This window comes from Pipistrellus hanaki (assembly GCF_964339955.1).
Source record: "Pipistrellus hanaki genome assembly, chromosome: 3".
Classification (NCBI taxonomy): domain Eukaryota; kingdom Metazoa; phylum Chordata; class Mammalia; order Chiroptera; family Vespertilionidae; genus Pipistrellus; species Pipistrellus hanaki.
In genome coordinates this window covers 83,343,856-83,632,213 of record NC_140505.1, presented here as the reverse complement: position 1 = coordinate 83,632,213, position 288,358 = coordinate 83,343,856, and the positions used below count along the sequence as shown (strand labels likewise).

At 40.3% G+C, this 288,358-nt stretch overlaps 2 protein-coding genes and 2 pseudogenes across 14 annotated transcripts; 1 reads left to right on the top strand and 3 right to left on the bottom strand.

Annotated features, from left to right (window-relative positions):
• Nucleotides 1-57,873: 57,873 nt before the first annotated feature.
• LOC311619661 (nuclear prelamin A recognition factor-like) lies at nt 57,874-59,094 on the bottom strand (annotated as a pseudogene). The gene has a single exon. The product of its transcript is annotated as a nuclear prelamin A recognition factor-like (transcript).
• Nucleotides 59,095-119,779: 60,685 nt separating this feature from the next.
• Nucleotides 119,780-181,284, top strand: RUBCNL (rubicon like autophagy enhancer). Of its 11 annotated transcripts, none has more exons than XM_084879381.1 (15): nt 119,780-120,026; nt 146,624-146,652; nt 146,751-147,363; nt 154,179-154,261; nt 154,988-155,198; nt 162,804-162,905; nt 163,381-163,441; nt 163,996-164,128; nt 166,194-166,339; nt 169,652-169,716; nt 174,967-175,205; nt 175,521-175,582; nt 177,196-177,349; nt 177,971-178,061; nt 180,533-181,279. In XM_084879381.1, exons 3-15 carry the CDS (start codon nt 146,844-146,846, stop codon nt 180,643-180,645), a joined length of 1,980 nt encoding a protein of 659 aa, XP_084735507.1. In that variant the 5' UTR covers nt 119,780-120,026; nt 146,624-146,652; nt 146,751-146,843; the 3' UTR covers nt 180,646-181,279. The 11 variants fall into 11 exon arrangements, with proteins under 11 accessions (XP_084735507.1, XP_084735501.1, XP_084735511.1 ...); XM_084879375.1 differs by having other exon boundaries at nt 146,624-146,657; XM_084879384.1 differs by having other exon boundaries at nt 119,781-120,026; nt 154,988-155,096; nt 180,533-181,276.
• Nucleotides 181,285-201,386: 20,102 nt separating this feature from the next.
• Nucleotides 201,387-281,647, bottom strand: LRRC63 (leucine rich repeat containing 63; the record flags this gene model as incomplete). The annotated part of the gene is made up of 9 exons (XM_084876184.1): nt 201,387-201,543; nt 211,566-211,805; nt 223,761-223,844; nt 229,806-229,942; nt 243,085-243,183; nt 256,936-257,096; nt 279,044-279,112; nt 280,093-280,263; nt 281,563-281,647. The coding sequence occupies 9 exons, from the start codon at nt 281,645-281,647 to the stop codon at nt 201,387-201,389; spliced, it is 1,203 nt and encodes a 400-aa protein (XP_084732310.1).
• Nucleotides 237,571-240,504, bottom strand: LOC311618600 (ataxin-3-like; annotated as a pseudogene). The gene is made up of 3 exons: nt 240,498-240,504; nt 238,971-239,333; nt 237,571-238,238 (listed from the first exon to the last, which is right to left on the bottom strand). The product of its transcript is annotated as an ataxin-3-like (transcript).
• Nucleotides 281,648-288,358: the final 6,711 nt, after the last annotated feature.

The window sequence follows — 288,358 nt, the reverse complement described above, 5'->3', positions numbered from 1 at the left end:
AAGTTTTATTTCTGTGAAATTATACCTCTGGGTATAATACCCATGATACTATCATGTTAGATACATGTCATTATACATTGCTCAAAACCCATAGAATGCACAACAAAAGAATGAATTCTACAAATGTTCTGCACTAAGGCAAGATGTTAATAATATAGGAACTGGAAGGGGGTGAGGGAGTAGATAAGAACTCTGTTCAATTTTTCTGTAAACCTAAAACTTCTCACAAAAAAAATCTAACATTTTTTAAAAATTAATTATTTCTTTGTTCTAGCTGTTCTTTAAATTCTGTAAGCCTTCATTTCCTTATCTTCAAAATGGGTATAAATGCAGGATCTTTTTACATAGGATTGAGGTGGAAGTAGGATGTCTAGCAAAGCAGCAATAATATTAAGCAGATGTGTACCTGGTACCTCTGTACTAGTTATTCAAGTATGGAACATTTTCTTTTTTTTTCTTTTTTCTTTTTCTTTTTTAATTATTTTATTTTTTATTAAATTATTATCTGTGTACATATTTTAACATTGCCCCCCCTCCCATAAATACCCTCCTTCCCCAGAGTTTTGTGTCCATTGGTTGTACTTATATGCATGTATATAAGTCCTTCGGTTGATCTCTTATCTCCCCCAGATCTCCCTACCCTACCTGCTGTAATTTGACAGTCTACTTGTTGCTTTACTGTCTCTATATCTATCTTTTGGTTCATCAGTTTATAATGTTCTTTATTATCCATAAATGAGTGAGGTCATGTGGTGTTTCTCTTTCATCGACTGGCTTATTTCACTCAGCATGATGTTCTCCAATTCCATCCAGGATGCTGCAAATGATGAGAATTCCTTCTTTTTTATGGCAGCATAGTATTCCATTGTGTAGATGTACCATGGTTTTTGGATCCAATCATCTGCTGACGAGCACCTAGGCTGTTTCCAAATTCTAGCTATTGTAGATTGTGCTGCTATGAACATAGGGGTGCATATATCCTTCCTGATTGGTGTTTCTAGTTTCTTGGGATATATTCCTAGGAATGGGATTACTGGGTCAAATGGGAGTTCCATTTTTAGTTTTTTGAGGAAACTCCACACTGTTCTCCACAGTGGTTGCACCAGTCTGCATTCCCACCAGCAGTACACGAGGGTTCCTTTTTCTCCGCAACCTCGCCAACACTTGTCGTTTGTTGATTTGTTGATGTTGGCCATTCTGACAGGTGTGAGATGGTACCCCATTGTTGTTTTGATTTGCATCTCTCAGATAATTAGTAACTTTGAGCATGTTTTCATGTGCCTTTTGGCCTTTCTTCTGTCTTCTTTTGAGAAGATTCCATTTAGGTCCATTGCCCATTTTTTAATTGGATCATTCATCTTCCTTTTATTTAGTTGTATAAGCTGTCTGTAGATGTTGGAGATTAAACCTTTATCCGTGGTAACATTTGCAAATATGTTCTCCCACACAGTGGGCTTTCTTATTGTTTTGTTGATGGTTTCTTTTGCTGTAAAAAAGCTTCTTATTTTGATGTAGTCCCATTTGTTATTTTCTCTTTAGCTTCCATTGCCCTAGGGGTAGTATCAGTGAAGAAGTTCTTTTGGCATATGTCTGAGATTTTGCTGCTTGTGGATGCTTCTAGTATTTTTATGGTTAACCATCTGATGTTTAAGTCCTGTATCCATTTTGAGTTTATTTTTGTGTATGGAGTAAGTTGGTGATCTAGTTTCATTCCTTTGCATGTATCTGTCCAATTTTCCCAACACCATTTATTGAAGAGACTGTCCTGACTCCATTGTATATTCGTGCTTCCTTTGTCAAATATTAATTGAGCATAGTGATTTGGGTTGATATCTGGGTTCTCGATTCTATTCCATTGATCTATATGTCTGTTCTTGTGCCAGTACCAGGCTGTTTTGAGAACAGTGGCTTTGTAATACAGCTTGAAGTCTGGTATTGAGATCCCTCCTACTTTACTCTTCTTTCTCAGGATTGCTGTGGCTATTCGGTGTCTTTTATTGTTCCAAATGAACTTTTGGAGAGTTCTTTCCAGGTCAGTGAAATATGCCGTTGGTATTTTAATGGGGAGTGCATTGAACCTATAGATTGCTTTAGGAAGTATGGACATTTTGATGATGTTGATTCTACCAATCCATGAACATGGTATGTTCTTCCATGTGTTTACATCTTCCTCTATCTGTTTTTTCAGTGTCGTGTAGTTTTCCGCAAATAAGTCCTTTACTTCCTTAGTTAAATTTATTCCTAAGTATCTTAATTTTTTTGGTGCGATGGTAAATGGAATTGCTTTTTTAGTCTCTGTTTCTGTAATTTCACTGTTGGTGTATAGAAATGCCATGGACTTCTTGGCATTAATTTTGTATCCTGCTACATTGCCAAATTCATTTATTAAGTCAATTAGTTTTTTAATGGAGTCTTTTGGGTTTTTTATGTATAATATCATGTCATTTGCAAATAAGGATAACTTTACTTCTTTTCCAATTTGGATGCTTTTTATTTCCTCTTCTTGTCTAATTGCAATGGCTAGTACTTCCAGTACTATGTCAAACAGGAATGGTGAGAGTGGGCATCCCTGTTTTGTTCCTGTTCTTAGAGGGAATGGTTTTATTTTTTGCCCATTGAGTATGATGTTGGCTGTGGGATTATCATGTATAGCTTTTATTATGTTGAGGTATGATCCTTGTACTCCCACCTTTTTGAGAGTTTTTATCAGGAAAGGGTGTTGGATTTTATCAAATGCTTTTTCTGCATCAATTGATATGACTATATGATTTTTATCTCTCAATTTGTTTATGTGATGTATCACGTTTATTGATTTGCGAATATTGTACCATCCTTGCATTCCTGGAATAAATCCTACTTGGTCATGGTGTATGATCTCTGTGATGTTCTGCTGGAGCCAATTTGCTAGAATTTTGTTGAGGATTTTGGCATCTATGTTCATGAGGGATATTGGCCTGTAATTCTCTTTCATTGAATTGTCCTTATCTGGTTTTGGTATTAGGGTGATGCTGGCTTCATAGAAGGAGTTTGGAAGTGTTCCTTCCTCTTGAATTTTTTGGAATAGTCTGAGGAGGATAGGTTTTAGTTCTTCCTTGAATGTTTGGTAAAACTCTCCTGTGAAGCTATCTGGCCCTGTGCTTTTGTTTGCTGGAAGCTTTTTGATGACTGTTTCAATTTCTTCCCAAGTCACTCGTCTATTGAGATTTTTAGATTATTCCTGATTGAGTTTTGGAAGTTTGTATTTTTCTAGGAATATGTCCATTTCCTCCAGGTTGTTCAGTTTGTTGGAATAGAGTTGTTTGTAGTATTTTGTAACAATCCATTGTATTTCGGCGGGGTCTGTTGTTATTTCACCTCTTTCATTTCTGATTTTGTTTATTTGAGCCCTCTCTCTTTGTTTCTTGGTTAGCCTGGCTAGAGGTTCATCTATCTTGTTTATCCTTTCAAAGAACCAGCTCTTGGTTTTGTTGATCTTATGAATTGTTTCTTTGGTCTCTATGTCGTTTATCTCCGTTCTGATTTTTGTTATTTCCTTCCTTCTACTTACACTGGGCTTTTCTTGTTGCTCTTTTTCTAATTCTTTGAGTTGTAGAGTTAGATAATTTGTTACAATTTTTTCTTGTTTTTTGCAATAGGTTTGTAGGGATAAGAACTTCCCTCTCAAAACTGCTTTTGCTGTGTCCCATAGATTTTGGATTGCTGTGTTTTCATTGTCATTTGTTTCCAGGATGTTTTTAATTTCTTCCTTGATTTCTCCGGTAACCCAGTCCTTGTTTAATAACATGCTGTTTAGTCTTCATGTTTTTTTTATTTCTTTGGGTTATTTTTATTGTAGTTAATTTCCAGTTTTATGCCACTATGATCTGAGAAGATGCTTCATATGATTTCTATCTTCTTGAACTTAAAGAGACTTTGCCTATGTCCCAACATGTGGTATATCTTTGAGAATGTCCCATGTGCACTTGAGAAGAATGTATATTCTGTGTCTTTGGGCTGGAATGTTCTTAAGAAGTCGATTAATTCCATCTGGTTTAGTGAGTCATTTAGGATTGATATTTCTTTGCTGATTTTTTGTTTAGATGATTTGTCGAAGGGTGACAGTGGGGTATTAAAATCTCCTACTATGATTGTATTGCTATTAATCTCTCCCTTAATGTCCTCCAGCAGTTTTTTTTTATGTATTTGGGTGCTCCCGTTTTGGGTGCATATATATTTACCAGTGTTATTTCTTCTTGTTGAATTGCTCCCTTTAGTATTATGAAGTGGCCTTCATTATCTCTTGTTATGTCCTTCACTCTGAGATCTAATTTGTCAGATATAAGTATTGCTATCCAAGCTTTTTTTTCATTTCCATTTGATTGGAAAACCTTTTTTCCATCTCTTCACCCTCAATCTGTGTGCGTCTTTTTTTCTGAAGTGGGTTTCTTGTAGACAACAGATATATGGGTCTTGTTTTCTTATCCAATCTGTTACCCTATGTCTTTTGATTGGAGCATTTAATCCATTTACATTTAAAGATATTATTGATAGGTACTCATTTGATGCCATTTTTATTCTATACCCTTGTGTTCCTTCTTCGCTTCCTATTTCTTTATTTTTACAGTAGACCCTTTAGCATTTCTTGCATTGCTGGTTTGGTGGAGATAAATTCCTTTAGTCTTTTTTTGTCTGTGAAACTCCTGATTACACCTTCAATTTTGATTGATAGCCTTGCTGGGTACAGTATTCTTGGGTTCAGACCCTTCCTTTGCATGACTTTGTATATTTCATCCCATTCCCTTCTGGCCTGATGAGTTTCTGTTGAGAAATCAGTTGTTAGTCTGATGGGGGTTCCTTTATATGTAACTTTCTGTCTCTCTCTGGCTGCTTTTAAGATTCTTATTTTGTTGTTGGTGTTTGCCAATTTAATTATAATGTGCCTTGGCGTCGGTCTTCTGGGATTCATTTTGCTTGGGACTCTGCGAGCATCTTGGATTTGTGTGGGTTTTTTCTTCTCTATCTCAGGAAAGTTTTCTGTCATTATTTCTTGAAATACTTTTTCCATGTCTTCCTCTGTTTCCTTTCCTTCTGGAACCCCTATTATTCTAATATTGTTTTGTTTTGTATTGTCCTAAAGTTCCCTTAGGCTAGGGGTGTCGAACTCAATCAGAGAAGGGGCCAAAATCTAAAATCCAGCCTAAATCGCGGGCCGAATGGTTTACTGAACAGTCATAAACTGACAATGTCATAAACTGACAGCGGAGTGCAGTGATGACAGCGTGGTGCGGGCCACATTGCAAGGCCTGGCGGGCTGGATTTGGCCCGCGGGCCTTGTGTTTGACACATGTGCCTTAGGCTATCCTCCTGCTTTTTAATTTTTTTTTCCAGAAGCTGCTCTAATTGGGTATTTTTTTCCATCTTGTCTTCTAGCTCACTGATGCCGTCCTCTGCTTCTTCTAGTCTACTCTTGATGCTTTCTATTGAGTTGTTCATAGTAGCGATGTCATTTTTCGTTTCTTCTTGATTCATCTTCATTTCCTCTTAGTTCTTCTTCAATTCCTCTTGGTTCTTCTTCATTTCCTCTTGTTTCTTATTCATATAATCAAATTTCTCTTCCATTCTTTTTAGCCATCCTATGATCATTACTCTGAATTCTTGCTCTGGTAGTTTGCTTGCCTCTAACTCATTTACTTCCTTTTCTGGTGATGCCTGCTTTTCTTTCATGTGCGGGCTATTTCTTTGTCTCCCTATAGTCTCTCTTTTCAGGATGTCTGGTTATGTGGTTTTCCTTCTCCTTTCCGTTGGGTGATTGAGGAACTCCCTTGAATCCACGTGTTTGCACTGATTGGGGCATTACAGCTGCTCTATGGTCTCCTCTGCTGCTGGTTTTCCAGGCCTCAGAGAAGATCCTCCTTTCCTGGTAAGATGGCGCAGCCTTCCCCCAAATATGGAATATTTTCATGCCAGTTAATAAATAAATAGCTGCCCCAAGCATATCTCCCACTCACATACACAGACACCCATGCCATCTGCTCAGCTTCCCCCTAGATTACTCACATTTTGTCAGAACCCGGACACTAAAGAGTTATTGCCCAGGGTGTGGCAAGCCTCAGCTCTTCTATTGCAGGCCAAAGACTAATAACAATACTGATAGGTAAGTGCTCATGCCAGATTGTTTATTTAATGCTTTTACATTATTCTTGTTACCTAGTTAGTAGTAAGCTCTCAAATATTATTAGCTCTCATTATTAGTATAACTATTCTATTATTTAGATGTTATACTTCAAGCATAGTCTTGTTTTTATCAAAAAATGTCAATAGCATATGCCTATTAAAGAATTTCTTTTCAACTTGGAAAAGCACTACACTCAGAGTGGAAGCTTTTTATGGCAGTTTATCGTCTGGGCTTCAAATGCATGCTGCAAAGATTTAACTGCAGGATGATGGAAAGCAAGGTAGTCAGCTGACATAACCATGTTATAGTTGCTTTATCCTTAGTGTATTATTCAAAAGTTATTGCACAATCACTGGAAACGAGAGTCTTGTTGATCAATTGACATAAATAAACAGCACTATATCTAATTTGGATGTTTGTTCTTGGAACCAAAGTACTGCCATCACCAAGAAATAATAAAAGAGACGAGCTGAGACCGGTTTAGCTCAATGGATAGAACGTTGGCTTGGGGACTGAAGGGACCCGGGTTCGATTCGGTCAAGGGCATGTACCTTGGTTGCAGGCATATCCCCAGTAGGGGGTGTGCAAGAGGCAGCTGATCAATGACTCTCTCTCATTGATGTTTCTAACTCTCTATCTCTCTCCCTTCCTCTCTGTACAAAATCAATAAAATATATTTAAAAAAATAATAAATAAAAATAAAAAATTGTCTTTAAAAAAAAAAAGAGATGAGTCAGAGTTTGTGACTTTCAAGAAAAAAATTAAAAGGGAGATGTGAACCATTCTGGGAGATTTGATCATCTAAACTAGATTACCCAAGATGTATGGACAATGGATGCGTGTCATTATACATTGCTCAAAACCCATAGAATGCACAGCATTAACAATGAACTCTACAGACTTTAATTAATAATGTGGTTTTTTCTTAAGAACAGCTTGTTTAGCCATGTTTCTGCGTCTGTAAAACTACCTGAGCTGTCCCTTTGACACTGACTGTGCAGACTTCAGGAAGGAGTAAAGAGAAGTGAGCACAGGAGGATATTGTCAGCAGAACAATGAACAGTTTTACATGACCACTCATGCCAACAGTATGGCAAAGTGCTGCTTTCATTCCTAAACATTAGTAAGAGGAAACTCTTTTTGGTTAGCTTAGCATAGTATAATCCAACATGTAAATCAATCTAATTGAATCAACTATACAGCAGCTCTATAATGAGGTGGAGGATTCCAGCTGAGAATCCTCACAAGGTAGCTCACCCAGACAGCCTGTTTAAGGCTGCAAAGTGCTTATTTGGCATGTTCTTAGGCTTCCCAGATTTCCATTGCCAAAGATAGTAATATTTTCACTTCATGTATGAAATATAATTTGCACAGCTCTATCAGACAAAACAATTTAGCTTCCAGTCATCCCTACTCTTCAATCTGCAGACAGAAACCCATCAAGTAACGTGGTAGAACAAAGATTTTTTAAGGAACACCTTTTTTTCTTTTTCTTTTTGTAGGGTGCAGCACAGTTTAATGGTGGGGTGGGAGGAGTATAAATAGTAAAAAAATAAATTTAGCTGTTAGATTTACATGTAGAGAAAGATACAGAGGTAGACTCCAGAGAAACAGAATGTTATCATGCAAGTGCATTCTTCCAAGATCCTTCCACCTGTGCCATCTTCGCAGCATTCACACTTGGTTCAGTTCTCAGGACCACTCCCAGTTTGCCTTGGACTGCACAGTATTATCTATCTGTCTATCTATCTATCTATCTATCTGTCTGTCTGTCTGTCTGTCTGCCTGTCTATCTACCTACCTACCTGCCTATCTATCATCTATCATCTATTTCTCATGACTCTCACTTGGACCATCATCTGGTTCTTTCTTCTGGTTTTGAGGCTGGCCACTGACACACAATCCTAATGGGAAAACTGCCTTCCAGAATAGGAGGGTAAATCCTATTATATTCTGACCCATTATTTATTTAACAGAATTTGTCTTCTTTTGTTTCCTTTTTTTTTCATTATTTTTTTCCTGAGACATACTTTATTATTTTATTTTATTGTTTAAAGTATTATATATAGTAGTACATATATCTTCTTTTTCCCCCATTGACCTTCCCCCAGCCTCTCCTACCCCCTGGCATATGGCCCCATCCAACCCCCAGTGTCTTGTGTCTATTGGTTATGCTTATATAACTGCACACAAGTCCTTCAGTTGATCTCTTACATCCCCTCCCCAACACTCCCCAGCCTTCCCGCTGTAATTTGACAATCTATTCGATGCTTTATTGCCTCTGTATCTATCTTTTTATTTATCAGGTTATAATGTTCTTTATTTTTCATAGATGAGTGAGATCATGTGGTATTTTTCTTTCATTGCCTGGTTTATTTCACTTAGCATAATGCTCTCCAGTTCCATCCATGCTGCTGCAAATGGTAAGAATTCCTTCGTTTTTAGTGCAGTGTAGTGTTCCATTGTATAGATATGTACCATAGTTTTCTAATCCACTCTGCTGATGGGCATTTAGGCTATTTCTAAATCTTAGCTATGGTGAATTGTGCTGCTATGAATATAGGGGTGCATATATCCTTTCTGATTGGTGTTTCTAGTTTCTTGGGATATATTTCTAGAATTGGGATTACTGGGTCAAATGGGAGTTCCATTTTTAGTTTTTTGAGGAAACGCCATACTGTTCTCCACAGTGGCTGCACCAGTCTGCATTCCCACCAGCAGTGCACGAGGGTTCCTTTTTCTCTGCATCCACGCCAGCACTTGTCCTTTGTTGATTTATTGAGGATAGCCATTCTGACAGGTGTGAGATCATACCGCATTGTGGTTTTGATTTGTATCTCTCAAATTAGTGACTTTGAACTTGTTTTCATATATTTCTAGGTCTTCCTTTTGTCTTCTTTTGAAAAGTATCTATTTAGGTCTGTTGCCCATTTTTTTTTATTGGATCATTTATCTTCCTTTTGTTATGTTGTATGAGTTCCCTGTAAATGTTGGAGATTAAACCTTTATCAGTAATAACATTTGCAAATATGTTCTCCAGTACAGTGGGATTTCTTATTGTTTTGTTGATCGTTTCTTTTGCTGTGCAGAAGCTTTTTATTTTGATGTATTCCCATTTGTTTATTTTCTCTTCATTTTCCATTGCCCTAGGAGCAGTATCGGTGAAGAAATTGCTTCTGCATATATCTGAGATTTTGCTACCCGGGGATTCCTCTAGTATTTTTATGGTTTCCTCTCTTATGTTTAAGTCCTTTATCCATTTTAAATTTATTTTTGTGTATGGTGTAAGTTGGTGGTTCTTGGTTGGCTTTTATCATTTTCAATATTTCGCCATTCTGGCCTATAACATTCCTGGTAAAGAATCAGCTGACAGTCTTATGGGTACTCCCTTGTAGCTAACTAACTGCTTTTCTCTTGCTTCTTTTAAGATTCTCTCTGCCTTTATTTACTTTTTATTTATCTTCATTGTTGAAAGTATTAAAGATGTCCTCCTTTTTTCTGCTCCTAGGCCCTCCCCAGAACCTAAATGCCTTCAACACACTATTGTCTATATCCATGCGCTATGCATATATGCATATAATTTTTTTGGTTAATCTCTTTCCACCCTGCCCATACTTCTGAAATACATCAGTCTGCTGCATACTTCAAAGTCTCTGGACCAATTTTGTTCATCAGTTTATTTTGTTAATTAGATCCACATATTAGTGAGATCATGTGATACTTCTCTTTAACTGGCTTATTTAATTTAGCACAATACTCTCCAGGTCTCTCAAAGGGTAACAGATCCTTCTTTTTTACAGCTGCATAGTATTCCATTGTATAAACGTACCATAGTTTTTATATCCACTTGTTTACTGATGGGTACTTGAGCTGTTTCCAGATCTTAGGTATTATAAATAGTGTTGCGATGAACATAAGGATACATGCATTATTTCTGATTGGTGTTCAGGCTTCTTGGGATATATTGTTAGAAGTGGGATCACTGGGTCAAATGGCAGTTTCCATTTTAATTTTTTGAGAAAACTCCACACTGTTTTCAATAGTGGTTTTATAAATCTATATTCCCACCAACAATGTACAGGGTTTCTTTTTCTCTACATCCTCTCAAGCACATTTTGTTTGTTGATATATTGATGATAGCAAATCTGGCAGATGTGAGGTGGTACCTCATTGCTGTTTTAATTTGCATCTCTCTATGATTAGTGGTGTTGAAAATTTTTTCATATGACTCTAGCTCATATTTATATTCTTTGGAGGAGTGTCTATTCAGGTCTTCTGCCCATTTCTTTTTTTATTATTGAGTTGTTAGTTTTCCTTTTGTGGAGTTGTCTGAGTACTATATATATTTTGAAAATTAATCCCTTAGCAGATGTATCATTGAAAAATATGTTCTCCAATATAATGGATTCCCCTTTAATTTTGGTGCTGGTTTCTTTGCTGTGCAGCAACTTTTTACTTTGATGTAGTCCCATTTCTTTATTTTTCCTTTTATTTTTCTCTTGCCCTAGAAGATGTACCTGTGAAAATTCTACTACATGAAATGTCTGATACTTTGTTACTTATGATTTCTTCTATGATTTTTATGGTTTCACAATTGATATTTAAGTCTTTTATCCATTTTGAGTTTATACTTTGTGTATGGTTTAAGTTGGTGATCTAGTTTCATTTTTTTGCATGTACCAGTCCAAATTTCTCAATGCATTTATTGAAGAGACTGTTTTTACTGCATAGTATGCTCTTTCCTCCTTTGTCAAATATAAATTGAGCATAATGTCTTAGGTCAATTTCTTGGTTCTTTGTTCTGTTCCATTGATCTGTATGCCTGTTCTTGTGCCAGTACTAGGCTATTTTGATTACAGTGGCTTTGCAGTATAATGTGATATTTGGTATTGTGATCCCTTCAATTTTGTTCTTCTTTCTGAAGATTGCTATGGCTCTCTGGGTTCTTTTTGGTTCCATATGAATTTTGGAGTCTTTGTTCTAAAACTGGGAAATATGCTCTTGGTATTTTAATAGGGATTACACTGAATCTATAGATTGTTTTGAGTAGTATAAACATTTTAATTATGTTAATTCTACCAACCCATGAACTTGATATTCTTCCATTTGTTTATATCTTCTTTTATTTATTTTTCTCCTTCTCCTGAACAGCTCTGTAGCTAGTCCATAGGCAACTGAGTAGGTCACTGCCCCACAGTTTGACTATAGCTTGCATGAGGGAACAAGGGTAAAAAGGCTGACTTATTGCTGACAAATTGTTCTCTGCTTGCTCAAATGTTCTGGACCCTCAGTAGTAAGTTCATCTGCCTTTACACAACCCACTACGTGTGCAGATGTCATGTGGCCCTTTTTGTCACCCTGTGGAGTTGAAACTTGTGAGACCAGAGAAAATATGCTGACACTCTGGTGACTGCTTCTGCTAAGGATAATACATTTGTGTCTGTGTTTTTGTCGAGTAATCTTATGTTCTCTGTCAGCATCCATAATATGGTAGCAGGCTTTCTTGATTTCTCATAAGTAGAATACAATCTCAGAGCCTTCATGGTTCTTGACAGATCTGCTGATTGATTTAAACCTGGATAACCCTCTCCAGTGCATCTCCACTTGGAATATGTAGACTGAGAAGGGGAGGAGGAGATCTCCCAGAGGATGTTTGGGTAAGACACCAGAAAATGGTAGACAGAGAAAAAAATGGGAATTGTGCCCACTTGCCTACTTGTGTCCTATCTCCAGGCTCCCATGTCTATTTAAAATGCAGTATTTTTAAGTCCATTTTAACATTTGGACAATTTTATGTTCCAATATCTTCACTGGGTTCAGGACTCCATGAAGACTTACAAAATTCCATAGGACTCAGGGAAACGGGCAAGAATCCCATAGCTTGTCCCAGGATAAGGACATCTGTGAGTGAAGAGAGACAGAACTTTTTTTCTTTCATTTTAAGGAAAGGCTGTTTAAAATGTATTTTAAACACAGACAACACTAACAGAAATTAGACTAGAATTTTAAAAAATTCATTCAACTCAAAACTTATCATTCCATTCTAAATGGAATTCCATTCCATTTCCCCCCAAAGTAACACAATAATATTTGTATAACTTCGAGCTTTTTACATTTTATTTTACTTGATTACCCTAACAACTCAGTGAAAATGGCTTAGTTATTTATTGTTATTTATTTATTTGTGCAGTTGTGAGAAGGAAGACAGAAAGATTAAGTAATCCATTCTCGAATACAGAGCCTGGTGCCACAGGATGATTACTTAAGTGAGCCCAGTGCTAACAGCACTTTTAGATGCCATTTGCTTTGCATTTGTTGGTGCTGACAAGATTATACTTTTAGACCCTAACTAACTGCCTAGTAACTTCTGCCGGTGGCACAAGTCTCAATGTCAATAAGCAGAGCTCTCTGGCTTTATGAGTAAAGGACCTTTACAGCTTCTTAGATGGGGTAGCTTGAAAACTCGGAAAAGGCTTTTATGCTCCTGAATATCTCAAAAATTCCCTTTAGAAAGGAATTTCTCCAAGTTTTGGTGACCTTTTGGTTCTTAAGAGGCTTGTATTAAAATCTCCAAAACTTTGAGAGGAATGACTGCATAAACAAGGTTTTGCTAACTCCAGTAAAAGATTGTTTTTCAACCATTCATCTAGTGGACTGTTGCAGACATCTGTTGTTTTCTTTGCTTGACACCTCACACCCACTCTGATTCGATGGAACTCTCTCTTCCTCCCAGTCACATGGTTATTATGGGAGCAGCTTCTTAGAAAAATGTGATGATTGGTAGCAACGGTCCTAGTGCCAGGACTGTGTCAATGGAGTCCTTCCCTGGAACTTTGGGATTGAGGTGCAGAGAGATAGAGCTCTCTGTCTCAGTGTGTGTATTTCTCTCTTTCATTAAAGGCTAATTTCACAGTCCACACGAAAGAAAAAGCAGAAACTCTGCCCAGAGGATTGTGAAGAAAAGAATTGAGCACCAACCTAAGAAACCTATAGAGGCACAACATAAGAATATTTAGAAATCCATGGAGATGTTAAATGTTAGTAATCTCTCACACATCTTTACAACTTGTGCACGTGTAGGTCATCTTATTTAATAAACACTGATTGAAAGCCTATTGTACCAGAGACACAGAGATGAAAATCAGTCTTATCCTCAGGAAGCTCTTGGCTGGGGAGAGAGCCACACGAGCAAACAGGTGACTTCAGATCTGTCATCAGCCCTCCAAAGACAATAAATATGTTAGGTCCTGTAACCAAGAAAGGTGGTTCTGGAAGAAGAGGGAATCCAGGATGGGGTCAAGTGGACTTCTGGGAGGAGTTAACTTTTGAGTGTGTTTTGCGAGATGAGTGGGAATTTTCCCATGGAAAGATAGGCTTGTAGACTGTTATTTTGGACATATACAATGCTCCTTGTAAGGAAAGCAGAGTGTGCAAATGAGGGAGGAGTGAAAAAAGTATGGTGCTTGAAGGGAAGGCTTGCAGTTTGTGGGGCTGAACCTCAGGGTGCATGATAGGAATAATAGGACAGGATACCTGAAGACAGGTAAAGGCCATCCTGGAAGGGGCCTTGTGCTCTGGACCAGCGGATTCCATCCTGTGTTTGAGGTCGATCGCTTTAAATCTAGAGAAGAGTGAGGGGGTTAAGCACATGGGCTCTGGAGGCAGTTAGGCTAGGGTTCAGGGACCCAGCCCTGATGTCCAGCAGCTGTATGACCTTGAGAAAACTGATCATTCTCTCTAAGATGCAGTTTCCTCACTTGTAAATTGGTGCTCAATGGTTTATACTAAAAAGTCTGCTTGTAAGAATTAAGTGAGTCATGTCTGTAAAGCACTTAGCACAGAGTCTGAAAAACATAGTGATAGCTGAAATCTAAGTAGATACTATAAATAGCTTGTGTAGCAGTAGGTTGATGGCTCCAAAGGGAGTAAAGACACTTAGGGTGTATCTAGGATCTCCCAAGAAATAAAAAGCTATCACCAGTCCTAGAGAGAAAGCTTAAAAATCTTGTTCACTGAAGTGAAGTCATGGCTAATTATCTGGAAAATGTGTTTTCAGGTAGATTGGTAAGAGAAAACAATTAGAAATCACGGTGAAATAATTTTCAATGAATAAACTATGTTAAGTACAGGATAGAAAACCAAAGACATTGAAAAGTTGCTAAGACAGTAAATCTTTAAAGTTCTCATTACAAGAGAAAAAAATTTTGTAACTATATATGGTGATTAATGTTAACTATACTTATTGTAATCATTTTACAATATATACAAATACTGAATAATTATGTTATACAATGTTATATATCAATTATACCTCAATTAAAAATAATAAATTAAAAAAGAGAGACTAAAGGAAGTTAAAACATGTCTTGTTTACATTCGTTTAGGCTTCATCATACTAAGGAAGATCAAATTTTCTTTTTTTTTTTTTTTTTGGTAACAATCTCATAACTCAATTGAACATGTTGGACTTCGATGTATATGTGTTCAGCTGATTAAAGAGTTTGCAAAATGTGGGGGACTTTTTCTCTTTGTCAGATCAGTGAGTGGCTTGAAAAGATTTTTACTCTGGAAAATAGTATTGGGAGCTTTTGTTGTGGGATACTTTTTGAAAGCTGAAATATTAAAATCTAATAATTTATAAGAAAATATAGTGTCTGCAGGATACCAAAACATTCTACCACGTGTTGATTGATTAGATGCCAACAAAATATTTGGCCAATGAACCAAAATTTTGTTCTTTTTTTTTTTTTTTTTAATATATTTTTTATTGATTTTATACAGAGAGGAAGGGAGAGAGATAGAGTTAGAAACATCGATGAGAGAGAGTCATCGATCAGCTGCCTCTTGCACACCCCCTACTGGGGATATGCCCGCAACCAAGGTACATGCCCTTGACCAGAATCGAACCCGGGACCCTTCAGTCCTCAAGCCGACGCTCTATCCATTGAGCCAAACCAGTCCCGGCCAAAATTTTGTTCTATATGATGCCAAACATCTGGATATCTGGAAACAGTTGTTTGGCATCCTGTGGACCAAATTGAAGCATTGTTGTACCACTGTATAATGATGAAGGCTCTAGCTTTCCTTTTATCTGATCTGCTCATTGCCCCTAAGATTCAGTTCCAGGAACACTGGTGAACAAACAGGGCCAGTACTAGTTGGGGCTCAGATCAAGTGTCAAGTTGATGGAGACAGAATTCCTCACTGGGTTTCAGATTTGAGGAGTAAGCTTGGGACAAGTTTATTAGGAAGGCTGAACCTCCTAAATGCAACAGTTTAGGAAGCCATGATGCACTGGAACAGGACAGGAAGTAGTGTGGAAATGAGGCTAGGATGATATCTCCTTTTTTTTTTTAATATATTTTATTGATTTTACACAGAGAGGAATTGAGAGGGACAGAGAGTTAGAAACGTCGATGAGAGAGAAACATCGACCAGCTGCCTCCTGCACACCCCCCACTGGGAATGTGCCCGCAACCAAGGTACATGCCCTTGACCGGAATCAAACCTGGGACCTTTCAGTCCGCAGGCCGACGTTCTATCCACTGAGCCAAACCGGTCCCGGCAATATCTCCTTTTTTCACCATCCGCCTGTCCATAGCACAGTGTAGCAGAAAAAGCCCGGGGCCTAAAGTAAAAAGAACTGGGCTCTGGCCCTGGCCAGTGTGTCTCAGTGGTTAAAGTAGGGGTGTCGAACTCAATCAGAGAAGGGGCCAAAATCTAAAATCCAGCCTAAATCACGGGCCGAATGGTTTACTGAACAGTCATAAACTGACAATGTTAACCAGAAATGTGAATTTAAAATGAGTGGAACAATCTTTTCCTTAACAGTGCTGTTAACCAACTCACATGCTATCAAGCAAAACAGTAATATTGGTATCAAGCAAAACAGTAATATTGGAACGTACCTAAAATGCTCATTGTTTTGTTTTCTGGCTAGATGTCTGACACCGTTTTCCCCGGATCAATGAGTCAATGTTCGGTTTTATTTCTTGGGCTGTAGCAACCTGCAAAACAGCATGGAGGTTGTCATCAGTAATGCGTGATCTGTGCTTGTTTTTGTTCAGATTCATTATTGAAAACAGCTGTTCACAAAGATAGGTGCTCCCGAACATGGATAGAATACGAGCAGCATGAAGTCGGAGCTCTGGCATTGAGTCAGGGGGCAGTAGAGGGTAGAAGTCCTCAATTTCAACATCCTGAAACCTTGATTTCAGGCCACTGGCAGACTGAAGCTCGATTATCTCCATCTGAAGGTGATGGGGCACATTGTTGACATCAACTGTAAAAGGATTGGCAAAGATGTCAAAGCCTGAGTGCTGTGTTCTAAAGTCAGAGAAGCACCGCTCAAATTCACTTAGTAAATGGCTAACTTTGGTAGCCAGCCGACTGCACGGAAAAGTACCAGAAATAGTGGTTGAGATACTCAAACAAATGGGAAAGTGGGCAAGATTGTCCTGTTCCAGTTGGGACTTCCATAGTTGAAGTTTACGCTGGAATGCTGTGATCATGTCAGACATCTTCGTGATGACTTGTTTGCGTCCCTGCAGCTTCAGATTCAGTTGGGCGAGATGCTCGCATATGTCACACATCATAGCAAAATCACATAGCCAGGCGGGATCCGACAGTTCAGGCAAGGGCTTTCCTTTACTTTCCATGAAAAGAGCAATTTGTTCTCTGAGCTCAAAAAATCTTTTGAGGACTGCGCTCTTGCTCAGCCATCTTACTTCTGTGTGGTATGGCACGTCTCCATGCTCTGCACCCACCTCCTGTAAAAACTGCTGGAACTGGCGATGATTCAGGCCACGTGCCCGTATAAAGTTAATAGTTTTAATGACTGTGGTCATTATGTCATTCATGTCCAGAACTTTTCCACACATAGCCTCTTGGTGGATAATGCAATGATAAGTAATCAAGGGTGTGTGGCAGTGACTTTTTTGCATTCTTTCCTTCATTAGTCCAACCAAGCCTTTCTTTTCTCCGCACATTGAAGGTGCGCCATCGGTAGTTAGCCCCACCAACTTTTCCCAGGGTAATTTAAAATTATTTATAGATTTCTCCACAGCCTCAAATATATCTCTACCAGTTGTCGTCCCATGCATGGCAGCTACATCCAAAAGTTCCTCAGTGACAGAGAGGTCGGTCTTCGTAGCACGTATAAAGATGGACAGCTGCGCTGTATCAGTGTTGTCTGTGCTTTCATCGATAGCAAGTGAAAAAGCGAGATAACTGCATGCCTGTTCGGCCAGCTGTGATGATAGATTTCCTGAGAGTTCTTGAACTCTATCTGCAATGGTGTTTCTTGACAAACTGACATTTTGAAAACTCTGTATCTGGTCTGGGCATACTTGCTCACACACTTTTAGCATGCATTGCTTCAAAAAGGCACCCTCTGAAAAACACCTTGAAGTACGGGCAATTTCTTCAGCTACTATAAAGCTTGCTTTCACTGCAGCATCATTTTTTGGTGTAGCCTTTGTAAACATTTGCTGCTGTGATTGTAGTTTGCCTTTTAGTTCTTTAACAATTTTATGCTTTTCTTCCAAAGTATATTTGCCATACTTAACATTATGTTTGGTGTCAAAATGACGACGTATATTGTACTCTTTCATCACCGACACTGTCTCATAACACAATATACACACTGGTTTGCCCTCTCTAAGCACAAACATGTATTCATTTTCCCATTTGTCATTAAATTGTCTGCCTTCACCGTCAACTTTTCTTTTCCTGGACATTTTGGGATCAATATTGGCAGTAAAAGATGTAGTTTATTGGAAATCTGCGTTAGAAGGAAAAAGTTGAAAACTGCACAGGGATAGCTTGATTTGGCAGATGGAGTGGAGAAAAAAAAAGTCAGTCAATAAATGCCTGGCTGGGTACAGATAGCAGATTCTGTTGCGATTTTTATGCTTGCACTTTATGCTAGGAACTGGCAGCTTCTGCTGTGTATTTTTTATGCCCGCACACTCACTCTCTCCTCTGCTCTGCCACCCACACAACCACATCGGATGCCGGACTATAGGTCACGCCTCCTGAATCTCGCGTGACTTGTTATCTATGCGCATGCGTAATAGATAGCAAGTACGGCGGCCGGCGAGGCGGCCGGCGAGATCACAAGCCTCCTATGTCACCGCGCGTCATTGTGATGGAGCGCAGCGGAGTGCAGTGATGACAGCGCGGTGCGGGCCACATTGCAAGGCCTGGCGGGCCGGATTTGGCCCGCGGGCCTTGTGTTTGACATGTGTGGGTTAAAGCATCAGCCCTCACACTAAAGAGTCTCAGGTTTGATTCCTAGTCAGGGACATGTACTTAAGTTGCAGGTTTGATCCCAGGCCCCATTCAGGCATGTGCAGGAGGCAGCCAATCTATGTGTCTCTTTCACATCAATGTTTCTCTCTCTTTTTCTCTTCCTCCCTCCCTCCCTCTCTCCCTTCCACTCTCTGAAAAATCAATAGAAAAAAATGTATATCCTTAGGTGATGATTAACAAAAGGACCAAACCAAATCAAAACAAAAACTGGGTTCTGCTCCTGGCTCCACTGCCCCTAAACCACAGCAGTTTAGCTGTGTATCATTGGAGAAGTTACTTCTCTGTGCTTTGGTTTCCTGATTTGTGATTAGGCTCAATAATTGTAGCTACCTCAGAGAGTTGTGAGCACTTACTGATATAATGCTGGCAAACACTATACCTGGCTCAAAGCACACAAAAAAGTGCTGCTGACATTAGTATCAGAGAGTTTCCTGTCACTGAAAGGTTTCAAGCAGAGATGAATCCCAAGGTCTCTAAGGTATTGATGGTGTACAAGGAGGTTAGGTGAAATGATTTCTAAATCTTCTTTAACTTTAAAACTTCTATGAGTTTCTGACTTTAAAAAAAATACATAATTGTAGAAAAAAAACAAGAAATGAATTTGACTCCTGGAACAGCTCATTTATCTTATGTGCAAAATGAGAAACTATCTATGAGTAAACATAAAAAACTATGCTTCCCCAATTTTTACTGGCACCGAATCCAGTCTATTATTTAGCAAAACCAAACACAAACACCTAGAGAGCTTGTTCACAATATAATCTGCTTCAGAGTGTCACAGTTCCCATTTCTCCGCTCTTACTGGGTAAGAATATTTCAGAGTTCTTGGTAGGATTGGGTTGTCCAGAAAGGTACTGGGAGACCAGAGTGGAGGGAAGTTTGGGGTTTGGAGAAAGGGGACCAGAAGATAAAAGACCAGAGGATCTTGTTGGCAAGTTAAAGAATGAAAACAGTCACAGCAGTTATCAGTGTAATGTGTCATTAGTCCTAAGTTAGGTTGTAATTGCTGGCCAAACAGATAAAGTGCTTTGAGGCAGGTCTAACAATGTTTCTGGCTGGGTGAACAAAACACTATTCTTCCCATTATGCTCATCTTTTAGAGAGGAAGGACAGCTGATCTTTGGATACTGAGCCCTTGTTGAAAAAAACCAGTGTTATAGAGAGAAAAATTCTCTTTAGCAAATGTGAATTGCTTTTAGTCAGAGGTAAAGTTAACTGTGAAAACATCAATAAACACAAGAAATTTAAAAAAAATTTTTTCATGTATTCATTCATTCTTTCTTATTGTTAATGCCAGCTATGTGCTTAGCACATTGCTGTCTTCTGCATGTTCTGCCAGGCATTCTCCATTTGCTGCTCCAGATCTATTTTTCCTCTGGGCCCTGGGACCCCAGGAAACTGACCCTGAATAGAGGGTATCACCCAGGCTCCCCTCTGTTCGACCCCTGGGAGGCAACAGTAAAAGTTAGGACAGGGGAGAGAGAGGCTAGGTTATTTATTCCCACCTCTTATCTTACACCCCCTCCTCAGTTTTGAAAGGGGGCAGCGATATAATTTGGGGAACCAGTTAGCATTGAAAAAATATTAATCTTACTCTATTAATGATGATTGTTTTATTCTCATTAAAGAAGGCATATTCTACCCTGGCAGGAGCTGACCTGAAAATGAAGTCCTTCCTCCCTATTTGGAGCTGCCAATTATCATGAAAAAATTAGTATGCTGCAGAAACCAGAATGGCCAGCCCTTTGAAGGTCTCCAGCCCCTGTAGCAAACCTGCAGGGCTTTGCAACCCTCCAGCCTGCTTACTTGTTAACTGCCCATCTGGCACTCTTTTTTGCTATTTCCCCATGTAACCCCAACCCTTGCATATCACTAAGTCATTTGAAGACCCTCTAGTCCTTTTGCATATCTGTAAACTGCCCTTTTGCCCAAGTTTTCTTTGGCTTATGGTGGGGTGCAAAGCAGATTTCTGTGGCTGACCTGCTGCTCTCCCATACTGTCAGCAGTACTAGAATAAGCACTCATATCTGACTCAATCCTGTCTCTGCTTCATTGGCCCGAGTAGTGACAGGCAGCACAGACACATTGTTTGTCTGGTAACAGTTTCAGATACTGAAAATTCAGGACCTGAACTGAGCTGGTAGTAGCCCTGTAGTTTCTCTTAAACCTGGTCACAGCTTTAATCATTAAACAGTGACCCTGCAGTGACCTTCCTCCCAGCCCCCAAACTCTAACTCTACACATGCTTATTTCTAATGGACCATAACCAGAGAGGACATAGTCACTTTGAGGCCAAAGCAGTAATGAGCCAATGTCACTCCTCCAGTTATCAGCAATCAAAGTCTCCCAGATGCCAGTGGCCCAGGTCCTCGAGCAGCCTAGGAAGAAAGCCACCTGTACCACCTTAAACTGTGACATGAGCAAAAAGTAAGTTTTTGTCAGATTAGGTCACTAAAATATTGGGAGTTTTAGGTTACTACAAAAGAACCTATATTATCCCAATTAACCCTCTTATTTAATTTAACTCTTATAACCACTCTATGAAGTAGATGCCAATATTAATCCTCATTTGATAGATTAAAAATAATAATAATAAAAAAAAAACTGATGCAGGAGGAAACCAAGATGCTGGCATAGGTAAACACTTGAACTTGCTGCCTTGCACAACCACTTCAAAATTAAAACTAAAAGACAAAACAGAATCATCCAGAACCACAGGAAGGCTGGCTGAGTGGAAATTCTACAACTAGAAGGAAAGAGAAAAGCAAAATGAGACTCAGAGGAGCTGCAGAAGTAAAGTGCAGAGGTATGGAGGTGCACGTGGGTGGAAAGGGCTGGCAACTGAGTATGCAGCTGTCTTTTCAATCAGGAGGGAGGCACAAGCTCCTGACTGCTCTGAACTCCAGTTCTGGGTGAGACTCTGGGAACCTAGACTCATACGGGGAGAAACTGGACTATCTGGCAGCAGGCAGAACTTGAGGGCAGCTTTCTTTCAGAGGTGCTTGCAGCAATTACCAAGGGACACTGAGACCCAGGGGTCTCTTAGGGCAGGGTTGTGGAATAGCCATAGCTGTTTGCTCTGCCCTGTGGATTCCCTGAGACCCTGCCCTACCCAAACTGTGCGAAGAGGCTTTTGCATATGAATGGCCTGGTCCTTTGAAATCTAAAATTGCCTAACAAATTGCAGCTGAGTCAGAGAAACCCAGAACATCCAAAAGAAGGCCCAAGGCCTCACTTCAGTTTGCATTGCTTCACCTAGGCACCTCCAAACCCAAACAAAGAAGAGGAATCTGCATATATCTCCATAGCTCCTGCTAGATGGCCTTAGGCAGAGGCTAAATTAGCACCTACTTAGAGATCCAAGAGACAGTGGATCCAGGGATTAGAGTGGGACCATCCAGATTACAACTCCTCAGATCCATAAGGGACACATTCAGGGGGCAGACTCAGTGAGCACCAAAACCCCACTGAAGCAAGTCTGGCCTCATAAAGGTGTCTCCAGCACAGAAGTTCTCCCATAATAGACACAGCTGATTCTCACAGCCAGTTTGGCCTGAAGGTCAATTCTTCCCAGTGATATCAACAAAAATCAAGGCTTATCTACAACAAGATTGTGCCCACAGCACACAAAGGAGTGAACCAAGAGAGTCCACCTCAGGTAACTGGGGAGGTCCAGCCACTGGGTCCTATAAGACACCTAGCACACAAAGCCACTCTATCAACACTGGTAAGCAGCAGAGACAAAGAAATAGGTCACAAATGAAAGAAATGGTGAATATAGAGTTCAAAACTATAGTTATAAAGTTTATCATAAATTTTCTATAAACCGCCAATAAATTTAGTGATATGTTGGGAGCCATCAGAGTTGAGACAAGCAACTCAGTCTTAAGGAAATAGAATTAAGTTCCTTCTAGCAGAAGTTATGCGGTGCCCTGAGGGTTTGGCCATAAGATAAGATTAACCTGCCGCTTAACATCTTTGCAACTTCCCCTTCCTGATCCTCCCCCGTAGATAACCCAGCCTTGGAATGTTACACCTTGGAATGTTACGCTGCCCTGGCAGTTAGCCAATCCTGTGTTGCCAGATACCTTACCACCTTGCCACTCAGTTCCTAAACCAATTATACACTGCCAAAGACCCCTCTGCATAGGCAACCCTCCCCCCTTTGTTTCTGCTGTATATATACAGCCATTTCGAAGAATAAAGTTGAGGCTTGATCAGAACCTTGTCTTGCCTCCATTCTTCCGCGTTCCTTGTTTGTTTCATTCTCTTATGTGGTTCCTGTGTACCCCCCGTTGTTGCCCTGCGGGTCGGGACAGTGATACTCTCGAGGATATGAAAAAGGACCAACTAGAAATTAAGAATACACCGGCTGAAATAAAGAATAATATACAGATATTCAATAGCAGGTTAAAGGTTGCAAGAATCAAGTCAAAGATTTGAAATACAAAGAAGCAAAAAACATCCAACTGGAAAAGAAAAAAGAGAAAAGAATCCAAAAATATGAAGATAGTGCAAGGAGCCTCTAGGACAACTTCAAGCATACCAACATCAGAATTATGGGAGTGCCAGAAGAAGAGAGAGAGAGCAAGATATTGAAAACCTATTTGAAGAAATAACAACAGAAAACTTCCCCCACCTGGTGAAAGAAATAGACTTGTAAGTCCAGGAAGTGCACAGAACCCCAAACAAAAGGAATCCAAAGAGGACGACACCAAGACACATCATAATTTAAATGCCAAGAGCAAAAGATAAAGAGAGAATATTCAAAGCAGCAAGAGAAAAGCAGGTAGTTACCTACAAAAGAACACCCATATGATTGTCAGCTGATTTATCAACAGAAACTGTGCAGGCCAGATGGGAGTGGCAAGAAATATTCAAAGTGATGAATAACAAGAACCTACAACCAAGATTACTCTACCCAGCAAAGCTATCATTCAGATTGAAGGTCAGATAAAGAGCTTCACAGATAAGAAAAGCTAAAGAAGTTCATCCTCACCAAACCAATATTATATGAAATGCTGAAAGGTATTCTTAAGAAGAGGAAGAAGAAGAAAAAAAGTAAAGATAAAAATTATGAACAACAAATATATATCTATCAACAAGTGACTCTAAAAATTAAATGAATAAAAAATCTGATGAACAGAATAAACTGGTGAATATAATAGAATCAGGGGTATACAAAGGGAGTGGACTGACAATCCTCAGGGGGAAAGGGGTGTGGGGGGTGCAGGAAGAGACTAGACAAAAACCATACACCTATGGATGAGGACAGTGGAGGAGTGGGAAAGTAAGGGCATGGGATAGGGTGGGAACCAGGTGGAGAGGAGTTCCCGGGGGGAGGAGGGGGGAAAAAGGAACAACTGTTATAATATGAATTAAAATTTATTAAAAATAAATAAATAACAATAAAAACTGATGCTAACTGCTTTAAGTAACTTGCAACAACACTGGAAATGGCAGAGCTAGTGCTCAAACCAGATCTTTTTTATCCAAAGCCTAGCTCTTATCAGGACATAGTATAGTTTACCCATCAACCACACTCTTTTTACCATGTGTGGGAAGATGCACTTTCTGTCAGTGGATCTTGCAAAGAGTATGAGCTAGCCAGGCAGACGTATATCCAGTACATGTTGAGGGGACTTTCCTGAAGTTGGAGATGAAGGGTCAGCCCCTTGCTCACCTTCCCTACCTGAAAAAGGAGAGACGTAGGGATTGTTGTTTTTTACTTGCTTAGGCTTATAACATTCCTGTTGATACAGGATTTTGGACTGGAACCTGATAGATCCTCCCTTCCCCCAACTGGTGGGTGGAGTAACAATAAACATGATGTAACTGAGTGCCTAACTATGTACCTGTTAACGAAAAAAAACATTGAAACCTGTAAAGAATTTTTGTGAGTTTATTTGAGCCAAACTGTCGACATGCCGGGAAGCAGAACCTCAACTGATTGAGATAATGCTCTGGACAATGGCGGGTTACATTTTTATATTCATACATTGCAATCAAAGGAAAGGGACATAGGTTAGTTACATGAAATTCATTGGTGATAGATTAGGGAGGTGGGACAAAGCGAAGAGGGGAAATCTCTGGGATAGGGCAAAAGGTTAAATGATGGACGTGAGCTTCTTTTACAGAGATGGATACAGGATACTCTAATGTAATTAACAGTTGACAATTAATTTGATAACAATAACAATGAGGGAATGTCTCAGGGTCATTTGTTGTGCCCTGAAGGGCCTGGGGTAAAAAGGAAGTTACAAGTTACCCTGACATCTCACAGATATGTTATCTCAGATGCAGGAAGGCAGATGGGCTCAGTAAACTAGATCAAAGTTGATCTTTGTCAGGTGAAATATCTGGGACATGACTACCCACTATAACCTCTTTGTAGTTAGACATTTAATTTTCAAACCATCTTTTGTGTTTTTTTTAGGTCTCTGAGTTTGCAAGAGTGCCATGCAGGCCTTCCCTGAGCTTGTCAGGTTAGCATGTGGCTCTTTTCTTTCACATACTTTATATGGACTATACATTGATTCACCAATCAGCACCTGCCAAATACGCTAAGCTCTTGGTCATAAGTACCTGAGTGCCATGTATGTACCTTATATGGACCATACATTAAGCCACCAATCAGCACCCACCGAGTACCCTAAGCCCTCATTCCTCCCCTCAAAAGGAGGAATGCACTAGTTGCTGCTCTCCCCTCGAGAGACAGCCCAGCAGGCCTATCTCCCAATAAAGCCAGTAATACCTGGTTTTCGGCTCCCAACTGATCTTTCAGATCTTGGATTCTTTGTCCACTGGAGTCAAAGAATGAATCCATGGACAGAAGATGGTATAGCAAAGGTGGAAATTTATTAAAGAACAAGTTCAGACTCCCACATAGGGAGGAGAAAGAGTCCCACAGAATGGACTCCCACGTGGTGAGGGGGAAAAGGGTCCCACCCATCCTTTCTTCCTTAGTTTATAAAGGCTACAAGTCCCTGTGTCTGGATATCCCTTCTGATTGGCCACTAAAGCAACTCCTGAACTCAAAGGTCTAACACCACAAGGGACAAGTGATGCCCTTCTCCCTCATTGTTCTTTTATTTCTGGCTTTCTGCCTTCTTCTTTATTTTGTAAATATAAACCTTTTTGACTACTTCCAGTTCCCTTGTCTTATGTAAATGCAACTGTTGCTGCTCCCTGTACCTGGCTTCTTTGTGTTATGGAGATGCCCCTGTTGCTACCTCCTTGTCTTATGGAAACGGAACTGCACCTGGCTTCCTTATGTTATGGAGATGTACCTTCTCCCAATCTGTAGCCCTATGTTTTTTTTCCATGGATCCCAATTCTAAAAATTCCCTAAAATTGTCTATATCCCCCTACAATTCCTGTTTCACTATGGAAGTATCAAATTTTTCCATTCTTCTCTGGAATAAAAATATAGCTCTTTCTTTGTTCCTCCACTGAGTATATTTCTTCAGAGAAACTAGCGGCTCATTTATAGCTATTTGTTTTTAAAATATAATTCTTTTTTTTGTTTTTGTTTGCTTGATTTTTAAATATATTTTTATTGATTTCAGAGAGAAAGGGAGAGGGAGAGAGAGAAAGAGAAACATCCATGATGAGAGAGAATCATGGATTAGCTGCTTCCTGCAAGTCCCCCACTGGAGATCAAGCCCACAACCGGGGCATGTGCCCTTGACTGGAATCGAATGTGGGACCTTTCAGTTCCCAGGCCGATGTTTTATTCACTGAGCCAAACCAGCTAGGGCTAAAATATGATTATTTATATATATAATGTCACTGACTTGTAACTTAAATGGTTAAATGATAAATTTTGTTATGTATATTTTTTATCACAACAGAAAAAAAATTGTTTTAAAACATTATTCTTCCCAGCTGTTGTAGCTCAGTGGTTGAGCATTGACCTATGAACCAGGAGGTCACAGTTCAATTCTTGTTAGCGCACATGCCCGGGTTGCAGGCTAGATCCCCAGTGTGGAGCATGCAGGAGGCAGCCGATCAATGATTCTTTCTCATCATTGATATTTTTATCTCTCTCCCTCTCTCTATCTCTCTGAAATTAATAAAAACATATTTTAAAAGAGGGGTTATTTGAAAAAATAAATAAAACATGATTCTTCTCATTTAATTAAGTTATAGCACTGCATCCTTGCCAGGGATTATTTGCTTTTGAAAATACGTGTCCAGCGTATTTCCAGAGTTTTATTATCAGCTGGAGGAAACAGGCTTTGTCCCTTGAAGGAAGAAATCATTGACTCTAGGTCAGATCAGTTCTTGCATGCAACAACAATGACTATTTTTTTCTGTCACCAAAGGAAACTCAGCCACACAGTGACTTCTGAAATTTTGTGTGTAGGAAGGAAAAGCTAAAGCAGGAAATGTGACCTTTTGAGCTGTTTTGAGCAATGAGGTCAGAGAAATCCTTTATCCTGCTAAGCTGAATGTGCTAAGCCTCAGCAGTTTACATTCTATAGCTCTGTTGAGGATAAACTCAAAGGTAAAATTTTGATCCATATGTGCTACATGCATTCCCATAATCAGTTTGCCCTGCTCCCTTCATTGAGTTTTCAATGCTTCTGGGATTGACCTTAGTGTGTGGAAATCATTCATTCCTATTTATATTTTCTTAAACATGACCTGCCCCGTGGAAACAAACAAACAAACAAACAAACAAACAGGAATTTACTTTAAAAAGCCAGCAACTTTATTTAAAATCATGTTTGAATGAACACCCATCTGCCCAGATTCTTTTTATTTTTTTTTAAATTAACTTTATATATTTGTTTATTTATTGTGCCATTTAATCATTTTTTATTTTTTAATTTATATACAATATTATATTGGTTTAAACTGTATACCACAGTGATTAGATAGTATATAACATACTATGTGATCATTCTGGTAAATCCTGTATCCATCTAATACCATACATCATTATTAAAGTATTATTGATTATATTCCCTATGCTATACTTTACATCCCCATGACTATTCTGTAACTACCAATTTGTATTTCTTAAACTCTTCACCTTTTCACCCATTCCTCCAACATCTCACCCATCTGGAAACCATCAAAAATGTTCTCTTTAACTATGAGACTGTTTCTGTTCTTGTTCTTGTCTGCTTTTTCAGTTATTCTATTTTTTTGGTTTAATTATTGATAGATGTGTATTGCCATTTTATTATTTACATTTTTATCTTTCTTTTACTTCTTGCTTCTATAAAAGACACTTTAACATTTTATATAATACTGGTCTGTAAAATATGTTGTTGGTATTTTAATGGGGAGTGCATTGAATCTATAGATTGCTTTGGGTATTATGGACATTTTAATATATATTTTATTGATTTTTGTACAGAGAGGAAGGGAGAGAGATAGAGAGTTAGAAACATCAATGAGAGAGAGTCATTGATCAGCTGCCTCTTGCACACCCCCTACCGGGGATATGCCCGCAACCAAGGTACATGCCCTTGACCAGAATCGAACCCGGGGCCCTTCAGTCCCCAAGCCGACGCTCTATCCATTGAGCCAAGCCGGTCCCGGCTATTATGGACATTTTAATGATGTTGAATCTACAAATCCATGAACACCGTATGTTCTTCCATCTGTTCATGTCTTTCTCTATCTCTTTTTTCAGTGTCCTGTAGTTTTCTGCATATAGGTCTTTTACCTTCTTAGTTAAGTTTATTCCTAGGTACCTTAAGTTTTTTGGTGTGATGGTAAATGGGATTACTTTTTTAGTCCCTCTTTCTATAAGTTCACATTGGTATATAGAAATGCCATAGATTTCTTGGCATTAATTTTGCATCCTGCTACATTGCCCAATTCATTCATTAAGTCTAATAGTTTTTTGATGGAGTCTTTGGAGTTTTTTATCTATAGTATCATGTCATCTGCAAATAAGGGCAGCTTACTTCTTTTCCAATTTGGATGACTTTTATTCCTTCTTCTTGTCTAATTGCAATGGCTAATACTTCCAGTACTATGTCAAATAGGAGCGGTGAAAGCGGGCATCCCTGTCTTGTTCCTGTTCTTAGGGGAAATGGTTTTAGTTTTTGTCTATTGAGTATGATATTGGCTTTGGTTTGTCATAAATGGCTTTTATTATGTTGAGGTATTCTTCTATTCCCACCTTATTCAGAGTTTTTATCAAGAATGGGTGTTGGATTTTGTCAAATGCTTTTTCTGTATCAATTGATATGGCTGTGTGATTTTTATCTCTCAATTTGTTTATGTGATGTATCACGTTTATTGATTTGCAGATATTGTACCATCCTTGCAATTCCTGGGATAAATCCTACCTGGTCATGGTGTATGATCTTTCTGATGTACTGCTGAATCCGATTTGCTAGAATTTTGTTGAGGATTTTGGCATCTATGTCCATGAGGAATATTGGCCTATAATTCTCTTTGATTGTGTTGTCTTTACCGGGTTTTGGTATTAGGGTGATCCTGGCTTCATAGAAGGAGCTTGGAAGTGTTCCTTCCACTTGAAATTTTTGGAATAGTCTGAGGAGGATAGGTTTTAGCTCTTCCTTGAGAGCTTGTTTGGAGGTTCTAGCAGGGGAGCACAGCTACTCGTATACCCTTGACCGAAGACCGGTCCTCTCCTCTTGGGGGAAAGTCGTCCTCTTCGACCGAGCGCGCAGCTTCGGGAGGGACGCACATGGATCGGTGAGGGAGGAGGGGGACACCCGCCTAGCCAGCCAGATCAGCCGAATCAACCCTGGCGATCAATGGGGTGACAGATGTCGCAGCCAGATCGCCCTCACATCCGGTTTTAGCTCTTCCTTAAGTGTTTGGTATAACTCCCCTGTGAAACCATTCTAAGTTGTCCATAGAATTTATTTTAACAATCCTTTGTATTTCTGTGGGGTCTGTTGTTATTTTGTCTCTCTCATTTCTAATTTTGTTTATTTGAGTCCTCTGCCTTTGCTTCTTGGTGAACCTGGCTAGAGATTCATCAATTTTGTTTATCCTTTCAAAGAACCAGCTCTTAATTTCATTGATCTTTTGTGTGTGTGTGTGTGTGTGTGTGTGTGTGTGTGTTTTGTTTTTTTTTTGTTTTGTTTTTTGTTTTTTGGGGGCTCTATGTCATTTATTTCTGCTCTGATATTTATTATCTCCTTCTTTCTGCTCACTCTGGGTTTTTCTTGTTACTCTCTTTCTAATTCTTTGAATTGTAGAATTAGATGATTTACTACAATTTTTTCTTGTTTTTTTTATTTTTTTATTTTTTTTATTTTTTTTTATTTTTTTTTAATAAGTTTTTATTTTTCATATTATTACAAATGTTCCTTCCCCCCCCCCCCCACCATTGCTCTCCTCCACCAGGTTCCCACCCCACCCTCTGCCCTTTCCCCTCTCCCCATTGTCCTCATCCATAGGTGCACAGTTTATGTTCAGTCTCTTCCCACGCCCCCCTCTCCCCTTTTCCCCAAGAATCGTCAGTTCACTCCCCTTCCATACCTCTGATTCTATTATATTCAACAGTTAATATTGTTCATCAGATTTTTTTTAATTTCCTTGGTTTTTAGATTCACTTGTTGATAATTACGTATTTGTTGTTCATAATTTTTATCTTTGTTTACTTTCTCTTCTGAAAGAACCCCCTTCAGCAATTCATATAATTCTGGTTTGGTGGTGATGAACTCCTTTAGCTTTTTTTTATTAGTGAAGCTCTTTATCTGGCCTTCGATTCTGAATGATAGCTTTGCTGGGTAGCTTATTTTTGGCTGTAGGTTCTTGCTATTCATCACCTTGAATATTTCTTGCCATTCCCTTCTGGCCTGCATGGTTTCTGTTGAGAAGTCAGCTGACAATCGTATAGGTGCTCCTTTATAAGTTACTACCTTCTTTGCTCTTGCTTCTTTTAATATTCTCTCTTTATCTTTTGCTCTTGGAATTTTAATAATGATGTGTCTCGGTGTGGTCCTCTTTGGATTCCTTTTGTTTGGAGTTCTGTGCGCTTCCTGGACTTGTAAGTCAAATTCTTTCACCAGGTGGGGGAAGTTTTCTGTCACTATTTCTTTCAGTATGTTTTCGATATCTTGCTCTCTCTCATCTTCTGGAACCCCCATAATTCTGATGTTGGTTCGCTTGAAGTTGTCCCAGAGGTTTCTTACATTATCTTCAATTTTCTGGATTCTCTTGCCTTCTAGCTTCTGTGGAGGAGTGTCTTCTGGCTCTTTATGTTCCAAATCTTTGACTTGATTCTTGCGATCTTCCCTTCTGATTTTAGGACTCTGTAGAATATTTTTTATTTCAGACAATGTATTCTTTATTTCTTGTTGATCCCTTATCATTTCTTGTTGACTCCTTATTAATTCTAGTTGATCTCTTTTCATATCCTCATAGGCCTTATCCATCTTTTCTAGGAAATTCTTGAAAAACCTTATAAGCGTAGATTTGAACTCTATATCCAGACGCTTTTTGTCCTCCATTTCTTTCGTTTGTGATCTATTTTGTTGTCGCATTTCGCAGTTACAGATGGGACGGGGTTTCAGGGTGGAGCCTGCAGCTTTGGCTTCCGTCAGCCCCGCCCTATGCGGGTCCTTCAGTGCTCGCTGCCAGCGCCTCTGAGAGAAAGGTGCCCTCGATTTTCGCCTGCTGCCAAACAGTCTATGCTCTCCCACAATGAGCCCGGTATTGGGGTTCAGTTCAGTTGGAAGTGGAGTTGGAGGTGGCGTTCAGAGCAGTCTGGAGCCCCAGTCTCCTTCCCGTCAGGGCAATCCCGCGGCACAGCCGACCGTCCTTTCTCTGGGGGCAGTGTGCGCGCCTCCGGGACCTCCTTTCTCCGCTACCCCGGGGTTCCGACTTACAGCCCAGCTCCCTATGGCTGAGCCTGAGTCCCCGGGGTCTGGCCCAGAACTGGGGTTCAGAGCAGTTGGGGGCCCAGCACAGTCGGAGTTTTATCTCCTTTCCGCTAGGGAACGCCCGCCAGGCACTCGGCCTCCCTCCTCTCCGGCTCCGTCCTCTCCGCACGCACCGCGTGTCTCCGTACCTTGGGCTTTTCCAGCTCCTCCGTGCCTCCTTCTGGTTTTCTCCTTGCTTCTTGTTGTAGGATTTTCAGTCAGTCGACTTTCCTGTAGTTCTGGGTAATGTCCATTTTATATTTTAGTTGTATTTTATTAAAATTGTTGTGTGCGGCTGCGGCTAGTTGCCTACCCGAGCAGCCATCTTGGATTCTCCTCTTGTTTTTTTTTTTAGATAGGCCTGTAAAGCTTCCCTCTCAGAACCGCTTGCATTGTGTCCAATAGATTTCTGATTGTTGTGTTTTTATTGTCATTAATTTCCAGCATGTTTTTAATTTCTTCTTTGATCTCATTGATAACCCAATCATTTAATAGCATGCTATTCAGTTTCCAAGTGTTTGAGATTTTTGGCTTGTTTTTATTGTAGTTTATTTCTAATTTTATGCCATTGTGGTCTGAGAAGATGCATGATATGATTTCAATCTTCTTGAATTTGGGGAGAGTTTGATTATGACCAATATGTGGTCTATTTTTTAAAATGTTCCATGTGCACTTGAGAAGAATGTATATTCTGTGGCTTTGGGGTGAAATGTTCTGAAGTTGTCAGTTAAGTCCATCTGATCTAGTGTGTCATTTAGGTTTGCTGTTTCTTTGGTGATTTTTCTGTCTTGAGGATTTATCCTGTGATGTCAGTGGTGTATTAAAGTCCCCTACTATGATTGTATTGTTGTCAATCTCTCCCTTGATATCTTCCAGGAGTTTTGTTATGTATTTGGGTGCTCCTGCATTGGGCACATATATGTTTATCAGGGTTATATCCTGTTGTTGTATCTATCCCTTTAGTATTATGAAGTGGCCTTCATTATCTCTTGTATGGCCTTCACTTTGAGGTCTATTTTGCCATATATAAGTACTGCTACCCCAGCTTTTTTTTCATTTACATTTGCCTGAAAGATGTTTTTCCACCCCTTCACTTTCAGTCTGTGTGAGTCCCTTGTTCTGAGGTGACAGCATATATATGAGTTATTTATTTATTTATTTTATTTAGAAATTCATTCAGCCACTGGATGTCTTTTGATTGGAGCATTTAGTCTATTTACGTTTATAGCTATTACTGAAAGGTACTTGTTTGTAGTCATTTCTATTTTTGTGCTGTGTTCCTTCTTACCTTTTTATTTCTTCTTTTTACAGCATTCCCTTTAGCATTTCTTGCATTGTTGATTTGGTGGTGATAAACTCCCTTAGCCTTTTTTTGTCTGTGAATCTCCTGATTTCCCCTTCAATTTTGATTGACAGTCTTGCTGGATAGAGTATTCTTGGATTCAGTCTTTTGCTTTGCAACACTTTGTATACCTCTTTCCCTTCTAGTTTGATGTGTTTCTGTTGAAAATTCATTTGCTAATCTGATGGGGGATCCTTTGTAGGTAACTCTTTGTCTCTCTCTTGCAGCCTTTAATATTCTCTTTGTCATTAACATTTGCCATTGAAATTATGACATGTCTTGGTGTGGGTCTTTTGGGATTGATCTTGCTTGGGACTTTATATTTGTGTAACTCTTTTCTTCCCCCTATCTGGGAGGTTTTCTATTATTATTTCTTTCTTTCTTTCTTTCTTTCTTTCTTTCTTTCTTTCTTTCTTTCTTTTTTAAGAAAACTTGCTTTTTTTCCTTTTAAAAAAATATATTTTATTGACTTTTTACACAGAGGAAGAGAGAGGGATAGAGAGCTAGAAACATCAATGAAAGAGAAACATGGATCGGCTTCCTCTTGCACACCCCCTATTGGGGATGTACCCACAACCAAGGAACATGCCCTTGACCGGAATCGAACCCAGGACCTTTCAGTCCGCAGGCTGAGCTCTATCCACTGAGCCAAACCGGTTTCGGCTTCTATTATTATTTCTTCAAATAAATTTTCTAAAAATTGCTGCTCTTCTTGTTCTTCTGGCAGCCCTATTATACCTATGTTATTTGTTTCATGTTGTCCCAAAGCTCCCTTAAGCTTTCCTCCTGCTTTTTAATATTTTTCTCCAGTTGCTGTTCAGATTGAGCTTGTACCGGATCTTCTAACTCACTAATTTGGTTCTCTGCTTCTTCTAGTCTATTGTTGCAACTTTCCATGGTGTTTTTGATTGTAGCTATATCACTTTTCATTTCTTCCTGATTCTTGCATAGGTTGTTGATTTTCTCATCCATCTGATGTATGAATTGCATGACCATTACTCTGAATTCGTTTTTGGTCATGTTGCATGCTTCAATTTCACTAATTTCCTTTCTTGGCGACTCCTCATTTTCTTTCCTCTGGGGATTGTGTCATCTCCCCATTCTGAGTATCACCAGAAGGTGCAAACGTTGAGTTGTGTGGACCTGCGCTGTGTGCAGGGGGAGCTTCGCACCACCCGGGTGTCACTGAAGTGCTCCAACACTAGGATGTGTGGCTGCCCTGGACTGGTGGGAACCAGGCTCGCCCAGAGACAGTGTTACCAGTGCTTAGTATGATCTTGTGTGTGCCCTTAGAATCAGGGACCCCACCTGCACTACACTGAAACAGAGACCCTGTTGGCGTGTGCCAAAAATCAGAGTCCCCTAGTGCATGCCAGGAGTCAGAGTTCCCCTGTGTCTGCACCAAAAGTCAAGTGGCCTCTTGCTGAGAACCAGGATCCCTGTGTGCGCATTCACCATGAATTGGTGTCACCGGTTCTTAGTGTGAATGCACTGGGAATCAGGGATCCCAGGAGCATGTGATTAGAAACAGTCAAGTCAGTGGTGCTCAGTGCTGCCTCCAGTCTGGAGAATTGGGATCCCGGTCAGCTTGGGGGACTGGGTTGCACACTAGCACTGTGCCAGCAGGAGGTCTGCTCCTGTGCTGCAGAAAACAGACTTCCTGTGCGCTTGCCCAGAATCGAAGTCAGGTGGCACTGCCACCCTGCGTGGGCTTCAAGTTTGGTTGCCCAATGTCTTGCGGGGAACAGATTCCCAGTGTTCGTGCTCCCGGGCTCAAATTCCTGCAGCGGCACTGTGGTTTATGAGAAGGGCGGGTCTATTAGTTACTGTGGCGCTGCCTACAAGCCTGCAGGGAGGGGGATAGGCTCCTTGACTCAAAGAAATCTGCGGCTGGATTCTTGCTGTCTGTTGGTCTGCAGCTGTGGTCAAAGGTCTCTGTCCCCACTGGCTGCAGGGTCCTGGTTTGTATCTGAGACCAGACTAGGTGGTGCTGAGGCCAGGATCCTAGTCTCAAGCAGCTCTGTTTCTCAAGATGGCATAGTCTCTGTGCCCGCACTGGCTGCTGAGAAGTGTCTGCGTTGTGCTTGGGCTCTGCCATCTAAGACTGCCTGGTTTGGCAGCCCCTTGGAAGTCCTGCAGAATCTAACTGTCCCTAGCTCATACACACACACACACACACACACACACACACACACACCAACCACACATCCACACACTCCTCTATTGCTCCCTCACTCTCTCACACTCTTTCTCCCTACCTTCCTGACAGTCACCATCTTTCGTTCCTCTCCCTAAACTAGGGGTGTAGAACTCAATCAGAGAAGAGGCCAAAATCTAAAATTCAGCCTAAATCGCGGGCCGAATGGTTTACTGAACAGTCATAAACTGACAATGTCATAAACTGACAGCAGAGTGCAGTGATGACAGCGCGGTGTGGGCCACATTGCAAGGCCTGGTGGGCTGGATTTGGCCCGCGGGCCTTGTGTTTGACACATGTGCTAAACCTTTTTTATGTGCTTCAGTAAATTATGGGAGGAAGTATTTTGCTTTGGAGTTTCCAGTTCTCTCTCTCTCTCTCTCTCTCTCTCTCTCTCTCTCTCTCTCTCTCTGTCATTTAAATTCTTTATTGTTTAAAGCATTACAGGAGTCTCCCTTTCCCCCCATTGACCTCTCCCCTACCACCTCCATCCCCACCCCAAGCACAAGCCCTTACCCCCCCTAGTGTCTGTGTCAGTGATTTTGCTCATATGCTAGCATACAAGTCCTTTGGTTGATCTCTTACCTCCTCACACCCTGCCTTTCCTCATAGGTTGTACAGTCTGTTCAATGCTTCTATGTCTCTGGTTCTATTTTTGTTCATCAGTTTATGTTGTTCATTGAATTCCACAAATGAGTGAAATCATGTGATATTTATCTTTCTCTGACTGGCTTATTTCACTTAGCATAATGCTCTCTAGTTCCATCAATCTTGTTGCAAATGGTAGAATTCTTTCTTTTTTACAGCAGCATAGAATTCCATTGTGTAGATGTACCACAGTTTCCTAATCCACTCATCTGCTGATGGGCACTTAGGCTGTTTCCAAATCTTAGCTATGGTGAATTGTGCTGCTATGAACATAGGAGTGCATATATCCTTTCTGATTGGTATTTCTGTTTTCTTCGGGTACATGCCTAGAAGTGGTATTACTGGGTCAAACGGAAGTTCCAATTTTAATTTTTTGAGGAAATGCCACACTGTTCTCCACAGTGGCTGCACTAGTTTGCATCCTCACCAGCAGTGCAAGAGGGTTCCTTAACCAATTCTCTTTTAAAGAACTGTTTGCAGTCAATGACTTGGAGAATACAGAACAAAAAGCCCCCTTGCTTCTTTTATTTTTTTTAAAACTCTATTTGTTATTAAACTAAAGGCCCAGTGCATGAAATTTGTGCAGGGATGGGTTCCCTAGGCCTGGCTGGTGATGAGGGCCAATCAGGTTCCCTGCCTCTCCACCTCCTCCTTCCTCACTACCCACACCCTAGTGCTGCACAGTTCCCCGCCTCCCCACCTTCCCCCTCATCCGTGTCCTTCTTTCATCATCAGTGTTCACCGCCACCCATCCCCGTTTCCCATTCCAGCCTGGGGCCTTGCCCTAATTGGGTGATTGGGAACTGCCAGCCACAGGGGAAGGACTGCTAGTTTAATGCAATTTTCTTCAATGTTCCGGGGACCATTGCTCTGAAGGATGTTTTGTTTTATTGCTAAATGGAGGGGTGAAGATTGACTTAAATATGCGATTTACATTTGGGTGCTAGCCCCCAAAGAAAAACTAGATCAGAATACCTATTTGCAAAAATTTACTTATTTTGTAGTATAACTTGATCACAACAGCTAAAATCTATAGTGCTCAATTGTCTCCCCACATAGATGGGAGCAAAACCCCACTTGGCCAGCCCTGCTTGGATTCTTAAGCATTTTATCCCTTTTCTTCACTAATTGGGCAATATGCTCCAAGCAGAGATTCGACCCAGTTTGAAGGATCTATTCTGACTTGTTCTTAGCAAAAATATTAATTCACCTTCATTGCTAGTCTGAGAACTGACCTTGTGTTTTGGCCCTGAGACCAATTCCCGATCAATACCTGGTTCTAATAATTGATTCCTATTTTCTACTCTGTGTCTAAGTCTGGATCCAAAAATGCCACATACTGTTCATTCCTATAGGGATGGGGACTATCATATACCTCACCAATCCCGAGGTATGTGATTAAATAATGGATACCTGCTTACATAGTTTTCAGTGTTTTGAGTTCTTAGAATGTTCACATGTAGATAAAAAATGAAGCTATGCATAATTACCTAAAGAATCATTGCAATGTATTGTTAGTATTGATAATCAGAAGGAATGTTCTTGATCAACATTTAAATGTTCTCTTCAGTTAACAATGACCAGCATTTAAATGTCCTTTTAGTGGACAAAGCTTTTTCTTTTTTTCTTTTTTCCCCCCTAAAAACACAAAGCTATTGCACATAAAACCTCTTTAAGCATAAAACAAAATCAAAGAGAATTCTTAAATGTATCTAATCTGGAGGGCATAGTTAGGGCCAAGTCATTGAACTTACTTTTGAGAATTGGACACTACTTGCAATGGTAAGAAATTTAGCAGACCCCTTGAATTTTGGATACCTGCAGATGGCTTCTCTTTTTGTCCATGTTCAATCCTTCTTAGGTTGATGCTCAAAAAGTCTATGAATTTAATTACTTTAATTTTCCAGTAGTAATGTCTCTCTACTTCTTAACTATTTTCATTTTTCTTATACTCTCTAGATTTTAAAAAATTATCTGTAGGATTTAGGGGCAAGGAGGGAGAAATAGAATAGTGGGGATTAGCTATAGTTATAAGAAATATTAATCATGCTCAGTTAATTGTGATTGTTTTGTTCTGATTAAAGAAAGCAAATTTTGACCTGGCTAAGAGTGTAGGCCCCAGACCTCAGAGTTAACCTCCAAATGTGGTCCATTCTCCTTATCTGAGAACTGCCTTTCAGCATGGAAAGATTAACAACCTTGTTGCTGAAACAATGGAGTCCTGGAAGTGTACAGCCTTTGCAATCTCCAGACCACATTGCCTGTTACTGTAACTATTATACCCATTCTCATTCCTTTTGCCTACTTCCCTATGCCTGTAATTCATTTTGGCAACCTCCTCATTTAATCTTTGTCCTTCTACCCAACATAAGCATCTGAATTATGGGGGGTGGTAGAGCATATTTCTTGGATGACCTGCTGCTCTCCCATGCTGCTGGCATTATCTACATTATAAAAGATCAGGGACCGTCACACCCTAAATGACTAGAGGGATGACCGGTCACCAGGAAGTGCATGGAGATCCTCTTGATTCCTTCCTCCCACCCATCCCTACCCATGGCCCACAGGTTCCCATCACTGGATGGCCAATGGAGAGCCACAGGGAACAAGGCTGGGTGGCAGCGGAGCCAGACTGGGGATTAGAGAGCAAGGCAGACCTCCTGTCCCTCTTTCCAGCTGGCAGGTTCTGATCAATCCTGTTTCTTCTGAAAGGAATATGGCGCCTCCACTGTGCAGCCTCCCCAGACACGGACTCACTGCTGTGAGAGACTCCGGAAAGGAGACTTCAACAAGGACTTCAGTGCCTGCAGCACACCTCAGCCTTCACTATTGGGAGATGGATGGAGAGCATCAGCTTTAAAGGCACAAACACCCTCCTCAGGGAAAAACCACCACCTCCCACTTCACAGCTGCTTCCGTGTCTGCAAGAAACTGCACATGCAGTTGAGTGGTTCCAAGATGGGGGAGGGACTGAGCCAGGTGGCTGGGCCAGTGGAGGGATGGCAGGGCAGGAGCAATGGGGCAGCCCTGGTTGCCTGCACCTCCTCCCACAGGCATCTCCCATATGTTATGATAAAAGGAGTTGTGTTTTTCTAACTTTGTCCAGGTAAACTCTGTTGACTTCTGATCTTACTCTCCAAGCCACCAGTTAATCCCTCTGGATGCATAATATATGATCTCCAAAGGATCTGAGGGGCAGGTTCAATCTTCATTCCATAGTTGAGGAAACTGACTAATAGACACATGTGTGTCATGCCTCAGTGTCGACTCCCACGGAAATCTCTGGGTAATTACTCAGACTGTATATCTAAGGGTATATTTTCTTCTGTTTTCATGTTTAATTCAATCCCAGGAATCAAATAAGATAATAAAGAATAAAATTAGTTCAGAGGGCTCAGCATTGTATTCCCAGGGCCTTTGGCCCCACACAAACCCCAGAGCTCAGTTATCCTGAGATGAAAGAAAAGGAAAGATAATTGTGGAAGGTTTCCCAGCTCAGTCACAGATATCTCATAGCCAGATACTAAGTTCACGACATTAACTTAGGGGTGGAAAGGACACAAATGGAATAGAAGATGGAGCCATTTCTGTTCAGATTCAACCAAGTTAATGAGGCAGAAGAAACACTGGATGTCATGGAAGAATAAGATGAAGTGGTCCGGTAGGGAATGTCACAGACATTGCAGGGACAGCACCTGGGGCTCTGGACATGACAGGAGGAGGGAGGGGCTGGGTAAGAGGAAGTATATGGAAGGGCCTGGGAGTAGGAACAAGAGGGTGATATGTGGAAGGTGGGCCCCACAGGGTGATGACAGGGGGCAAGCCTGCGAGAGGTGGCCAAGTGCCCCCACCTCTGCTGAGGGGTGCATGAATCTGTCCTGGGAGCTGTGGCTGATGGAGAGGCTATGGCTCTCTGTGGATGAATTGCCAAGGAGAGATTCCCTGCAGCCACAGTACTGGGTGTTCTCAATACATCAGGAGAACAGGATCATGTTCACAACGTCATGAAAGAAAAAGCATCCTATTCCCAACATATTCACAGACTTCTATTTCTGGTATCTATATTCCCAATGTGTCCATAAGTACATTTGGAAAAAGAAAAAAAATTTGTCCGTGATATGACTATATCTTTAGAAAATCCAAGTGATCACAACCAGAGCACTTTTAACATCTAATGAGCCAAATACACTGATGAACAAAAATAGACCCAGAGACACAGATGCATGAACAGACTGTGGAACCTCAGAGGGAAGGCAGGAGAGGGTGGGTGTGTGGGAAAAGATCAATCAATGGCCTGTGTGTGTGTGTGTGTGTGTGTGTGTGTGTGTGTGTATATATATATATATATATATATATATATATATATATATATATATATATATATAAATGATACACATCACCCCTGGACACAGATAATGGGATGGTGAGGGCCTGGGGTGGGGGAGTAGCCTGGAAAAGGTTAATGGGGGAAAGGGGACCTATGTAAACCTTTCAACAATATTTAATAAAAAGAATAAAAAATAAAATAAAAAAGTAAAATAAAATAAAAGCTAAGAATAACTACCCTGGCTGCGGGCTCCATTGGTTGTAGCTTTGTCCTGTACATTGAAACACTGCAGGTTTGAACCTGGGTCAGGGTGTGTGCGGGAGGCCACTGAGCAAGTGGTGCCTGGAGGAGGGAGGCTCCTCAAACCTAAACATAGTTCAGGCCTCGCCCATGATCTCAGGCCCACTCTCTGCTGTGTGAGACCAGACTTCCCAGCTTCCTGGTGAGTCCCTAGTCTCTGAATCATAAGGCCGCTCCCCATGTTCCCCAGAATGCACTGCTCAGTAACCATCTATACTCATTAAAAGATAATATGCTAATTAGACCAGGTGACCGGACATCTTCCGGACGTCCGACTTCCTGTCAGACAAAACCATGGTGGTGCGGGCGGAGGCAGAGGCAGAGGCGGTTAGGGGCCATCAGGCTATCAGGGGAGGGCAGTTGGGGCCCATCAGACTGGCAGGGCAGGGAAGTTGGGGGCCATCAGGCTGGCAGGGGAGCAATTAGGCAGCTATCAGGCTGGCAGACAGGCAAGCATTTAGGAGTCAGTGGTCCTGGATTGCGAGAGGGATGTCCTACTGCCAGTTTAGGATGGGGCATCCCCAAAGGGTCCTGAATTGGAAAGGGTGCAGAGTCTGGGCTGAGGGACCCCTCCTCCCATGCACGAATTTTGTGTAGTGGGCCTCTAGTTAGAAAATAAAATGCTTACTAGTATATATGATTCAACCCTGTCTCTAGTCAATTAACAGGTAGCCTAGACCTATTCATTTTCTGGCTTAATAGGAAGTACACTCAGGATTTACTATAAAGTGTTTTTGAAAGGAATTCAGATTTGTCTCACCTATTTGTCCTTGCTTTTGCTTACCTCCTTTATAGCCTTGAACACACACCATTCATTAGATTTCATGGCTGACTAAGAGAACTAGATTTCATTCTAGGTCAGATGGAGTCTTATTAACGAGACCCATTCCACCTTATCTAAACACACCTATCAGAGAAGCAGACTTGACACTGATTACGAACACCTGAGGTGTTCAAGAGTTACTACTTCTTATAGAGTTACTTCATCTGTCAGTATCCTCATATCTTAAATTGCTACTATTACCCATACCACAGGATGATTGTCGGAATAAAAAGTATGCATATATGCATAACTCTTGGGCACAGACAATAGTGTGGTTAAGGCCTGGAGAGTGGATGGGTGTGTGTGTGTGTGGGGGGGGGGTGTCAATGGCAGAAAAGAAAGGGATATCTGTAATACATTCAACAATAAGGATATGGTTTTTAAAAAGTGTTATTAAAATTACTACAATACATTCTTACCAGGTGTCATAATAGTGAATTCAACATTTATCAAGTTCTTCAAAATTTTCATAGAATATTCCATTTGAATATTTATGAATAAAGTTTTCATCTGATTGTATAAGATGAAATTTCTTTTAAAATATTTTTATTGATTTCAGAGAGAAGGCAGAGAGAGATATAATAGAAACATCAATGATGAAATTGAATCATCAATCAGCTGCCTCTTGCATGTCCCCACACTGGGAATCAAGCCTGTAAGCGGACATGTGCCCCAACTGACAATCAAACTGTGATCTCCTAGTTTATAGGTTGATGCCCAACCACTGGACCACACTGGCCAGGCGAAATTTCTTCTTGCTATCCGACTTAACTTATCCTTCTATAGTCCTCTCTTGCTTTCCCAAGGCATGCTCATCACCACCAAGATCAGACCTTTCTGTTAGATCTGTGCCAACAGAAGCCAGGCCAAGAGATGTGAGAATTTAAAAAGTTTTATTACGTTCTCCCACAGTGAGCTGAGACCAGTGTGTTGGTGTCAGCACCGAGGGAGTGTTTATGTCCTTTTATACAGGGTTGTACCAGCCAGCTGGAGTACTGCCTGAACAACAGGATGTCCTTGGAAAATAGCAGGATACCTGGTGGGTGCACAACTCAGGCAGAGGGGAGCACCAGAGTTGGCTAGGGAGTGTATCTTCTGCAGATGCAGGCCATTTGCTTCGAACTATGGGGGGGAGGAGGAAGGGGTGGGACAAAAACTTAAGATACTATATTTCAGCAAACATGTCCAAACAGGAGAGACCACGGGTAGTACATCTTAACACTTTCAGTGGATGGAAATTAACTGGCTTTCTCCAGTTTGCCTGATAATAAATAGTATTTAGATTAGAAAGAGATAATTTTAAAAAATGACATTTGGCCTCAATTCCAGGAACCCCCAGTCCAGGCAACAAACAGGATCCCTGATATTCACCCCAGAGGAGTCCCATGCTTGGGTCCTGGTGGAGAATCCAGACACCCAATAGGTCTGAGCTGCCTGTTACCACTTGAGCCAATAAAGCAGAGACAGGGTTGAATCATATATAAGCATTTATTCCAATAATTCAGGCAGTGTGGGAGAGCAGCAGGTCATCCAGGAAAATCTGCTCTGTCCCCATAAGCCGCCTTTATATGGAGTACAAAAACAAAGATTGAATGGGGAAGTAGGCAAAGGGTATAACAATGCTTGCAGATTACAGGCAATGTGGGCTGGAGGTTTGCAAAGGGCAGGAGGCATCAGGGATCCCATTGTTTTCTTTCCAGTAAAAAAAAGTTGTTACTCTTTCCATGATAATAGGCAGTTCTGGATACTCCCATCTTCCATCTCCTGGGGGTGCATTTCCAGGTGAGCTCCGAGGTCCCACATACAACTCCCAATCAGGTTAGACTGTGCTTTCTTTAATCAGAACAAAACAATCACAATTAACAGAGCATAATTAATCTTTCTTTCCCCCCATTTTTTTTTTATTAAGGTATTATATGTGCACATATCTTACCATTGTCACCCCTACCCCACTCCCATACGTGCGCTCACCCCCCAGTGTTTTGAGTTCATTGGCTATGCTTATATTCATGCTTATAAGTCCTTGAGTTGATCTCTTATATCCCCCACCTCTCCCTAAACTTCCCACTGTAAATTGACAGTCTGGTCAATGCTTCACTGCCTCTGTATCTATCTTTTTGTTCATCAGTTTATAATGTTCTTTATTATCCACAAATGAGTGAGATCATGTGGTATTTTTCTTTCATTGACTGGCTTATTTCAGTTAGCATAATGTTCTCCAGTTCCATCCAGATTGCTGCAAATGGTAAGAATTCCTTCTTTTTTATGGCAGCATAGTATTTCATTCGGTAGATATACCATATTTTTCTGATCTAATCATCTGCTGATGGGCACCTAGGCTTTTTCCAAATCTTAGCTATTGTAAATTGTGCTGCTATGAACATAGGGGTGCATATATCCTTTCTGATTGGTGTCTCTAGTTTTTTAGGATATATTCCTAGGAGTGGGATTACTGGGTTAAATGAGAGTTCCATTTTTAGTTTTTTGAGGAAATGCCATACAGTGGCTTCACCAGTCTGCATTCCCACCAGATTGCACGAGGGTTCCTTTTTCTCCTCATCCTCGCCAGCACTTGCTGTTTGTTGATTTATTGATTATAGCCATTCTGACAGGTTTGAGATGGTACCTCATTGTCATTTTGATTTGCATCTCTCAGATAATTAGTGACTTTGAACATGTTTCATGTGTCTCTTGGCCTTCTTTCTGTCTTCTTTTGAAAATATTCTCTTTAGGTCCATTGCCCATTTTTTCTTGGATCATTTATTTTCCCTTTATTAAGTTGTATAAGTTGCCTATAGATGTTGGAGATTAAACCTTTATAATTGATAACATTTGCAAATATGTTCTCCCATAGAGTGGGCTTTCTTGTTTTGTTGATGGTTTCTTTTGCTCTGCAAAAGCTTTTTAATTTGATGTAGTCCCATTTGTTTATTTTCTTTTGAGTTTCCATTGCCCTAGGAGCAGTGAAGAAGTGCTTTTGGCATATGTCTGAGATTTTGCTGCCTGTGGATTCCTCTAGTATTTTTATGGTTTCCTGTCTTATGTTTAAGTCCTGTATCCATTTTGAGTTTATTTTTGTGTATGGTGTAAGTTGGTGATCTAGTTTCATTTTTTTTTTTTTTTTTTTGGCATGTATCTGTTCAATTTTCCCAACACCATTTATTGAAGAAACTGTCTTGACTCAATTGTATATTCATGCCTCATTTGTCAAATATTAATTGAGCATAGTTGTTTGGGTCTATTTCTGGATTCTCTATTTTATTCCATTGATCTATACATCTGTTCTTGTACCAGTACCAGACTGTTTTGAGAACAGTGGCTTGGTAATACAGCTTGAAATCTAGTATTGAAAACCCTCCTACTTTATTCTTCTTTCTCAGGATTGCTGTGGTTATTCGGGTTTGTTTGTTTTTTTGTTCCAGATGAATTTTTGGAGAGTTCTTTCTAGGTCTGTGAAATATGCCATTGGTATTTTAATGGGGAGTTCATTGAATCTATATATTGCTTTGGGTAGTATGGATATTTTGATGATGTTCATTCTACCAATCCATGAACACAGTATGTTCTTCCATCTATTTATGTCTTTCTCTATCTCTTTTTTTTAGTGTCCTATAGTTTTCTGCATATAAGTCTTTTAACTCCTTAGTTAAGTTTATTCCTAGGTATCTTAATTTTTTTGGTATGATGGTAAATGGGATTGCTTTTTTTAGTCTCTCTTTCTGTAAGTTCACTATTGGCATATGGAAAGGGCAAACCATTCTTAGCATTAATTTTGTATCCTGCTACAATGCCAAATTCATTTATTAAGTCTATTAGTTTTTTTATGGAGTTTTTCAGGTTTTTTATGTATAATATCATGTCATTTGCAAATAAGGACAGCTTTACTTCTTCTTTTCCAATTTGGATGCCTTTTATTCCTTCTTCTTGTCTGATGGCTAGTACTTCCAATACTATGTTGAACAGGAGTGGCTAGAGTGGGCATCCCTGTCTTGTTCCTGTTCTTAGGGGAAATGGTTTTAGTTTTTGTCTGTTGAGTATGATGTTGGCTGTGGGTTTGTCATATATGGTTTTTATTATGTTGAAGCATGATCCTTCTCATCCCACCTTGTTGAGAGTTTTTGTCAAGAAAGGGCGTTGGATTTTGTCAAATGCTTTTTCTGCATCAATTGATATAACTATGTGATTTTTATCTCTCAGTTTGTTTATGTGATGTATCACGTTTATTGATTTGTAGATATTGTACCATCCTTGCATTCCTGGGATCAATCCAACTTGGTCATGGTGTATGATCTTTCTGATGAACTGCTGGATCTGACTTGGTAGGATATTGTTGAGGATTTTGGCATCTATGTTCATGAGGGATATTGGCCTGTAATTCTCTTTCATTGAGTTGTCCTTATCTGGTTTTGGTATTAGGGTGATGTGGGCTTCATAGAAGGAGTTTGGAAGTATTCCTTCCTCTTGAATTTTTTGGAATAGTCTGAGGAGGATAGGTTTTACTTCTTCCTTGAATGTTTGTTAAAACTCCTCTGTAAGTCTGTCTGGCCCCAGGCTTTTGTTTACTGGAAGCTTTTTGATGACTGCTTCAATATCTTCCATAATTATTAGCCTATTGAGACGTTCAGATTCTTCCTGATTGAGTTTTGGAAGGTTATATTTTTCTAGGAATATATCCATTTCCTCCAGGTTTTCCAGTTTGTTGGTATAGAGTTGTTCATAGTATTTATTTTAACAATCCTTTATATTTCTGTGGGACCTGTTGTTGTTTCACCTCTTTCATTTCTCATTTTGTTCATTTGGGTTCTCTCTCTCTGCTTCTTGGTGAGCCTGGCTAGAGGTTCATCAATCTTGCTTATCCTTTCAAAGAATCAACTCTTGGCTTTGTTGATCTTTTGTATTGTTTCTTTGGTCTCTATGTCATTTATCTCTGCACTGATCTTTATTATTTCATTCCTTCTGCTTACAATGGGATTTTCTTGTTTCTCTCTTTTTAACTCTTTGAGTTGTAGGGTTCGGTAATTTATTACCATTGTTTCTTGTTGATTTGTTTTGTTTTGTTTTGTTTTTCCCCAGTAGGCTTGTAGAGCTATAAACTTTCCTCTCAAGACTGCTTCTGCTGTGTCCCATAGATTTTGGATTGTTGTGTTTTCATTGTCATTTGTTGCCATGATGTATTTTTTATTTCTCCCTTGATATCTCTGGTAACCCAGTCATTATTTTTTTGCATGCTGTTTAGTCTCCATGTGTTTGATTTCTTTGGCTTGTTTTTATTATAGTTGATTTCCAGTTTTATGCCACTGTGATCTGAGAAGATGCTTGATATGATTTCTATCTTCTTTAATTTGAAGAGACTTTGCCTATGACTCAACATATGGTCAATCTTTGAAAATGACTCATGTGCACTTGAGAAGAATGTGACTTTAGGGCACATGTGTCAAACACAAGGCCCGCGGGCCAAATCCAGCCCGCCAGGCCTTGCAATGTGGCCCACACCGCGCTGTCATCACTGCACTCCGCTGTCAGTTTATGACATTGTCAGTTTATGACTGTTCAGTAAACCATTCGGCCCGCGATTTAGGCTGGATTTTAGATTTTGGCCTCTTCTCTGATTGAGTTCGACACCCCTACTTTAGGGTAAAAAGTTCTGAAGATGTCAATTAATTCCATTTGGTCTAGTGAATCTTTTAGGATTGATGTTTCTTTGCTGATTTTTTTGTTTAGAGGATTTTTCCAATGGTGATAGTGAGGTATTAAAGTCTCCTACTATGATTGCATTGCTGTCAATCTCTCCCTTGATATCTTCCAAGAGTTTGTGTGCAACTTTCTTTCTGAGGTGGGTTTCTTGTAGGCAGCAGGTATATGGGCCTTGTTTTATTATCCAATCTGTTATCCTATGTATTTTTATTGGGGCATTTAATCCATTAACATTTAAATTTATTATTGATAGGTACTTGTTTGTCGCCATTTTTATTTTTTATCCTTGTGTTCCTTCTTCTCTTCCTATTTCTTTCTTTCTTTCTTTCTTTCTTTCTTTCTTTCTTTCTTTCTTTCTTTCTTTTCTCCTTCTTCTTCTCCTTCTTCTTCTTCTTCTTCTTCTTCTTCTTCTTCTTCTTCTTCTTCTTCTTCTTCTTCTTCTTCTTCTTCTTCTTCTTCCCCTTCTTCTTCTTTCTTCTGACCTTTCACAATTTATTGCATGGCTGGTTTGAGGGTAATAAATTCCCTTAGTCCTTTTTTTATCTGTGAAGCTCCTGATTTCACCTTTAGTTTTGATTGATAGCCTTACTGGGTACAATATTCTTGGATTTAGACCCTTCCTTTGCATGACTTTGTGTATTTCATTCCATTCCCTTCTGGCCTGATGACTTTCTGTTGAGAAATCAGTTACTAGTCTGATGGGGGTTCCTTTGTATGTAACTTTCTGTCTCTCTCTGGCTGCTTTTAAGATTCTTATTTTGTTGTTGGTGTTTGCCAATTTAATTAAAATGTGCCTTGGCGTCAGTCTTTTGGGGTTCATTTTGCTAGAGACTCTGTAAGCTTCTTGGATTTGTGGGGGGGTTTCTTCCCCAATCAGGGAATGGCAGTTTTCTATCATTATTTTTTCAAACAGGTTTTCTATTCCTTACTCAGTTTCCTCTCCTTCCTGAACCCCTGAAACAAAAAAAGATGTTGTTTTGTTTTGCATTGTCCCAAAATTCCCTTAGACTCTCTTCCTGCTTTTTATTTTTTTTCCCCAGAAGCTGCTCTACTTGGATATTTTTTCCCATTTTGTCTTCTAGCTCACTGATGCATTCCTCTGCTTCTTCTAATCTACCCTTGATGCTTTCTTTTGAGTTCTTTGTAGCAGTGATGCCATTTTTTATTCTTCTTGGTTCTTCTTCATTTTCTCTTTGTTCTTACTCATATTGTCAAAATTTTCTTCCATTCTTTTCAGCTACCTTATGACCATTTCTCTGAACTCTTTCTCTGACAGGTTGTTTGCTTCCATTTCATTTACTCTGTTTTCTGGGGATGCCTACTTTTCTTTCATATGTGGGCTGTTTCTTTGTTTTCCCATGATCTCTCTTCTCTGGATGTCTGGTTATGTAGTTTTCTCTCTACTTATCTCAGGCAAAATCTGACCTTTCCATGGTGGAGTGTAGAGCTCCTCTGAATCCTTGTGTTTGTGCCAATTGGGAACCCGTATTCTGGGGCTAGCAGCTGATTGGTGGTTGCTGCAGTTTGTAGTTTTTCAGGCTTCCGATAATATCCACTTTCTTCTTTAAGATGGCATGGTCTCCACGTCTGAGCCCCTAGCTCTGGGAGGGGACCCATGATCAGTGGGGGCTGCCTGGTCAGGGGAACCCTTTCTAGCAGTCCCCCACCTTCTCCTGGAGTAAGCTGTCCTTTAAACCGCCAACAAATACTCCCCATGAAACCCTCAGCTGTTCTTTCTTTCTGCTCTAGGATAAGGCTCAGGACCCATCTGTCTATTCCGCTGTCATTTTTCTTCCTCCTGATTAATGTTTCTAATACATTACTAGAGGCCCGGTACATGAAATTCGTGCATAGGGGGGAGGGAGTGGTGGTGTCCCTCAGCCCAGCCTGTACCCTCTCCAATCTCAGACCCTTAAATGGGCAGTTGGACCTCCCTCTCACAATCCAGGACTGTTGGCTCCCAACTGCATGCTTGCCTGCCTTCCTGATTGCCCCTAACCGCTTCTGCCTGCTAGTATGATCACTCCCTAACCACTCTCATGCCATCTTGATTGATGTCTAACTGCTCCCCTGCCAGCCTGTTTTCCCCCAACTTCCCTCCTCTGCCAGCCTGGTAACCCCTAACTGCCTTCCCTTGCAGCCTTGATTGCCTTCAACTGCCCTCCCTTGCAGGCCTTGTGCCTCCCAACTGCCCTTCCCTGTTGGCCATCTTGTGGTGGCCATCTTGTGTTCACATGGGGGCAGGATCTTTGACCACATGGGGCAGCCATCTTGTGTGTTAGAGTGATGGTCAATCTGCATATTACTCTTTTATTAGATAGGTGCATGGGTGAAAGCCAGCTGGTTTGCCCTGAAGGGTGTCTTGGATCAGGGTGGGGGTTCCCTTGGGGTGTGGGGAGATCTGACCGAGGGACCTGTGATGGTTTGAAGGCCAGCCACACCCCCTGGCAACCCAAGTAGAGGCCCTGGTATGTGGAATTTATTTACCTTCTACAATTGAAACTTTGTAGCCTGGAGCAGAGCCAAGCCTTCTGCTCACTCAGTGGCCAGCAGCCATTTCTTTTGGAATTTATATATCTTCTATAATTGAAACATGTAGTCTGGAATGGAGGCCAGGGTGTGCAGAAAGCTTTCCTTTCTCCATTGCTAGGGGCAACCCTAGTCTCCCTTGGCATTCCATCCAGACTTTGCCCTCTAAGGTCTGCTCACCTCCCAGAGGTGCTGCAAGAGATAGGAACCAATACAGTACTCACTCCTGTCCATGTTCCAGACTTGGGAGAACCCTCTCTCTACTGTTATCACAGTTTCTACCGTTTTCTGCCTTGAAGACATTCACTCCTCTTTCCAGCTCTGTGGCTGCCATCATTTCTGTTTGTATTTGTTTACCTTCTATAATTTAAACTTTGTAGCCTTGAGTGGAGGCCTAGGCTGGCAAGGGCAGGCGGAAAGCTTGGCTTCCTCCATTGCCTGGGAAACCCAAGCCTTTCTCCTGCTCTCTGTGACTGTAGCCATCTTGGTTGGGTTTATTTGCAAACTTTCTCTGATTGGCCAGTGGGCATGGCTGGTGGGTGTGGTTTGTTAGTATAGTGGAGTGATGGTTAATTTGCATATTACTCTTCTATTAGGTAGGATAGATAAACAGCATCTATATATAAAACCCTAAGTGACCAGAACAACTGGTCATTATGGCACGCACTGCAGGGAGCAGGGCCAGCTGGCCAACCTCCTGGGGCCCCTTCCTCTGCTGACCTGACTCCTATTGGTCCCTATCCAAGCGGGGCCAGCCGGACCTCACCCATGCATAAATTTGTGCAACAGGCTTCTAGTCTTTGTATAAGAATCCTTAAACTAACTTTAGGAAATATAGATTCATACTTTCAGTCATTCATGTTCTGGGAGAATTGCTGACCTTCAAATGTAGAACCAGGATGACAAAAATCAGGATGATGCACACCAGACCATCACTTGACAAATTTCAAGGTCCTTATCATAATGGACTTGGCTGTTCATAGAGAAATTTTCAACCTTCTTTCCTTGATTTCATTTCTCTGCTTTACCTCTTCCTCCCTTTAAAAATCTCTCCCTGCACTGAGATGTGGAGATGGCTTTGCAACAAAAGTCCCCCATCTCTTCAGATTACCAGCATTTGACTAAATTTCTTTTTTACCAGCACCTTTCTCACGAGTTTGGCTTTTGTAGTGGCAGGCAGTCAAACTTGGGTTCCAGTTATATTTTGAGTATGCAAAACAGAGTTTTATCATTATTCAGTAATTATTGTACTTACATTCCACACAAACTTTTATCATTATTTATTAATTACTGTAATTGTATTCTAGACAAACTATAACCTATTTTTGTCCACCCTGGATTTTTACCTTTTCTTTTGATTCTGGAAAGGGGTTTGGGTCTTTCTGTTCTTTTACCTCAAGGCCCAAAGCAGATGTTTCTTGGAGATAACCCCACTATTACCACCACCTCCCTTTCATTTACTCTTAAAAGCCTAAAGGGGATTATGCTCCATTTTCCTAGGAAGGGAGGAGAGAAGTGAATGTATTCAAGGCAGAAAGCAGTAGAAGCTGTGATAACAGTAGAGAGAGGGTTCTCCCTGTTAGAGAGTGAGAATGTTGGAGCATGCTTCCAGAGAGGCCGTGGACTATAGAGTTATCAGTGCTGACACCAGTCCAGGCCTTGAGATACGATCCCTTCCCAGCACATAGGCCTTCTTTCAAGGGCAGAGCAGGACTGACTCCGTTTTGTACTGTGTAACTATCTTGTATAACTATGTCTCTGACAAAACCCCTTTCCGAGAAAAAACACAAAATGTATCAATTACCCAACCCACCCTTAAATCAGCCAATAGAAATGCAGAGGGAAGTAACCCAGCATAACTGGACCCTGGCCTTCACTCCACCAATCAGAACCAGCCAACTCAGTGGTCCGAGCATCACCCCACCACCCAACCCTAAACCCTATAAAAGGACCACCCTTTCAGAGCGCGGGGCTCTTTGCATCCTGCTGCTGTGTAGATAGAGGCAGGGAGACTAGGCTCCAGTTTGAATAAAGACTCTTTTGCTTTTGCATAAGACTTGGCTCCCCGGTGGTCCTTGGAGATCTTGAAATCTGGGCATAACACTCCCAAGTCTGGAACATGGATAGGAGTGAGTACTGTATTGGTTCCTATCTCTTGCAGCACTTCTGGGAGGTGAGCAGACCTTAGAGGGCAATGTCTGGATGGAACGCCAAGGGTGGGTAAACACTCTGCATGAGGGCTGCCATACCTGGCCATCTCTGTTTGACAGAGAAGAATCAGAGTGACCCATCTCCAAAGTGACCCATCTCAAAAGACCTAGAACCAGTGCAACTTAAGGAGTAATGACAGAGGCTATTTCTCTGATTTTTGTGGATAAGGGAGAAGTCTATTAATAAGACTAAGACTAACTTCCTACCTTCCAGCTGGGGTCAAGATCAGAGTTAAATTGGCTCTAGAAAAATTAAAGAATCTAACAGTATCTAATATACCTAAGTTTGTGAAGTAGTATTCATACCTGCTTCATCATCATGATACAGATGATCAAACTAAGCTTTAAGATTAGACATATAATTATTTCTCCAAGATCATGCAATGACCAGAGGCCACTGTTTTTATCTATAGCTTACTGCTTACTTTATTATATTTGCTTAGTGATTAGTAGGCCAAGAAAAAAACAGATCCAATTCTTAAGTCATTCGATAATAATAAGAATACCAACAATACCAATACCACTCTACCAGGGGCTTTACATTTATCATTTAATTAAACTCTCATATACCTTATAATATATTATTTTTTTAATCTTGCAGAAAACTGAACTTCAGAGAATTTCTCTAGCTTGCCCAAAGCTGCACATCTGGAAAGGCTGAATCAGCATTTAAACCAGAGCCTGCACACCTAACCACACTATTCCTGGGACACTTATCCCACAAAGAGGGCTTCAAGATGAGAGGACAAAAGTTTTGCCATCTGTTTTATATTCAACCAACCTGATTTATTTTAGGCTTTATACATTGACAGTGTGTTCATATAAATTCCTATGTTACAAGTCTATTTCAATTAGGGAAAAGGTGGAGCTTTGTAGCAATGGTGCTCTTTATTCTTAACAAGAAATTATTTTAGCCTAGCAGTGAACTGTGCCCAGACCACAATTCTGCCTTTCACTGTATACTTCCAGAAAGTTTTCAAGCAGAGCAGGGATTTAAGCAGTTGTAAACCTCTAAGAGAGTTCATAGCTGAGGCACTTCGAAAATGAAACCATATTACTTTGTTGTAGGTTTGGTATAATAAGTTCAAAGTCAATATATACCTTAGTCTGGTTTCCAACAGCTTTTAGCCAATGGTCAACTACGTGTCTCTAGTCTACATTTGAGTAAGGTGTAAAATGTTATTTGAACAGACTGGCTTATATTTTCTCCTTCCAAAAATCTAATTTTTTACAACTATGTTGCTGAGCAATTTCACATGGCTATAATTAAAACCACATTCACCATACTTGATTTTCTGGTCTCTGATAAACCATATGAATGAAGTATTCAGGTTCTAAACACCCTGAGCACATAATTCTTTTTACTCCTGGCCTTTCATTTTGCTGCTGGTAATGGAGCTATTATGCAATAAGTGTTTATGTACCCTAAATTCACATGTTAAAATATTAATGCCCAATGTGATGGTGGGTGGAGCCCTCATGAATGGGATTAATGCCTTTAAAAAGGAAACCCTAGATGCCGAAACCGGTTTGGCTCAGTGGATAGAGCATTGGGCTGCAGACTGAAAGGTCTCGGTTTGATTCCGGTTAAGGGCATGTACCTTGGTTGCAAGCACATCCCCAGTGGGGGGTGTGCAAGAGGCAGCTGATCAATGATTCTTTCTTTCTTTTTTTCTTTTTTTTAAATATATTTTATTGATTTTATACAGAGAGGAAGGGAGAGAGATAGAGAGTTAGAAACATGGATGAGAGAGAGTCATCGATCAGCTGCCTCTTGCACACCTCCTACTGGGGATATGCCCACAACCAAGGTACATGCCCTTGACCAGAATCGAACCTGGGTCCCTTCAGTCCCCAAGCCGATGCTCTATCCATTGAGCCAAACCGGTCCCGGCTCAATGATTCTTTCTCATCGATGTTTCTGACTCTATTCTTCTCTCTTCCTCTCTGTGAAAAATCAATAAAATATATTTTTTTAAAAAAGGGAGAAACCCTAGAGAGTTCTCTATACTTCTCTTTCCACTATGTGAGAACACATAAGGCAACCCAGAAAAAAGGCCCTCACCAGGACCTGCCTATATTGGTTCCCAAACTGTGAGAAATAAGTATCAGTTGTTTTATTTCACTAATTCTATGGTATTTTGTCCCAGGAGCTTGAAATGGCTAAGAAACAAAGCAATGTGCCGTCATTCTCTTGGTCTTCACTGACCATGACACTTGGATGATGGAGTATATTCTTACTTTTTCGGGAAAAAGAGAGATTTATGCTCAAGAAACAAGAAAACCCAAAGATGATATCCATTGACAGGCACTAAAGACATCTTGTGACAGAATTAAATGATAAACATAAACTTTTACAGCAGGGCCCTGTGAACACCTAGGTCTGACCTCCCTCTCCCAGAGGGGGCAAGAAACAGACACTTCAGAAGATCATTGAAATATACATATAATGGAATGTTATTCAGTCTTTCAAAAGAAAGAAAATTCTGACACATGATACAATATCTATGAACCTTGAAGACATTATGCGAAGTGAAATAAACCAATAACAAAGGACAAATACTATATGATGCTGCTTATATATGATATCTGGAATAGTGAAATTTCTAGAGACAGAAAGTAGAATGGTGGTTAGGGAATGGGGAGTTACTGTTTAATGAGAGTTTGAGAAGATGAAATATCTCTGGAGATGGATGGTGGCATGATTGTACAACAATGTGAATGTATTTAATACCACTGAACTGTACACTTAAAAATAGCTAAGACAGTAAATGTTGTTATCTATTTTTACAACAATAAAAAAAAGAACTTTGCATTGAAATGGAAATTGTCAATTTTATGACGACACTAGAAAGACCTCCACAGATTGTTGAGAACAATAGTGTCAATTCAGAGATAAGTAAAATGAGGTCAAGGAGGTAGCATAATTTACTAGAAAAGTTGTGGCAAGTGAGAGTCCCAACCAAGACTAAAACAAACTTTTCAACCTCCCAGGACACGGCTCTTTCCACAGCAGCTTTAACAACCCAGGGCTTTCAAGAGACATACCGGTATAAATTATGAAGAAAGTTAGGGGTCTTACCACTGATCCCACAACATTAAAATACCCTCCCTTAGAGCAAAGACCACAAGGCATTACTTTTGTTTGTTTAGCTGTCTGCTCTCTTCAGACTCTAAGATCCTTGATAGCAAGATCAATGTATTTTTTTAAAGACTTTAGTTTTTTAGAGCAATTTTAGTTCACAGCAAAATTGAGAAGGTACAAAAAATTCTCTTATATCTCTGCTCCATTAGGAAAACCTGAACCAGAGGTTTTTGACCCATCATAATCACTGAAAGTTCATAGTTTACTTAGGGTTCATTCTTTGTGTGTACATTCTATGGGTTTGGACAAACCTATAACGACATGTATCTAACATAATATTGGGTCGGCAGCTAAGTAATTGCGGGTTTCACACATATATGCTTCAGTTGAATTTTTAGGTTTGCAGACGTAGTACAAATGTAAAACACATTTTGTTATTTGATAGTTGGCTATTCAGCTGTTAATCAGTAAAAAAAGTTTTTTGATCTGTTTTGTAGTTTTCGTTTGGCGTTCGTTGAAAAATGGAAAATCAAAAGGAACATTTTCGTCATATTTTGCTTTTTTATTTCCGCAAAGGGAAAACGCATCGCAAGCTCATAAAAAGTTATGTGCTGTTTATGGTGACGAAGCTTTAAAAGAACGGCAGTGTCAAAATTGGTTTGCCAAATTTCGTTCTGGTGATTTTTCACTCAAAGATGAAAAACGCTCTGGTCGTCCAGTTGAAGTTGATGACGCCCTAATCAAAGCAATAATCAATTCAGACTGTCACAGTACAACACGTGAGATTGCAGAGAAGCTTCATGTATCACATACATGCATTGAAAATCACTTAAAACAACTTGGCTATGTTCAAAAACTCGATACATGGGTTCCTCACGAACTGAAAGAATCACAGTTAACGCAACGCATTAGCAGCTGCGATTTGCTAAAGAAACGTAATGAAAATGATCCATTTTTAAAACGACTGATAACTGGCGATGAAAAATGGGTTGTTTACAACAATATCAAGCGGAAAAGATCGTGGAGCAGGCCAGGTGAACCAACTCAAACAACATCAAAAGCTGATATTCATCAAAAGAAGGTTTTGTTATCAGTTTGGTGGGATTACAAAGGAATTGTCTACTTTGAACTCTTACCACCCAACCGAACGATCAATTCTGATGTCTACATTGAACAACTAACGAAATTAAACAATGCAGTTGAAGAAAAGCGGCCCGAATTGACAAATCGAAAAGGTGTTGTATTCCATCATGACAATGCAAGGCCACACACATCTTTGGTCACTCGGCAAAAATTAATGGAGCTTGGTTGGGATGTTTTGCCACATCCACCATATAGTCCTGACCTTGCACCATCTGATTACTTTTTGTTTCGATCTTTACAAAACTCTTTGAATGGTAAAAATTTCAATAATGATGATGATGTCAAATCGTACCTGATTCAGTTTTTTGCTAATAAAAACCAGAAGTTTTTTGAACGTGGGATTATGATGCTGCCTGAAAGATGGCAAAAGGTCATTGATCAAAATGGGCAATACATTACAGAATAAAGTTATTTAGTTCCATGAAAAAATTGTCTTTGATTTTCTTTTAAAAATACGCAATTACTTAGTTGCCGACCCAATAGTATCATACAGAGCAATTTCACTTCCATAGAAATCATCTATGCTCAGCCTATTTATCCCTCTCTCCCCAAACCCTAGCAAGTAGTAATCTTTTTACTTTCTCCCAGTTTTGTCTTTTCTAGAAAGTCATGTAGTTGGAATCCTATAGTATGTAGCTCTTTCAAATTAGCTTCTTTCACTTATTAATATTCATTTAAGCTTCTTCTAAGTCTTAGTATAGCTTGAAAGCTCATTTATTTTTATCCCTGAACAATAACACATTGTATGGATTTATTTATTCACTAAATAAATGAATGAATATTTATTTATCCATCAGTTTATTTATTCATTAAACATGTATTATTTTACCTTTATATTTCAACACCTAGCAACTTGCCTAGCACATAATAAAATATGCACAAATATTTGTTAAATGAATGAGTAAATAAACAAATCTCCTATCAGCAGGCATAGTTTAGTTAGCCAGGAAGACAAATATCAAGAAGAGAATGGTCTGGAAGGTTTGTTATTTTATTTATCAATTAGAAGCCCAGTTCACAAAATTCATGCTCTTGAACAGGGTCCCTCAGTCAGCCTGCACCCTCTCACAATCCAGGATTCCTCAGGGGATGTCCACCTACCAGCTTAGACCCGTTTCACATGAGGAATAGGCCTAAGCCAACAGTTGAAAACCCCTCTCACAGTCTGGGGGAGTGAGAGGCCCTCCCTTAGAGCAAAGACCACAAGGTTTAGTGCTGCCATGGAGGCAGGAGAGGCTCCTGCCACCACCACTGCGCTTGCCAGCAGTGAGCCCTATCTTTCTGTGAAGTTGTCTGAGAGTCAACTGCTCTCTTCCTTCTCAGTTAGAGAGAGCAGTATGTGAGGGCAGAGGGCACTATCCTAGAATGCAGAGGGCTGCCTGGAACTGAGAGGAGTGGCCAGGCCCAGGGGATGAGAGGTGGAAACAGAGGATGCTATCTCACCCAATTGTGGGGCGGGCTAGCCGCCCTTTATCTGCCTGACCCCACCCAGGAAGGAACCGAGCTGGGTGTCTGCATCTCCATTCTCCATCCTTCCATCTGTGATACCTGTCACCCTTGCCAGGCCTCCCCCAAAGTGCGTTCAGCTCAATCCCTGAACGTAAAAGGGCATGGGGTGGGGGTGGGAGGCTCTACTCCAGTGCCCCCTGATTCCCAGTGACAGGACCTGGTCGACGGTGGCTACAACTGCAGAACATAGATCTGAATAAAAAAAAGCTGGGAATGCAGACTTTTATTCCAAAAGGTGGCAGTTTATTCATATGTTAGCAAAGACACCTTCAAGAGTAACATAAGTGGGTAAGTCAGGGCCAAGCTGGGCCATTTCCTTACCCAGCCTCTCTAAGGCAGATGGACAGAAGCAAGTCTCAGCTCTTTGCTACTACCAGGACACTACCAGGGCTTTTTAAAGTCTAAAGGACAGTAGTCTGTCTCCATTCTTGCTCTTTGGGATTTTTTCATCATTGGATAAAAGGACATGTATATTGGGGCAATCTTCTCGAGACACAATATTCGAGTTGCACCCACGTGACAACAAAAGCGTCCCACAGAGTGAGGGAGCTGACAGATTGGAAGCAGGGAAATCTGAAAACCAAAAGGATGACAGAAATGCTAAACCTTTCCTTCACACATCTGACACTTCTCCTCAGGCGGCTTGCAGGCCTGGCCTTGGCTGGACCTTTACCACTTGATGTCTTGGCAGGCTGCCCTGAGCCCTGCTAGGTGGTGTGCAGGGTCTCCTGAGTTCAGGGGGAGTCACCCCATCCCGCAAGCCACTCCTGGTACAGCTCCTGCACATGAGCACTGGTCTCAGGGGGCCACACCGGCATGGCAGTGTAGATGCCTTCCAACTGCCACAGCAGTGCCCTGTCTACACACCCGTCCTTGCCTGGGCCTGGCCCCTGCTGCCTAGGCATGGCTGGCGCAGGCCAGGACCTCCATGAAGTGGCAGGGGAACTTGCCTCTCTACAGCTTCAGGACCATTTCTGGATGTTCCAAAAGCCATAAGCAGTCTCAAAGCATAGCAGAGACTCTCCGCCCTTTCAAGGTTGACCTCCTTAAAGTCTTTGTTCCTCAGGGTGTGGTAGGTGAGCACCCTCAAGTCCTCATTGAACAGCTCCATGGCCATGTGCCTGAAGATGTGTGCCAGGGAACCATCGGAGCTGGCACCCTCAAAGAGCCTCACCTCCTCCTTCATGTCTCCAAAGAGAGTGTCCACAGCGGAATCATTCAAGGCGAGGTCACTCTGCTCCACTATCTGGAGAATTTCACCTGAGGTTAACCTGCAGTCAGCACCCTGGGAACTATGTAAAGATGTGGGAACATCTTCTCAAAGGGCTTCCAGTTTCTTGTCATAACATGGGGCCACAATGACGTGGAAAATCTTGTCTGGGGACAGGTTCTGCCATCTGGCGAAGTAATCCTTCACCAGAGAGCCCATGATCTGCTGGGGAGACGTGGCCGTGCAGAGGTGGGGGTGATGGGGTGACCCAGCACACGCTCTGCATATCAGATCCAGCCAGGTCAGGCGGAGGTCAGCATAGGTAGCCGGGGCTCTTCCTCATGACGCACAAATTCTTTCTGACTCTCCAGGATGCTGAAGTCTGCAGCTATCTTCATGTCTAAGACAGTGTGCCCCAAGGCTTTTGAGGAAGCCACAGAGCCTTCTGGATGCATCAGTGACATTGAGGCTGAATTCAGCAGCAAAATAAGGCAGAAACTAAGGACACACAGACTGCCAGCACCTTGTGCTGTGAGGTATCACATTCCTTATTAAGGTTCAGAACACAGAAGAAATCCTTGGTGTTCTGTTGAGAAACTTGGACTCCTTCCTCTGTGGTCACACAACTGTCTCATGCCAGGCAGTCACTCAGAAATATCTTGGCACTGGCTAACTTATGGAATTCTCCCTTCTCTTCATTCTCTGGGCCAGATTCCGGACATTGACTGCAGCATTCATTGGTCATCAGGTGTTTTTTTTTTAATTTTTAATTTTATTTTATTACATTCCTTCCATGTGCAGTGCTCACACTTCATCTGGAGCTGGGTGGGCAGGGGCCTGGCTTGAGTGACCTGGAGGAAGCACAGGGAGGGCAGTCACCACTGGTCACCCCTGGTGCTGCTGGTAGTATTATTTCTTTCTTATAGAGCAGTGTTTTTCAAACTTTTGACATATGTGTACCCCTTCTATAATTTTCGTAATGCTGAGTACCCCTCGTACTCATGAGAACGTAGAATTAGGCACAGCTAAGCACAGTGCAGTGCATATCCCCACCAAACTCCGGTGCAATGAGTACCCCACCAAACTCTTCCAATACCCCTGGGGAAACATGTACCACACTTTGGGAAACACTGTTGTAGAGTGTCTAGGGCGGGGAAGCAGCCACAGTGCCTGAGGCCAAGTTCCAGGAGGTTGACGGCCCTTGTTCATTGGTGCCTGTCCTGTCCTCTGGAGATTGAACCTGTAGATTGAATCACCCTGCCTCTGCTACCGATTTATTGGAGTCTGAGGCCCAGGAGGAGGGACCAAGTGGTTTGCCTTCTGCCTGTCTGCTCACCAGTTGCTGCTGCCACAGATTCATCAGAGCCTGAGGGACCCTGGTTCACCCGTTAGCCTTCCTCTGATTAATGGAGCCTGCTTGTTCAATTGTCCATCCGGTCGTTCAGGTAGTGATGGCCCCTGGCTTTTTATATGTTAGGATAATGGAGTAATGGGGCCAGAAACTAACTTTAAGAAGTAATCATTAAGAATACAAAATGGTAGAGAAGTATGTGGAAGCTGATACTCTCCCAGATGAAAAAACAACTAAAATATAGAAAACCATCCTGAATAATCAACTGAAGACTAGCTAGAGAGAACACTGATAACCAAGGATGAAAAGAGGAGACTGCATTAAGACTGATAGGAAGTGCGGAGGTGGGAAAGGGCTGTATGGGCTCCCACAGATAGCAGCTGAAGGTCCAGAGAGATATCTCAGTTTGGGGGATTCTCACTGAGGACTCTGGGGTTTAACCCAAAGCCTGGGCTTCCTAGCCCAGAGAACCAGAGCTGAGAAAAGTGCTCCCATAACATATGGCTGTGAAAAGCTGTAGGGTTGCTGTCTGCCAAGGTGAGATGGCTGGAAATGCAGGAAAACTCATAGTGAGCCAATGCACAAAATTTTGTGTGCAACCACTCACCTTTGGCTCCAGCAAGAGAGGTGGGCAGAGTGGACTAGAACTGTGTGAACAGAATTGAAGGTGGGAGCTCTAAGGTTAGAATTCAGAGGGCAGACACCCTGGTTTCCTGTGCTGAGTCATTTCCTCATACTGCAGGGGATATCTTTCTCTGACAGACTTCTAACAACCAGGCAACTTTTGCCCTAGTGAAGGGGGAGAAGCAATTGCCCCACCCTTTTGGAAAATCTCTACCATTTGGTCAAAAGCCTGAGGCTAATCAAGACTGAATAACAATCAGAATATGGGCAGAGGCAGATCTCTGGAGACTTCCAGTCTTTGTCTGATCTCCTTCGAGCCCAAGGCTAGAAAAAGCAGACGTGGGTATACATCTTGGTCCTTTCTAAAAGCACAAAACCCCAGCAGAGGGAGCCACAAGCTGTGGATTGCTGCTAGCTCCAAAAAAAGGGACTCAGGGCCAGTCACAAATTGCATCTAACAATATCCTGCACTAGAGATTGGGAGTCATAGCAGATGTACCTAATACGAACTCAAATAAGCAGCCAAAATGGGGAGACAAAAAAACTCAAAATGAAAGAACAAGAGAATTCTTTAGAAGAAGTGCTAAATGAAGTGGAGATAAGAAATTAATCAGACATAGAGTTCAGAATAATGATGGCAAGGGTGCTCGACAGCATGAGAAAAGATAGAGTAACCATGAAAAAAGTCCAGTTGAAAATTAAGATTGGCATAGCACTAATAAAGAAACATTGGAAAGAATAAAAAGCAGATTAGGGAAAACCAAGGATTGGATCAGTCAATTAGAAGAAAGGGTAGGAAAATCACTCAATCAGAGAAGCAAAAATAAAAAACAATTAAAGAATAAGAGGACAACATAAGGGAGCTAAATCATGAAATGTAATATTTACATTATAGGAGTTCCAGAAGGAGAAGAAAATGAGCAAGAGATAGAGAATGTGTTTGAAGAAACAGTGGCAGAAAATTCCCTTAACATGGTAAAGAGAAAAGTCGTATAAGTTTAGGAGGCACATAGAGTACCAAGCAAGAAAACTCCAAACAGGCCCACACCCAAGCACATCATAATTTGAAAGCCAAAAATTAAAGTCAAAGAGAATCTAAAAGGCAGCAAGAGAAAAACAATTTGTTAACTAAAAGGAGCTCCCATTAGGCTGTCAGCTGATTTCTCATCTGAAAATCTACAGGCCAGAAGAGAATTGCATGAAATATTCAAGGTAATGAAAAGCAAAGATCTGAAACCAAGACTATTCTACCCAGCAAGACTATCACTTAAAATAGATAGTGAAGTAAAAAGGCTAAAGAAATTTACCACCACCGGGGGGAAAAAAAAACTAAAGAAGTTTATCACCACCAAACCAGCACTGCAAGAAATGTTAAAGGTATTGTTGTAATTAATATATATATTAATTAGGTACTCCTATATTTGGAATCATATATGTTTATGATATATATGTCACACACACACACACACACACACACACACACACACATATATATATATATATATATATATATATATAGAGAGAGAGAGAGAGAGAGAGAGAGAGAGAGAGAGAGAGAGATAGGCGTATAGAATAAAAATGGCAATAAATAATTACTTATATCAATAACTTTAAATATAAGTGGATTATTACCACCTAACCAGCATTGCAAAATTCATATTTGACAAAACAGATTTCAAAATATAGGCTACAAAAAGAGATAAAGAAGATTAACGTAAAATACTAGAGATTATTCCAAGAGGATATAACCTTTAACCCTGATAAACATATATGCACAAATATAGGAATATATATATATATATATATATATATATATATATATATATATATATATATATATATTGCTGGAGGACTGTAAGGGAGAGATAGACAGAAATACAGTCCTAGAAAGGGACTTTAAAACCCCACTGACATCACTAGATAGATGTTCCAGACAAAAAAATTAACAAGTAGAGGCTAGGAGACAAAATGGTAGCCAAATAGGCAGACGTGTCCTGAACCTTATCTCAGAGAAGATAGAAGGAGCAACTAAATTAAATAATATCCATCTGGAATTGGCAAAGCAGACACAGCTGGCAAGACAATTCACAGCCAGGAAGGGCAGAGGACACCTGGAGAATGGTAAAATCAGGGATCTGGGCTACAGAGAGTTGTGAGACCTCTGAGCCCAGAGATTCAGAAGGAAGCCACACAGCACCAAAGTCATATCCCTTGAGGACAGGCATACAATCAAAAGACATAGAGTATCTTAATGGATACAAAAACGTGACTCCATTGTATGCTGTCTATAAGAGACCCACATCAGAACAAAAGACACACAAAATGAATGTTTTTTGTGCAAATGAAAAAAAAAATACTCATACCTGACAAAATAGACTTCAAAATGAAGGCCATCAGAAGAGACAATAAAAGTCACTACATAATACTAAAGGGATCAATCCAACAAGAGGATATAACCCAGATAACATATATGATTCCAAATATAGGAGTACCTAATTATTTATTTATATATATATATATATATATATATATATATATATATATATATATATATATATTTCTGCAGAACTTTAAGGAAGAGACCAACAGCAATACAGTCATAATAGGGGATTTTAACACCCTACTGACTTCATTGGATAGATCTTCTAAACAATTAACAAGGCAACAGTAACTCTCAATAACACACTGGGGTCAGATGGACTTAATTGCAATGTATAGAACAAAATACTATGAATAACTTATGCCAATAAGCTGGACAATATAGATGAAATGGACAAATACCAAGAAAGAATACAATCTTTCAAAATTGAATCGGAAAGAAACAGAAAACCTGAATAGACAAATAACAACTGATGAAATAGAAGCAATAATAAAAAACACTCCCAGCAAACAAAACCCCTGGTCTGGGTAACTTCACAGGGGAGTTTTACCAAACATTCAAAGAACTAATCCTATCTTCCTCAAGCTATTCCAAAAATCCAAGAGCAAGGAACACTTCCAACCTCTTTTTATGAGACCAGCATTATTCTAATTCCAAAACAAAATAAACACACTACAAAGAAATAATTAGAGGCCTATATCCCTGATGAAGATAAATGCTAAAATCCTCAACAAAATATTATTAAATTACATTCAGCAACATATTAAAAAGATCGTACCCTATTAACCAGTGAAATTTATTCCAGAGATGCAAGACTAAGACAATATTAACAAATCAGTAAATGTGATACATCACATAAACAAATTGAAAAATAAAAATTAATGATCATATCAATAGATGCAGAAAAATCCAACCATTTTTTATGAAAAATCTCAGAAAAATGGGAATAGAGGAATCAAATCTCAACATAATAAAGGCTATATATGACAAACCGAGAGTAAACATTATACTCCAGTGTTTCCCAAAGTGTGGTACGCATACCCCCAGGGGTATGGGAAGAGTTTGGTGGGGGTATGCGTTGCATCGGAGTTTGGTGGGGATATGCACTGCACCATGCTTAGCTGTGCCTAATTCTACGTTCTCATGAGTACGAGGGGTACTAAGCATTACGAAAATAATAGAAGGGGTACACATATGTCAAAAGTTTGGGAAACACTGTTACTCAATGGACAAAAATTAAAACCATTTCTCCTAAGAACAGGGATGCTCACTTTCACCACTCTTATTCAACATAGTACTGGAAATCCTAGCCACAGTGATCAGACAAGAAGAAGAAATAAAGGCATCCAAGTTGGAAAGGAGAAAGTAAAACTGTCATTATTTGCAGATGAAATAGAAAACCCTAAAGACTTCAGCAAAAACTAATATCCTATCTAATAAAAGAGAAATATACAAATTAACCATCACTCCGCTACAACCACAAGCCATGCCCACCAGCCTATCAGGAGTGAGCATGCAAATTAACTCATACCAAGATGTCTGCCAACATGGAGCGAGCAGGAGGGAGGCTTGGGTTTTCCCAGCAATGGAGGAAGCCAAGCTTTCCGCACACCCTGGCTAGCCCAGGCCTCTGCTTAAGGCTTCAAAGTTTCAATTGTAGAATATAAATAAATCCCAGATATCAGGGCCCCCACTTCTGTTGCCGGGGTGTGTGGCCAGCCTGTAAACTATCACAGGCCCCTCACCTAGGCTGCCCCATGCCCAAGGGAACCCCAACCCTGATCCAGGATACCCTTTAGGACAAATCAGCTGCCCCCCTCCCATGTACCAGGCCTCTATCCTATGTAATAAAAGAGTAATATGCAGATTGACCATCACTTTAATACACAAGATGGCTGCCCCCATGTGGTCAAAGATCCTGCCCCCATGTGGATACAAGATGGCCATCTCAAGATGGCCAGCAGGAGAGGGCAGTTGAGAGGGACCAGGCCTGCAAGGGAGGACAGTTGTGGGCAATCAGGCCAGCAGGGGAGGGCAGTTGTGGGCAATCAGGCCAGAAAGGGAGGGCAGTTGGGAGGGAACAGGCTTGTAAGGGAGGACAGTTAGGGCAATCAAGGCTGCAGGGGTGGGCAGTTAGGCATGACCAGGCCAGTAGAGGAGGGAAGTTGGGGGTGACCAGGACTGCAGGAAAGGGAAATTGGGGGGGACCCAGACCTGTAGGAAAGAGAAGTTGTGGGGGACCTGGCCTGCAGGGAAGGGCAGTTAGGATTGTCCAGGTCTGCAGGGGAGGGCAGTTAGGGGTGACTAGTTCTGCAGGGGAGGGCAGTTAGGGGCAAACAGTCTGGCAGGGGAGCAGTTAGGCATCAATCAGGCTGTTAGGGGAGTGGTTAGGGGGTGATCAGACTGGCAGGCAGAAGCAGTTAGGGGCAATCAGGAAGGCAGGCAGGTGAGCAATTGGGAACCAACAGTCCTGGATTGTGAGGGGGATGTCCAAGTGGGATCGGGCCTAAAAGGGCAGTCAGACATCCCTCAAGGGGTCCCAGATTAGAGAAGGTGCAGTCTGGGATAAGGGACCACTCCCACTCCTCCCTGTGCATGAATTTCATGCACTGAGCCTCTAGTATTTAATAAACAAATTTGGCAATGTAGCAGTATACAAAATTAACACCCAGAAATCAATGGAATTTTTATATACAAATAATGATCACTCAGAAAGAGAAACTAAACAATCAATTCCATTTACCATTATAACAAAAAAATTAAGATACTTTGGAATAAATTTAACCAAGGCGGTAAAATACTTGTACTCAGAAAACTATAGGACAATGAAAAAAAGAGATAGAGGAAGATATAAACAAGTGAAAAAATATACCGTGTTCATGGATTGATGGAATTAACATAATTAAAATGTCCATACTACCCAAAGCAATCTATAGATTCAATATGATCCCTATTAAAATACCAACAGCATATTTTACAGACCTAAAACAAATACTTCCAAAAATTTACATGGAACTAAAAAAGACCCAGAATAGTCACAACAATCTTAAGAGGAACAAAGTTGAAGGGATCACAATCCCAGATATCAAGTTATACTATAAGCCACTGTAATCAAAACAGCCTGGTACTGACACAAGAACAGGCATATAAATCAATGGAATAGAATAGAGAACCTAGAAATCGACTCAAACCACTATGCCAAATTAACATTCAACTAATGAAGCATGAACATAAAATGAAGTCAAGATAGTCTCTTCGATAAATGGTGTTGGGAAAATTGGACAAACACATGCAAAAAAATGAAAATAAACCACCAACTTACACCATACACAAAAATAAACTCAAAATGGATACAGAACTTAAACATAAGATGGGAAACCATAAAAATATTAGAGGAATCCACAGACAGCAAAATCTCAGACATATGCCAAAGGAACTTTTCACTGATAATGCCCCTAGGGCAATGGAAACTAAAAAGAAAATAAACAAATGGGAATACATCAAAATAAAAAGCTTTTGCCCAGCAAAAGAAACCACCAACAAAACAACAAGAAAGCCCACTATATGGGAGAACATATTTGCCAATGTTATCACTGATAAAGGTTTAATCTCCAACATTTACAGGCAACTAACACAACTTAATAAAAGGAAGATAAATGATCCAATAAAAAAAAATGGGCAACGGACCTAAATAGAATCTTTTGGAAAGAAGACAGAAGGAAGGCCAAGAGACATATGATAACATGCTCAAAGTCATTAATTATCCAAGAGATGTAAATCAAAACAACAATATGGTACCATCTCACACCTGTCAGAATGGCTATCATCAACAAATCAATAAATGACAAATGTTGGCAAAGATACAAAGAAAAAGGAACCCTGGTTCACTGCTGTTGGGAATGCAGATTGGTGCAGGCACTATATAGAACAGTATGGAGTTGCCTCAAAAAACTGAAAATGGAACTCCCATTTGACCCAGTAATACCACTTCTAGGACTATATCTCAAGAAGCTAGAAACATCAATCAGAAAGGATATATGCACCCCTATGTTCATAGCAGCACAATTTAACATAGCTAAGATTTGGAAACAGCCTAAGTGCCCATCAGCAGATGAGTGGATTAGGAAACTGTGGTACATCTACACAATGGAATACTACACTGCACTAAAAAAGAAGGAATTCTTACCATTTGCAACAGCACAGATAGAACTGGAGAACATTATGCTAAGTGAAATAAGCCAGTCAGAGAAAGATAAGTACCCTGTTTCCCCGAAAATAAGACAGTGTCTTATATTAATTTTTGCTCCCAAAGATGCAGTAGGTCTTATTTTCATGGGATGTCTTATTTTTCCATGAAGAAGAATACGGTACACATTTATTGTTAAATGAAAATAAAGGAAATTTATTACCTGTATACGGTACTGTAGTACGGTAGTTGTCAACACAAACCAGACAAACTGAATCCTACAGTATCAAGAATTTACTCATTTATTCAATGACAATCATGTCATCATCTTCTGGAACATCATCATAACAATCCAATTCCTGAATTTCCTGGTGAATTTCTTGTGACTCCATTTCTTTCAGAATCAGTGGACCAAATCTCTCATGTTTAGCCTAGGGGGGCCTTATTTTCGGGGGGATGCTTATATTTCACTCAGAAGGAAACCTGTAAAACAGTTCCAGAGACAAAGAAACATTGATCAGACCATCAAACCTCAGAGGAAAGATAGGGGAGGGTGGGGATAAGAGGGAGAGATCAACCAAAGGACTTATATGCATGCATATGGGCCGAACCAATGGACACAGACAATAGGAGGGTGAGGGCATGAGTAGGGGTGTGGGGGAAATGGGAGAAGAAGGACACATATGTAACACCTTAATCAATAAAGAAAATTTTTAAAGTTCTTTGATTAGAACTATCACATTTTAAAAGAAAAAAAAAACAATCTTTGGAGTATGCTATGAAGTAAGATCCTAAATTGCAAAGGTTTGCTGCTATGCCCCCCTTTCAATATATGTCAATGAATTAAGTCAACCTGCATATCATGAAAATGCTAAAATACTGTATCTGGTTAGGGGAGAAAGGAATTTTCTTTATTTGTCGTGTATATCCACCCTTCTCTGTAATATTATAATCATGAAGATGGAATAAATTGTAACATTTAGTTTCTATAAAAAAGTAAAAAGTGAGCCCTAGCTGGTTTGGCTCAGTGGATAGAACGTGGGCCTGCGGACTGAAGGGTCCCAGGTTTGATTCCAGTTAAGGACACATGCCTGGGTCAGGGGCTCAATCCCCAGTAGGGGGTGTGCAGGAGGCAGCCAATCCATGATTCTCTCTCATCAATGATGTTTCTCGCTTTCTCCTTCCCTCTCCTTTCGTCTCTGAAATCAATATATATATATATAAACTGGGCAAAAGCCAAAACCAGTTTGGCTCAGTGGATAGAGTGTCAGCCTGCAGACTGAAAGTCCCGGGTTCGATTCCGGTCAAGGGCATGTACCTTGGTTGCAGGCACATCTCCAGTAGCGGGTGTGCAAGAGGCAGCTGATCGGTGATTCTCTCTCATCGATGTTTCTAACTCTCTATTCCTCTCTCTTCCTCTCTGTAAAAAAATCAATAAAATATATTTTTTAAAAAGTGGGCAAAAGACCTAAATAGGCACTTCTCTAGAGTGGACATGCAGATGACCAAGAGACATGAAAAAATGCTCAGTCACTGATCATAAGAGAGATGCAAATTACAATGATAATGAGGTATCACCTCACATCTGTCAGAATGGCTACCATCAACAAATCTACAAATGACAAGTGCTAGCAAGGATGTGGAGAAAAGAGAACCCTCCTTCACTGCTGATGGGAATGCAGACTGGTACAGCCATTATGGAAAACAGTATTTAGTTTTCTCAAAAAATTAGATATGGAACTCCCACTTCTAAGAATATATCCTAAGAAATTCAAAACATCAATCAGAAAGAATGTATGCACCTCTATGTTCTTAGTAGCGCAATTTACAATAGCTAAGATCTCCAGACCAAGTGCCCATTAGTAGATGAGTGGATAAAACAACAACAACAATAAGATGGTACATTTCCACCAAGGAATACTATGCAGCAGTAAAAAAAAAAAAAGAAGGGTCTTATACCCATTGAGACAGTATAGAAAGACTATATTATGCTAAGAGAAATAAGCCAGTCAAAGAAAGAGAAGTATCACATGATCTCACTCATATTTGGAAAATAATGAACAAAATAATAGAATGAACAACAACAAAAAAATAAATCCAGATACAAAGAAGCATGGAATAGACTGTCAAATCTAAGAGGGAAGATGGAGGTGGGTGGTTCGGTGGGTAGAAGTCAACCAAAGAACTTGTATGGATGTATGCATAACCCATGGACACAGACAATAGGGTGGGGATTACCTGGAAGGGCTCAATGGGGGAAAAAGGGAACATAATGTAATACTTTATTTTTGTTGATGTTATTTTTGTTTGTTTGTTTTTTTAAACCCAAATTTAGAGTTTAGGAAATAAACCAATACTCATATTTATGCAAAAAAAAAATCTAATATTATTAGAGAACAAAAATATGCCTTCAACTGTAAGTTACTTTCAATTGTAACCTCTGCATTTGTACTTGCTTATTTCTTAATCAAGAAAAGTGAATTCTGGCGCCCTCTTGTGGATTTCAGTTTTAAAATAAATGCGATAAATGTTATCCTAGGAAATTTTATTCATTGAATAGCACGTACCTTCTCTCGGGAATAAGATTGCTTCCTTGAGATTCATTTTTTAAAATGTTAGACATGTCTCTCAATAACTTCAAATCAGAATGTTCCACCTGCCAAAGATGTGGTCAGGCTGGTTCTGATTTTTCTATTGGTAGCTAGGGCAGGTGCTTTGAGGTCCTATGGAGCTGCTCTAGATAAAGAGAATAAGCTTAAATAAGATTAAAAAAAATTAAAACCCTTTTCTAATTCCACAATCCTGGCAGTTCAATTCTGCATGTCATATAAGTTCTTTCATGATCTAGCATTTGTGTAACTTTCAGTCTCTCTTCTCTCATGCATTCCTCATCCCCGTGCCTGTTTGACTCCCAGAAGACCTGGTGCACAGCTACTTTAAGTGTCATTTTCTTGAAAAAACATTTTCTGGGTTAACAAAAAAATCTATTTCTTCTTGGTGCCCCTCCCCCTTTCCAAAGTCTTCTATAATGGCAGACAACCATTTTATTGTGCTATGTATTTATCTAAGTTACTTTTTTCTCTGTTTTTTTTTTTATTTCAAGAAAAATGATTTTAAATATAATAATGTTACATGCAGTAAACCTTCATATTTTAAGAAAAATGATCTTAAATATAATAATGTGACATACAATAAACATTAATCTATATTAATAATAGGACCGTCACTACCAGACGGAAGATTGGTCCCCATGAGGGGACCCCACCTGGATGGGGGCCATGGCCAGACACCAGGACTAGGGACCCTACCTGAGGGGTCCTAGGTTGAGAGAGGGCACAGGCTGGGCTGAGGGACACTATCCCCTCTATCTCCCTACTCCATGAATGAATTTCATGCACCTGGCCTCTAGTGTTGAATAACAGTGGAGAGAGTAGACATCCCTAGCTTGTTCCTGATCTTAAGGAAAATATTTTTAGTTTTTGCACATGTATGATGTTGCCTGTAGGTTTTTATTAATGGTCTTATTATGTTGAGATATGATCTCTCTATTCCCACTTTTCTGAGAGTTCTTATTATGAATGGATGCTGTATCTTTCAAATATTTTTTCTGCATCTATTGATATGATCTTATGATTTTTATCCTTCATTTTGTTTATGAGCTGTATCATGATTATTGATTTGTGAATATTGTACTAATCTTGCATCCCTGGAATAAATCCCACTTGATCATGGTATATGATTTTTTAATGTATTGTTGTATCTGATTTGCTAATATTTTGTTAAGGATTTTATCATCTATGTTCATCAGAGATATTGTTGTGTCTTTATCTGGTTTTGGAATTGGGGTAATATTTCCCTCATAAAAAAGAGCTTGGAAATTTTCTCTCCATTTATTTTTTTTGGAATAGTTTGAGAAGGTTATATGTTAGTTTTTCTTTAAATGTTTGGTAAAATTTACCTGTGAAGCCATCTGGTCCACAACTTCTGTTTGTTGGGAATTTCTTACTATTACTTTAATTTCATTTGCTTTACTCAACCTATTCAGGTTTTCTGATTCTTCCTGATTCAGTTTTTAAAAAAAATTTTTTTTTATTAAATTATTATCTTTGTACATATACCATTGCCCACCCCCTCCCATACATGCCCTCCCTTCCCAGAGTTTGTGTCCATTGGAGATTGGGGGAGATAATATATCAACTGATTCAGTTTTAAAAGATGATATGTTTCTAGAAATTTATCCATTTTCCCAAGGTTGTCAAATTTGTTGGTATATATTGTAAGTAATATTTTCTTACAATCCATTGTATTTCTCTGATGTCAGTTTTGTTTTTGTTTTTGTTTTTATTTTTTGCCTCTTTCATTCTGATTTTATTTATTTGGGTTCTCTCTCTTTATTTCTTGATAAAACTGGTTAAAGATTCTTTACCTTTTCAAAGAACCAGCTCTTAGGTTCAATAAAAATTAATTGGTTGCTTCCCATAGGTGCCTGACTGGGATCTAACCTGCAACATTTTGGTGCACAGGATGACAGTCCAATGAACTGAGCCACCTGGCCAGGGCATAGCCATTGTTTTAAACTCTGCATGATTTTTTGTTGTTGTTGTCCTATGTCCTTTATTTCTGCTCTGATATTTATTGTTTCCTTTCTTCTATTTAGTCTTGACTGTTTTTGTTGTTCTACATTTTGTTAGATGTAGGGTTAGATTATTTATTTGATATTTTTCTTGCTTCTTGAGGTAGGCCTGTAATGATATGAACATCCCTCTCAGAACTGCCTTTTCTTTGTTTCACAAATTTGGGGTTGTTGTGTGTTTATCTTTAGTTGTTTCCAGCTAATTTTTTATTACTTCTTTGATATAATTGGTAATATATTCATTGTGTAATAACATTCTATTTAGCTTCCATGTGTTTGAATGTGTTTCAGTTTTTTTTGATTTCTAATTTCATGCCATTGTGATTGGAGAAGATGTTTGATATGATTTCAATTTTTTTTGAGTTTGTTAAGACTTACTTTGTGTACTAACATGTGGTTTATCTTTGAAAATGCTTTATGTGCACTAGAGAAGAATATATATTCTGCTGCTTTTAGACAAAATGTTCTACAAATATCAATTAAATCAATTCAGTCCAGTGTCATTTAAGATCTCCATTTTCTTACTGAATTTTTGTCTGGAAGATATATCCAGTGATGACAGTGGGGTGTTAAAAACATTTTACTATGACTATTTTGATATTGATCTCTCCCTTAATGCCTACCAAGATTTGCTTTATATATTCAGGTCCTACTATGTTGGGTGTATAAATGTTTAACATGGTTATAGCCTCTTGTTTGATCATTCATTTTAGTATTAGGTAGTGATATTCTTTTTTTTTTTTTTCCTTTCTGACTTTATTTTATTTTATTTTTTATTTATTTTTTTAATTTTTAAATCAATCTTTATTGTTCATATTATTACAAAAGTTCCTCATTTTTTTCCCCCCTCCACCAGGTTCCCACCCCACCCTCTGCCCTTTCCCCACTCCCCATTGTCCTCATCCATGGGTGCACAGTTTATGTTTAGTCTCTTCCCCCATCCACCACTCCCCTTTTCCCCGAGAATTGTCAGTCTACCCCCTTCCCGTATCTTTGATTCTATTATAATCAACAGTTAATATTGTTCATCAGGTTTTTTAATTTCCTTTTTTTTTAATTAATAAACTTTTATATTTTTAAGAATAAATTTTAAAATCTAATAATTTTAAACCTTGTTTTTTCTGCCCTGGGAACTGAGAAGCAAACTTGTTTACATGTAAACTTGCCCTTAGGCTATCAAAAGGCGTAGCCATTCAAATGTAAATGAACACATTGTTTAAAGATAGCTGCTGGCTGGAATTGGATTACCTGTTCTGGGTGGGAAGGGCATGTCCTCCCCTTTCTCCATTAAAATTAAGGTGTTAGCTTTAAAACCTCTTTTTGGCAAGAGACCTTAAACTTTCAGAACTTTAATTTTTTCAGGTAGCAAATTAATTACTTCACATTTTCTCAAATCAATAATACCTCCACATTACCAAAGATACACTTCAAACAAAAGACACTTCCAAACAGATCAACCAACCTCATCCAGACCCACATAAGGCACTCACAGATCAACACCCCAGATCTAAGCCTTCATCAGTTGATTCAGCAGACCCTCAAGTTCCCACAAGAGTTTCCAGCCATGTCTGAGAGGCAGCCCTGAGGCATGGGCAGGGGAGGAGCGAGCTGTTCCAGGCCCGGCTGCTTCGGGCCTGGTTGCTGCTGCTCTGGGCCTGGCTGCTCTGGGCCCGACCGCTTCGGGCCTGGCGGCTCCTGGCCCGGCTGTTTCGGGCCCAGCTGCTCGGGGCCCGGCTGCTCCGGGCCTGGATGCTGCTGCTCCCGACCTGACTGCTCTGGGCCCTGCTGCTCTGGGTCTGGCTGATCCTGGCCTGGCCGCCCTGGGCTTGGCTGCTGCTGCTCTGGGCCCAGCTGCTCCAGGCCTGACTGTTCTGGGCCTGGCTGCTGCTGCTCTGGGCCCAGCTGCTCCAGGCCTGACTGTTCTGGGCCTGGCTGCTGCCGCTCCGGGCCTGGCCGCCACTGCCCCAGGCCTGGCTGCTCAGGGCCTGGCTGTTGCTGCTCTGGGTCTGGCTGCTGCAGCTCCTGGGCCTGGCTGCTGCTGCTCCGGGCCCAGCTGCCACTGCCCTGGGCCTGGCCGCTCTGGGCCTGGCCGCCACCACTCCAACATTCTGTCTTTTTTTTTTTTTTAAACTCATTTATGTTGCAATATTGGCAAATGAGTTCTGTCTTAATCTTCAATTTTTCAAGATCTTCTTTGTATTCTTTCTTAAGTAATTTTACTATCTTTTTGCTATAACTTGACTTCTTCACATTGAAAACTTCTTTGGTTTCTTCCTCCTCATCCTGGAAGCACAGCAGGCTGGCCCGTGGCACCCCTTTGTTCTCTGGGGCCTCCTGCGCGGCTTCAGCCTGTTGCTGGGGTCAGCGCCACCCAGGTCCAGGAAGCAGCCCCCGGCCTCGGCTCCGTGGCCCGAGATCAGCAATCGAGGGCCCAGCAGTACCTCCCCACAGGGGGCCCTGTTGCCTGGCTCCTTGCCGGCGTCCGGTGGCGGTGGCTCCCGCTCCTCATTGCACTCTTCCCAGTCTGGAGCTTTTGTCTCCTTCCTGTCAGGGCAATCCCACGGCACAGCCAACCATCCATTTTCTGCATGCAATATGCACGCCTCCAGGGGCTCTGCCTTTCACCGCTCCCCCCGAGTTTCCACCTTACTGCCCAGTTTATGAGCCTGGGTCCCCAGGGTCTGGCCTAGAACTGGGGCTCAGCACAGTCCGGAGCTTTTGTCTCCTTCCCGCTGGAGCAATCTAGCATCAGAGTCAACAGTCCATCCTCTGTGCACAATGTGAGCGTCTCCGGGGGCTCTGCCTTTTGCTGTTCATCTGGGATTCCGCCTCACAGCCCAGGCTCCCTCTGTTTGAGCCTGGGTCCCCAGGGTCTGGCCTAGAACTGGGGTTTAGCGCTGTCGGGTCTGGGGTTCAGCACAGTCCGGAGCTTTTATCTCCTTCCTGCTAGGGAACGCCAGCCAGGCACTCAGCCTCCCCCTCCTCTCCAGCTCTGTCCTCTCTGCGCGTGCGCAGCGTGTCTCTGTACCTTAGGCTTTTACAGTTCCTCTGACTTTCCTTCTGGTTTTCTCTTTCCTTCTTGTTGTAGAATTTCCAGTCAGTCGACTTCCTGTAGCTCTGGCAATGTCCATTTTAGTTGTATTTTATTGAAATTGTTGTGTGCGGCTGTGATTAGGTGTTCACCTGTGCAGCCATCTTGGATCCTTGATTATTTTATTTTTTAAAATAAATCTTTATTGTTTATATTATTACAAATGTTCCTCATTTCCCCCCCTCCATTGCTCCCCTCCACCAGGTTCCCACCCCCCATTGTCCTCATCCATAGGTGCACAGTATATGTTCAGTCTCTTCCCGCACCCCCCATTCCCCTTTTCCCTGAGAATCCTCAGTTCACTCCCCTTCCATACCTCTGATTCTATTATGTTCAACAGTTAATATTGTTCATCAGATTTTTTTAATTCCCTTGGTTTTTAGATTCACTTGTTGATAGTTACGTATTTGTTGTTCATAATTTTTATCTTTATTTTCTTCCTCTTCCTAAAGAACCCCCTTCAGCAATTCATATAATTCTGGTTTGGCGGTGATGAACTCCTTTAGCTTTTTTTATTTTTTTATTTGTGAAGCTCTTTATCTGGCCTTCGATTCTGAGTGATAACTTTGCTGGGTAGATTATCTTTGGCTGTAGGTTCTTGCTATTCATCACCTTGAATATTTCTTGCCATTCCCGTCTGGCCTGCATGGTTTCTGTTGAGAAATCAGCTGACAATCACCCCCACTCCTCTTTTCCCTGAGAATCATTCATCAGTCCACTCCTCTTTTATACCTCTGATTTTATTATATTCAATAGTTAATATTGTTCATCAGGTTTTTTAATTCCCTTGGTGTTTTTTTGTTTTGTTTTGTTGTGTGTGTGTGTGTGTGTGTGTGTGTGTGTGTGTGTTTAATTGGCTTCCAACGGGGAGTTTAAGGTCAAAAGGAGTTTCAGGTGTGCCCAGATCCTATTCAAAATCTGGGTAAGCTCCTTATTTTTTGGTACAAGATTTAGCATATGGAGACCTGGGTGAATCAAGGACCTATTTGTTCCTCATTCCAAGCACATGGATTAAGAATCAGTACTGATAACAGGATTCTGCCAGTGCCCTCGATCTCAGCTGATAAGAATTAAAAGAATGTCCATGTACCTTCTCAAGCGGCTCTCTACATCTCACCCTTTTTTACTAATTAAAAGAAAATTTAAACATCAATAATAGGGCTCTAAAATTAAAAACAATTGCAAACAATGCCAATGCAAAAACTAAACTACATACATGTTATTTTCAAAACTTGAATGTCAAGAGCAAAACTCTGGCTATTAAATAATAACAATAATGCCAATGCAAAACAACAAAATGAGAAATGGACATATTAATATTTTTAGCTACTAAATGAGTCTCTTTTGTTGCTGGTGTAGATTTACTCAGAGTCCTTGGACTTGCTGCACAAGACTTTGCAGCAGACTGGAAGCTAACAGATGCTAGCATGAGCAGGAACATGATTAAAGAAGTAGCTTCCACTTCAGTCTTTAATTTCTTCAGATGACTCCATGTTGGCACTCAGTCCCTGCGTAGCCTTCAGTTTTCTTCTCCCACTTTGCTGTCGTCTGGGCAACTCTCAGTCCTTTTGGGTGAAGGGACACAGGAGCTTCTCTGAGTCCATTGTGATGACGGACATAACACTCTGGTACCAGAATTGGCTGCATTGCTTTTTCTTTCCTTTCATTTTGAACCCAGGGTTTGACCCCACAACACTCCGGGACCGGCTGCTTCGGGCCTGGCTGCTGCTGCTCTGGGGCTGGTCGCTCCGGGTCCACCATTCTTCCGTTTCTCCAGCTGGTCACATTCTAAGAGCCCCATCGGTCCCTCACTGCTCCCACCATCACGTTAATTGCTGATTATCCACCACCCAGTACCACCCTCCCGTGGTCCTAGATGATAGATGTCCCTCATACTAGTTTCAATCTTCAAATTGTTGTGGGAGCGGCACACCAGCTGCTCACCCATTCCGCCATCTTGGTTTCTCCTCCAATCGGTACTCTCGTTTGTGATCTATTTCCTTGTCTTGGCATTTTCGCAGCTTCCCTTAGTTGGTAGCCTTAAAAATCTCTGTATTCTGCTTGGATGGGGCCACTCTGGCTGCTTTTAATATTCTCTCTTTGTCTTTTGCTCTTGGAATTTTAATTATGATTTGTCTTGGTGTGGTCCTCTTTGGATTCCTTTTGTTTGGGGTTCTGTGCACTTCCTGGACTTGTAAGTCTAATTCTTTCACCAGGTGGGGGAAGTTTTCTGATATTATTTCTTCGAATATGTTTTCAGTATCTTGCACTTTCTCTTGTTCTGGGACCCCCATAATTCTGATGTTGGTTTGCTTGAAGTTGTCCCAGAGGTTTCTTACATTATCTTCAACTTACATTATCTTCTCTTGTCTTCTTGCTTCTGTGGAGGAATGTCTTCTGGCTTTTTAGGTTCCAAATCTTTGACCTGATTCTTGTTATCTCCCATTCTGTTTTTAGGACTCTGTATAATATTTTTTATTTCAGACAATGTATTTTTTATTTCTAGTTGATCCATTTTTATTGCTAGTTGATCCCTTTTCATATCCTCATAGGTCTCGTTTATTTTATTGGCCTTTTCTAGGAAATTCTTGAAAAACCTTATAAGCATGGTTTTGAACTCTATATCCAGTCGCTTTTTGTCCTCCATTTTTTTCATTTGTGATCTGTCTCCTTGTCTTGGCATTTTCGCTGCTTCCCTGAGTTGATAGGGTGGCTTTGTATGCTAAGGTCTTATAGGGTTCAGTGGGTCAGTCTCCCAGTTACATGAAGTAGACACTCTTGGTGCCCCCTTTTTTGGACTATGTATACAGTCTTGTAGTTAAGTCTTGATTGTTGTTCATATCACTGGGAGGAACTGACCTCCAGGCCAATTGGCTGTGAGGATCAGCTGTGTCTATGCCAGGAGACAGCCTTATTTGACTAGACTTGGAAAATTGCAAAAGCCTCTGTACTCAGCTTGGATGGGGTGGATTTTCAGGATGGAGCCGACAGCCTTGGCTTACCGTCAGCCCCACGCTATGAGGCTCCTGAGTCTCATTGTTCCTCAGTGTACTTTGGTACTCGCTGCAAGCACCTCTGAGAGAAAGGTGCTCTCAAGTTTTGCCCGCTACCAGACAGTCTAGTCTTTACCCCAATGAGCCTGGAACTGAGGTTCAGTGCAGTTGGAAGTGGGGTTGGAAGTAGGGTTCAGAGCAGTCTGGAACTTTTGTCTCCTTCCCGCTAGGGCAATCCAGTGGCACAGTCAACAGTCTGTTCTCAATGTGTGCGCCTCTGGGACTTCCTTTCGCCGTTGCCCTGAGTTTCTGCCTTACAGCCCAGACTCCCTCTGTATGAGGCTGGGTCCCCAAGGTCTGGCTTAGAATTGGGGTTCAGTGCAGTTGGAACTGGGGCCCAGCACAGTCCAGAGCATTTGTCTCCTTCCCACTAGGGGAATCTAGCAGCAGAGTCAACAGTCCGTCCTCTGCGCGCAATGTGAGCACCTTCGGGACTGCCTTTCGCTGTTTCCCTGAGTTTCCACCTTACAGCCCAGACTCCCTCCTTATGTGTCTGGGTCCCCAGGGTCTCGCCCAGAACTGGGGTTCAGTGCTGTCAGAACTGGGGTTCAGCACACTCCAGAGCTTTTATCTCCTTCCTGCTGGGGAACACCAGCCAGGCACTCAGCCTCCCTCTCCTCTCTGGCTCTATCCTCTCCCCACATGCACCGTGTCTCCATACTTAAGGCTTTTACAGCTCCTCTGATTTTCCTTCTGGTTTTCTTTTTCCTTCAAGTTGTAGAACTTTCAGTCAGTTGACTTTCCTGTAGTTCTGGGTAATGTCCATTTTGTATTTTAGTTGTATTTTATTGAAATTGTTGTGTGAGGCTACAGTTAGGTGTTTACCTATGCTGCCATCTTGTTTTTTTGTTTTTCCTTCAATTTTAAATGATAGCCTTGCTGGATGGAGTAGTCTTGGTTTTATGTCCTTGCTTCTCATCAGTTTGAATATTACATGCCAATCTATTGTGGCCAGCAGTGTCTGTTGAGAAATCATCTGATAGTCTATGGCAGCTTCCTTGTAGGTAACTAACTTTTTTTCTTGCTGCTTTTAAGATTCTCTCATTATCTTTTACCATTTGCATTTTAATTATGATATGTCTTTGTGTGGGCCTCTTTGGGTTCATCTTGATTGGAAGCCTCTGTGCTTCCTGAGCTTGTGTGACTTTTTTCTTCATCTGGTTAGGTAATTTTTCAGCTACTATTTCTTCAAACGGGTTCTCTATCCTTTTCTCACTCTCTTCTCCTCTGGTACCCCATATGTTGTGGATGTTGTTATGCTTTATTTTATCCCAGAGATGTCTTCGACTTCCCTCATGCTTTAAAATTCTCTTTTCTATTTGTTGGTCTGCTTGTGCGCTTACTGTTATCTTGTCTTCTAAATTGCTGATTCAATCCTCTGCTTCACCTTACCTGCTTATTGATTCCTTTTAGTGTATTACTTGTTTCAGGTAATGTTTCTTCATTTCTGACTGGTTCTTTTTTATGGTTTCTATGTCCTTTTTAATGCTTGCTATCTCTTTGTTTAAGGTCTCACTGATAAAATCCATTCTTTGCCTAAGGTACATGTGTATCCTTATAACCATTTTTAAAAAATCCTCACCTAATAATCTGTTTTTATTCATTTTTGAAAGAATTGAAGGGAGAGAGAGAGACATTGATGTGAAAAAGAAAATCAATTGGTTGCTTCCTATACATGCATGATTGGGATCTAATCTGTAATATTTTGGTGCCCAGGATGATGACACTCCAACCAACTGAGCCATCTGGCCAGGGTATAACCATTATTTTAAACTATGCATATGGTATTTTTGTCTATTACATTTCATTTAATTTTTTTCTGGGAAATTCTCTTGTTCTTACATTTGTAGAATATTTCTTTGTCTCTCCATTTGTCTCTGTATATTATGTCAATCTGATATGACTCCCAAACTTCTTGTTATGGCTTTATGATGAGTGTTTTGTTGGGCTCAGTAGCACAGTCTTTCAGATCACCTCAGCTCTGTGCTTCAGGATTAATTCTCGTGGGATATGTGCACCTTCCTGGATGCTGTTGAGTCTTGAATGATGTTGCAGTTGAGTCTTGACTGTTGTTGGATCTTTTGTGGGTAGTGTTAACCCTTCATCCTGGCTGACTATAGGGGTAAACCTCAATCACTATTTATGAGACACTGCAGAAACTTCACCCTGAAGCAGAGTTGTTCCTAGCAAGATCTGGTGCCTGCCGGAATCTCCCTTCGGGTGTGCCATTCATGTAGCTAGTTGGGTAAGGCTCTAGTGTGGTCTGAATTCCAAGACTGGTTGTGTTGGTTCTGGTACACTTGGATGGACTTCAGGTACAGGTCAATGTCAGACATTGTGTGTAACCAGCCTTGGGCTACCTATTCTGTGCTACCATTTTGTTCACGGTTTGTTGCTGTATCTACTGGACCTAAGTGTGCATTGGAGGGGGCAATCTGTGTATAAGGGTCAACTTCCTCCATCTTAGAGCTGGGGACAGATTTATAAAAGGGCCAAGGTTCCATGATGTCTGCCTCTACCTTCAGTGACTGTGCCTCCCTCTGAGGTTGTCTTATCTTTCTGCAGAGCCTTCCAAAGAAAAGTATAGAATGCAACCAGGCTTGCTGAGACCTATTGACTCTTTCACAGGTTAGGAGTTCATTAGGATGGGGCAACTTGATTCATCAAGATGGGACTAGTGGGTCCCCTTCTTAGGAATCATGCATTCAGACACTCAATGAGGGGGAAATGGCCCATACTTTGGGGCCAAACCCCTCAGTCTCTGCCAGCATCTCCAACTCTAGTTCCCCAAGAGGGTGCACCACAGGTTCAGGTTGGGTGCAGCCAGCTATCCATTTTGCAGGAGCAAGCTCATCCTGGCAAAGTCATTAGACTCAGGAGAATAGATCAGAAAAGCTTCCCATTGTGAGTAATATGGTCCCAGCCCAAAGAAGGGGGCTAAGCACTTTATTCTGGTCCTAGACAATAGCCTCTGAGGCACTCACACATTGGATGTCCCATCTCTGAGCTGCCCTCCCATCTTCTCACAGAACTGAACTTGGGGGGGAAGTAGCAGGTTCTAGGATTTGGCAGGACTGATCCAAACACTATCCCATTTGGGATGGTGTCCACAAGCCTGTAAAAGGATGGTAGGCACTTCATCCCCTTCCCAGGATAGTGAGAGTTGAGCTTACAGAAGAGATAGGGTTGTCTCCTCACAATGTAGCCACACAACCCAACACCCACCCATTGGATTCCCAGACAAAAGCTTCCCTGGGAGAATTATTCAAAAAGTCTTACCTCTGCATGGTAAGGCTCCCTGAGATCTGCCTCTACCTTCAGCTATTGTACACCTCTGAGATTGTCTAGTCCCCATGTGAGTCTGAACTTAGCAGTATAGGGCCAGCCAAGTAACTCAAATATATAGTGGGGTGCCAGTTGTGTGCTTGAGGTGGAGGATTCTAGTCCCCTTTCCAAAACCACACATTTTATTTTTTTAATATTTAAAGAAAAACTATTTTAAATATAATAAAAGAGTAACATGCTAATTGACCGTACCTTCACAACACCCACCAGCCAATCAGGAATGAGCATATAAATTAACCAAAGATAATGGGTTAATTTGCATACATGGGTGCTGAGCCACCACTCCAGGCTTCTGAACAGCATGGGAAAGTAGAAAGGCGGCTCCAGGCAGGAGCGAAAAGGTGGCTTCAGCCAGAGCAAAGGGGGTGCCTGCAGCCAAGGGAAGAAAGGCTCATTCTTGAATAAATCTTCATGCATCAGGCTTCTAGCTTTAAATATAATAATGTTTTATGTCAAAAACAATATTTAAGAAAAAAATTTAAGTATAATAATATTACCAAACTATACTAACTTAGTATAATATCACAAAAGTTGTAGGAAATTTTAAAAATCTGCAAATTACAGGATTACTTCTATTATATTCTAAAATATTTTTTTCCTCAGGCTCTATTTTTGTTCATCAGTTTATGAAGTTCATTATATCCCAGAAATTAGTGAGGTCATGTGATATTTATCTTTCTCTGACTGGCTTATTTTGCTTAGCATCATGCTCTCTAGGTCCATCCATGCTATTGCGAATAGCAAGAGTTCTTTTTTACAGCAGTATAGTATTCCATTGTATAGATGTACCACAGTTTTTTAAACACTCATCTGCTGATGGGAACTTAGGTTGTTTCCAAATCTTAGCTACTGTAAATTGTGCTGCTATGAACATAGGGGTGCATATGTCCTTTCTGATTGGTGTTTCTGATTTATTGGGATATATTCCTAGATGTGGGATTACTTGGTCAAATGGAAGTTCCATTTTTAACTTTTTAAGCAAACTCTGTACTGTTTTCCACAGTGGCTGCACCAGTCTGAATTTCACCAGCAGTGCCCCAGGTTCCTTTTTCTCTACATCCTCACCAGCACTTGTGCTTTGTTGATTTGTTGATGATAGCCATTCTGACATGTGTGAGATGGTACCTCATTATTGTTTTGATTTGCATCTCTTAGATGATTAGTGACTTTGAGAATGTTTTCATATATCTCTTGGCCTTCTGTATGTCTTTTTTTGAAAAGTGTCTACCTTTGTCCATTTTTTGATTGGATTGTTTATCTTTCTTTAGCTAAATTGTCCAAGTTATCCTGTAAATTTTGGAGATTAAACATTTATTGGAGATAACATTGGCAAATACGTTCTCCCATTTAGTGGGCTTTCTTGTTATTTTGTTGATGGTTTGTTTTTTTGATTTTTTGCAGTGCAGAAGCTTTTTATTTGGATGTAGTTCCATTTGTTTATTTTCTCCTTAGTTTCCATTGCCCTAGGAGCTGCATTGGTAAAGATATTGCTATGACATATGTCTGAAATTTTTGCTGCTTATGGATTCTTCTAAGATTTTTATGGTTTCCTGTCTTATGTTTAAGTCCTTTATCCATTTTGAGTTTATTTTTTGTGTATGGTCTAAGTTGGTGGTCTAGTTTCATTTTTTTGCATGTATCTGTCCAATTTTCTCAACACCATTTATTTTATTTAATTTTAATTTTTAATTTTTATTTTTAAATAAATATTTATTGTTCAGATTATTACAGGTGTTCTTCTCCCCCTCCCCCATAGCTCCCCTCCACCTGATTTCCAACCCCACCCCACGCCCTTATCCCTGCCACTATCTTCATCCATAGGTGTAAGATTTTTGTCCAATCTCTTCCCACACCCCTCAGACCCCTTTCCCCCTGTGAATTATTAGTCCAATCCCTTTCTATGTCCCTAATTCTATTATATTCACCAGTCCATTTTGTTCTTCAGATTTTTTTTTTTATTCTTTTGATTTTTAGATTCACTTGTTGGTAGGTATGTATTTGATGCCTTTTTGTTGTTCATAATTTTTTACGTTTATCTTTTTCTTCTTCTTCCTCTTCTTAAAGAATACCCTTCAACATTTCATGTAATCCTGGTTTGGTGTTGATGAACTCCTTTAACTTTTTATTGTCTGTGAAGCTCTTTATCTGACCTTCAATTCTGAATGATAGCTTTGCTGGGTAGAGTAATCTTGGTTGTAGGTTCTTGCTATTCATCTCTTTGAATATTTCTTGCCACTCCCTTCTGGTCTGCATAGTTTCTGTTGAGAAATCAGCTGATAGTCTATGGGTACTCCATGTAGGTAATTAACTGTTTTTCTCTTGCTGCTTTCAAGATTCTTTTTGTCTTTTGCCCTTGGCATTTTAATTATGATGTGTCTTGCTGTGGTCCTCTTTGGATTCCTCTTATTTGGGGTCCTGTGTGCTTCCTGAACTTGTAGGTCTATTTCTTTCACCAGGTAGGGGAAGTTTTCTGTCATTATTTCTTCCAATAAGCCTTCAATATCCTGCTTGCTCTCTTCTTCTGGCACCCCAAAAATCTGGATGTTGGTACACTTTAAGACATCCTGGAGGCTCCTTACACTATCCTCACACTTTTGGATTCTTCTTTCTTTTTGCCTCTCTGGTTGGGTGATTTTTGCTTTCTTATATTCTGGATCTTTGGTTTGATTCTTGGGGCATGTTGATCTATAGTTGAGTCTCTGTATATTCTTTATTTCAGACTTTGTTTGCTTAATTTCTGGCTGGTCTTTTTCCTTTTTTTTTTTTTTTTTTTTTTTTGGTGTTCTCATTAAGGTCCTTGAAGGTCTCACAAAGCTTCTTGGATGTCTCATCAAGTTTCTCAAAGGTTATTAGAAGATTCTTGAGTAATCTTATAAATGTTATTCTGAACTATGTGTCATCTAGTAGTTTACTCTCCTCCATCTCTCCCATTCGTGTCATGCTTCTGTCAACACCTTTTATTGAAGAGACTGTCTTAACTCCATTGTATGCTCTTGCCTTATTTGTCAAATATTAATTGTGGATAATGGCTTGGATCAATTTCTGGGTTCTCTGTTCTGTTTCACTGGTCTCTATATTTGTTCTTGTGCCAGTACCAGACAGTTTTGAGAAGAGTGGCTTTGTAATATAGCTTGATATCTGGTATTGTGATCCTTCCAACTTTGTTCTTCTTAGGATTGCTGTGGCTATTCAAGGTCTTTTTTTTTTTTCCATATAAATTTTTGGAGAGTTTGTTCTAGGTCTGTGAAATATGCACTTAGTATTTTTTTTTAAATATATTTTATTGATTTTGTACAAAGAGGAAGGGAGAGAGATAGAGAGTTAGAAACATCGATGGGAGTCATCGATCAGCTGCCTCTTGCACACCCCCTACTGGGGATATGCCCACAACCAAGGTACATGCCCTTGACCAGAATCGAACCCAGGACCTTTCAGTCCCCAAGCCGAAGCTCTATCCATTGAGCCAAACCGGTTTTGGCTGCACTTGGTATTTTAATGAGGATTCCATTTTATATATAAATTGCTTTGGGTAGTAGGACATTTTAATGATGTCAATTCTATCAATTGAACACAGTATATTCTTCCATTTGTTTCTGTCTTCCTTCTCTCTCTATTTCAATGTCTTGTAGTTTTCTGAGTACAGGTTTCCTTTTCTTTCTTTTCTTTTCTTTTTTTTTTCTTCCTCATTAGTTAAGTTTATTCCTAGGTATCTTAATTTTTTTGATGCAATGATAAATGGGGTTTTTTTTTTTAAGTTTCTCTTTCTGGGAGTTCATTATTGGTTTATAAAAAAGCCATAGAGCCAATACCGGTTTGGCTCAGTGGATAGAGCGTCAGCCTATGGACTGAAAGGTCCTGGGTTCGATTCCCGTCAAGGGAATGTACTTTGGTTGCGGGTACATCCCCAGTGGGGGGGTGTGCAAGAGGCAGCTGATCAATGATTCTCTCTCATTGATGTTTCTAACTCTCTATCCCTCTCTCTTCCTCTCTGTAAAATATCAATAAAATATATTTAAAAAAAAATAGCCATAGATTTCTGGGTATTGGTTTTGTATCTTGCTACATTGCCAAATTCATTTATTAAGTCTAATAGTTTTTTAATGGAGTCTTTAGGGTTTTCTATGTATAATATCATGTCATCTGTGAACAATGACAGTTTTACATCTTCTTTTCCAATTTGAATACCTTTTATTTATTCTTCTTGTTTGATCACTATGGCTAGCACTTCCAGTAATATGTTGAATAGGAGTGGTGACAGTGGGCATCCCTGTCTTTTTTCTTTTTCCTGTTCTAGGGGAAATGGTTTTAGTTTTTTCCCATTGAGTATGATGTTGGCTGTAGGTTTGTCATATAATACTCTTATTATGTTGATGTATTATTCCTCTATTTTCACTTTTCTGAGAGTTTTTTTTTTTATTTCAAGAAAAGATGTTGGATTTTGTCAAATGCTTTTTCTGCATCAATTGATACAATTATGTGATTTTTGTCTCTCAATTTGTTTATGTTATTTATCATATTTATTGATTTACACATATTATATCAGCCTTGCATCTCCAGAATAAATCCCACTTGGTAACGATGTATGATCTTTCTAATGTAATGCTGAACCCAAATTGCTAGAATTTTGTTGAGGATCTTAGAATTTATGTTCATCAAAGATATTGGCCTGTAATTCTCTCTCTCTCTCTCTCTCTCTCTCTCTCTCTCTCTCTCTCTCTCTCTCTCTAAGTGTCTTTATCTGGTTTTGGAATTAGGGTAATGCTGGTTTCATAGAAAGAGGTTGAAAGTGTGACTTCATCTTGAATTTTTTGGAGTAGTCTGAGGATGATAAGTTTTAGTTCTTCTTTGAATGTTTGGTAAAATTCCCCTGCAAAGCCATCCAGATCAGGGCTTTTGTTTGCAGGAAAATTTTTTATTTCCTCATCAATTTCAATGGTAGTTATCAGCCTATTCATGTTTTCTGATTCTTCCTGAGTTTTGAAAGCTTATATTTTCCTAAGAATGTATTAGATCCATTTCGTCTAGGTTGTCCAGTTTTTTGGAGTAGAGTTGTTCATAGTATTTTTTTTTTTTTTTTTTTTTTTACAATCCTTTGTATTTCTGTGGGATCTGTTGTTATTTCACCTTTTTCATTTCTGACTTTGTTTATTTGTGTCCTCTCTCTTTGTTACTTTGTGAGCCTGGTTAGAGGTTCATCAATATTGTTTATCCTTTCAAAGAACTAGCTCTTTGTTTTGTTGATATTTTTTATTGTTTTCTGATAAGTTCCTTATTTCCATTTTCTTTAGCTCCACTTCCAGATAATTCTCTTGTTCTTTCATTTTGGGCTTGTCTTTTGACTCCCCATTTTGGCTGCCTGTTTGTGTTTGTGTTTATATATTAGGTATATCTGCTACACCTCCCAAACTCTAGTGCAGGACAATGTCAGAAGCTGTTTCTGACTGGCTCTAAGTCCCTTGTTTGAAGCTACCAGCAATATACATATTGTGGCTGCCTCTGCTGGGACTGGATGACTTTGGAAAGGACCAAGATGTGCACCAGGCTCTGCTTTTCCTTGCCTCAGGCTTATAAGGAGATCAGGCAAAGATTCAAATTCTCTAGAGACCCGCCTCTACCTGCAATCTCATTGTTATTTTCAGAGTCATAATTTGTCCCAGGCTATAGACCACAGGGTGGAGTGAGAGGTCTTTCAACAGGGTTGGACAACTGCCTTTCCCCCAAGGCAAAAAAACTCCTAGATAGCAAAGGTCCACAGCCTGGAAAGATATCCTCTGCAGCATGAGGGAATAACTCAGCACATGAAACAGGGTGACTGCCATCCAAGCTCCAACCCCAGAGTCCCCAACCCTGGACTCTCCTCACACAGCTCCAGTCCATTCTGCCATCCCTCTGCTGGAGACTAAGGTGAGCAGTTACAGACAGTGACCATGCTGCTTTCCACACCTCATTTTTCTCTGGGCTTCTTTCACAGTTCTGGTTCTTTGGGTTGGGGAGCCCACTTTGAGATTTAGACCCCACAGTTCTCAGTGGGAATATACCTCAAGGAAAATTGTGTTTCAGTAGAACCTCTAACACACAGTTGTGGATATTATAGTGAACTATAGTTCATTTAATTATCTGTAAAATTTTATTTTTCACCCATAAACTAGACTGGATCCTAAATTTTTCTAGTTTTCTGAAATATTTTGGCTATAACCTCTTAACTTTCATGGAAATGGAAGAAAAATTGACAATGGTGAATTGTAACCTAACCCACCATTCTTTTGACATTATTTCTATAAATGCAGATGCTGACTAATATGTAGCTTGTAGATAAACTGCATGTCTGTATAAGAATCCTAGGAACTAACTTTTGAAGATGGAGACTCCATCCTTCAGTCATCCGAGTTCTGGGAGATTTGCTGACTTTCAACTGCAGAACCAAGATAATGTAGATCCAGGATGAGGAAGACTAGATGATGCACACCAAACTATCACTTAACAAGTTTCAAGGTTCTTTTCAGAATAGACTGTGCTGTCCTGCATGTAAAATACCCATGATTTTATTGTTCAGATTTCCATTTTCCCCCTTATGAAAACCTCTACCTGCACTGAAATGGAGAGATGAGCTTTGGACAAGGGTGATCTGTAGATAACTTCTACTTGTGCTGGGCTTGGAGGCACCCAGTAGAGGTCAAGCTGTGAACCAATGCTGGATCCCTTAAGTATCAGGCTGGGGGTCACTTTGCAAGAGGCATGTGGTAGGCCAAGGTCAGATGCTGCTTCTTTGAGAGATTTTATGAAAGTCCGAATCATGATCCAGGACTGACCATTTGTATAGCAAAGCCACTGGAAATGACTTGGGTTGGACTACAAGTTGGGTGGTGCAGGGTATCAGAGAATCAGGTTAGGGGACAAGAGTTTTAGCCATGTTGATGGATACTCAGATATGGTGCCTGCCTGTTGGCCCTTTGGAGGAGGGCCTAGAAAAGAAGCAATTTCCTCTGCTAGCATGTCTGTCTGAGAAGTTGCCCTCTATCTCTTCTCTTATGCCAGACTATAGACTACTTAGTTCCTCCTTATATGTCCTTGGTGCACCAGTACTGGAACTCAGAGTGAATGAGTTTGAGTAAGTCTGTGCTCAAACCTTTTAAGAGGAAAGCCTGAGACTCTAGCAGCCCTTGTCTCACTTAGCCACAATCTGAGCTGTTTGCATCTGCAGCCTTCCTACCATCTCAATGTGGCTTCTTTTTTTATATCTTTAATTATAGCATTTCTATTCATCCATATTTTAGGCAGTTCTGAATGATGGTTGTCCTGTAGTTTAGTTGTAATTTTGATGTGGTTGTGGTAGCATTAAAGTACTGTATTTACCTAGACCACCATGTTTACCAGAACTTTGAACTGTTTTTCTAAGTGGTTGTACAATTTTATCTTTCCATTAGCAGTTTTTGAGAATTCCAGTTCTTTCACAAATGTACCAGCACTTTGTATGACAGTCTTTTAAACTTTTGCCATTGTAATATGTGATGTTTATGAAATCTGGCAATCAGAAAGTTTTGATAATCTTTAGAAAGTATCTCCATGTAGTTGTGGGTACACAAGCCAGACTGCAATGAGCAGAAAGGGAAGAAGTTAAGCAGTGGAGCCAATGAGTTTAGGCTGTTTTCAGAGACTTTGGGCTATAAGGGAAGACTCCAAGTTCATGTGAAATTCATGATCATACAATCAAAATAGGTCTGCACTATATCTGAATTGCAACTTTTTAAAGTTTATTATTTGCCCAGTTTACCATGTGAACCGTTAACTGGGGTATTACTGAATAAACCATTTCTTTTGAATTTACCATATCACATGGTAATGTTGGCTCTCAACAATATCTAAATGTTAAGGTTAAATAAAAATCAGCCAGAATGTCTCACAGTCCTTTATTCAAGCTTTTAATATGTTACAAGTGTCTTTTTCCCTTCCAACAGGGCACACCCAAATAGAAGACAAAGAGACTGGAAAAGGGAGACAAAGACAGAGTGAGAAGTAGATAAGGTGACCATCTGTCCCAGTTTGCTGGGGACTGTCCCAATTTTATCATAAAATATATTGCGTTTGTGAGTGTGTGTCTCACTTTAGACAGAGCTAAAGAAATTCAAATCAAGTGAGCCCGAGGACTTGGGTGGAGGAAAGAAGATGTCACACAACCTCAAATTGGTTTTGAGAATATTTCTCACTTCTCCCTAACCATGGGAAGTATAACTCCACAAATCAACAATGTGGTATGTGTGAAAGAGTCATACAAAAACTAGGGGCCTGTAAGGTGGAAAATGTTTCAGAGCCACACACTGAAGTGAATAGATCCATTGAAAGCAGGCACAAGGCCAAGATGAGTTCAGGACTCCCCCCCCCACCTCTCTTTATTCTGGGGCTATCAGCTTCTCCTACCTTTTGGGATGCCATTATGTCCCCTTCCTTCAAAAAATATGTCAAAGTCCTAACCCCAGCTTCCTTTGAATATGATCTATTCAAAGATGGGGTCTTTTGATGTCATCAAGTTAAAATAAAATCATACTGGATTAGAGTCGGCCCTAAGCCAATGACTGGTGTCCTTATAAGAAGAGAGCAATTTGGACACAGAAACACACACAAAGGAACAAGGCCATGTAATAATGAAGGCAGATATTGAAATGGTGTATTTATAAGCTCAAGAATACCCAGGATTGCTGTCAGCCACCATGAGCTAGGAGAGAGGAAGATTCTCCCTCAGAGTTCCCAAAAGGAACCAACCCTGCCTAACACCTGGATTTGGACTTCTAGCCTCCAGAACTGTGAAAGAATAAATTGTTGTTTTGTTAATCCACCCAGTTTATAGAACTTTGTTATGGCGGCCCTAGGAAACCAATACAGATGCTTCCACATATGTTATCTCCGGTGTTCATTTATGCCCTGAATATTTGTTTAACAAAAATTTATTGAATAACTATAACGTTCTAGGCCTATGTGAGCATTATGAAAGAATGACAAAGTCTGGACTCCTCGTTTCCAGAATTACCTGAGTGTACTTTTCAAGTATCCATGTGATTGATATACTTTCCACAAAGCCTTCCCTTATTATAGCTCCTTAGGTGGATTCCAATGGTTCTGAACCATCTCTTGGCATCAGAATCACCTGAAAAGCTTTTAAAACATACTACTGTCCTGCTGAATTGAGAGTCTGAGTCCATGGGTTTACGGTGGAATGAGGGCATACTGTAAGTTTCACAAGTGATTCTGACATTCAGGATGGAGACTCTCTGGAAGGGTATATCTCCTCCTTGGGGTTTTCACAGCACCCTGTGACTACTTCAGCCATAGCACCCTTAGTATACTATTGAACTGAAACTGATGTGCTTCTTCTTATTTTTAAATCCTCACCCCAAAAGGTGTTTATTGATCTTAGATAAAGAGGAGGGAAGAGATAAAGGAGAGAGAGAGAGAGAGAGAGAGAGAGAGAGAGAGAGAGAGAAGCATTGATCAGTTGCCTCCTGTGCACGCCCAACCTAAAACCTAGGTGTGTGCCCTTCCTTCAGAAAATCAAACCTGCAATCTGTTAGATGTATAGGATGACACTCCAACCAACTGAGTCACCTGGCTGGGACTGATATGCCTCTTTATTTGTACCAGAAGAACCTTTCTCAACTTTGGCTACACAATCAAATCACCTAGGCAGTTTTAAAATTTCTCATATACCTGACCAATCCCAGACCAATTGAATCAGAATCTCCCAAAAGTGACTGCAGTTTACATCCACGTTTGAGAACTACTGCACTAGATCATAAACTCTTTTGGGGCAGAATCCTGAGAAGATACTCACTCTAGGAAAAGCCCACAGTATTGGGGATCCACTGAGGGGAAGAGTAACTAATTAACTATAGCTCTGCTTTCTCCTAAATTCAAATGTTAGTGCTATTTTCCTCACTACTTAAATTGTATGGTCTCCCTTTTGACTAAGAACATATAATAAAATGTGTATATAATTCCATTCATCTGTTACAGCAAACAGCAGAGAGAGAGAGAGAGAGAGAGAGAGAGAGAGAGAGAGAGAGAGAGAGAAAAGCTTATTTATTGTGAGATAAGGGATTGCTTTTTTTTTTTTAATGCTAATTGAACCCATAGTTTCAGCTTAAAGAAATCTAATCATAATAGTATTCTGGAGATACCTCTGGCTTCTGGAATTTAAAAATATATATATTTTATTGATTTTTTACAGAGAGGAAGGGAGAGGGATAGAGAGTTAGAAACATCGATCAGCTGCCTCTTGCACAGTCCCTACTGGGGATGTGTCTGCAACCAAGGTACATGCCCTTGATCAGAATTGAACCTGCGACCTTTCAGTCCACAGGCCGACACTCTATCCACCGAGCCAAGCTAGCCAGGGCAAGGCATTGCTTTTTGAATGGGAACGGGGTTAGAGCTGCTGTTGGTGTTAAACAGTCATGGAAACAAAGTTGTGATTCTCAAAGCTGTTTCTTATTTGTGTTATCAATTGTTTTCTTTCAGACTTCTCCATACATTTAGCGTTAATGGCTATCAATGATTTAGGACACCTGCTTATAGTTTTACTTCTAAACTAAAGAGGATATAAAACTAAAGAAAACATAAAACTACTTTAAGTTCCAATTTGGAAAACCACAAAGGAAGGTCTTTGCTGATCAAGCATAGGACACATAGTTTTTTGGTAGAGGAAAGGTTGGTAGCCTTCTTCATAGGTAAAGAATTGGAGCAGAGAGAAACAGCCACCAAAAGACAAAGGTGGTCCCCATGAAAGATCATTAAAGTCTGAATGACACCCATGCCAATAAGTACAAAAGAGAGAAACTCAGTGATTAATTGGGTGAGAATTACTAGAGAAAGAGAGGCCTTAAAAATGACTCGAGAGTTCAAGTTTTGAGGACTGGTAAAACTATAGTGCTATTATGATTAATGGAGGCTCCAGAAAGAGAAACTCATCTGAAGATAAAGCAAAATGTCTGATTCCAGATGGGCTGTTTGAATTGATGCTCCAGGACATAGATGATGATTTGTACACTGATAATTGGAATAGGAGGCTAGTGCTCAGGAGAAAGGGAAGGTCTTGATAAGCCAGTAGAAATAGAGATGATCTGCACCAAGGAAGAATAAGGGGGTTGATGTCAACCTTAAAAGAGAATATATAGAAAGAAAAAGAAGAAAAGGCTGACCCTTGAGGGAGCCCCTACATGTAAAGAGTCAGAAGAAGAAGAGAAACGTGAAAAAAGCTAGAAAAAGGGCCTAGAAAGAACAGTTGAGGGAGGACTGTGTAAAATACCCGAAGATGTGACTGAATTTTGTACCTTGACAGGCAATATTTGCCCAGGAGGAGGGTATGGTATGAGTAGATTTCATGGACTTCAAAAGAGAAGCAGGATGATAGATGTTAATGGGGTCCACTTCTTCTTAAGCTTCTCCCATGCCCTCCCCATCGCTCCCTAGTCCTATCGCCTTTTTCCCAGCCTATGTGTTGATAGGTAGCAGCAGGAACCAGCAGATGGTAAGTGGATGCGACTCATGTCTTCTAGCTCATAGATACCTGAGCCTTTGTTATCCTCTCTCTGAATTGTTCCTCAGCAATATAGCTGAGGTCATTGAACACTATCAGTTATAATGTCATTATATTTAACGCCAGTCTTCATAAAGATGTAGGCAGCTATTTGTTACCTATAGAATTTCCTGTGATCCTCCTTAACTTAGAGCAGATGCCTGAATTCCACTACTGAAGTTAAATATTGTTAGCTTTGTTCCTTGTGGGGACACAGATCCCACTGGGGGAACAAACATATGCATCTGCTATCAGTACATGATTCTGTTAGAGTATTTGCTATACTGCTTCACAGTTCTTCACTTGATTGTCTATCTCTTCAACCAGTACATGCATTAGTCTATGAAGGCATGAACTGTGTTTTATTTATCTCCAAACCCCAGTCCTTAGCCCAGCCAATGATGTGTTAGCCTGCACCCTTGTGCTCATCTCTTCCCAGTTCTGTGTTCAATAGCATCACATTAGTAGCTTGATATCACCCACGGTGGGAGTATTTGCACAAAAATTGGTAAATGGGGCTTTTGGTTTGTTAAACATTTACCACCATACCACTTCCTGTTCTTTTATTTTTTTCCTTAATCCTCACCTGAGGATATATTTTACCGATTTTAGGTAGAGTGGAAGAGAGAGAGAGAGAGAGAGAGAGAGAGAGAGAGAGAGAGAGAGAGAGAGAGAGAGAGAGAGAATAATTGATGTGAGAGAGAAACATTGATCACTCGCCTTCTGTACTGGCCCCGGGGGGTTGACCCGGCAACCCAGGTATATGCCCTGACTAGGAATTGAACCCATAACCTTTTTGGTGTCCAGGCAATTCTCCAACTGAGAAGGAAAATAGGGGTGGGGGCAACTTTGGGGGCTTACAGCCTGGTTCAGTATCTAGTTAAACAGTAATCTTACTTCTCCATTGTAACTGACGGGTGGAGCTGCAAGGCCCACCCGAGGGGCCTGCCACAAGAGGATCAAAACCTCCTCACATGGGCAGTTCAGGCTTTGGGTCAGAATCCTCTGGACTAGCATCGCTGCATAGTAAAGGTTTTACTTTCCCGATTCCTCTGAGTGCTGAATGATCGTTCTCCTGGGCCATTTGAAGAATTGCTGCCACAACACAACCAACTGAGCCACCTGGCAGAGACTCTCTAACTTTTAGACTAGCAGCTTATTTTTCCATTGAACCTGTGGGCCTACAATAGATGGATTATAAATTGTTCCTATTATCTATAATAATAAAAGGGCAATATGCTAATTCGACTGGATGTCATTCCAGACATCCCTCCTGACGAAGCTGGAGCCAGCAGGAAGCAGCCCGGGTCCCGGGTGTTGGAGGGAAGCTGGTGTCGACAGCCAGGGGAAGGAAGGCCTACTCTTGCATGGATTTTCATGCATTGGCCTCTAGTAAAATAATAATAATGATTGCTGATATTTCCATATACTTTATAGTTAATCTTTAGCTTTTATCATCTGGCCTCTCTAGCCTCTAGTATCTTCTCATTTCAAGGTCTTTCTCTTTTTCTTTCTCCAAAAGAGCATCTCTCATCATTCTTGACCACCACCCCTCCCCAAGCCACTCTTAATGATCTTATTTTCTTGATAATACCATGTGGAATTACCTGCTTCATTGTATAATTACTAATTTGTTATCTGTCTCTTTAGCCTCTTCTCTTCCTCCCAGAATGTAAGTTCCAGGAAGATAGGGACTGTTTTGCTTACACTGGATTTCTAATTCCTAGGATAGCATCTGGGCCATAGTATCTCTCAGTAAGTATTTAAATGTGAATCCTTAGACAACTCTGCCCAGTCACTTACTCTGCCACTTCTCACATTACCTTCATGTGGGACTCCAAGTCCTGCTGCGATCACAGTAGGTGTGTGTACTTTTGAGTTCCCATCTGTCCCTCCTTCCCCAGCTCAGTTAAGCCCATGCCAGGAGACTAAACTTCACATGTCGTAAGCTCTAAGTTTCCATTCTGAAAATTTGCCAGTATTCATAGATGTCTACATTTAAACTTGCCTCTCTTGCTTTGACACATAGTCTTGTTCTTACCATCAGTAGCTCTGCCTACTTTACTTTTGGCTCCCACTATGACCTCTGTTCCCTCTGGCCTGCACTGTGTATTCCCCCTCCTCTATCTTGCTCTCCAACCTTTTGTTGGGCCCTCCTCATTCCAGCTCCTGTCCTTGATACCTATTGTCTCAGGAGTGACAAGAGAAGCCAGCATCAAGGTCAGTGGTTCTCTCAGCTGCTAATCCTAAATTGAAGGACTTCAGGGATCTTCAAGTGAGAACTTCAGTCTGGTACAACCCAGAGTATGCCAGTCACTAAATAGTCAATGATGCAGTCTCATCCTTGAGAAAGTGTTTCTCTTCCAAGGAATGATTAGTTTATCAATTTTTTAAATAGTTTTTAAAATTGTGAAATAAAACATGAACTCAGAAAAAAATGTATAAAATACCCGTGCATCATTTAATGAATAATTATATAGCCACACAAATTAAGAAAAAGAACATGAATGGCTATCAAAACCTCACTTTAGCTTCTACCCAAGCATAACCTGTTCCCATCCCATTTTCTAGTGGAAACCATAACATTGACTTTTGTGTTTATTTCATTTTTTCTTTGTAGCTGTACCACTTATGAATATATCCCTAAAATATAGGGTTTTGTCTACTTTAAACTTAATAAGCATGAAAACAAAACATATATATCTTTTTATGTCTACTTCTTTGATGGTGACTATTTTTTATGAGAAAGTTTTTATTTTTTGTGTGTTTTTTGTTATTCCTCACCCAAGTATATTTTTCAATTGATCTTTTACAGAAAGTGGAAGAGAGGAAGAGACAGAGAAACACCAATGTGAGAGAAACACACTGACTGGTTGCCTTCTGCATGCGCCAGGAAGGAGCCTACAACCACAGTACGTGCCCTTGACCAGAATCCCTTTGGTCCACAGTCTATCCATTGTGTCAAACTGGCAAAGGTGAGAAAGTTGTTTTTAAAACACATCTTCTTTTTGGTCATCTTGCCTATACCAGCAGGATGTAGCAAGAATCATTATTGCTAAATCTACCCTTTTCTCATTCCAGGTTTCCTTGGAATGTGACTTGCAATTTCCAGGCAGGGTTTATGGCAGTTTTCCAGATTGCTTAGTAGTAAATCCAATTCTTAGTCACTCCTGGCTACCAACTAGCTTCTCATCAAACAAAGCAGTAAGGTGCTTTTTTTATCTCTACATTTGCACATTTATGATAGAGATTCAAATGTTTCATGACTTGCATTGGAGGCTAGTATGTACTTCATTCTACGGGAAAATGGAAGGATAATGACGATTGTCCTAAAGTGGGGAAAAAATGTTGAAGAGTTGGCTAATCTTGGTTAAAAATAATCAACGTGAAGTAGCTAACCAATAAATCCCTTATAAAAAGAAACTTTTTAGTTAGGGCTTTCAAAGGGGAACAAACTATACACTTTAAAGCACCTAATTCTACGGTATATCCATAACACAAAGAATGTTGCCCAGCCGGCAGGGCTCAGTGGTTGAGCATCGACCTATGAACAAGGAGGTCATGGTTCAATTCCTGGTCAGGACACAGCCTGGGTGATACACTTTATCCCAGTGTGGGGCATGTAGGAGACAGCCAATCAATGACTTTCTTTCATCATTGATATTTCTATCTCACTATCCCTTTCCCTTCCTCTCTGAAATCAATAAAAATATATATTTAAAAAATGTTGAGCCTGACCAGCATGGCTCAGTGGTTGAATGCCAACCTATGAACCAGGAGGGGCTGGTTCAATTCCTGGTTAGGGTCATGTACCTGGGTTGGGGGCTCAAGGCAGCTGATCAATAATTCTCTTATCATTGATGTTTCTATCTCTTTCTCCCTTTCTCTTCTCCTCTGGGGGAATACACACACACACACACACACACACACACACACACACACACGCAGACTAAGGACCCAGTGCACTAATTTGTGCACCTTGAAAGGAACTGTGGGCTTCAAGGCTGCAGCAGGCACAGGGGCGGTCTCAGCCTATCCTCCTGACCCTGCCCAGCCCCTCCCTCCATGGCCCCCTGACCCCTGTCTGCCAGCAGCCAGTGCTAACAATGCTGGCCCTGCTTGCACTCACTGGCAGCATGGAGCTATTGGGCCAGCGCCAGCAGCAGGTGCGAGCAGGGCTGTTCAGTGGTTGCGAGGGGTGGATGTGGCCCAATTGCCCCTCAAGAGCAGAGGGAAGTGGAGAAGCCATCAGTGGCAATCAGGGCTGGCAGCCACCACTCACACTCTCTGATGGCACTGAGTGATTAGGACTGGCACAGGCACTGGCAGCAGGTGTGAGTGCCGGGCAGGAGCAAAGAATTTTAAGTAACTATATATATATATATATATATATATATATATATATATATATATATATATATGTATATATATATATATATGTATGTATATATATAATGTTAAGATAGTCTACTTCTAGAATATAGCATTTTAAAAAAGCAATAGTGGTATGAATGAGTCTTTTGATTCAAAATAAAATTTTTGGTAAGCCTATTTGTGCAACTGTGTTTATGTTATACCATTTTGTAAATAAGGCCTGAATGTATTCTCTGGGTTAAAATGAATCATGAAATTTATGCTTTTCATTGTTGTTCCAAAGTAGCTTTATAAATCAGTGGTGTCACTAGAACTGATTTATATGTTGACAGTGGTCATTCAGGGGCAAAGAATGAGAGAAAAAATTTCATTCTGGCAATCAAATCAGAAGCTTCCATTGTGGTTCTGAGAAATTGCATAAATCCATTCACTGTTCTGAGCTCATTCATACTGTGTTCTAAGGTAGTTGTCCCACTGTGTAGTAGTTACAAAGGACTGTGTCAGCTGGTTCTATTTCTTACCCCTGCTCCCAGCTACTAAAGTGTGTGTGTGTGCCGAAACCGGTTTGGCTCAGAGGATAGAGCATCAGCTTGTGAACTGAAAGGTCCCAGGATCAGTTCTGGTCAAGGGCATGTACCTTGGTTGTGGGCACATCCCCAGAGGGGTGTGTGCAGGAGGCAGCTGATCGATGTTTCTTTCTCATCGATGTTTCTAACTCTATTCCTCTCCCTTCCTCTCTGTAAAAAATCAATAAAATACATTTTTAAAAAATTATATAAATGTTGATGCTATAATGTGATTTTAAAAATAATGTTATTTTTATTTTTAAATATATTTTTATTGATTTCAGAGAAGAAGGGAGAGGGAGAGAGATAGAAATATCAGTGAGAGAGAATTGATTGGCCACCACCCACATGCCCCCCACTGGAGATCGAGCCCGCAACCAGGGCATATGCCATTGACTGGAATGGAACCTGGAACCCTTCAGTTCACAGGCTGATGCTCCATCCACTGAGCCAAACTGGCCAGAGTAATATGTTATTTTTTTAAAAAATAAATATATATTTTATTGATTTTTTACAGAGAGGAAGAGAGAGGGATAGAGAGCTAGAAACATCGATGAGAGAGAATCGTCAATCAGCTGCCTCTTGAACATCCCTTACTGGGAATGTGCCCGCAACTACGATACATGCCCTTGACCAGAATCAACCTGGCACCTTTCAGTCCACAGGCCGATGCTCTATCCACTGAGCCAAACCAGCTTTGGCAATATGTTATTTTTTAAATCCAGATAGTACTGGTGATACAAGATGATTTTCTACTTTGCAATATGTGTGATTTTCTACTTTGCAGTATATATATACACACTAGAGGACCAGTGCATGAAATTCATGCATGGAGGGTGTCCCTCAGCTCGGCCTGCACCCTTTCCAATCTGGGACCCCTTGAAGGATGTCCTACAACTGGTTTACAGGGATCAGGCCTAAACCAGCAGTTGGACATCTCTCTCGCAATCCGAGACTGCTGGTTCCTATGCGCTCACCTGCCTGCCTGCCTGCCTGATTGATCCTAACCACTCTGCCTGCCAGCCTGCTTATCCTCAAATGCCCCCACCCCCCACTGGCCTGCACATTCCAAACTGCCCCCCCTCTGCTGTCCTGATCACCTCCAATTGACCCCCACTGATGACCTGCTCGCCCCCCAATTGGCCCCACTGCTGGTCTGTTTACCCCCAATGGCCCTGCCTCCACCAGCCTGATCACCCATAACTGCCCTCCCCTCTTGGCCTCTAACCACCTCTACCTCAGCCCTGCCACAATGGCTTTGACCAGAAGGATGTCCAGAAGGTCTCCTGGAAGGTATCCCAGTCCAATTAATCACTCTTTTATTAGTATAGATAGAGGTCTGGTGCATGGGTGGGGGTCACCTGAAGGGTGTCCCGGATCAGGGTGGTGGTTCCTTTGGGGTGTCAGGTGGCTTGGGCGAGGGGCCTGTGGTGTTTGCAGGCCAGCCACATCCCCATGGTGTGAGGGTCCCCACTAGGGGTGTGTGGCCAGCATGGGTGAGGGGCTGAGGGCCATTTGCAGGCTGGCCATGCCTCCCAGCAATCCAGGCTACCAGCCCCTCCTTGTTGTTTTTTCAGCGCTTCCTTGAGCAGAGGCCAGAGCTGGCTGGAAGCAGATATCTGGGGTTTATTTATCTTCTATAATTAAATAAAAACTTTGTAGCCTTGAACAGAGGCTAGGGCTGGCCTGGGCGGGCAGAAAGCTTGGTTTCCTTCTTTGCCAGAAGCAACCCAGGCCTCCTGTTCATTCCAGCTCTGTGGCCATCACCATCTTTGTTGGATTAATTTGCATATCTGCTCCTGACGGACTGGTGGGCATAGCGAAATGATGGTAAATTTGCATGTTTCTCTTTTATTAGTGTTGATATATATATATTAGAGGCCCGGTGCACAAAATTTGTCCCACCAGGACTGCTGGCAACCAACTGCTCATTTGCCTGCCTGCCAAACTGATCAATGTCTAACTGCTCCCCTGCTAGCCCAATTGCCCCTAAATGCCCTCTCCTGCTGGCCTGGTCACCCTTAACTGCCCTCCCCTGCCAGCCTGGTTGCCCCTAACTGTCCTCCCATGAAGGCCTGGTTACCCCCAACTACCCTCTCCTGCAGGCCTGGTCTCCCCAACTGCCCTCTTCTGCCAGCCTGGTCACCCCTAACTGCCCTTTCCTTTATGACATTTTGTGGTGGCCATCTTGTGTACACAGGGGGCAGCCATCTTTAACCACATGGGTGCAGCCATTTTGTGTGTTGGAGTGGTGGTCAATTTTTATATTACTCTTTTATTAGATGATTTTATATATACATATTAGAAGCCCGGTGCACAAAATTCATGCACTGGGGTCCCTCAGCCCAACCTGAACCCTCTACAATGCAGGAGCTCTCAGGGAATGTCCTACTGATGGCGTAGACCCACTCCCTGTGGTTCTCTGCTCTCTGCGGGCCTGGAGGTTTCACTGCAGCCATGGAGATAATTCTCCATGCCCTGCTTTCTGCTCTCTGCCTGCCCTGCCATGCGCCATGTGAGGAAGCCACAATGCCCTGCAGTGTATTCTGTCTGCCAGGTCTGGGGGCTTCACTGACACAGACACACTAAGGAAGCCCCCATTCCCTGTTGTCCTGGCTCTGTCTGTGGAGCCTGGGGGTGTTCCCGCTGCCACCTTGTTAAGGAAGCCCCCAAGCCCTGCGGTCTGGGCTCTGACTGCTGGGCCTGGGGGTGCTCCTGTCACCTCCCCTCTAAGGAAGCCCTAAGCCCTGCTGTCCCGACTCTGTGGGGCCTGGGGCTTCCTCACTGCCAACACGCTAAGGAAACCCCCATGCCCTGCTGTCGGGATCTGTTTGCTGGGCCTGGGGCTTCCCTGCCGCTGCCGCATTAACTGCTGTCCAGGCTCTGACTGCCCTGTCTGGGGCGGATCAAAAGCCCCTCCAGAGTCGGATCAGCCTTGCTGCTCCTGCGGACAGGCTGGACATTCCAGCAGCGGATCTGAGGAGACTGGGAGCTGCCATCTTGTGTCTATGGGGGCCACCATTTTGTTGTAGAGTGATGGTTAATTTGCATATTACTCTATTATTAGATAGGATATACAAAAGAGAAAGAAATATACTAAAATATTAATAATGGTTATCTATAAATTGTAGGGTTTTGTATGATTTAGAATATTTTTCCATTCCAACTATTCTATATGAATATATTTTATTTAACATCAGAAAAAAATCCACATTTTAAATATTTTTAAGAATTATAACTGCCAAAGTATCTAAACTATTTTCTGGTAACTACATTGGGCAAATAGGATGACTTTCTTTCTTATGATTTGGATATTTTAAAGAGATAACCAGTTGTTTCAAACAAGAACAGAACTGCACTCAATATCCATATTATCTTTTTTAATTTTCATAACCACTCAGACTGAGGCTCTATAAAGACTTTAAATATTGTGTCCAAGGTTAAATAAACACATAATTTATATTCCACTATTTCATGTTATTGACATATGCACATGTGGAAGGATGGAAATTTATTGAGCAATTTATTATATTTAGCTGTTAGAACAAATACCTCATGTTGTAAAAAAGAAACTTTTATTGGGACACATTGCCACATTACCAAGTTACTCTAAATCTAAATTTGAAAGTCTGTCAGAAAAGGATGCTGCTGATTCACTGAAAGGGAAATGACCTGAGAGCTGATGGATGAGGACAAAGACTAGAGAGCGCCTGGGAGAGAACGTAGCTGGCAGAGCCGTGTCCTGGAAACATGCCTCACCAAAGGCAGGAATGTTGTCAGGCCTGACCTTTAGCTCAGGCGCCAGGGGTGGGTGCCATTACCTAGGTCCAGCCAGGCCTGGCAATTATGAGAAGCCACAGAATGAAGACTGTAGCCTGATTAAGCACGATTTAACACAGTTTTAAACTCTAGTAAAACTTCCTGGAATCATGCTGTATATAATAAATGCGCTGCACTAGCTCTGAGTCACGATCTCTCCATCTAAGAACAGTGTCCTATTTGATCCCAGCTTTACTTACTGTCTCTGTGTCTCCTTTTTATCAATCCGCAGTCACCATACTCAGGTCTCACTCACTCTCTAGTTGTGCTGGGCGTGACTGAAACCCACAAAGACCAGTTGGGCTTTAGGAGAATTTAGATGGTGAGTGACTGGGTTTTATGGCAATTAGTGGAAGAGAGAGAACAACACTTTAAGTGAATTTTTATGCTTCAGATTATGTAGTTTATAATTTCCATTTGCATTAGAAAAAACAAGTCAATGGACACAGGATAAATAGCATATTCTCCCTTTCCAATCCCACCAAGTAGAATTTTAGTCAAAGAAAAGGATACATTAAAAATAGCACTCTTTTTTTACCTGTCCAATAAGTTTGATTGTACAAACCTCTATGGCTGAACCTGAACTTTTCAGAAGACCTGAAGCACTGCACAGGTTCATGAAAGAATGTATAGATTTTTCTCCTTCTTTAATAGTATCAATGTTGACCAAGGGAAATCATGCATGTACTAGTATGTGTATGTGTGTGTGCATGTGTTTGTGTGTGTGTATATATGTGTGTGTAGAGCTAATGAAGCAAACAACTAACAGACATTTGTTCAAAAAGATAAATTGATTAATTACCATGTATCAGAAACTGTACCACACATATTAAAAAATATATCTCATTTAAGCTTCATAAAAACCTATATAATATGTATTATTATCCTCTTTTACAGATAGGAAAATTAAGTTATAATAAAAATTATCAGCATTATTAATAAATAATGTTTTGAGTGCTTATTATAGGACAGGCTATACCCACATTATCTATTTAATCTTCATAATCACCATATTGATATACTCTTATCATGCAGCATAATATACAAATAAGCAAACTGAGGTTTAGAGACCTTAAATATCTTGTCTAATGACAAATAACATACATCATTTATACTATCCATTGCTTTGTGTCCTTAACAAAGTACAAAAATTAGTCTAAGCATATCTCTGAGAACATATACCAATACCAGATAGATACATTTTGGGAAGTTATTTTTCATTTATGATAATCAGTGAAAGGCTGGGATAAAAAAGGTTTTATATCTTCAAACTTGAATCTCAGTCTATAAAGGCTGCCTATTTTTCCTTAGTTTCCATAAAAAAGTGATGTAAACAGGTATTTGGGACAATAAGAAGCTTAAATGCTGGGAGTCAAGAAGAGTTGGATTTACCATAAAGCACTTGAGGGTTAATCCTTAAGAAACATAAATGTAAGCTAAAAAATCCCCGAAACCGGTTTGGCTCAGTGGTAGAGCGTCGGTCTGCGGACTGAAAGGTCCCAGGTTCGATTCTGGTCAGGGGCATGTACATTGGTTGCGGGCACATTCCCGGTAGGAGGTGTGCAAGAGGCAGCTGGTTGATGTTTCTCATCGACGTTTCTAGCTCTCTATCTCTCTCCCTTCCTCTTTGTAAAAAATCAATAAAATATATTTTTTAAAAAATAGAGTGCAGTTCTGCTGTATAAGAGCCATGATCTTTATACAAATAGTTAACTTCTCCATGTCAGACCCTGTGCTAAGATCTAGATGTCTAACTCCATGTGCTAGATGTTATTAGTATTATGTCCATTTTATAAAGAAGGTAATTAAGACTCAGAGAGAAGTATCTTGCCCGAGGCATGTAGCTGGTAAGTGGCAAAAGGAAGATAGAAACCTCCAGAGCTACAGCACTACACCTCAGCTCTACTGCATTTCAGAAAACTAAACTGAGGGGAGGTGGCTGGCTGAGAAAGAGACTGGGTTTATAAACCAATCTTGTTTCAGTTTGTTCTCATTGTTAATTTTGAAAAGGAGGAAACCAAAAGCAATAAGAGGAAGAAGTCAAATGGGTAAATAGTATAAAGAAGAATCATGATGTCATGAAATTCCATAAATTATTTACCTTACTATCTTCTTTTCTGATATATAATCTAATGTCTAGTTGCACAAATGATGGCCTTAAGTTTGATAGTGAATGGCCTGCTGAAAAGGGTTTGAAAAAGACAATGCTATAGCTGGGATGGTCACATGACTCAAAATAATGCTGAAAACTTCATTATGAACTGATTCCACTGACAGGCAGTTTTTGTTCTACCCTATTGCTTTTTAGGGAGGATTTTAAAAATGATTTCAGGCACTTTCCCTGTAGTATCTTTGCCATAGACATCTTTGCTGTAAATATTTTCACCACACAACTCATTAGCCATGAGGCCAATAAAGGATGCCATAAGAAGGATGAAATAACTGGTTGACAGTTTGATGTTTTGTTTGGTTGGCTGGTTTCATTTCTCCACTGGTAAACTAACCAACCACCATGAAAAAAATTAAAAACAGGTTGACAGTTTTTCTTTTACTTTTTTTTTTGTTTGGTTTCACTTCTCCTTGATGATACCACCTTGACTGACTTAATATATTTAAGCTAGTTGTCAGTTTGGTTTCATTTCTCTATTGATGAAGTTCTCACAGTAATTTCAATCTTTGTGTTATATATAAATCTTAGCCACTCTTCATAATAGTCTATATATAAAGTGATAAGTAGACTAATGGTGGTAATGATGGTTTTAAAACAATTAGCATTCCTTTAAGATTATAAGGATTTACCCCCAAAGTTTGTTTATTATCTTGAAACACATTACATGGAAAGAGAAGGAAAAAGAGAGGCCAGGATCTTCATTGAAGGCACAGAGCTGAACCCACATTTTCCATAGTGAAGACAGGTGTCTAGGTACAATCCACAAAATAAAATCAGTTATTTGTTCAGTATTGCCATGAAGCTAAAGCACAAATACTTTATTTTTTTTCTTTTTCTTTATTTTTCACCATCAGCACATATACCCTCTTCCACCTCCACACTTCCCTTCCTCTCCAATCACTATACTGTTTTCCATGTCCATAAGTTCTGCTTCTTGCCATAATTCTATTGACATAACAGGGAACAGAAGCTCATCAAAATCATATCCTCTTTCTTATCATCATCATCATCATCATCATCATCACCACCTCATGAGAGCTATGGTGTTCTCAGCATCTACCATGTGCGAGGCACAATTCTAAGTACTTTACACGAGTTACTTTACTTAACTCTCTCAACCTCTCTATAAAGCATGTAATCCTATATAATAAAAGGCTAATATTCAAATTGACCAAATGATGGAATGACTGGTCACTATGATGTGCACTGACTACCAGGGGGCAGACGCTCAATGCAGGAGCTGCCCCATAGTGGTCAGTGCACCCCCCTGCTCAGCCAGAAGCCAGGCTCATGTGGCGGCTGTGGCAGGAGCCTCTCCCACCTCCATGGCAACACTAAGGATGTCCAACTGCTGGACATCCCTGAGGACTCCAGGACTGAGAGAAGGGGTAGACCAGGCTGAGGGACTCCCACCTCTTGAGTTCCTGAATTTCCTGCACTGGGCCTCTAGTATGATAATAATAACTACCATATATACTAATATCTAACAAAATAGACTTTTAAACAAAGGCTATCATAAGAGACAAAGAAGGACACTGCATAATGATAAAGGGGGCAACTCAACAACAAGACATAACCCTTGTAAAAATGTATGCACCCAATGTAAGAACACCTAAATATGTAAAGTAAATATTGATGGACATCAAGGGAGAGATTGACAGTAATAATACAGTCATAGTAGGAGATTTTAACATCCCATTGACATGAGTGAATAGATCTTCAAGACAGAAAATCAACAAGCATATGACAGCTTTAAATAACATATTAGATCAAATGGATTTAATTGATACCTTTAGAACATTTCACCTCAAAGCAGCAGAATATACATTCTTTTCAAGTGCCCCTGGAATGTTTTCTAGGATAGACCACATGTTAGTAAACAAAACAAGTCTCAATACATTTAAGAATATTGAAATTATATCAAGCATCTTCTCTGGCCATAATGCTATGAAACTTAAAATCAATCATAAGAAGAGAACTGGAAAACTCACAAAGACATGGAGGCTAAATAACATGTTACTAAACAATGAATGGGTTAACAATAAGATTAAGGAAGATATGAAAAGATACCTTGAAACAAATGAAAAAGAGAACATAACAACACAAAATCTGTGGTCTTAAAAAGGAAATTAATTACAGGCCTATCATAAACACACACACACACACACACACACACACACACACACACACTCCAAGGAAAAGCTCAAATAAAGAGTCTAAGGAACTTGAAAAAGAACAACCAATGATCAGAGTGAATAGAATGAAGGAAATAATAAACACCAGAGCAGCAATAAAGTGTAAAACACAAACAAAACAAAACCCCAAAAACAAATGAAATAGAGTGTAAAAAAAACAAAACAATACCAAAGAACAATGGAACCAAAAGCTGGTTTTTAAAAAAGATAAACAAGATTGACAAATCTTTAACTACACCCATCAAGAAAAAAAGAGAGAGGGCCCAACTAAGTAAAATCAGGAATGAAAGAGGCAAAGTAACAACTGACCCCACAGAAATACAAAGGATTGTAAGAAAATATTATTAACAACTATAAGCCAAAAAATTGGACAATCTGGATGAAATGGACAAATTCCTAGAAACATACAATCTTCCAAAACTAAACAGGAAGAATCAGAAAATCTAAATAGACACATTAAGCTGTAATAAATAGACACAATAGAAACTGAGGTTGTAAAAAAAAAAAAAAACCCAAAAAACAAAAAACACCTCCCATTCCTAACCAGTTTGGCTCAGTGGATAGATTTGTCAGCCTGTGGACTGAAGGGTCACAGGTTCGATTCTGGTCAAGGGTATGTACCTTAGTTGTGAGCAAGAGATGTACAGGAAGCGGCTAATTGATGTTTCTAACTCTCTATCCCTCTCTGTAAAATAAATAAATAAATAGATAAATGAATAAATAAATAAATACATAAATAAATAAATAATATTAAAACAACAACAACAACTCCCAAACACAAATGCCCTCAACCAGATGATTTTACTGATGAATTTTACCAAACTAACAATCCATCCTTATCAAAATATTTCAAAAAATTCAAGAGGAGGGAAAACTCCCAGGTTCATTTTCTGAGAGCAGCATTATCATAATTCTAAAACCAGAAAAAGAAACAACAACAAAATAAATTATAGGCCAATATCCCTGATGAACATAGATACTAAAAATATACTAGCAAACCGAATCTAGCAATTCACTTATGCGTGTGTATTTTTATGAATTGCATTTTTCATTTATTCAGTACTGTTAATTTTCAGTGTGTGAGTGTGTTTTTAATTCTCACCTACGTCTATATTTCCATTGATTTTTAGAGAGAGGAAAAGATGGAGAGAAATATTGATGTGAGAGAAACACATCAATTGGTTGCCTCCTGCACATGCCCCACCAGGCCGGGAAGAAGCCTGCAACTGAGGTACGTGTCCTTGATCAGAATAGAACCTGGGACCTTTTGATCCACAGGCCGACACTCTATCCACTGAGCCAGACCAGGTAGGGCTCCAGCAATATATTCAAAAGATCATACACCATGATCAAGTGGAATTTATTCTAGGGATGTAAGGTTGGTACAATATCTGTAAAGCAACATACATGATATATCACATAAACAAAATGAACAACAAAAAAAATCACATAATCATATCAATAGATGCACAAAAATCATTTATAAAACTCAGCACCCATTTATGATGATAAAAGCTCTCAGAAAATAGGAATAGTGGGAACATACCTCAATGTAGTAAAAGACATATGATAAACCCACAGCCAACTCATATGCAATTGGTAAAAACTACAAACAGATGGGAAAAAAGACAGGGATATCTGCTTTCACCACTCTATTCAACACAGTACTGGAAGACCTAGCCACAGCAATCAGACAAGAAGAAGAAATAAAAGGCATCCAAATAGAAAAGAAAGAAGGAAACCTGTCATTATTTGCAGATGACATTATACTGTATACAGAGAACCCTAAAGATTCACCAAAAACTACTAGAGCTGATAAATGAATTAGTAAAGTAGTAGGATACAAAACAAATACCCACAATCAGTTTCATTTTTATACACCAGTAATGAATCATAAATTGGGAAGTTGAAAAACATTCCCATTCACAATTGCTTCAAAAAATAAAATATCTAGAAATAAATTTAACCAAGGGTGTAAAAGACCTGTAAGAAAATTATAAGACTGAAGAAAGAAATTGAAGAAGATACCAATAAATGGAAGCATATACCATGTTCATAGATAGAAATAATTAACATAATTAAAATGTCCAATCTACAGATTCAATGCAATTCCTATTAAAATACCATTGGTGTGTTTCACCGAACCAGATAAAATATTCCATAAACTTATATGGAACCACAAAATACCCCAAATATTACAACAGGATCTTGAGAAAGAAGAACAAAGTTGGAGGAATCATGTTACCTGATATCAAACTATACTACAAAGCCATAGTAACCAATACCCAGCAAGGTAGTGGCATGAAAATAGGTATGTAGATTAATGGAACAGAATAGACAGTTCATAAATACATATTGGACAAAGGAGGCAAAAACATACAATAGGGGTAAGATAGTTTATTTATAAATGATGTTGGAAAAATTGGGCATATATGTGTAAAAAATGAAACTAGACTACCTTTTTAAAAAATATATATTTTATTGACTTTTTACAGAGAGGAAGGGAGAGAGATAGAGAGTTAGAAACATCTATGAGAGAGAGTCATCAATCAGCTGCCTCTTGCACATCCCCTACTGGGGATGTGCCCGCAAACAAGGTATATGTCCTTGACTGGAATCGAACTCAGGACCCTTCAGTTTGCAGGCTGACACTCTATCCACTAAGCCAAACTGGTTTCGGCTAGACCACCTTTTTACTACACACATAAGAATAAATTCAAGTCCTGGCTGGTTTAGCTCAGTGGATAGAGCATTGGCCTGTGGACTGAAGGGTCCTGAGTTTGATTCCCAGTCAGGGCACATATTTGGATTGTGGGCTTGATTATCAGTGGGGGTTGTGCAGGGGACAGCCAATCAATGATTCTCATCATTGATGTTTCTATCTTTCTCTCCTCTCTTCCTCTCTGAAATCAATAAAAAAAATATATATTAAAAAAAAAAAACTCAAAATGGATTAATGACTTAAGACTTGAAACCATAAAAATCCTAGAAGAAGATATAGGCAATAAAATCTTTGGCATTTCTTTTAGAAAATTTTTTTTTCTGATATATCTCCTCAGGTAAGAGAAAAAAAAAACCACACAAATTGGACTATATCAAACTAAAATGTTTTTGCAATTGCCCTATCTGATTTTACTCAATGGATAGAGCATTGGCCTGTGGACTAAATGGTCCCAGGTTTGATTCTAGGTACATGCCTGGATTGCGCAGCCAATCAATGATCTTCTCTCATCATTGATGCTTCTATCTCTCTCTCCCTCTCCCTTCCTCTCTGAAATCAATAAAAATATAATTTAAATTAAAAAATGTTTTTGCAATAAAAAAAACCATCAACAAAATAAAACAACAAACTACTGAATGGGAGAATATATTTGCCAATACATCTGATAAGGGGTTAATATCCAAAGTTTATAAAGAACTTATAAAACTGAACACCAGCAAGACAAACCATCTAATAAAAAAAAAAAAAAATGGGCAAAGGCCTGGCCAGTGTTGTTCAGTGATTGGGCGTCAACCTATGAACCAGGAGGAAACAGTTTGATTCCTAGTTAGGGCACATGCCCCTGTTATGGACTTGATCCCCAGTGGGGATTGAGCAGGAGGCAGCCAATCAATGATTATCAATCATCGTTAATGTTTCTCTCTCTCTCTCTGCTCTTCCTCTCTGAAATCAATTTTAAAAAATGGGCAAAGGACCTAAATAGAGACTTCTCCAAATAAGAAATACAGATGGCAAATAGACATATGAAAAGATGCTCAATGTCACTAATCATCAGAGGAATGGAAATTAAAACCACAATGAGATATCATTTAACATCTGTTAAAATGGCTATCATCAATAAATCAACAAACAACAAGTGTTGGCAGGGATGTGGAGAAAAGGCAACCCTTGTGCACTGTTGGTAGGAATGCCCATTGGTGTAGCCATTTGGAAAGCAGTATGGAGATACCTCAAGAAATTAAAAATGAAACTGCCTTATGACCCAGCAATTCTATTTCTGGAAATTTATCTATAGAACTCAAAACATTATTTTGAAAGAATATGTGCACCCTTATGTTCATTGCAGCATTATTTACAATATTTAAGATTTGGAAGCAGCCACGTGTCCATCAGTAGATGAGTGGATAAACAGCTATGGTAGAGTTACACAATGAAATACTACTTGACCATAAAAAGGACAAAAATTGTATAATTTGTGAGAGTGTGGATGGACCTGGAGAACATTATTGTGCTAAATGAAATAAGTCAGTCAAAGAAAGACAAATACCATATGATTTCACTTGTACATAGAATTTATTGAAAAACTGGACTAACAAGCATAATAGAGATGGACTCATAGATAGAGAGCAGGCAGACAGCTCTGGCAAGGAGGTAGGTGTTGGGGACATGGAAGGATTGAGCAAGAAAAGAGAAAGAACTCAGGACAGAGAGGAGAGTGTGGTGACTGTGAGAGGGAGGGTGGCGGTGGATGTGGATGGGGTAAAGAGGTGATAAATAGTGATGGAAAAATAGAATAAAGATAATGATAGCTACCATATACTGGATACTTCCTATGTGCTAGACACTGTGCTAAGTACTTAACACGTATTATTTCATTTATACTATACATACTATATATGCTATGTTGACCAAACTAAGACTAGAAAAATCCTGTGTGTCTCCCTGTAACATCAGTTTAAACTTTAAAGGAACCTAATTTATTGACTTGCAACCTTCCTTCACATCCTCTCCTGGGAGCTCATTGCAGCATCCAGGGGCTCCAGCTGAGAACTACTGGATCAGAATCTGCATTTTTATCAATGTTTACAATGATTCCCATGCACTTTAAAGTTGGAGAACTAAGAAATACTAGATAATCAATACAGAGACATACAAACATTAATAAGCTCCAAATCTGATCATGTCCAACTGTTCAGAACCCTTCAATAGCTACCACTGCCCTCAAAATAAGGCTTCAACTCCTTAATAAAGCTTTAGACTCTCATGTCTAGCCTTCTCTCCTTGTGCTTCTTTCCTCTCATATTCCAAACGCAACTTAGAGCAGCAATACATTCCAGCCAGGCTCTCTTTTTGCCCTTTCTGTTGCACATATTTTTGCTGACTGAAATAGGACTGTTTTAAAGCAAAAGAAATACATCACTTGTTAGACACAGTGAGCATTAAAAAAAGAGAAGAAAAAAAAGGTGTCTTGATCCAACCAGTGAATGTGGTTCAATCAGTGTATCAGCTCTGCTCACAACTAGCTCAATTGGAGAAGCACATCTCTTCCCAAAAGGGTTTTTAAGTCGGCAACTTTTAACCAATGGCCTTTTTCAAGAGACCTTTTCTTTTACACTTGGTTTGACTCTCTGACAGCAGCTCCAAAACTACAGAATGACAATGGGACTCTTGGGAGGCCTTCTGAGCTGACTAAATGTTGTAATGATTCATTGAAATGCTCTACTTGTCTTTCCTTATTCAAATATGCCTAGTGGTTAGTGTTTTACATGATATGAGTGTCAGCTGTGTTTGCAAGAACATCGCAAGCCAGACTAAAGAGCTTCTGATTCCCTCAGAATAGAAATGAAGCTTCCTCTTCTATGAGGAAGTATTTATTGGCAGTAAATACTATATGCTAAAATTAGACATTGACTTTTAAACTGAATCCACATTTTCCCTGTAAGTAAAAAAGAGAGGTAGGTATTATCATCACAATTTCTCTGCTACTTTAAATCCACATAATTTAACTACCAATTTCTTGATAGTAAAGACATTCATTCACAACTAGAGAGAGCAATGGTTAATACTTAAAGTTTCTAAACTATAAAAATATACCAATCTTGGCTCATAGTCTGTATATTTTGCCCAAACTCATTTATTCAATATATATTTTTAAGAGCCTGTATTATGTTCCAAGCATTTTGATGATTAGAAAGAGAAAAAACTGATATATTTTCAAGGGATTACAGGAAACCAATTGGCAGAGATACTACATTGCAGTTCCAGGAATTACATTTCATCAATGCAATAGTTCCTTACTATATAACTATAATGGTTTCCTATTGCTGTTTCATATTACTACGAATTTAGTGGCTTAAAACAGTACAGATTATATAGTTTTGAATGTCATAAGTCAGAAATGGTCTCACTGGCTAAAATAAAGCTGTCAGCAGGGCTGTGTTCCTTATGGGGGCTCTAGGAAAGAATCTAATTCTTCATCTGTTCCAGCTTCTAGAGGTCCCATGGCCTCCTTTCATCCTCAAAACTAGAGATGATGGCCACTAGAATCACTCACATGGCATCACTCTGTTTCCTTCTTTCACTTATAAAGACTCCTGTGATCATACTGGGTCCATGTGGATCATTGAAGATAATCTCATCTCAATATCAGTTGATTAGCAATCTTAAGTCTATCTGTAAACTAAATTCCCACTGCCAGTAATGACATAATTATAGGTTCTGGGGATTAGGATGTGGACATCTTTGGGGACTCATTATTCTCCCTATCACAGGATCTGATTTACTCTGACCAAACTTACTGGAAATTAATATATAATATATAAGCAAGTACAATAATATATTACTCTTTACCATGAAAAATAAAACTTTGGGGGAGTAGAGTAGGTGGAAATGTCCTTGTTGGCTGGTCAGCATCTTCTTTTTCCTTAAGCAAAATGATTCAGAAAATCTATTTTTAAATAGAAGATATCTTGGAGAGCATGAAATCAGAGCATAACATCAAGTTGAATGACTGTAAAGGCTGGTTGAATTAAAACAGTGAGAGAAAAGCTGTTGGTTGGACCTATTGGTGATATAATTTCTATTGAGACAGGTGACCAGTATCTGTTGGTATTCATTGTATTGGTACATTAATAATTTTTTAACTTATTGTAGCAAAAAAAAAACTTATTGACAAATTTATTTGTATCTTGTTGCTGATTATTTATTGAGAAACTCACTTGTTTTGTTTTTATTGCCCTGTAGACAAATTTGAAAAATGAAAGCATTTTTCTCTCATCTCCCTGAGGAGGGCCAGCAGGGCTTTGAGTTCCATAGGGCAGAGTTGAGAGTTTTGTATTTAGCTAAATTGTAGTTCTGTGGTAATATAAGCAAAAAGGCAGAAGTTACCAGAAAGGAAAGAACTTTCTTCAAGTAGGAGCTAAGAAAAAGGGATTTTTTTATTTTGGGAAGGGTCTGTGAGAAAGGGGCAGATGCTGAATGACTGAACTTATAAGAACCGAGTGAAAGATCCCTGTACCCACACTTGGCAGACTGATAGAACTATCCACATTAATAGACTTCATAAATGAGAATATCAGCAGTGACCATGATGAAACAAAGACCAGAAGTATTTCCTCAGATGTTATATAAATACCTGGGGCAGGGGCAAGGCTCCTCCACACATGACAAATTTTTTTCTTGTCATTTATTCAAGTAGGGACACCAAGTCAACTTAATTTGATTTTGAAAAAAAATTTAGAAAAATAAGGCAATATTTTTAGCACCAGAGTTGCAGAGAAAATTTCATACTAGCCATGGAGGAGTTTATATAGGTGTTTCAACTTTTCCTTACTAAGCAGTCCAGGTGGAAATGACTGGGGGGATTGTCTAAACTGGGCTCTAAGTCTACTGCAAAAACTAATGAAATGTGAGACATGAAATGCTAAAACACCAGGGAAGCAGATATAATGTATATATATATATATATATATATATATATATATATATATATATATATATATATATATGATGTAGTATAATAAATGGCATAAAGGTATAAAGGTAGAGAAATGTGAAGAATATTCCAAGAGCAATTGGTAAGCCATGGTGGGTTTTAGGGTAAATGAGGCAGGAGTGAAAGAAGAAACTGAAAATTGCTTTGAGATTACAGTAATTAACACTTTATCTGTGAAGCTCCTGATTTCACCTTCAATTTTGAATGACAGCCTTGCTGGGTTTAGTACCTTGCTTTGCATCACTTTATACCTATATTTCATTCCATTTCTTTCTGGCCTGATGTTTTTCTGTGAAAAAAATCAGTGGATAGTCTAATTGGAGATCCCCTGTGGGTAACTTTCTGTCTCTCTCTGGCAGCCTTTAAGATCCTTATTTTGTCATTGATGTTTGCCAATTTAATTATGATGTGCCTTGGTGTGGGTCTTTTTGGATTCACCTTGTTTGGGACTCTGTGTGCTTCTTGGACTTGTGTGGCTTTTTTCTTTCCAACATCCGGGCAGTTTTCTGTCATTATTTCTTCAAATAGGTTTTAGTTATTCCTTACTTAGCTTCCTCCCCTTCTTGTACCCCTAATATGTAGTTGTTTTGTTTCATGTTGTTCCAGAGCTCCCTTAGCCTCTCCTGCTTTTTAAGGTCCCTCCCCCACCCCAGTAACTGTTGTGTTTGTGTGTTTTTTTTCTACCTTGTCCTCTAACTCACTGATGAAGTCTTCAGCTTTTTCTAGTCTATTATTGAAGCCTTCCATTGTGTTCCTTATTGTAGCTATGTCATTCTTCATTTCCCCTTGATTACTTTTCATGTTGATGACATCCTCATTCAATTCCTATAAGTCTAACTGAGTTGTGCATATTTTTCATCCAGAGATTTGAGCATCCTTATAACCATTACTCTGAATTCTGACAAGTTACTTGCTTCCATTTTATTTAATTGCTTTTCTGGTAATTTCTCTCTTTTTTTTTCCTTTATGGATTGTTGTTATTTGTTTTCTTGTGTGTTTTTTGTTGTTGTTGTTTTTGTTTTCCTGTCTTCCCTTTAAAAAAAAAATTTTTTTTAACTGTAACATTTTAATTGTTTCTGTCTTAGATCCAACTGCTTTGTTACCCAGGTTCTTTCGGGGGGTGGTCCTATGTAGTTGGTGATTTTTGGGACCCAGTCGTGCAGTCTCTCAGATCTCCTGAGCTTGGTAATCTACTGGAGCCCATCATTTGAGCTATTTGGGTTCTCCTGATGTATTTGGATCTTGAATGTTAGCTTCTCATTCATCAATGAAGTCTCACCATGGATTGTTTGGCAATGTGGCTCACTCTAGACTTGTACAAGTTGTCATGGATGTGATCATGGTTCCAGATCTTGTGGAAAGAGTTGCTTGAGATCTCACTGGTATGTGCGATCACAGAGTCCCCAGCCTGAGAGAAAGGGGTTTAGGGGACAATGCTCAGTATTATGACTGTGGCCAGTGTTGTGTGACTTTTGCTGGGGTAGCATCACTCTACAACTCACTATGAGGGTCCTGGAGCCCATGATGGTGGGAGTTAGCTGTCCCATAGTCTGAAGTTGAGGCAGTGGGATTCTGGACAGAGTGATTTCTTTCTGCGAATCATGAGGGGGTCAAGGAGCCAGCAGCTGGGGATGTGGGAATCTCAGAGTCTGTGGTTGACACAGCATGACCTTGTTTAGGGAGGCGAGTCCTCAGTAACTCACCAAGGTGTCCAGGAGCCAGAAGGGGAAAGTCATGGATCCTGCTGAGGGAGCCATGTGCCCTTGGCTGGAGAGGCATGTGCCCAGTGGCAGCTCACAGAGGGGCCCAGGAGCCATCTGCTGGAACTGTGGGCTCTCAAGTCCCACATGCTGGAGTGGTGCCACTGTGGTGTCCAGAAGCCTGCCAATGGGGTGGGGGAAGTCCCAGTTTCTGTGTTGGGAGCCCAGCACCCTTGGTTGAGTATGCTTGCACCTTACAGTGGCTCACAGAGGCCAGGAGCTGGCTGCTGGGCGGGTGGCTCAGGGCCCTTTGCACTGGCTTTGCGTGACTGCAGTGTCCGGACATCAGCAGCCAGGGAGGAGGAAGTCCCAGTTTCTGATGTGGTAGCTTTCTTGGAGATGGACATCTTGGGGTCTGCAGATCTGCGGACAAGGCAACACGACTTTGCCTGGTGTGGCTGCAGGGTCCCAGGCAGTGTCCAAGGCCAATCTGGGTGGCAGTGATGATGGGTTCCTAGAGGAGGCTGCTCTCCCCTTCAAGATGGTGTGGGCTCTGTTCCTGAGTCCTACAGCCTGGGAAGTGCCCACAGTGGTGGCAGGGGCTCCCTGTCCAGGAGAGCCTTATCTGCAAGCCCCTGATACTCCTGCAGCATCTAACTGTTCTTCACTCACACACACACCACACACATTACTCACTCATACCCTCTCCCTCACCTCTATCCTTTCAGCTACCATCTTCAGATCCTACAGTAATGAATACTAAATGCTAGATTGAAAAAAAATGAGCTTTGCATACATTAACTATTTCCAAACATGTACTAATTTTAACTTAATGTCTTCCTCTTTGTAGGATTCAAATCACCCCAAAGCCATGTGAGCAATTAAAAATTGTATGAAACACTGAAACATCTGAAGGACAGGGTCAGGTTCTGAGGCAGTGAGTTAGGGGAAGGAATTCAGAAATGGGTAAGGTCCTCCTAGGTCCACAATGTAGAGGGAAAGACAGAATACAAACAACTTGCTATTTGAACTTATTAGTTCAAATATCACATTACTATTTACCATTGCACTCATGCAAGATCCCAAATTTTTATGTATGCCACATTACTCATCATAAAAATAGACCACAGAACAGGTGCAGTTTCTGGTTTCTATTAATCCAGCTAACGTCATCTTCCAAGAGAAAATGTAGGAACTGTGTAATGACAGCGAGGAGGAGGACTAAGGACAAGGTTTCCTATGTGTCAGACCAAAGGCACATGCTCCTGGCCCTGTCATCTCTATGGGAAAGGCTGACCCTGGGATCACCATTTGCCTGAAGCTATGGGATTGTATCTCTGGTATTCCTGGATGGTTGGAAGCAAATAGTATTTTTGCCTAGGTCCACAGTGCTTTTGTGTTACCTTTATCTCTTAAAGGTAAAGAGCCTTTTTCAGAGCATGGCATCTCTGAATATGCCTCATACACTGCAAACTACCTATAACCAGCAGAAGCAAATAATAAAATGGGGGACCATTCTTCATTGTGAATGGGGGATTGCACCAACCCAAAACTGGGGTCATACATCTCTAAAGGAAGGCAAAATAGGGTAAAATTTGTTAATATTTGAGAATTTTGCTTTCCTATACTCCAAAGAAGTATTACATAATTAAAATGTATATATTATAGTAATCTATATATAAAAGGCAGTTTCCGTGATGACCAAGACGACCAAACTACTGGTCACCATGAGGTGGCATTGACCACCTCTCAGTCCCTTCCACTGTCCCCCACCCACTCACCCACCCAGCCCCCTAAACCCCTGCCCATGAGCAGGGTGTGGTGGGACTGGGGACTGGCGAGTGGGCTGAATGGCTAACCTCTTGGTCCCTGACCCTGGTCCCACAGGCTCCGATGGATCAGCAATGGTGATCAGGGGAATGGGGTGGGTGGCAGAAGGACTGGGCTGGCTGTTTGGCTGTTGGGATCACCAGCTCATCCCCTGCTGCTCAGGGGCTCAGGCCTGGGGCACCCAGCGACTTCACTTCCATGTGCGTGTGCTGCCAGCTCAGGGCTGGGGCTGGTAGGTTGCAAGCACACCCCACAGCTTCTATCAGTGCCTCAAGCCCCAGCAGCAGTAGCAATGGTGGCAGTGGTAGCTGCAGCACCCACATGAGCGGCCCCAAGTGGGCAGCGTGTTCCATCTGCTGCCAGCCAGCACACGTGCATGGAGGTGAAGTCCCAGCGCCTGCTTTCCCGCAGGTTGGCTCAGATTTCCCAAGCAGCTGGGATGAGCTGGTGATCTCAACCGCCTGACAGCCCGGGGCAGAGGTGGCATTTGGCCTGGGGACTGGCAAATGGGCAGAAGATGGCTGATTGCAGGAGTCTAGGTCTAGGGACCCTACCCGCACAATTTCCCTCTCCATCCTCTCTCCCTCTCTCATTCTCTTTCTCCTTTTCCCTCTCCCTCTCTTTCTCCTTATCCCTTCCTCTCTGAAATATATATATAAAACCAGTAATTTCTCATTTCCTCTTCCCCAGCCATTGCTAACTACCCTACTTTCTGTCTCTATGCATTTGCCTATTCTAGGTTCCTCCTGAAAGTGGAATTCAAGTTGTCCTTTTGTGGAGAACGGGTATTTCAGACTGACAGACAGGCAGGAGGAAAAGAAACGGAGACAAGCCAAATGCAGCTTCCCTTCGTTCTGTCACGCTGTGAGGCATGTCTTGGCTTCCCTCTCATGCAGGATCATCCCTCCTTCCCTGGAGAGTTGCTTGGTAATGACGCCAAAAGCTCCTTCTTATAGCTTGTCATATAGATGATCTCATCTCAGTTCCTTCCTCTTTTGTACAGAGACTGATTTTCCCTACGCTGACTCCGTCACTTGAGCCCCAAACAGGGTCAAATCTCTGCTTATGGCACAAATTGCTTCTTGTGAAGCCTGAGGGAGGGCAGCTTCTACTCTCCTAGGAGGCTGTCCTGGCCACAATAAAACTTTGTGTATAACCAATGGGTGCTGAGTGAGAGCCAGGCTGGATGAAATGGTGAGTTGTTCCTAATATTCAAGCCCTGAATTTTGGAGAATACTGTAATCTGGAAGATGACTCTCCTCATGAAAAATAAAATAAAATGAAACTAGCCTCTGCTTTTCCTGCATGGTGCTTGGTTTGTAGTTACAAGTAACTTTCTCAGAATTGACCAATCAACTTGGCAATCTTGGAAAGCCCGTCCATCAGCAGTTAGCACTTGGGCAATTCTACTTCCAGATCCCACTGGAGACAGAGCAGATTTCCCATGGGTATTCCTAATTTGAAAAAGTCTGTCCTCGAACTTTCTTAGTTTTAGAGCTACTTTTCCAGAATGTGAGCCTTCTATATCTGTGGCTAGATGTTCTATGTATATGTTCAAATATATAAGATGCCACATACAATAAATAGTGCACAGGCCAGACTATGGCATTTTTGGTTAAAATGATTTCAAAGTGGCTTCAAAGGGAACTAACTAGATCTTATAGCCATGGTCCAGAATCTTAGTCTTCCTTACAAGAATGCTTTTCTTGCCTTGGACTGTGCCCAGTCTGCTATGCTGGTAGTTAGTTGTTGGTTGACTAGTAGACTCAATGATATACTTTGCATGACATTTGCTCTTGTTTTAAGATTCTTTCTCTTGGCATCTTCTTTATTCCTCTTCTCTTTTTCATATCCTGAAACAGGCTCTTGCTTGGTCCCTTCATTTCATTATTCTTCTTTTGCTAATGGAGATAGGGTTTGATGTTAGATACATCTGCTTTCAAAGCCCGACTCTGCTACTTACTAGTTGCTTGACATTGGGTAAGTAACTGAACCTCTCTAAGTCATAGATTCCTCCTCTGCAAAACAGGAATAAATGATTTGCTATTCTCAGAGATGTTGATAGGATTGCCTAAGATAAATTAAGAAAAGTACCTGGCACATAGCAGATACTAAAAAAATATTAGCATGCATACCATACCCATTTCTTTTTCTTTTTTTAAAATATATTTTATTGATTTTTTACAGAGAGGAAGGGAGAGAGATAGAGAGCCAGAAACGTCGATGAGAAAGAACCATCGACCAGCCGCCTCCTGCACACCCCCTACCGGGGATGTGCCCGTAACCAATGTACATGCCCTTGACCGGAATCGAAACTGGGACCTTTCAGTCCGCAGACCGATGCTCTACCACTGAGCCAAACCCATTTCTTTTGATTTAGTTTAATGTAAGCCCTTCCCAGGCCGTCTGAATTCCTGAGACAGAACCTCAAATGTCCAGAGTTTCTTTAGGTCTAAGCTACACACAGCTGCTCTCAAGGGAAACGGAGTGATTGACAGCTGCTGTTCACCTGGCTGTGTGATATTGGTTCTTGTTGTCTTCATCTGAACCAGTAGCAACTACTCAGCACCGCGCCTTAACCTCCACGCCAGCTTATGCCAGGGAGGGTGGTGTTCCACCGGTAAATTAAGCCCCAAATACCTGTGATGTGGTGTGAAAGTGACAAAGAACAAAGCTAAAGAACCAAAGGTAGTGCGGTAAGGTGTGGTTTCACCCCGGTGAAGGGAGTCTACTAAGCAAGCCAGGACCCGGCCCCCTGCGCGTTGTTATGGGGCAGGGAGATCCTTTCTCCAAGACAGAGGAGGGCGCTTCTGGAGCGCGCTGAACGCCCTAGGGGCCGAGGTCTGCACGCGCTCCGCTCTACTAACAGTCAGGGCTTGGGTTTCTGTTTGCGAAACTTTCTGTATCGGTTGGCAGCTTCTCCCCAGCACCCACCCGATCCGGATGCTCTCCGCGGCTCAGCTGCGATGGGATTCCAAAACTTCGCCGCCAAGGGACAAACACCGGCGGTGAGGCCCTCGGAATGGGGCTCCGAACCAGCCGAGGTCTGAAAACTCAACTCGGCTCCGCTCCGTAATGGGTAAGTTGTAGCTCCCTGCGGGGCCCATTGATGTCGGTGCAGACTTTAACCCAAATCACTCACGAGGATCATTCTTCATTTCAGGCAAATTGTACCAAATGCGAAACACTGAGCTCGCGGGCGTTTGGGGCTGGGAATATCTGTCATCCAGGTCTACACACCTCTCTTTTCCACCTCTGAAAGCGCGGTCCCGTCTGGGCCCCCAGCGGGGGCAGGGCGAGATTTGGGGAGGGAGGAGGACAAGAGGGGGGGAGGGGCACTGTGATTCCGGCCGTCCCCAGCCCACCTCCTCTAGGGCCCTGGAGAGGGTCGGGGCAGAGGACACAGCAGCGAGGGGAAGGGGAGGGAGATGGGGGCCAAGTTCCTTCCAGCGCTTCCCCAGCGTCTCCTTGTCAGTCGGTGCGGGGGCTTCTGGGGTTGCCTCGGTACCTCGATTGCCGGGGCAGGGGAGGGGTGTGACGGCGCCTGGGCCCCGCTCCTCGCCCCGCACACCCGCTGTCTCTGCTGCCGGGAGCGCGGGGTTCTCGCTCCGCTGCCTGGACCGGCGCGAGCCAAGCCCAAGGCGTTGCGCACCGGGAGCAGCTCTCCACCCCCCGGGGGTCGCGCGGGGCGGGTGGCGAGAGAAGTGGGATGGGGAGGGGGGTGCCGCCAGAGACTGAGGGTCCCAGGGTGGATCTGGGCAGCTCTGCGGGCTTTTGGAGAAGGTAGGAAGCGGCTCCCCTGCAGGGGTGGCGGATTTTTATTGTATTGACTTGCAAGGGAGGACAACTCTGCTGGAAGGACCAGAGCGGGACCTCAAAGCACTTTTGTTCCCGGCGCGGGTTCCGGATTCGGTGGCTTTTCTCGGTTCCTCAAAAGTGCGCACCCAGAGGACCTTCTCCTGAACTTAAGCAAGCTAGGCTGCAGCATGAAAACACGAAGCAAGCTTTGGTCTGAGCGCACCTGCAGTGACTGCCCAGGGAAAAAGAAGCCGAGTTGCTGCATTTTATTCTTACCCCGCCTACCTTTGCCGGACCACGAGGTGGGGTGGTTTGGTACAGACCCCTGCGAAACTGATAGTTTATAGAACGTGGAGAACTTTCGGAGGAGGGGTTAGTTATCCCTAATAGGAATTAAGACTCAAAGGAAAGAGCATATTCAATAGCCGCCCTTACTGCGCTATTACAATGGAATTTGGAAAGATCTCTGAGTTGAGAACCGGGGGGGTGGGGAAACTTGAGTTTCTTAGACTCTTTCCTAAGGCCGAATAGCAGGGAACTTCCGTTTGCTCTTGAACTTCACTTGCTGCTGTGAGAAGTGGGAAAATAACTTGCCCTGCTTCACTGGGTGGTTTGGAAGACAATGGGAGGGAGGGTAGTATTTTGAAAAGTATGAAGTGTGGTCTCTACACATTGCTGTCCACACCTTTCTCCTGGCTACCAACAGCACCTGTTGAGAACACAGAGTTAAGGCAGCCCCCCTCCCCCCCGCTTTCTGCAGTGCTGGAGTCTTCCAGATTACCTGTCCAAACTGGCTGGATGTGCCAGTTTCTCAATCTCTTGCTTCATTTCAGTTCCTCTTCACAGCACTACCATGTGAAATTGCCCATCAGGGGGCATCAGGGGACGAGAACTTTGCCATTTTTTTTTTTTTTTTTTTTTTTTTATCAGCTTCTCCAGGGCCTGTACAAAGTGGGGGAGCTGCTAGGATCTACATGAAAACTGAGAGCCTTGGCCTCAGGGGGAGTTAGATTCGATTAGACATGTTTTTCGTGAGACCTGTTTAACTCTGAAAATCTTGCTTGCTTTCTGAAGTTGGAGTTCTTAATTTCTGACATGGAAGATTCTATCAGAGCTAAGGATAAATATCAAGAATGTCATTTTTCATTTGAATGGTCTTTAGAGAAAAATAAGTCAAGTACCCCAGAAAGAGTATATCCCCCCACCTCCACCTGAAGGTATCTATACTATTAAAAGTCTAGGTGGTCCTCACCAGCTGTTGTCACAAGATGGCTACCACAAAATAGCACGACACAGAGGAGGCAGGTCCTAGCAAAGGAGGTGGTTTGTGGCAGGAGAGAGAGTTAGGGGCAATCAGGCAGGCAGACAGAAGTGGTTAGGAGCCAGCAGTCCTGAATTATCCTATATAATAATCCTATATAATAAAAGGGTAATATGCAAATAGACTGAATGGCAGAACAACCAAACAACCAATCAAAGCATAATATACCAATGGTATGCTAAGCCTGCTCAACTGCTCGCTATGACTTGCACTGACCACCAGTGGGGCAGATGCTCTGATGGATAGATTAGCTTGTTTCCGGGATCTGGCTGATGAGGACTGAGCCAGGTGGGCCAAACATACTCTGGAGCCCTCCCATAGTTCCTCCCTGGCCTGATCATGCATGGTGGGGTCCCTCAGCCTGGCCTGCGCCCTCTAGCAATCTGGGACCCCTCAGGGGATGTCAGAGAGCTGGTTTCAGCCCAATCCTGCAGGCCACTCCACTTGGGAGGGCACCAGATGCAGAGCTCATGGCTGGCAAGCACTGATGTGGCAATGTGAGCCTCTCTGATTGGGACTGATTAGTACATCCAAAAGATGGCTGGTTGACTGGTCTAGTTAGTATATTTCCCCTTTTATCAGTATAGATAGATTATAGAGGATAGGATTGCTTAAATGGTGTGGGGGGAGCCTTTTTCAGCAGGAGGGGATGCTCTTGGCAGACAAAAATACATAATCCCTATATCTGGACTGATAGCCAGCCATATGCACTATACTGCCAAACTGGTCATTAAAAAATTGAACCTTTTTTTTTTTTTTTTTAAGATAGGTTTGTCTCCTTATTTATTTATTTATTTATTTATTTTTATATAATAAATTTTTATTGTTCAGATTATTACAGGTGTTCCTCTCCCCCCCCCCATAGCTCCCCTCCACCTGATTCCCCACCCCACGCCATGCCCTTACCCCCTGCCACTGTCTTCATCCATAAGTGTAAGATTTTTATCCAATCTCTTTCCATACCCCTCAGACCCCTTCCCCCTGAGAATTGTCAGTCCACTCCCTTTCTATGTCCCTGATTCTATTATATTCACCAGTCCATTCTGTTCTTTAGATTTTTTTTTTTTTCACTTGATTTTTAGATTCACTTGTTGGTAGGTATGTATTTGATGTCTTTTTGTTGTTCATAGTTTTTACCTTTACCTTTTTCTTCTTCTTCCTCTTCTTAAAGAATACCCTTCAGCATTTCATGTAATCCTGGTTTGGTGGTGATGAATTCCTTTAGCTTTTTCTTGTCTGTGAAGCTCTTTACCTGACTTTCAATTCTGAATGATAGCTTTGCTGGGTAGAGTAATCTTGGTTGTAGGTTCTTGCTATTCATCACTTTGAATATTTCTTACCACTACCTTCTGGCCTGAATAGTTTCTGTTGAGAAATCTGCTGACAGTCGTATGGGTACTCCCTTCTAGGTAATTAACTGTTTTTCTCTTGCTGCTTTCAAGATTCTCTCTTTGTCTTTTGCCCTTGGCATTTTAATTATGATGTGTCTGGGTGTGGTCCTCTTTGGATTCCTCTTGTTTGGGGTTCTGTGTGCTTCCTGAATTTGTAAGTCTATTTCTTTCACCAGGTAGGGAAAGTTTTCTGTCATTATTTCTTTCAATAGGCCTTCAATATCCTGCTCTCTCTCTTCTTCTGGCACCCCAAAAATCCGGATGTTGGTATGCTTAAAGCTGACCCAGAGGTTCCTTACACTATCCTCACACTTTTGGATTTTTCTTTCTTTCTGCCTCTCTGGTTGGGTGTTTTTTTTGTTTTGTTTTGTTTTGTTTTTTTGTTTCCTCATATTCTAGATCTTTGGTTTGACTCTTGGGGTACGTTCATCTACAGTTGAGTTTCTGTATATTCTTTATTTCAGACAGTCGTGCTTAATTTCTGACTGGTCCTTTTCCTTTTTTTTTTTTTTTTTTGTATTCTCATTAAGGTCTCTTCAATTTTCTTAGCTGTTTTTAGAAATTCTTGAGTAACCTTATAAATGTGATTCTGAACTCAGTGTTGTCCAATAGTTTACTTTCCTTCATCTCTCCCATTCGTGACATGCTTCTGTGTCTCTGCATTTTGGTTGCCTCCCTGTGTTGATGAGTGGCTTTGTGTGGTATTTGATCTATAGGGGCCAGTAGCTCAGCTTCCCCAATCACCTGAGGTGGTTGCTCTTGGTATACCTCTTTGTGGGCTGAGTGCAAAGTCTTGGTGTAGTTAAGCCTTGATTGCTGTTGGTGCACTGGGAGGAATTGACCTCCAGGCCAATTGGTTGTGAGGATCTGCTGTGTCTATAATGGAAGAACTGCTGTGCTGGAGACATGCTTGTGGTGTAGGCTTTGTTTCAGTGGGGTTTTGGTGCTCACTGAGTCCGCCTCCCAAATGTGTCACCTATGGATGTGAGGAGTTGAAATCTGGTATCTCACACTGACCACTAGGTACACTGGCTTCTGCATCTCCAATGGGTTGCAGTTCAGCTACTGTCTGAAGTTACCCTGCAGGAGCTACAGTGAGAACTACAGTCCTCTCTTCCCTGCTTGGAGCTTGGAAGTTTTGGAGCTGCCTGCACCAGTTTGCAAGTTTGCTAGGTTAAACTGCAATAGAGAAGGTCATTCATATGCAAAAGCCACTTCTTGGAGCTTGGGTGTGTTTGTAGATTGTGTGGGGCAGGGTGTCACTAGGCTTGGGTGTGGCTAACAGTGATGGGTACCAGTCAGCTCTCTCTGCCTCTCTGACCATGTCCCAGCATCTTGCGCCCCAGCACAGCAAACAATTATTCTAGAGCGCAGCTCTGCAAGCAAGCCACCCTCACTTTCTGACCCAATGGCAGATAGTCTAGCTTCTCCTCAGAAACTAGATTTCAGAGAGATTGGGAGATTGTCTCTCTTCAGATTGAAGAAAGCAATGCCCTCCACCAGCTGGGATCCGCCACCAGCCCGTATCGCGCGTGCACCTCTGTACCTCAGTTTTCAGCACTTGTGTCCTGAATGCTCCTTTATCTTTCGGTCTAGTTGTAGAGCTTTCTTTCAGCCAGCTTTCCTGTGGTTCTGGGTGATAGACATTTTGCCTTTTAGTTGTAGTTTTGAAATTGTTGTGCATGGCAGCAATTTAGGTGTGTTTACCTAAGCCATCATCTTGAATCTCCCATTGAACTGCTTTCTTACACTTTACATGAAACAGCTTTTGTCCTTAAAAATCTCTCCTCAGCCCCAACCTTAGGTTCTGCCTTCACTGTTTACTCAGATTAGGTTCTGATTGGTTGGTTTCTATGCCAGTCAGCATTTCTGGGCCTATCTCCGGGCCTGATCAAAGAGGCGGGGCTGATCAGCGGCCCCTGCAGCTGCTGATGAGGCCTGGAGAGAAAAAGAGGCAAGGTGCTGGTCAACAGCTCCCTCAGATGCTGTGGATCATACCCTGCTTCTTTCTCTGGGCCTCTCTCTGGGCCTTATCCGCAAAGCCCTCAGCAGTCAGTGCTGGGTCATCAGAGGACTGACTTCCAGTGTTCAGTCATCCATTCCATCGTTTTGGACATTATGGACTCTCTCTCTCTCTCTCTCTCTCTCTCTCTCTCTCTCTATATATATATATATATATATATATATATATATATATATACACACACATGCATGTTCAACTTGCCCGAGATTATAAACATGAGTGTTACTAGTGCCCAGGTGTCATATTGTATCTTACCATGATTCCAAATAAGGCTTCTGAATTTTTTTTTCCATTTTGATTAACAAACAGGAGTTGAAGCATCACTCAGTTAAGAGGTGAAAAACAAAACTAGATCTCCTTTATTATGCTGACTTAAACTAAACTGTAAGTCTTTATAAAATCATACTGATGGTGATAATAAAGCTAAATTTTATAGTATATGTGTGTCAGACTGAGATATGTATAATGCAATTCATTTAGTTCTCACAATAATCCTGTAAAGAAACTGAAGCAGAGAGCCTTGCCCAAGATGATGTGGCTAGTAATTCATTTCTCTCAGACTGGTATAAAAATTAAAATTGGGACCCCCTTTTTTTTTAACTTCTGCATTGTGTTTAATCCCACAAATAGGGATGGCCTGAGGGGTGCTACTAAAGGCTCTGGAACAAGGTTCCAGAGCTTGGACCCTGAGAATGCCACTGGGTTGCTATGTGGTGTTTACTTTTCTTCCTTTTTCTGTCCCTCAATTTTCTTCATCCACAAAATGATGATAATGATTCCAAATTGAATGCTTTATTTCTCACTAAAAGAGTGAACTGTGGCAGTGAAACAGTTCTCAGAGATAAAAAACAAGACTAATTTTTAACATTAGGCTGGAAAATGGCAAATGAATAGAAGCTAAAAATTGTTACAGAACTGAAGGGGTTTATTTGTTTGCAGACATCAAAGCCCAATAAAATGCCAACAGCAAAGAAAGCAAGGGTTTATTTAAGGAATGGCACTAAGCCCATACACACAGGTGAGTTAATTCTCTAAAACCTGGCTCCCCAGGGGATGGATTATATAGAGGGAAAACAAAAATTATGATGACTAAGGGAGTTAGGGTCTGCATTTGGTCCTGATGTCAGCCATAGGGTCATTGTATCTGGCTTAGCAAGGATGTGATCAGTAGGATTTTTCTGCCTTTCTGGGTGTGGAGCTGAAACACAACTGGGCTTAGATGTTATCTTTATTTTGACTGAAGCTCTGTCTCTATGGTAAACAGACCCAGCCTTTGTTTCTAAGACTGTTAGATGCTAACCAGAATCTGATGTCCAAAGGGCTAAGTGATTAAGGGAATGGACAGGCAAGAAAAGAGGGAGGCAGGTGAGTCATGATGCTCCTAGACTGGAGAAGGCCATTTTAAATCAAGAGGAGACAAAGAAGAGAGGACATTTCTGCAGTTATAAAATTAACAACACACTTCATGTGATTTGCCTGAGTTAAGTTTGAACATTGCTTGTTGATTTCCCCCCACTAAAATAACTTTAGTTCTGCTCTTGGATCATCCTCCCTACATTTAGTAAAAGAGTTAAATATAGCCGAAACCGGTTTGGCTCAGTGGATAGAGTGTCAGCCTACGGACTCAAGGGTCCCGAGTTCGATTCTGGTCAAGGGCATGTACCTTGGTTGTGGGCACATCCCCAGTTGGGGGTTTGCAAGAGGCAGCTGATCAATGATTCTCTCTCATCGATGTTTCTAACTCTCTATCCCTCTCTCTTCCTCTCTGTAAAAAATCAATAATTATATATATATATATATATATATATATATATATATATATATATTTTTTTTTTTTTTTTTAAAGAGTTAAATATAAATTAAGCTTCAAAGGTTTTTAGTTGTTGTTGTTGCTGTTGTTGTGTTTTGTTTTGTTTTGTTTTTGTTTTTTGCTTTGTCAAGGAGGAAGCATTTCCTCTACCCTTTTAGGTCCTGCTGGCTGGTCTAATAGTCAAATTGACATGATATAGATTAGCAGGAGAAAAAAAAGTTAAAGTTTAATAACATGTCTACCTCTTGTATAGATGGGAGAGACCCAGGAAAATGGAGTAACTTATCAAAATGTCAGAAGCCACCAGCTTAAATTACCACTCTCAGATAAAGACAAAAGAAATTGAGAGTAAAGAGTCAGATATTCTCTCCTTATTTGAAAACTAGAGGCTCAGTGCATGAAACTCATGCACTCTGGGCAGGGGTGGTGGTGCTTCAGCTAGGACTGCAAGAGGGTGCAGGCTAGGCTGAGGGACCCCACTGGTGCACAATTGGGGCCAGGGAGGGATGCATGAGGTTGGCCAACTGAGGAGGGACCATGGGAGGGCTCCAGGGTGTGTCAATCTCAATCATCTAGACCCCAGCAGCAAGTTAACCTACTGGTCAGAGTGTCTCCCCCTGATGGTCAATGCAATCATAGCTACTGGTCAGCTGGTTGACTGTCTGCCCCCTTGTGGTCAGTGCACATCATAGTGAGTGGTTGAGCAGCCTTAGCATATCATTAGCATACTAGAGGCCCAGTGCACAAATTTGTGCACAAGTGGGGTCTGGCCTGCCTGACCCCAATCAGGACAGATTGGGACTGGGTCTGTCGGGAGGAGGAGATGGCAGGAGGTTGGCCAGCTGACCCACCCCAATGAGGGCCGATCATGGCCAGGCTGGCTCAGAGAAGGGGCTGTGAGGGGCCAGCCATGGGAAGGGGCAATGGGCAGTGAGCTGGCTTACCCTGCCCTCGAATGGGATGGGGGTGCTGATTGGGGGCCAGTGGCCTAGGGGAGGGGCCATAGTTGTTTGGCCAGCCAACTCTGCCCCGATCAGGGTAGGAAGGCCCATCTGGGGTGGGCTGGGTGGGAGAAGAGCCTGCAGGAGATTGGCCGGCTGGCCCCACCTCCTATTGGGGTGTGGGGTGATCAGAGGTGGGGCCCGCCAGGCGGAGGGTCTGTGGGCCTATCATGGTGGGGCAGGCCAATTGGGGGTTGGGCTGGCCAGGGTAGAAGGTGGAGTGTTTGGCCACCCAGCCCTGCACTTGATCGGGATGGCAGAGTCTGGTAGTGAGCAGTACTTATTAAATGACTAGAGGCCCAGTACATGAAAATGCGTGCACTGGATGGGGGGCTCACTCAGCCTGGCCTGCCCCCTCTCACAGTCTGGGAGGCCTCAGGGGTGGGAGGCAACCTGGCGATCAGGGGATGGTGATGACCTATCGCACCTCTGTCGCTGTCACTGTCAGAAGCACAAGCCTTGGCTGGCCCTGGTTACCTGCACCTCAGGGGGCTGAAGGGTCTGGACATCATCATCTTGTGGCTGTGGGTGCTGCCAACTTTGAGGTGTGGCAGTCAATTAGCATATTCTCTCCTTATTGGCTATGGGCACTGCCATCTTTGTGATGGTGTGAGGGTCAGTTCGCATATTCCCTCTTTATTAGATAGGATTCAGATTTTACTGGAGGGTTCTATATTTTTATTTGTTAAATCTGATAACTCTAAAAGCTCTGTGTCACTGCCCACAACCATTCTCTCATCTAAAATGGGGCCTGATTCAGGCTCCCATATTTCCTCCTTATTGGCTGTGGGCATCACCACCTTTGCAATGGCATGAGGGTCAAGTAGCATATTCCCTCTTAATTATATAGAATATTTTAAGAACAGTAACTGGGAAGAATGGAAAAAGAGCAGGTTTGAGCAGAGGAATAAGTAAAGCTGCAATGCTGGCCAGTGATCAGTGTCAGCTAACCACATAGCGAGATCTTGGGTCAATGGGAAAAAAGGGAGACCTATGTACCTGATTAGGCAGTTAACTGGCCACAGTGGGGCGTCATAGTGACCTGTCATTAAATGTATATAGATTACACTTTGGTTAAATGGCTGGCCAGACGACCAGACACTTAGCATATTAGGCTTTTATTATATAAGATTGACTTATAAGACAGATTTTGGTACATATGGCCACTTTAAATCTGGTAGGTGAGGAGATTTGAACATTTGTGAATGCGTAGTTTAAACAATATTGCTCAAATGTTAAATCATTTTGAGGAGATTAAGGGAAGCTAGACAGAACAGGAACTGGCACCTTAGAGGAGGAAGGAGAAGAAAAACAGGAACCCAACTAGGTGGAGTTACTAAGACACCCCAACTTGATGGGGAAGGAAGGGCACATGCAAGAGGCATGAACTTTATGACAGGCAGCTTTAAGATAACCAATCACAGGACAATGAGGCATCTAACCAATCCCAAGAATGTTATTAAGGCAGAATTCTTTGTAAAGACCAATCAGGAACTAGTAAGGCTGTATCCTTAAGAAGTATGCACTTCCTCTCACCCTCTCCTCCCGGCATGCTAGGTTCTTGGGTTGATGGCAGGAGATGTGTTCCCTGTTGCCCATGTGGCTTATGGCTATGTGGGCCTTCACCCATGGACTATTAGACTTTAATTACTTTGGATGCTGAACTACTCCTGACTGTAACATGGAAAGGAAGCTCTGGACACTGGCCTACTCTTGGAACCCCAGCTGCACATTTTCAGGACTGGCTTCTCTCAATAAACTTCAGTACCACTGACTGTTTTTGTCTGAGACTTCATTAATTTTACAAGACAACAAACTCAGACTCAATTGACACATTTTGATTGCAATTTAAACTGCCCTAGGACCTATATAAAAATCTGTTTGTTTTTTAATGCAGCATTTGTTTTTATTTTATTTTCACATATAAAATGGTCATAATTTTATTATTTTATTTTATTATTTTATTTTATTTATTTTATTTATTTTATTTTATTTTATTTTATTTTATTTTATTTTATTTTATTTTATTTTATTTTATTTTATTTACCAGAGGCCTGGTATACAAAATTCGTGCCTGGTGAAGGGGGAGGGTCTCCCTCAACCCAGCCTGCACTGTCTCTAATCTGGGACTCCTCGAGGGATGCCTGACTGCTGGCCTGATTGCCCACAACTGCCCTCCCCTGCTGGTTATCTTGTGGAGGCATCTCTGATTGACACCTAACTGCTCCCCTGCTGGCCCAATTGACCCCAACTGCCCTCCCCTGCAGGCCTGGTCCTCCCTAATTGCCCTTCCCTGCAGGCTGGTCGCCCCTAACTATCCTCACCTGTAGGCCTGATTGCCCCCAACTGCCCTCCCTTGCAGGCCTGTTCCCTACCAATGCTGGCCATCTTGTGGTGGCATCTTTGACCACATGAGGGTGGCCATCTTGTGTATTGGAATGATGGTCAATTTGCATATTACCCCTTTGTTAGAAAGGATTATTTTTAAATTTTTTATTGTTGAAAGTATTAAATATGACCCCCTTTTCCCCCATTGACCTCTTCAAGCCTGTCCATGCCTCCCAGTCCAGGCTTTCACCCCCCTATTGTCTGTGTCCTTTGGTTATATTGGTTATGCTTATATGTATACAAACTCTGGTTGATCTATTACCCTTCTCCCCTCACCAAAAAAAAAAAAAAAAAAAAAAAAAAGAAATGCCCCCCAGATCCTCCCCTGCCTTCCCATTGAGGTTTGATGATTGGTTCAATGTTTCTATGTCTCTGGATCTATTTTTGTTTATCAATTTATGCTGTTTATTAAATTTCACAAATGAGTGAGATCATGTCATACTTATCTTTCTCTGACTGGCTTATTTCACTTAGCATAATGCTCTCCAGGTCCATCTATGCTGCTGCAAATGGTAAGAGTTCTTTCTTTTTTACAGCAGCATAGTATTCCATTGTGTAGATGTACCACAGTTATTTAATCCATTCAACTGTGGATTGGCATTTAGGTTGTTTCAAAATCTTAGCTATTGTAAATTGAACTACTATGAGAATAGAGGTGCATGCATTCTTTCTCATTATTTTTTCAGTCTCTTAGGATATATTCCTAGAATTTGGATCACTGGGTCAAATGGGAGTTCCATTTTTAATTTTTAAAATGTTTTCCATAGTTTTCCATAGTTGCTGCACCAGTCTGCATTCCCACCAGCAGTGTATTAGGTCTAGTAATAATTAATGTCGTTTTCTAATACTTTTTTAAATAGAATTTATTTAAACAATACAACAAAATTTAATCAACAATATAGTTGCTGTTGTTTTCTACTACTTGTGCCCAACGCTCAGGAAGCATTTTAATCCCTCTGTTGTAAAATTCTTGTGATTTTGATGCAAAAAATTCGGTCAATGCATTTTTGAGGCATTCTTCATTATTAAATTTTTTTCCAAGAAGAAAGTTTTGCAAAGAACGAAACAAATGGTAATCGGAAGGGGCAATATCAGGAGAATATGCAGGTTGAGGGAGAACTTCCCATTCCAACTGGCGCAGTTTTTCAGCAGTGATTCTTGCAGTATGCGGTCGTGCGTTATCGTGGTGAAGAATTACGCCCTTCCGATTAATCAGCGCGGGTTCTTTTTCTCTTAAAGCTTGGGCTAACCTTTCCAATTGGGCACTATACACTGCACTTGTAATGGTTTGGTTAGATGGTAAAAGTTCATAATGAAGAATTCCTTTAAAATTCCACCAAACACACAACATCACTTTTTTCGCATGCAAGTCAGGTTTTGGCGTGGGCTGCGGAGCCTCATTTTTGTCCAACCATTGAGGCCGCCTTTTCAAATTAACATACAGCACCCATTCTTCATCTCCGGTAACGATTTGCTCTAAAAAACGGCAAACGGTTTTGACAAGAGAGGAGCGAACTGCAAATTGTGACTCTTTGATTACGGTTGTTGTCGATCAACTCATGAGGAACCCATTTTCCAAACTTTTGGACTTTGCCAAGTGCACGCAATTGATTGGAAATTTTTTTTTGTGAACAATTTAAAGTTGTCGCAAGCTCTTGTTGGGTAATTTGAGGATTTTGCACCAAAAGAGCTTGAAGAGCTTCTTGATCAAAATTGGACACACGGCCTCGACCACTCTTGTCATCTAACGAAAAATTTCCCTTGCGAAATTTCTCAAACCAACGCTGGCATTTTCTGGCGCTAACTGCATCTTGACCAAGAGCACTACAGATGTTTTTTGCAGCCTCACTTGCTTTTCTTCCTAATTGGAACTCGTAAAGCATGCAGTGCCGAATATGCTCTTCATCCGCCATCTTCTTAGCCCTAGTTTTGCAACAAAAACCAAACCAAACACAAACTTTTTCAAGAAAAACTTGTTAATTGCACTTCACACGTTCTGTAGATACCACGTGTTTGAAGGTTATTTCAATACAAGTCAACGCCAAGCAAGATTTTTAACAAATGTTTAAAAACGACATTAATTATTACTAGACCCGATAGTAGGGTTCCCTTTTCTTCACATTTTCACCAGCACTTGTCATTGTTGATTTGTCGATGGTAGCCATTCAGACAGGTGTGAGGTGATATCCCATTGTAGTTTTAATTTGCTCGTTTCTGATGATTAGTGACTTTGAACATTTTTCCATATGTTTCTTGGCCTTCTGTACGTCCACTTCTGAGAAGTGTCTATTTAGATCCTTTGCCCGTTTAGTAATTGGATTGTTTATCTTCCTTTTGTTAAGTTGTATGAGTTTCCTATAAATTTTAGAGGTTAAACCCTTATCAGAAGTAACATTGGCAAGTATGTTCTCCCATGTAGTGGCCTATCTTGTTTTGTTGATGGTTTCTTTTGCTGACAGGAGCTTTATATTTGATGTAGTCCCATTAGTTTATTTTCTTCTTAGTTTCCATTGTCCTAGGAAATGTATCAGTAAACATATTGCTAGGAGATATGTTGCTGCCTATGGATTCTTCTAAGATTTTTATGGTTTCCCTTTTTATAATTAAATCTTTTATCCATTTTGAATTTATTTTTGTGTATGGTGTAAGTGGCAGTCTAGTTTCATTTTTTTGCATGTATCTGTCCAATTTTCCCAACTCCATTTATTGAAGAGACTGTCTTGACTCCATTGTATGCTCTTGCCTCTTTTGTCAAATATTAATTGAGCATAATGGTTTGGGCTGATTTCTGGATTCTTTATTTTGTTCCATTGGTCTATATGTCTGTTCTTATGCCAATACCTGGCTGTTTTGATTATAGTGGCTTTGTAATATAACTTAATATATGGTATTGTGATTCCTCCAATTTTGTTCTTTCTTGATTGATGCACCTATTTGGGGTCTTTTTTAAAAAAATATTCCATATTAATTTTTGAGAGTTTGTTCTGAGTCTGTGAAATATGCCTTTGTTATTTTAATGAGGATTACATTGAACCTACAGATCACTTTGGATAGTATGGACATATTAATGATCCTGATTCTACCAATTCATGAACATGATATAATTTTCCATGTGTTTATATCATTATTTCTTTTTCAGCATCCTGTAGTTTTCCAAGCTCTGGTCTTTTATCTTCTTAGTTAAACTTATTCCTAGGTATCTTAATTTTTTTTGTTGCAATGGTAAATGGGATTTTTTTTTTTTTAGTTTCTCTTTCTGTGAATTTATTATTTGTGTAAAAAATGCCATAGATTTCTAGGTATTAATTTTGTAACCTGCTACATTGCCAAATTCATTTATTAAATCTAAGGTGTTTTTTTTGTTGTTTGTTTGTTTTTTAATGGAGTCTTTAGGGTTTTCTATGTTCAAAATCATGCCATCTACAAATAATGACAGTTTTACTTCTTCTTTTCCAATTTAGATGTCTGTTATAGCTTCTTCTTGTCTGATCACTATGGCTGGCACTCCCAGTACTATGTCGAAGAGGAGTAGTAAAAGTGAACATCCCTGTCTTATTCCTTTTCTTAGGGGAAATGGTTTTAGTATTTGCCCATTAAGTATGATGTTGGCTGTAGGTTTGTGATATAAGGCTTTTATTATGTTGAGGTATGATACCTCTATTTCCACTTTGCTGATAGTTTTTTATAAAAAATGTGTGGGTTCTGGCTGGTTTGGCTCTATGGATGGAGCATCAGCCTTCAGACTCAAGGATCCCAGGTTCCATTCATGTCAAGGGCACATGCCTGAGTTTTGGGGTCGATCCTCAATAGACAATATGCGGGAGGTAAACTGATCAATGATTCTCTCATCATCATTGATATTTCTATCTATTTCTCCCTCTCCCTTCTTCTCTGAAATAAATAACAACATATTTAAAAACAATTAAAAAGTGTTGGTTTTTGTCAAATGCTTTTTCTGCATCAATTGATATGATCATGTACTTTTTGTCTTTCAACTTGTTTATGTGATGTATCATGTTTATAGATTTGTGGATATTGACATAGCATCGCATCCCTGGAATAATTACCACTTGGTCATGGTTTCTTATCTTTTTAATGCATTGATAATATTTTGTTGAGAATTCTACCATCTATGTTCATCAGGAATATTGGCCTGTAATGATCTCTCTTTGTAGTGCTTTTATATGGTTTGGGGGTTAGGGTAATACTGGCTCCATAAAAAGAGCTTGGAAGTATTCCTTCCTCTTGAATTTTTTTGGGTAGTCTGAGGAGGGTAGGTGTTAATTCTTCTTTGAATGTTTGGTAAAACTACCCTGTGAAGCCATCCAGACCAGGGTTTTGTTTTCTGTAAGTTTTTTAAATTACTGCTTCAATTTCATCAGTAGTTATTGGCTTATTTAGGTTTTCTTATTCTTCCTGATTGAGTTTTGGAAGATTGCTTTTTTTTTTTTTTTTTAGGGATATGTCCATTTCGTCTAGGTTGTCCAGTTTGTTGGTATAGAGTTGTTCCTATATTGGGTGCATATATATTTACCAGAGTTACATCCTCTTGTTGTATCAATCCCTTTGGTTTTTTGAAGTGGCCTTCCTTATCTCTTGTTATGGCCTTCATTTTGAGGTCTATTTTTGTCAGATGTAAGTATTGCTACCCCAGCTTTCTTTTCATTTTCATTTGCCTAAAATTTTTTTTCCATTCCTTTTCTTAAAGTCTGTGTGAGTCTTTTGTTCTGAGGTGTGTCTCTTGTAGATAACATATATATATATCAGTTGTGTATTCTTTTTTTTTAGATATATTTTATTGATTTTTTTACAGAGAGGAAGAGGGAGGGATAGAGAGTTAGAAACACCGATGAGAGAGAATCATCAATCAGCTGCCTCTTGCACACCCCCTACAGGGGATGTGCTCGCAACCAAGGTACATGCCCTTGACCAGAATTGAACTTGGGACCTTTCAGTCCACAGGCTGACGCTCTATCCACTGAGCCTCACCGGTTTTGGCAAGTTGTGTATTCTTATTCATTCCGCCACTCTATGTATTTTGATTGGGGTATTTAATCCATTTTCTTTTAAGGTTATTGTTTTTGTGTGTGTGTGTTTTTTTAATATATATTTTTATTGATTTTTTTACAGAGAGGAAGAGAGAGGGATAGAGAGTTAGAAACATCGATGAGAGAGAATCATCGATCAGCTGCCTCTTGCACACCCCCTACTGGGGATGTGCCCACAACCAAGGTACATGCCCTTGACCGGAATCGAACCCGGGATCTTTCAGTCTGCAGGCCGACACGCTATCCACTGAGCCAAACCGGTTTCGGCAAAGGTTATTGTTGATAGGTACTTATTTGTTGCCATTTTTCTTCTTTATGTTTGTGTTTCTCTCTCTTTCTATTCCTTCTTCCTACATAGTTCTTTTAGTATTTTTTGCATTGCTGATTTGGTTGTAATAAATTCCCTTAGCCTGTTTTTGTCTATGAAGTTCCTGATTTCAACTTCAATTTTGAATGATAGTCTTGCTGAGTATAATATTCTTGAATTTAGTCACTTGGTTTTTATCTCTTTGTAATATTTCATTCTATTTCCTTCAGGCTTGATGTGTTTCTGTTGAGAAATCATTCAATAGTGTCTAAGGGGTGATCCCTTTTGGTAACTTTCTGTATCTCTCTTGAAGCCCTTAAAATGTTTTCTTGTAGTTAAAATTTGCCATTCTAATTATGATGTGTCTTAGTGTGCCTCTTTTTGAGTTTATCTTTTTTGGGACTCTGTGCTGTGTCACTTTTTCTTCCCCAGGTCAGGGAAGTTATCTGTCATTATTTCTTCAAATAGGTTTTCTATTCCTTGATCAGCTTCTTCTTCTTATGACATTTCTATTATGTGAATGTTGCTTCTTTTCATTGAAACTCTCCTGCTTTTTTATCCCCTCCCCGCAAATCCTATTCAGATTGGGTATTTTTTTCCTGCCTTGTCTTCTAATTTACTGATTCAGTCCTCATGTTCTTCTAGTCTGCTGTTGAAACCTTCCCTTGTGTTATTTATTGCAGCTATGTCATTCTTCATTTCCTCTTGATTCTTACACATGTTGATAAATTTATTTCCAAACATTTGTACATCCTTGTAACCATTACTCTGAATTCTTTCTCACTATTTTCATGCCTCCCATTTCATTTAGTTTCTTTTCTAGTGAGTCTTCCTATTCTTTCTTTTGGGGATTTTTCTGGCCCTGGGCAACCTGCTTGAGGTCCAAGAGGTTGAAGCCCCCAGTGGTCTAATGGTCCAGGGATACTTAGCTCAGAGGCTGAGTCTGCCTTGAATCTTATGCCTTTATTGCCTCTGGTCTGAGTTTTACTTTCTTCCTCCACATGCCTGGTCCCTCAGTTGTCCATTGCAGATGCTGGGGATTTGCAGGGGCTCATGCACAATTTCTCTGGTGTGGGACTCCCTATGACAGTGGTCAGTAAATTCATTAGTCAACAAAGCCAAATATCAAAGTACAACTATTGAAATTTCTTTTGAGACCTGAAAACCAACTTCTGAGCGTGGGCCATGAAGTTTCAATCACACTGTCTGTGGTATTTTGTGGAAGAGCCACACTAAAGAGGCCAAAGAGCTGCATGTGGCTCTCAAGCTGCAGTTTGCCAACCACTGCCCTACAAGGTCTCATAGCCTCTGGCATGCAATTCATTGCCCAGGGAAGGGTGGTGCTATAGGTCCTTCAGGCTCACACCATCAGCATGGTCCTGGAGCCTGAGTGGGGCACCAAGTGCCTCTGGATCACACATTTAGCATGGTCCTGGGACATGGGTGGGGTTTTGGGTACCACTGGCTTGCATATTTAGTGAGGTCCTAGGGCCTGAGGTGGGTGCCACGCTGTATACCTCTGGCTTGCACCATCAGCATGGTCCTGGAGTCTGGGTGGGGCACTGTGCCAGGTATCTCTGGCTGGGTCCATCAGGATGTGCCTGGGCAGGGAGGAATGTGGGATCTCCCTGGTATGAACTCAGTGTGGCATCCTAAAGAGTGGGATCCTGGAGCACAGGGTTCTTTAGCGCAGTTCAAGAGTTTTCTCTGGTGTGTGCTCATTGCAGATGTCTTGGAGCCAGAGGTGAGGTAGCATGCCACTCAGTATAGGGATGTGGCAGTCATCCCTTGCAAATTATGGCTGGCCAGCAGCTCACTGTGTGAGTTTAGGATAGTCTGGGTGTTGGTGTGCCTGGGTTCCAGGCCTCCTCAGGCCCCCTTCAAGATGGCATGAGCTTCTCATCAGATTCGTACTGATCTGGGAATGCCTGTGGTGGTAGCAGGGTCTCTGCGTCCAGGAGAGCCTGATCTGCCAGTCCCTAAGACTTCTGTGAGATATAACTCTTCCTCACTCATCCCCCACACACCACATATGTCCACACTCTCCCCTCTTACCCTTTACTCACTCATATTTTCTTCCTCCCTGCCATCCTGCTGGCCACTATGTTGGGATATCCTGTTTTTGTTTGTTTGTTTGTTGTTTTGTTTTGCTTTTGGTTGCTCACTCTTAGTTTATACTTGTTCTCTGTGATATTTGGGCTGAGAGAGATAAGCATGTCAGTGATATTGCTGGATTCTCAGCAGCTACTCTGTGTTTGGTGCTTTTTGACATTGTCTTCGCTTCACCTCTGTGATATTTTGGGTGAGACTTCAGACTTGGGAGCAAGACTAGCTTGGAGTGTAAACTGTCCCTACATACTAGCTGTGCCTCAGTTTCTTATCTGTAAAATGAATATATTGATGTCCTAAGTTGTTAGGATTATAGATTATGTGTGTATATAGAAAATTTAGAACAGTGCCAGACACATAGTAAATGCCATGTATTAGTTATAAATTAATGATGATGGGTAAGATGAGTGCTATCGAAAAAAATAAGGCATAATAAAATGGTAGATACAGTAAATGGGGATAGTATATATTTGTAGGGAAAAAGTTTTAAAAAGGTTGATGGTGAATCTCAATCTGAATAAACTTGAATAAAGATAGAGGGGTGGAAGAGGGCAAAAGGGATTGCAGAAGAGGTATGGAGATAGAGGTGTGTATAGGTAATAGATAAAGAGGTCAGAGAGGTAACTTAAGTATACATGGACAAATACAACAAATGTTGTGTTGTGTTTTTGTTCTCTTAAATTTAGGGAATTTTTTGATGAAAAAATTTCAAACTGAAAAGTAGACATAATAGTAAACAAGTACCCTTTTCCCATCTTCAACAGTTATTATTATGACCAATTGTGTTTTATCCATATTAACCGACAGCACTTCCCATTGTATTGTTTTAAGCAAATTCAAGAATTTCTGTAAATTACTTTTAAATACTTCTGAATATATTTCTAAAAGATAAACAACCATGGTACTGAACCTCTTTGACTTTGTTTCACATCTATAAATCAGAACCAGCAGAATCTTCCTTGCAGTGCTGGCTTCAAGGTAAGGAAGGATGCCTGAAGCCCTTAGCATAGGATTTGGCAGTCAATGCCCAATCACTGCTGGCATCATGCTGATGATCTGTCTTTACCAGCCCTTGTTCTTTATTTTTATTTTTCTAGATGGTGCTGTGATGGTATTTTCACCTCTATTTTCTTTTGTCTCTCTATATCTATGTTATACACATTTATTAAGTATTCCTTTATAAATCAAAATTAACTTTAGACTATAATCCTATGTAATAAAATTCTATTATACTAAGTGTTCAGTCTTCTGATAGCCATTCAACCAATCAAAGCATAATATTCTAATGATATGCTAAGGCAACTCAACTGCATGCTATAATGTGCACTGACCACCAGGGGACAGACACTCCAACTGGTAGGTTAGCTTGTTGCTGGGGTCTGGAGCCCTCCCACAATCCCTCCTCCTCAGGCCAACCTCCTGCATCCCTCCGTGGTGCTGATTGTGCACCGGTGGAGTCCCTCAGCCTGCACTGTGCCCTCTCACAATCTGGGACCCATTGGGGATGTCAGAGAGCTGGTTTTGGCCCCATCCCACAGGCCAGGCCGAGGGACCCCACTGATGCATGAACTCGTGCACCAGGCCTCTAGTAGTGTATAAAAAAGAATTGACTTGATGAAAATGAGCTATAGCTCCAGAGACACAGATTCATGTAGAAACCTAAATTGTATTCAACTAAGCCTTTTATAGCCAAAGTTCCCACCCAAGTTCCCAATTAGGTCTGTTTTTTCTAAATGAGGCATCCAGAGTGTGCTATTCTGTTTGGATGGGGCTGGTCTAAGTTCCTTGGTCATAAAAAGGAAGCTAGGAACTCCCTTATAATAGTTGACTCATGTGGCATAAATAAGCAGGGCATAGGCTTATTCTGAGGGTCTTCCTGGTGTATAGAGTGCATTCCTTATCAGCAAATGACTGCAGGTTGGTAATATTCACAAAATTTGGGCTCTTGATTGACCATAGGAAGTCCATCTCAGCAGATAAATTCTTTCTTGGGGTTCAAATATATCTTTCTTCTGAAGTCCACAGCCTTCATTTATTCTCTATTTCCCCTTTTAACTTTCAATGCCTTTGTTCACAGCCTGACTTATAGCTTATGTTCCTTTGATATCTATAACCTAAGAAATACCAGTGCTTGCTAGTCTTCCTAAACTGCTTTGAAGAGAGATGGGTACTTCTTCCCGTTTTATTTTTTTGACAACATTATTGAGATTTAGATAGAACTCACATAACATACAATTCACCCAATTCAATAGTACAATTCATTGGTTTAAGTACATTCACGGATATGTGCCATTATTACCAGTAGATTTAGAACCTCAAAAAGACACCTTGGGGGTGTCCGACTGCTGGTTTAGGCCTGATTCCACAGTCAGACATCCCTCTCACAATCCATGACTACTGGCTCCCAACCGCTCACCTGCCTGCCTGCATGATTGCTCCTAACCACTTCTGCTTGCCAGCCTGAAAACCCCCTAGTTACTCCCTGTCATCCTGATTGACACTTAACTGCTCTCCTGCTTGCCCAATCACCCCCAACTGCCCTCCTCTGCTAACAAAATAGAAAATTTCTTGCTAATTTTAGTCCAGACAGAACATGTAAATACCAGTGGAAAGAGCTTTGGATCAGGCTTCAGACTTAAGTTTTTGTTCTACTTTTGCTAATTACTAATGGTGAGACATTGGGCAAGTCCCCTAATGGTCTCCATTTCAGTTCTCAAATAGGCATAATAAAACCTGAAATATCACAACTTATCATTGTGTAGAGTGAGAGTGGGAAGTATAACATATGTAATGACCACAGGATGTTAGTTATTCATGTGTCTTGGGCAACCATGCAGTATTTTTAGATAAAATATGTAGCGTGCCTTCATCTTTGCCTTCATTGGGTTTTCCCCTTCTAATCCCACCCCACCCCACCCCACCTATTTCCCTTAACTGTTTTCTGTGCTTCCTCTGTGTTCTTCAGACAAAACTAAGTCATTGCCAAAGGGTAAGTTGGTCATAGAGGAGTCCATGTGATGCCACCATTACAATAAGTTTCCCTCCAGGTTTTTTAGTATTAGAACAGAGTGTTCAGCACGTACTGTGGTGAGGGTGCAGCTTGTACTGTGGTGAAGGTGCAGTTGTGTGAGATTGCAGTTCACTCTAATTCCTGGCCACTGTGATGGAAGCTGTGGCATCACATTATTGAACTTTTCATGCTTTCTGTTTGATATGTGATAGTTTGAGTCTATCAACATCTTTGGGGATATGAATCTTTGTTTAAACTCAAACATGAAGAGAAGTGTTTGGTTACAAAAAGATGTGAAGAGGTTCTGGGGAACTGTGGTAATCAAAGAGCTCACATGCTTGCTACGGTTAAAGATCCATTCATTTTTTGTTTGCTTGCATTAAGACATCATAAAATGGATAGAAATAAATTTTACTTTTTAGCCTCAAATCTTGTTTGTAATTCCTATTCTCTAACATTCTTTCTAAGGAAGTGGTTGGCAGATATTTTAGGCCACGATCTCCAATTTTTTTCTAAAGGGTGACATCTTTTCTTGACTTACTTTCTTGGGCAACAGAAATAATCAACATAACCATATTTAGATACTGTTCATTTGTTTGTTCATTCTTTCACGTATATACTCAGTATATATTTATTGAGCACTTACATGTGCTTCTTTCTAGTTCTGGGAACAAAACAATGTCTAAAATAAAAAATTTATAACTTGCTCTAAGAGATTTAACATTCTAGTGGGTATTAATCACTGAGCTTAAATAAAATAGGGATTAGTGCTAAGGAGTAAAGAGAAAATAAGAATTGGGAAGGGGAGAGGAACTATTAGGGAGCGGAGCAGTTGCCATTATTTATAGTGACCAGGGAAGCCTCACTGAGGAATTAGCATTTAAGATGAGTCTTGGCTATGATGGTCCTATTTATGTTTTCAGTTAGTAGTACTGGGGCAGAGAAATCCTAAATCCTAAGTCTGCCAATTCAAGAAGTAACTTCAACATTGTTAGGGAAATTAGGAGCTAAAGCCACTCATCTGCCAACAAAGTGGTCTGAAAGACTTGTGAGGTCCCTATAAAGGTCATGGTGGCTCACGCCCAACCCTCTTAAAAAGGTTGCATCTTTGCAGCCATTAATGTGGTTTTGTAGCAGCCTTAGTGATGCAATCATTCTCCACAAGACCACTGACTGATGGACAGGGACCCATCTAGAATGACTTGGCTGGGGAGTCTTGGAGTCTATCTGTGTCTCTAGGGCCTTGGCTGCTGCCTGTGTAGGAAAATCTCTATAGAAATGACAGTAAGCTTTGCAACTTGACTTCTCTACCTTTAAAATGTTTTTGAAAATTGATTTTATCTTTGTACCTAACCATCTCTTATTCAAAAGACCCCATTTATGACAGTGGGAAGCACTTTGAGAAGATGTCACACATTACCTACTGCCTATCAGCACTTGGAATATATGAATGTTTGTTTAGTCACTATCTTCCCTCCATCAGAATGTAAATGACTGGAGGAAAGGAAGCCTATTTTAATCACAACTGTTAACCTAGTGCTACCAAAATAAAGACAATGTGGTAGATGTTCAAGAAATATTTGTCTAATTGAATAATTAACAGACTTTAAGCAGTGTGGCAACAAGCAACATAACTAGCAACTATATGATAGTGTCTTATGGATTATCTGAAGATCAAGAAATGGTCATGTTGACCTCTTATCAGTAGGGCCTGGACTTATCAGTAGGTCCCAATTGTTGCTCTCTCCTCTGTGTCAATCTGCCTCTCAAAGAAACTCATGTTCCTTAATGAGTGTTCAACCTGGCTTGTCATCTTCTCCCTACCACTACCCAGTTATGACCTTAGACATGGCTTTGATCTCAGTGTGCCTATTTCAGCTCTCAAAGATTCTCATTTTATAACCTGGAAAAGCCAACACCCATTTGTGTAATGCAATAATACATTTCTAAAGGAAGTGGAGCAAGCACCTGCTTATGAAAATTACTTTTTATAAGTAAGTCTGTTTTTGTTCAAGGCAGTTAAGTCAATTCTGTACCTGGCGGGGGGGGGGGGGGTGTTGTAAATAATATCATTCTTTTTTAATTATTGACTTCAATCTGTTTATAAAAAAAATACCAAGATTTGTTTGAGACTTTGTATTTTTCATATGATTTTATATCTGTAATCTCCCACACACAAAAGCAGATATGAAGTATAGAGAATTGAGAGTAAAACATGACTTAAAGCATGACATCATTCTCTTGGAAATAGAGAATGTCATCATGAACTATGAGGCAGCATTAAAATTGGAATAGTAACAGAAAATATTTGGTAAAAGAAAGTCAACAAAAAGCAACACGAGCAAAAATGTTTAGTGCTGTATATTTTTTGTAGTGAAAACTAAAAATAAACTTGCATCAATAGGCAACTAAGTAAACTATGATGCATTTATACTATAACAGGTGGTAAGACAATTCAGACGAATGGTATGATATATACCCTCAAGACATAGTATTGAGAGAAAAGAAGGTAGGTTATAGAATATGACCAGTATAATCCCATGTGTATATATAGAAAAGAAAACAAAGCATATTTCTGACCTGAGATATGTATATTAACTCAGGAAAAGGTCTCAGAGGAATAAAATGGTTAACAATGGTATGTATTGGAATGAAGTAGGGTTAGTGGTGCTTGGTGCAATCAGAGTTCTTCACTTTCTGCTCTAAGCTTCTGTGCTTTGGACATTTTATTAAAGTTATGGTTTTCTTTTGTAATTATAACATTTAAAATTATTGGAGAGCAAAAGATATGATAAAGAGCAATTGAGATACAAGGTAAAATTTTAGGTTAGGAGAAGGAAGATGAAGCACTTCAGGGTAGCAAGTTCTGCCAGTTATCACCGTATTCTGTGAAATTTTATGAGCGATGATTTGGAGATTTCACAGTGGTTTCAGGATGACATATAAATATATCTACATCACTCCAAAATATGTGACCTTGACCAGAAGATCCCCCAATAGACAAAAGCTAAGGATTTTTCATAGAATTTTCACATGTACCTTTTTGTCTATTTGCTTTGTGGGAAATTTTTTATATATTTATGAAACATGGATTATTCCTATCTCTGTATGAATAATTCTGCCACAATAAAAAAGCAGTTTTATCTATCACCGAAATTGTTTCTCCAGCTTGTGACTTTATTTCCACTTGGATTTGTTCATTTAGTTTGTAATTTTTGTTGAGTCCTTGTATACAACTCTATGACCTGGCAGAGAACCGACAACAAGGCCTCTGCTCTCAAGGAGATTATAGTCAGGTGGTGGAGGTGAATGACAGTAAGAGCTAATAAAAATACCAGGAAGTGAGAACTCCTGTGATGAAAATTAAGCAAGGTGATGTGATAGGGTGTAATGGGGAAACGACTTTAAGATAGGTAGTTAGGAAAGACTTCTTGAGGAAGTAATTCATAAACCAAGGCATACAACAAGACAGGAAGGAGCCAGATGACTGATCATTTGGAGGAAAAACATTCCGAGCAGAGGGACTAGGGTGTGTAAGAGTTTGTAGGACTCAAAAATTTGCTGCACGGTTTGGACAAAGATAAATGAGAAAAGCAGGAACATGTCATGCTGTAAGGACAAGGTAAGGATTTTAATTTTATTCCCTATTTGATGAGCTGCTATGGGCAGGGATCTGGAGGGAGGTTAATTACAGAAATCTGATATAAGTTTATTTTTAAAAATATCTCTGACTATCTTTTGATTATAAATAGACAAGAGTCGAAGTGGCCCTAACCAGTTTGGCTCAGTGGATAGAGTATCAGCCTGCGGACTGAAAGGTCCAAGGTTCGATTCCAGTCAAGGGCATATACCTTGGTTGTGGGCACATCCCCAGTAGTGGGTGTGCAAGAGGCAGCTGAATTGATGTTTCTCTCTCTCTCATCGATGTTTCTAACTCTCTATCCCTCTCCCTTCTTCTCTGTAAAAAAAAAAAAAAAAAAAAAAAAAATATATATATATATATATATATATATATATATATATATATATATATATATATATATACATATATATATACATATATATATGAATAGAAGGAAACCCACTGGAAAAATAGAGGAGGTCCAGGTGGGAGAAGATGGTGACTTTAGAATAGGGTGGTAGCTATAGATATAAACTTGCTAGACAAATATAGGATCAGCGATAACTCCTAGACCTAATAACTTCAGCTATTGGAAAGTGTGATTCCTGAGATCGAGGAAACCAGGGAGAAACAGATTTGGGGGAAATCAGTGTCTTTTTTGTATGTATGATGCCCACTGGACATATGTTAGGTAGTAAAATATGCGAGCCTGGAGTTCAAGGAGAGATCAGGAAAAGAGATCCATGTGGGAACCATCTCCATACATAATGGTGGTATTGAGAACCGTGGACATGACTCCAAACTCTCATACTCACTGTGTGCCTCACCATTTATTTAGGTAAAACTCGCCTAAGCAGAATGCTTGTTTCTCGGTCTTCCCCTTTCTAACCTTGTTTTTGCTGTTGATGGTTGCTTTGAAGCCTTACCGTGTGAAGGACAGTGGGAGAAGAGTAGAAAGACACTGTGCTGGGCCTGTAATTACAGTGACAAGAGTGCTTCTCATTTGTGAAGCTCTTGACATTACCTCATTTACTAAAGCTAAAAACTGAGCTTAAAGTGAGCAGACCATATTTTAGATAAATTCTAGATTTAGACTGTGTTCTTTAGCTATGATGAACTAATCATAAATTTCTATTGCTATTATAATAGAAACATCATATGCTAATGTAAGTTACATGAAACAAAGTTTTTAATGCTATTGATTGTTCATTCTCATGTGCCATCGTCTACTTTGTTGAAATACAAACACGAACTAAATAAAATAAGAAACTATGAAAGTATGCCTTTACTTCTAGATAATATTTCCAATTTTGTTTTGACATTTACTTTTATTGGGATAATGCATGGATGTTTTACATTACTTGTTTTATCAACAGTATCCTTATACAACTTTATCTTTATAATAAAAACACTCTTCAATTATTTTTATGCTTTGAAAACCCTTTCTTACCCCCATGTTTGCTATTAGTTTATGACAGATTTTATTTTATTTTATTTTATTTACTTATTTTTTAATATATTTTATTGATTTTTCACAGAGAGGAAGAAAGAGGGATAGAGAGCTAGAAACATCGATGAGAGAGAATCATCGATCAGCTGCCTCCTGCACACCCCCCACTGGGGATGTGCCCGCAACCAAAGTACATGCCCTTGACCGAATCGAACCCGGGACCCCTCAGTCCGCAGACTGACGCTCTATTCACTGAGCCAAACCAGTCCCTGCTTATTTTATTTTTTTATCTTTTTTGTTGAAATGTCTCCTTTCCCCTCATTATCTCTTTCTAGCCTGCCTCTACTCTGCACCCCAGGCCTTCACGACACTGATTTATTTTATTTTTTGACTTACAGATCCAAATGGATTAATTGTGTCGTTTGGGGTGAAGTATAAACTTTATTTTTTACATCCTCAACGGAAATTGCATTAAAAAATATGGTTGAGCCCTCATTTATCTTGAATGATTCTTACTCACTGCAGATCAACTCTCCAGCTCTCCTACTGGCACATGGTGACCCCGTGACCCTGATTTAGTAGGACAAAGGAATTCACATCAGCCCTGAGCCTGGAAAGATGGTGTCACAGTCCTTGGGCCAGCAGGATTTTCCTGTGGAGCCCTGCGGAGGGGTGAGTGATGACGCCGGTGACACTGATGGTTCACCCAGCCTCCTGGACACTGACGGCCCCTCTTGCCTATCAGACGTCAGGTTCACGAGGCACAAAGCTGCCTGGATTAATCCCCAGGCTATGCAGCTTCAGCTGCGGGATTTGCCGCTTCAGGTGCCTACAGTGAGGAACATTGGCAGCAACTCTGTGGGGGATACTGCCTCTCCCTTGGGCACTTCACCTTTGTCTCTTGAGAACTCCATGGTGGAGACACCACTGTGGAAGGACACCGCGGGCTCCATGGATAGCTCGGGTAAAAAGAGCAGTGACTTTTCTTTTAACCCCGTGCAAGAGCGCGCAGAGCCCCCAGGACGCTCTCCTTGGATGTCTCCGTTCACAAGCTCCAAGATTTTGACGGCTTCCCTATGTCCTGAAGCTGACAGTGCTTGTTTCAAGCCTTCTCACCTGACAGCTTCCACTGACGAAGGTAACTTTAGTCAGGGACTTCCCTCATTCCTATCTGTTCACACACTTGCTTTGTCTTGACCTAAAGCCTGCCTCACTGTCTTCCTCATAAGAAAAAAATGTCAAGAGTTTACTCATAGACCAGAAGCCAGTGCATTAAGTCATTTAATATTTCCTTTGGCCCATCTACCTGGACCATCACAGCTGTGAATTCAAGTATTTCCTTTCTCCTTAGACTGCAGGGAAATGCCATCCTAGGTCAACATAGTTGTTAATCAATGCCACCAGTTAATTTTGAACTGCTGTGCGCCTTCAGGGACTTCCAGCTTATGAAATTACCTGCAAGGCAGGCATTGGAAGTACTCTCAATTCACTGTGCTGGTGTTTCCCTACAGAGTGGGCTCCATTGCACACCAGCACACCAGTACTTACTAGGAAATGAACTTGCCTTTCCTGTTATATTTACCTGGATAGAGTGTGACTAGAAAGCTGTCAGTATTAAAAATAGTAACCATGCCCTGGCTGGTTTGGCTTGGTGGATGGAGCATCAGCCTACGGACTGAAAGGTCCTGGGTTCAATTCTGGTCAAGGGCACATGCCTAGGTTGCAGGCTCCATCCCCAGTGGAGGGTGTACAGGAGGCAGTCAATCAATGATTCTTTCTCATCATTGATGTTTCTATCTCTCTTTCCCCCTTCCTTCCTCTCTGAATTTAATAAAAATATATTTATAAAAACAAAAATAGTAACCACAATTTCCCAAAGGCTATGCAAAACTTTTTTAGAAAATTAAATTAAGGGCTCCCTGTGGGATCCCTTAACACAACCCGTGTGGTTTAGGACCCACTCAGAGTCTGGTTTCTGGAGAAGGCCGCACACTAAAATGAATGGACTGGAAAAGAGTTAATTTGGGAAAATGGGGGCCAGGCAGAAGTCCACCTTTAGGGGCGGACTACTCCTTCCTCTGGCCTTTTACCATTCCTTCTATTGAGATTCTGAGACAAAGACATCTCTTAGGCAGGAAATTCCAACAATAGAGAATCAATAAGAATTTACCTATGATTAACAAATTAAAGTTGCTTCAACTACCACTATCTCAACTAGACTATGAGTTAATAGCTCTGACCATTCAGAGCCATCCAGGTTGGCCAGCTCTTTTTGCATTTTACCACTAGCAACTCAACCTTGACAATGAGTTAATAGCTCCAGCCATTCAGAGCCATCAAGGTTGGCCAGCTCCCTTTACATATTATTACCAGTGACAATGTTCGGTTTTGGTTTCCAGCAGCTCCCGTTGCTATGAAGTGATGCACATATTCCTAAAATACTGAAATTCCTAAAAGGAGATAATCCATGCAAAATGCCATTGAGGAGTCAATAAATTAGCTATCATTGTTATAATTTGTAGCATGCTTATTTTATTTTAAAATATTCATTATTTTTATATTCATGCTTTGCATTAATTTATATTTCTGTTAGTCAATGAAGTCAAGTAGTCAATGAAAGTTCTTCTGTCAGAACAATTTTAAAAGCTGCCTGTGTGATATGTGTGAATTTGTATGTGTGCATGCTTGTATGTATTTATTGTTGTGGGGTCAAACCCTGAGTTCAAAATAAGACCACCGGAGGCTGATGATTGATTAAAAAAAAAAAAAAAAAAAAAAACAGGCAAAGATTTATTGAAAAACTGGCCAGGATGGCCACAAGAGCACCACACGCAGGTGGCCACACTCACAACCACACCGTTCCAGGTGTAGGCAGTCTTTTTAAATGTCCAAACTACAGGAATTTTCTAAATTCTAAAATCTAAAGGCTGTGAACATTGCAGAGCTCAGCAGTTAATCTCTAAAGGTTATCTACAGTTTCTACCCCTGAAGCTACTGAGTCAGTAGGAATCAATCTCCTGTAGTTCTGGTCGCAGGCACAGGAAAATTGCCTTAGCCTCCAGGTCTCCACCTGGAAGCTGAGATAACTACCCTATGTTTAAGCAAGTGCAGAAGCCAGAATGGCAGGGTTAAAATTCAAACAGCAGTTTTTACTCAAGTATGGTTGCTACCAAATTTCATTTATATCTCACTAGCAGTGTTGTGGGGTCGAAACCTGGGTTCAAAATAAGACCACCGGAGGCTGATGATTAATTAAAAAAAAACAGGCAAGGATTTATTGAACTGGCCAGGACAGCCAAGAGAGCACCACACGCAGGTGGTCTCCACACGACTGCACCGTTTCAGAGGTAGGCAATTCCTTTTAAAGGTTTAAACTGCAAGAATTTTCCTTTTGTTCCTAAATCCTAAAGACTAAATTCTAAAGACTGGGGACAGCCCGCAGGGTCGGTTCCCAGTCCCATCCTGTTGGACATTGGAATGTGGCCCTATCTTGTGATAGCGATAACACAGATGCAGAGCTCAGCGGAGACTAAAGGTTATCTACAGTTTCTATCCCTGAAGCTACTGAGTCAGTGGGAATCAATCTCCTGTAGTCCTGGTCCCAGGCAAGGGAAAATTGCCTTAGCCTCCAGGTCTCCACCTGGAAGCTGAGGTAAGTATTCCGTGTTTAATCAGGCAGGAGCCAGACTTAGCAGGGTTAAAATTCAAACAGCAGTTTTTACCAACGTATGGTTGCCACTATATTTCAGCAGGAACTAGTCATCCCCTTTCCTAAAGTATGGGGTTTATTTGTTCTATTGAAAACTTGGAAAAGTCAAAGATGATGATAGTCTTCAACACATTAATCATTGCTGAAGAGTAGCAGATTTGGGGCAATCTTTCAACAGACTAACTAAGAATAAGAACCAAATTTGAGCAAAATAAAACACTTTGATTATAGGCCTTTTTTCTGTCTTTTTGCTCATCTGCTGGGATAGTTCTAAGGCGAAGAGTAATTTGCAAATTTAGTGGTTGCCAGATAGGAGATTAGTCTCCTACTAGATTGCCTCACAGGGAAGAGTGAAGAGAACATGGAGAAAAGGGAATGCCTTCTTCCCCTGCAAACCACCACCACTATGACATGCTATGTAGTACAGTGTTACAGAAAACCGAAGAAGAACAAAGCAATACTTAGAGACATGGAGTCACATTTATTACGCCAGAGGGTCTAGAGCAGTGTTTCCCAAACTTCTCTCAAGATGAGAATCTGTTTTAAAGCACTAGTTAAGTATACAATTTTGCCTATATGTTCCCAAAAATTCTAGTTTAGCACTTCTTAGTTGGGATTCAGGAATCTGTATTTTAACAACTCCACCAGGTGATTCTCATCTTGAGAGAAGTTTGGGAAACACTGGTCTAGAGGATAATGTATCTCAAATTCTGGGCCCCAACATGCAGGAATTCTCCCTATTTATATGATCCTACCCTCTTTGTCTCCCAAATATGGAGTGTTTCCAGCCCCCTTTTTCAAGTTCTTAAAGAGCCAGTGTGTACTGGAGCCTTGAGACCTCAAACAGAGGCCTGGCCTGGCGCCAGCACTGATGACCTTGTCTGGGGAAGTTCAGTAGCTTAGCTGAAGTGGGAGTAGTCTTAGCAAGCAAGAATTTACGGAGCCAATTAGCAGGGTTAAAATTTTAAACAGCAGTTTTCATATAAGATGGATGCTTCAACAGAAGGGTCTCTTTAGGGCCTAGTATACACTTGACCCAAATCATTTGTTGTATCACTGCATAGAAATGGTTGTGAAATTTTAAATTATCCTGTCTTTGTCTTTATAGAAAATAGGTACTCCAGCCCCAACAATCTCTCTGAGTACCTTAAAAAAAAACAAAAAACAAAAAAACCTCTGTCTTTTGGGAGTATTTCTTCAACTTGGTGAAGGGATTCCAAGGGATTAAAAAAAAAAATCCTGATGATCAGGTCTTTCTGTCTCTGGTGTGTGTGGCAGCAATGGGAGAACAGGCATTTGCGTCTACGACTTGGGATTTTCCTGTGACTGGTGCACCTCTAGTGGTAGCAGCAGGGTTTTCCTTCCCTAGATAAAATGGTAGGAAAAGACCCGTTGGGCTGTCAGAAACAATTCCAGTTTCTTCATTTGCATAGAATCTCCACATTTACAAAGCACTTTCACATTCTTTACTCTTTTGACTTAATAAATACCCCAGTTCAAGGAATGAGGAAAAAAAAAAAATATATATATATATATATATATATATATATATATATATATATATTTGATTTTTTTTACAGAGAGGAAGAGAGAGGGATAGAGAGTTAGAAACATCGATGAGAGAGAATCATCGATCAGCTGCCTCCTGTATACTCCCTACTGGGGATGTGCCCACAACCAAGGTACATGTCCTTGACCAGAACCGAACCTGGGACCCTTCAGTCCATAGGCCGACGCTCTATCCACTGAGCCAAACCAGTCAGGGCAGGAAAAATATATTTTTTAAAATATATATTTATTGATTTCAGAGAGGCAGGAAGAGGGAAAGAGAGATAGAAACATCAATGATGAGAGAGAACATTGATTGGCTGCCTCCCACACAACCTCTATTGGGGATCAAGCCTGAAACTCGAGCATGTGCTCTGAACAGGAACCAAACCATGACTCCTCGTTCATAGGCAGATGCCCAACCACTGAGCCATGCCTGTTGGGCTATAATATATTCATTTTATTTTATTTTATTTTATTTTATTTTATTTTATTTTATTTTATTTTATTTTATTTTTAAAAAAATATATTTTATTGATATTTTACAGAGAGGAAGGGAGAGAGCTAGAGAGCTAGAAATGTCAATGAGAGAGAAACATCAACCAGCTGCCTCTTGCAACCAATGTACATGTCCTTGTCAGGAATCAAACCTGGGACCTTTCAGTCCGCAGACCGACGTTCTACCACTGAGCCAAACCGGTTTCGGCTATTTTATTTTATTTTTTAAAGTATTAAAAATAATAGTACATATATCTCCCTTTTTCTTCCCAATGACCTTCCCCAGCCTCTCCTACTCCCCTTCCCCTGCCCCCTGTATACCGCCCCCCCCCCCAGTGTCTTGTGTCCATTGGTTATGCTTATATACATGCATACAAGTCTTTCGGTTAATCTCTTACTCCACCCCCCCAACACTCCCAGCCTTCATGTTATAATTTGACAGTCTGTTCGATGCTTCTCTGCCTCTGTATCCTTCTTTTTATTCATCAGGTTATAATGTTCTTTATCATATATATATATATATATATATATATATATATATATATATATATATATATAAGCCTAAGCAACTGTTATGACTGAATGACTGGAACGACCTGTTGACCAGTTATTATGACATGCACTGACCATCAGGGGGCAGATGCTCAATGCAGGAGCTGCCCCTGGTGGTCAGTGCAGTCCCACAGCCAACCTCCTATGTTCCCTCCTCCCTGCCAGCCAGCCCCCCGATAGGCCTTGACCACTAGCCAGGCCAAGGGACCCCACCGTGCACTAATTTGTGCACCAGGCCTCTAATCCATAAATGAGTAAGATCATGTGGTATATTTCTTTCACTGCCTGGCTTATTTCACTTAGCATAATGCTCTCCAGTCCATCCATGCTGCTGCAAATGGTAAAAATTCCTTCTTTTTTAGGGATGAGGAAATTTCAATGCATAGACTCAGCTGGTACATGGAGAGCTGGAACTGGAATCTACACTGATTAATCTCTGTACTTTCCTCTAAGTTCAGGATCCAAAAATAATGACTGGGTCAAATTCAGCCAGCCTCCTGATTTCACAAATAATATTTTGCTTGTTTTATCTATAGCTGCTTTCTCACTACAATGGAAAAACTGAGTAGTTGGAACAAATGCTATATGGACCTCATATCCTACAATATGTACTAGCTAGTTGCTCTTTTCTGAAAAAAATTTGCCCACTCTAGATGGCTTCTGAATCTAAGAGGTTCAAAGTTTTCCATGGCCCCGACCAGCATGGCTCAGTAGTTGAGCATCGACCTAAGAACCAGGAGTTTACAGTTCAATTCCTGGTCAGGGCATATGCCCATGTTGCGTTTCAATCCCTATTATGGGGTGTGCAGGAAGCAACCGATCAATGATTCTCCCTCATCATTGATGTTTCTATCTCTCCCACTCCCTCCTGCTCTGAAATTAAAAAAAAAAGAAAAGAAAAGAATTTTTTTTTTTTTTTCCCCATGGAACAGTAGCTTCCTTGAGTGATTTGAGTGATCCTGCTTGTCTCTCTGTCACCCTGAGAGCTGTATAATCATCAAGACATTGGCATCATTTTCTTCTAATTTAGTAGATTGGGACAACCCAGCTTTTATGGCTCTCACAAATAATCTTTGGACTTAAATGCTATAATAAGAAATTGCATGTGTTTTGCTGGTGTTCATTGCCAGTAATGGAGTTGCTTAAGGGTACAGACTGGATGAGTCAACTGAATATACTTTCTGTAATTTCTTCTTGTTTTTGATTGGAGGAAGACCATTTTAGAGAAACAAAGCTGACATTTTTCAGATACTTTCTTTCTGCAAACAGGAAGTTTGTGGTCAATTGCAGGGAGTTAGAGAAGTGAATCCATGACTCTTATGGCTGTTTCTAGATTGTTTCTTCTCACCTTTCTTCATCTCCTTTAAGTAGTTTCCATGATTCCCTTGTCTTTCTGCCTCATTGGTCTCCTCCATCCCAGGGTTCTTCCAGGTGTTCTTATTGTTCCAAGGGCCTCTTGTAGAATGATCACCATTAAGGCAATATCTGCAAGCCAGAGAGTCATTCTTCTTTTGTCATCCTAATTTATTCTAGAGTTGTGTTAATTAAAAAACAATATTTAAAAGCCACTCCCTACAATCATTTTGTTTTCTTAAGTAATCTTTGGACTTCCTTTTCTCTATTTTAATAACTTTCTGTATTGTCAGGTGCTGTTCAAATAAATGGAAGAAGCATCTTGTTAAATTCCTTCTCACCAGAAGCATTCATGCTTCCAGTTGATGTAGAAAAGGTGAATATTTTACTATTACTTTCTTTTTATGCCACAGAGAGTGTTAATCCTTTAGAATAGAGCTGTCATGATTTAAATTTGGAAATTTCACTTCATGGGGCATGGCAAGTAGGTTTCATTTCAGCAATTGATTGATAGAGGGTGGAGGCTGTCAAGAGCTCCAAGCTGAGAATGGTTCTGAGGCAGTGTCTATGCTCAGCTGGAAAGTCTGTCATGATTGATAAATGATGCCAACCATTGGGCCATCACCAATCTAGGGTTTTATATCACAAGAAATTCAAATTGGGTTGTTTATTGATTGAAGTGGCTATGTCTTATGTCTGAAAGATATGGGCTATCCTTTACAAAATAACCTCTAATTAACTCCATTTAAATACAGCTTCTTGATATATATATATATATATATATATATATATCAAGAACATTTATTTGGTAAACTACAGAGGTAGAAAAAGTAACTCCTAGAAGAAATGGGCTTAGGAGACAATTTATGGAGGTAAAGGAAGAGTCCTTGGAGCTTGGGAGTGAGAAAGCTAACAGTAATGTGCCTGGGGTGGGAGGTGGCGGGGTGGGGGTGGAGAGGGAAGGAAAAGGAAAGGGAAAGGCACAGGTATGCTCCTGGGAAGGAGAGTGCCTGCTTCTTGATTTTTTTTAAATGTAATATACCTCAATGAAAAAAAGAGTTGATTATCCTTTTGCATTTTAACTGATGATTTTTTTCTATAGGAAAATGCCCACTTTTATGCTGCAGATATGATTATATCAGCAATGGAGAAAATGAAGTATAACATCCTGAGTCAACAGCACACAGAGAACTGGAGTATAGAAGAAGCCGGTGGGTCACTTGGGAATGATCAAACTGACTCTGAAATGACCTTTTATACCAATATAAAGCAGGAATCTGGGTCTTCCACTTTTTCAAACAGTGGCTATGAAGGCAAGTGGGGCAAATATGAGAAAGCTTTATGCTGTAATCTCTACATATATTTGTCTCCTCTGTCAAATCTGGAAGTACATCTTTAAATCCTTTGTCTAAAACTTCTGAAATAACCTACTACTATGTTATCCTCATCATTTGTGCCATTTGGTCTTGGGATCGGTTAGTATGCTCCAACAATCAATGTGTTGTTGTTGTTTTTCTTGGATTTCATCCTAATTTTTCTTTTGGCTATGACTGAAGTTTTCCATCTTCCTTTGCTTTCTGTCAACATAGCATTCTCCTGACTCTTCTTCCTTTCCAAGTCCTCTTTCATTCACTCCACAAACAAGGAGCCTGAGAGGTGCTGGGTGCTGGGCATCTCCAGGCAACAAAATGTGCTCCTTCCCTCCAGGAGCTCTGTGGTGGAGCCGGCTGTGTGGGATCACTGGGTAATAGGCAGGGACCCAGGGCAGCGGATCTCAGAGTAGAAGGAGCTCCTGGAGGGGAGGATACCTAAGCCGAGAACTGAAGACAGGGTTTGTCATTTTCTTACCATTTCTGAAGTGTGAGTCCTGCTTCGGTCCTAGATTCTTCTTTCTACCCAGAGATTTTATCCACTGCAACATCTTTTCATTATTCCCTCTCTGTTGACATATCTCAAATCTGTGTTTTCAGTCCTGCAACTCTTTACATGTGCTTGCTCAGTATGGCTGGGACTTGTGGAACACGTACACCCGAATGGCCTCCCAGGATCTCCAGCTTAACACGTCTAAACCAGTCATCTCTCTTTTATTTGCTCACAAGCCCCTTTATGAAAAAAATAAGAAGAAAAAAAAAAAGATTAAAAACAAATGCTTGCTTTGCTTTTTGACATCCTTTACCTGCATTTTAATCAGGACCCTTTCAGGAGGGAAGTACTCCCTCCCCGTAGTACACATGTAACACAATGCCTGGCATAAAATAGGTGTGTAACAAATTGTTGAATCCACTACCTGGCTCAAACTAAAAAGGAACATTATTTAGAAAGTATATAGAGCATCCTCACTGAACCCAGTGATGGGAAATATAAAACTGACCAGTGAAAAGGCAGCTCTGGCATCTGTATTTTCTGGGGCAACAAAATGCAATTGCTACTCTTCATGCATGCAGTTGCTTCATTCCCCTTTCCACAGCCTGACTTCTTCATGCCTACCCAGCCCTTAGCCCTTGTTTCTGCCTGCCATATCCTTGACTTCTCAGTCAGGGCCTCACAGCTCAGCCTAGTCTTGCTGGACCCCAAGTCTAGGTTACCAGGAAGAGCATGTGGTGGCACCTGCTTTAATTAGGTTCCCAGAGCTGGTCAGCTAGCTGTGTGACCAGTTGGGCCAGGGAATGCAATATAGATTATCATCCCCTCTGAAGCCACCAGGGGAGAGAAAAGGCACGTGGTTCATATTTCAGCACACTATCATTTTTCTTTAATATTTTTTTATTGATTTCAGTGAGGAAGGGAGGGGAAAAGGGAGAGAGAGAAATATCAATGATGAGAGAGAATCATTGATTGGTTGCCTCTTGTATGCCCTGCCCTGGGGACTGAGCCAGCAACCAGGCATGTGCCCTCGATCAGACTCAAACCAGGGACCCTTCAGTCTGCAGGCTGACACTCTATCTACTGAACCAAACCAACCAGGGCTCAGCATACTATCTTTGACTCTTTCTTCTTCCTTGTGCCTGTACCCCTGTCCAGTTTCTAGTTAGTGAACAAATCAATCCTGACTTCTCAGTAATAGTGACATCCCCTCCATCCATTCTTCATTCCTGCCTTTTACCTAAACCACTGCAGCAACCCTCTGGCCAGTTATTTGGTAAGAACTGCATTTAGGTCCTCCATATGTATCTGCTGCCTTTCATTTTCTCTCTTTGCTTTCAAACTCTTTTCCCTTATTATTGACCCTACATACATCTGTCTCTCTAGTCCTCTAAAATGGCCTGCTGATTTTGTTCCACATTTAATCCTGGGATTTTTAGCCTTCTGGGAACCAACTTCTCCCTACCTTCTCGCCAGGCATATCCTGCCATTTGTGTCATACCCTAGGCTTCAGTTATACTAGTCTGTTATGCTTGTTTGTAGACATTTCTCATAAGTTCCGGCCTCCCTCCCTTTACTTCAGCGAGGCTCTCTTGGAACATACATCAGTTCCTTCATCATTCCCATTCTTTCAAAGCAGTTTTTTGTGTTTTTCTTTTTTGCCACCAGCACTGTGATGTGTTCCCTGATTTTTATCAGGAGAGGAGTACCATTCCTATGGGATGAAACATAAGTTGTTCTCTGGAATGCTCTCTAATTGTCTAGTCTCATGTCTCCCCTGGAGTTGTGCAATGTGGAGCTCACCTCTGAACTTCTTAAAACACACAACTGTGTTTCTTTAAATTCTTTGATAGATGATATTTATCTTATTTGTATTTGCATTCAGCATAGTGCCTTGTTTGAAATAGATATTTTATAAATATATCTATTATAAAATGATTGAATACTAATATTTAGACAAAATTTTAAGAATATATATGTTAAAGAAATTTAAAAATATTTCTACCATCCAAATAAAATATTTATCTTTTACTAGTATTAAGTATCATTCTTTTTAAATTTCTTTATTATTCTTATTTTTTATCTCTCATTTTCGCCCCCTCCATCCAACCCCTGCCCCACCGCAGGCCTTCCCCAAACTATTATATGTGTCCATGACTTATGAATATATGCATATATGTTCTTTTGTTAATTTATTCCTGTCCCCTCCCAACCCCACCATTAGCTGAGTGGCCTGGGTCCTAAGGATGTTCCCGGGACCTAGGCCACTTGGCGCCTGCATATGCAAAATAACCTTCCATCTTTGTTGGGTAATTTCCAGATTGGAGTTAGTATGGTCAATTTGAATCTTTTTCTTTTATTAGTGTAGATAGTACTGGAAGTTCTAGCCATGGCTATCAGACGAGAAGAAGAAATAAAAGGCATTCAAATTGGAAAGAAGGAAGTAAAACTGTCATAATTTGCAGATGACATGATATTGTATACAGGAAACCCTAAAGACTCCACCAAAAAAAACTACTAGATTTAATAAATAAATTCTGCAAAGTAGCAAGATAAAAATTAACACCCAGAAATCAATGGCATTTTTATACACCAGTAATGAACCCTCAGAAAGGGAAAGTAAAAAAAAAAAAATATATATATATATATATATATATATATGTATACATATATATATATACCCCTTTACAATGACAACAAATGAAAATAAGATACCTGAGAATAAATATAACCAATGAGGTAAGAGACTTGTATTCAGAAAACTATGAAACTTTAAAAGTTGAAATAGAGGAAAATATAAACAAGTAAAAGCATATACCATCTTCATGGATTAGAAGAATTAATATAATTAAGATGTCCTTTCTACCCAAAGCAATATTCTGAGAATCCCAAAAATACCAATCAGAAAGAATATATTCATGCTTATGATCATAGCAGCATTTCTTACAATAGTTAATATCTGGAAACAGCCCAAGTGCCCATCTGTAAATGAGTAGATAAAAAAGCTGTGGTACATATAAATAATGGAATACTATGCTATAAAAAGAAGAATCTCTTACCCTTTGAGACAGCATGGAGGGACTTGTAGAGTATTATGTTAAGCAAAATAAGCCATTTAGAGAAAGACAAATTATCACACAATCTCACTTATATGTGGAGTCTAATGAACAAAATAAATTGATGGATAAAATAGGTCCTGCAGTATGAATGCATGGAACAGAATAATAGATGTCTAATGGTTAAGGTGACCAGACGTCCCGCTTTTGGTGGGACAGTCCCGATTTTTAACAATTTGTCCCGCAACCCGATTTTTTTTTTTATATATACATAATGAAATTTTATTCAGACTTAAAAAAGAAGGAAATTCTGACATATACTACAACATGGATAAATCTTGAGGACATTATGCTAAGTGAAATAAGCCAGCTACTAAAAGACAAGTACTGCATAATTCCAATTATGTGAAGTTCCTAGAATAGTAAAATTCATAGGGACAGATAGTAGTCAAATTTCTAGGCTCCTAGTGCTAGAGGGAGTCAAGGAGGGAGGCATGAGGAGTTGTGTAATGGATATAGATTTTCAGTTTTGCAAGAGGAAAGATTTCTGGAGATTGGTTGCAGAAAAATGTGAATGTATTTAACTGGCGCGGGACAAATTGTCTGAAGTCGGGACTGTCCCGCCAAAAGCGGGACGTCTGGTCACCTTACATTATGGTGATAGATGATACTCCATGAGGTAGGTCAGTTCTTTAAATTGCAAGTTGGGCCCTGCCAGCATGGCTCAGTGGTTGAGCGTTGACCTATGAACTAGAGATTCCCGTTCAGGGTACATGCCCGAGATGTAAACTCGATCCCCTTTGTGGGGCATGCAGGAGGCTGCTGGTCAATGATTCTCTCATCATTGATGTTTCTATCTCTCTCTCCCTCTCACTAACCTGAAATCAATAAAAATATTTAAATTGCAGTTCGGTCATGAGAGCATTAAAAAAAGAAAAAAGAAAAGAAAGTATCAGTGTGCACCTCAGTGAGGTTAATGAGGATGAACAAGAAGTGCTTCTTGGAACTTTAACAGTTAAATATATTTTTGGGCTTACACTAAGTTGCAATGTACATAAATTGTATACTACTGTAGATCATGGTCAAAAGATTGTGGGAAAGACAGAAATAGGTGGCATTGCCCCATTTTATCCATGAGGAACCCAAAGCTGAGAAGTTTATTGCCTATTGTCACCTGGCAGGGATGGGGCAATGCAATGTTAAACTGGTCAGTCAACTATGAAGCTCACTCATATAACTTCTCTGTAACATATGAACTACATTATTTCCCTAAACACCTGTGTTCATTTCTATGTTTATTCAAGTGAGTTTAGTTTTACAGTAATTATATGCTCATGTTAATGTAATTACATCACTAATCTATCTATCTTTCATCTATTTATCTATCTATCTATCTATCTATCTATCTATCTATCTATCTATCTGTCTATCTATCTGACTAAGTGTCCATCTGTCTGACTGGTAACTATGATGCACACTGGCCACCAGGAGGCAGATGCTCAGCGCAGAAGCTGCCATCATGCACACTAACCATTTAAAAATAAATGGCATGGCACCCACAAAGCAACACTCAGCTTCCCCCAAGTAGGTCACAGGCCCTTCCACCACCCCGGAGTGACACCCCACCAAATTGCAGCCAATGCTGCCAAGACCCCATGGTACAAAATGCGGCCCACAGCCCAGCCCAGCCCGGAGATGGTCACTGTGGGCGCCGGGTAATGACATCACATAGCAGCACTCCACTTCCTCTTCCTAGCAACTAGCCTCCTTGGAGTTTCTTTAGCTTAGGAACCCGACTTGTTTTATAGCCAGGTGCTAACATTTTACACTTCAATCAAATGTTTGTGAAGCTTTTTCATGAGCCTCATCTAATTTGATCTTCACAGAAGTCCTCGAGTAGGTAGATAGGAGACTCGGTAGAATCCTATTTTCTTTTTATTAGCAAGATGTGAATAGCGTTATTAAAATATTTCTTCTAATTAATTTCCTTTCAATGTGCACAAATACATGCACTGGGACACTAGTATGATTATATTATCAGTATTTCATGTCCAGTTTTTCAAGTTGTTATGACTTTCACATTTTTCAATGATGTTATTTCTTGAGTTAACAGAGTGATTTACAATATCAATTCCCAATTATTTGGCATTAAAGTAGCTTTCAGTATTTTAAATAGATTACAAATAGCTCCTTAGTGATCAAAGCCTTCTTCTCCCTAAAAAAAAAAAAAAAAAAAAAAAAAAAAAAAAAAAAAAGTACTTATTGGTTTGAGAGAGAAAGAAGAGGTAGAAAGATTGATTAGTTGTTCTACTTATTTATGCATTCATTGGTTGGCCTGACTGGAGATAGAACCCGCAACCTTGGTGTATTGGGATGACACCCTAACCAATTTAGCTATCCAACCAGGTCCTAAAGTCTTCCTCTTTCATTAAATTTTCATTTTAATGACATTCTTATGACAATTCCCCAGACTGGTATTAGGGATAGAAAAGTATGTACATATTTTATTAGTTTCCTAGAGTTGCTGTGACAAAAAATACCATGAACTAGGTATCTTAAAATAATAGAAACTCAGTCTCACATTTATGGAGTCCAGAAGTCAGAAATGAAGTTGTGGGAAGTTCTGGAGACTCTGAGGGAGAATCTGCTTCATGTCTCTCTCCCAGCTTCAGGTTGTTGCTGGTAATCTTGATGTTCCTTGGCTTGTAAACACATCACCCCATTCTCTGCATCCATTTTCACATGGTATTCTCTCTATATATATATGTGTCTGTATCCAAATTTCCCTCTTTTTTATGACCAGTCATTGGATTTTGGGTTTATTCTACTCCAGTAGGACCTCATCTTGTAAAGACCCTATTTCCAAATAAGGCTACATTCACTGTTTCTGGGTAGACATGATTTTTTTTTTTTTTTGGGGGGGGGGGAGGGACGCCACACTATTCAACTCAGTACAGTGTTTATGTCACCTATATTTTTCCCTCACTGTGAAGCTGAATTTTTTCCCCCCACTACCATTTTTTAAACCTTTGTATTATTGGAATTTTCAAGCATATGTAACAGCAGACAAATTACTTTTTATGAACTCCCACAGACTCAGTGTGTTTTACTTAGTGATAGTGAATGTTAGAACAACACAAAAATAGATCCTGTGTGGTAGGCAGTTAGACATGAGCAAAGCAAGGGCGATGGGTCAGGTGCTACAGAAGGTCACCAGGGTGAAAAGTTCTGGATGTCTAGCAAAGGATAAAACTGGGAAAACAAGAACCTCATCCCCAGGGTGACCTTTTCTTCCCTATCATATTGTTGGTCATGCTGTTTAGACCCTCTGTCTGACCTTTATAACACTGGTCATGCGGTTCGGACCCTCCCTTGACCTATCCTCCCATGGAGTGTTGCTAGGCATATAGCTAGGCCCCCACCCCTCAGAAGGAAAACAAACAGGGGGCGCAGAGAATAGCCCTTAAGCAGAAAGCTCCCAGGACAACTATGTTTTGACCTGCATCAAATTCATCTAGGCCTCCTTTGCATTTCAGCTCTAGGCCCAGAGAAGCAGCAAAACCAGACAAGCAACCCAGTGTCTTTCCCCACCCCCGCCCACTCTTCTTCTCCCAAGGCTCATTTTCCTGATTTCTCTCTTTCTCCTAAGCTCCAAGGACCTTCTTTTCCCCCTGTAACTTGTTTCCTGAGCTCATTTTTTCTATAGCTTACTTCTTCTAACTCTATGACTTTCTAAATAAATTTTCTCATGTAATTTGAATCTTGGCTCTGAATTCTTTCCTAACCAGAACTCCATTTCTGAAGCTGCTAAATGAAAGCTTGTTCTGACTCCACTGATCTAACACCTGGTGCCATTTTCGCTGCTTTAAAAAAAAAAAAAATTATTGAAGCTGAATTTTAAAATTCTTAGCCTTTTTTATTCCTAACTTCTATATAATTGCATGTTACAGATTGTGTACTTTTTTTCTTGTTGGTGAAACCCCCTTTTTCTTTCTCAAGGTTGTGCTTTATTACAAGTCAGCCCAATTGTTAAAACACCTACTTACTGTGATGTGGTGAAAGAGGCCTGCAAATGTGACTTTGATAAATTTGTTATTGTAGGTAAGATTTAGATCCCTCCCTCCTGCCCCCTTTCTATCTCCCCCTCTCCCTTTCTCTCTGAAATCAATAAAAATATTTTTAAATGCTATTTTTTTTTAAAAAAAAAGAAAAGAGGCATCAATGATGAGAGAGAATCATTGGTTGGCTGCCTCCTGCACATAGCCCACTGGGGATTGAACCCACAACCCAGGCATGTGCTCTGACTGGGAATCAAACCATGGCCTCCTGGTTAATAGGTGGACAGTCAATCACTGAGCCACACTGACCAGGCCAGGTGAGTATATTTTAAAATTCCATCTTTGGTTATTAGCTGTAGCCTCATAATAGAAACTCAAAGGACACTGATGTATGAAGATGCTGAGTAAGTGGTTCTTTCTGAAATGCAGGGAGCTATTTTTGTGTGCTTATAAAATTGACTGTGATTAAGTGAAACAGACTAAAAGACCTCTCTACTCTTTCTTCTATTTTCCCACAGAACTTGGAGAGTTCAGCAATACCACAGAAACCTGTGGATGTTCCTGTAGCTCCTCCAAGAGGTATCTCCCTTTCGTGTCCTCCTTCACATAGGCCCCTGGGCCATCACCTCTCAGATCCTGAACTCCAGGCCTCTGTGAACATCTCAGGCCAAGTTCAGTCAGTTGAAATGCAACAATCACCACTCAAGTTTCTACAACATTTTTATAGTGTTTAAAAGACTTTTGTATACATTCTTATGTAATCTTCATGGATAGGCTTTTTTAAAACCCCATTTTAAAGATGTAAAAACTAAGGTTCAGACAGGGTGTGCCTCGGGGCACAATACTGTTAAATAACAGAGGTAGGATTTGAACTTAGGTCTTCTAACTCTAAATCTAGTGCTCTTTTCACTATACTCTCAGTCTTGGTACCCTCAATAAATAAAGCTGCTCTGTTGAACATGGAGGAATTGTGTTGAGTAAGATAACTGCTGGTACCATGGTTGATGCATGGTCTCTTATAAGATGTCTCCTCTGAGTTTTTTTGGAGAGGGAAAGATAGTTGAAAATCTGAAGAAGAACCTTATACTCCCCATGAATATAATTGTTAATTTTTTGCATCTCTTACATTTCAGTGTTATTTATGAGCCAAACTTCAATTCAGCTGAGCTAATAGCCAAAGAATTGTACCAAGTATTCCGTAAGTGCTGGATGCTGTCAGAAGTTAATTATCAGCTGGCAGTTTCCCTGAATGCATCTGGCTCCATAGTAAGTATCAAAAAAGGTTGACTTTGAAAGTTGAATTTTAGGAAGTTTCCTAAATTCATATTTTGCCTGATATTCACTTTAGACATGTATATGTTTCCTTTATAGTCCCTGGATGTTAGGGGAGGGATTGAAAGAAAGGATGAATCTGAAATTTATTGAGTATTTATTATGCACCAGAAATTTACATTTAAATTCTCATCTGTTCTATTAGGCAGATGCTATTATCATTTTTATATTAAGACATCCAGCAGGGCTTGTCAGTGTAGGTAAAATTTAGATACTCCTTGGATATGACTAGATCATTCCTTCTTGACTCCTTTCTATATCATCTCTCTCTTTCTTCCTCTCTGAAATCAATAAAAAAAATTTTAAATCTTATTGTAGGTAAGATTTAGATACTCTTCATGTATCAGCAGGAGTTATGCCTCATGCTGCCTAATTTGAAAGTCCAGGCTGGTTCTGAGGCACCAGGTGTCTGACTGGTGGGGTCAGACCGAACCTGGGGTCAGCAACCTCAGTACTTGGGTTCCGGCTAGGAAAGAATTCAGAGCCAAGACCCAAACGTTTTTGGAGTGAATTACTGAAGTAGAAAAAGTCATTTCTAGAAGAAATGGGTTTAGGAAACAAGTTATAGTGGTAAAGGAAGGAAGGGCCCCTGGAGCTTGGGAGTGAGGAAGCTAACAGTAATGTGCCTGGGGCAGGGAGAAGGAAGGGAAAGGGAAATGAAAAGGCACAGGGAAAGCATGCTCTCCTTCTCCCTCCCTGGAGGGAGAGAAAGTTTCTCCCTGGAGTCCCTGGAGTCCCTGGAGCTGGCAGGGTCCTCTGTCCTAAGGGTTTTAAGAGTGGAAATTTTAGGTGCGTCCCAGGGGAAGATCTCAATAAAATATTCAGCAGTTTTCTAAGTGTGTCCTTTCAGGGTCTAGGTTTCCACTGATTGATTGGCAAGGACCAGACAAGGGTGATTATTCAGTGCAGGGGGTCCTGAGGACAGTTGTGACTGGTTTTGTTGCTTCTCTGGGCCTGGAGCTATAATACAACTTTAGGCATAAATATTATCTCTAGGGAGGGAAGGCCAGAACGTACTGTTCCAAATCTCATGACCAGATATATGCTAGGGCAGGAAAGGTCACCCTGGGGACAAGGTCCCACCCTACAATTGTCCTTTGTAAGGCACCTGGGGCTTCCCACCCCGGTGACCTTCTGTACCTGGCCCTTCGTCCTGCTGTGCTCATGTCTGTCTAACTGCCGACCACAGTTCCCTGTAGAACACTCTGCTCTCTGGCAGCATGCAGCTCATGGGAACAGAGAACTTTGTGGCAAAAGCTAAAATAGAAGTAGCCCTCCTATACTCAATAAATTTAATAAAATTAAATAAACAAATAAACTAGGGGTAGGCAAAAATCTCTGGAATTGCAAGGGAGCAAAGGCCAGCTGGAGCAAAAATGACAGTGAGGTGCATGAGGTGTTTATGGAGCAGTGATTTGGTGTGGTTGGATAGCATGTGTTTGCCTGCTGTGTGTGTTGGTGGGTTGGGGGAGGGCAGTGGTGATCCTGGGAAATAAGGCTTGAATACTAGTGGCCCAACTATGGAGGACCTAGAATGCTGATTTGAGAAGTTTGGATTTTAAATGATAATAGGAAATTTAATGGTTTGGAGGGGAGCCAAGCAGGGGAATGGTCTTGAAAGATGTTTCTGGGGAAGTCTGACAACCACAGGAGGTTCTGATTGGCAGCATCTATCAGCCTATTTACTAAAATGCATCCTATAAAAGCATTGCAGGTCACAGTGACCTACTTGCAGTAATGTGAAGCTTAGAAACAAATGAAATACTAAAATAACTAAGAAACAAAGAAAAGTGACCTCAGCTGGGTGGTGTTTTAAACAATTTTTCTCCAGATGGCTTCAGATACATGAAGGGCTCTTGCTATGTCCTTTAGTTCAGTTGAAAGCAGTTTTAATTTATCATGGTAAGTTTTAATGTTGGAAACACATTTGAGTGCTCTTTTCAATTTCAGTTCCTGAAATAGGCTTGTTTAGGTTCCTAAATTCTCTCTTGTTATGCAGGTTGTAAATGAAGAGCATATCCGAAAAGACTTTGAATCCAGTGTGGATTTAGGAGAGAAAATTAAATTTAACTCAAGGATCAGAGAGACAGAAGACTGGGCACCCCCTAGATTTCAAGTCATAGTTAATGTTCATCCACCACAGAAGTAAGTTGGGGTTGCTGTTTGGGCTTCCAGTCCAGTTAAAACAAGTTAGTTCTGCTACCCATGTTGGGGTTCTTGGGTTCCCCAATATAGAAATTGAGAATAAACCCCTGAGAAATTATCAGACATGTCAACATAGAAAACAACCAAACCTATAGAAAATTTGGAGTTTATTTGAACCAAACTGTCGACAATTGCCAGAATGCAAATATCAGTGGATTGAGATAATACTTCAGAGAATGGCAGTTTTGCACCTTATTTTATGCATTACAATCAAAAGAGAAGACTCAAGTGGGTTACATGAAATCCATTGGTGATAGATTAGGGAGGTGGGAGAAAGCAAAGCAGGGGAAACCGATGGTATTGAATTAAATGTAAAATGATACTCATACATCTTTTACACAGGTGGGTATAGGATAGTTAACAGTTAACAATTAACATGCTAACAATAACAATGAGAGGATTTATGGCCGGTTCCCTGGTGTATTGGTTGTGCCTGAAAGGGGTCTGGAAGAACAGGGGGAGTTACCCTGACATTTCCAAAGGTCTGTTATCATAGATGCAAAAGCCTTAGTTAAGGTAAAGATTGACTTTTTCGGGAAAAGTCTAGCTTAGGACATGACTACCTGACATAAATTGCTTTTAGTTAAAGTATTAATTTCAAACCATCCTTTAGGTTTACTTTAAGTCTCTGAGTTTGCAAGGCCATTATGCAGACTTTTCCTGGGCTTGTCAGGTTAGCATGTGGCCCCTTTTTATCCACAGGCAGATTTTATTAAGCTTATGCTGGAGCACAAGGGAGGCACACAGAGTAAAGGAAGGTAATCTGAACTGGCTCTGAGGGCTGATTCTGCTTGACTCCTTTTACGAGCTGGGGACAAAGCAAGCTTGTGCAAAAAGGCAGTTCTTCTTGAACAGGTGGGCTTCTTGGAAAAGGCAGGCTTGCAAAATTTCTATTTCAGGGTGGGGTGATTTCACTTTCCAGCTGAGTTGCCTGGTAACTATGTTCCCACCTGTACTGTGAGGGTAAGATGGCAGACTGCTCACTACCACCACCTTAGGAAGGTCATATAGCAGTCAAACCTTGATCAACTGAGTGTGGTCAGTAGTTACAACACCTGTAAGAAAGAAAGCAGGCAGTTATAAGGAAATAAAATCAGCTACTTCTGCATTTTTAAGTAGGGAGTGGAGGAATGGAGACATTCTTGCAGTCTGCTCATTTGGTGTTCCTCTGGCCACTTGTCTTCCTACCTACCTGGCATTTTTTTCATTCCTAGGCCCAAGTCCCTAAACTGTCTCAGTTCCTACCTGACTCTGGAAGTAGGAAAAGGAAAAAAATAATACACTTAGGGATAAAGAAAAACTTTTTTTTAGGAAAAGGTAGGTTGGGCATATTTTTCTGAGTTAGCTTTCTTGGCACCTGGCTTTTGAGGGGCTCTGTAAGTTTTGACAAGTTGAGAATTTAACTATGTGTCTTTTAATTATGAACATTACCTAGCAACTAAAATAGGCTTAAAGGGACTATTTTAATTGTCTAGTATTGAACCTGAAAAATCATATACAATAATTTTAAAAGATTGGAGATATATATATATATATATATATATATATATATATATATATAGAGAGAGAGAGAGAGAGAGAGAGAGAGAGAGAGAGAGAGAAAGAGAATGTAAATTAGGCTGGGACATCATAATGGTCACAACCAGCTCAGGAGGAGGGGCCATGCGTGGGCCCAGTGCCTGAGAGAACAACAGACAGTGCTGACCATGCCCTGGCCCTGGAGCCAGAGAGAACAACATGCAGGAGGGCTGGAGTGGAGATGCAAACCCGCAGGGGGGCCTGGCCCTCAGCAGCCTCATGGCTGGGGTGCCCAGCAGTCCAGCATCTGTGCAGGAGCTGCAGAGGAAACACCTTTTCTGACCGCTTATTGGCTAAGCTTGTGGTATGCCACTCACTTGGGTAATAAGAATTCAAGAAGGTGATCTAGGGCTTTTCCACCACACTCCTGGAGGAAAAAATGAAGGTCCCCTGCTGGAGGGGCTAAGGAATGTCATATCCTGTCCTAGCCAGTTTTGCTCAGTGGATAGAGCCTCAACCTGTGGACTGCAGGGTCCGGGTCTGATTCTGATCAAGGGCATGTACCTAGGTTTCAGGCTCCTCCCTGACCAGGGCCCAGGTCAGGGCTCATTCAGGAGGCAACCAATCAAAGTGTGCTTTCATATTGATATTTTTCTCTGTCTTTTCCTCTCTCTTCCACATTCTCTAAAAATCAATAGAAAAATATCCTCAGATGAGGATAGAAAAAAAAAAAAAAATGTTCTATGAAAGAGACATCTTGAAAATGCTTAAAGAAAGTTGTCATTTTTTCATGGTGAAGGGACTGGAGTCCATGTTGATGAAAACACCTTGGTGGCTGCAGTGGCCAGCAGTGGCAGCAGCCGCGGGGTGATGGGGCTGGCACCTTTCCCTGATCAGCCCGGTTGCCTCCCGAAGAGGGAGGCCAGACTGTGGCTTAGGCCCACTCCCTGTTGGGAACGGGCCTAAGCCATCAGTAGGACATCCCCTGAAGGTTCCTGGACTGTGAGAGGGGACAGGCTGGGCTGAGGAACACCCCCCCCCCACACACACACACACACACACACATACTCACAAATTTCGTGCACCGGGCCTCTAGCATGAAATAAAAATCAATGATTTTTTTTAAAGAAATTTAATCTCGAGAAGAGGTCCTATTGTTAAAAAAAAAAAAAAAAAAAAAAAGGCACATGGGTAGGGTTCTGCATATTTTTGCCATGCTGACCCTAAACTATAATAAAATTTTATAATTTATTTTGTATTTCTAAATCACATGTGAAGTCATGGCACCAACAGTCAATAGAAAACACTTTACCAAATTGTTTCTCACCAGAAATATATAGTTTTGTCTTACATTATCCTTATTTGTCTAAATTTCTTTGGATCCATTTATGAACTTCCTAAGTACATCACCTCTTGATGTCTGGTCTACCAAAACTTTCTCCCTGCATTGCCTGTTTCTAGTTCTCTCTGGAGAGAGGATCCTGTGCATACACAGTGTGAAGTCTCTAAAGAACTTGATGGAAGTGTTATTTGTCATACTAACTTCTGTTTTAGTGGCCCAGGGATTTCAACTAGAGAACTCTATTGAGTAATTCTATTTCTTCACAAATGGAAAATGACAAAATTAAGGCCCAAGCCAAGGAAAGTATCATGATATCAGTTTATTTTTCAATAAGTGAAAACTGCTCCATTGGCCTTTTCTGACATGTAACTGTCATTGTTTTCTACTCCTAGGAGGGATCTTGTAGTAGCAGCCCAGAATTTTTTCTGTGCTGGCTGTGGAACCCCAATAGAACCTAGTAAGTATGGAAATGGACTGACTGCTTATTATGTGATGACAGGGCAAAGAATAACAAAATTGGGCACTGCATTGATTATGTGAAAGAAGTTAGTATGAGAATTTCCATAAAAAGGCCATTGTGACCTACAGGGTTATGTGACTGGCTTTTCAGACTCATCTCCTGGTTCCCTTCCCATCTGGCCCTTGAAGGTCTCCCTGCTGGTCCTTGAAGGTGGCAGGCTCACTCCTGACTTGAAATGGCAGACATTCCCAAAGTTGGTTTCCTTACTTTCTTCAAATCTTTGCTCAAAAGCCATGACGTTTTCCCTGGCTGCCCCATTGAAACTGTTCACCTTGCCACAAACATACATGTGTATGCATTATATTACTCTTCCTTCCTATTCCAGCACATATCTGTCTAAAATGCCTTCTTAGATTTTACTGGTTTTCCTTATTTTTTACTTTCTTCCCCCTCACTAGATTCTAGGTTCCATTTGGTCAAATGTGATGTCTCTTTTATTCATTGCTTTAGCCCAGGGGTCCTCAAACTTTTTAAAGTGGGGGCCAGATCACGGTCCCTCAGAGAGCTGGAGGGCCGGACTATATGAACTACTAATTCCTACTGTAACACCTCGGCTGCGCTCACTGCCCAAAAAACCTGGCGGGCCGGATCAGACTCCTCTGCGGGCCGCATGTGGCCCGCGGGCCATAGTTTGAAGACCTCAAAAAAATATGGTATATATGCAACTTCACTTTTTATAAAACTAATGGCAACCACACACAGAAATTCCCCAAACAAGACAAAGCTTAAAGAAAGAAGAAACAGAGGAAAGATATATGGAATACCACAAAACAAAAAAGACAGAAGCATAAAGGAAAAGAACCAATGGAGGCACAGAGTTACCTGAAAAAAAATTAATTTAAATTTAAAATCCAATACTACAGTGATGCTAGCTACATTTTAAGTGCTCAATAGCCACACGTGGCTAGTAGATACTATATTAGACAGCACAGATATAGGATATTTCCATCCTCACAGAAAGTTCTATTGATAGCGCTGTTGTAGATTTTTGCTTCCTTTCCCCCGCCCCCCCTTATAATTTTGACTTTTCCTAAAATGAGAACAATTGTGGTTTAGAGCAGGGTTTCTTAGCCTTAGTACTATTGATTTTGTCTGGGTTGCTGTATGATGCACTGTTGGATATTTAGCAGCATCACTAGCAACTATGCATTGTATAATAGCAACCAAAAAGTCTCTATACATTTCCAAATGTCCCTTGGTGTAAAAAGTCACTCCTAGTCAAGCACCAGATTTCAGGTCTTTATTTTGTTCTGTTTTAATTAAAGGATTGAAGAAAAAAAAAAAAAGATGGACATAATTTATTCTGTATTGATAATATAATGCTTAGTATATATTCCATAAAATCTGATGAATGAGTGATTGGTTATTGAAATGTTAGTATTTTAGATGTTAGGGAAAGATGAATTATATCCAGAAAATTTATAGGCCCTTTGTTTTTTCTCTCCCATCTTGCTGAAATGATGGAAGAATCTTGATGGGGAGGAGAAAGGGAAAGTTTGATTAAAAATGTATAGTACAAATGAGAAATAAATGAATACCTCAAATCTTTAAAAAATAATAATAATAAAATAAATAAATAAAAATAAAAATGTATAGTACAGCCGAAACCGGTTTGGCTCAGTGGATAGAGCATTGGCCTTGATTCCGGGCACATCCCCAGTGGCGGGTGTGCAAGAGGCAGCTGGTCGATGTATCTCTCTCATTGATGTTTCTAACTCTATCCCTCTCAATTCCTCTCTGTGTAAAATCAATAAAATATATTTAAAAAAAAAAAAGACGGAGTATTAAAGTATACATTTCAAATTATTTTAAAAAATGTATAGTACAAGAGCCAGGGTATATCTCCTTTTTTGTCCATACTATATAATAAAAGGTTAATATGCAAATCAACCAAGCAGTGGAATGGCCAGTCGCTATGACACTCACTGACCACCAGGGGGCAGACACTTAATGCAGGAGCTGCCCCCTGGTGGCCAGTGCGCTCCAGAATCTAGGCTCATGGCTGGCAAGCGCAGTGGCGGTGGTGGGAGCCTCTTCTGCCTCTGTAGCAGTGCTAAGGACTCCTCAGGGGCCTAAGCTGGCAGGCTGACATCTCCCGAGGGATGTCCCAGACTGCTTGAGGGCAAACAGGCCAAGCTGAAGGGATCCACCCCTCCTAGTCATGAATGTCATGCACCAGGCTTCTAGTTTAGTATAAAATGTATTGGAATCCTGTCATAAGCAAAATAATACTCATTATCTGCTACACCAGAGATTTTAATCTGGGTGGGGGAGAATAGATGCAATATAATAGATTTTTCAAAGTTTCAAGTTTGAGAACTCAGATATAATTATCAGGTACTTAATAAGTTTTTAACAAATGATTTGTCAACCCTAGAGAGATGTCACATAATTAAGAGTTTAATAATAATGTATGGCCTTGCTAGCATGGCTCAGTGGTTAAGCATCAACCTATGAACCAGAAGATCATGATTTGATTCCAGGTCACAGCACATGCCTGGGTTGTGGTAGGGGGCGTACAGAAGGCAGCTGATCAATGATTCTCTCTCATCATTGATGTTTCTATGTCTCTCTCCCTCTCCCTTCTTCTCTGAAATCAATAAAAAATACATTTTTAAAAATAATAGTGTATGTACATATATATGTACTTACAATTATCCTCATTATTCACAAATTCCACATTTGTGAATTCGCATGCTCCCTAAAATGTATTTGTAACTCCAAAATCAATGCTTACCATGTTTTTGTCATTCACAGATATGCACAAAACACTGAAAAATTTGATTTGCCTGAAATTTGATTTTCCTGTTGCACACGTTCCCAGCTGAAGTTGAAAACAATGCTTTGCCTTTTCCTTTAGTTCATACAGTGAACAAGTCCTTTCGACAGTCTGTTTAGTACCTTTAAAAAATATTTTATACTTTTTTTTGGTGGTTTTGCTATTTAAAATGCCCTCAAGCATAGTGGTAAGGTGCTGTCTAGCGTTTCTAAGCACAAGAAGGCTGTTTGCCTTACAAAAAAATGTATGATTAGAGATGTTTCTTTCAGGCAGAGTCACAGTGCTTTTGGCCCTGAATTCAATTATATGAATCAGCAAAATATATTGAATAACATGCCTTTAAACAAAAAACACAAATAAAACAAATTTATGTGTTGATCGGTTGATGAAAATGCTTTTCCCAGAAACTTATAGGAACTTAACCTTGTATTTCCCTCAGGAGCAGTGCTTTATATTCAATTCAGTGTTTATGGCAACTTTCCAGAACATTAACTACTACAGATAAACAAGTATTTGTTTGTCTGTATTTAAAAGTCAAACTCTGAGTGTGACTGGGTGTGAGGATAATCTGTGCAGAGACATTCGTTTCTTGCCCTTCCCATCCATGGACTGTGGCAGATGGGAAGTGGGATGTGACGGCTAAAACCGGAGCTTCCCAGTCCAGACTAGAGTTGGATCCCGCTTGCCTGCTTACTGTTTTGTTGTGTGTTTTTTTGTTTTGTTTTGTTTTGTTTTGTGTGTGTGTGTGTGTGTGTGTGTGTGTGTTTGTCTGTGGTATGTGGTTTAACCTTACTATATTGTGCATTCATCAGTAAAGTAGGGGAAGCACGAGTCCTCACCTCATAGAGGTTCAAGCACAAACTGATACAGGCATGCATAAGACATTTAACCAGTGCATGACACAGACTAAATGTTTAATAAAGGTTTGCTTCTGTGGTCACTCAGACCTTGATTATTTGTAAAGTCCTTGTAGGGAAACTATATTCTGAATCTACAGTGTGCTCTGTACTGTGGGAGCTGTTTTGCCACCATTGTTTCCTTTAATTCTCACAATATCTGTCAACTAATTGGAGTCAAATGGTGAGTGATAAATATGAACCTTGGCTCATGTTAGATAGACCCTACTGTTGAGGAAGGGGCACATAGGATACTAAACTGAATCTCTGTTTTCTTTCTTCAGGCTGGGTGATGGGTACCCAGGTATTTGTTACATTAGTCTCTGTACCTTTTTCTTGTCAGTATATTTTATTGAAGGTGCTCCCAAGAGCAATGCATGCTTATTTCAGCAAATTAAAATTGCAAAAAGCAAAAACCCTTCCCCCTACCTTCCAGGAGTGTTAGCTTTTTGGACTGTGCATGCATTCTTTTTTAAAAACAAAATCAAGATCATGTGCTACATACCTGTAACTGGATGTTCACTGCCTGTGCTCTTCCATGTATTGCATAAGCTCTCTTGCATTTCACTGTGGAGTGCACCAAATTTATTTAGCCAGGTGCTTCTTAATGGATGTTTACTAGTAGATTGCTCCCACTTCATTATAAATATGCTGTAACCAGAACCATTCTATATCTCCACTTGTGCACGTTCGCATTTCTGTCAGATGTCAGCATTAGGATTCATGCTGCATGGCTAAGAATTAAAGTAGAGCATGGAAGTGTCCTCCTCTGGGGCAGCGCTCCTGTCAGCACGTGAATGAGTGCCCATTCTCCATGCCTCAGCTGCTCTGGATTCTCTAAATTTGTGACAGTCTGAGGCAAAACCAAGTATTTCAGTCTTTTAATATTTATGCCTTTGATCATTACTGAGATGGTGTGCTTTTCACATCGTTACTGGTTATAAGCATTTCTCCACTCCATGCATTGCCTGTTCTTAATCTGGGTTTTATATTTGTTTCTCACTGATTTATTCAGGAATTCTTTTGGATACTATCTTTTTAATGTATATATAGTGTTTTAGAATTTATAAAGCACTTCTCATATGTATAATATCCTATAATTCCATTTTGAGTTTCTCTCTGTGGCCTCATGTCAGCCAGGAGAAATTCCTATTCGCTCACCCCCCAACTCCCTTAGCTTCCTGCCAATGAGAAACCCAGTCTGGACTCCCGCCAGATGGCAGACCCTAAGTCTCACTGCAGTTCACATCGCCCATCTTCCAAATCCAGCAGTAGGTTGGGAAGGTTCTATGTTTCCGACATCTGTTCCACACAAGCAAAGTGCATGAATGGCCAAGATTTAAGGCCTCCAGTCCCTGCCACCACCACTTTCCCAGCTGCTGTGAGGTTGAGTATGGCTTTAGCAGCATGTAATCAGCAATCAACATTGAGCCTTGCATGAAATTGGAAGTAGGGCCACAAAATAGATTTCAGCGTTAGCTGATTGGTGCTCATCCCCTGTGTGCTCCACAGAGTTTGTGAAGCGGCTCCGCTACTGCGAATACCTGGGCAAGTATTTCTGCGACTGCTGCCACTCTTATGCCGAGTCCTGCATCCCTGCGCGGATCCTCACCGCCTGGGACTTCAGGAAGTACTACGTCAGCAATTTCTCCAAATGGCTGCTGGATAGTATATGGCACCAGCCCATTTTCAATTTGCTGAACATCAGCCAGAGCCGGTGTGCAAAGGCCAAGGAGCTGGACAGAGTGAAGGTGAGCAGCGGCCTTTGGGGGAAGCCGGTCCAGCTGCTGAAAGGGTCTGCTGCCACAAATCTGTTAACAAATTTCCAACATTCAATACAGTATTGTTAACTATAGTCATCATGCTGTACATTAAGCCTCTAGAAGTATCCACTCTATATGCAAGTCTCGGGACTCAGTCTTCAACCCTTGCTAAGTAGACTTTACTTCAAAGGCTTGTTTTATAGTGTTGTAGCATTTCTAGGTTAGAAATAACATTTAAGTTTGACATACATTTCCAGTGTCATTAATTACATTATGAGTATCCCATTTTGTTTCTGACATTAGGAAATCCAGGAGCAGCTGTTTCATATCAAGAAGCTATTGAAAACCTGCAGATTTGCTGAAAGGTACTACTGTTGGCTGGGACAGTCTGGGCATGTGAGTTGGGAGCACTGATAACCTCCACACATTTGCTAATCCTCTGTGTGCCTCCTGGCCTGGCCCCTCAATACACAGGGCCTCTTAGTTTCCCCTCAGTATTGGAGGGGGATTGGTTCCAGAAACACTAATATAACAAATACTCTGTACATAGGTTCAGAGCCCTTCTATAAAATCCTATCTAATAAAAGAGTAATATGCAAATTGACCATGACTCCAACACACAAGATGGCTGCCCCATGTGGACACAGATGGCCACCACAAAATGGCCAGCAGGGGAGAGCAGTTGGGAGGGACCAGGGCTGCAAGGGAAGGCAATTGGGGGCAATCAAGCCTGCAAGGGAGGGCAGTTAGGGGTGACCAGGCTGGCAGAGGAGGGAAGTTGAGGACAACCGGGCCTGCAGAGAAGGGCAGTTGTAGGGAACCCAGGTTTGCAGGGAAGGGCAGTTAGGTGCAAACAGGCTGGCAGGGGAGTGGTTAGGGGGTGATCAGGCTGGCAGGCAGAAGCAGTTAGGGGCAGTCAGAAAGACAGGCAGGTGAGCAGTTGGGAGCCAGCAGTCCTGGATTGTGAGAGAGATCCCAGATAGGAGAAGGTGCAGGCTGGGCTGAGGGACACACACCCCTGTACTTGAATTTTATGCACCGGGCCTCAAGTATTCAATAAGTGAGTGAGATCATGTGATATTTATCTTTCTTTGACTGGCTATTTCTCAAAACAGGATTCATGTTAGATCCAGGGAGGGAATCAGCACACTAGTCCATTGCTGGATTGTGTGTTTGGTACATAGGTACAGAGCCCTGAACATGCAGAGGAGCATTTTGTTCATAAAGGAAGGGAGCAGGCAAGGCTTCCAGAGATAAAGCCCGAGCTGGGAATGGAAGCAGGCTGAGGGAGTGCCCAGGCTGGATGGAGAATTAAATATGGTTTGGCATCACTAGAACTTCAGGTCCAGTGTAGGCAGTGGCTGCCTTGGGAATGCAGTGTGTGGTGATGCGTCTCATCACTGATTTAGGGAGTTTAGGAGGAGGTCCAGAGGGTTTGGAGAAGGTTTTGTTCAGTTTCGAATGTTGTTGGTGCATCCAAGTGCCTGTGACCAGCCCACAGATGGATAGTCTTAAGCTTAGTTTTGAACTCAAGGATTTGGGAGTTATATGCCTAAACCATTATTTTTCTGCCATCTGGAGCAACTGTCAGTGACAGACTTGAAATTTAGGTGGAATCAGTAAGGTAGTGAGTTTTATCCCAGTATACAGTTTTAAGACTTGAAATAATATTCTGGTTTTTTTTGTTTTGCTTTGTTTTGTTTTTTTGCCTGGTGAGTCTGCAAGAAGCACATTTCTCTGCTGGTTCAGTTTTTGAAATCAGTATGGGATTTTTACCTTGGCTTCCAAGTGAACTTGCAAAATCTAATGATGTTGAATGAGTAAGATTAACTTGTTCCTGGGGCTCTTTTAAAAAATTGAGTTAAAAAAAAGTAAGTGTGAATGCCAGGAGAAAACTACTACCTGCTCACCCCCTTCCCTCTTCTCCCCCAGCCTGTGTGGGTGGGTTCTTGAATCCTTTTTGTTTTCTCTATGGCAGTACATTAAAAGAGTTTGAGCAGGTGCCCAGGCATTTGACGGATAAGCTCTACCTGTTCTCCCTGGAGGACCTGGTCAGGGTCAAGAAAGGGCTGCTGGCACCCGCGCTCAAGGACATTCTGAACGCTTCCCTTTCTCATGTGGCTGGCTGTGAGGTGAGGTTCACAGGGGGCAGGTGTGTCCCTGAACTGTCTCTTGTGTTTCAGGGCCTGTGCTAGGTATTCTGCACTTCATATCATTTAACTTTTACAAATCCTGAAGAAAGAGGTGGCAATGCCCTTTCCCAATGGGAAAAATGAGGTTCACAGCTGTTAAAAGAGTCTAGGTAATCCTGGTGGTAAGTCTCAGGGCTGGAATGCAAGCCTGGGCCAAGCAGCTTCTTAGTCTGGATTCCCATCTGTCCCATCTGTGCCAAATGCAGTAATGTCAACTCAGGATCCAATGAAGCAGGAGCTCTTTGTCTATAGGGATTGGAGAATTGCAGTGCAGCTATTAGAAACAAAATTGGATAATGTAAGAGGCCATGTTTAAAATCATGATCTTGCTCTGGTGCCTTAATCCAAATCAATGTGACATTTTTCCATGCAAAATGAATGTACATTTATTGTTCTCATCCACTCATTGCAGCAGAATATAACACCTCGTTCCTTTCAGAGGCTGGAATTTTAGACATTTTAAAATGGCTACATATCAAGTTCTGTAAAAGTAGTGACTAAGATTCTCCATCAAAAGAGATATTACCAATGAAGATTTTAACTCTTTGGTTCCTCTTACAGCTGTGTCAAGGAAAGGGCTTCATTTGTGAGTTTTGTCGGAGTGCAGCTGTCATCTTCCCATTTCAGATCACAACGTGTAGAAGATGTTCAGGTATCTTAATAAATGAATAACATAAGCTTATCCTATCTAATAAAGAGGAAATATGCAAATTGACCGTCACACCATCACAAAGATGGTGGCACCCATAGCCACAAGATGACGACACCCAGTCCCCTCTGCTCCACCAGAGTCCCCCGTCCTTTCACCCCTGCTGAGGATGAGGGGAAGGCACATGGTATGGCCGAACCTGCCCTCAGCCTTCCAGCTGCCCAGGGCTGGCTCAAGACACAGGTAAGCCTAGGATGGAGGCTGCCCAGCTGCCCAGGGCCACCCAAGGCTCAGGTAACCAAAGCCAGCCAAGACTTGTGCTGCCAGCAGTGGCAGCAGCACAGGAATGATGGGAGTGTTGCCTACCCCTGATCACTGGGTCACCTCCCACCCTTAAGGCTCCTGGACTGTGAGAAGGGGCAGACCAAGCTGAGTGACTCCCCCACTCCAATGCATGAATTTTCATGCACCGGGCCTCTAGTTAATAAGTGCAGAGTTAACATCCTATCTAATAAAAGAGTAATATGCAAATTGATCACTCCAACACATAAGATGGCCGCTCCCATGTGGTCAAAGATGGCTGCCCCCATGTGGTCATAAGATGGCTACCAGAAGATGGCCTGCAGGGGAGGGCAGTTAGGGGTGACTATGCCAACAGAGGAGGGCAGTTGGGGGAGATCAGGCCTGCAGGGGAGGGCAGTTGAGGGGGACCATGCCTACAAGGGTAGGCAGTTGGGGACAATCAGGTCTGCAGGGGAGGGCAGTTGAGGGTAACCCGGCTGGCAGGGGAGGGCATTTAGGGCCAATCAGGCCAGCAAGGAGCAGTTATGCATTGATCAGGTTGGCAGGGGAATGGTTAAGGGGTGATCAGGCTGGTAGGCAGAAGTGGTAAGGGGCAATCAGGCAGGCAGGTAGGTGAACAGTTGGGAGCCAGCAGTCCTGGATTGTGAGAGGGATCAGGCCTAAATGGGCAGTCAGACTTCCCTTGAGAAATCCCAGATTAGAGAGGTACAGGCTGGTCTGAGGAACACCCTCCCCCCCCCCGCCCCATGCATGAATTTCATGCACCGGGCCTCTAGTAAGTTTAATAACAAGCACAAAATTAGCTTAAGCTTGCCCTGGCCTGTTTGGCTCAACAGATAGGGCATTGGACTGCAGACTGAAGGATCCCAGGTTTGATTCTGGTCAAGGGCATATGCCCAGGTTGTAGGCTCAATCCCCGCTAGGGGGTGTGATTCTCTCTCATTGTTGATGTTTCTAATTCTCTCTCTCTCTCCCTTCCTCTCTAATATATATATATTTTAAATTAGCTTAAGCTTAATAATATCTAAATAACATTTCTTTAAATTATAATGATGCTGGTTGTGCTATATGTTGAATTGAAGCTAGTAAAGTTTTGGGTGCACAGGAAGGAGTATTTGGGTGCAACAGGGATAAAGGGTGATGTCTCCTAGTACAGGGTTTAAAGAGAGGAAGTGTACCCAATTTTGCCTGTGCCCAGTTCTTCTATACCAGGATAAGCTACAGCACTGCATTTTGTAGTTGAATCCATTTTGTAGTTGGATCGTGGTCATACCCAACACTGAAGTGTTACCTCTGGTTTCATTTGCGCTACAATGGCAGAGTTGAAAAGTTGCTATGGAGACCATATGGCCCACAGGCCCTAAAGCATTTACCAACTACCTGTTTACAGAAAAGTCTTGCAGATCCTTGTTCTACTCTATTAGTGCCCCAGGAAATACTGTGTTCTCTAAACTGTTTCATGGGAGAGATATGGTAAGAAATCTGCCTTTGCCCTTGATATGAGCAAGCCCTCCTCTTAGACCACTCAAGTGTTGTTTCCCTGACTCATTGGGCAGTGTTCCCTGCAGGGAAGCTTTGAGGCAGAGATTTGCATGCAGAAAGTTCACTGTGGCACATTCTTAGGCTCAACACCCATGGAGATGTGAAGACAGCAAGGTTGGGCAGAGGGAGAAACTGAGCTGTGATGTGGTTGCAGTGAAGGCTTAGCACATCTCATGAGGAGCTCTGAAGCAGGGATGGCCTTCAGCATTGTTTCAAATTGAGAAAGGGGGCCAGCCACGTCTTTAAAACCCACATTGACCAGTCAGTCACACAACATGCTGGTGCTAACAAGGGGACATGACCTTGAGCAAGGCAGCTCTCCCAATTGGGCCATTTCCAGGGAAAGGACACCACCTCCTGAGCCACTGGCTAACAATATTCTCATCAACTTGGAGAATGTCCCTTGGGCAGAATTGGGGGCCACTGCAGCATCCACTCATCGGACTCTCAGAGATCAATGTTCATGACCTGTTGAAGACTTTATAATGACCTCTGAGTTTTAATCTTTCTGATTTTTTTTTTTTAAGTATCTAGTTTCTGGATTCAGATCCTTTCTTTCTTGGGGATGAGTGTACATATCTGAGAAAACAAGATAGCGCCTTTGCTTATGCCTGTCTTCTTGCTTGCAGAGTGCAGAGCTTGCTTTCACAAGCAGTGCTTCCGGTCCTCTGAGTGCCCCCGGTGTGCGAGGATCACAGCTAGGAGAAGACTTTTGAAAAGTTTGCCCTCTGCAGCGACATGATGCCCCAGTACTATGAAAAAGATTGTTCAACACGCCTATGACAACACCAATCTGTTATTGATAACATTATTTTAGATATTGAGTATTATATATTAAGAAGAAAAATGGTCAATATTCTCTTTATTATATCTTTAGTATTTTAAAACAATGCAGATTTGTTGTCATTAAGCAAAGGGTTGTTACTGGCAGTTTTGTTTACAAATAAACACTGATACTATTTATTTTAAGAGTTTTTTATACTAATAATGTATTTGCATAGTTGTATTTAACTAATTTTGGAGCTTTTTTTTTTATGAATTTTAACTTAGATGATGAATTACTCCATTCTTCCTGTAAAGCTGTTTGTGAAATGGATTGATACTTTCACTGAATAAAAATACAACCAAAAATACCTTTGCTTAAGCTTTTATTTTGGCTTAAATACCATTTTGTATTGTATCAGTCTTACAAACTTTATTTCAGGGTTTGTATAGAGAGTATACATTACTTCTGCTGTTACCTCTATTTCAAGATGAGTTTGAGTTGCTTAATTGCCTGTGGAGATGCTCTTTGAATCATTGGCCACTAGATGGCGCTCCTTCAGATGGCTCAAATCAAAAGTTTTTTGTCATTTCTTCAACACACTCAGCCAAGGGTTGCATGTGTGAGTAGAACTTTATCCCTGCCCTTTAGGATGTTGTCTCATAGGTATAAAGTTGAGCATAAGATATTTGAAGACAAAAATAAGGTGTGAGAAAATATTACTAGTAACAATGTGATAAAGTAGTACAAATTGTTCCCTAACCCCATCCAGTCCCGTGTGTGTGAGTGAGTGTGTGTGTATGTGTGTGTGTGTATGTTTGTGTGTTTTATTCAGTTGGATAATATTGAGCACATTAAAGAAATTAGTATGTCCTATCAATGTGGTGTTTTCTCAACCTGTCATTTGTTTTCCCATCCTGATGCCTCTGCCAGATCTTTGCTCCCATTTATTATTTAAGCCGTGTCTCTTTTAAAAAGAAATATTATTACATGGGATGAGATAAATAAAAAAATATTTTATTCCTACCCAGAGCTTATAGTCTATGTTACGAATCAAGGGTCAGAGTGGAATGTTGATATTCCTTATAACAGCTCTATGAGGTTCATGTCAATATCTCCATTTTGCAATAAGGAAACTGCAGCTTCAAACAGAGAAATAATGCACCTAGGTCCCCATAATTAGTGCATGGGATTGGTGGGATTGGCATTTTACTTGGCTTGCCTCCAAAGCCATGTTCCTACTTCTGTATTATCCTTTTGGGATAATATGAGCAAAACAACTTTAACTTGTAAGTTTTGCTTCGATCTAGTTAGTGGCATTGGGCTGAGTGGTTTCTCACATTGCCTTGCACTGATTTGAGGAAGTTGCTGTGGCTTATGCATTGCTTGAAGGTGTCTGTGTTCTGGTGCTGTGTCTATAAGGCACCGATGAGTGCGTATATGACACAACTTTGATGTTGAGGAAGAGGGCACAGCAACTCTCAGGAAGTGATGCTTTTGATTTCTTTATTTTGAGCAAGAATGAACCAATTTAAATAACCATTGTATGGATTTGGCTGAGACAGGTGCCTCCCCATTATGGTCACAAAGTCTCCTTCCCAGGAAGGTGCCTGTTTGAACAGAAAAGTGGCTTCAGCTCGCATGCAACACCCTGCAAAGAAGTAATTAGTTGTGACATATATTGCTCTTTAATACATTTACTCCTTACATGGTTTTTCCATGCTACTTTTCTTTGGCCTCCAGAAAGAAGATGAAGATTTGATCTTTCTCATCAGACTGTCACCCACTGAGAGACATTGAGTTGCAGTGCTGTGATCCCAATGATTAATTTTATGCCCTCACTTAGGAAATTCCAGTAACTTGTTCTTTGTAGCCATGACTCTCAGCTGCAGGTAAGTGTTATATGAGGGGAGAGTATAAAGGGAGTGAGAGTGGTGAGGTATCCCAAAGATGTTTTGGTATGTTGAATTATTGGATTGATTCTCAGATCTGTTACTTCCTACCTATGTGACTCTTGGCAAGCTACTTAAATGATCTGAATCTCTGCTTGTAAAATTGGGTATAATAACTGTCTGCAGGCTTAGAAATGAAAAAGAAGCACCCAGTAGAAGGCCTAGTACAAGCAGGCAAATTAAAAACTGAATTATGTGCTAAGACCGGTTTGGCTCAATGGATAGAGCATCGGCTTGGAGACTGAAGGGTCCCGGGTTCGATTCCGGCCAAGGGCATGTACGTTGGTTGTGGGCACATCCCCGGTAGGGGATGTGCAAGAGGCAGCTGGTTGATGTTTCTCTCTCATCGATGTTTCTAGCTCTCTATCTCTCTCCCTTCCTCTCTGTAAAAAAAAATCAATAAAATATATATTTTTTAAAAAAACACACTGAATTATGCCACCTATTCAATATCTTTGTATAAGTTACTCTCTGATTCTAAATTTAACATGAGAGTGAGAACATTGAATAATACTATTAATGGGTTGTGTCTCCTCCCCCCACCCCCAAAAAAAAGAAATGTTGAAGTTATAACTTCAGGTACCTTAAGTGTGATCTTATTTGGAAATTGAGTGTTTAAAGATGAATTAAGATGAGGTAATACTGGATTTGGGTGGATCCTTATCCAATAACTGGTATTCTCATAACAAGAGGGAAATTTGGAAAGAGATATAGTCGGAAATCACAGGGAGAATACCATGTGAAAAGTGACAGAGATTGGGGTGATATGTCTATAAGCCAAGGAACATCAAGGATTTCTGGCCACCAGCAAAAGCAAGGAGAGAGGCACAGAGTAGATTCTCCCTCAGAGCCTCCAGAAGGAACCAATTCCACTGACACCTTGATTTAGGACTTCTAGCATCCACAGCTGTGAGAGAATTCATTCCTGCTGTGCTAAACACTCAGTTTGTTAAGAAACTTTTGGTAATACATCTACCATTTGGAGTCATTAGGTCAATGATGATTAAGTAGCCTGTGTAAAAGAACTGGTGTGCTGAAAGAGGCATTATCAAGTATTAGACCTCATACCTTCAGGCATCAAGACACAGAAAATGGATTTAAAATATAACATAAAAGACTATACTATCTATATAGGGTGAGGCAAAAATAGGTTTATAGTTTTTTTGGATGGAAAATAATACAATAATTAATAAATAATAACAAAAATAACTGTGTTTCACATACTCACAATTATAAAACTACTTTTGCCCCATCGTGTAGATTAGTGGATGTCTATATAGACAGAAATCCCCAAAATAGAGCATTAGCAACTAAATACTACTGCCTCGTTTACCTCAGCTGTTCAGTGTTGGAGAGGGCTGCTTACCCTCAGGTTTTAGGAGACAGCCGTGAATTTGGAAGGTAGTGGTTTGAATCATGGTGAAGGAAGAGGATGCTCACTGTTACCTCACAAATTGAAAGACAGATGAAACCATCTTAATATTCAGCTGTAATAGAAACTGAGATATATCTTAAAATAAATCCTAAGAACCTGATTATGAGTGTTAAGAACACCCTCCTCTTCTCTTGTCTGCACAGGGTTGAAGTGGGATTGGTGCTGAGAAGCAAGGGCGCCTGTACCTGCCCCATGCTGTCCTCACTGGTGAACCCACTCATGGGCATCTGCATAAAACAGAGGACAGGTTCTTAGGCCCCTCCTCATTCCAGCTTCATGTAGAGGACCTCAGAGGGTGAGAGAGGCTGTTGAATAGATGGTGTCATGATATCCTGGAATAACTGCCGGTGAACAAATGTGGGCAGGTCACTTTTGCAGCCCTTAGTTGTAGGTGTCTGTAGTATACAATCCTAGGGGATAGGAAGCCAGTCAAGAACAAGACTCCATTTTCAAACTAAGTCTGAGGTATCACTGGGATTATCCATCAGGTGGAGGGAAGATCTGTGGAGAAAGATCTATGCAGAAGCCATGAAGGAGGTAACTAAGATATCTGTCAAAGTATAGGCTCCAGCTGGAGGTTGAGGAGGCACCAAATAGTAAGTCAGCAGTGCTGTCATCCAGCCCTGGGCATGGGGAACAAGGTATGGACTCTGCAATCAAGGTGCTCACTGCAGGAGCTGGCAGGAGCAGGGTGACAGGTAAAGTAAATAGAAGTCACAGTGTATATTTTCTGAGGAAAGGGGAGGAGAGGGGAGGGGAGGAGATGAGAGGAGAACAGAGGGGAGGGGAAGGACTCCAGGAAGAGCAGCACAGAGGCAGTGTGGTGGGTAACAGGCTTCTCTGGGGAAGGCTGAGTAGACCAGCATAGAACTGAGGGGTTTGCTGGGAATGAAGCTGGAAAGGTTAGCAGAGCCTTTGACATGGAGCCCAGTGATATGGGGGTAGTGGGGGGAGTGGGGTTGGACTCTTTTTGAAGAAATTTGAAGAAGAGATGGGCACAACTCAACTTCCACTCAAGGAAGAAAATACTGAGTGCAGCTGTAGGATGGATCACAGCAGGGAATGGAGACTGGAGATGGAGGGCTGTCACAGAGGAAACAGAAAGGGAGGGATGTTTGGAAAAGCGGAGCGATGGGGAGAGGACTAGGGTGAAATGATTGAGGCATTCATCTTAGGTGTAAAATTCAAGGGAAACCCCCAAACTCCGTATTTAATAAAAGCCATGTTTTCATACAAATTTTTAAATTAATGTAAAAAAATATCCTCCTATATAATAAAAGGGTAATATGCAAATTGTCCCCTCAACTAGGAGTTCGGGTGGGGGGGGGGGGAGGAGGGAGCAGCTGACTTTCCTTGGTCCTTCTCCCCACCAGTTGGCCTCGATCGGGGTGGGCCAGTTGGGCCCACCCATGTACAAATTTGTACAGCAGGCCTCTAGTCAATGAGAAAATCTCAAAATTTCAAATAAAGACAGGATTCTACCGTCCACTAGCCCAATTTGGCCTTATTCATCTCATCCAAATCCCAGCCTGTAGGAAAGACACTGAGGAGACACAGTACCTGCAAGTTGAGCCTGGAGGGGTGGGGAGGCTTGCAAGTGAAAGTCCTAGAAGATAAGGGAGGCTGTGAAGCCATCTAGGAAGAAGGTAGCATTGTTAACTAAGAAAGGGACACACCTGAGAAAGAGGTTAGAGCTAACACTGAGCCCTCTGTGAGAAAGCTTGACAATCCACTAAGAATGAGAGTTTGGGAGAATAACAGGTGCCAGAGCTCCTGAGTTGGGATAGAGAGGGGAGCTGGGGGGGCAGGGGGGGGGGGGCGGGGGAAAGAAAGCCTTGGTTCACCTTCAGGGGCTAGATAATCCAGTGGAGGAGAAAGGGAGGGGCCTGTGTCAGAGGCTCAGAGAGAAGAGACTCACCACTAACATTTGTGGAGGCTATCCAGGAAAACAAATGCAGCTCACATACAATATAGCTCAATAGTTAAAAATTAAAGTATGATATATCCTCTTACCATGATGAATATATTCTCATCAGGACCCAGGAGGACAAGTTTGAATTTTAAATTCTCAGAACCCTGGTGCTCTGCTCTGGTATGATGGTTCAGGGATAGCTGGTGATGGGCTGGGCCTGCCCCTTTTCTCTTGTCACCTCTGGCTCCATACCACAAGCAGCTGTGCTTGGCTGCCTATTGATCTCAGGGGGCAGTAAAGTTCACCTTTAGGAGATTGTGTCATTTGAAAGACCGTGAATGGTCTTTCTCTATTGCTAGTGGGAATGGGGTTCTTATGATAGCTCGAGATAAAGAATTTTCTCAGACTTGTACATGAGAATGAGTGATTTTTATTTGTGTGGAATTATATCTCTGGTTTTCCAAAGTCCCAATTAAGAGAAATAATCGAGTCCTGGAAGATATGCAGCTGGAGATTCAGCAGATCTAGAAGCAAAACCAGTGTCCAAAGTTTCTGTTCCATGGTGGAACAGAAAGCAGGCTGGTTATAGTCCATTAGTCCATTGTTTGGGGTCCACATGGCCATGAGCCATGCCGGCAAATGCAGGGGTGTGAGAGCCTGTAAGCCAGGAGTGCAAGAGAGCAAGAGCGTGAACTCTTTTGTATAGAAGTTTAAATACCAAATCTTCCCAGGCTTGTCGTGCCATGCATACTCTGGCCAAGGACCTGTTCCCAGGTATGACTTGCAGGTAAGTACCTCGCCTGTTTAACCCAGACTTTATGGGGCATACTTCTATTTTTCCCCTGTCTAGTCCCTTCCCCCCAGGATCCATGGAGAATAGACTGACCTGAGGAGTGTTAACTGCAGCTTCCTGGCAAAGCTGCACAAATAGCATGCCTATATATTTGGACTTCTCTTGGTTTCTTTCTAATTATTCATAATTGAGTTGTTACAACTGTATCGATTGGAGCAATGGGAAGGTCCTGAGCAACTCCTGTAAGTGGTCTGGGCCATTGGGTAGGGCATTATGTAATACTCAGAGCATTGTCTAAAAAGGAGGGTGTGGATTTGGTTTGAGCATGTCCACTTGGCTTTTGTCGCATCACCTATGGGGGGAGTGGGGGAGGGCATAACCAGAGGAAGGTCACAGTAGGACCTGAATTTTAGGATCTAAGGGCACACTAACCCCAGGCAGGGGCTAGGCTAGGGAAAGAGCAGGAGCTAAAGGCAGGAACACCGTGAGATGAGAGTGAGGGTGAAGAGATACTTGGAGGCACAGGGAGGAGCCCAAAAATGTACAGAGAAAAGTACAAAATTTGTCTTAACTCTATGTTCAGTCTCTTAAGATCTCAGTCCCCCTAAGATAGGAGAGCTTCCCCTAAATGTCTGAGGAAGTGGTGGACTTGTTTTCTCAGTTTGACGTTGAGGTTTTTCCAAATGTGTATGCCGTCTGCCTACTCTGACGTCACTCATGGGAGCATTATTTTGATATAAAATTTTTAGACTGGAACCAGGATTCTTTATCCATTAGAGTCTCAGGATGAATCCATGGACAGAGGGTAGTATAGCAAAGGAGATTTATTGAAGAACAAGTATAGATTCCCATGTGGGGAGAGGCAAGGAGTCCCACATAATGGACTCTCATGTAGGGAGGGGGAAAGGGTCCCGCCAACTTCCTGTTTCCACAGTTTATAAAAGCTGCAGTTCCTGTGTCCTGATATCCCCTCTGATTTGTCAATATTCCCTTTTGAATTGGTTACTATAGTAACTCCTGATGAGACTGTAGAGTAGAGCATTAACAGTCACTGGCAAGGGGCACAGCCTGAGGTCCCTCAGCCTGGCACCGGGGTGGGGGTGTGGCCTCAGGTTCTCCAGCCCGATGCCAGGGTAGGGAGTGCAGCCTCAGGTCCCCAGCCCAGCACCAGGGCTGGGTCGTGGCCTGAAGCCCCCTGTCAAGCCCCACCAGGCTGGGGGCACAGTCTCAGGTCCCTGCTGATTGCTCATTAAGGCTCATTAAGGGAACTCAGCCTCCACTGTGAACACAGCCATCTTGTGTTACAGAATCCCTGTCTCTGCTATGGGCACAGCCATCTTGTTATGGTGTGATGGTCAATTTGCATATTCCTTCTTTATTAGATAGGATGAGATATAGCACCCACTCTGCAGCGTTATGATGATAATATAAGATTATTAAAGTGAAAGTGCTATAATGTAAAATAGTATAGAGAGGTAACTTAGAATAATTACTCTTTTCTGGTGCTAATATCCATAAAAACCTAAAGATTTCCACCCTCAAGGTGGAATTTCTATTGGCTTTCTTGAGAGTCATTTTCCAACCAGTCTTCTTTCATTGTCAGAGCCAGGATCAGGCCCCATCTTTAGATAAGAGAACTGGTTGTGGGCAGTGACACAGATCTGTTAGAGTTGTCAGATTTAGCAAATAAAAATATAGAATCCTCCAGTAAAATTTGAATCATATGTAATAAAGAGGGGATATGCTAATTGACCCTCACACCATCATAAAAATGGCAGCACCCACAGTCAACAATGAGCAATGGGCAGTGGCAGCTCATCCCAGGCTAACCTCCTGAACCTGTCTCCAAGGCCCCCAACTCTCTAACTTCCCAATTAGCCAAGGCAGCCCAACCTAGGCTTTCCTGTTACTTCTTCTATGCCATTCCTTGTTTCACTGCTTTAAGTATATTTTTGCTGTGGTCAATAAATTCTTACTTCTCTAGACTTTGTTTCTTGATTAAAATCTTTCCCTCAAAAAACAAATAAACAAAAAACACAAGGTCTCATCATCTCCCTAGGAACAATGGCAATGGGAGAATTAAGGTTTCAGATGAAATCAAGGCTGCCAATCAGCTGATCTTAGAGAGATTATCCTGAATAATTCATTGTGATTACATTGGGTGTGCCCAATGTAATCATAAGGTTCCTTATATAAGAGGGAGATAGGAGAGGAAGAATCAAAGATGGCAGTATGAGGAACATTGACATTGCTGGCTTTGAGGATAGAGGAATGAGACCATGAGCCAAAGAAAGTAGGTGGCCTCTAGAAGCTGGAAAAGACAAGAAAATGTACTCTCCCCTTAGAACCTCCAGAAAGAACACAGCCTAGCTGACACCTTGACTTTAACCCATTTCAGACTTCAAACCTCCAGAACTGTAATATCTTTTTCTAAGATAATGTTTGTGTTACTTTAAGCCACTGTTTTGTGGTAATTTGTTACAGAAACCGTAGGAAATGAGTACACCTTTCATCTGAACATTGTTCCTGCTGTCCTTGAGCAATCTTTACATCACCTTTAGGGAGTTACAGCTTTTTGAAGGACACACCTCTGCTCTGACACAAATCTGCTAAAGCAGGAAGGCTGCTTCTTTTGAGACTTGCCTATCTCCCCCAGTTTCTCAATTTCTTTAGCTATGCTGGTTAGTGCGAATAAAAATCTATGGTTTGCATTTGGGTGCAATCACGCTTGGAAATTTAATTTTATTCTACAATAGCTGGTAATCTGATTTTTCTTTGTCTCTTCTCGGATCATAGACTATTTAAAGTTTCAGTCTTTCCAGAAAGCACTGCCCTCTGGCAATGTGTCAGATGCCAGGAAAGGGTTGAGAGAGAGGCAACAATGAGGTGTTTCGGTGCCCGGAAGTGGTGACAGACGGTTTGTGGTTTCTGCCCCTTGTAACACCCACCATCCTGTCTGATGCAACCCTTCTGATGCAGTATGAAAAGCACTGTAACAGGAGCAAACTCTGGTTTGACCTACTTCCTCAAGCTTGAACGCAGGCACTTGATAGCTACATATTCATTAAGTTGCATAAAATTCTCAGCATGTGAAGACACAAAACATGACCATTCCAGTGATGAATTTATTCAAGAGGAGAAAAAGCAGAGTGAGGAACAAACTGGATTTGGCACAGATGTGCTCATGTGCTTCCAATCACTTGGGGCTGCAGCTCTCAGCTTCTCTGGTGATGCTGATGGTGGTGCTGACACACTGGCTGCAGAGAAGAACAGAGCAAACTTCTTTCTGGATTCTGAGTAAAGAAGCCAGTCCTATTTTTGGAACAAACTGTAGAAGTGTCAGATCTTTTCAGCAGCAACCTTGTCTAATTTTTTTCTTTACTTAAAAACAAAACAAAACAAAACAAAACAAAACTAAAGCTGGCTCTAGGTAAAGTAGTGAAACATTTACCCAGTTTTGTGTAATTTATGCCATTTTTATTCCCCACAAAATTCAGAAGTATTACATAACTGAACCATTAGAAAACAGGGAATTTTAAATAAAGGCAATTCAAATAACTACAATAAGGCACCATTTTTTTTCTGAAACATGGGATTCAGAGAGCGGATCTCCTCTTTGTGGGTTCTTGCCTCACAAAGTTTGAAGAATAAAATTCTAGGACTAAAAGGACTTGTTAGTAAAAGGGTGGAAATTTATTGGATGCAAATACAGACTCCCCTATAGGGAGGGATTCCCATGGGGGTAACCCACTAAGCCCCTTTTTCTAAAGCTTATAAATGCTGTATTTCTTTGTCTCTTCATGCTCCCTTCTAATTGGACCCCTTCCCCATTTTATGGCCCTGTGCTTTTCTAATTGGTCACTCTTTTGCAGAATATCAGCTTCAAAGTCCAAAACCCAAATGGTGTCCTTTCTTCCTCTCCCCCTTGTAATATTTCTCTATCTCCTGTGAACATGTTTCCCTTCTTTCCAGCATCTGTGGATATTTCTCTATCCTCTGTGAAAATGTTTCCTTTTCCCCCTATACTCTGTGACTTTTCTTTATGCTCTGTGAATGTATGCTTTCCTCTCCCCTTATCCTATGGAACTTTTCTATTCTCTGTGAATGTATAGCTACATATTCATTAAGTTGCCCCCAATTCCGCCCCCACCCCCACCCCCCGCCGCCCTGTCGGTCTGCTCACCCCCAACTACCCTCTTTCTGGCAGCTCTAAGCTCTCATCTATGCATTCTTCCCCCATGGACCCTCTTTATTCCTAAAACTCCCTAAGCCTGCCTAGTTTGGCCCTAAAATTTCTTTCACCTCTATCAAATGATTGAAAATTTTAAAAGGTAATCCTCAGTATTCTGGTGAATGTATTGTGGAAAGTTTCATGTAGCTCTTGCTAGGTTATGTCCATGGGTGGCACACATTTTCCAGAAAGCAAATCGGCTTTCTGTATCAAGACCCTTAAACATACCTATATTTATAACCTAAAATTAGGCTCTTTAGAACCTACCATTTTTTAAATAATTTTTTCAGTTTCCTCACCTGTAAAATAGAAACTATTTCATAGAATGATGTGAGAAATAATAGGTAACTGGCATATAATGTGTGCTTGACAATTCTTAGAAATAGTTATTAATGAAAAAATAAAAGTAATCTTTCCTTCTACCTCCGGCATAGAAATTTGGAGCACTGATAACGCCATGTGCTTGAGCAAACCTAAAATCCAATTTTAGAAAGAGAGCTTTGGGACACTTACTTCCCATTCAGTTCTTTTTTAAAAACAGTATGAATCAATTATCTCACTAGTAGCCGAGTGCACAAAATTGTTCATGGGGGGTGTCCCTCAGCCCAGCCTGCACCCTCTCACAATCTGGGACTGCTGACTCCTAACCGCTCACCTGCCTACTTGCTTGATTGGCCCTAACCACTCCAGCTTGATCACCCCAACTGCCCCCCTGCTGACCTGCTTGCACTCAACTGCCCCCGTGCCAGCCTGCTCACCCACAACTGCCCCCTGCCAAACTGATCACCCCAACTGCCCCCTGCTGGCCTGATGGCCCCCAACTGCTCCCCCCATTGTCTTGCTCACCCTTAATTGCCTCTATCTGGGTCCTGCTACCATGGCTTTGTCCAGAAGGACATCTGGAAGGTCTCCTGGAAAGTCTCCCAGTCTAATTAGCATATTACCCTTTTATTAGTGTAGATACTTTCTGTATTTCAGAGGACTGAATAGCTTAGCTGTCACTCTGCTCAGAGTCTCACAAGGCTCGTGTGATTCATTGGGTCTACCTGGATAATCTTAATGTCAACTGACTAGTAACTTTAAGTCCATTAGCCAAGTCTGTTTTGCAATTTGACAATATATATTTTCAGGATCCCAGGATTAGGGCATATAAAACCTGGGGTGAGGTGGGGTTGTGGTAGAGTTATCATTATTTACCCTACTAGAGTAGGTAATAAAATGCTCATAAATCTTTCTTTATGAAAAATTTAACCAATTAAGGTAAATGTGAAGAGTTTATTTTATTTTTTCACTCAGTTCTGGAAATAGTCTCTTAAAATATCTCAAGGTTATGCAATTTGAAGATAACTATTTAATTCAGACATATTATTTAAAAAAGGTTGAATTTTTTTGACAAAAGAAAACTAAACATGTTATTTTTATGTATTACTTTTGGGCAAACAGTGTTTCCTTAGGGAACATTCTAGTGAGCACTTAGTGCCTGTAATTGTATGTTTAGTGTGGACTTATCAACCTTTTTCAGTGGACACTACTGTAGGACTAGGACCTGGGTCTATTTGAAGGTCTTTGAATAAATAAAAAGGTATTTGAAGACAGAGCCTTTCTGGCCCTAAAGGAAGAGGGATTGAGATGGGCTTTGGCTGGAAATAACTGGACTGTGGTTTAGATGAAAGAAAAGTGGAGCTGTTTGGGAAGGTAGTAAAGACAGTATAAAATAAGAACCTTCTACTCTCAGAGAATAGAGAAGAGAGAGCTGAAAAAAAGGTGGTTATGGAATGGAGACCCAGTTAGCTGGAATCTGAGCAAAAGGGGATGGTCAGAATGGGGAGGGGAGGCTGTCAGGAAAGTGAGAAGATAGTCTGGAGGAACAGGCCCATAGGCTTGTACCAGGTGCCTCTCATGCACCTGGGAACTGTCTTGAATGATGTCTTCATCACTGACCATCAGCCTTCAGGCATGTGGAGACCTCCTTCCCTTCTAATTCTGAGCTGCATGTAGGATAAACCTGGGCTCTAATTGTTCTGTGCCTCCTGAGATGAAAGACTAACTGGATGACCCCAGCAGTGCCACAAAGCCTATGTCTATCCATTTGCCCCGTGCAGTGCAGATACATCCCCACAACACCTCAGGATACCTGAAAACCCAAAAGGAGCCCTTGGGATTGCTGAGAGGAGCTCCTTTCCTGTGCCTGGGCAGGGATCCTGCTGAACTGAATAAGACCTAGACCAGTGGTTACCAGTGTGGGGCACACTCCCCATTGGGGGTGGGGTGCAATTTGGGAATGAGTCATTAATAGTGACTTTTTTGTATTTATTATGGCTCTAGGGGCCTCATGTACAGTATATAAATATGTATTGTGACATATTTATGCATTTCAGATCTCTATTATATGTTTTGAAACTTTATTTTTTATTTTTTCATATCACTTTATATTATTTTTATTTTTTAACAATTTCTTAGTGATTTATTCCTCAGTACTTCAACTATCCTTTTGTTTTTTCTTTTTCTTTTTCATGGATTCCATGTTCTTTGGAAGTTTGTTTAGACCAAGTTAATGGCCTTTTAGGTTTCTTCCACATAAATTGGGGTACACTTTTTATTTTATTTTACTTATTTTTTTTTATTGATTTTTCACAGAGAGAAATGGAGAGGGATAGAGAGCTAGAAACATCGATGAGAGAGAATCATCGATCAGCTGCCTCCTGCACAACCCGTTCAGGGGATGTTCCCGCAACAAATGTACATGCCCTTGACCGGAATCGAACCTGGGACCCTTCAGTCCACAGGCCGACGCTCTATCCACTGAGCCAAACCGGTTTCGGCGAGGGGTTCACTTTTTTAATAATAAGAATTATATGTCGCAGTGGGGGCACCAGAATTTAGAGATGCTTAGGTGGGGCCTGGCCAAAAAATGGTTGAGAATCACTGATCTAGACCCTTAGGCTTGGACAATGTTTATTGGCATCCCCATTACCTTTATAAAGTGATATTGTTTTCCTACTTAAAAACTTACTTATCTTTTACACAGGACATATTATCCACTTTGTCCATGGACAACTACACATAGGTGTAATCCTATTTGCTCTGTAAAATGAAGGGACAGGAGCTAGATCTAGTCATAACAAAACACCCTCTATTATTAGAATGGAATGAACACAATTGGAATCTAAATGCAGGGACATTTAAAGGTTCTTTGAGCTTTGTCAAAAGAACTATTATAGATAATTGGAGGTTTCCTCCTTCATGTATTGTCAAATGACAGGGGAAAAGGAAATTTAAAAGTTCCCATAAGGGCAATTCTTTCTATAATATGATGCATAATATTACAAAGAAGTACCCTTGTCTGGATGCTGTTTCAAGCACTGTTTTCTGAGCCAAGAGAAACTTCACTTAACATCAATTGGAAAGCTGGTGTCTGGGCAGATATTTCCCAATTAGAAAATTACTTTTTGTAGATGTCTCTGTGTCTGCTCTAGGTCTTATGGAGACTATTGATCTGCTTGTTGAGTCAAATTTTGCATTACTACAAATTACTTCTTATATGTTACCATAATTTTTTTTTACTGAGTCATTTCTTTTTTTAAAAAAAATATATTTTATTGATTTTTTACAGAGAAGAAGAGAGAGGGATAGAGAGCCAGAAACATTGATGAGAGAGAATCATCGATCAGCTGCCTATTGCACACCCCCCACTGGGGATGTGCCTGCAACCAAGGTACATGCCCTTGACCGGAATCGAACCCGGGACCCTTCAGTCCGCAAGCTGACGCTCTATCCACTGAGCCAAACCGGTTTCGGCTGAGTCATTTCTTAAATTAAAAGTGTATGACAGAAGTAAAAATGACCCAGGGATCAAAAAGTACAATTTGTAAAAAAAAAAAGTACAATTTATGTGCATCTCTTCTTAGTACAAAGTATTTATACAGCCCATAAGCTAAATGAAATAGAGCCAGTGAAAAATAAAAGAAGAAAATCAAGATATTATTTGTATGGTTTCAAGTAAGCCCATGATTTTCATCAGAGTTTTAAAAATCATGGTAAGTGGCCTGGTTAAGTTTCTGAGGAAAATGCTTATTGACCCCATAAAGTTTCAGCTTAAGGAAATCTAATCATAGTTTTCTGGAGATACCTCTGGCTTCTGGACTTTTAAAAAAACATATTTTATTCATTTTTTACAGAGAGGAAGGAAGAGGGATGGAGAGTTAAAAACATCAAAGAGAGAGAAATATTGATCAGCTGCCTCCTGCACACTCCCTACTGGGTATGTGCCTGCAACCGAGATACATCCCCTTTACTGGAATTGTACCTGAAACCCTTGAGTTTGCAGGCCAATGCTCTGTCCACTGAGCCAAACCATTGAGGGCTGGGATTTTTTTTAAATATATTTTTTATTGATTTCAGAAAGGAAAGAAGAAGGAGAGATAGAAACATCAATGGTGTGAGAGAACCACTAATTGGCTGCCTCCTGCATATCTCTTGGGGAGTCCTTTACTTACTAGGTATTTCCCACTGTGGCTCCCACAAGCTATCATAAAATTAGTTTTGTCCACCTTCTTTCCAAGTTCTGTATAATACTTTGATTTGGAATGTTATGTATAATACCTCAGTTTGGAACTTTATCATTTTATTTTAAGCATCTGGGCCCAAGCTAAAATAGAAACAGAAAGAGTCCCATTTTAGCATGCTGTTATAGTTGTGGTAGTTGATAACCAGCAGCAAACAATAGCTTAGCAACTGAAGAGATGATGTCAAATGCATTATAAAGTGCTAACATTTACTAGTAAACAAGGATAAACTTAGTTTGGTGAGTTATATTGACAAGGATCCAGAGGTAGGTCGGTGCCTAGAAGGTAAAAGTATTTGGATTGATTAGTGATGTTTGCCTTTGAGTGGGGAGCTATGATGATGCAGGGCTTAGAATTTGTTGTTCCAGTAAATTGTGGGGTATTCAATTACAGGTTGTTCCCAGGCTTTATTTGTTTGCTGATTTAGGACACTGAAGTACATGCCCTTGACTGGAATTGAACCTGGGACCCTTCAGTTCCTGGGTCGATCTCTATCTACTAAGCCAAACCAGCTAGATGAGAGTCATTTTTTGATCTATTGAGAATTTATTCAATTGAATAAATTTGTAGAAGGTGCCTAATATGTATAAGGCACTGTGCTAGAAAATACCTTAAAAAACACACAAAACAAAACAGGAAAAGGGCAACTAGTAAACCCTATTTTTAAAAAGAATTTTTAAAAAAAGGATAATCAATTTATTTTGTTTCATTTTTTTATTGGAGTATTATATGAGTACATATCTTACCATTGCCCTCCCCCCATTCCCATACATGCCCTCACCCCCCCCCCAGTGTTTTGTGTCCATTGGTTGTGCTTATATGCATGCATACAAGTCCTTCAGTAAATCTCTTTTCTCCCCCCGACCCCACCTCTTCTTAACCTTCCCACTGTAATTTGACAGTCTGTTTGATGCTTTACTCTCTGTATATATCTTTTTGTTCATCAGTTTATAATGTTCTTTATTATCCACAAATGAGTGAGATCATGTGGTTTAAACAAAAATTAGACACCTAAGAATAAATTTAACCAAAGAGATAAATTAAATAGTACTTGGAAACTATAGGACATTGAAGAAAGAAATAGAGGAAGATACAAACAAGTGGAAACATTATGTTCATGAATTGGAAGAATTAACATAATTAAAACGTCTATACAAACCAAAGAAATCTGTGGATCCAGTGCTATTCTATTAAAATACCAATGGAATATTTCAGAGATCTGGAACAAATATTCCAAAAATTTATATGGAACCAAAAATGACCCCAATTGCTTCAGCAACCTTGAGAAAGGAACAAATTTGGAGGGATTACATTATGTGATATCAAACTATATTAATAAGGTCATTATAATGACAAACAGCCTGCTTCTGGCACAACAATAGGGTTATAGATCAATAGAACAGAACAGAGTCCAGAAATTGACCCATGCCTTTATGGTCAGTTAATATTTGACAAGGAGGCAAAAACATACAATGAGCTAATGGGTTTTCATTAATCCTTCTTAACTAATTATAGTTAAGTATCTTGCAGAATTCTTCAGTATCAATACTATAAATGATGCTGGAAAATTGGATTGATACATGAGAAAGAAAGAAAGAAAGAAAGAAAGAAAGAAAGAAAGAAAGAAAGAAAGAAAGAAAGAAAGAAAGAAAGAAAGAAAGAAAGAAAGAAAGAAAGAAAGGAGAGAGAAAGGAGAAAGAAAGAAGGAAGGAGAAAGAAAGAAGGAAGAAAGGAAGAAAGAGAAAGAAAGAAAGAAAGAAAGAAAGAAAGAAAGAAAGAAAGAAAGAAAGGTAAAGAAACTAGACCACCTGTCTAAACCATACACATGAATAAACTGCATTAAAGATTTAAATGTTAGACTTAGAATCATAAAAATTCTGGAAGAAATCATAGGAAATAAAATTGCAGACATCGCTTGGAGCAATATTTTTGCCTATGTATCTCCTAGGACAAAGGAAACAGGAAAAGAATAAATCAATTATATTACATAAATATAAAAAGCAAAAGACATCAACAAAATGCAAAGCAATCCTACTGCATAGGAGAACATATTTGCCAGTGATACATCCAATAAGGGTTTAATTTCCAAAATAGATAAAGAACTTATGCAACTCAACATCAGGAAGACAAACAATCTAATTAAAAAATGGGCAAAGGGCCTGAATAGACACTTCTTCAAAAAGGACATACAAATGACCAATAGACATATGAAAAAAGCTCAACATCACTAATCATCAGAGTGATATAAATTAAAACTACAATGAGATATCACCTGATACCTGCCAGAATGGCCACCATCGATAAATCAACAAACAAGTGCTGGCAAAAATGTGGAGAAAAGGGAACTATGGAGCACTGTTGGTGGAATACAGACTAGTGCAGCTAATGTGAAAAACAGTATGGAGTTTCCCCCCAAAATTAAAAATGTAATTGCTATTTGACCTAACAATCCTTTTTCTGGGGCTATATCCTAAGAATCCTGGAACACCAATCAAAAATAATATAGATACCCCTGTTGTAGCATTATTTATAGTAACCAAGATCTGGAAACACCCAAATGCCCACCAGTACATGAGTGGATGAAAAAGCTGTGATATTTTTACACAATTGAATACTATACAGCTCGAAAAAAGAAGGGTCTCTACCCTTTGTAACAGCCTGGATTGATCTGGAGATTATTATGCTGAGTGAAATAAACCAGTCATAGCAAAACAAATACCATATCTCACTTATATGTGGTATCTAAAGAAAAAAAATAAATTGATAAACAAAATATAACGAGAAATATGAATACATGGAACAGACCGACAGATCTCAGAGGGAAGAGGTTTGTGGGGGGCTCTTGATAAAATAAGGTGAAGATATTAGCCAAAGCATATACAGTAATGCCCATGGGCACAGACAATGGTAAAGGCCAAGGGAGGGGAGGATCAGGGACTGAGTTAAGGTGGCCCTGGGATAGGGGAGGATGTGGGGAACTACTGCAGCTTTTCTTGGTGGTGGTGTTTCCATTTGCATGGAAATTTCCCCCCAACCCCTCACTTTCATCCTGTGTGAGTCTTGTTCTGAGGAGAGTCTCTTGTAGAAAGCATAAAATTGGGTCATGTTTTTGTATCCATCACATGCCTTTTGATTGGAGTATTTAATCCATTTACATTTAAGGTTATTGATAGGTACTTATTTATTGCCATTTTAATTCTGTATGCCTAGATTTCTTCCTCTATTTCTTCTCATTTTAGCAGTGCCCTTAGCTTTTCTTGCAATGTTGGCTTAGTGATGATAAACTCCTTTAGCCTTTTTGTCTGTGAAGCTCTTTATTTCACCATCTATTTTTGAATGATAGCATTACTGGATATAGTAATATTGGTTTCAGATCCTTGCTATTCATTACCTTGAGTACTTCTAGCTTATAGTTTCTGAAAGAAATCAGTTGATAGCCATATGGGAGCTCCTTTGTAAATAACAAATTCTTTTGCTCTTATTGCCTTTAAAATTCTTTGTCTTTAATTTTTGGCATTTTAATTATGATGCATCTGGGTGTGGGCCTATTTGGATTCTTCTTGCTTGGAACTTTCTGTGCCCCAAATTTGTCTGAAATTTTCCTGCACAGGTTAGGGAAGTTTTCTGCCATTATTTTTTCAAATATGTTCTCTATCACTTGCTCACTTTTTTCCCTTCTGACACACTTATTATGTGAATATTGTTATGTTGCATGTTGTCCCACAGTTCCCTTAAGCTTTCATCTTGTTTTTAATTTTTTTTCTTTTTGGTTCTCTGATTGATTTTTTCTACCCTGTCTTCTAATTAACTGATCCAATCATAAGCTTCCCCTACTCTGCTGTGTATTCCTTCCATTATGTTCTTTATTGGTGCTATGTCATTTTTTATTTTCAACTGTTGTTTTTTCATAGTTACTATATTGTTTCTCATGCTGTTGAGCATCTTTGTCATCATTATTCTGAACTATATCAGATCAATTTTTTATCTTCATTTTATTTATCTCTTATCCTGGATAATTCTCGTATTCTTTCATTTGGGGGTTGTTTTTCTTCTCCCCATTTTGGCTGCCTATTTGGGTTTGTGACTATGTATAAGGTATATTTGCTATGCCTCCCAATCTCTAGAGCAGGACAGTGCTAAATGCTGTTTCTGACTAATTATATTAGGCAAAGACTCAAAGTCTCCAGAGTCCTGCCTCTGCCTACAGACTCATTATATTCTGTCTTGAGTAGCCTCAGGCAATTGTCCACAGGTATGTCAAGAGGTTTTCCAACAGGGTGGGGTAATTGTTTCTCCCTAAAGGGTAATTGTTATTCTCATGCCCTTAATAAGCCTCAGAAACTCCACAGGGTATGGCAAAGTGTTTTCCAATAGGGTGGGACAACTCTCTTCCCCCCAGGCAAAAACTAAAAAGATTTGCTTGAGAAAGATGACTTCTGTGGCATGAGGGAATGCCTTAGCACAAGAAACTGGGTTTCTGCTTTCCAAACTCTTACCTATAGCCTCCCACCATGGTTTCTGCACACCACAACTCCATTCCACTCTGCTCTTCCTCTGCTGGAGTCCAAGGTAAGTGGCTGCACTCTAAATTTTGAGTGTTGGCCCTTTAAGAAGGTGTCTGCATTTCCATCCTTGTCTCCCTGACAGACAGCAACCCTGCTGCTTTTCACAGCCAGATGTTATGTGGACATCTTTCTTAGTTTTGGGGCTCTCTGCTGGGGGTGGGGGAAGCTTGGGGATTATATCTCAGAGTTCTCAGTGGCAACTCCCCACAGCTGAGATATCTCTTTAGAATTTTAGTTACTGTCTGTGGGAGCCTGACCAGCCCTTTTGTGCTTTTGCCCTTCCTACCAGTCTCTATGTGGTTTCCACTTTCCAACTTTGGTTATCAGGGTTCTCTCCAGCTAGTCTTCAGTTTATTATTCAGGATGGTTTTTTTTCCTTGTATTTTAGTTTTAATTCCCTAGTTTATTTTTAATAAACTAGGGAATTAAATAATTTAATTCCCTAGTTTAGTTTTATTTTAAAGTATAGATTCATTATTTAGTCCTGTGAGTGTATCTATGTGAAATTAATTTTTTGTTATTGTTAATCCTCAACTGAAGAGATTTTTTTCCAATTATTTTTAGAGAGAATGGAAAGGAGGGAGGGAAAGAGAGGGAAAAAAATCATTGATGTGAGAGAAACAAATCAATTGGTTGCCTCCTGCTTGTGCCCCTACCAGGGCCAAGGATGAAACCTGCAACCCAGGTATGTGCTCTTAACAGGGAATTGAACCTGTGACCCTTTTGTGTGGAACCCAACGTTCTTACCACCAGCAACACCAGCCAAGGTTGGAAGTAAATTTTTATTCCCAGAAGCAATCTATAATTCAGATGATTGGCACTGGATAAATTTCCATAGAAATGCACAAATGTTGAAAGCTTGGATACATCATGTTGAAGCTACATTAGGCAAAATCCCAACTGATGACTTTGAAATGTTATCAGTTAAAATGGATGCATGAAAAGGCCAGTTTTAAGATAAATCATTTTTGCAGAGGAATATAACATTTATCTTTTTATAGTAAAAATTGTTTGAAATAAATTTTATAGATCTTCATTGAAATTCAAAAATCTTCATTAATCCTTCTTAACTTCCTAACAATCACAAACTTTATTAAGGAGGTAGTACAAAGAAGATTCACAAAAGTATGAGAAGATGCTAAAGTCTTCCATACAGAATCTGTACTCTCAAAGAAATTAATTGGTATTTACATAATGTTTAATGGCTTTTAACGTGGTGGTCAAAAATCATTGTATGATCATCAACTCAGAAACTAGAGTTACTCTTTCACCAGGAACTGTTTTCAAGTACTTCTCTGTAGCAGGAAGAAGAACAGACATGAAACATAACAGGAAGGTGTGTTGCTCCAAAAACATTGCAGGATTGGATGACACGATAACCTTCATCAAACTTAGGACCATAACACCATTCACATGTGGATGTGCTGAAATGAAAAATAACATTAAGTCAATATTTAGTAAATTTCTACTAAAGGAAGGACATTTTGTTGGTGCTATGTAAGAATGTAATAGAAACTATGATTTTTATCATCATTGATTTTACCATATAATGGAGGACCTAAGACAGATACAAGTGAACAATTACAAGTTAGTAGATACGTGTGTATAAAACAACCTGTTTTTTAAAATAAAAAAGTATAGATTCATAGTAAGAAAACACTCTAAAGATAGATCCCAAATGAAAAACAGTAGTTATCTGTGGACAATGTAATCACAGGTAAATCTAAATTTCTTCATAAAGTTTTTCTATAATAAATGTTATTTATATAATTAAAAAATATGTTATTTTAAAAATAGAGGGATTAACATAAAGTAGTATAGAATTAGTGTCCATATATATTTTTAAATGTTCACAAGTCAGTTTTTTTTAAAAGGACATTAACCCATTAGCACATTAACATTGGCACGTGAACAGACTATTCACAGAAGAAACCTGAATATCCAGAGAACATGAGAAGCTTGTCAATCTCATCAGTGATCAGAGAATGAGAACAAACTAGCACAGAAATATCAATCTACAATAATCACATGGGCAAAATTCAAAAGTCAAACAGTGCAAAATTTGATCCGATGAGACCACCAGGGACTATCACAATTTCTTGGTAACATAAATTGGTATGATCATGTTGGAGCGCAATTTGACAATTTCTATGTAAGTTGAAATACTTACTCTCTAACCTAGAGATGCTTGCCAATTTACATAAGGAGATGTGTTTTAAAATCATTATTGTTTATTATTGTAATAGTAAAATTGGAACCAATTCAAGTATTCACCAGCAGGAGAAAGAATGCATAACTTAGAAATATTCAAGCTGAGGAAAACTATACAGAAGTTAAGGAATTAAATTTATATAAAATCAATATGGACAAATCTTAAAAATGTTGAGAATAAAAAACAAGTTGAAGAATGACTTTTTTTTTTTTAATATTTACATGACATGTAAAGCGTGAAGACTACCTATTGGTTAGAAGTTTCTTCTGACATCAAACAATGTTTAATTTATTGCAGATGCCAACTGGGTGTCCTAAAAGTGAATTCAATTAAATTTTGACACTAATTACTGGGAGTAAGTGCCAGACTCCACAGGCTTAAGAGCTCAGTTCTACAATATTGCCCTCACTTAATATACAGTGACCAGTATGGGTTCCCCAGGTTATCCACATTTTTTCTCCACTTGGCTACAAATTAGGGCTTCCGGTGATGCCCCTTTACCAGGTTTGATAATTGGTTATAACAACTCAAGATTCTGGAAAATGCTGTAATTATTATTAGAATTTAATATAAATGATACCAATGAATAGCCAAAGAAAGTTTGGCCTGCAAAGGCACTTCCTCCAAACCTGAATAGGATTGTTTACTGCCAGACAACTCAAGGCATTTTAATATGCATGTTATTGCTTCCTGTTGGCCAAACACCTGAATAGCTATAAGCTATTCCCAGTCTGACAATGCTTCCGTAAACCCTACCCTTTGAAACCCTACCCTTTGAAATGTATTATCTCCACCTTGCCTTAGGACAATTTGTGTTAATAACTATCATAAGATCCTGATACAAGGGGTAGTCTTTAGCTCCTTTAACTGAAGCTCCTCTGACCCCCAATGCCTTTCAAAACTTCTTTTGTCTTTGGACTCCTTCTTGAATCTTTGCACAGCCCTTTCTCCAGATTGCTTAACCCTTTGCAATGTTGGGACAAGAATCCCAGCATTAATGGATGTCCACTCAGGGGCTCCAATAGCAAGAGTCTTGAAGGCAGGAGTCTCCATACCAATGGAGTTGGAGTGTGCCACTCTCCAGGCACCAGATATGTTTGCCAAATTGTAAGCTCTCCAAACCCTGTTGCTCAGGGGATTTTATGGATGTTTCATTAAGTAGGCATGCTGATTAAATAATTAGACATCGATGACTGAACTCATCTCAGCATCTCTCACCTCCCTTTCCTGAGATGGAGGGAGATGAAGTTAATAGTTCTAATTTTCTAATCAAAGCTTGGTCTTCTGGCAACCATTCCATACCCTGAAGCTATCTAGAGGCTCCCAAGAGCCATCTTACTTGCATAAACTCAGGTAGTATTGAAAGTAGCCCAATTATCTATCTATATAAAAAGCTAATGTGCTTAGTGTCCTTCCCACCTTCTGACCAGTCGCTATGACATGCACTGACCACCAGGTGGCAGACATTCAATGCAGGAGCTGCTATGATGAGCACAAAGAAACAGCACTATAAACCTATTGCCCAGTAAACAACACTTGGCTTCCCCCTACTGGGACACAGGCCCTACCACCACCCCGAAGTGACAGCCCACCAACTTGCAACCAATACCGCTGAAACCCCATGACATAAAATGCAGCCCATAGCCCAGCCTAGCTCTAAAATGGGCACTGTGGGTGCCGAGTAATGATGGCACATAGCAACATCTGGCTTCCTCTCTCTAGTGACTAGGCTCCTTGGAGTTCCAGGAACACAGGTGGAAACATTTTACACTTTAACCAAATGTTTGTGAAGAGCTTTTCCATGCCTCATCTCATTTGATCCTCACAGAAGTCATGGAGTAGGTAAATAGGCGACTCGGTGGAATCCTATTTTCTTTTCATTAACAGGAAAATGGAGATTTAGAAAGCTTAGAAACTTAACCCAACTGAAAATAAGTAAGAAATGGTGGACCTTGAAAATGACTTCAGGCCGAAACCGGTTTGGCTCAGTGAATAGAGCGTCGACCTGTGGACTGAAAGGTCCCGGTTCGATTCCGGTCAAGGGCATGTACCTTGGTTGCAGGCACATCCCCAGTAGGGGTATGCAAGAGGCAGCTGATCGATGATTCTCTTCATCGATGTTTCTAACTGTCTATCCCTCTCTCTTCCTCTCTGTAAAAAAACAAAACAAAAAAAAACAACCACCAATAAAATATATTTAAAAAAAGAAAAAGAAAATGACTTCAGGTTTTCTCACTACACAGAATATAGTCAAACACTGCTGCAGTTAAATATTTTACCCTTTGTTCTCCCTGTGTGATCTAAAATAATAATGTGCTTTGTGTTGATATTTACTGCTGTGTTGCTGACAATTACCTGAAAGAGAAGTTGGGGTGCTTCACTGAGCTAGAAAAAGTTTAGCTAAATCAGAAAGCAGGTCTATTAAGCACATTTATTCTATACATATAAAAGGCTAAGGTGACTCAAGCATGCATGATACATATAAAGCTCTTGCTAGTGTCAATTGCACATGTGTGTTTTGATCTGTCATTGTCCATCATGAATTTGGTTGACAATTCTATTATAGAGAAAGGGAAAATGATATTAAAATATTTCATCTATTTAATTTCCTTTCAATGTGCATGAATTCATGCACCAGGGCACTAGTTGGTGTATAAAAAAACCATAAATTTCTGGGTTTAATTTTGTATCCTGCTACATTGCTGAATTCACGTAATAAGTCAACTATTTTCTTGATGAAGTCTTTAAGGTTTTCTATGTACAATAACATGTCACCTGAAAATAATTACAGTTTAATTTCTTTCCCATTTAGATGCCTTTTATTTCTTCTTCTTATCTGATCATTGTGGCTAGCACTATGTCAAACAGGAGTAGTAAAAGTGGGCATCCCTGTCTTATTCCTTATTTTAGGGGAAATTGTTTTAGTTTTGCCCATTGAGTATGATGTTGGCACTAGGTTTCTTATATAAGGCTTTTACTATGTTGAGGTATGATCCTCTATTCCCACTTTGCTGAGAAGTTTTATTAATAAAGAGTGTTGGATTTTGTCAAATGCTTTTTCTGCATCAATCGATATGATTATGTAATTTTTGTCTCTCAATTTGTTTATGTGAGGTATCACATTTATTGATTTGTAGATATTATACCAGCCTTGCATCCCTGGAATAAATTCCACTTCATCATGGTGTATGATCTTTCCAAGGTAATGCTGAATCCAATTTGCTAGAATTTTGTTGAGGATTTTGGCATCTATTTCCATGGGGGATATTGGCCTGTAAGTCTATTTCTTTTTAGTGTCTTTATCTGGTTTTGAAATTAGGGTAATGTTGCCTTCATAGAAAGAACTTAAAATTTTGACTTTCTCTTGAATTTTTTGGAATAGTCTGATAGGTTTTAGTTCTTTGAATGTTTGGTAAAACTACCCCGTGAAGCTGTCTGGCCCAGGGCTTTTGTTTGCTGGAATTTTTTAATTACTGCTTCAATTTCCTCCATAGTTATCAGGCTATTCAGATTTTTTATTATTATTATTATTATTATTATTATTATTATTATTCCTGATTGAGTTTTGGAAGGCTGTATTTTTCTAGTAATATGCCCATTTCTTCTAGGTTGACCAGTTCATTGGAACAGAGTTGTTCATAGTATTTTTTTTTTAGAATCCTTTGTATTTCTTTGGGGTCTGTTGTTATTTCACCTTTTTCATTTCTTTTTTTTAAAAAATATATTTTTATTAATTTCAGAGTGGAATAGAGAGAGACAGAGAGATAGAAACATCAATGTAAGAGAGAGAATCATTGATTGGCTGCCTCCTGCATGCCCTACAACCCTCCAGTGGAGATCGTGCCTGCAATCCAGGCATGTGCCCTTCACCAGAATCAAACCTGTGACCTTTCAGTCCAAAGACTGATGCTCTATCCACTGAGCCAAACCAGCTAGGTCTTTTTTTTTATTTCTGATTTTTTTTTCTTTGCTGCTTTGTGAGCTTGGCTAGAGGTTCATCAGTCTTGTTTATTCTTTCAAAGAACCAGCTCTTGGTTTTATTGACTTTTTTGTTTTGTTTCTATGTCATTTATTTCCACTCTGATATTTGCTATTTCTTTCCTTGGGCTTTTTATGTTGCTGTCTTTCTAATTCTTTGAGTTGTAGAGTTAGGTAATTTATTATCTGTTTTTCTTATTTTTTTAGGTAGGCCTGTAATGCTATGAACTTCCCTCTCAGAACATAGATTTTGGATTGTTGTGTTTTCATTGTCATTTGTTTCTAGGATTTTTTTTTTTAAATTTCTTCTTCAATCTCTTTGGTAACTCAGTCATTATATAATAACATGCTTTTTAGTCTCAAAGTGTTTGAAATTTTTTTATTGTTTTTATTGTAGTTTATTTCTAAAATTATGCCATGGTGATCTGAGAAGATGCTTGATATGATTTCAATCTTCTTGAATTCGAAGGGACTTTGCCTGTGACCCAATATGTGGTCTATTTTTTAAAATGTTCCATGTGCACTTGAGGATAATGTATATTCTGTAGCTTTGAAGTGAAATGTACTGAAGATGTAGATTAAGTCCATCTGATCTAGTGAGTCATTTAAGATTGCTGTTTCTTTGCTGATTTTTTGTCTAGAGGATTTATCCAGTGATGTCAAGGGAGTACTAAGATCCCCTACTATGATTGTATTACTGTCAATTTATCCCTTGTTACCTTCCCGTCAAAAATTTTTTTATGTATTTGGATGCTCCTGCATTGGGTGCATATATATTAACCTGAGTTATATCCCTTTGTATCGATTCCTTTAGTATTATAAAGTGGCCTTCCTTATCTCTTGTTAAGGATTTTGACATCTATTTGTCTGATATAAGTATTGCTACCCAGCTTTTTTTTTAATTTCCATTTGCCTGGAAAATATTTTCCCATCTCTTCACTTTCAGTCTGTGTGAGTCTCTTGTTCTGAAGTAGGTCTCTTGTAGAGAGCAAATAAATGGGTCATGTTTTTTATTTTATTTATTTATTTATTTACACTGAGCACACACCAGTCCATGATAAAATGACAAGAGAATGATCCGAAAGGGTTGACTTCTTCCTGTGACATACTCTGAGAGTATGGCATAGATTCCGGTGGAACGGGCGCCAAGGCCAAGTCTTTAAAGCCGGACCAGGGGATGGAAGCTGGAAGAAGGGTTCAAACACTATCACCCAGCTGCAGCAGGGCATATAGATAGACACTTGAAGACACACTGTGGTTCTCCAGAGAAGTACTGGGGAGCAGGAGGAGGTGATTTGGGATGGGGTAAAGTAATGAATAACAATGTTTTTCAAGAAGCATCTACCAACATCACACTACTGGGTCTGACATCCCCATTAACCATTGCTCGATTTTATTGCATAAATAAAGACTCAAGGAAAATAAATACATCGGCCCCTATGAGGTTGAAAAGGGTCATGTTTTCTTAACCATTCAGCCACTCTATGTCTTTTGATTGGAGCATTTACTCCATTTACATTTTATGTTATTATTTATAGGTACTTAGATTTGTAGCCATTTTTATTCTTTATGCCTGTGTTCCTTCTCTTTCTATTTCTTCTTTTCTGTCAGCGCATTTGCAGCACGGTCCTGTGGCCCCTGACACACAAGCTTGCTTCATGTCACCCTGGTAGTGCTCTCCTGTGGCCTCAAGTGAGACGAGGTGTGCTGGGTTGCTCCACGTAGCCCCTCAGGACTGTCCCAAGGGCCAGGGAGAAGCAGTTGTGGGTTTCTCTGGGTCGCACAGTCAGAGCTCTCTGTGGCCTGAGTGGGGCTCCTGCTGAGTTACTCCAAGCTGACCCAGAAGCAAGACTCTGGGCTCAGGGTAGAGTGGGTTTGGGTTGCTGTAGGTCGGACAGTCCTCACTTTCTTGTATCCTGGAGTGAGAGGAGTGCTGGCTGCTCCAGCTCAACCCTCCTCAGTGTGGAGCTGGGGCAGGATGCCCTGGGCTGCTCAGTCTGTGCTCTCCTGTTGCCCTGAGTGAGGTGCACATTAAGTTGCTCCTGGCCCTGGCAGGACTGTCTTGGGGGTCAGTGTGGAGCATGCGAGTTGTTCTGGGTCACCCCTCTCAAACCAGGGTAAAATCGGGTGTGGGTAGCAAAAACCCCAGCAGGGCTGTCCAGGGGGCGAGGTAGAGTGGGTACCAGTTGCTCTGGGTTGTATAGGTTGCTCTAGGTTGCACAGTACCCATTCTCCTGTGACACAAAGTGGGGTGTGCTTTGGGTTGCCCTGGGTCACCACAGCAGCAGGTCCTGGGGCTCAGGCTGGCTCCAGGTCAGGTTAGCAGCATGGTTCTGGGGTTTGCAATGGGAATAGGGCACAGGATTCCCCAAAGCTTGCACTCACTGCAGGGTCGTGGGTCTCAGCTGGCTGGTGCAAAGGTCTGGTGTGGGAACTCACTCTGGCGGTGAGTGCTCCCTGCCAGGAGGTACTGCTCCACTAACTGCTTGGGCACAGTGCTGGTTTTACGTGGGTATGGCTGGAAAATGGCATTCTCCTCTGCCCTTCCTTATTGAAAATTCTCTACTCAGCTGTATCTAATTTGTTAATTCAGAGCGTATGTTTTTTGATTTAGTGGCTTTTCTGGCCTGGCCCTAGGAGTAGGTACACAACACTGCTGCCTATTTGGCTGCCATTTTCCCATTCTCCTAGCCGTTGTTTTAAAGTCATTTTTTGTCTGATATATATGTACTAGAGGCCCAATGCACAAAATTTGTGCACAGGGCGGAGGGGGGAATGGGGGTGGGTCCCGCAGCCCAACCTGCACCCTCTCCAATCTGGGAGCCCTCAGGGGATACTGATGGCTTAGGCCCGCCCCACCACCCCCCCTTCTCTGTTCTCTGCACACCTGCCTGCCTGTCTGCTCTCTGGCTGACCACTGTGCCCAGGGGCAAACAGGTCCTGCCGTCTGCTCTCTGCAGGGGCCTGCTTGCGTCTCACTGCTGTGGCCAGGAGTAAGCAGGGCCCTGCAGTTTGCTGATTGTGGGGGCCCTGTTGTCTGCTCTCTGTAGGAGCTTGCTTGCCCCTCACCACGGCGAGGACTAAAAGGACGACTCTGATGGGGCTGAGGGGACTGGGCACTGCCATCTTGTGGCTGTGGGTGTTGCATCTTTGTGACAAAGTGATGGTCGATTTGCATATACTGTCTTTATTAGATAGGATTACTACCCCAGATTTTTTTTTTTTTCATTTTCTATGGCATATTTTTGCACTCCTTTACTTTCAGTCTGTATGTGATTTTTGACCTGAAATGGGTCTTTTAGAGAAAGCAAATATATATGTCTTATTTTCTCATCTATTCAGCTGTCCTATGTTTTTTAACTGGAGCATTTAATGTAATTTCATTTAAAATGATTATTGAGCCGAAACTGGTTTGGCTCAGTGGATAGAGCGTCAGTCTGTGGACTGAAAGGTCCCAGGTTCGATTCCGGTCAAAGGCATGTACGTTGGTTGCGGGCACATCCCCGGTCGGGGGATGTGCAGGAGGCAGCTGGTCGATGATTCTCTCTCATCGATGTTTCTGACTCTCTATCCCTCTCCCTTCCTCTCTGTAAAAAATCAATAAAATATATTTTTAAAAATAATAATATAAAAAAATAAAAAATAAAATAAAATGATTATTGATAGGTACATATTTATTGCTATTTTATTATACATATTTATGTTTCTCACCAATACACCAAGTTAATATCAACTATTATACTTTTTAGTTTCCAGAATTTTATTTCATTTAAAATTTCTTTTTCATATTTGTCAGGTCATATTTGATGGTCTTTTATTCCTTAAGCATTTTTGAAATTATGTTTTATTTTTTTAAACACTTAAATAGCTATTTTATATCCTATAAACAATTCTAATACATTACATCCTAAGTGATTTACAATATATCTATTGAATGTTTTTGTTGACTTTTACTCTTGGTGGCTTATTTTATCATATATTTGGAAATTTCTTTAAATTGTAAAATAATACTCATTTAAGCTTAATTTTTTTTTAATATTCAAAGTTTAAATTGAGGACATTCTCTCGCAAAAATATGTGGTGAATTCCAATCTCTAGGTCTCATATCTATTTACTGTTCACTAGTTAGGTTTTATTTTATTTTAATTTTTTGTTTGTTTGTTTGTCCTTGGAGATTTTTCTTACTTTCTTAGGTGCCTTCAAATCTCATAAGCACTTACATCTCAATGCATAACACTGGAAACTTTGGATCCAGCTGGCTGGGTGGCTCAGTTGGTTGGAGCATCATCCCATACACCAAAATAAGTTGCAGGTTCAGTTCCTATTTGGAGCACATACCTAAGTTGCGAGTTTAATCCCTGTTTGGGCACATATGGGAGTTAACCAATTGATGTTTCTTTCTCTTTCTCTCTAAAACCAATAAATACATCCTTGCATGAAGATTAAAAAATAATAATAATAAAGTTGAACACTGTGGGGTCTAGTTAATTTTTATTAGTACATTTTTAATCACCTGTTAAAAATTATTAATAGTTACTAATCTGTTCAGGTTTTCTGCCTTTTATTGAGTCAATATTGCTAATTTATATACTCCTGAGAAACCATTTCCCTTAGGCATACAACAAATATTTGTTAAATCAATAATATAAGCACTGATAATTAGTACTGCAATAAAAATAGTTTTAAACCACCTGAAGGAAATAAGAGATAAGCCTGAGTAGACTGAAAGTGTGTGGCGTTTAAGAACCCTAGTCCTGAGGTTAGGCAGTGATTCTCACACTGGCCATTGATCTTGGAGTAAAAGAAATTGCTCTATATATGTCTGCTCTATTCCTGGTCTCTAAGACGTTAGAATAGAGAAAAGCATTTCCCTGCATAGTGTACATGGGACTAAAGAGTCACTTTTTTTTTTTAAGAATGCACTTTATGTCCTTAGTGGTTCATAGAAAAGATTTATATGACAACTGTATAGATGTTGCCAGTTACAACTTAGCAATCTGTATCTCACATTAGATAACTCTAGACTGTTAGAAGATGGGCTGAATTCAGACTACATTATCATGCCTGAAGAGCTAGAAGGAGCAATTTAAAGAATTGTGTATATGTTTTTATGTGTGATGAGTGATATGAAGTGTGTGTGTGTGTGTGTGTGTGTGTGTGTGTGTTCATAGGAAACCTATTATCTGAGCCTGTAATAAAGAAAAATTTAAATGCTTAAAAGTACATTTTGGTTAAAAGGGTTTTGGAATTTCTTACCAGTTTAGTAACATTTGAATTTCATCTGGAATTTCAACATAATGTTTATGTAGATCATTTTTTACAAAGAACAAAGCAGCAATCTGAGTAAGACGCTGTGGACTATTCAAAGAATTCTCTTTCCAAAGACTAGGAATAGTGAAGGTATTTTCAAAACGGATTTTTTTCAGGTGAAGCTTCAAAATTCCAGATGGAAAAGATGTCAGGTCATTCCCATCAACAACCAGTTTTTCAAGTGATCTGAAAATAAAGAAAACCATACATTAAAAGGAATTTATGAGATAACCAAACGGCGGTATAGGTAAATGCTGCACTCACTGCCTTCCACAACCACAGCAGAATTATAATTAAAATACAGAGCAACCATCACTTAAAACCACCTTAAATCTGGCTGAATGGAAGTCCTACAATTAGAGAAGTAAAGAATAAAGCACATTGAGATTGGTAGGAGGGTTGGAGGGTGAAATAGGCTGGTCCAACACCAATATGTGGCTTTTTTTTTTTTTTTTATGGGGTGGGATGTCATGGCTGTGGAAGCCAAATGTGAGGAGCAAGGGATCCTAGCCCACACCAGACCAGGGTTTCAGAGCTGGGAAGAGAAGTCCCCATAACTTCATGTTTGTAAAACACAGTGCAGTTGTGGCTGAGTGGCACAGAGGTTGCTGGAGTCCCAGGTGTTCCTCTTAAAGGGCCGGCACATCAGTAAGGACTTCATATCTCTGGGATCCAGCACTGAGGTGTGGCTTAAAAGGAACCTGGGACATTCTGTGAGAAACTGGATTGTCTGGCATCAGGGCAAGAACTCAGGAACAGCTTTTTCCCAGAAGAGGCTGCTCACAGGGTTCATTGTCCTTGAGCTGGGACCTCCTCTGTTACAGAGCTGACTGGCAGCCATATATGAGTTTCCATCAGCTTGGCCCACACTGTTTGCTCCACCATGATGATTTCCTGAGACCTTGCCCCATCCAATTTGCAGCCCTACCCAAGCTGTTTACAGCAGCTTTTTTATATGAATGGCCTGTGCTGGCTCAGGCTTCAAACTTTGCTAAAATCTCTTAAGCAAGCAGAAGCTGATCTCAAACCTATCAATAAAAGGCCCAAAACCTGATACTAGAAACAGCCTGTCTTGTTTCACAGCTGGGCACATCTAAGCCCAATACAAATATCAGCCATCTGAAGATCCCCCTGTAGCTCCTGATACCATGTTTCCCAGAAAATAAGACCTACTTACAGGTTTCCTTCTGAGTGAAATATAAGGCAGCCCCCCCCCCCCCCCGAAAATAAGGCTCCCCCCTAGGCTAAACATGAGAAATTTGGTCCACTGATTCTGAAAGAAATGGAGTCACAAGAAATTCACCAGGAAATTCAGGAATTGGATTGTTATGATGATGTTCCAGAAGATGATGACATGATTGTTATTGAATAAATGAGTAAATTCTTGATACTGTAGGATTCACAGTTTGTCTGGTTTGTGTTTACAACTACCGTACTACCATACCGTAAACAGGTAATAAATTTCCTTTATTTTCATTTAACAATAAATGTGTACCGTATTCTTCTTCATGGAAAAATAAGACATCTCCTGAAAATAAGACCTAGTGCATCTTTGGGAGCAAAAATTAATATAAGACACTGTCTTATTTTCAGAGAAACAGGGTAGGTGGCCACAGGCAGTGGCTGACTTTGCACCTCCTAGGAGTCCTCAGAACCAGTGCACTTGATGGACAGTTTCAGACAATATCAGACAATAACTCTACACACCCACAAGAGACACACTCAAGAGGCAGATTCAATGAGCACCAAAGCCCTACTGAAACAAGTCCTGCACCATAGGGTCAGTTCCTGGAGGTTAATTCCTCCCAGTGATGCTAACAGTAATCAAGGCTCAACTATGATAAGAACTATGCACCTAGAGTTCCAGGATCAGGTTACTGGGGAGACTAAGCTACTGAGCCCTATAGATCACTTATTATACAAGGCACTCTACCAACTCCAGGAGACATACTAACTCTACATAATACATAGAAACAAACACAAAGAAGCACCCAAAATGCAGAGACAAAGAAAAATGTTAAAATGAAAGAACAGAAGAAATCTTCAGAAAAAGATCTGAATGAAATGAATACAAGTAAGCTACTAGATACAAAATTCAAAACAATGGTTATAAGGTTGCTCAAAGATCTTAATGAGAGCTTCAAGGGACTTGATGAAACTTCCAAGGATTGTAGTGAGAATGTCAAAGACATGAAAAAGGACCAGTGGAAAATTAAACATATACTCAGTGAAATAATCATTTACAAGGAATCAACAGTAGAGTAGATGATCCCAAGAATCAAATCAATCATCTGGAATAGGAGGAAGCAAAAATCACCCAATCAGAAGAGCAAGAAGAAAAATTATTCCAAAAATATAAAGATAGTGGAAGGAGCCTATGGACAACTTCAAGAATTATGAGGGTGCCAGAAGGAGAAGAGAGACAGCAAGGAATCAAAATCTATTTGAAGAAATAATGCAGAAGCTTCCCCTACCTGGTGAAAGAAATAGACTTACAAGTTCAGGAAACTCAGAGAATTCCAAACAAGGGGAATCCAAAGAGACCCACACCAAGACACATCATAATTAAAATGCCAAAGGTTAAAAACAAAGAGAGAACCTTAAAAGCAGCTAAAGAAAATCAATTAGTTTTCTCCAAGGGAATGCCCATATGACTGCGCCAGCTGATTTATCAACAGAAACTTTTCAGGCCAGAAGGGAGTGGTAAGAAATATTGAAAGTGATGAATACCAAGGATCTACAATCAAAGCTATCATTTAGAATTGAAAGTCAGATAAAGAACTTCATAGACAAAGAAAAGCTAAAGGAGTTCATCACCGCCAAATCAGCATTACATGAAATGGTAAGGGTGTCCTTTAATAGGAGGAAGAAAAAGAACAACAAGAAATAGATGAACAAAAAATGACAATAAATACATATCTATCAATAATTGAATCTAAAAATAAAAAAAAAAATGGACAAGGAATCTAATGAACAAAATAGACTGATGAATAGAACCAGAGGCATGGAAACATGGAAAAGACTGATGAATCTCAGAGGGAAGGGGAAAGGGGGAAACAGGAAGAGATTAACCAAAGATCTTATATGCATACTAGAGGCCCAGTGCATGAAATTCATGCACAGGGAGAGGGGTGTGTCACTCAGCCCTGCCTGCACCCTCTCCAATATGGGATCCCTCTCACAATCCAGGACTGCTGACTCTCAACTGCTTGCCTGCCTGCCTTCCTGATGGCCCCTAACTGTTTTTGCCTGACAGCCTGATCACTCCTTAACCACTCCCCTGCCAGCCTGATTGATGCCTAACTGCTCCTCTTCCAGCCTATTTGCCCCTAACTGCCCTCCCCTGCAGGCCTGGTCACCCCTAACTGCCCTCCCCTGCAGGCCTGGGTTCCCCCCAACTTCCCTCCTCTGCTGGCCTGGTCAACCCTAACTGCCCTCCACTTCAAGCTTGATTGCCCCCAACTGCCCACCCTTGCAGGCCTGGTCCCTCCCAACTGCCCTCCACTGCTGGCCATCTTGTGTCCACATAGGGGCAGCCATTTTTGACCACATGGGGCAGCCATCTTGTGTGTTGGAGTGACAGTCAATTTGCAAATTACTCTTTTATTAGATGGGACTAGAGGCTCAGTGCATGAAAATTCTGGCACTTGGTGGGGTAGGGTCCCTCAGCCAGGCCAGTGCCCTCTCACAGTCCAGGAGCCTTCAGGGGATATCCAACTGGGGAGCGGGCCTAAGCCACAGTCTGGCATCCCTCTGTGGGAGGTGACCAGTGGTCCGATCAGGGGACAGTGAAGGCAGCAAGCTGCCAGCCACGCTCCACATCGTGCTACCACTGCCAGTGGCCTCCCTCTGCAGGTAGTGATCCTAGCCGGCTGATCTGGGGATGGTGAATGGTTGGCCCTGCTCCAATTTGCCCCACCACTGTTTCAGGTGGCCTCCCTCTGTGGGTGGCAACTGACCAGGCAGGCAAGCAGAGGATGGCACCAGCCCCCACTGCCCTGCAGCTGGTCGCCATCCCCCTCACCCCATCGCCGTCCCCTCCCTCTGCCTGCTGGCATGTACCTTGGCTGGCCTGGTGCCACCTGCTCATCAGCCCTGCCTCCTCATCCCCCACTGACTCAGCATTCTGCAGTTTGGTTGATTTGCATATTATGCTTTCATTATATGGGACTAGTGGCCTAATGCATGAAATTTGTGCATTGGTTTGGGGGAGTGTCCCTCAGCCTGGCCTGCATCCTCTCCAATCTGGGATCTCTGTGGGATCAGGCCTGCTTGCACCAGACTGCACCCCCCCACCAGCCTGATCACCCCCAACTGCCATCCTCTCCTGGCCTAATCACCCCTAACCGCCTCTGCCTGGCCCCACCACCATGGCTTTGTCCGGAAGGACATCTGGAAGGTCTCATGGTCTAATTAGCATATTACCATTTTATTAATATAAATAGAATATGATATACTGCCATAACTATAACATATCTACCAGTATTACTCTATGAGAATACATACTTCATGCGATAGGAAGGTATCTAATACATTACATTGTATATGTTGTAAGTAGTAGGAAATACTATATTCGTAGCAATAATATGTATCCTGTGACTCCCTTTCCTCATCTGGGAATGGTTCTTTGAAGTTTCCTGGCCCCTTATGTATTTTTTTTCTGTCATTCAGTGTAACTTTATTTATTGTTTATATTGCACATGGGTTGAGGTCTTTAATTTCTAACCACCAAAATTCAAAGGACTATTTTTTTCCATGAACTTGAACATTAACATTAGTGAATTCGTGTATTCATGTGTTTTTATTATAAACATCTGAATTATTCACATTGCCATAGATCCTGAACTCATAAGCATGGACCATGCACAGGCTGGCAGCAAGCCAGGAAGCCACTCTGCAAGAAAACAGATACTCTGCATAAGGAGAAAAGTCATAGCATAACATTTAATGTGCAACCTAAGTCTAAGTGTTTAAGTATTTCCTTAGAATTAAAAAATAACTTAAACATACAATGGAGTCAGTATTTCCTTATAATAATAATAATAATAATAATAATAATAATAATAACTTAAACATACAATGGAGTCAATAGTGAACTTACAGAGAGACAAAAAAAAAAAAAAAAAAAAAAAAAAAAAAAATCCCATTTACTATTGCACCAAAAAAAATAAGATACCTAGAAATAAACTTAACAAAGAAGGTAAAAAACCTTTATGCGGAAAACTACAGTACACTGAAAACAGAGATAGAGGAAGACATAAACAGATGGAAGAACATACCATGTTCATGAATTGGTAGAATCAACATCACTAAAATGTCTATTCTACCCAAAGCAATCTATATATTCAATGCATTCCCCATTAAAGTACCAATGGCATATTTTACAGACTAGAAAGAACTCTCCAAAAATTCATCTGGAATAAAAACAAACAAACAAGCAAACAAATAGCCACAGCAATCCTGAGAAAGAAGTATAAAGTAGGAAGGCTCTCAATACCATATTTCAAGCTGTATTACCAAGTCACTGTTCTCAAAACAGCCTGGTACTGGTATAAGAACAGACGTATAGATCAATGCAATAGAATAGAGAACCCAGATATCAACCCAAATCACTATGATCAATTAATATTTTACAAAGGAGGCATGAACATACAATGGAGTCAAAACAGTCTCTTCAATAAATTGTGTTGGGAAAATTGGACAGATATGTGTAAAAAAAAAATTGAACTAGACCACCAACTTACACCATACACAAAAATAAACTCATAATAGATGCAGGACTTAAACATGAGTCGTGAAACTATAAAGATACTAGAGGAATCCACAGGCAGCAAAATCTCAGACATATGTCGAAAGAACCTCTTCACTGATACTGCTCTTGGCGCAATGGAAGCCAAATAGAAAATAAACAAATGGGACTACATCAAAATTAAAAGCTTTTGCACAGCAAAAGAAACCATCAACAAAATAACAAAACAGCCCACTCTATGGGAGAACATATTTGCAAATGTTATCACTTATAAAGATTTAATCTCCAACATCTAAAGGCAACTTATACAACTTAACAAAAGGAAAATAAATGATCCAAAAAAAAATGGACAACAGACCTAAATAGAATCTTTTCAAAAGAGGACAGAAGGAAGGCCAAGAGACATATGAAAATATGCTCAAAGTCACTAACCATCCAAGAGATGCAAATCAAAATGACAATGTGGTACCATCTCACACCTGTCAGAATGGCTATCATCAACAAATCAACAAAGGACAAGTGTTGTCAAGGATGCAGAGAAAAAGGAACCATCGTGCACTGCTGGTGGGAATGCAGACTGGTGCAACCACTGTGGAGAACAATGTGGAGCTTCCTCAACAAACTGAAAATGGAACTCCCATTAGACCCAGTAATCCCACTCCTAGGAATATATCCCAAGAAACTAGAAAAACCAACCAGAAGAGATATATGCATCTCTATGTTCATAGCAGCACAATTTACCATAGCTAAGATTTGGAAACAGCTACCCTGTTTCCCCGAAAATAAGACAGTGTCTTATATTAATTTTTGCTCCCAAAGATGCGCTAGGTCTTATTTTCAGGGGATGTCTTATTTTTCCATGAAGAAGACTATGGTACACATTTATTGTTAAATGAAAATAAAGGAAATTTATTACCTGTATACGGTACGGTAGTACGGTAGTTGTCAACACAAACCAGACAAACTGTGAATCCTACAGTATCAAGAATTTACTCACTTATTCAATGACAATCATGTCATCATCTTCTGGAACATCATCATAACAATCCAATTCCTGAATTTCCTGGTGAATTTCTTGTGACTCCATTTCTTTCAGAATCAGTGGACCAAATCGCTCATGTTTAGCAATAGCACTGTCTTTAAATGAGTACTTCTTGTCAAGGTAGCCTGCTCGCAGTGCATTTGCAATGCAACTGTCAGTGATTTTCTCCCATGAATTCTTCACCCAAGTCACAACTTCTTGCAGTTTAGGTTTCACAAAGTTTCCACGCTGATTTCTCTCCATTCTATTTTCAATGTAGTCATTAATTTCCATGCGCAAATTGTCTTTGAATGGCTTGTTTATTGCAATATCAAGAGTCTGGAGATAGGCCTTATTTTCAGGGGGATGCCTTATATTTCACTCAGAAGGAAACCTGTAAGTAGGCCTTATTTTCGGAGGATGTTTTATTTTCAGGAAAACACTGTAGGTGTCCGTCAGCAGATGAGTGGATCAGAAAACCATGGTACATCTATAAAATGGGATATTATGCTACCATAAAAAAGAAAGAATTCTTACCATTTGCAGCAACCTGGATGGAACTGGAGAACATTATGCTGAGTGAAATAAGCCAGTCAATGAAAGAAAAATGCCACATGATCTCACTCATTTATGGATAATAAGGAACATTATAAACTGATGAACAAAAAGATAGATACAGAGGCAGTAAAATATTAAACAGACTGTAAAATTACAGCGGGAAGGTTAGGAAGAGGTGGATGAGTTAAGAGATCAGCCGAAGGACTTGTACGCAAGCATATAAGCATAGCCAATGGATTCAAGACACTGGGGGTGAGGGCATGTATGGCAGTGGGGGAGGCAATGGGAAGATATGTACACATGTAATTCCTTAATAAAAAAAATGGAAAAAATAAAATAAAATGATATAAAAAAATAAAAACCAAATCAAAAGCTTGTCTAATTTGTCAAATGTATTAGGAGGGAAGACATTGATATAACCAACTAGCTATAGATTTTAAATAAAAAGACTGGATAATAAACAGCCGGGGGTGATGGTGGCCATAGATTCTCATTTGCAGTCTAGTTTCACATCTCTTATACATATAATTTAAGTTATTTAATTATGATTACTGCTGATAATGGTCAAAGAAAGTATTTAAGACAATAAGGCTAAGAAGTGGGTACCTCGACTAGCTTTGTTCTTCCATCTGACTACTGTGCTTCTCACAGTCTAGAAAGGGTGAGCCAAACTCTACCTCTGCTTTGGTCCCCAAGGAGAGAGCTGGCACAGTCACTTTTTTTCTCTAAAGCAAACACACCAAGGGGCCAGAAGAAGATAGTCCTCTGGACAATCAGAATAAGTGGTGCACTCTAGGGAAATGCCATGGAGAGTGCCCAGAACCTCCACTGTTGAGGCTGCCCTGCCTGAGTTGATTTATCTTAGAGGTCCCACCAATATGGGTGCACCCTTTGTCTCAAAGAGTTCTGGGGATGCTCAGTAGGATAACTACTTTTTAAAGCTAAATAGTCTTTAAAGAGCTCCATGTTAAGATAACTTTTGCATCTGACATCCTAGGTAGCAGAGAAACCTCCTCCAGCTACACCACTAACCCACCTCTGAATGGTACTCTGAGACTGCTATTAGACCTGAACCGAAGACAGGGCAGCCAGAAGAGAAAAAGAAGCAAAACATACAAAACCATTTTCCTAAGGCAAGCACTTCTTTACTTATTTCTCTGTGGAGACAGATAAGAAATTGGGCAGGAAAAACAGTAAGATTCAAATATAACACACACACACACACACACACACACACACACACACAGAGACATTCTTGAACCAAAATACATCATTTGTAAAAAAAAAAAAAAAAAAAAAAATTAAGTGGATGAACTAAAGAAGAACATGGTATTAGTAGAGGTATGTGTTAAAGGAAAAGACAAAATAGAAGAAATAACTCAAATAAGTAGAATAACTGAAATAGAGCAAAAGCACTTTAAAAAATAATAATAATAAACAATGTAGATGTCTTGGAAGACAGATCCAGGATACCTAACATGTAAGTAATACATGTTTCAGGAAGAGAAAATGAAACAGATGGAGAAGGAGAGGCAATAATGAGACATGTCTTAAATTTAAAAAATTTATGTTTTTTATTGTTGATAGTATAACAGATAAGTGCCTTATTGAACTATCTGGTTAGAAGAATTCACCGAATTTCAATAAAAACAGACATGATGTCATGATTTATAACAAATATATATTTAGCCGAAACCAGTTTGGCTCAGTGGATAGAGCATCGGCCTGCGAACTGAAAGGTCCCGGGTTCGATTCCAGTCAAGGGCATGTACCTTGGTTGTGGGCACATCCCCAGTAGGGGGTGTGCAAGAGGCAGCTGATTGATGATTCTCTCTCATCTATGTTTCTAACTGTCTATCCCTCTCTCTTCCTCTCTGCAAAAAATCAATAAAATATATTTAAATATATATATATATATATTTGGCCACTCAAATGACCAAAGTATATTTCTCATACATATTTGTTCTGAATCCACAGATTCTGGCCCACAGCTCCCCGAACACTTGGAATTTCCTGAGTAATAATAGGTGCAATGGGAACATCTGTGATATTTGGTCTCTTCAGTTTCTGAAATTGCTTTAGAACCATAAAAATAAAATGGGCATCTTGCTATTCACAACAAGCCCCTTTCTACCATAGCTAGGTTTATGTTAATGAGGTGGCTTCTGGAAAGCACCTGAGAATGGTGCAGGATGCCAGCACACCAGCCATTACTAAAGGAGTGGACCCCTCATTTCTGGAGAGCAGAGAAGGGCTAGAGGTTGAATCAATACCAATGGTGAGTACTCTAATCAATCATGCCTATGTAGTGTAGCCTCCATAAAAACCCTAAAAGAGGGAGTTAGGAGAGCTTCCAGGTGTGGGAACCAGAACATTTCACTGTATAACTGTACTGAGCTCCAAAATCCATGAGGACAGAAGCTATTTTGTTCAGGATTTCACCCTATGTATCTTTTCATCTGGCTTTGCATTTGTATTTTTAAATATATGTTTTTTGTAATAAATTGGTAATCTAGAGGGTAAATAGGTTTACTGAGTTTTGTGAGCTGCTCTAGCAAATTAATTACACCTGAGGAAGGGTTGTGGGAATGAATCTCTGACTTACAACCTAGGCTTACTAGAGGCATCTGAAGTAGGGGGCAGTCCTGTGGGACTGAGCCTACAACCAGTGGGATCTAATGCTGTCTCCAGGGAGATAGTGTCAGAATTGAGTTGAATTGTAGTACACCAGCTAGTGTCCAAGAATTGCTTGTTGGTGTGCCCCCCTACCAGAATGGAATTGGATGCAGGAAACTTTTAAACATATTATTAAAAAAGACATACTGTTAAGCATAATCTGACAAAATTTCTGAAGATCAAGAATAATGAGCAAACCATAGTCTTTCCAGATAAAAATAAGAACCACGTAAAGAGAAAAAGAAATTAAACTGGCAGCAGATACCTCATGTGCAACTCTGGAAGCTATAGGAGGATGTGAGGCTGGAAACTGCTTGTGAAAGGGCTGTAATGTGAGATTGCCCACCAAAGAGAGACATTGCTTTATTTGTTAAGCTTGTGAGATCTAAGTATTAATAAATATTCTTTGAGTAAAGAGACATAATAAAAGAAAAATACTAATGAGAACCTGAAATAAAAGTTCCTAAACTGTCTCAGCAAAATCTTTCATTAGATAAGGGGTAAGTGCATTGAGAAGGAACTCAGGAAAGCAGGAAAATTAAAGTATTCTAAAGATCTTAACTGTTGGTGGAACACAGCTGTGAGGAGACAGACTACAATGCGGGGTAAAGTGATTTTTAGCTTGTTTTTGTAAGATTAAAGAAAAATATATTTGTTTATGAGTTTTGGAAAAGGAATTATAGTAAGAGACTGAAAAGTACAGTAGAGATCTGAAATTAACAAGGAAAAAAAAAGAGAACAAATAACACCCTGAAAAAAATACTAAAGAAATATATAGAAAAAGGACAAAGTAAATAGATAGTAAATACAAATGGAAGGCAAAAAAATAAACGTATTAGTCATTTCAAATGTGAACAGCTTCAATTTCCCTAATAAAATACAAAGAATTAAATAATTGGCATAAATATTAGAAAAGTAAAGACAAATTATCTAATTTTGTTGAAATTAAGATTATGCTTCTTATAAACCAAAGAAAATCTAGTAAAACTCAACCAGAACTAATAAAATAATTTAGTTACATAAGCTGATTTTAAATTAATGTAAAGAAGCACAAGCTTTTTTCTATTTTGTACTGGCAATGGTGGGCTAGAAAAAAAATAGAGAAAATACTACATACTCAGTAGCAATACAATTATAAAATACTTCGAAAGGGTAATAAGAAAGACAAAGGACTATGTGAAGTGAATAATAAATTCTTATGCAGAATATAAGATAAGATCTGAACAAATCAAAAAATATATTATGCTTTAGAACAAAAATATTTATTATCATCAGAAATGTGAATTATTTCAAAATTTACATGTAAACTCAGGGGAATTCTAATTAAGATCCCAATGTTGTGTTTATGTGTTTTGGGTGAGAAGGGGCTTGAAATTATATCAAATATTTTAGAGATCATGATCTAAAGAAAATAGTTAAGAGACTATTATTGAAATCTAATCTCCCTAATAGCTATTAAAAATTATTCTAAAGTCATAATCAACATAGTATGGCACAAACCCAGAAGGATATAGATAAATTTCAGAGACTTTTAAAAGGTTAATGTGAGAAAGAATTGGAGCTTAGCATTAAAATTACATTGTGTGTTATTAGCATTTTTTGTATATCTATCTCCTTAGGAAAAATAAAATAAAATAAAGCTGATAAGAACTATAGGAGCACACATGAAAAAATCAACAGGAGTAGCTTGTCATTCTATTAAGGGGACATCAGTACTGTTCTTTAAATAATTATTAGAAACATTACATCCTAAAAATACAGAATTCCAATCATTCAACTTATCTTTTGGTAAACTTTATGCTTCACATTTAAAAATATATATTTTTGTATTGATTTCACAGAGGAAAGGAGAGGGACACAGAGAGAAACATCAATAAGAGAGAATCATCTATTGGCTGCCTCCTGCATGTCCCCTACTGAAAATTAAGCTCAAAACCTGGCATGGCCCTGACCGGGAATCGAACCATGATCTCCTGGTTCATAGGTTGAAGCTTAACCACTGAGACACACCGGCCAGGCTGCTTTACATATATTTGATGATTATTAAATAAATGAATGAACTGAATTTTCTCCATCATCACCAAATATACCCTTCAGGGGAATATGATTTTTTGTGTACTTACTACTTTCAAAATACCTGAGTTTCTGGATTTCATTTGGAATAGAATCAATACTATTGTAGGAAACATCAAGTTCCTCAAGGTGGTACAAAGAAAATAACCTTAAATAGAAAGAGAAAATAAATTGTAAAAATGATTATCTATTTGTCATGACTAAGCATAAATAAGAATTAAATATTTGAATAAATACATAGGCATAGAGGGACACTAATATTTTTCTAAGATCTTGAAATTTATATAGACTTTTCCACATTATACTAGTAGATGATATAATTATAATAAGATATCCTAAAACTTATTCATCTATCCATTAAGTCTGGTTTGAAATGTTTGGAATAGGTAAAGTCCCATCCAGAAAAAGTCACCTGAGACATGCCTAACAACATTTAGGTATATTTTCTTATTTACTGTATTTATTTACTAGAGCTGAAATTAAAAAAAAAAAAAAAAAAAAAAGAAATTTATTCTCTCTCGGTTCACAAGGCCAGAGATTAGAAATTAAGTTGCTGGTAGGGATGGTTCCTTCTCAAGGCTCTAAAGAAGAAACTACCCCTTGCTACCAGCAACTGTTGGTGTTTCTTGGTTTGTGACAGCATAACTCCAATCTATACCTTTGTCTTCATATTTTCTTCTTGTAATGATGCAATTTATTTGATTTTGAACCCACCCTAAATCAGTAACCTCATATTAACTTAGCTAATTACATCTATAGACTCCTATTTCCTAAGGTCATGATAGGGTCCTGCATTAGCATGACATTTCGAGGGACACTATTCAACCCAGTGCAGTTGCATTATGATTTTCCTAGTGAAATACCTATGGTCTTTCTTTCCATTAAGCTAAGCATTACTAAAAAAAAGAACAAAAAAACAAAACAAAAAAAAACAAAACAAAACACACACACACACACACACACACACAAAGACTAACACAAGGTTTCTTGGAGTAACCTTGACTGTTTTTTTACTTGGATGCCTCCATTCCCTACATCATTTATGTCTAGCCAATACTAGATCTTGCTAATTTTATCTCAGTTTGTTAACAATTTGTTCCTTTTTCTCTATGTAATCATTGTCCTAGATATGCTTTGCAGCTCTTGCCTGAACTACTGTGATAGCCCCCCGCCCCCAGCTCTTTGCCTTCTATTTTGTTTTATCACCTAACATGCATCCTCCACACTGCCATCACCATGAGCTAAAATGCAGATCTGAATCCACCACTCCTCTTTGGGAAACCCTTTGACAAATACTTTGCCTTTGCTCACAAGGCCTGCAGACAACCTGGTCTCTGCCTACTTCACCACTCTAATTTCTTACCACTTGGCCTTGCTTTCTAAGCTTCCAAACAGCAAACTGCTTGCAATTCCTACTCCACATTATATATGCTGCTTCACATCTCATTTATTTCTATATGTGTTATCACTTTTATTTAAGGAAATATCTAACCCATAATCAGTCATACTACCCCTTGCTCCTTCTCACTATTAATGTGGCTCATTCACACTCAGTTACATTTGCATTAAATGTCATCTCTTCCTGGGAGCCACCTCTCACTCTCCAGATTGGGTTACATGCACTGTTTGGAATTTTACAAAGTGCATCTCCATTATTTTACTTTCTCTAGTTTTGTGCAATTGTTTGCCTTCCCCTTAGGTGGTGGTCAATTAGGGAGCACACAATAGGTACTTCACAAACATTTACTGAATTAATTACAAAGACAAAAATATAATATTTAAAATATATCAGTGCTATTACTTGTAACTGTAATAACATCCAACTACACAATTGGTTAGGTGCATTTCACTCAATTTTATCCAGTTACAGCTCCCTTACTCCTGCTACTCTATGTTGGGTCTTCTTTGCTCAGAAAGCTAGAGTTCTGACAATAACCTTTAAAGACAAAGAATTCAGCATCTTCATCCCGTACTGTATGTTTCCTCTGTGTGAGTTTGCATTTAACAAGCTCTGCAAATGAACATGTTTACCTATGCCAGAGCTTTTTCTAAGTCTTCTCTGAGGTTCAATAAAGTTAATCCCCTTAACAATCCTAATATAAAAAAATCCTGGGTCATGCCGAAGCCGGTTTGGCTCAGCGGTAGAGAGTCGGTCTGCGGACTGAAGGGTCCCAGGTTCGATTCCAGTCAAGGGTATGTACGTTGGTTGCGGGCACATCCCCGGTAGGGGGTGTGCAAGAGGCAGCTGGTTGATGTTTCTCTCTCATCAATGTTTCTAGCTCTCTATCTCTCTCCCTTCCTCTCTGTAAGAAAATCAATAAAATATATATATTTTTAAAAATCCTGGGTCATAAGGACCAGTAACGATGGAGACTCAACCAACTGGAAGTCAGCCCTGCAATCAACACTGCGTTGCTGTGGCAATCCAATGCTAACTGCTTCCACTGCAGGTGCAGTGCCCCAGTACTGACTGCTGAGGGGTCTGTGAATCAGGCCCAGAGACAGGCCTAAGAGAGAAGCAGGGACCGACCCATTGCCGCTATGGTAGCTTTTGATCAGCACTTGCCTTTGTCTTTCTCTCCAAGTCTGGCCAGCAGCCGCACCTCCATTTCTCTCAGGTCTCCACCTGGACTGCTGATCAGGCCCACCTTTCTGACCAGGCCCCATTGATAGGCCCAGAGACACTGACTGGCATAGGAACTGACCAATCAGAATCAAATGTGGGTACTGTGAAAGAACCAATGGCTGCCTAGGAGGCGGAGCTTCTGATGCTGACTGGCATAGACACCAACAAATCAGAACCAAGTTGGCCAGCAGAGGAGGGCAGCTGGGAGCAAAATCAGGCCAGCAGGGGAGGGCAGTTGGAGGTGAGATCAGGGTGGCAGGGGAGGGCATTTAAGGACAATTATATAGGCAGGCAGAGGCAGTTAGGGGCAACTAGGTTGGCAGAGGAGGGTAGTTAGGGTTGATCAGGCTGGCAGGCAGAGGAAGGTAGGGGCAATCAGGCAGGCAGGCAGGTGAGCATTTAGGAGCCAGCAGTCCCAGATTGCGAGAGAGATGTCTGACTGCTGGTTTAGGCCCTATCCCATAGAACATCCCCCGAGAGGTCTCCAATTGGAGAGGGTCAGGCTGAGCACAAATTTCATGCACCAGGTCTCTAGTTATAATTATATTATTATTCCCATAATTCCAATTACATTTTTTATACTTCGCTTCAATATGCTCTCAATCATCTCTTTATTTGCATACATATCCAATGGCATTTAATAAAATTGTACTTCTTTATTTTAGAAACACTACTATTTTTTAAAAATAGCTCCTTAAAACTTTTAAAAAAATTTTTTTTTCCCAATTATAGTTGACATACAATGTTATATTAGTTTCAGGTGTACAACCCAGTGATTGAACATTATATAACTTACTAAGTGACCACCTGATAAATCTAGTACCTATCTGACACTATTCATAGTTATTACAATACTAGAGGCCTGGTGCACAAAATTTGTTCATTCGGGAGGGTGACCATCAGCCCGATCTGCACCCTTTCACAGTCAGGGAGCCCTACAATCAATCGCTCTGCAGAGGGGGGCCCCGCCCATCTTCCAGCCAGTGGCCTCGGCCACCATCCTATGATCGCTCCTCTGACCAATCACATCGCACCCACTTTGGCTGGCCTGGTGCCAGTGTGTATCATAGCATGGTCATCCAGTCAGTTGTTCTGCTGTTCAACCATTTGTTTGATTATTGACTATATTCCCTTTGCTGTATTTATATCTTTAGAACTATTCTATAACTACAGATTTGTACTTCTTAATCTCTTCTTTTTCTTTAAAAAAAATGTTTCTATTAATTTTGAGAGAGAGAGAGAGAGAGAGAGAGAGGAGAAAGGAAGAGAATAGACAGATAGAAATATCACTGAGAGAGAAACATCATCAATTGGCTGCCTCCTGCACACCTCCTACTGGGGATTAAGACCACAACCCGGGCATATGCTCTGACAGGGATCAACCCAGTTACCTCTTGGTTCCTGGGTCAGGCTCTTTATCTTTTTTGCTCATTCCCCCAGCTCCCTCCCATCTTTCACTCAGTCCCTCAATCACCTCCTCTTTGGCAACTACCAGTTTTTTTTCTGTGTCTATGAATCTGTTTCAATGTTGCTTCTTTATTTGTGTTGTTCTTTACATTGCACATATCAATTAAATTATATGTCATTAGTATTTTTCTGACTGACTTATTTTACTAAGTATAATACCCTCTAGGTCCATCCATGCTGTTGCAAATGGTAAGACTTCATTATTTTTTTTATGGCTGAGTAATATTCCATTGTATATGTGTAGTACAGCTTTTTTTTTTTTATCTACTTGTCTATTGATGGACACTTGGGTTGCTTTTCATAGGTTGGCTATTGTAAATAACACTGCAATGAACATAGGGGTGCATATATTATTTCGAGTTAGTATTTTGGATTTCTTTAGATAAATCCCCAGAAGTGGAATCACTGGGGTCATAAGGCAGATCCATTTTTTTTTTTTTTTTATGAAACCTCATACTGTTTTCCATAGTGGCTGTTTCAATCTGCATTCTCACAACAGTGCACAAGGGTTTCCTTTTCTCCACATCCTTGCCAACACTTGTCATTTGTGTATTTATTGATGACAATCATTCTGGCAGGTGTGAGGGCTTCTTAAAACTTTTGTTTATAACCAATAATTCAAACTAGTTTGCCTAATCTCTAAACAATGTACAATGTTGACCATATAGTTATGATAAACTTTTAGTTGCTTTAGGTATTTTTACATTTTGTTTAAATAAGTGATGGTTATTTTAAGTATGTAATTGTTATTATAGATTATACAGTATTCATTGATGTATATGCATATATGTACATATGTGTGTACATATAGTTGTGTGTGCATATAAATAAATATACACAGATAAATAATTATAGAAATGTATACAAATAGATTTCTAAATACATATATTACTAAACTCGTATACTGGGAGTGTCTATAAGCAATGTCATCTCAATAGCAATGAAGATATTCAATACTTAGACAGTGGTTTTTAATGATCATTCTGCAATAAAAGGAAAACAGAACCTGGAAAGTGTGGTTCAGTTGACTGGAGCGTCATCCCATGTGCCAAAGGTTGCAGGTTCAATTCCTGGACAGGGCACATACCCACGTTGTGGGTTCGATCTCCACTCAAGGTGCATGTGAGAGGCAACCAATTGATGTTTCTTTTTCTCCTTCTCCTTTCCCCTCTCTCTAAAACAATCAAAACACACCCTTGCATGAGGATTATAAAAAAACAAAAACAGGGTTTTCTTAGAGAAGTGGCTAATTATAATATCAAGGTAGGGAAAATACAATTTATGTTACTGTGGACAAATATAGGTGAGTCAAACAAATAAAATTCCCATAGTGCAATTTTCTTACTGCCTTAGTGTTTTTATAATGTGTGATTTTTAAATTTTTATACAGAAATAGTATAATATTTTACATACCTCTTTATCCTTTTAAATAACTAAATAGTTTTAAGGTTTATGAATGTAGAATTTGTTGGATTGTTAATTACAAACTGCTAGATGAAGAACTTTATAAAAGAATTTTGATGCACTTCCTTAATTACTATAAGAATCTTCTTTTGAGAAATATTGTTCAACTATTTCAGAGTCCCCATACTCTTGTCCTTAACCTATATTCAATTTGTTAAGCTACTGCAAGTGGTATCTTGTTTTGGCATTTGGTAAAGATTTTGATTTAAAATTTTTATTAGTAATTAAATAACTTCCAGTTTGTGGAGAAAAATCATCTCTTTTAAACCCAAATATTAACATTCTTATTAGAGTTTAAAGGATATTAAATATCATAAAGACCAATTTCTTGGTTCATAGATTAGGAGATTGAAGCCGAGAAAGGTTAATTGGCATCTGGCTAGTAGGATTGTTTTTAACACAGCAATGAAGAACAAGTCAGCTAATTGGAAAAGAATAAGAATGATTGATGAGCTAAAAAGTTTCTAGCTGCTTTCAAAAGGGGGATTGATCCTTTTCTATATCACAAATTCTTTATTTTCTATGTTTATAATCTCAAATTATCAACCTTACCCAAGAGGAAGATTCGTAATCATATTAAAAGCAATGTTGAAAACTCTAAGGAGCTTAAGTTGCTGAATTTCATCAGGGATTATTCTGATAGGATTATTTCTCAGGATCAGTATTTGTAAATGTTTAAGACAATATATCTGAGGAACAGAAAAAAAGAAACAAATATGAGTAGAATAGTAAAGTATGCAAATTCCTATTCCATTTTAAAAACCCTTTGAATTAATGTAGTAGAATCAGTACAATAACATTAATTGTCTATCACATATATCTAATACCTTTGGAAGCCTTTAAAATGACTGGCCAGCATACTATGCATGGTATGTAAAATAGTGCTTTACACATATTCCTTGACTCAGGAATGGTTCTTTTCTAAATGAGAAAGTGATCCTATTTGATCAACCTATGGGTTCATGAGAAGCAATTATGCGAAGAAGAAGAGAGGAAGGAGATATCTGCAGAAATATAAGATAACTCAGTGTTTTTCAACCTTTTTTGGGCAAAGGCACACTTGTTTCATGAAAAAAATCATGAGGCACACCACCATTAGAAAATGTTAAAAAATTTAACTCTGTGCCTATATTGACTATATATAAAGTAATTCTCTTGAATAGGAATCAAATAAACACAAAGAAAGTATTTTATAATTACTTTATTATGAAATATTAAGTAAACAAAATAGTGAAAAATTATAAAATTCTTGTCTTGTCTGCACCTACGGCACACCAGGCAAAGTGTGCCGCGGAACAGCGGTTGAAAAACGCTGAGATAACTAACCTTAGTAATCAATGAGGTGGCAGCTATTAGAACCAGCTTGTTTCATATACACTGATTTTTCATATGAAATTTAATAGTAGACTATACCATTTAAATCTATGATCTTTGCTTAATATATTTCTTGCCCTCTGCTGAATCATATGTTTTACATCAGCTGTCTTTAACATTAAATGAAACCTCTTTATAATCATAAAAATCTACAATTGGTAGAATAGATCATGCTCATTATTGCAATCAGAAGTTAAATCCTCAAAGTTTGTTTTTCCTTTTCAAGATGGCTTTAGTTATTTGGAGTAATTTGCTTATAAACTCTCAGACCAGCTTCTCAAATTCTACAAAATAGATCAGTTGTAATTTTCAGAGGGATTGCAACGAATCTGAAGATCAATTTGAGAGCAGTGCCATCTTTAAAATATTAAGTCTTCATATCCATGAATATGGGATGTCTTGTCATTTGAGAATACATTTCCTTTAATTTAACAATGTTCTGTAGTTTTCACAGGATAAGTTTTGTGCTTTTGTTAAACTTGCTCCCAAGTATTTTATTCTTTTTCATGTAAATAAAATTTTTTTCTTGCTTTATTGTCAAGATTGCTTGTTGCTGTTTTGTAGAAATACAATTGATTTTTCTATATTGATCTTGTACACTACAACTTTGCTGAACTCAATTCTAATATGTTTTTAGTGAATCCCTTAGGACTTCTATATATAAGACCATGCCATCTACAAGTAGAGAAAGCTTAACTTCCTTTTAAACCTGGATGTTTGTTTATTTTTAAATTTTATTGTTTAAGGTATTACAAATAGCAGTATATATGTCTCCCCTCCCCCCCCCATGGACCTCCTCACCTCCCCTCCCCCCGTGGCCTCCCCTATCCCCACGCACTTGCCCTCATCTCCCCACCCCCATGTCTTGAGTCTGTTGGTTGTGCTGGGGGTGGTGAGGTCCATGCATACAAGACCTTCAGTTGATCTCTTACTACCCCCTCCTAACCCTCACATATCTTCCTGCTGGATTTTTTTATTTCTCTCGTGTTTTTTTTCTCATGCATTTTTATTTATTTTTTTAAATAAATTTTAATTGTTCATATTATTACAAATGTTCCTTCCCCCCCCCCCCCCCGCATTGCTTTCCTCCACCAGGTTTCCACCCCACCCTCTGTCCTTTCCCCACCCCCTATTGTCTTCATCCATAGGTGCATAGTTTATGTTCAGTCTCTTCCCACATCCCTCTCTCCCCTTTTCCCCAAGAGTCGTCCGTTCACTCCCCTTCCATACCTCTGATTCTATTATATTCAAAAGTTAATATTGTTCATCAGATTTTTTTTTTAATTTGCTTGGTTTTTAGATTCACTTGTTGATAGTTACGTATTTGTTGTTCATAATTTTTATCTTTATTTACTTTCTCTTCTGAAAGAACCCCCTTCAGCAATTCATATAATTCTGGTTTGGTGGTGATGAACTCCTTTAGCTTTTTTTTTTATTAGTGAAGCTCTTTATCTGGCCTTCGATTCTGAGTGATAGCTTTGCTGGGTAGATTATCTTTGGCTGTAGGTTCTTACTATTCATCACCTTGAATATTTCTTGCCATTCCCATATGGCCTGCATGGTTTCTGTTGAGAAGTCAGCTGACAATTGTATAGGTGCTCCTTTATAGGTAACTACCTTCTTTGCTCTTGCTTCTTTTAATATTCTCTCTTTGTCTTTTGTTCTTGGAATTTAAATTATGATTTGTCTTGGTGTGGTCCTCTGGATTCCTTTTGTTTGGAGTTCTGTGCGCTTCCTGGACTTGTAAGTCTAATTCTTTCACCAGGTGGGGGAAGTTTTCTGTCACTATTTCTTTCAGTATGTTTTTGATATCTTGCTCTCTCTCATCTTCTGGGACCCCCATAATTCTGATGTTGGTTCGCTTGAAGTTGTCCCAGAGGTTTCTTATATTATCTTCAATTTTCTGGATTCTCTTGCCTTCTAGCTTCTGTGGAGGAGGGTCTTCTGGCCCTTTATGTTCCAAATCTTTGACTTAATTCTTGCAATCTTCCATTCTGTTTTTAGGACTCTGTATAATATTATTTATTTCAGACAATGTATTCTTTATTTCTTGTTGATCCCTTATCATTTCTTGTTGATTCCTTATTAATTCTAGTTGATCCCTTTTCATATCCTCAGAGGTCTTATTGATCTTTTCTAGGAAATTCTTGAAAAATCTTATAAGCGTAGATTTGAACTCTATATCTTTTTGTCCTCCATTTCTTTCGTTTGTGATCTATTTTGTCTTGGCATTTTCGCAGCTTCCTTGATGGGGGGTGGGGGTTTCAGAGTGGAGCCTACAGCTTTGGCTTCCATCAGCCCCGCCCTATGCGGCTCCTGAGTCTCAGGGTCCTTCAGTACTCGTTGCAAGTGCCTCTGAGAGAAAGGTGCCCTCGATTTTCGCCTGCTACCAAACAGTCTAGGCTCTCCCCCAATGAGCCTGGAACTGGGGTTCAGCTCAGTTATAAGTGGGATTGGAAGTGGTGTTCAGAGCAGTCTGGAGCCCCAGTCTCCTTCCCGCCAGGGCAATCCCGCGGCACAGCCGACCGTCCCTTCTCTGCACACAATGTGCCAATGTGCGTGCCTCCGGGACCTCCTTTCGCCGCTCCCCTGGGGTTCCAGCTTACAGCCCAGCTCCCTCTGTTTGAGCCTGTGTCCCCGGGGTCTGGCCTAGAACTGGGGTTCAGAGCAGTCAGAACTGGGGCCCAGCACAGTCGGAGCTTTTATCTCCTTCCTGCTAGGGAACACCAGCCAGGCACTCAGCCTCTCTCCTCTCCGGCTCCGTCCTCTCCACGAGCACCATGTGTCTCCGTACCTTAGGCTTTTATAGCTCCTCCGCTCTTCCTTCTGCTTTTCTCCTTGCTTCTCATTGTAGAATTTCCAGTCAGTGGACTTTCCTGTAGTTCTGGGTAATCTCCATTTTATATTTTAGTTGTATTTTATTGAAATTGTTGTGTGCGGCTGCGGCTAGGTGTTTACCTGTGCAACCATCTTAGATTCTCTCTCTCTTTCTTGCCTTAGATAAAAAGTCCAGTACAACGTTAAATACAAAATGGAAAGAATACTAGTATACATCTTCATCTGGTTCCTGATCTTAGGAGGAAAACATGAGTCTTTCACCATTAAATATTATATAAGCTGTGGGGTTTTTTAGATATCCTTTATAAAGTTGTAAACATCCACCTCTATTTCTATATATTGAATATTTTTTTATCATAAAGGATGTTGGATTTGTTAAATTTGTTTCATCTCTATTGAGATAATTGTATAGTTTTCCCTTTTTACTATGTTAAAATGGTGTGTAACACTGACTGATTTTTGTATGTTTATCCAACTTTGCATTCTTAGAATAAATATCACTTGGTCATGGTGTAAAATGTTTGCTAGCATTTTGAAGATTTTTACATTTATATTCATGAAAGGTATTGTTCTGTAGTTTGCTTTTCTTTTCATATCTTTGTCCAGTTTTGGTATAAGCATATTACTGGTTTTCTAGTTTGAATTGTGTGGGTTTTTTTTTTTTTTTTCCTTCTCTTTTATTTATTTATTTTTTATTTTTAAGAATTTGTAAAGGATTGGTGTTAATTCTTCTTAAGATGTATAGTAAAATTTACTAATGTCTCATCCTGGACTTTTCTTTGTGGAAAGTTTTAAAATTACTATTGAACTTTTTTCTTTTTATAAAGCCATCCAGATTTTCTTTTTTCTTTTTTTCTCTTGAGTCCATTCTTGTGTCTATCTAGGTATGTGTCCATTTTATCAGTTATTTAGTTGGCTGGTTTACAGTTAAATATAGTATTCTCATAATATATTTTTATTTCTATGAAGTTGGTAGTTTCCATCTTTCATCCCTAATTTTAGTAATTTGGATCTTCTATTTCCTTGATCAGTCTATTTAAGGTTAGTCCATTTTGTTGATTTCTTAAAGTATCAGCTCTTGATTTTGTTTATTTTTTTTCTGTTTTTCTATTCTTAATTTCACATATTTTTGCACTAATTTTTATTGCTTCATCCTTTATTCTTTCTTTAGGTTTAGATTGCTCTTTGTTTTTTTATAGTGGCTTAAGGTAGGATATTAGGTTACTAATTGTTCTTTTTTAAAATAAAAGTATTTATAGCTATAAATTCCCCTCTGAGCACTGGTGTAAAGGCATCCCATAAATTTTGGTATGTTGGCTCTTCATTTATAGTCACCTTGAAATACTTTCAAATTTCACTTTTGATTTTTAATTGAATCATTGGTTATTTAATAATGTGTTGCTTAATTCTCATATATTTCCAAACTTCTTTTAATTATTTATTTTTTATTACATTTCATTGTGGCAAAAATAAATATTTTCTGTGATTTTCAATTGTTTTAAATGTATGAGACTTACTTTATGGTCTATCCTGAAAATATTCTATGTGAATTTGAGAATTATGTATTCTTCTGCTATTGGTTAAAGTGTCTCATAGATTTCTGTTAGGTCCAAGTGATTATGTGTTGTTCAAATCTTCTATTTCTTTGTTGATCTTCGCTTAGTTGTTTTATGCATTTTTGAAAGTGGAACATTAAAATTTATAAGTATTTTTGTTGAAATTCTAATTTTTTCAGTTTTTGTATTCTATGGCTGTGTACACATGTATGTATGTATGTATGTATATGTGTATATATATGTATATATAATTAATAGAGGTCCAGTGTATGAAATTTATGCACTGAGGGGCAGGGGGTGTCCCTCAGCCCAGCCTGCACCCTTTCAATCTGGGACCCCTCGGGGGATGTCTGACTCCTGACAGTCAGACATCCCTCTCACAATCTGGGATGGCTGGCCTGCCTGGCTGCCTGATTGCCCCTAACCACTCTGCCTGCCAACCTGATAGCCCCTTAACTGCTCCCCTGCTGGCATTATTGACACCTAACTGCTCCCTTGCTGTCTCGATCACCCCCAACTGCCCTGCCCTGCAGGCCTGGTCCCCCCCAACTGCCCTCCCTGCATTTCTGGTCACCCCCAACTGCCCTCCCCTGCTGGACATCTTGTGACAATGTGTAGGCAGCCATCTTGTGATGATGTGGGGGTGGCCATCTTGTGGTGGCCATCTTGTAATGACTTGGGGGCAGTCATCTTGTGATGCAAGGGTGTGAGGGTCAATTTGCATATTACTTCTTTATTATATAGGATACTAGTGACCTGTTGCAGGAATATTCCCTGCAAGACTTCCTGCAGGCTTCCCTCCCACCACCACCACCACCTCTCCCGCCCTCCCACCTCTCCCGCTGTGGCCATCACCACCACCATTTCTATGGCTGTGCATGCTGCCATCACCACTGCTGTACCCCTTGCCCTGCACGCCTGACCCGCCACCACTGCCGCTGCCTCCTTGGCTGCGCATGCCCCAAACCGCCCACCAGATCCGCCACGCCTGCCACGCCCCCACCACCACCACTGCTGCCACTTCCGTGGCCGCAGGCACCACTATTGTGCGCCTCACCCCACCCCGCCCAACACGCACTGCCAGTGCTTTCTCTCCAGCAACTGCAGCCGCCTTGCTTTCCACATTCTATGCTGTCTTCAGTCTTTACTCCTCCCTCTCTCCACACATGCAAATTAAATGCCATCTTTGTTGGGTTAATTTGCATAGTTGGTCTGATTGGCTGGTGGGTGTGGCTGGTGGGTGTAGTAGAGTGATAGTTAATTTTCATATTACTCTATTATTAGGTAAGATTATCCTGATAGATTGACAAAAGTCCCTTTTTAATCTCTAGTAATGTATTTTGTTTTGAAATTTATTTTATCTGATATTAGTACAGTCGCTCCAGCTTTCTTATGGTTACTGTTTGCATGTTATATTTTTCCATATTTTTACCTTTGAACTCTTTGTATCTTTTGCTCTTAAGTGTATCTTTGGATTGTTTGCTGTATTTACATTTAATGTTATTATTGGCATGCTGGATTTACATCACCATTTTAAATGTAATACAGACAGTTTTCTAAATGTAATTTTCCATTTGTTCTTTCTTTACTGCCTTCATTTGCATCAAATGAATATTTGCTAGTACTATATTTTAATTAATTTAATAACTTTTTTCACCATATTCTTTTGAGTTATTCTCTTAACAATTGTTTTAGGGGTTGTAATATATATCTTATAATAATATACCTCAGATTTATATTAACTTAATTCCAGTGAGAAATGGAAATCTTCCTAAATAGCTCTATTGCCTGTTCCTTCTTTTTTTTGCACTGTAGTTGTTATATGTACTACATCTATATATGTTACAGACCTAACAATACATTATTATTTCTTAAAATGCTCATTTATTCTTAAATACTTATGCAGAAATGATTTTAGCATTTAGGAATGCACCAAAATTACGAAATGATAATCTCATCTTGGAGAGCTTAAAAAGCAAATCTCAAGAAAGATTAGCATTATTTAGTAGAGTTTTAAAAAATAATAACAAGATAGCAGATAAATTATGATAAGAAATAATAACATGAGAAGACACCAAAGTGCATAATACATAGGTGAAGGGAGAACACTTATGCTTCTGGAACCATTGCTATCAGCAACATAGAGAAGAAACACTGTCCTAAAAGGAGACATAGAAGCAATTATTAAGTGATGAAAGCGAGCCAAATTACCTGAACAGAAGAGAAGAAAAGAAAACCAAATGTACAGGGAAGTTCTATGGCAAGAGTTTATTAGCTGGTCTGCAAAAAGATCCAAGAAAAAAATGCCCCAATTTTAGACATGTTAGATATTGAACACTAAAAATGAAAAACGAACTATTTTAAATTTATTTAATTGTTGAATGCCTCTTTGGTTAGTATTTGAAAAATTACTATTTAGTCCTACAACTGATGTATTTTGCCATGTTCTCACATTTTTGTGTGCAAACCACTTAAAAGTCTTGTTTCCTCTGTTGAACATTGTTTTTACATATTATAAAAATGGACCCTTTGCTATAATCACAAAAGTATTACTTTTTTTCTGTTATGAAATTATTTCTAACAGTATCTAAAAATATTGTCACAGCTACCTGAAGCATGTCTTCCTCACTCATATCATCACCAAGATCACTGCCAAGTGCTTCTGAACTTATGGTTGGTATGAGAGCTGTCTTGGTGGCTCCTGTTGCTGATGCTGCTTTTCAAAGTAGGCTTCTCTAAAGTTAGATGTCTTCTGACTTGATGTCTGTGGAATATCTTGAGATATATTTTTTCAACTGCCTTACATATGAGCTGAACAGCCCTACAAAGATCTGCTTCTTCATCTTTAATATCAATTTGTTAATGACTTAGTGCCAAAGCTCACTGCAAATCTCCCTCATCTTTATCTAACATTCCTGACTCATCATTTGCTTCTAAGACTCATCTTATATCTGTTTTCTAGATTCTGTTCTTTTAGTTGTACTAATTCTTCTTTCTCCCATAAGTTTTGGTCAATGCATCTGTTGGAACCTGACCATTTGCAGAAGTTGTTCAGCTTCACAATCTGGAAGATTGCCCTTAACAACAAATATAGAATAATCTGTTGTAATTGAGCCAAGAAAAGTGCATGACATGTATCTGATATTAATTCTAGACCCGTACAGAGAGAATTAAAGTTGAATCACTGTTTTTCTAATTTTTTAACTATAAACCAATCCTAATATATAAAAACCCTGGGCCCATCACTTCCACAGTGACCAGAAACTCAACCAAGCAGAAGTCAATCCTGCAGTCAGTGTTGGGTTGCTGTGGTGACCCAGCACTGACTAATATGGCTGCAGGTGCGGTAACCTAGCCCTGACTTCTGAGGGGGCTGCAAATCATGAGGCCTGAAGGGTCTGATCTATAGCCTCTGTGAACAGCTGTTGATCAGCACTTGCCTCTCTCTTTCTCTCCAGGCCTGGCCATCAGCTGTGCCTCCATTTCTCTCTAGGCCTCTACTGGGGCTGCTGATCAGCCCTGCCTTTCTGATCAGGCCCCATTGATAGACCCAGAGATGCTAACTGGCATAGAAACCGACCAATCAGAACCAAATTGGCTGGCAGAGGAGGGCAATTGGGGCGAGATTAGGCCAGCAGGATAGAGCAGTTGGGGGTGAGATTGGGTCAGCAGAGGAGGGCAATTGGAGGTGAGATCAGGCCAGCAGAGGAGGGCAGTTGGGGGCAACCAGGCCACAGGGGAGGGCAGGTGGGGGCAACTGGGCCATCAGGTGAACAGTTAGGTGTTAATCGGGCTGGCAGGGGAGCAGTTAGGAACCAGCAATTCTGGATTGTGAGAGGGATGTCTGACTGCCAGATATCCCCCGAGGGGTCCCAGATTGGAGAGGTTGCAGGCTGGGCTTAGAGCCCGCCTCCCCAGTGCATGTATTTCGTGTACTGGGCCTCTAGTGCTTTCTATAATTGCATATAAATGACCTTTCTTTTATGAGATTGATCCTGAGCCTTGATATGCTGGACTATTAAATAAGAATAGTTGTAAAACCCAAACTGTCAAGGTATTGCTTTTATAACTTGAATAGAGAAATACCACTATCATCCATTTTTTCAGCACAAAAATGTGCTATAGTCCTTACTAATAACACCTTCTTCTGCCATTCTTTTCTCTTCTCCATCTAGCTGATGTGCAATATAAGATAATTCCACAGGGCTAAAATATCCTCCTTGCAATAGACTATTCAAGCAATATTGAGCACACAGTGAGCCTTCTTGTTCCTCATCAAAGATCAACAATACATTATTATAATTAATTATTACTGTTTATGTGCTTTTAAATAATCTGAGATTTGAAAAGAAGATGGAGTATATATCTATACAGTTTGTTATATTAACATTCTTGTTTACCATTTCTGCTTCTACCTTTTTTGTGTGTCTAAAACTATTTTTAATAGACTCTGTATTTTGCTTAACTTACCATCTTGAATTTTCCATGAAACTTGTAACAATTTTAATCACCACATTTATGCCAGCCTTTGGTCTTCTATTGATTGCATTTACACTATGCTGATAACTAGTTATCCATTAGCCTACTCCCAATACAGCCCTTCCAAGCCTGGATATTACCATTCTGGTTGGAAACTTTTATCTAGCCTATATAATAAAACTCTAATATGCAAATTGACCAAACGGCAGAATGACCAGTCACTGTGATGCGCCCTGACCACCAGGGGGCAGATGCTCAATGCAGGAGCTGCCCCTAGTGATCATTGCACTTCCACAGGGGGAGTTCCACTCAGCCAGAAGCCAGGCTCACAGCTAGCAAATGCAATAGTGGTGGTAGAAAACTCTCCTGCCTCCACTGTAGGTGAGTGGTAAGGAGGGAGGGGTCCTGGACTGTGAGAGGGATGTCTGATTGCCAGCTTAGGCCTGATCTTTTGGAGTGATCATCCTCCTAGGGGTTCAAGAATGCAAGAGGCACAGGCTGGGCTGAGGGACTGCCTCCATGCACGAATTTTGTGCACTGGGCCTCTAGTTGCTATATAACAGATCTGTATATTAATGGCAAGTTCTATTTATTTCTATTCATTTAAAAAGTGAGAAATTTAAATTTTACATTTGAAAAACACTTATTTATTCATTCTTCTTTTAATAGATAGAGTATGCTTGGAAGATAGATGGCCTCATCTACAACTATTTAGAAAAAAACAGTTAAAATTAAGCAGAAGAAAAAAGACCCCTATATTCTTTGGAAATTCTTATCAATTTCTCCTAGTCAAATTTATAAAAGAGTTGTTACACATTAGAAAAGAAAAAAAAATAACTTCTAGCAAAAGTAAAAATACAATATTACAGAGAAATTATGATAAACACTAGAGGCCTGGTGCAAGAAATTCGTGCACAGGACGGGGGGGGGGGGGCGCTGTGTCCCTCAGCCCAGCTTGCACCCTCTCCAATCTGGGACCCCTTGAAAGATGTCTGACCGCCCATTTAGGCTAAATCCCAGACCAGGCTAAACTAGGTGGTCAGACATCCCTCTCACAATCCAGGACTACTGGCTCCCAATCACTTGCCTGCCTCTGCCTGATTGCCCCTACCACTTCTGCCTACCAGCCTAATAACCCCTAACCACTCCCCTGGCAGCCTAATCAACACATAACTGCTCCATGGCAGGTCCGATTGCCCCTAACTGTCCACCCTGCTCGCCTAGACACCCCAATCTACCCTCCTCTGCTGGCCCTGTCATCCCTAACTCCCCTCTCTGCTGGCCTGATTGCCTACAACTGCCCTTCCTTGAAGAACTGATCTCCCCCAACTGCCCTCTTCTACTGGCCTGGTCACCCCTAATTGCCCTCCCTGCTGGCCTGGTCACCCCCAACTGTCCTCCCCTGCAGGCCTGGGTCCCCCAACCAACTGTCCTTTCCTGCAGGCCTGGACCCCCCAACTGCCCTCCCCTAAAGTCCTGGGTCTCTCCCAATTGCTATAAATATGCTCAAGGAACCTAATGAGAACTTTAGGGAACTTAGCGAGAACATCAACATAAAAAAAGACAAGTCAGAAACGAATGATATACTAATTGAAATAAGAAATAATTTACAGGGGATCAATAGTAGAGTAGAGAACATTGAGAATCAAATCAAGAATTTGGAATATAAGGAGGCAAAAAATACCCAATAAGAAGAGCAAAAAGAAAAAAGAATTAAAAAATATGAAGATGGTATAAGGAGCCTCTGGGACAACTTCAATTGTACCAGCATTTGCATCATGGGGGTACTGGAAGGAGAAGAGAGGGAGCAAGATACCAAATAACTATTTGAAAAAATGACAGTAAACGTCCCTTACCTGGTGAAAGAACTAGACATACAAGTCCAGGAAGCACAGAATCCCAAACAACATGAACCCAAAGAGACCCACACAGAGACAAATCAGAATTAAAATGCCAAAAGTTCAAAACAATAAAATGCCAAAAGTTCAAAACAAAAAGATAATCTTAAAAGCATCAATAGAAGCCCTGACCAGTTTGGCTCAGTGGATAGAGCATCGACCTGTGAACTCAAGGGTCTCAGGTTCGATTCCAGTCAAGGGATACCTTGGTTGCGGGCACAGGTAGGGAGTGTGCAGGAGGCAGCTGATCTATGTTTCTCTCTCATTGATGTTTCTAATTCTCTATCCCTCTTCCTTACCCTCTGTAAAAAATCAATAAAATATATATATTTTTAAAAAGCAGCAAGAGAAAAGCAGTTAGTTAGCTACAAGGGAGCACCCATACAACTGCTAGCTGATTTCTCAACAGAAACTTTGCAAGCCAGAGGGAGTGGCAAGAAATATTCAGTGGTGAAAAGCAATGACCTATAACCAAGTTTACTCTACCCAGCAAAGCTATCATTTAGAATTGAAAGTCTGTTAAAGAGTTTCCCAGACAAGGAAAAGCTAAAGGAGTTCATCACAACCAAGCCAGTATTACATGAAATGTTGAAGGGTGTTCTTAAAGAAGAAGAAGAAGAAGAAGAAGAAGAAGAAGAAGAAGAAGAAGAAGAAGGAGGAGGAGGAGGAGGAGGAGGAGGAGGAGGAGGAGGAGGAGGAGGAGGAGGAGGAAGGGGAGGAGGAGGAAGAGGAGGAGGAGGAAGAGGAGGAGGGGGAGGAGGGGGGAGGAGGAGGAGGAGGAGGAGGAGGAGGAGGAGGAAGAGGAGGAGGGGGAGGAGAAGAAAAAGGAGGAAGAGGAGGAAGAGGAGGAGGAAGGAAAAATAAAAGACTAAAAATATGAATAATAAAATGGCAATAAGTGAATATTTATCAACAATTAAATCTAAAAATCAAAATAAATGGGGGAAAAAACTAATAAGCAAAATACATTGATGAATAAAATAGAACCAGAGGCATGGAAACATGAAACAGACCAATAAATCTCAGAGGGAAGTGGGGAGGAGTAGCAGGAAGAGATTAGTAGCAGAACTTATATGCATGTATGCATTACCTTTGGACACAGAAAATAGGGTAAAGGCCGGGGGCAGGAACTAGGTGCAGGGGGGCAATGGAGGAAAAAAGGGACATTGTAATATTCTCAATAATAAAAGTTTAAAAATGTCAAAAACTAAAAAATAATAGTAAAATAAAATAACAATGCATTAGCTCATTCCCATATGTGATTATTCTACATATGTTTTATTAAGCAGAATATCCTATTTTGACCCATGATAGCTAAAACTTGTTATAGTATCATAATACCTGGTCACTATACTGTGTTTTTAAAACTTCTGATTAATACATGTATAGGTTTATTTTAGGTTTTATTTGGAGTGAGAAAAGATAAAATTAATTTATATAAATGGTATAATTATGACAACATATTTAAGAGCCTGACTATAATAACAGTCTTTACGAATTATGTCATGGGATTTCCTAAGAAAGATGTACAGTACTTTTCATACTTCTAAAAATAAGCCTTTTGGGATGCAATCCAAAATATATTTACTTCATAGTAATTCAAGGATATCATCTGTCTATTTATTATAATAATTTTTATTCATAATAAATTTATTAAAGTTTATACAATAATAAAAATGGACTTACTTCTGTTGGAAATATACAGATATCATTAAATGATAAGTTAAGATATATCAATTGGGAAGCCAAAGGTGTTAAGTCTGGGCAATTCAGGATAAAAAAGCCCTAAAAGAAAGTGATCAGAGATAAGAGGTTAATTATTAACAATACATAAAATATTTTGTGCAAAATTTTTAAAAATTACATATTCTGTCTTACAGTGGTTTACACAGTACAATAATAAGCCTATACTTATCTCCCACTCATTCATTTTAATCTGTATGATAATCCGATCTAATAAAAGAGTATATGCAAATTGACAATACCTCCGCTACACACACAAGCCACATCCATCAGCCTATCAGGAGTGAGTATGTAAATTAACCCCAACCAAAATGGCTGCAGCCACGGAGAGAGCAGAAGGCTTGGGTTGCCCCCAGAAATGGAAGAAGCCAAGCTTTCTGCCTGCCCTGGTGGGCCCAGGGCTCCACTCAAGGTTATAAAGTTTCAATTGTAGAAGATAAATAAATCCCAAACACCAGGGCCTCTGCTTGGGTCACTGGGTGTGTGTGTGTGTGTGTGTGTGTGTGTGTGTGTGTGTGTGACCAGCCTGAAAACCACCACAGGCCCCTCGCCCAGGCTGCCCAGTGCCCCAAGGGAACCCCCATCCTGATCCGGGACACCCTTCAGGGCAAACCAGCAGGCCCCCACTCATGCACCAGGCCTCTATCCTATTTAATCTTATCTAATAAAAGGATAGTATGCAAATTGACACAAGATGGCTGCCCCCATGTGATCAGAGATGACTGCCCCCTTGTGGACACAAGATGGCCGCCACAAGATGACCAGCAGAGGAGGTCAGTTGGGAGAAACCAGGCCTGCAAGGGAGGGTAGTTGTGGGCAATCAGGCCAGCAGGGGATGGACCAGGCCTGCCAGGGAGGGCAGTTGGGGGTGATGGGCCTGCAGGGAAGGGAAGTTGGAAGGGACCTGTAAGGAAGAGCAGTTGGGGGGAACCAGGCCTGCAGGGGAAGGCAGTCAGGGGTGACCAGGCTTGCAGAGGAGAGCAGTTGGGGGGAGGGATCAGGCCTGCAGGGGAGGGAAGTTAGGGGTGACCAGGCCTGCAGGGGAGGGTAGTTAGGGGCAAATAGGCTGGCAGGGGAGCAGTAAGGCATCAATCAGGCTGGCAGGGAGTGGTTAGAGGTGATCAGGCTGGCAGGCAGAAGCAGTTAGGGGCAATCAGGAAGGCAGGCCGGTGAGAAATTGAGAACCAGCAGTCCTGGATTGTGAGAGGGATGTCCGACTGCCCGTTTAGGCCCGATCCCACCAGGATCGGGCCAAAACGGGCAGTCGGACATCCCTCGAGAGGTCCCAGATTGGAGAGGGTGCAGACTGGGCTGAGAGACACATAATCCCCATGCACGAATTTTGTGTACTGGGCCTCTAGTAATTTCTTAAATAAGTAAGAGTTAGAAATCAGATAGAAATACTAGTAACTATTTATGTATTCAGTAAGTATAGGGGCTTATGTATGATCGGACATCAATTAATAATGAGCAAACATTTTGAGCATTCACTACATATTGAAATATATTTAATTTTTTAAATTTATCTTTATTGTTTAAAGTATTACATGTGTCTCACCCCTCCCCCCCAAGTTAACCCCTTCTATCCTATATCCAACCCCACTCCAGGCTTTCACCACACTATTGTCTATGTGGCAATGGGTTATGCATATATGCATATAAGTTCTTTGGTTAATCACTTCCAAACCACCCACCCCTGCCTTCCCTCTAAGATTTGAAAGTCTCTTCCATGCTTCTATGTCTTTGGATCTATGTTGTCCAACAGTTTATTTTGTTTTTTAGATTCCAAGTATCAACTTTTCTTTCTCTGACTAGCTTATTATGCTTTGTACAACATTCTCCAAGTCCCTCCATGCTGTTTCAAAGATAAAAGATTCTTTTTTTTTAACTGTTGTATAGTATTCCGTGGTATAAATATACCAGTTTTTTTGTTTTGTTTTGTTTTGTTTTAATCCACTTATCTACTGATGGGCACTTGAGCTGTTTCTATAATAGATCTTAGCTATTGTAAATTGTGCTACTATGAACATAGGGATACATTCTTTCTGATTAGTGACTCAGGCTTCTTAGGATATATTCCCAGAAGTGAGATTAGTGGGTCAAATGGCAGTTCCATATTGAATTTTTTGAGGAAACTCCATACTGTTTTCCATAATGGCTGCACCAGTCTGCATTCCCACCAGCAGTGCACTAGGGTTCCCTTCTCTACACATGCTCACCATCACTTGTCATTTGTTGATCTGTTGATGGTAGCCATTCTGACAAGGGTCAGGTGATACCTCATTGTAGTTTTAACTTGCACCTTTCTGTTAATTAGTGACTTTTAGCATTTTTTCCTATATATTGGTCTTCTCTATGCCTACTTTGGAGAAATGTTTACTAGGTCCTTTGACCATTTTGTAATTGGATTGTTTGTCTTCCTTTCGTTAAGTTGTATAAGTTCCTTAAGTAATTTGACTATTCACCCCTTATCAGATATATCATTGCAAATATGTTCTCCCATAGGATGGGATCTCTTTTCATTTTGTTGATGGTTTCTTTTGCTTGGCATAAGCTTTTTATATTTTGATGTAGTCCTATTTGTTTATTTTCTCCTTTGTTTTTCTTGCCCCAGGAGATGTATTGGCTATGAGAGATGTCAGATTTTGCCACCTATAGCACTTTTACACATTAATATTGAATTCTCAGAAAGAGAAACTAAAAAAAATTACTGCTGCAACAACAACAAAAAAAGATACTTAGGAATAAATTTAACCAAGGAAGTAAAAGACCTGTACTCAGAAAAATACAGGACACTGAAAAAAGAAAAAAAAAAAGAAAAAAAGAGAGATAGAGGAAGATAGAAACGAATGGAAGAGTATACCATGTTCATCAATTGGCAGAATTAACATCATTAAAATGTCCACATTACATAAAGCTACCTATAGATTCAATGCAATCTGTATTAAAATACCAACAGAATATTTCACAAATCTAGAAGAAATACTCCAAAAAATGTACATGGAACCAAAAAACAACAACAACAACAAAAAAACCAAATATCTGCAACAATCCTGAGAAAGAACCAAGTTGGAGGAATCACAATACCATCTATAAAGTTATACTATTGTACAAAGCCATTATAATCAAAACAGCCTGGCCCTGGCCCTGGCATATAGATCAATGGAACAGAATAGAAACCCCCAGAAATAAACCAAAGCCATTATGCTCAATTAATATTTAACAAAGGAGGAAAGAGTATACAATGGAGTAAAGACAGTCTCTTCAATAAATGCTTCTGAAAAAATTGAACAGGTACATGCAAAAAAAAAAAAAAAAAAGAAAAAAAGAAATAAAGAAAAAAAGAAAGAAAAAAGAAACTAGAGCACCAACTCACACCAGACACAAGAAAAAACTCAAAATAAGCAAAAGACTTAAATGTAAATCATGAAAGCATAAATACCATATTTTCTGGCGTATAAGACGACCCCCTAATTTTACAGTTAAAACATAGGTTTAGGCCTATATTCGCTGTATAAGACTACCCCCTATTTCAGAGGCAACACCAGTTCTTTTTTTAATAGACCACCTCTCTGACTCTGGCCAATCTGAGCAGGCTTTTTACTAGAACACAGTGTAGCTTTGGGTACAGAACATGTATAATTTGCATGCATAAAAAGCCTGCTTGGATTGGCTGAGTTAGAGAGGCGGTCCGAGCAGCCTTGCAGTGATTGGTGCAGGATCAAGTTGGAAAATTTGTTTAGCGGCATATCGAGACGTTTTTTCGGGATATACTCGGCGTATAAGACGACCCCCAATTTTCGATTGACTTTTTTTGTTTCAAAAGTCATCTTATACGCCGGAAAATACGGTATATTTTGTTATTTTGTATTTAATTTTCCATTTCACCACCTGGTTTTTTTCATGTCTCTAGTTCTGAGGTAGGATAGTAAGATGCCAGGAAAATTCCTTGGCAAGTTGAATGGGGAAACTGAGACAGATAGTTAATTCAAATTGGCCTTATCCAGCACCCTGACTCACCTGCCTCCTTCTCCCTTGCACTACCACTCCCTTAAGCATTAATCAATGACTAATGAATCCCTACCATAGTGCAGACCAAAGAGCAGAGACCGTGACCTTTCAAAGACATACCTGGAACTGGAAAGCTGGTGAATATTCTATTGAGATTTTTCCCTTGAGACTTCCCCTAAAACTCTCGTCTTTGGAAAACTGATAAAACCTCTTAAGGCAAAGGATCCAGTTCTCTCTCTCAATCTCTCTCAATCTCTCTCAATCTCTCTCTCTCTCTCTCTCTCTCTCTCTCTCTCTCTCTCTCAATCTCTCTCTCTCTCTCTCTCTCTCTCTCTCTCTCTCTCTCTCTCTCTCTCTCTCTCTCTCATACACCCATGGCTTTCCCCACTTCTTTCCTCAGGCTTATATCCCTGATTTTCTTTCTTTCTTTTTTTTTAAAAAAAATATATATATTTTATTGATTTTTTTTTTTTTTACAGAGAGGAAGGGAGAATGATAGAGAGCTAGAAACATCAATGAGAGATAAATATCGATCAGCTGCCTCCTGCACACCCCCCACCAGGGATGTGACCGCAACCAAGGTACATGCCCTTGACCAGAATCGAACCCTGCACCTCTCAGTCCGCAGGCCGATGTTCTATCCATTGAGCCAAACTAGTTTCGGCTCTCTGATTTTCTTTATTCTGTAAGCTCTGAAGGTTCCCAGGAGAATTACAACCAGGGGGGCAGCTCATCCTGGACTAACCCCGTGAGTCTGTTGTCAATAGCCCTTCTTTTGCCTCTGTAGCTTGTTTCCCGAATCCACTTAGCCCAGCTGGCTCATTTCTTCTCCTTCTGTGTTTTCCTTCAAAAGGACCAAGGCAGCTACACTTAGGCTCAACTCTTCCTCATGTTTCCAAAGAGCCAAGGAGCTCTGCCTAGGTCACTTATGTGGCTATGATCTTGCCTCTTCTATCTTAAGTCCTTCCTTTGTTTCACTATCCCCAGCTTTAATAAATGTACTCTCAAAATCACCTGGACTCATACGGTGAAATCTTTCTTGCATAACGCCAAGAACTGAGAGCCCACATTGCCACCAATACTTCTATTTCTCTGTTATCTTTGTATTAATCTGACACCTAAATAAAATTTATTGCTTAAATATACAAATTCCTAAAAGGAAAACTTATGTCTTATTATGGACTAAATGTTTGTGTCCCCCCCAAATTCATATGTTGAAACACTGATTCCCACTGTGATGTTTTGTAGAGAGGCCTTCAGGAAATAGGGTTAGAGGAGGTCTTAATGGTGGAGCCCTGAGGAAGGGTAGAGCCCCTATAAGAATAGGAGGGGACCCTCTTCCTCTCCCTTCCTATCCCCACCTCTCCCTCCTCCCTGCCGTACAGCAAGAAGACAGCTGTGAACAAGAGGGCTCTCACTAGGAACAAAATCAGCTGGTCTCAATATTAAACTTTCTCACCATGATAACTATAACCAGTAAATGTTGTTTAAGCCACACAATCTATGGTATTTATCATAACAACCTGAACTGACTAAAGCATGACTGGTGCCTCCAGTAAGTTTAATGCTTCAGGAAAGTTGAAGCATTAAATTTGTTTCTTAGGTTATCATAGAATCGGTAGTGACCAACTGAATGCACCAATGAACCTTAGTGATGATCAAACACCTAAGCTTGCAGTGAATGGGGTATTGTTGCCAATCATTAGGCTATGGCAAATACTATGTAAGAATGAAAGGTTCATGACTAAAAAAATCTTGGAATTGACAGTACAAGACTGAGACTTTAGTAAAATATTAATATTTGTAAATTTCTACATGTTGGTAGTTGATAAAAGTAGTTGTTATTTCTTTCTGGTATTAAACATTTTTTCTCTTCTTGGCAGAATTGGTGGTATACTAAATTATGTAGCAGAAATGTGTCTGTTACAGTTTCTAACTGTTCAACTTAGTGTGTGCACATAACTAAAGCCTTTACATTTCCGTCTGCATGGATAATTTGCCCCTGTCTATTCCCAAGAATTATCTTCTCACCTCAGTCAGCAGTTTGCTTATAGTCAGCTGTATACTCATAAATCTTTTGAACAAAGAGGGCTTTTCTGACCAGCCCATCATAAATAGCAACCTCTCCCTGACCATCTACTTGCTTTATCTTTTCATAGCTCTTCTCACCACAGAATAGGCTATGTATAACTATATGTACTATATAATTTCACCCCACTAAAGTATAAGCTCCATGAAATAGGCATTTTTATTTGTTTTGTACATTAATACATAGTGAGATACATAGTTTACCCTGGTACAAAGTGGGTTCTTAAAAAATATTGGCTGAATGAGTGAATGTCTAGGACTGTGGATATAACATTAGGCCTGCCTACACCAGGTGCCCTAGATCTCTCTTTTACTATTCCATCATAAAATCTGTTTGCTGTGGTTATTATGGAAGGGATATGAAGAACTAAATAATAATGTGAAGCTTTCTCAATGTATACTTTAAAAATGGTAAAATATAGTGGTTACTAAGGAATTGGAAATATTATAATAGAACTAACTTTTATGATCAAGATTTTAATTTTTCTATAAGGGCAAACTTCCCAAAAGAAAAAAAGAGGTACATATGGAGTGAGAAACAGCCTGGTTCATTAGGGGACTTCAAATGGTGGTTTCAAAATGAGAAGGCCAGAAAAGAGGCTAAGGTGGAAGTCAGGGTTTATGTCCTGAAAACAAAATACAAAAAAAAAAAAAAAAAAAAAAAGGCACTATAATCTTCAACTTCAAATCTTCTGAAGATTAAAGTTTGGTTTAATTGGTAATAGGCAAGATTGTAGGTTTAAGTGATAGATCAATTCACTTTTTGTGTGCAAAGAAGTAGTGCATATCACAGTGATTTATTAATAGAGTGGGGGTTTGTGACAGAGCTGGGTTAGCCAGGAGGCAGGACCCTCATCCTGTCATGCTGACTACTGAGTGGGCATCTTCAGGTTCAAATCCCATTCATTTTTGCCCAAATCCTGAGGAAAGGTAATAAGACTAGAGGTGAAAGATGGAGAAATTGAAAGAGCTTTATTTGTTTTTGAACTTCAATGCTGTGGTGTTATGAAATGAATGTAAAAAACTAAGTAATAATATGAAGGCTTTCTCAATTTTTTAATTGCTCTGGTAACTTTTAAGCATTTATGCACTTAGTCTATATCATATTGACCAGCACATTTGATTTGTGTAAATTTTTGTTTATATAAAATCTGTGTTTTTTTTTTAATAAGCTCCAGAAATTATGACTTTTAATTTTTTTTCTATCTCTGTACAGAGCTCAGGATCCTACTCTGGAGTCCAATATTTTTTAAAAAATAATATTAATGGCTGTGGAAGTATTTTTTCTTGACTAGATACAACCAACTTTTTAAAAGATGTATTCTATTTAAAAGGGGAGTAGCAAAATTCAGTTGGCTATCTGTTTTTTGTTTTGTTTTGACAAATTTTTATTGGAAGACAGCATGTGCACAAGTTTAACTATTGTATATGAACAGTTTTTTACAACACAACACAGTTGAGTAGTTGTGACAGAGACGATGTAGCCCTCAAAGCCTCCAACTTTTCCATCTAGCCCTTTACAGAAAAAGCTTGATAATTTTGATGAAAGGAATTCACTTCAAAACTAGATAAAATGATTTTTCACTTCTACTACTGGCCTTTTTTCAAATTAATTCTTCTACTAAAACAAAAACAAAAAACAAATGTAGCACAACAAAGACTTAAGGAATCACCAAGGTAACTAAAACTTATAAGCTAAAACTCCAGAAAGTAGAAAATCTCAGAGTGATAAATACAACACTCAAAACTATTTTTCTCAAAAAGTCATTTGCCTAAACCAAAATTGTTATCAAGAAGCTGAAGAGAACTATAGCCAGTCTAATTGGATGAGGGAGACAAAACATGGAACTCAGGACATAGCAAGGAAGAGAGGCACAGGTGGTATAAGATGGCTGAAAGGCTACAGCCCTGAGAGAAGGGGTTACAGAAACCTCTACAAAGGGTAGAGCCCAGAATAAAACCAGTTTACTGTCTAACTGAATTAAAGTGAATATTCCCTTGCTCCTCTGCCTGCCAGAAGCAATAATAAAAATTCTCTGAAAGAAGAAAACATCATCTAGGTCCTCGAACTTCCTCTAAGCAATATTTACCAAGCAGTCTATAATAAAAGCATAACACACAGATTGACCGAATGACCAAATAGCAGAACGACCATCTGGACGACCTTCTGGATGACCACGCTATGACATGCACTCGTGCCAGGCCAGCCAGATGGGTACAATGCAATTGGTTGGGGGGCCTTGCCATCACCCAGTGATCACCCTGCAGAGTGAGGCTCAGACCACCCTGTGTGGGGTGATCGATGAGGGAAGGGGGCTCTGCAATGGATCACCCCAAAGAGGGAGGCCCAGGCTTTGCGGCAGGCAATGCCCCACAGAGAGGCTCAGGCTAGCCAAGCGATCTCACCTCATGCCTGTCACCTGCTGAGGGTTCAGTGCAAGCAGTGGCAGTAGAGGGAGCAGGGCCAGCTGCTGGCAGTAAGGGGAAGGAAATTCCTGATAGACTCTGATCGCCGGCCAGGCCTAGGGACCCTACCTCAGGGGTCCTGGATTGCAAGAGGGCACAGGCTGGGCTGAGTGATACCTTGTGCACTGGGCCTCTAGTCAAGAATAAAACGACATGCAAAAAGATAATAATTGGACAAAAATCAAGATAAATGATACATCATAGAAACAGGCCCACAGAGAATCCACATATTGGATATATCCAATGTATTAAATATAACTGTGCCATGGGCAGTGTGGCTCAGTTGGTTGGGCATCTCCTGTGAAGGTTGCTGGTTTGATTCCTGATTGGGGCACATGCTGGGTTGTGGGCTCCATTCCCTGTGGGGGACATGAAGGGAGCAGCCCATTGAGGTTTTGCTCTCCCATGGATGTTTCTCTTTCTCTCTCTCCCCCTCTCCCTCTCTCTCTCCCCTTCTCCCTCTCCCTCCCTCTCTTTCTAAAAATCAACTTTAAAAATCTTTAAAAAATAAAATAATTGATTAATAGGTTCAAGAAATTAGATAATAAAATAAAAATTTTAATGACAAAATATTTAGATGATAAAATAACAAAAATCAAGGATTTAGCTGAGAAGAGAATAAAATTGAATTATAATTTAAGTAATAAAAAAAACTCAGACTAAAGCACAGAGAGTAAAAGGAAAATACAGGAAAGAGAGTAAGAACAGGATGAAAAGGCCTCAGAAACATGTGTCTAAATTCCAATAAGAGGAGGACATAAAGAGTGAGCCAGGGGCAATATTTGAAGAAAGTTTTGCCAGAAATGACAAGCAATATAAAGCCATACATTTAAAAAGTGCTATGAACTATAGAAAGATAAGTATTTTAACAAATTACACCTAGGCACCTCATAGTAAGACTGCTTAAATTCAATGACAAAAAAAGAAATATTAAAATTAGCCAAAACAAAAGACATCTAAGTGGGCAGGAAAGGATTACTCCAACATAATTCATCATAACCTGAGTAGGGTAGGGAGGAATTCTACACATCATAAAATTTCAGTACAGGATGACAGAACCCAAATAATGAGGAGGGTGTCAACATAGAAGAGCATCTCAGATACCAAGGAAAGGAGAAAGCACACATGGGTGATTGGATGATAGCAAAAGAAGTCAAGTGAGCCACACCAGCCAGGCTCATAAACATTTTTTAATGTCTTAATTTCCCAAAGAAACTCTTTCTGTAACATTTCCTACTTTTTCAATTTTTAATGAACATATTTCAAAATATATCCCACCTATAAAAGAGTAATATGCAGGAGAATCCAAGATGGCTGCTCGGGTAGGCACCTAGCCGCAGCCGCACGCAACAATTTCAATAAAATACAACTAAAATATAAAATGGACATTACCCAGAACTACAGGAAAGTCAACTGACTGGAAATTCTACAACGAGAAGCAAGGAGAAAACCAGAAGGAAGCGCGGAGGAGCTGTAAAAGCCCAAGGTACGGAGACACGCGGCGCGCGCGGAGAGGACGGAGCCGGAGAGGAGGGAGGCCGAGTGCCTGGCTGGCGTTCCCTAGCGGGAAGGAGATAAACACTCTGACTGTGCTGGGCCCCCAACTGCTCTGAACCCCCGTTCTAGGCCAGACCCCGGGGACTCAGGCTCATCCAGAGGGAGCTGGGCTGTAAGGCGGAACCCGGGGAAGCGGCGAAAGGAGGTCCCAGAGGCGCGCACACAGCTCGCAGAGAAGGGCCGGCCGGCTGTGCCGTAGGACTGCCCTGGCGGGAAGGAGACAGGCTCCAGACTGCTCTGAATGCCATCTCCAACTCCACTTCCAACTGAACTGAACCCCAGTTTCGGGCCCATTGCGGGAGAGCTTACACTGTTTGGTAGCAGGCGAAAATCGAGGGCACCTTTCTCTCAGAGGTGCTTGCAACAAGTACTGAAGGACCCTGAGTCTCAGGAGTCGCATAGGGCGGGGCTGACGGAAGCCAAGGCTGTAGGCTCCACCCTTAAACCCCGCCCCATCAGGAAAGCTGCCTGCGAAAATGCCTAAACCAAATAGATCACAAACGAAAGAAATGGAGGACAAAAAGCTACTGGATATAGAGTTCAAAACCACACTTATAAGGTTTTTCAAGAGACTCCTAGAAAAGGCCGATAAAATAAATGAGACCTATGAGGATATGAAAAGGACTCAACAAGAAATGATAAGGGATCAACAAGAAATAAAGAATACATTGTCTGAAATAAAAAATATTATACAGAGTCCTAAAAACAGAAAGGAAGATCGCAAGAATCAAGTCAAAGATTTGGAACATAAAGAGCCAGAAGACACTCCTCTGCAGAAGCTAGAAGGCAAGAGAATCCAGAAAATTGAAGATAATGTAAGAAACCTCTGGGACAACTTCAAACGATCCAACATCAGAATCATGGGGGTCCCAGAAGATGAGAGAGAGCAAGATATCGAAAACATACTGAAAGAAATAGTGACAGAAAACTTCCCCCACCTGGGGAAAGAATTGGACTTACAAGTCCAGGAAGCACACAGAACTCCAAATAAGAGGAATCCAAAGAGGACCACACCAATACAAATCATAATTAAGATTCCAAGAGCAAAGGACAAAGAGAGAATATTAAAAGCAGCAAGAGCTAAGCAGGTGGTTACCTATAAAGGAGCACCTAGACGATTGTCAGCTGATTTCTCAACAGAAACCATGCAGGCCAGACGGGAATGGCAAGAAATATTCAAGGTGATGAATAGCAAGAACCTACAGCCAAAAATACTCTATCCAGCAAAGCTATCACTCAGAATCGAAGGTCAGATAAAGAGCTTCACTAATAAAATAAAGCTAAAGGAGTTCATCACCACCAAACCAGAATTATATGAATTGCTGAAGGGGGTTCTTTCAGAAGAGAAAGTAAATAAAGATAAAAATTATGAACAACAAATACGTAACTATCAACAAGGGAATCTAAAAACCAAGGAAATTAAAAAAAAAAATCTGATGAACAATATTAACTGTTGAATATAATAGAATCAGAGGTATGGAAGGGGAGTGAACTAATGATTCTTGGGGAAAAGGGGAGAGGGGAATGTGGGAAGAGACTGAACATAGACTGTGCACCTATGGATGAGGACAATGGGGAGTGGGGAAAGGGCAGAGGGTGGGGTGGGAAGGGGGGGGGAAAGGAACACTTGTAATAATATGAACAATGAAAATTTATTTTAAAAAAAATTTAAATAAATAAATAAAATAAAAAAAGAGTAATATGCAAATTAACCACCACTCTGCTATACCCACAAGCCACGCCCACCAGCCAATCAGAGTGAGTATGCAAATAAACCCAACCAAGATGGCTACAGCCACAGAGAGCAGGAGGGAGGCTTGTGTTTCCCAGGCAACAGAGGAAGTCAAGCTTTCTGCCTGCCCTATCCTGCCTAAGCCTCCACTCAAGGCTACAAAGTTTCAATTATAGAAGATAAACAAATCCAAAGAGAAATGGTTGCTGGCCACAGAGCGAGCAGGAGGTTTGGCTTCACTCCAGGCTACAAAGTCTCAATTGTAGAAGGTAAATAAATCCCAGATACCAGGGCTTCCACTTGGGTGGACAGGGGCCATGGCTGGCCTGCAAAACACCACAGGCTACTCACTCAGGCCACCCCATGCCACTAGGGATCCCCCACCCTGATCCAGGATGCCCTTCAGGGAAAACCAGCTGGCTCCCACCTATTCACCAGGCCTCTAACCTACCTAATAAAAGAGTAATATGCAGATTGACCATCACTCCAACACACAATAGCTGCTCCCATGAGATCAAAGATGGCTGCCCCCATGTGGACACAAGATGGCCACCACAAGATGGCCAGCAGGGGAGGGCATTTGGGAGGCACCAGGCATGCAAGGGAGGGCAGTTGAAGGCGATCAACCCTGCAGGGGAGGGCAGTTAGGAGTGACCAGGCCAGCAGAGGAGGGAAGTTGGGGGCAAACAGGCTGGCAGGGGAGCAGTTAGACATCAAACAGGCTGGCAGGGGAGTGGTTAGGGGGTGATCAGGCTGGCAGGCAGAAGCGGTTAGGGGCAATCAGGAAGGCAGGCAGGCGAGCAGTTGGGAGCCAGCAGTCCTGGATTGTGAGAGGGATGTCCAACTGCCCGGTGGGATTGGGCCTAAACCAGCAGTCAGACATCCCTTGAGGGGTCCCAGATTGGAGCAGGTGTAGACTGAGCTGAGGGACTCACCCTGCCCCCAGCCCCATACATGACTTTCGTGCACCGGGCCTCTAGTTTTAATATAAAATTAGATTTTGAAGTCAAAGAGTTTTAGGTTCAAATGCAAGTTCTGCCACTTGCTTGCTTTGCGATCTGCAATTTACTTTCATTGAAATTCAGTGCTCTTATCTGTAAAATGAAGATTATAATACCTACTGTGCTAAATTATAAGTTGGTTGTTTTTTGCTGAATTATACATTTGAAAACTAACATTTGCTTTGCACATAGGGGGTGCTTAATAAATGGTAACTATTATTACAGTTATCCTATATAATAAAAGTGGAATATGCAAGCTGACTGATCAACAGAACAACTGGTCATTTCAGGGCGGGGCTGGTAAGCAGGTGGTGCCAGGCCAGCCAAGGCACATGCCAATGGGCAGAGGGTGGGGATGGTGATCGATGGGCAGCGGTGAGCAGCGGTGGCAGAGGGGCAATTGTAGGGGGTGGGTCTGGCCACTCACTATCCCCTGATTGGCCCACCAGTTGCCTCCTGCAGAGAGAGGCCAGTCTGTGACTCAGGCCTGCTCCCCATCAACTGAGGGCTCCTGGACTGAAGAAGGTGCAGCCTGGGCTGAGGGACCTCCCCCTCCCCACCAGGAGTGCACAAATTTTCATGCATCAGGCATCTAGTTCATTGTATACTGGGCTTATGTTCAATAAAAAGCTAACTTAGTGTTAGAATTGGCACAAAGGCCAAAAACTGTTGATAAATTAATGATCATTCTGAATCCCACTATGTTAATCATGTAAGTAATTAAAAAAGCCTTATAATTGCTTTGAACATAAGCATTTTTAAAAACTGGAATGAATGCAAACTAGGACAGATATGTTTAGAGATGCAATTTTAATGTGTTCCTGGGGAAGTCTCTATTGCAATAAGAAAGATTCCTTTAATATTAACTTAAGTTAGGAAACCTACAGCAAAAATAATTGATAATACAACAAAACATGCCATTAAAAATATCTAGCATACCTTAAGATTAAGTGCATTTCTTCCATATATTTGACAGTTTACTATAGCCAGGTTGGTCATTGCTGCTATTGTTTCATATTTTGTTGCTAAAACAGTCTTAAAACCTTCACCACGAACAACATTTGCATCTGCCTCATCTCGTTTTCTAGGTTTAATAATACCTAAATAAAAAAAAATAAATAAATGAAACAAATGTATTATCACTTAGAGTGAAATTTGAAAGAACTTACACTGGTGAATAAAGATAAGATGGACTCAGGAAAAAGAAAGAGCATTATTGCATATATGAAAATTTCTTTTGCATAAACTTAATGATAACCACAAAAAAAAAGTCCAGAACTCAAATACCTAACAACAAAACATGAAATGAAGGAAAACATCCTAAAAGACCATCAAACTATAGCAAACAAAAAGAAACACAAGGGAAAAAGAAATAATGGAGGCCAAGACCAGTTTGGCTCAGTGGAGAGAGTGTCTGCCTGCGGGCTGAAAGGTCCCAGGTTCGATTCCGGTCAAGGGTGTGCACCTTGGTTGCGGGCACATTCCCCAGTAGGGGGTGTGCAGGAAGCAGCTGATCAATGATTCTCTCGCATCGATGCTTCTAACTCTCTATCCCTCTCTCTTCCTCTCTATAAAAAAATCAATAAAATATATTAAAAACAAAAAAACAATGGAGATACAGCAATACCAGAAAACAAAATTAAAATCTTCATATATCAGTAATCACCCTCTAAGAACTTAACTTACCAGTTAAAAGGCACAGAGTAGTGGGCTGAATAAAAAACAAAACTCAGCTATATATGCTGCCTTCATGAGACACATCTCAGCTACAAAGACAAACATAGAACAAAGTGAAAGAATAGAAAATGATACTCCAATAAAATGGCTTCTAGCGAAAAGCAGGTGTAGCGATACTTAAATCTGACAAAATACATTTAAAGATAAAAAGTTAATATGAGACAACAAATGGACATTTTCTAATGATAAAGGGGAAAAGACATCAAGAAGAAATAACAGATATTGGAAGATGGTGGCCAGGAGGATGGCAATGAAGAAGAAAGTGTGAGTGAGTGAGTGAGTGAGTGAGTGAGTGAAAGGGGAGTGTGTGGATATGGTGTATGTGTGTGTGTGTGTGTGTGTATGTGTGTGTGTGTGTGTGTGTATGTGACAGTTAGATCCCTCAGGACATTCAGGGGCTGGTGGATTGGTCTCACCTAGTCGGGAAGCCTCTGCTATCACTCTAATCACTCCTAGGGAGGCCAGCTCTGCTGTAGAGGCCATGCCATCTTGAAGAGGAGAGCTGCTTTAACTGGGAGCACAGCCTCATCTTCACCCACAGTATGAAAAGCTGTGTGAGGAACAGCCACTGCAACCACCTGATGTGCAACCACGCCACTCACCACCAAACCTACCACTGAAGCCACAGGCCCTGTGTGACTCTACACCTAGATCCTTCAATGAAAGCAAAAATGGGGAGACAGAACAACCCCCAAAGGAAAGGAAAGGAGAAATTGCCAGAAAATGAACTAAATGAAACAGAGGTATGAAATATGTCAGAAAAAAAAAAGAATTCCGAATAAGGGTCATACAATTCATAAACCAGATGGATGAGAAAATCAACAATCTATGCAAGAACCAAGAGGAAAGAAAGAGTGATATAGCTACAATAAAAAAAAAAAAACACTGTGGAAGCTTTCAACAGTAGACTAGGAGAAGCAGAGGACTGAATTAGTGATTTAGAAGATAGGGAAGCAGAATACACTTAATCTGAACTTCAATTGGAGAAATGAATCAAAAGACAGGAGGAGAGACTGAGGGAGCTTTGAAACAACATTAAATGAAGCAACATACATATTATAGGGGTGCCAGCACCACAAGAGAAGAGCAAGGGCTAGAAAATCAATTCGAAGAAATAATGTCAGAAAACTTCCCTGACTTGGAGAAGAAAAAGGTCACACAAGCACAGAGAGTCACATTAAGAAAACCCAAAAAACCCACACTAAGACACATGATACTTACAATGGCAAACGTTAATGACAAAGAGACAATCTTAAAAGCTGGAAGAGAGAGACAGAAAGTTACCTAAAAGTGACCTCCTATTCAGGGGTCTTCAAACTACGGCCCGCAGGCCACATCCAGCCCCCAGGGGAGTCTGATCCTGCCCGCCAGGTTTTGTGGGCAGTGAGCGCAGCCAAGGTGTTACAGTAGGAATTAGTAGTTCATATAGTCTGGCCCTCCAGCTCTCTGAGGGACTGTGATCTGGCCCCCACTTTAAAAAGTTTGAGGACCCCTGTATTAGATTATTAAATGATTTCTCAACAGAAACACATCAGGCCATAAAGGAATGGAAGGAAGTATATAAAGTGATGCAAAGCAAGGTATTGAACCCAAGAATATTCTATCCAGCAAGACTATCATTCAAAATCTTCTTGATGTCTTTTCCCCTTTATCTTTTCCCCTTTCACAGACAAAGAAAGGCTAAGGGAGTTTATCACTACCAAGGCAAGAAATGCTAAAGTGACTGTTTTAAAAAGAAGAATAAAAAGGGGGTGGGAGAAGAAGAAACACAGGCACAAAAAAATAAAAATGGTTACAAACAAGTACCTACCAATAGTAACTTTAAATGTAAATGAATTAAATGCTCCAATTGAAAGACAGCCAGTGGATGAATGGATAAGAAAACATGACCCATATATTTCCTGTCTAAAGAGTCCCACTTCAGAACAAGAGACTCACACAGACTAAAAATAAAGAGATGGAAAGATATCTTACAGGCAAATGGTGGAGGGGGGGGGAGGAGGGGGGAGGCGGGGGAAGCTGGGTAGCAATACTTATATCTGACAAAACAGACCTTAAAGTGAAGATTATGAGAAGAGATAAGGAAAGCCACTTCATAATACTAAACGGGTTGATACAACAAGAGCATATAACTATGGTAAACATATATGCACCCAATGCAGGAGCACCCAAATACATAAAAATAAAACCTTCTGGAAGATATCAAGGGAGATATTTACAGCAATATAATTATAGAAGTGGCCTTTAATACACCACTGAGATCACTGGATAAATCCTCTAGACAAAAAATCAGCAAAGAAAGAGCAATCTTAAATTACTCACTAGATCAGATGGACTTAATGGACATCTTCAGAACATTTCACCCCAAAGCTACAGAATATACATTATCCTCAAGTGAACATGGAAAATTTAATAAGATAGACCACATATTGGGTCACAGGCAAAGTCTCCCCAAATTCAAAAAGATTGAAATCATATCAAGTATCTTCTCAGATCACAATGGCATAATATTAAAAATCAACTATAATAAAAACAATTTAAAAATTCAAATACTTGGAGGTTGAATAGCATGCGATTAAATAATGATTGGGTTACCAAAAAGATCAAAGAAGGAATTTAAAACATTTTGGAAATGAATGACAATGAAAACACAACAATTGAAAACCTATGGGACACAGTGAAAGCAATCCTGAGAGGGAAGTTCATAGCATTACAGGCCTACCTCAAAAAAAAAAAAAAAAAGGAAAACTGGTAATAAATTATCTAACTCTATAACTTAAAGAATTAGAGAGACAGTACCAAGAAAAGCCCAGAGTGAGCAAAAGGAATGAGATGATAAAAATCAGAGCATAAATAAATGGAGACAAAAAACAAAACAAAACAATAACAATACAAAAGATCAATGTAACCAAGACCTGGTTATTTGAAAGGATAAACAAGATTAGTGAACCAGGCTCACAAAGAAGCAAAGAGAGAGAACCCAAATAAACAAAATCAGAAAATCAGAAATGAAAGAGAAGAAATAACAACAGAACCCACAGAAATGCAAAGGATTGTAAAATAAATAAATAAATAAATAAATAAATAAATAAAAATAAAAAAAATAATTAAAAAAAATAAAATAAAAATAAATTTAAAAAATCTATGAACATCTCTAGTTCAACAAACTAAACAACCTATAGGAAATGGACATATTCCTAGAAAAATACAACCTTCCAACACTCAGTCAAGAAGAATAAAAAAAACTTCAACAGTCCAATAACTAAGGAGGAAATTGAAGCAGTCATCAAAAAGCATCTAGCAAACAAAAGCCCAGGCCAGATGGCTTCAGGGGAGTTGTACCAAACATTCAAAGAACTAAAACCTGTCCTTATACTATTCCAAAAAATTCAAGAGAAAGACACACTTCCAAGCTCTTTCTATGAAGCCGGCATTACCCTAATCACAAAACCATGAGTTGTATTGGTAAATACATCTTTAAGAGATCAACCAAAGGACTTGTATACATGCAAATAAATACAACCAATGGATACAAAACTCTGGGGAGGGAGGGTATGTAGGGGAGGGAGGGGACAATGTTAAAATATGTACACAGATAATAATTTAATAATAAAAAAATAAGACTGATATTTCTTTACTGATTTTCTGTTTGGATGGTCTATGTATAGCTGTAAATGAGGTACTTAGGCCCCCTACAATAATTATATTTTTGTTAGCTTTTCCTTATAGTTCTATTACTACCAGTAGTTGCTTTATATACTTCAGTGCTCTTATATTGGTTGCAGAAATATGAAAAGTATTATTTTTTCTTTTTTCTTTTTATTTAAATTCTTTGTTGTTTAAAGTATTACATAAGTCTCCTTTTTTCTCCCATTGACCTCTCCCCAGCTGCTTCCACCCCCTAGCACACGCCCTCATCCTTCCCTGTCACTGTCTGTGTCCATTGGTTATGCTTATATGTATGCAATCCTGAGAAAGAAGAGTAAAGTAGGAGGGATCTCAATACCAGATTTCAAGCTGTATTACAAAGCCACTGTTCTCAAAACAGCCTGTACTGGCAAAAGAACAGACATATAAATCAATGGAATAGAATCGAGAACCCAGATATCAACCCAAATTACTATGCTCAAGTAATATTTGACAAAGGAGGCACGAATATACAATGGAGTCAAGACAGTCTCTTCAATAAATGGTGTTGGGAAAATTGGACAGATACATGCAAAATAATGAAACTAGATCACCAACTTACACCATACACAAAAATAAACTCAAAATGGATACAGGACTTAAACATAAGACGGGTAACCATAAAAATAATAGAGGCATCCACAGGCAGCAAAATCTCAGACATATGCCAAAAGAACTTCTTCACTGATACTGCCCCTAGGGCAATGGAAGCTAAAGAGAAAATAAACAAATGGGACTACATCAAAATAAAAAGCTTTTTTACAGTAACAGAAACCATCAACAAAACAACAAGAAAGCCCACTTTATGGGAGAACATATTTGCAAATGTTATCACTGATACAGGTTTTTTTTTGTTTTGTTTTTTTGTTTTGTTTTTTAAATATATTTTATTGATTTTTTTACAGAGAGGAAGAGAGAGGGATAGAGTTAGAAACATCGATGAGAGAGAATCAGAGATCAGCTGCCTCTTGCACACCCCCTACTGGGGATGTGCCCACAACCAGGTACATGCCCTTGCCCGGAATCGAACCCGGGACCTTTCAGTCCGCAGGCCGACGCTCTATCCACTGAGCCAAACCGGTCCCGGCACTGATACAGGTTTAATCTCCAACATTTATAGGTGACTCATACAACTTAATATAAGGAAAATAAATGATCCAATAAAAAAAGTGAACAATGGAACTAAATAGATTCTTTTTGAAAGAAGATAGAATGAAAGCTAAGATACATATGAAAACATGCTCCAAGTCACTAATTATCGGAGAGATGCAAATCAAAATGACAATGCAGTACCTCTCACACCTGTCAGAATGGCCAACATCAACAAATCAGCAAACGACAAGTGTTGGCAAGGTTGCAGAGCAAAAGGAACCCTCGTGCACTGCTGGTGGGAATGCAGACTGGTGCAACCACTGTGGAGAACAGTATGGAGTTCCCTCAAAAAACTGAAAATGGAACTCCCATTTGACTTAGTAATCCCACTCCTAGGAATATATCCCAAGAAACTAGAAACACCAATCAGAAAGGATATATGCACCCCTATGTTCATAGCAGCACAACCTACAATAGCTAGGATTAGGAAAGAGCCTAGGTGCCCGTCAGCAGATGATTGGATCAAAAAAACTATGGTATATCTACACAATGGAATACTATGCTGCCATAAAAAAGAGGAATTCTCATCATTTGCAGCAACCTGGATAGAATTGAAGAACATCATGCCGAGTAAAATAAGCCAGTCAATGAAAGAGAAACACCACATGACCTCACTCATTTATGGATAATAAATAACATTATAAACTGTTGAACCAAAAGATAGATATAGAGACAGTAAAGCAACAAGCAGACTGTCAAATTACAGTGGGGAGGGTAGGGAATAGTTTTAGATTTGCCCATTGAGTATGATGTTACTGTGGGTTTATTATATATAGCTTTTATTATGTTGAAGTATGATCCTTGTACTCCCACCTTGTTGAGAGTTTTTATCAGGAAAGGGTGTTGAATTTTATCAAATGATTTTTCTGCATCAATTGATATGACTATATGATTTTTATCTTTCAACTGGGTTATATGATGTATCACATTTATTGATTTGCAGATATTGTACCATTCTTGCATTCCTGGAATAAATCCTACTTGGTCATGGTGTGTGATCTTTGTGATGCTCTGCTGGAGCCAATTTGCTAGAATTTTGTTGTGGATTTTGGCATCTAAGTTCATGAGGGATATTGGCCTCTAATTGTCTTTCATTGAGTTGCTTTTATCTGGTTTTGGTATTAGGGTGATGCTGACTTCATAGAAGGAGTTTGGAAGTGTTCCTTCCTCTTGAATTTTTTGGAATAGTCTGAGGAGGATAGGTTTTAGTTTTTCCTTGAATGTTTGGTAAAACTCTCCTGTGAAGCCATCTAGCCCTGAGCTTTTGTTTGCTGGAATCTTTTTTATGACTGTTTCAATTTCTTCCAAAGACACTGGTCTATTGAGATTTTTAGATTCTTCCTGATTGAGTTTTGGAAGTTCGTATTTTTCTAGGAATATGTCCATTTCCTCCAGGTTGTTCTGTTTGTTGGAATAGAGTTGTTCATAGTATTTTGTAACAATCCTTTGTATTTCTGAGGGGTCTGTTGTTATTTCACCTCTTTAGTTTCTGATTTTGTTTATTTGAGTCCTCTCTCTTTGTTTCTTGGTTAGCCTGGGTAGAGGTTCATCTATCTTGTTTATCCTTTCAAAGAACCAACTCTTGATTTTGTTGATCTTATGCATTGTTTCTTTGCTCTCTATGTCATTTATCTCTGCTCTGATTTTTATTATTTCCTTCCTTCTGCTTACATTGGGCTTTTCTTGTTTCTCTTATTCTAACTCTTTGAGTTGTAGAGTTAGATCATTTGTTACCATTTTTTCTTATTTTTTGCAATGGGCTTGTAAGGATGTGAACTTCCCTCTCAAAACTGCTTTTGCTGTGTCCCATAGATTTTGGATTGTTGAGTTTTCATTTTCATTTCTTTCCGATGTTTTTAATTTCTTCCTTGATTTCTCTGGTAACCCAGTCCTTGTTTAATAGCATGCTGTTTAGTCTCCATGTGTTTTATTTATTTGGATTATTTTCATTGTAGTTAATTTCCAGTTTTATGCCACTATGATCTGAGAAGATGCTTGATATGATTTCTATCTTCTTGAATTTGAAGAGACTTTGCCTATGTCCCAAAATGTAGTCTATCTTTGAAAATGTCCCATGTGCACTTGAGAAGAATGTATATTATGTGGCTTTGGGGTGGAATGTTCTGAAGATGTCTATTAATTCCATCTGGTCTAGTGAGTCATTTAGGATTGATATTTCCTTGCTGATTTTTTGTTTAGATGATTTGTCCAAACATGACAGTGGGGTATTGAAATCTCCTACTATGATTATATTGCTATTAATCTCTCCCTTAATTTCCTCCAGCAGTTTTTTTTTTTTTAATGTATTTGGGTGCTCCCATATTGGGTGCATATATATTTACCAGTGTTATTTCTTCTTGTTGGATTGCTCCCTTTAGTATTATGAAGTGGCCTTCATTATCTCTTGTTATGTCCTTCACTCTGAGATCTAATTTGTCAGATATAAGTATTGCTACCCCAGCTTTTTGTCATTTCCATTTGCCTGGAAAACCTTTTTCCATCCCTTCACCCTCAGTCTGTGTGCATCTTTTTTTCTGAAGTGGGTTTCTTGTAGACAACAGATATATGGGTCTTGTTTTCTTATCCAATCTGTTACCCTATGTCTTTTGATTGGAGCATTTAATCCATTTACATTTAAAGTTATTATTGATAGGTACTCATTTGACACCATTTTTATTCTATACCCCTGTGTTCCTTCTTTGCTTCCTATTTCTTTATTTTTACAGTAGATCCTTTAGCATTTCTTTCATTGCTGGTTTGGTGGAGATAAATTCTTTTAGTCCTTTTTTGGTTTTGAAGCTCCTGATTTCCCCTTCAATTTTGATTGATAGCCTTGCTGGGTACAGTATTCTTGGATACAGACCCTTCCTTTGCATGACTTTGTATATTTCATCCCATTCCCTTCTGGCCTGATGAGTTTCTGTTGAGAAATCAGTTGCTAGTCTGATGGGGGTTCCTTTATATGTAACTTTCTGTCTCTCTCTGGCTGCTTTTAAGATTCTTATTTTGTCGTTGGTGTTTGCCAATTTAATTATAATGTGCCTTGGTGTCGGTCTTCTGGGATTTATTTTGCTTGGGACTGCGAGCATCTTGGATTTGTGTGGGTTTTTTCTTCTCTGTCTCAGGAAAGTTTTCTGTCATTATTCCTTCAAACAAGTTTTCTATTCCTTTTTCAGTTTCCTTTCCTTCTGGAACCCCTATTATTCGAATATTGTTTTGTTTTGTATTGTCCCAAAGCTCCCATAGGCTCTCCTACTGCTTTTTAATTTTTTTTTCTAGAAGCTGCTCTAATTGGGTATTTTTTTCCATCTTGTCTTCTAACTCACTGATGTGTTCCTCTGCTTCCTCTAGTCTCCTCGATGCTTTCTATTGAGTTCTTCATAGTAGCGATCTCATTTTTTATTTCTTCTTGATTCATCTTCATTTCCTCTTGGTTTTTCTTCAATTCCTCTTGGCTCTTCTTCATTTCTTCTTAGTTCTTCTTCATTTCTTCTTGGTTATTGTCAAATTTCTCTTTCATTCTTTTTAGCCATCTCATGATCATTACTCTGAATTCTTGCTCTGGTAGGTTGCTTACCTCTAACTCGTTTACTTCCTTTTCTGGTGATGCCTGCTTTTCTTTCATGTGCCGGCTATTTCTTTGTCTGCCCCTAGTCTCTCTTTTCAGGATGTCTGGTTATGTGGTTTTCTTTCTCCTGCGTTGATTTAAAGGCACAAAATACAACACTACCAGGTACAACACAAAAGGCACTAAACAGGAATGTATTTGCGATATTAATAACCTCTAATAAAGGTGACCACTAGAGAAAGGCAAATTAAGGGATAGGAGAGAAAGAAGAAAAAAAAAGGGGGGGAATAAATAAAGAGATAGAAAAAAGAAGAAAAAAAAAGTAGTGTCAAAATGAAATTGGGAAACAGGATAAAGAGAGAGAGAGAGAGAGAGAGAGAGAGAGAGAGAGAGAGAGAAGAAGCAGACTAAGAAAGAAAGGGGAAACAAACTATATATATATATATATATATATATATATATATATATATATGGAGAAAATTCCCATAGAACAACCACTAATCCCCACAAATGCCAGCAGCAATACTTGGAGCTTAATACAAACTACAATATCCATTATTATTAAGCAAGGCTACGATAAACAGAAGTAAAAAACAAACAAAAACAAAGCAATTAAAAAATAGTAAGCAACAATAACAACAAAAGAATAAACATATCAATTTCACTAAAAAGCATAAAAATTCAATATAATCAACATTCACGCAAACAACAACAAAAAGATAGAGAGGAAAATAGTTGTTTGTTTTTTAACTAGTTAATATAGGGAAGAGAGTGGTATTCATGCACTTGGAGCAGGGGGTTGAAAATTAGGTCTATAAGTATGGTGAGAATTTTAGCAGGGAGTATACAAAAAGAATAGGGAAAAACTAAAGTGGAAAGGGATAAGATAAACAGGAGATGAAAAGAATAAAGGTTAGTAAGAGAGTGATGATGTAAAGGTCGAGTTGAGATAGGGTTGAACGATGCTATAGTAGAGATTAAAATAGAATGAAGACTAATCCCAATCTAAAATAAAAAGAAAAGAAAATGGTACTAAAGAAGAAGAAGAAGAAGAAGAAGAAGAAGAAGAAGAAGAAGAAGAAGAAGAAGAAGGAGGAGAAAGGAAAAAAAAGAAAAAGGAAACAAAAATGCAAAATAGCAGTAGTAATAATGATGATTGAAATTGAAAAATGTAATAATTGAAAAGGTAAAATCAAGTGAGGAAAAAAGAAAAAAAAATTTGTTTCTTAAGTACAAGATGTAAAAAATGAAAATAAAATAAAAGATCTAAAAGATGCCGAAGCCGGTGTGGCTAAGTGGATAGAGCGTCTGCCTGCGGACTGAAGGGTCCCAGGTTCGATTCCGGTCAAGGGCATGTGCCTTGGTGGCAGGCACATCCCCAGTGGGGGGCGTGCAGGAGGCAGCTGATCGATGATTCTCTCTCATGGATGTTTCTAACTCTCTGTCCCTCTCTCTTCCTCTCTGTAAAAAATCAATAAAAATATATTTAAAAAAAAAAAAAGATCTAAAAGATGAAAATAAAATAAAAAATAGAAAAATTAGCATAAAATGTGCAGTAGTGGTCATTCACTTCCTCTGTTATTCTATTTGGTACGTCCGTTTCTCGGTCCTGACAGTATTGCAGTTTACTGCGTTCCACTGCACCTCAGTTTTGTAAGCTAGTCCTTAATTTTAAGTAGGCTATTTCTTAGTTATTTGTGTCTGTTTAATTTTGATTAATTAAAAGTAATAAAAAAATAAATTTTAAAAAAGAAAGGAAAAAAGGGAAAAATCAGTTTGTAATTCAGCTCCTAGGTGGCAGTGTTTCTGGTTTGACTTCCCAGTGTTTTTGGTTGCTCTAGTCTTCTTTCTCTATGGCTCTATGTTTTGTCGGAGTAAGCTGCCTGGGTGTGGGCTCCCAGATTGTCTCTTCTCGCTCTGATACCCTGTTTCCAGGAAGGCAATTTCCTCCTGCAGTCTCCCAGGATATGCCAAACTGGGCAGTCCTTCCCTAGTACTCAGAAGCAAGGGGGTAAAGGGGATCAGGCTCAGGATGGGTCTGCACCAAGGTGTCCAGATGTTCTGCTTTTGGCAGGACGGTCCCGATTCTTGGCATTTTAAAAAAGTCCCCATTTTTGGGAAGATCACGCCAAACCCAGCACTGGGTCTTGCAGCACGCAATTTTCTCTGCAGCCGCTGCCTCTTTTGGCACAGCTCTAGGCACGGAGCCACTAGGGGCACAGGGCCTATTGGGGCCTGGGGTCACTCTGGCTGTGGAGCTGCTTGGGTGTGCAACGGCTACAGTTGCTGCCTGCGCTGCAGTGACCCAGAACCCTCATGTTTTCCCCGAAAACTCTGACCTTTCCGTAGGTGATTGAAGCACTCTCTTGAATCCACGTGTTTGCGCCGATTGGGGCGTCACAGCTGTTCGATGGTCTCCTCCGCTGTGGGTTTTCCAGGCCTCAGAGAAGGCCCTCCTTTCTTGGTAAGATGGTGTAGTTTTCCCTCTGAGCCCGTAGCTCCAGGAGAGGTCTCCGCCGCCGCAGTGCTGGCTGCTTGGTCAAGAAATCCTGTCCAAAGGACCCTTACCCTCTTTTAGAGTTCTGCTACCCCTTAGCTTGCCAATCAATACTCCCTGAGCAACTCTCAGACGCTGCTTCTATCTTTTCTGGGACTAGGCTCAGAACAAGTCCGTCTGTTCAGTCACCATCTTGTCTCTCCTCCCAAGAAATATCAGTCTTAAATAACACATTAGACCTAATGGACATAAACAATATTACAGAGCTCTTCCTCCCAGGACACCAAAAAATACATTCTTTTCTAGCGTGCCCTAGTACATGGAACATTCTCAAGAATAGATGATATCTTGGAACACAAAGCAAGCCTCAACAAATACAAGATTAAAAACATACCAAGCATATACTTTGACTGCAATGCTTTGATATTGGAAATCAACTGCAAAAAGAAAGTGGAAAATACAGAAATATGTGGAGATTAAACAACATGTTACTAAATAATAACTTGGTCAAAGAAGAAATAACAGAAGAGATAAAATATATATATAAAGACAAATGAGAATGAGAATATGAAATATCAAAATTCTGGGGATACAGCCAAGGTGGTTATAAGAGGGACATTTATATCATTACAGGCCTACCTCAAAAAAATAAGATAAATAAATAAATAACGAGTAGAAAGCAGTATAGAATTACTTCAAAAAATTAAAAATGGAACTGCCTTATGATCCAGTTATTCTACTTCTGGGACTTTATCCAAAGAAACCCAAAACACTAATTGAGTGAATATATCTACCCTGATATTAATTGCAGCATTATTTAGCCAAGATTTGGAAGCAGTCCCAGTGTGCATCAGTAGATGAGTGGATAGCACCTTTATACAATGGAATACTACTTGGCCATGAAAAGGAAGAAAATTTTACCATTTCCAGCAGTACGGATGTACCTGAACAGTATGCTAAGTGAAATAAGCCAATCAGAGAAAGACAAGTACTCATATATGGAATTTAATGAACAAACTGGACTAACAAGAAATAGACTCCTAGATAGAGACAAGAACACAGTTCTGGTATGGGGAATATTGATGGGAGGTGACAAACAGATGGAGCAAAAAGAGAGAAAGAATTCATAGACATGGACATCAGTGTGTTGGATTGTGGGGGAAAGATAGAAGAGGGTAAACAATGATTTAAAAATAAAATAAAATAATCTTAAATAAATAACCTAACATTTTACCTTAAAGAACTAGAAAAAGAAGATCATCCAAATTCCAAAGTCAGTAGAAGAAAGGAAATAATAAAAATTAGAAAGAATTCAATAGAGAACAAAAAGACAACAGAAAAATTAATGAACACATACTTTGTTCTTTGAACAGATTCATAAAATGACAAACCTGTGGCTAGATTCATAAGGACAAAAGAGGAAATACTCAAATAAAATAATAAATGAAAGAGGAAAAGTTAAAATTGACCGCACATAAATACAAAAAAAACTATACAAGAATACTATGAAAGTCTATATGCCATCAAATTCAATAACCTTAAAGAAATGGACAAGTTGTTTTAAATATATAACCTTCCTAGACTAAATCATGAAGAACTGGAAAAACAAAATAGACCAATCAATAATAAGAAAACTGAAACAGTAATTTAAAAAAAAATCTTCCCAACAAGTAAAAGCCCAGGACCAGATGGCTTCACTAGTAAATTCTACCAAACATTCAAAGAAGATTTGATACCTATTCTTCTCAAACTCTCCCAGAAAATTGAAAAGAACCAATACTTTCCAATTTATTTCATGAGGATAACATCCTGATACCAAAACCTTTCAAGAACAATACACACAAAAAGACAATTACAGACCAATATCTTTAATAAATTAATAAATTTAGATGCCATAATCCTAAGCAAAATACTAGAAAAATCAAATACAACAATACATTAAAAAGATAATATATCATGGTTAAGGAGGACGGTTTAATTCCAGAGACAGAAGGATGGTTCATCGTATGCAAATCAATCAATGTAATATACCACATTACCAAAATAAAGAATAAAAATAATAAGATCACATCAGTAGATGTTAAAAATAAAGTATTTGATAAGATATAGTATCTACTTATGATTAAAATACTGAATAGAGTGAGCATGGAAGGAATGTACCTCAATATAATATAAGAGTGCAGAGGCTACTATATAATAAAAGGCTAATATGCAAATTGACTAAATGGTGGGATGACCAGTCATTATGACATGCACTGACCATCAGGAGGCAGACAGTCAAAACAGGATCCCTCAGGACTCCCGGACTGCAAGAGGGTGCAGGCTGGGCTGTGGGACCCCCCCCCCCCCCACACACACACACACACAATGCATAAATTTCATGTACTGGGCCTGTAGTATTTGATAAACCTTTAACTAATATCAGATTCAGTGGTGAAAAACTGAAAGCTTTTTCTCTAAGTTAAATAACCCACTCTCATCACAGTTTTTCAGCATAGTACTAGAAATCCTATCCAGAGCAATCAGGCAAGAAAAAGAAATAAAAGGCATCCAAATTGGTAAGAAAGAAGAAAAAGTGACAATTTTTGCAGATGACATGATTCTTTATATAAAAAATACCTTTAAAGACTCTACTCAAAGTTATTATAAACAATAAATAAATACTTAAAGTTGCAGGATACAAAATCAATGAATAAAAATCCATTGTGGCCCTGACCAGTTTGGCTCAGTGGATAGAGCATTGGCTTACCAACTGGAGAGTCCCAGGTTCGATTCTGGTCAAGGGCATGTACCTTGGTTGTGGGAACATCACCAGTAGGGAGTGTGCAAGAGGCAGCTGATTGATGTTTCTCTCTCATCAATGTTTCTAACTGTGTATCCCTCTCCCTTCCTCTCTGTAAAAATTCAACAAAATATATATATTTTTTAAAATCTAGTGTTCCTATGTAGTAACAATAAAATTTCCAAAAAAGAAATGAAAACTAAACAAAACAAAACAATTTATTTTGCAATTGCAACAAACATATTAAAATACATAGCAATAAACTTAACAAAGGATGTGAAGAACCTATACACTGAAAATTACAAGCTATTACTGAAAGGAAGTGGAGAAGAGGAAAAGAAATGGAAAGATGTTTTTGAGTGCATGGATTGGAAGAATCAGCAGAGTTAAAATGGCCATATTACTCAAAGCAATATACTGATTTAATGCAATCCCCATCAAAATCCTCTTGGTATTTCTCAAAGAGATAGAATTTAAAAATCATCATATTTCCATGGAACCACAAAAGACCCGTAATAGTCAAAGCAATCTTGAGGAAAAAGACAAAAGATGGAATTATCAAAATCCTTAACTTCAAATTATACTACAAATTTATAGTAATAAAAACTTCATAGTATTGGCAGAACCAACTGAACAGAATTGAGAGCCCAGAAATAAACCCACATGTATATGGACTATGAATTCTTAAATATATAATATATATTTTTATTGATTTTACAGAGGAAGGGAGAGGAACAGAGAGATAGAAACATCAATGATGACAGGGAATCATGGATTAGCTGCTTCCTGCATACCCCCAACTGGGGACTGAGCCCACAACACAGGCATGGGCCCTTCACCAGTTTTGAACAAGGGACCCTTCAGTCTGCAAACCACCTAGAATTGAACTAGTAATTTTTGACAAAAAAGCAAAAAACATGCCATGGAGAAACAAGTTTATTCAATAAACTAGAGGCCCAGTGCACGAAATCCATGGTGGTGGTGTCTCTCAGCCCAGCCTTCACCCTCTCCTATCTGAGACCCCTTAAGGGATGTCCGACTGCCTGTTTAGGCCCAATCCCACTGGGCAGTCGGACATCCCTCTCACAATCCAGAACTGCTGGCTCCCAACTGCTCACCTGCCTGCCTTCCTGATTGCCCCTAACCACTTCTGCCTGCCAGCCTGATCACCCCAACCACTCCCATACCAGCCTGATTGATGTCTAACTGCTCCCCTGCTAGCCTGTTTGCCCCCAACTTTCCTCCTCTGCCAGCCTGGTCACCCCTAACTGCCCTCCCCTGCAGGTTTGATCACCCCCAACTGCGCTCCCTTGCAGGCCTGGTGTCTCCCAACTGTCCTCCCTTGCTTGTCTGGTCCCTCCCAACGGCCCTCCCCTGCTGGCCATCTTGTGGTGGCCATCTTGGGTCCTAATGGGGACAAGATCTTTGACCACATGAGGGCAGCTATCTTGATCTTGTGTGTTGGAGTGATGGTCAATCTGCATATTACTCTTTTATTAGGTAGAATAGAGGCCTGGTGCATGGGTTGGGGCCAGCTGGTTTGCCCTGAAGAGTGTCCACGATAAGGGTGGGAATTCCCTTGGGGTGTGGGGCAGCCTGAGTGAGGGGCCTGGGGTGGTTTGCAGGCCAGCCACTCTCCCTGTCAACCCAAGTGGAAGCCCTGGTACCTGGGATTTATTTACCTTCTACAATTGAAACTTTGTAGCCTAGAGTGGAGCCAAGCCTCCTGCTTGCTCTGTGGCTGCCACCATTTCTGTTTGGATTTGTTTACCTTCTATAATTGAAACTTTGTAGCCTTGAGTGGAGGTTTAGGCCAGCAAGGCCAGACGGAAAGCTTGGCTTCTTCCATTGCCTGGGAAACCCAAGCTTTCCTCCTGCTCTCTGTGGCTGCAGCCATCTTGGTTGGGGTTAATATGCATACTCGCTCTGATTGGCTGGCAGGCATGGCTTGTGGGTGTAGCGGAGGTATGGTCAATTTGCATATTACTCTTTTATTAGATAAGATGGTGCTAAGAAAATTAGAAAGTCAAATGCAAATAAATGAAACTAGACTGCTATTTGACCCCATACAAAAAAATTAACTCAAAACTGATCAAGGACTTAAATTAAAGTCTAATCTGAAACAATTATATACATAGAAAACATAGGTACTATACTTATGAGCCTTGATCTCAGATAGTATGTTATGAATTTGACCCCAAAAGCAAAAGAAGTAAAAGCAAAAATATATGAATGGGACTGTATCAAATGAAAAGGCTTCTGCATAGAAAAAAACATAAATAAGCAGCTTATAAACAACAACAGAAAACAACAACATGATCAACAAGACAAAAAGGCAACCAATGGAATGCGGAAGAATACTTAAACATTATCTCCTATAAGGGTCTAATATAAAAAATATATAGCCCCTCTGGCATGGCTCAGGGCACATGACTGGGTTGCCAGTTCATTCCCCAGTGGGGGACTTGCTGGAGGCAGCCAATCAATGATTCTTTCTCATCATTGATATTTCTGTTTCTCTCTCCCTTTCCCTTTCTCTCTGAGATCAATAAAAATATATTTAAATATATTATATAAAGAACTTATTCAACTCAGCAGCAAAAAAACAATTCAATTTTAAAAATGTGCAGAGGAACTGAACAGACAAATGGCCAACAGATATATGAAAAGATTCTTAACTTACTAGCAGTAAGGGAAATTTAAAACCACAATGAGATACCACCTCACACCTGTTATAATAGCTACTAGGGATCCAATGCACAAAATTTATGCACTGGGATTGGAGGTCTAAGCCAAACCTGCACCCTCTCTAATCTGGGAGCCCTCAGGGGATGTCCTACTGACAGCTTAGGCCTGCTCCCTGTGGTTCTCTGCTCTCTGCGAACCTGCCTGCTTGACACTACTGCAGGCCTTGGTGTCTTCTCTCTGTGGGGGCCTGATTGCCCATAGCCACCTGGGCCAGGGGCAAGAATGGCCCTGCTGTCTGCTCTCTGGCTCACCACCACAGGGGCAAGCAGGGCCCTGGTGTCTGCTCGCTTGCTGAGGGAAACATTCCCACCCTGCCCCTGGCCACTTGTGAGCATGCACCGGCTTGGAATGCCTGGGTCCCAGGAATTTTCCCGCCCTACCCCCACATACTCCCTGCCTGCTCACATAGGCCAGGAGTAGCTGGGGGAAGGAGGGGGCTTTCCCAGACCCAGCAGCTCCAGGCCTAAGCACTGGCCTAGAGGCGCAGAGCAGCCTGGCTCCTAAGGACGCCTGTCCCCAGGATTCAGGATGCTTGCCGCCAGTGCACACATAAGCGGCCGTGGAAGGCGAACATCCACCGCATTGCCATGGTGATGCAATAGATGTTCCCCCCCAGCTCCCAACTGCTCTGCACCTATGTGTGTAGGCCTGGAATGACCAGGGGTCATTCGGGAACCTGGACCTACATACAGAGCCTACATGCAGGCCTACAGGCTTAGAGCAGCCTGGATCCCAAGGACACCTGTCCCTGGGATGCAGGCCGCTTAGTACCAGCAGGTGCACACCCCCAGCCACTTCATGCCTGCATATTCAAAATAAGCTGCTATATTTGTTGGTTTAATTAGCATACTCACTTGTGGTTGGCTGGTGGGCATCATGGAGGTTTGAGCAATTTTCTGCTATTAGTGTACTAGAGGCCCGGTGCATGAAATTTGTGCACAGGGGCAGGGGGTGTCCCTCAGCCCAGCCTGCACCCTCTCCAATCTGGGACCCCTCAAGGAATGTCCGACTGCCCATTTAGGCCTGATCTCACTGGGCCTACACGGGCAGTCAGACATCCCTCTCACAATCCAGGACTGCTGGCTCCCAACTGCTCACCTGCCTGCCTTCCTGATCAACCCCTAACCACTCCCATGCCAGCCTGATTGATGTCTAACTGTTCCCTTGCCAGCCTGTTTAACCCCAACTTCTCTCCTCTGCCAGCCTGGTCCCTCTCAACTGCCCTCCCATGTGTTCACATAATGGCAGGATCTTTGACCACATGGGGGCATCCATATTGTGTGTTGGAGTGACGGTCAATCTGCATATTACTCTTTTATTAGGTAGAATAGAGGCCTGGTACATGGGTGGGGCCAGCTGGTTTGCCCTAAAGAGTGTCCCGAATCAGGGTGGGGGTTCCCTTGGGACGTGGGGTGGCCTGGACAAGGGGCCTGTGGTGGTTTGCATTCCAGCCATGCCCCCTGTCAACCCAAGTGGAGGCCCTGGTATTTGGGGTTTATTTACCTTCTACAATTGAAACTTTGTAGCCTGGAGCAGAGCCAAGCCTCCTGCTCTCTCCTTGGCCTGCAGCCATTTCTGTTGGGGTTTATGTATCTTCTATAATTGAAACTTTGTAGCCTTGAGTGGAGTCTTAAGCCGGCAAGGGCAGGCAGAAAGCTTGGCTTCTTCCATTGCCTGGGAAACCCAAGCCTCCCTCCTCTCTATGGCTGTAGTCATCTTGGTTGGGTTTATTTGCATACTCACTCTGATTGGCTGGTGAGCATGGCTTGTGGGCATGGCTTGTGAGTGTAGCTAAGTGATGGTTAATTTGCATATTACTCTTTTATTTGGTAGGATATTATCAACAAGATTAGGAGTTACAAGTATTGGAGAGGATGTGTAGAAGAAGAAACCCTTATACACTGATGGTAAGAATAACTTGGTAGAGCCACTATGGAAAACAGCATAGAGTTTCTTTAAAAAAAATTAAAATAGAGCTACCACATGACCCAACAACCCCCTTTTGAATATTTATTCCCCCTCAAATTGAAAGCATTTTGTGAAGATACATGTACCCCAATGTTCATTGCAGCATTATTCATGGTAGCCAAGACAATGTAACAACCTAAATGTGCTTAGATGTATTATTAGATAAAGAACATGTGGTACATATATACATTGAAATACTACTCAGCCATTAAAATGAAATACTGCCATTTGAGACAACATAGATGGAACTGAGACTATCGTGCTAAGCAAAATAAATAAGATAGAAAAGGACAAGAACCATATGATTTTACTCATATATGGGATATAAACCATAAAGTAACAAATAAAACAAATCTATAATAATAAAAGTATAATATGCTAATTAGACCAAACAGTCAAATAATCTTCCAGACTTCATTCTGGATGTCCTTCTGGATGACCTTCCGGATGAAGTGGGGTGGCAGGGGCTGAGGTAGAAGCAGTTAGGGGTGATCGGGCAGGCAGGAAGAGTGGTTAGGGGCAATGAGGCAGTTAGGGGAGATCAGGCAGGCAGGCAAAGTGGTTAGGAGTGACAAGGCAAGCAAGCAAGCAGTTAGAAGCCAGCAGTTCCAGATTACAAGAAGGTGCAGGCCAGGCTGAAGGGACCCTCACGCCCACATGAATTTTGTGCACTGGTTCTCTAGTAAACAAAGAAAAACTCACTGATACAGATAACAGTATGGTGGTTACTAGAGGGAAAGAGGGTAGAGTGAAGTTGAAGAGGGTAAAGGAGGACAAATACATATATGATGATGAGAGGAAAATTAAATTTGGGGTGATATGAACACAAATCAATATACAGATGATGTATTACAGTATTATACACTTGCAACTTGTATAATCTTATTAACCAATGTCACCCCAATAAGTTTAATAGTCAAAACATAAAAAAAAGACATCTAAAACAGAAAAAATGGCCTGTCCAAGTAACACCCAAGTGTGGCAAGAAAATATTTTGAAATTTTATTAAATATTTTTCACTTTTCCAGACATTCTTGCTGTATTACTTGCAGCAACATATTTTACAATCTCAATAATGTTTATGCTATTGCATTCTAGAATAAAGGAAACAATGTTCAAGTTTTAATTTCTAAAATAGACCTTGTTTGCCTACTTCAGATCAGAAGGTGTGAAAGCTAACAACAGAATAAAGAAGGATGATGTATGGCATGACATAGATTCCTTGTCCTAGTAAAGGAAATTAAGATGTAAAGATGATTGAGCTAAGACATAATTGTGTGCTGTGGTTCCAGATTATTAACCCATACAGTGTAAGCCAAAGCATTTGGTTTTGAGGGTAAAGGAGAGAGATTAGGTGAAGGGGTGGTTAGGAATTCTCTGATAGATATCTGAATAATCTGAGGGCCCTTAAACCCACCTAAAACTTTCCAAAGAGGGGACCACCAGAATGGAATAAACTTAATAAATCAGAGATGGCAGCATGCCTTATTTAGATTTTTAAAATATATTTTATTGATTCTTTTTTACAGAGAGGAAGAGAGTGGGATATAGAGTTAGAAACATCGATGAGAGAGAAACATCAATCAGCTGCCTCCTGCACACACTCCCCCCCACACACACACACACACACTGGGGATGTGCCCGAAACCAAGGTACATGCCCTTGACCTGAATTGAACCCGGGACTTTCAGGCCAACGCTCTATCCACTGAGCCAAACCGGTTTTAGCTGTATGCAGATATTTAGATTCAGTTGTCTCCTCTATGATATTTTGCCCCTCAAGTCCCAGCTATATTGGCAGTCCCACTGGTTGATTGCTATCTCCTCAACCCAGTAATACTACCAATATCTACTTGTGCTCTAGTCTCCAAATTGGCAAAAAGACAAGGTAAATGTAGAACTAACTCATAGGCTTCCTTTATTTTAAGAATCATAGCCACTCCAGTCTTCTCTGTAATGGATAATCTCCAATACCTCAAAAAGATGGGTTCTATATTTTGGACAGTTCTCGTATGTGATTTTGGTGAAAGGACTTGTCTAAGATAAGCTACTCAATCTTAGAGAGAACCAGGAGTCATTGCGTTATTTTGAAATATGTATCTGTTCATTCTAATACCTAGAACTCCTGTGGGTATGTTTCTACAGCTTACTGTTTCTGCTAGTTTTCACTTTTTTTGTCTTTCTCTTTATGTGCCTGGTAGTTGTTGTTTACCAAACATTGTATTTGTAAAAAGTTTTATAGGTCTGCAATGATGTTAAAACAGTAACTGGCACATGTCAAGTAGCTAACTCTCATTATTGCATGTCTATCTGCCCCAGCCAGATTAAGAATACTGCAGGTTTTATGTTCCCAACATCAGTACAAAGTTTGGTTTATAGTCAATATTAAAAAAAATTGTTGCTGAGTAAACAGCTCAAGGAACTGAAAATGAAGTGAGACATATGTGTGAATCACACAGACATACTCAAACACACAAGTTTTTTTACCCTTAAACTATATGTATGTATAACTTTGATGAAATGCATATTACATTTAAAAAAAATAAGAAAGTAATGCCTTAATGAATCTATTATCTCCTCATTGGAATTTAGAGGCCCTCATCATTTATTGTACTCAACTGAAAATATAGAAAATAAGTGTCACTTAACATTCTGTCACATAGGAAAGAGAAAATGTATTAGTGAAAATTGATATAGTGAAATACCTAAAAATGTAGACACATATTCTGGACTTAAGAGAGAAAAGAATACTTACTGTTATAATCTAAAAGAACTTGTGGTACCTTGTAGAGATGATGATAAATAGTAAACATTCATCAGAATTATTTTTACTCGTCCATATTGAATACTTTTACAGAGAGATAATATTACATATAACTTTAAAAGAATAACATAAACCTAGCATTTACCTTCAGACGGGGTTAGCATGATTTGCTTTGGAACAATTTCCAGATTTTCATTTCCTATTACCTGAGTTTCTAGGAAAAAAGAAAAAAATGGAACAACTTTGAATACTTGTGAAAATTCATGTTAATGTTGTTATGATTTCATTATAATTGTTAATCTTTTAATGAATTGGAATTATCCATGGTAATCTGCCCACAAAAGCACCCATTAGCCTTGACATTCTGCATCTATAGTTCATCTAGATTACCTTCTGAATGATTGTTCATTCTCACTGTTTCTTTATATTATATTTTTTGATCTTTTGAACTTCCTTCTCTGTTTCCCACCACTACCATTTGGGTGGAATACCCAATTTGGTCTTATTAGACCTGCAAGATCAAAACTTCTGTTACTGCATTCTAGCCCATATATTAAATATATGGGCAAAGAGCAATCCAACCATTCCACTCTGCAAACTCAAATAGGGGACACCATTTGTTTGTATGCCTTTCTCTTTCCTTTCCTCTGACCCCATTTTTACAGATCAGGTTCAGAATAGACATACCTATTACAGACTGTTTGTAAGGTTTTCTTGGTAAAACTGGTACTGGTAGAACAATATCAAGAAGGGGATCAATATTTGTCACTGCTGTGGTTCGTTGTAAATGATCAGGCGGTTGTAACTGTTTCTGTGCATGAACAGGCATTGTTTTTGGGAGAGGGCATGGAATTGTTGCACTAAAATCCATTAAAGTGTGCTTAAAAGTATAGGTCATATAGTACTTAGGCTGAACTTCCTTGACTTCTGGAATGGTAACTAAGGAAGGGGCATTTAAAGGTTTGGAAAACTTTGAGGAGAGAATCAGAATATCTTTCAACATGTCATCATCAGAAATTGTTTTCATTTCAGATGGTTCTTCCTTTGGTTTTCTTGATTTTTCCATTTGCCTTGTTTCTTTCCCAAACACTCTCCTGGAAATTGGATTAAAACTTGGAAGAAATATGGAATTAGTAGCAGTCTCTGGAATGCTCCAATAAACATTTTTAGAAAATTTGTGAGGTTTGGAAATACCAGCCACTTTTCTTTGTGCATGGTAATTGAGAGAGAGAGTTTGGATATTGACTAAGGTTTGTGGTTGCTTTCTTGAAACAACATCAGGAAAACTAGTTTTATCTACTTCAACTAAAGTGGTTTCATCTTGAGCAAACTTTTCATGTGATGGCTTAATTTTATCAGTCTTGGCTAAACCAGAAAAAAAAAAGAGAGAGAGAGAGAGAGAGAGAGAGAGAGAGAGAGAGAGAGAGAGAGAAAAGCACAATTAGATTATATTCATCAAGGTGTCAGGGACAAAACTGTAATCTCTTGGAATTCATAACTTTGTTTTATTTGCTCACCCCTCTCTCACCATCTAAAAATATTTCTGTATATATTCAGCTATCGGGAATTTTGTTTAGTTGACGGTGATAAAGTTTGAATAAATAATTGGAGAATTGAAGAGGCTAAATTGTATTAGATTTATGAAGGATAGGGTAGGGAGCTTATTCTTGAAAAAAATACATAATTGATGTAGAAAAGAATAGAGTATAAAAGATGTTTTTTAACAGTTACCACTAAAACTCTGGCAATGTAGATGAGTGAAAATAATTCTGATGAATGTTTACTATTTATCATCATCTCTTCCTTATTTGAAATGCTATAAGCATTTCTTTTCAATGCCAGGTGTCAGACCAATGTGTCCTCTAAACATGGTAACTTCTAGGGAAAATAGGATTATATCCCTGCAAGCCTCTCAACATTAGCAACAACTAATCAACACATAATCTTGTTACATGTTTTTCTATTTTAAAGACACTTTATTTAACATATATTATTGATTCATTAACATTGAACTCATAGGCAACAACACTAACTCATGCCTAAAGGAAGCTCATCTAACACATATTTTTCTCTGTAAAGCACGTCATGGCCTATGCTTAAGAAGACTAGATAGCATTTCAGCATTGTGCTTGGGGGATATTTTAGGCAGCAAAATCACCAACAAGAAGCACAAATATTAAAAAAAAAAAAAAAAAAAAAAAAAAAGTCACTAAAGAGACTGGGAAAGGACAGTTGTTTACAATATGAGAGCTGAAACAAAAAGTCAGAATATATCAGCTGAGAACATATGTGTTTTTACTGCCCTGAGCATACCCAGAGTTACCATTTATACCTCTCTCCACACAGTCTCACAAGGAGTGAGAAGCCGCTCTGTATGCTGCCCCACGGTGTTCTTCATGATATAGTGTTAACTTAAAAAGAGAAAACACAGACCAATACTGACTTGAAGGTTACAAATAAATTTTAGCAGTAGGTAAATTTATACCTACAATATCCACACATAATGAGAATCAACTATAGTTGTAGAATTAAATTGAATGCTATCATCATACAACAAACCTTTGCTACTGGTTATTGATGTCTTTTAACTATTGTGATTCTGAGCTGTGCAAATTGAGAACTTTCTATGAAAAATAGTTAATAATATCTCATTAATATACATACTTCTATGGACTTTAGTCTTATGTAATGGCAGCTTTGGGAGCTTTGGAGGTAAAGGTCTTCGGAGAAGTTGTGGGTGGTTTTGCATTTTAATTAATAATAAGCACTATTTTTCACAGCTATTAGTTGAAAGTTGAAAAGCTTTGGAATATATGTTTGAATTATTGTTGAAAATTCATTCGAATCTAAATTACATCTTAATGAATATTATTCGGTGTGAACATTCTACTAAATCCAAGCAGAATTCCTATAAAAGAAAAATAAGATAAGAAAATCATTCTTTAAAACTTCTATAGAGAATCTAGGTAAAATTTAGCTTTATAATTAATGCAGAATTTTAAAATACATATGCTATGACCAACCATTCAAAAATTTTCCATGTTAGCAAAAAGTTCAATCTGCCAGTGCTCTTTCAGCTAGTAAATACAGAACAGTAAAAAAAAAAAAAAAAAAAAAAAAAATGACTTTTTTTTTTTTCCTCTACCTCCAAAATGTTATCACTATAAATTTGGAAAAAGTTTTTGGTCAAAAGATGCAAAACTCACCACTTGGTGATAGCCTCTAAAGACCCACAATATCTGAGTTGTTTTCTTTCTGTAACAATGACTTATTTTAAATTTCAACCACTATATTGGGCCATCACAATTTAATCCAAAAATAAGATGGTCTTCAGTATAATGAGATTTTCCAGGATTTCTGTCCCAATTAGTACTGTTTAGAAATGATGCCAATAAGCCCCCAAAATGTGCACTTAGTTATCGGGGCAGCATCAAAGTGCAGTACCTTACTATTCTGTTGACAATCTAAAAGGAAACGCTTTGGAGCTACAAAAACGGGTCGTTTTATCCCCAAAAGATTCCTGTGAACGTGAACGTTAAAGGTATGCTCCCTGGCAGTACCTCCCTCTTGATGACGGTTATTTTCCCTCCGTATTATCTGAAGAGGTGCTTGGAAACATTGGACTTCTACTGTCCTTTAGGGCAATCAGCTGCTTCTCAAAGCAACCGAATTTTCCTCTTTACTTATCTCCTTTCCCTGGGAATTTAGGCAGCGAGATATTGGCCAAGGGAGGCGGTGGATCTGCTGGCCAGATGCAGTTGGTAGAGAAAGAACCCAAGCCACCCTCCCCGCAGCTGCAGTCAAAAGCCAAGGAGACAGGCCCTAGCAACTGGAACGCGGAGGCGGGCCGGGGCGGAGGCGGGCCGGCGCGGAGGCGGGCCGGGGCGGAGGCGGGCCGGCGCGGAGGCGGGCCGGCGGGGAGGGGGGCCGGGGCGGAGGCGGGCCGGCGGGGAGGCGGGCCGGCGCGGAGGCGGGCGGGCGCGGAGGCGGGCCGGCGGGGAGGCGGGCCGGCGCGGAGGCGGGCCGGCGCGGAGGCGGGCCGGCGGGGAGGCGGGCCGGGGCGGAGGCGGGCCGGCGGGGAGGCCGGCGGGGAGGGGGGCCGGGGCGGAGGTGGGCCGGCGGGGAGGCGGGCCGGCGGGGAGGGGGGCCGGCGGGGAGGCGGGCCGGCGCGGAGGCGGGCCGGCGGGGAGGCGGGCCGGCGGGGAGGCGGGCCGGCGGGGAGGGGGGCCGGCGCGGAGGCGGGCCGGCGGGGAGGCCGGCGGGCGCGGAGGCGGGCCGGGGCGGAGGCGGGCCGGGGCGGAGGCGGGCCGGCGCGGAGGCGGGCCGGGGCGGAGGCGGGCCGGCGGGGAGGCGGGCCGGCGGGGAGGCGGGCCGGGGCGGAGGCGGGCCGGCGGGGAGGCCGGCGGGCGCGGAGGCGGGCCGGGGCGGAGGCGGGCCGGCGGGGAGGCCGGCGGGCGCGGAGGCGGGCCGGGGCGGAGGCGGGCCGGGGCGGAGGCGGGCCGGCGCGGAGGCGGGCCGGGGCGGAGGCGGGCCGGCGGGGAGGCGGGCCGGCGGGGAGGCGGGCCGGGGCGGAGGCGGGCCGGCGGGGAGGCCGGCGGGCGCGGAGGCGGGCCGGGGCGGAGGCGGGCCGGCGGGGAGGCGGGCCGGCGGGGAGGGGGGCCGGCGCGGAGGCGGGCAGGCGGGGAGGGGGGCCGGGGCGGAGGCGGGCCGGCGGGGAGGCCGGCGGGCGCGGAGGTGGGCCGGGGCGGAGGTGGGCCGGGGCGGAGGCGGGCCGGCGGGGAGGGGGGCCGGCGGGGAGGCGGGCCGGGGCGGAGGCGGGCCGGGGCGGAGGCGGGCCGGCGGGGAGGGGAGGGCCGGGAGGACAGGGGCGCCGCCCTGCAGCGCCTGCGGAGCCAGGTCGCCTCTCAGCCTCGATGTGGGGCTGCCTGGGAGGCTGTGGGCAGTGAGGGCTGGAGGAACCCCGTGGAGACAAGCCATTTTACTATTTTATTCTTAATGACAGTGATTTACTTTCCTCCATTACCCTCAATGTCTAAAATGTCTTTAATGCTGCGCTTTCACGTTGTTGTCCCTTGCTGATTTTGCTGTGCCCCCGAAAAGCCAACATTGTTTTCTTTCTGTTCATTTAATGCAAACGGTTTTGTCTTTCTGGTCCTTTAAAGGTCCTGGATAAAAGGGAATTGTGTAGGAATAAGGGGATACTGAAAAAAGAAATATAAAAACAGTGGACGAATATATAGATATATATGTGTGTGTGTGATTTCAATGGTTTACAGGCTTTTAGAATCTGTTATCTTATCGTTTTTTAAAGCAGCTGTAGACTTTGTACCATTTTCCAGACCAACTGTAGGCAGGAAATTTAAGGTTTTTATTATAAACTAGAATCCTCGTGCCCCGCCTGCACCCTCTCACAGTCCAAGACCCTTTCCGGGGATATCCACCTGCTGGTTTAGGCCCGTTACGGGCAGGGCTCAGACCTAAGTTGGCAATCAGACATCCGTCTGGCAGCCCAGGAGATGTCCACCTGCCAGCTTAGTCCTGCTCCTTCCCCGACCCTCTCCACCCCCAGCTGGACACCCTTAGCACTGGGAGGAGGTGAAAGAAGCTCCCACCACCACTGCTGAGTTTCCAGCCATCAGCCCAGCTTGTGGCTGAGGGGTGCGCCCCCTGTGGGAGTGCACTGACCACCAGGGGAGCAGCTCCTGCATTGGACGTCTGCCCCCTGGTGGTCAGTGCACAGTCATAGTAACTGGTCTTTCCCGGTGGTGTTAAAGTCAATTTGCATATTATCCATCTATTATATAGGATGAAAAGTGTGTAACATCTCGTCATGTCTCATTCATTCTCAAAGAATATGACAGCTGAAATTCATCTTATGTTTCATAAAATTTTTAAAATTTACGTACGTACTTGGCATTCCTCTTAACTATGGATTATACTCCAAGCTTCAAGAATCTTGGTTTTCTTTAGTCTGGAAATCTGCCTCCATTTTGCAGACTTTCTTTTTCCCCGGGAGGGAGGGAAGGAAAAGTGTGATGCTCTGGAGTAAATAAGTCAAATAATACCTCTGAGGTCTGAAAACAGATCACTCCAGCACCCAAGGTTTAAATATCTGTTTGTAAACTGCTCAGAACTTTACATTAATAATCTGTATCAACAAATGGAAAAGAACATTACTTTTAAAAGGTTTCCTAAATACCAGCAGGGATTTTAAGCAAATCTGCAAAAGTTTTTGAACCTTTCTACAGTACGTAAAACTGAAATGTCATTAAGGAGTTCAAGTCATCAAAAATTAAATGGCCTTTTGTTTCATGCTGTATTATTTAAGATATGCTTACTGTCTTATCTGGTCAGATGTCATAATTAGCAAAGTTTTTTTTTTTCTTAAATCCAAAATTAATAGATGAATTCAAATAATGATTTAAAAATTGCAGCAGAGAACATGTTTCCTGCTACTTGAAAGAAGTTGTCTCATTGCTAGTTTATATTTTTAATTTATCTTCTATAATCATAGGCACTGCTGTGATTTTTACCTGAATTTCTAAATATAGACTTTAGTTTACTGTAAAAAAAAAAAACAAACAAACAAAAACCAAAATAACAAAAACAAAACACACACATCTCATGCATTCCTCATCCCCGTGCCTGATTGACTCCCAGAGGTTTCTTACATTATCTTCAACTTTCTGGATTCTCTTGTCTTCTTGCTTCTGTGGAGGAGTGTCTTCTGGCTCTTTATGTTCCAAATCTTTGACTTAATTCTTGCGATCTTCCATTCTGTTTTTAGGACTCTGTATAATATTTTTTATTTCAGAGAATGTTTTCTTTATTTCTTGTTGATCCCTTATTATTTTTTGTTGATCCCTTATTATTTCTAGTTGATCCCTTTTCATATCTTCATAGGTCTCATTTATTTTATTGGCCTTTTCTAGGAAATTCTTGAAAAACCTTATAAGTGTGGTTTTGAACTCTATATCCAGTTGCTTTTTGTCCTCCATTTCTTTTGTTTGTGATCTGTTTCCTTGTCTCGGCATTTTCGCAGCTTCCCTGAGTTGGTAGCCTTAAAGTCTCTGTGTTCAGCTTGGATGGGGCGGAGTTTCAGGGTGGAGCCTACAGCCTTGGCTTCCATCAGCCACACCCTATGAGGCTTCTGAGTCTCAGTGTTCCTCAGTGTCCTTCGGTACTCGCTGTGAGCACCTCTGAGAGAAAGGTGCCCTCGAGTTTTGCCCGCTACCAAACAGTCTAGGCTCTCCCCCAATGAGCCCTGAACTGGGGTTCAGTTGGAAGTGAGGTTGGAAGTGGGGTTCAGAGCAGTCTGGAGCTTTTGTCTCCTTCCTGCTAGGGCAATCTAGCAACAGAGTCAACAGTCCATCCTCTGCATGTAATGTGTGAGCCTCCAGGACTGCCTTTTGCCGCTCCCCTGAGATTCTGCCTCACAGCCCAGGCTCCCTCTGTATGAGCTTGGGTCCCCAGGGTCTGACCTAGAACTGGGGTTCAGCGCTATCAGATCTGGGGTTCAGCCCAGTCCAGAGCTCTTATCTCCTTCCCACTAGGGAAAGTCAGCCAGGCACTCAGCCTCCCACTCCTCTCCGGCTTCGTCCTCTCTGCGCACGCAACGTGTCTCCATACCTTAGGCTTTTACAGCTCCTCTGATTTTCCTTCTGGTTTTCTCTTTCCTTCTCGTTGTAGAATTTCCAGTCAATTGACTTTCCTGTAGTTCTGGGTAATGTCCATTTTGTATTTTAATTGTATTTTATTGAAATTGTTGTGTGAGGCTGCAGTTAGGTGTTTACCTATGCCACCATCTTGGATTCCCAAACCTCGCATAAAGTATTTTGATAGGCATTGGACTTTAAACTCTATTAAAACAATTTATAAAGACTCATTTGAGGTTCTGTACTTTTAGAGATTGAGTGAAATTTTAAATCATTTTTAAAGGCTTTTTTTTTTAACCTATAATTATAACTAAACTGAAGTTTTATTTTGTTTTGTTTATTGTTTACAGTATTACAGGTGACTCCATTTTTCCCTTTTTGACTTCCTCCACTCAACTCCAGCCTGGGTAACAAACATATGCATATATATTTTTTGTTAATCTCTTCCTGTCCCCTCCTACTCCACTAAAATCTGTTATTCTATTTCATACATCCCTATCTCTGGACCTATTTTGTCCATTGGTTGATTTTGTTAATCATATTCCACATATAAGTGATATCATGTGATATTTGTCTTTAACTAGATTATTTGCTTAGAATACTAGTCTCTAGGACCCTCCATACTGTCTCAAAGAGTAAGAGCTCCTTCTTTTTTAAGGCCTCATAAGATTCCATTGTGTAAATGTACCACAGCTGTTTTATGTATTCATCTACTGAAGGGCACTTGGCCTAATTCCAGATCTTAGGTATTGTAAATAACACTACTATGAACATAGGAATGCACATATTATTTCTGATTCGTGTTTCAGTATTCTTGGAATATAGTCCCAAAAGTGGGATCACTGGATCAAACAGGAGCTCATTTTTAATTTTTTTAGGAAACTCCATACTGTTTTCCACAGTGGCTGCACCAGTCTGCATTCCAACCAGCAGTGCACTAGAGTTCCTTTTTCTCCACCTCCTCACCAGCATTTGTTTGTTGATTTATTGATGATAGCCATTCTGACAGGTGGTAGATGATATCTCATTGTAGTTGAAGTTGCATCTCTCTGATGACTTGTGACTTTTGAGAATTTTTTCATATGTATATTGGCCATCTGTATGTCCTCTTTGTAGTAGTGTCTATTCAGGTCCTCTGTCCATTTTTTATTTTATTTTATTTTTTACTAGAGACCCGGTGCACAAAATTTGTGCACAAAGGGAAAGGGGGTGTCCCTCAGCCCAAACTGCACCCTCTCCAATCTAAGACCCCTCAAGGGATGTCCGACTGCCCAGTGGGATTAGGCCTAAATGGGCAGTCAGACATCCCTCTCACAATCCAGATGGCTAGCTCCCAACTGCTCACCTTCTTGCCTTCTTGATTGTTCCTAACTGCTTCTGCCTGCCAGCCTGATCACCCCCTAACCACTCCCCTGCCAGCCTGATTAATATCTAACTGCTCCCCTGCCAGCCTGTTTGCCCCTAACTACCTTACCATGCAGGCCTGGTCACCCCTAACTGCCCTCCTCTGCAGACTTGGTCCCCCCAACTGCTCTCCCTTGCAGGCCTGGGTCCCCCCCAACTTCCCTTCCTGCAGGCCTGGTCATCCCCAACTTTGCTCTTCTGCCGGCCTGGTCACCCCTAACTGCCCTCCCCTGCAGGCTTAGTTGCCCCAACTGCCCTCCTTTGTAGGCCTGGTCCCTCCCAGCTGCCCCCCGCTGGCCATCTTGTGGTGGCCATCTTGTGACCACATGGGGACAGCCATCTTGTGTGTTGGAGTGATGGTCAATTTGCATATTACTCTTTTATTAGATATGATAGAGGTC

Coding starts and splice junctions, on each gene's coding strand:
- RUBCNL (XM_084879379.1), top strand. CDS start 146,844: ATGGTGTCACAGTCCTTGGGCCAGCAGGATTTTCCTGTGGAGCCCTGC. Junction 162,906..163,380: donor TGATAAATTTGTTATTGTAG/GTAAGATTTAGA, acceptor ATTTTCCCACAG/AACTTGGAGAGTTCAGCAAT. Junction 166,340..169,651: donor AATGTTCATCCACCACAGAA/GTAAGTTGGGGT, acceptor TTCTACTCCTAG/GAGGGATCTTGTAGTAGCAG.